Genomic DNA, 236,316 nt, shown 5'->3' with positions numbered 1-236,316 from the left:
TGAGTATGTGAATAAACTTAACCTTTCCATCTCCCCCTTTCAAATGCTTTTTATCTCCTTTTCTTTTAAAAATAGTATTTTAATGGTTTTGGTGGTGGTGCTGGTTGCTCCAGAAGTAGTACAGCAATTCAAAGAATACACAGGTGTACGAGTTAAAAATGGTAGTCCCTCCCTCCCCTGCTCCCCCATCTCCTACCTCAAGTCTCCTTCACTGAAGTCAATTAGGTTAATCATTTTCACCAGCCCAACACTCATAACACTCTACAAGTCTACATGTGCCAAGAGAGTTCTTATGAAGATGGGACCATAGTTAATATATTACTGTGGCACCTGCTTTTTTAACTTAAAAATATGCCAGGGACATCATTCCAAGGTAATATAAACAGAGTTAACTCCATCTCTCTAAATGCTGTGTAATGTTTCCTGTGGCTGTTTAATATTTTGTTTAAATGAGGCTCTATGGATGCTTTAGCCTTTTTTCCCCCCCTATAACAAGGAATACTGCAATAAACCTCCTCTTACACATCTTTAAGTTCTAGTTGGGTTCCCCCTGGGTTTAGGATAGCAGGGTTACTGGGTCAAAGAGGATGTGCATTTAAATTTGTAATAGGTCTTGCCATCTTACTTTCTCAAGCAGTCAGAGCACTTCAAAAGAGCTCCAGGAGCTTAGGGAAACATGAGTTCCCCACACCTTGGCCAGCTCTAGGTGTTACTAATAGTCAAAATCTTTGCCAATATCATGGGCAAAAGTTGCATTGTTTTGAAATTGTGTTTCCTGAATACAAGTAAGGTAGAACAACTTTTCATGTGATGATTGTCCATTTTTATTTCCTCTTCCTTGAGTTTTTGCCAGTTTTCAATTGTGACATCTTTATTTTTAAAAGTTACATTGCAGGAACTTTTTGAACATTATTGACATTAATCCTTTGTTGTACGTTTTGCAAATATTATAGTCTGGTGTAATAGTTGTCTTTTGCTATACAGAAGTTTGCGTATACTTAAATGACTTTTAACTCTATTACAGAAATCTGTAAGCATACTCAAAGGTAATGAGAACAATATAATGAACTCCCAACATTCCCACTTCTGAGCTCACAGTGATCAAGATAAGGCTAATTTTCGCCCTAGTATGAAGTTTTCCTTTTGACGTTGTTTATAGTGGTTTTTGCAATGCAGAGATTTTTGTTTCTGTGGAGTCAAATTTCATAGTCTTTCCTTTTGTGGCTTCTGAGCTTTGCTTAATACTTAGGTCTTCCCATTCCAAAATCATTATTAAAACAAAACAAAGCAGATTCTTCTAGTACTTCTAAACATGATTTATTATTTTTTAAAAAGTGGCACAGCATTTTTTCACATGGAGGACCATAATTTATTTAACCAATCCTCAATTACTGAACATTAAGTTGTTTCTGATTTTCTCTGACTTTTTAAATCATTTGTATTATTGAGCAGCCATCCCTGACTTCTCCCACCTCACCTTGATTATTTCAAAGCAAACCCCAAACATCAAATCAATTTCATTTATAAATATGAAAGTTTTAAAATTTTTATATCATAGAATCTATTAATCCTCTGGTATTTTTGTCTCACACTTCTAATTTTATTTATATTTTGAATAGCCAGTGTATTCACGTGGTTCAACGTTCAAAAGAACAAAAGGATACATTGAAAAATCTGTTTCCCATACTGTTCTTTAGCTGTCCAGTTACCCACCTGGGAAAGAATCAGTGTTAGCAGTTTCTTGTGTATCTATGGGTCATTATATACATTATGTATAAGTAAATTATGTGTTTTTCTTTCTACTTTTAAAGTACAATTGACAAGCTACTTGAACAACCATCTGCACCCAACTTTTATTACTTAACAATAGATCTTGAAAATTATTCCATGGATAGCATCATATCCCTTTTTTATAGCTACATACATTCCATTGCATGGACATGCAAGAAGAGTTCAGTTTTCCCATCTCTACTGGTGGACATTTAGGTCCTTTCCAGCTACAGACAGTGTTGCAATGAAAAGCCTTGTACATTCCCCATTTCGCTTGGGTATAAGGATATCTGTAGGATAAGTTTCCAGAAGTGGAAGTCCTGAGTCCAAAGGGACATGTGTTTAGATGTTTGATAAATATTACCAAATCGCCTCTCTCATGTGAGTCAGTTTACACACTTACCAGCAATGCATGGGGGTGCTTGTTCTCTTCCCACTCTTGCCAACATACTGTGTTACCAAACTTTCTGCTGACCTGGTAAGTGAAGAATAATATCTTTGGAGATACTCCTTCTAATGAGTTGTTGAGCATCTTTTTATATATTTAAGGGCCTACTAAAATTTTCTGTTTTCCATTAACTGTTTCCTCATATCCTTTACTTATTTTCCTCCATTTGAGTCATTGGTGGTTCATTTTGAAATGATTTGTGGGAGCTCTTTACATATTATAGAAATCAGCCCTTTGCCTATGTTTTGAGTTGTAGTCGCTGATCTCCCCTCCCCCACCCCTGCAGTTTAAAGTTTTTCTTTCGACTTCCCATGTGGTCGTTTTTTGCAACACAGAAATTTTACTTTTTATGTAGTCAAATTTATCAGTCTTTTCTTTTGAGGCTTCAGGTTTTATATAATATTCATAAAGGACTTCCCCACTCTGGGATTTTTTTCCAAAAAGATTCTCCCATGGTTTCATCCAGTAGTTATGAAACATGAGTTGTTTTTAATGGTGGGGTAGTATTTCATCATATGGGAAGACCATAATTCTCCCAACCAATCACTTATAGCTGAATATTTGGGCTATTTTTTTATTTTCCTAAACTATAAATAATACTGCAGTAAAAGCCTTGCCCATAAATACTCTATTCCATTAGGCTAAATTCCTAAAAGTGACCTTCATTTCTATCCCCAAACTTCCCTCCAGAAAGTCGGACTGCACTTCTGCCACAGCGGCATGCATTCTACTCTAAGGCAGAGAGGTAGGGACCCAGGGTGGAAGATTCTCTCGGGAGTGATAGAGCCTTTCTTTGGGTTGTAAGCCATAGAGGGGATTATGTCAAATATGCTGGAGGAGGGCGCCAGGCAGGGAGAGAAAGAAAACCCAAAGTAGCACTAGGATCTCATTCAGAGCCAACTTATTCTTACTTTATATACAATTCTATATTCCAATAAACTTGTGACCTGGCTTTTAAGAGCAGAGCAACAAATTAGAAGGGGAAGTAAGGCTGCTACTTGGAGGCACCCTGGCCCACTGTGCTGTTTCCAAACGAAGAGCAAGTGCAAGTCACTCAAAAAGCAACCACTTTGGACCGTGTGGTACAGTGCTAAACTATCCCAGAGATCCCAATAATGGATGAGGAAGAGTCAATTTGATTGAGTGATCTCCAAATTGCTTCTAAACCTGAGATTCTGGAAGGTATCTTGAACCTTTGGTAGGCAGAGTAATGCCCCCCTCCTCAAAGATGTCCTTGTCCTAATCCCTGGGTTCTGTGAATATGCTGTGCTATGTGGCAAAGAAGAATCAAAGTTGCAGATGGAATTAAAATTGCTAATCAGCTGACTTTAAAATAAGAAGATTATCTTGGCTTATCTGGGTGGACACAGTGTAATCACAAGGATCCTTAAAAGTAGAAGTAGGAGACAAAAGAAGAGTTAATGTCAGAGAGATACAGAAAGACTGGATGGGCCACTGCTGGCTTTGAAAATGGTAGGAGGGCCACAAGCCAAGGAATGTGGGCAGCGTCTAGAAGCTGGAAGAGGCAAATAGACGGATGTTCCACAGAGCCTCCAGAAGGATGCCCTGTGGACACTCTTGAATATAGCCCAGTGAGACCCATCTTGGACTTGATTTATGGAACTGTAAGATAATTTGTGTTGTTTTACATTTGTGTTAATTTGTTACAGCAGCCGTAGGAAAGGACTACAAGTATCATCTTGTACTGCCCAGTAAAAAGATGCGCAGAGAAGAGACTGCCCTGCCTCTGGCTGCACAGTCTCTGGAAGCCGAATACTCCTGTCTCCAGTCTTTTGGGGGTTTTTTTGGCTAGGTCCTGCTGCTTCTCTGCCTTCTCAGTGATGAGCCCCAGGTATCACGAAAGTTAAATGATGTCCTTCTGAGATTTATTTATCTCAAACAATCATCGCCCGGGGATGCCTGGTTTCTTCTGCTGGATGACTGGGGCTCCCCACCCAACCCCCCCTCCCCCCCTCCCCGGCCCAACAAGAAGGACAAGGCTGTGCCCCTCTCTCAGGGGCAGTGGTGGTCCAGATGTGGAGGGGCGGGCAGGGGAGCTGCGGCCACAGCGGGGTTGGGTGGAGAAGTGCTGGTGAGGGAGCAGGAGACCTGGAACCCAAGAGCGAAGACAGCGCCTGCGGGCCCGGCCGTCGCTGGAGCCGCTCCCTATCCTGGGGCTCCAGGGAGCCTGCGGGCGGGTGGAGGAGGAGTCCGGGCGGAACTGCGGGCGGGTAGGGGTTAACCCGAGAGGAGTAGTGGTCGGGTCAGGTTACTTCCCTTTAAAAATACGGGGAAAGGAGGAGCCAGGTCCTGGTGGGCAGCGTCGGTGGCTGGCCCAGCTCGTCGTTCCGGGGAGGAGGATCCGAGCGGGTCAGGGTCGGGCGACCCGGCGGCCGCAGGCAAGTGGAGCTCGGTGGAGGGGGGCTGCGGGGTGCGCAGGGGCTGTGGGGTGGCTGCCGGGCGGCAGCGGGAGTGAGGAAGGGACCTCGACGCAAGCGCGCAGAAACCCCGACGTCCCTACTGACGCCCCCTTCTCAGACGGGTACACTGAGGGCCAGGCAGCGCGAAGGATTCTTTTGGCCAAGATCCCGCTAGGATCTCACGACCAGGTTGGCTCCGCAGCAGGCCGGTCAGCCGGTCAGGGGACCGCCCACCTGGAGAGGTGGCCCCCAGGGTGGGGAGGGGCGCTGCTGGCGCCTCCGGGGGAGGATGGATGGAGAGACCCCGCTGGTGCAGGACTCTGCCCTGCTAGGGTCTGAGGCAGTTTGGCCTGGGGACTAAAGTTGCTTGCATGGTGACTGCGAGGTACAGCCGCTCAGTCTCGTAGTGGGTGGGGCGGAGCCAAACATGAACGCAATCCCGGCCAGCCTAGGGGTCTGTACAGGCCCCAGAGGAGGAGGGCGCCCGGGGCCAGGGCCCCAGCAGGAGTCCCCCTTTACCAACCTTGGACAGTTTGCCTTTGTCCAAAGCCCTCCACCGGACTCCTATTTTAAAGGAAATTACTATTTTTAAGCACCCGTTTTACAATCGTGGTCTCCCTTGCTCTTTACAACAACTGTTAGAATGCAGGTTTCCCTGCGGTGGGAACCGAGGCTCTCCAGCACTCCCTGGGGAGCAGTGGAGACAGACCAATGTTCCTACTACAACCCACACTTGTTCTGGGGAGGAGTCCTCCAAATGGGGCCAGTGGGGTCCTTCCCCAGCACCTCCAAAACCCCTAGCAGTGCAGCGGGCAGGAGGGCCCAGTTGAGTCACACCTTGAGGTTTTGTGACTTGGATCCACCTCCTCCCTCCATCCCAGCCCAGGGACCACACCTACCAGGAAGTGTGACTGAGATAAGAGCACTGGTCTCACTCAGACTTCAGGCTTGATTGTGGCTTCGTCCCTGAGTCTCTAAATGACCTGGACCTCCCCGAGCCTTGCTTTATTCACACGTAAAAGGGGAGTCTTGGGCCAGTTTGGCCGTTGGGTTGGTCGTCTGTATTTGGAGCTGGCAGTAGATAAGCGAGGTGGGGAAGGTGAGAAATCAGGGCATGGCCCAGAGGATGTGGAAATGGGCCTTCAATCCACCAAAGACTGGCCCAACACATTGAGGGCAGGGGAGCTGGGGATGGCAGGGCAACTGGCCCCTCTCTGGCAGTGGGCTGGCATCCTCCACTTGCCCACCTCCCTAAAGAGCCCTAGAGTCTAAGGCTAGACTGTCAGTGGCAGAAAGCTGACCCAGGAGAGCTGCTCTCATTTCACAGATGGAGAAACAAGCTCAGCTGTGTGAGGCAGCCCAGTCCCCTCCCTGCCCTCTGCTTCCCTCAGCCTTCTAGGGAGTGGGGCACTGGCTTCTTCCCACTTCCACAACCCTTAAGCCAAGCCCTCCAGCCCCTTTGCTTCAGGAGTTTTACCACTAAGCATCCTGAGAGACAGGTGAGGGTCCCATGTGGGAAGGTGCTAGGGTTTTGGAATTGCTCCTGGGCTTGTGACTCTGGTGGAAGATCCAGACCCTGTGCTGAAGGCTATTTATGACATTTTGAGAGGGATGGCATGGACAGTGGGCTACCTGCTCACACTGAGGCTCCTGGGTGCCTTCCTTCACAGAGGCCAACAGTCATCACCTCTAGGCTGCCTGGGCCCAACCCTGGGTGTCTGTCATCCGAGACGCTACAGTGGTCCGGCTGCACCCTTGGAGGCAGGCCAGGGTCCTCCACAGAGGCATGTGTCTGCTAGCAGCCCCCAGCACTCCCCTGCAGATAAGGAGTTCTACTTCCTAGAACCACCACCAGCTCCAGGTCCTGGTCTGGGGATGGGGAGTTCATGGCCCCTTTGCAGAGCCCCAAGCTGGCTTCCACCAGGTTCCCAGTCTCTCAGCCGTCCCTTGCAGCAGCCATTCCCACTCCATGCCCCTTAGTGTACCTATAACATTCAGAAGAGGGACACAAAGTTCCTCTAAAAGATGATCAGACCTTTCGTCCTGTTCCGATCAGCCTTCTATAACTTGCTATCATGTGTTATGCTGAAAGGTGTGTGTCTCCTCCTTTGGTCTTTTAACCTCCTAGGCACTGCACAGTAGGAACTGTGGGCTGTGTGGGAAGATGCTTTAGGAGGCATGTACAGTTAAGCAATAGAACCAGCCAAATGGTGTCACCACCATTATCCTGGTGGTGACTATCTGCTCAGTTACACAGTTGGGAGTTGCTAGGCAGGATCTGCAGCCCAGAATTGCCCTTCTAAGGCTGGTGTACTTCTTCCAACTCCACGAGGGCCCTTTCTGCTCCTTCTGTCCTGAGTGCCCTGCATTTTGGCTCCAGAGGACAAGACAGGAGCCAACTTCCCATAGGGGCCTTCTGTGGTTCTCACAGGATGGACAGTGTCCAAAGCTGCCAGAGGAAGCACCCTAGGGGCTGGCCCAGGCCCAGCCTCATGCAGCTGTGAGTGGAGACCTCAGAAGCCCGGGAGAAGGCCAGGGCCCTGAAGGGCCAGACTGTGCCCTGTGCTGGGGCCCCAGCCTCATCCCCGCTCCCTACTCACTGCTCCTTCAGAGCAGACAGATGGACTTCAGGTTGTTCCTTAGCTCCCTGCCTGCCCAGCCTTGTGGTGGCTGATGGGCAGGAGGGCAAGAGTAGGGAGGGGCTGAGTGAGCATGAACAGCAGCCTACCCCAAGACCTGTGATCTGTGAGGGAGCCTGGATTACACAGTTGTTTGCCTGACAGCTGGTCCTCAACTTTCCCCACCACAGCCCCTCCCAGGCTCCTGGTATTTTCTTGTTTAAGTAGAAGGCAACTTGTAGCCCCATCTTTTCCTATTCAGTTGATATCTTCTACATATGAGGCTATGCCTTAAATATTCTCTAGCATGATCTTTGTCAACCTTAATTTTCTTTTTAAATTTAGAACTTTTGTTCTCTGGACCAAAACATAAGCAGAGCAGAAATAATATAAACCCATAGATAGAAAGGCTGCTTTGGTTGAGACCAAGACTGAGGACTCAGCTTCTCCCACATCAAGAGATGAACAGAAAAAGGAATACACACATTAATTCACCTACAGAAAGGCTCCACGCCAGACAGCCTGCAGGTGATGCCACCCCCAGAATCATACACAATGGAACAGTGATTCCCAAAGTGAGTGCAGCTGTATAAGATGATTTTAGGAGCTACCTGGATGAGTAGTTTTTAAATCAATAGTCATAAATTGAAATGTGTATTGGAAAAGTTAAAACATCATTATTACTCAGAAGGGGAGTAAGTAGTGAATTGATTTGAAGAAAACTAGTAAGTGAGTAACATATAGAAGGATCACAGATGCGGCAAAACTCACAAAGGTGATTTGTATGCACAATCTCGGAGCCCAAGAAGGAGCATGAGGCATGGGTGGGAAATCTGTGCCAAGGATCAAGGGTCTGAATTATGCTGAGCTCCATCTTTAACCACTGCCTCTCATTTTCTTATTGGTGTATCCATTCCACCAGAGCACAGAAGGTAACAGAGGAAGAGGGTTTGAGATGAAACCAGAGCATCATCAGAGGCTGGATCACACTGGAACTATAAGCCATGGCAAGGACTGTGGACATTGTCATTCATTTAGCTAGCATTGGGCTTCTGCCCTGTTCAAGGCATGGAGGGGTGTACAAAGTCACAGAGGCTTCCCTTGAAGTGCCTAGGTCTGTTGAAAAGCTTTTGAACACATAAATGGCCTTTAATATGTGCTGTGATAGAGGTGTGAACCAGAGGCCAGAGAAGCACTGGGGGAAAGGGGCTGCCTGTGCATGAGAAGGCAGTGACATTTGAGCTGGGTTTTAAAGAATGGGTAGGAGTTTGACAGGAGGGAGAGGAAAGGCATTCCTGGCAGTGGAAGCTGCATAGGTAAAGGAACAGAGAGGTATGAAAAAGTCCAGAAAGTTCAGGGAAACTGCAACAGCTGGAGCCACATTGGCCATTGGAAAGAGGAAAGGTCAGAGGGTCAAGTTCACAGAAGGTTTTCAGGTTCAATCCAGAGTTGAGGTTTCATTCTGCAAGCAGTAAGGAGCCAGAGACCAGGTTCAAGCAGGTTAGGGAGATCCCTGTGCCAAGGTGTGTGGGCAGGTGGGGTGACAAGGGAGGACAGCATGGTTATTGCTGCCCAGTCGGGTGTGGAGATGGCCATGCCTGGGCCTCAGCAGGGAGTCAGAAGAGGGGTCCCTTTTCATTATCACTGAGGCGGAAGCTGTGGAACATGCCCCTCTCTGTGCCCCCAGCCTGGGCTGGCCTGGTGCCCAGAAGAGGGACCTCTCATTACAGGGCAATGAACTGCCTGCTGCACTAACTTTGAAGACCAGAGGCCCTTTTCAAAAGAGTAAAGATTCCAGCCAGCTGGGCCAGTGGTCTGTGTCCAAAGCAAACAGGAAAAGGCCATAGTGGGTCAGGCAGGGCCTCTTTCTTTGTTTGGAGTAGGGATTAGCCCAGGGAGGCTTGTGCGTCCTTCTGCTGCAAAGGTGGAAGTGGGCTGCAGGCCCTACAGAGTGAAACTCAGTGCAGGGAAATGGATGGTCTTTGGGTGCCAGCCTACAGCGATGCAATAAAGATGGCCTCCCTTGGCAAGTTTAGCTCTCACGGAAGGAAACTGGAAGCACAGACTTCTCATCCTCGGTCAGCCTCGGGTGCCACAGTTCCCTCTGTCACTGTGCCCAAGCTGGAGCCTTCCCCAGGTACTTGGCTTCACACTTGTGCCCCTTGGCCATCAGCCCAGGCTTGATGAGGGTGGCTGCAGGTCACTGCAGCGGGAAGTCCACACTGCCCAGACCAGCGCCCTAGGGGCGGGTCTCTAGAGAGAAGGAGGGATGTGCTGAGGGCTCAGAGAACCCTCAAGCTCAAAGATGGGCATCCAGGACTCCCCTGAAGACCCCACACTCAGACCCTGGCTTCCAATGGCCGGATGACAGGTGGCAATTGTTCACTCTTGCAGGGATGCCTGAATGAATTAATCTATGCATACAGTCAGTCCAAGCACGCATTAATTTACCAAGCCTTCAAGCAGTCTCCAAGGGTGGCCAGCCCAAGCCAAGGCAGGGAGTGGAGTTGAATGAGGCCCTCAAGGAGCTGACAAGCTAATGGAGCAGACAGGCATGAGCCCTGAGATGCATTTGGCCTTAGTGAGAGTCCTGCCTGTCTGCCATGGTGGGAGGAGAGCTGAGAGAAAGGGGCAGACAATTCTCTCAAAGCAAGAGTGGGAGTGGGGATGGGAGGGTGGGGAAATAGGACTAGAAAGATTTCAATAAGGAGTGATTCCTGAATTAACTTATTCACTCATTCACCCATTCACTTGTTCATGCATGTGTACATTCTCTCATCAAATATGTACTGAGCTACTACTGTGTCCCAGTCACCGTGCCTAGTACCACTGAGCAGAAGCAGCCAAGAACCTGCTCTCACAGCGCCTGCAGTTGGTGGGGGAGACAGGCAACACTCAAGTCACTACCATGCAGATCAAATGGAAAACTGCACTGAGTTATAGGACTTTGAAGAAGAGGTTTGTAGTGCTAAAGGGCTTGACCAGGTCAGAGAGGTCAGGGTGTCTTCTCTGAGAAAGACTTGAAGGATGAATAGGAATGATGACTAGGAAACAGGGCAAGAAGGGGGAGAAGATAAGCCAAGCAGAGGGAACTGCATATTCAAAGGCCCTGTGGTGGAGGGGCAGAATGAAGCCCAGAGTAGCTGGAGTTCTGCAACACAGGGGAGTGTGGTAAGAATGAGGCTAGGAAGTGATAGCACTTGAACTTGTAGGTGTCTTTAGAAGATTTGGTCTAGATTCCAAGAGCAAAAAGGTTTTAAGAAGTGGTGCAAAATGATCCAATTTGTGTGGCAAACTGATTTGAGGGGCTCTAAGTGGACATGAGGAGTCCATGAGGATGCAGCAGTGCCCACATAAACAGTGAGAGTGGCTGTGACCAAGGACATGGTGAGACTGGAGGGCAGGGTGAGGTGGATGTTGGGGTGAGGGTCAGGTGGTGTTGAGGTCTGAGAAATTGGGCTGCTGGATGGGAAGGGTGACAATGAGCATCATTTTCCTGTAAAAACATACTGTATTGAGTATAAGTAATATGTTCATTTTAAGGATAGAATGAATGAGCTCTTGGTAAGAAAGGAAGGATTTTTAGTTTTTACCATATGATGTTTAATGTTTTCACATTAAATCTGTTCAACAAATATAAGAAGTAAATTCTATTATTTGTATGAGGAAAGGGGTCTCAGAAAGGTAAGTATCCTGCCCAAGGTCATGGCTGGGGAGAGGTTAAGCCTCCACCAGACTCCTGTCTTCAAAAAAAAAAAGGCAAAACAACTTACTTCATTCTACTCAGTGAGCTGATAATTGAGGGAAAAGTTTTTGGCAAAAAAGGGAAAGGGAGGGGAGCCTGGAAGAACTCCTTGCTCTGGAAGAATGCAAGGGAGGCTGGGACCATGCTGCTGAGGAGCCCCGGGCATCCTTCCAGGATGTAACCACATGGGTGACCCAGTGTGTTCCTGACCCAAGCCAGAAACCAACTCTCCTCTTCTCTCCACCTCCCATCTCTTGTTCCTGGGAAGTCTTTCTAACCTCCTGGATCTAACCTCAGTCCTCCTGCTCCTGCCCACACTTAGCTCGCAGGCAGAGCTGTGCCACCTGCCTGGTCCCTCTCACTGTTGGGCCCGCAGTCTGCCCTTCAGTCCGTGGTGGGCTCACAGGCAGCCTGTAGCCTGTAACTGGACACTGTTTGCTCCCAGCAGGCACCCCTGAGCCGCACTCCGCACACTGTTCCTGGATCTCCTCTCCGGAACCTGGGCAGAGTGTGTTCCTACCCAGTCCAGTGACCTTCGCCTGTCTGAGTCCTGGTTAATTTTTGCCCAGTCTGCAGGCTGCAGGGCTCCTCCCCTTCAGGGATATAAGCCTGGCCCGAGGCTGCCCTGTTCCTCGCCTGTCCTGAGCCTCCCCGCGCTCCCTCCCCACCCTCACCATGGGAAAGGGATTCTACATTTCCAAGGCCCTGGGCATCCTGGGCATCCTCCTGGGTGTGGCGGCTGTGGCCACCATCATTGCTCTGTCTGTGGTATACGCCCAGGAGAAGAACAAGAATGCCAAGTGTGCCACTGTGGCCCCTTCCACGACCCCCTCCACGACCCCCTCCACCAGTTCAGCCACCACCTTGGACCAGAGCAAGCCGTGGAACCAATACCGTCTACCCACGACCCTGTTGCCCGACTCCTACAATGTGAAGCTGAGGCCCTACCTCACCCCCAACGATCAGGGCCTGTATATCTTCAAGGGCACGAGCACCGTCCGCTTCATCTGCAAGGAGCCCACCAATGTCATCATCATCCATAGCAAGAAGCTCAACTACACCACCACCCAGGAGCACATGGTGGTCCTACGGGGCGTTGGGGGCTCCCAGGCTCCCAGCATCGACAGGACTGAGCTGGTAGAGCTCACCCAGTACCTGGTGGTGCACCTCAAGAGCTCGCTGGAGGCAGGTGGAATGTATGAGATGGACACTGAGTTTGAAGGGGAGCTGGCCGACGACCTGGCAGGTTTCTACCGCAGCGAGTACATGGAAGGCAACGTTAAAAAGTAAGTCGGAGCTCGGTCTGCCGGGTGGGGGCAGATGCTCGATGCTGAGGCAGAGCTGGATCCTGGGGGCCAAGGAAGGGCTGGACTCAAGGCCTTTGAACCTTCTGGAGCCTTTGGCTGGCCCACTGCTCCATCCACAGCTCTGGTAGAGCAGCTACGGAGCTGTTTCTCAGAGGGCCCCTCTACACCACATTAAGGGGCCAGGGATTAGTGATGACAGTGCTTCTTAGATAGACAGGAAAACAGGCTCCAAGGAGAGAAATTTGCCCAAGGTCTCCCAGCTAATACAGTGACAGACTGTCAGGACTTTGACCTTCCATCCAGAAGGAGCCTTGTCCCCCTTGTCAGCTGGCCTGTGGGCCCAGAGGCGGCCTGGGGGAGGTGGGGAGGGAAGGGATTAGGCCGGAGAGCCATCTGTGCACCCCTTCCTGTGGACACCCAGCAACACCCTATAGCCCCCATCCTGCCTACTCCCACGGGCACAGACATTATGCTGCACACCTTCTAACCCCCTGCTTTGGGCAGGGTGCTGGCCACGACACAAATGCAGGCTCCAGATGCCCGGAAATCCTTCCCGTGCTTTGATGAACCAGCCATGAAGGCCACGTTCAACATCACCCTCATCCACCCCAAGGACCTCACGGCCCTGTCCAACATGCTGCCCAAAGGTGAGTGGGTCTGGCAGGGACCACACAGCCTAGGGAAGATGGCCCCTCGGGCTGGGACTCAGGGCAGGGGAGAGGGCACACCCTGACATGCCTGCATACTCCCTGCCCAGGTCCCAGTGTCCCACTTGAGGGAGACCCCAACTGGAACGTCACTGAGTTCGAAACCACACCTAAAATGTCCACGTACCTACTGGCCTTCATCGTGAGCGAGTTCACGTGTGTGGAGGGAAAGTCAGCCAATGATGTCCTGGTACGGAGCTGAGCCCACCTGTCCTTCCCCGGGATTGGTCCTGGTCTAGGGAGTGAATATTCCTGTTTATCCTCATCCTTGTTGCAGCTCCTGAGTTGTTAGACAGTGAATCCCAGTTCTGAGTGATTTGGGGCAAATGTCTTAAGTTCTCTGACTCTCAGTCTCTACATCTCAAAAATTAGACCCTCCTCACAAAGAAAGAGTTCCCAGCCCCTGGGTACCAGACTCATGGTGAAGATTTGTTATTTTATGCTCCAAAAGCTCCTCCCTACAACTCAAAGCTTGGCGGAGATTGCACCTCTACCCCGTGACCAAGCTCTTGGTTTAACCCGGTTGGTCCCCTAGCCTGCTGTGCCCTGGGACTTGGCCCACCTATACCATGACCCAAGAGATGCCCATGACCTACCCCTATCTTCTTTGCAGATCAGGATCTGGGCTCGGCCTAATGCAACTGCGGAGGGCCATGGCATTTATGCCCTGAACAAGACAGGTCCCATCTTAGACTTCTTTGCCCATCACTATGCTACATCATACCCACTCCCCAAATCTGGTGAGTGAGGGGCCTTGTGCTAGGGGGAAGCAGATGGGTGTCTATACCAAGAGGCCATCCTGCCAATGCCATTGACCTCCCCAGATCAGATTGCCTTGCCTGACTTCAATGCTGGTGCCATGGAGAACTGGGGGCTGGTGACCTACCGGGAGAATGCGCTACTGTTTGACCCACTGTCCTCCTCCATCAGCAACAAGGAGCGGGTGGTCACTGTGATTGCTCATGAGCTGGCCCACCAGGTAGCCCCCATCATGGGGAATGCAGACAAAGAAAGAGGGGGGCTTTGAGAGGAGATGGCATATGTTGTGACTCTACCCTTCACAGCTGAGGAAGGCAGAGGGTTCCACCTGGCAAGATAGCAGGGAGGTGTCACTATGATGTCAGTAAAGTCTTGAGCTCAAGACTGGCACGCGGGGTGCACTTGGTGAACGGTAGCCCTGGGTACTGTTAGTGACTACAAGCCAGAGTGGTTTGCTGGGCTGACCTCCCTCCCCCACAGTGGTTTGGAAACCTGGTGACTCTGGCCTGGTGGAATGACCTGTGGCTGAATGAGGGCTTTGCCTCCTACGTGGAGTACCTGGGTGCTGACTATGCAGAGCCCACCTGGAATCTGGTGAGCCCACTGCCCTGGAGCCCCTAGGGTCTGGGGTGGGGGAAACCTGGGTCACCCCCTCCCAGGCCAGTCTCCTGATGGCTGTTGGGGATTTGCAGAAAGACCTCATAGTGACGAATGACGTGTACCCTGTGATGGCTGTGGACGCACTGGCCTCCTCCCACCCGCTGACCACCCCTGCCGTGGAGGTCAACACACCTGCCCAGATTAGCGAGATGTTCGACACCATCTCCTACAGCAAGGTGCTGCCCAGCCTCCGTGCTGGTCCTGAGACAGTGGGGGGCATGAGGAAGGAGGTGGGGACTCGGCCCACAGGGGCCCCACTGAAGCCGGGGCTCTGGGAGCACCTGTCCCAACCCAGTGGGGACACAGGGTCCGGCTGGCTCAGTGCAGTCTTCTGAGCCCCCTCCCCTCCACCAGGGAGCCTCGGTCATCAGGATGCTCTCTAACTTCCTGACTGAGGAACTGTTCAAGAAGGGCCTGGCAGTGAGTACCCTTGGCCAGCCATGAGGTGGGGGGCGTTTCCTCCAGGCCCCAGCCTACCACAGAGGTTGAGTGGTAGAGGCTGGGGGCATCAGCTTTACCCTCACCATGCCCTGTCTTTCCACAGTCCTACTTGAATGCCTTTGCCTATCAGAACACCACCTACCTGGACCTGTGGGAGCACTTGCAGAAGGTCAGTAACAGCCAGCCCCACTGAAGCCATTCTATGGGGGTCCGAGATGCTGAAAGTCCCTGGGGAGTATGTAAGAGAATGTGCCCAGCTCCACTGCTTACCCTCCCAGGCAGGTCATTGGGAGCCTTGCTTGCTCATCTGTAAAATGGGCACAATGATGACTCCTGGGGGTGGTGTTGAGGGAGCCTGGGTCAGGAGTCCTGGCTGGCAGCCTGCCTCCCGCTGCAGTGAGCTCTGTGATGGGAGCTGACGGGTGAGGAAATAGGCTCTCATGTTCCCAAGCCCAAGCCCAGGCCTTCCTCTGCCTGGAACTTTGGAGCCAGTCTTTTGCCTACTCAGCACTTCTGGCTGCCTTGTGCTCCGCCGGCCCCTCCCAGGCCTGACTTTGCCCACACTAGCACCCTCAGTGCATGCTCTGACCCTCCCATCCAGCCCCAGCTGGAGTCTGCATTCTCTCCATCCTCCCCCCGTCACATCCTCTCCTTTATAGCTGCCCCCTCCTCTCTGTGGCCCTGTCAGCCCGATTGACCCCTCAATGTGCCTGTGCTCCATGACCAGCCTGACCAGGGAGGGGAGGCCCAGGACCTTGTCACAGAGTCACAGGTGGGCTCCAGTGCCCTCCTGGCCGGTCTCCAGCCCAACATCCATCTGCCATGAGCCTGATCCTCCTTCCCCACCTCCCACATCCTCAGTCCCTCCCTACCCCTTCCATTGTCTTTCTTGCCCTGCCGCAGTTGTCCTCTCCTTCCTCTCCTCCAAAGCTGAGTCCTCCTCGATGCCAGCGCCCTCCAGCTCCATCTCTCCCTCCTGCTCCCTCTTAGCCTGAGCCCCCTCTCTCTGCAGCCCCCCAGAGTTCCTCTCCCCACTGGCTTGCACTTTCTGACATGGTCTGCCCTCTTTGTATGCTGTTTTTAGTTTTTTATTTTCTCTGTTTTTAACAGATGTGTTTGGTTTATTACAAAAGCAAGGCACACACATGGAACAAGATGAAAAAAGATTTAAGACAATAACAACCACCCTAAGCCCACCCCCAGACCCCCACCCAGGGGTGTTTCCTTCACGTCACCCACAGCCCTCTCCCTCACCCTCCCTGCGACACTGGGACACTGATTTTCCTTCATCTCTGCCTCCTTTCCCTGCCCATTCTCCCAGGTTTGTTCAGGCTGAGCCATGGGCATCCTGGGTGCCCCTCCCTGACAGCCCCCCACCCCAGGTTGGATCATAGAATGGAGGGACCATATAGATTTGTTCAGTCAGTGCAGGATGAACCAGAGGCCAAGAAGACTTGGCTTATCCAGCACTGGGCAGCCGAGGAGAGAGAGAGCTGGCCTAGGACCCCAGCTTCTGCCTCCCAGCCCAGTGCTCCTCCACTGCCTTCCAGCAAAGAGGGGCCACTAGGGAGAGGCCAGGGGTGCAGGGGCTGCCCTGGATGGGTGGGTTGGGAGAATGGCAGCCCGCTGATGGCTGGACCATCTTGCTCTGCCCAAGGCTGTAAACAATCAGACGTCCATCCAACTGCCAGACACTGTGAGAGCTATCATGGACCGCTGGACCCTGCAGATGGGCTTCCCTGTCATCACCGTGGACACCAAGACAGGGGATATCTCCCAGAAACACTTCCTCCTTGACCCCAACTCCAACGTCACCCGCCCCTCAGAGTTCAAGTGAGCAGATGGGGTCACTGAGACAGGTGTCCTAGGCAGGATGAGGGGGAGTTGCTATGGGGCCCTTGACCATAGCAGGGACTGGCCTGCTGTGGCCCCTGCCCTGGTGGCTGTAGACAGTCTCCCTCTTGGGCCAGGAGGATGGGGGTGCTTGGTGCCAGAGTCAGGCAGAAACTGGGAGCCCAGGCAGGGCTGCCCTTTGCCAGCAGTGGCCAAGAGCCGCCATCTCTTACACCTGACCTCTGGGTCTCTTGTTGCAGCTATCTGTGGATTGTTCCCATCTCGTCTATCAGAAATGGCACACCGCAGGCCCACTACTGGCTGCAGGGCCAGGAAAAAGGTAGCCTGGCCTGCCCTGGGGGATAGCCGCTCCTGGCCCACGTCCCAGGGGTCCTGGCAGCCTCCAGGGGGCTTCCTTCATTGCTCCATTCAACAGATGGAGCCAGCTTCTTTGGTTCTAAGCTCTACTTTGTTGCTGCCCAGCTGTATGACTCTGGTCAAGTTACCATCTCTTTCTGGTCTCCGTTTCCTCATCTATAAAATGGGGCTAAGAACAACATCTGCCCCAAAGAGTTGTGTGAGGATTAAAGGAGAGGATTCCCACATAATGTTTACAACAGTGCCTGATACATAATATGAGCAGCCCTACTCTGCCAGGCACTGAGGAAATCAAGGTCAAGGTGAGTCACCCTCTGCCTAGGCCAAGGCTGCCGATGAAGGGAAGGAAGACAAGGAGTTCAAACTTTCCAGAGCTGTGCTGAGCACTTTAGGAGAGGCATGTATGGTCTCCGAGCTACTGGGGCAGGGGGGCAGGGGGGCAGGGAGCTGGGAATAAGGGAGATTCAGCTTCATGAAGAGGTCAGGAAAGGCTTCCTGGAAGAGGTGAGCTTAGTCTTGGAGGAAGAGTAGAAGTCCACCAGGCTAATGGCGGCAAAGAGAAGCAGTCCAGGCAGTCAACAGCAAGTACAAGGTATGAGGTAGGAGAGAATGTGGGGACTGAGTGTGGCTCCGGCAGAGGTGTATCCTGGCTCCAGGTGAAGTGGGTCCCTGCAGGCTGCAGGAGACAATGGCCATGTCCTCAGGCCAGGAAGATTCCGAGTAGGTGGCAGGTGGGAAGTGCATGAGCAATTGGGTCTGACCTGCAGATGTGGAAGGATGCCCTCTGGCTGCCAGGAGAAAGGGTAGCGGGAGAGCAGCGAGGAGGGGGCGTGGAGCCCCAAGGAACAGATGAGCAGCGTTGCAGGGCTTGCTGGGTGGGAGGCTCTGCCTGGGTTTCCCACTTGGTGACTGGGGTGTGATGGGAGGAAGAGGGGGTGGAGGAGGAGTAACTGCCTGGGGAGTTGAGTCTAAGTGGCCCCAGAGGTGGTGGTGGTGATGTACTTGTCCAGGCAGATGTCACTGGCCCAGCCACTCAGAGCCTGTGGGAGGCAGGGCAGCCGCTGAGGTTCAGAGGTGGCAACTGTTCTGTGTGAGGTCAGCGGCCAGCCAGAGGCCTGGCAGCCTGTCCTGCACCTCCTCTCTGCCCCTCTCCTTGGGCACTGCCCGGGCGGTGTGAGGGCCCACCGCTGCCAGGCTGCAGGGGAGGCTGCTCTACGGAAGCCTGGAGAGAGGAGGGCTGAGGGTCCGGTCAGCCAGTGGCCTGAGCAGCCCCGCCCCAGCTCTGGTCTCTCCCCACAGCCCAGGATAATCTGTTCAAAACTGAAACGGATGAATGGGTCCTGCTGAATGTCAATGTGACAGGCTATTACCAGGTGAACTACGATGACAACAACTGGAGGATGATTCAGACTCAGCTGCAGATAGACCCATCGGTGGGTACCTGCCTCCCCACCCCATCCCCTGCCCCAGGCCCAGCCGCAGGGGGGCGCCCCAGACTGCAGGGCCTGCCCCCACTGCCAGCCCAAGGTCACACACTCTGTTGCCCCTTCTAGGCCATCCCTGTCATCAATCGGGCGCAGGTCATCTACGATGGTTTCAACCTTGCCAAGTGAGTGTCCCTTCCTCCTCGGGCCCTGCCTGCTCAGCCACAGAAGCCTGGTGACTTGGCAAGTGCAATTCCATAGTGAGAGCCAGTGCTCCCTCCCAGTGTCCTCACTGTGTGCCCGGCATAGCGCAGCAGGCTCCAAGTGCTCCAGACTCCTCTCCCTTGGCCTCACTTCCCCAGAGATTGTTAGTGTTACAGCCCACATTTCCCAAATAAGAAATCTAAGGCTCAGAGTTTGAATACCTTGCCCGAGGTCACACAGTAGCCCATGACAGCCAGACACAAGCCTGTCCAACTCCCAAACCACATTGTATTCCATGGCACCAAGGTTCTCCTGAGGGCTAACTGTGCTTAGCAAGTGCTAGGTGCTAAAAAGAATCTGGAAAAGACAGGACAGGAGAGATGCAGCATGAATAGACAAATATTTATTGAGCAGCTGCCGTGTGTGTAAGCACCGGCAGGTGCTAAGTTCTTGACATAAGTGATGTCACCCATAGACATGGGCATTTATGAACCAAATGTGCACAGATGGCCTGAGGAGGAGGGAGAGGGAGGAAAGCCCAGAGGACCAAACAAATCAGAGAAGAGGTGTTCAGAGTAAAGGGCACAGGCCTCTTGTCTTTTTGAATCTGAGCTCTGTTTCTTATGGGCTGTGTGACCTTAGGCAAGGCACTTCACCTCTCTGAGCTATAGTTTCCTTATATGTAAAATGGGGTTGATAAGAAAAGGAATGTGACTGGCAGTGGGTGAGGGCCAATCCTGGGCTGGCCTTATTGGTGGCACCACCCAGCATCCACGTCCCCCCTCCCTCCAGATCTTCGTTCCCTCAGGAAAGCTGGAGCTGGCTCAGCTGGGACTCTGGGACCTCAGGCTCTAGGAGCAGGCTGGGGTTCCCACAGTGAGGCTGGGCTGGGTGGGGGTGCTTACTTGAGCCCCTCTATCTGTCCCTAGTGCTCATATTGTCTCTGTCACCCTGGCACTGAACAACACCCTCTTCCTGAACAAAGAGACAGAGTACATGCCCTGGCAGGCCGCCCTGAACAGCCTGAGCTACTTCAAGCTCATGTTCGACCGCTCCGAGGTCTACGGCCCCATGAAGGTACAGAGGGACAGGGCAGGGTTCAAGGATGAATTCCCCAGTGCCCCAAATTATACCACGGGGAAATGAATAGAAACGTTGCCTGGGGTGGTGAAACGTCCAGGCTGACACAACACCAGCTCCTTTGCTGCAAGCGGGCTTGGCAGTGGTGACAGGTCAGGAGGGACGTGGGGGTGAAGACAGCAGGGACTGAAAAGGTGAGCAGACTGAGAGGACATGGCAAGAACACAGACTTCTAGCAGAATTTGCTAGATTTGGAAACAAACACCTTCAGAAGGCAACCGAAAAGGCCACGGTATAGGAAGGGCGTGGAGGTGGAGGGGAAAGCCCGTCTTTCACCAGCTCTGTCACCGGGGGCAATCCTCTCCAGCCCCAGTGATCCCCTCTGTGAAAGGAGCAGGACTGTGCCTGCCTAGCTTGCCCTAGGGGCCTGGAGGGAGATGCAGATGTTAAGGGCTTTGAAGCATGATTGGGAGGGTAGGGGGGTCGCGGGTCAGAGGGAAACTTGCTTGCTCTGGATGAAGCTGAATCCATAGGGTGTTCATTGCAAAAACTCTTAAATATCCAATACTTGGGGATTGGTTAAGTAAATTAGAATATCCATTTGATGGAATATTATTAGATTAGCCATTAGATCCTACTCGAAGAGATCATTAAAATTTTTTTCACATTATTAACTTCCTGTTATGGTTAATGAGGTTTTAACTTATTTTAACTCATTAACCTACCTATACCTTGGATTCACCCCATCCTCCTAATGTAGTTAAATCACAATATTTGGTCAACTCAGTATTCAGCATTTACTTCATGTGATTTTTTTTTGACTTTTTTTTTTTTTTTTGCAAAGGGGAAGTAATTAGGTTTACTTATTTATTTTTTAGAGGAAATATTAGGGATTGAACCCAGGACCTCATGTATGCTAAGCATGCACTCTACCACTTGAGCTATAGCCTCCCCCCACTTTATGTGATTATTTAAATATCATTCTCTGCTGAGCCACATAGATGTTTCCTTTTTTATACATCTTACACAAATGTATCAGACAATACAACAATTTTGCTTTTTCCTGGAGGCTTCCCTCTTGGAGCCCTCTGTCCGCCTGCTCCCTTCTAGAACTGCTACTCAGCTCCCATGCTGGGAGGCTCTCCCTTGTTGCATCTCTTGCTTCCTGAATCCATGGATTCCTCCTTGAGTTTTCTCTCTATTTGGGGAGCACATCTTCAAGGAATTTTGGAGAAGGGATTCATAAGCGGTCGATTTTTTCAGGTAGATTTTCTGAAATGTCTTCATTTCACCTTCACACTAAATTGAGAGTTTACTTGGGTTTAGAAGTTTGTAGGTTGGAAATTATTCCTCAGAAAAATTAGATCTTGCTCCACTGGCATCAAGCCTCTTGTGCTGCTGTTGAGAAGCCCAGAGCCTTTCTCACTCCCAGTTCTTTGAATGTGGCTGGGTTCGTCCTTCTGGAAGCTTGTGGGCTCTTCTCTCGATCCTGGTGGTCCTTCGTGTGGTCCTTTCTCATCCTTCTACTCTTTCAATCTGGGTAATTTTGCATTACCCTCTTAAACTTTCTCCCCCCCTTCCCCCTCCCAGGTTCTCTCTTTCTGGGAACCCTTTTAATACAACTCACCACTCTCACCTTGGCCCTCTAGTTTTCTTCTCGCCTATTTTCCAGCTTGTTGACTTTTGTTCTGCCTTCTGGGCTATGCCCTCAGCTTAGCACACCACCTCTCCTCTGCAGATTGTTTTTTTTTTTTTCTATCATATTTTTAAGCTTCCAAGTGCTGTTCCTGGCTCCAGCGTCCTGTGCAATATCTTCTCTGAACCTTCAGAGGATATTTGTCACTGGCTTTTACAGTTTTCTTTCTCTTCCATTGACTCACTTCCCCCAAGTCTTCTATTTGTTTTGGCTTCCTCTTTCAAGTTGGAAGCTGAGCTGCCCCTTCGGATTTGAAAGTGAGGCAATAAAACATGATTGAAAGCTTCATGGGGAGGAGGAGCTTGTCACCTCTAGTCTCATTGTGGGGAGACTTGGTGGCCCAGTAACTCCTCATGGGGACCCTCGAAAAAGAATATCCATGAATGTATTCCCTTGAGACCATTTGGTCTTCAGAGAGTGACCTTCTATCTTATAGAATGAGGCTCATTTTCTGGGATCAGGGTAGGGAAGGAAAGCAGGGACACCTCCATTCCTATGGAAACCTTCCCCTCTGGCCCTCAATGCAGTCCAACGACCCTCACACTGTCTGCGGACCCTAGTTCTGAGCACCTCTGATTCAGCCTTGCCCATGGGGGAAGGAAGGGTATTGCTTGATGCAAAGAGATAAGCAGGGGCTTGGGGGTTTGACTGGTCCTTCTATAGACTTTGACTGCATTGCCCTGTTCACAGCCCTGCCTCACTCCTGTCCCTCACACATTCAGCCCTCTAATTCTGAGCCTTGTCACAGCAAGTCTCCTTGCCTCTGTCCCCATCTCCCCCACGGCAGGTGCTCTGCTGCAGACTCTCCCACTCTGCCAAGTCTGTGACATCTCCCTCTCTCTGCCTTCTGCCTCCCAACTGTGTGGATGTCTCATCCACTGTTGTTTCCTCTCCTATTCTCTTGGTTCTTAGGGGTTTATTCCTTTTATGTTTGGATGTGGATTCTTGTTGACACACATGATAATCTACTATGTTGAACCAGAGTCTGCAAAGGATTTTAATAACGTGGGATGGGGCTTACGTGACAATGCCAAGTAAAGAGCAGCATGCAGAATTGTAGATATGCTCACTAGAAAAGAGCAAGGAAGGGGCCAGCTCACCGATGTGGAAATCACGGTTTTGGTAAATTCTAGGGTGGTTAGTGTTTTCTGCCTGTGCTCTACTGTGTTTCCTACATTCCCCACAATAAAGGCAGAATTCTTGGTCAGGCAGTGGGGGAGGGGGTCCTAACTCTATATTAGGAAATGGTGACACTTAGGCACACAGTGTCAGAGCTGCTCGAGGCTTTAAGGAGAAAGAATCTCAGATCAGTCATCTGAAACCTGGGCTAGTGCCGGCCCCTTTGAGCACTGTTTAGCCTTGGGCAAGGCCCTTAGCCTCTGGTCTCTTGCTTCTGTAACCATTAGTTTTTGCTACTCCTGCCCACTCACACCAGAGACTCTGCGGGGCTCCAGGTGGGTCAGGTATGAGTCTCCTCTTTGAAGCTATTCATGTTTTTTTTTCCCCAGAAATATCTCAGGAAGCAGGTCGAACCCCTCTTCCAACATTTTGAAAGTATCACCAAAAACTGGACTGAGCGCCCACAAAACCTGATGGACCAGTGAGTATGACCTCTCCTGGGTCTGAAGACTACTGGTGGCCCGGGCACCCTGACCTGGGGAACAGAGCAATGCCCCAGCCACATCCTCCTCTGGAGCTCCAAACTCCTGGCTGGACCAGGGCCACCAGGCAGGGACAGACCCCCATCTAGGAGTAGGAGGCCCTGCGCTGAGGCTCTGTGTGGCCTGTGAACCCACCTGGCCTCTTCGTGCAAATGACCAAACTGAAACTCCAAGGTACCCTCACTGACTTGGTCATTCAGATGCTAGTTGTTGAAGGTGGGCTGGAGCTTGTGCCAGCCCTCCCCCCGCTGCCCAAGGCAAGGCAAATACGGAGACCCAGAGGGCCAGGGGGCTGCAGCCTCAGAGCCCCAGCCCTGCTGCCCTGCTGGAGTTGTGTGTCAGTGGGGGAGTCTTTGCTGGAGTCAGGGCCAGGCATGCTGATGAAGTGTCACCCCTGGGGCAGGTACAATGAGATTAATGCCATCAGCACTGCCTGCTCCAACGGGCTGTCCAAGTGTGAGGAGCTGGCCAAGACCCTTTTCAACAACTGGATGAAAGACCCCGAAAATAACCCGTGAGTGTGTCCCCTCCTCCTCCCCTGATCTTCATCTGTCCATCAAGCCCACAGCCCTGTCCTCATCAGACCCTTGTCCCATCCTCCCTGCTGCTGCTCCATCCCTGACACCCCCACCCCACGCCAGGATCCATCCCAACCTGCGGTCCACCATCTACTGCAACGCCATCGCCCAGGGTGGCCAGGAGGAGTGGGACTTCGCCTGGGAGCAGTTCCAAAAAGCCCAACTGGTTAATGAGGCTGACAAACTCCGCTCAGGGCTGGCCTGCAGCAATGAGGTCTGGCTCCTAAACAGGTGAGGATGGGGCTGGGTGAATTCCCCTCCTTACCAGGGACTGGGATCTCAGTGTGGAGGAGAAAGAACCAGCCAGGTCTCCACACTCTTTCGTGGGATCCTTGCAAACTCATGATGGGCAGTATGTTCCCCATTTTACAGATGAAGACACTGAGGCTCAGAGAAGCAAAACAATTTGACCAAGGTCCAGAAGCTTTACTAAATGAAAAAGCCAAGATTTGAATCCTGGTCGGAGTCCACGCCCTGTGCTTTTCACTGCTGCAGGCTCCTAGCTTTTTCTTCTCTGTCAAGGGCTCTGGTGCAGCTGGACCTGAGTCCTTCTGGACATCCAGCTAGGCAACCCTCCAAAACCTTGGATCAGGTTCTTGGCTCCCACTTTGTGCCTCATATGCCATCTCCTAGACTTAAGTAAAGAAGAGTCTCTTCCAGTGCCAGAGACAGGAGTGGCCACCCTACTTGGTACAGGGCTCACCCCTTCCTTCATACATTCATCATAAGATATTTATCAGGCACCAGATCTCTGTCAATTGTTACACCTGGCATAGCCAGTGACCCTGCTTAGGGGACTCAGTGTCCCATCTACAAGAGGGAGGTAGGACCAAGGGGTCTCCAACCCTCAGCATGCTGAGGAGAGGATGCTGGAGAGATGGGGGGCAGGGAGGGGGCGGGCAGGGTCCTTTTATAACGCAGCATGCTGCCCTCCCAGGTACCTGAGTTACACCCTGAACCCTGACCTCATCCGGAAGCAGGATGCCACCTCTACTATTAACAGCATTGCCAGCAATGTCATCGGGCAACCTCTGGCCTGGGACTTTGTCCAGAGCAACTGGAAGAAGCTCTTTCAGGAGTGAGTCGGCCAAGAGCATGTCAGGGGAAGGAGCACCAAGGCTCGGTCTGCAGGCTGGTCCGTGTGCATAGGACCCCACAGGGTCCAGAGTGGAGGGTAGACACTGCATAGGAGTGGTCAAAAAAGAACCCAGTGTGAGTAGGGGCAGGAATCGAAAGACAGGGCAGCCGGACATCCCTTTTCCCACCTGGGGTAAAGAAAGTCTGATGGTGCAAGTGTTCTCTGAAGAGATGGGAGCAAGGACACTGGACACTTGTGTTCAAGTCCCTAGTGGTGTCTCCTTGGGAGCGTCATTTCATCACATCTACGAGATGCAGACAGGCACAGGCTACGGGGCCGCCTGCCAGTCACTGAATGTTGTTGGTTCCCAGCCCCTCTCACGGTTCCTCTCTCTCCCTGCCCTGCAGTTATGGTGGTGGTTCCTTCTCCTTCTCCAACCTCATCCAGGCTGTGACCCGAAGATTCTCCACAGAGCAAGAGCTGCAGGAGGTAAGAAGCCCCAGGCCCTGGGGTGGCGCCCAGGGGCCCATCCCCAGTCTCAAGAGGCATCCGCCACTCAGTTCCCACAGCATGTGTTCACGGTGGAGCAGGGCTCCTTGTGGCCTGGCCTTCCTCATTTCCAGGGGAAGCTGGGTATCCAGACTCTTTAAATGTCAAAATTCAATCACAATTTTTTTTATTGTGCATTGCATATATAATAGGTAATCCAAGAGCAGTTGAAGGAGGATGTATGACACTTGAAACCCTATCTCAGACTCTGCTTCTGGGGAATCCAATCTAGACATTCATATTTTAGCTAAGATTCAATCACAAAGATTCATCTTAGAATTTTTATATAGGCAAAAGGTAAAGAGAATACTATAATGACCCTCCATGTACCCATTACCCAGACTGAATAATTGTCAATATTTGCCAACACTTTTTTGGGGCAGACAGTTTCCAAGCAAATCACTGATATTATGTAATTTCACCTATAAATACTTTACTTTCTAAAATAAAGGAATTTTTAAAACATAATCTCACTGTCATTAGCAAATCCAAGGAAATTACCAATTCTTTACTATCATCTTATATCCAGGCCATTTTCAAATTCTCTGTCATTTTTTAAAAATTCTTTTTGCAGTTGGCTTGTATGTTTGAATCAGAAGCCAAAGGTAACTCATTGAATTAGGTTGATTCATTCTTATTTTTAAACTGAGACGCAATTCATGTATCATAAAATTTACCATTTTAAGTGGTTTTTAATATATTTACAAGATTGGACAACCGTCACCACCATCTAATTCTAGGACATTTTTATTATCCCAAAAAGGAATCCCATTCCCATTAGCAATCACTCCCCATTCTTCTGTCACCAGCCCCTGGCAGCCACCAATCTACTCTCTGTCTCTATGGATATACATATTCTGGATATTTCATAAAATGGAATAATATAATATGTGGCCTTTTGTGTCTGGCTTCTTTCACCTAGCATAATGTTTTCATGTTGTAGCATGTGTCATTCCTTTTTATGGCTGAATAATTTTCCATTGCATGGATATACTACATTTTGTTTATCCATTCATCAGTTGATAGACATTTGGGTTGTTTCTACTTTTTGACTATTCTGAATAATGCTGCTATGAACATTATGTGCACATTTTGAGTGGACATATGATTTCATTTCTCTTGGGTGTACACCTAAGAGTGGAACTGCTAGGTCATTTCGTAACTATGTCTAACTACTTGAGTAACTGCCAAAATGTTTTTTCCAAAGCAACTGCACCAGTTTACATTCCCTCCAGCAATGTGTAAAGGTTCAATTTTCTTTATGTTTTTGCAGACACTTGTTATTTTCCTCTTTTTTTTTTTAATTATAGCCATCCTACTGGGTGAAAAGTGGTATCCCATTGTGCTTATGAGTTGCATTTCTTTGAAGACTAATGACGTTGAGCATCTTTTCATGTGCTTTTTTGAGGAATGTCTTGTATGTCTTTGGAGAAATGTTTATTCAAATCCTTCACCCAGTTTTTAATTGGTATATACCTCTTTCTATTGTTGAGGTGTAAGAGTTCTTTATATATTCTGGATTCTAGGCCTTTATTAGACAAATGATTTGCAAGTATTTTCTCCCATTTTGTGGATTGTCTTTTCACTCTCTTGATAGTATCTTTGATACACCAAAGTTTTTTAATTTGATGAATTCTTTCTATTTTTTTTGTTGTTGTTGTTGTTGCTTGTGCTTTATGTGTCATATCTAAGAAAGCTGCCTAATCCAAGTTCACAAAGATTTATATTGATGCTTTTTACTAAGATTCTTATCATTTTCACTCTTACATTTAGGACTGACCAAATTTGACTTGATTTTTGTATATCGTGTAGGGTAGAGGTCCAGCTTCATTCTTTTGCATGTGGCTATCCAATTGCCCCAGCACCATTTATTAAAAGGACTACTCTTTCACCTATTGGATGATCTTGGCACCTTTGTTGAAAATCAATTAACTGTAAATGTGAGAGTTGACTTCTGGACTGTCAATTCTATCTCATCGATCTATCTGTCCATCTTTATGCTAGTCCCATACTGTCTTGATTACTGTAGATTTGTAGTGAGTTTTGAAATCGGGATTATGAGCCTTTCAACTTTGTTCTTTTTCAAGATTGTTTGGCTATTCTGAGTCTGCATTTGTTTATGAATTTTAGGATCAGCTTGTCAATTTCTGCAAAAAAAAAAGAGATAGCTGGAATTTTGATAGGGATTGCACTGAATCTGTAGATCAATTTTGGGAGTATTTTCATTTTAATGTTATTAAATCTTCCAATCCATTAGACTTATTTGGGTCCCTTTCCCCTTTTATTTAGGGCTTCTTAATTCCCTCAACAACATTTTGTCATTTTCAACATACCAGTCTTGCACTTCTTTTGTTAAATTTATTCCTAAGTATTTTACTCTTTTTGATGCTATTGTATACAGAACTGTTTTCTTCATTTCATTTTCAGATTTTTCATTGCTAGTGTATAGAAATACAACTGATTTTTGTACATTGCTCTTATATCCTGCAACTTTGCTGAACTCATAAGTTTTAATAGTTGTGGTTTTTTTTTTTTTCTGATTCCTTGGCATTTTCTGTATACAAAATCATGTCATCTGCAAATAGAAATCTCTTACTTCTTCCTTTCTGGATGCTTTTTAATTTAATTTTATTGTCTAATTGCCCTGGCTGCAACCTCCAATACTAAATGTATCTTTTAATTTGTAGCATCTATTTAAAAAAAGAAGATTTATTTGTTCAAGTAACTAGGTAATTTGTACAACAGAAATGGCTACAGTGAATTTGGCTGGTTGCTTCCTTGTGGTGTCTGTTTAATTTGTCCCTCTCCCTTCCCTCGATTGGATTGAGACTGTAATTCAATTAAAAACTAAGGGTCAACCCAATGAAGAACCACAGAGTGAAGGCCAAATACACGTAGGAGCCAGATTTAACCTTGGGGCTGTCATTTTTGACTTCTGCCCAGGAGAGGGAAGGACTGGCTCTTCCTGTCCTGGAGAACAGGCTATGGTCCCCCTTCCCAGGGGCCCTAACGTGAAGGGGTCGGACAGAGGGCCTGGCAGCCCTCTCTTCAAGGCTGTTAGAGACCGAGCCTGGCGCTCAGAATTATCCTTCTCTTGGCAGCTGGAGCAGTTCAAGCAGAACAACATGGACGTAGGCTTCGGCTCAGGCACCCGGGCTCTGGAGCAAGCGCTGGAGAAGACCAAAGCCAACATCAAATGGGTGAAGGAGAACAAGGAGGTGGTCTTACAGTGGTTCACAGAAAACAGCTAACAGACCCTGGTCCTTACAGTCACCTGGCCCCTATATGAGATGCCTGTGTGGTGTGTCCTAGGGCCCACAGCAGGGCTCTCATTCCTGAAGCCTGAGGCACCCTAAGAGGAGTCCTCCCCTTAGGAACAGCCTCTGTTGTCTCCACTCTGCCCTGGGAGCCAATCCAGTTTCTGATGGTCAGACTGTCCAAGTGCCTCCTCCCAGCCTCTGCTCCTTGTGCCAACCCACCCCAGGCCTGGCATGGCTCTTGTCGCCCAAGGCCTTGGGGCTGATCTCAGGGAAGTCCAGCTCCAGGGCCAGATGAACAGAAGCCCTCAGGGGGTGATGGATGGCCTTGGCAGGCTGCCCTGTGCCCTCCCTCACCTTCCCATAAAGACCCCGAACCTGAGGGATCAACAGGGCACTAGATCTTTTATTTTTTTTTCTAAGAGAAAATGTAAATAAAGGACTTCTAGATGAGCTTCCAGACTCATTACTAAACTAGAACAGGAGTGGGTCTGCACAACAGCTGAAGAGACTGGGATGGAGGGAACCTGGGGCACATGGTGGTCTGGGACTCCTAGGAAGCACAGGAGGGGAGAAGTACCCAGCCTGGTGGCCCTTCCTACAGAACTCCTGTGTGGCAGTGTCTGCCTGCAGTGGTCATTTCATCAGCAGGATTGAGACCCTGGGTGCTAGGGAACCACGGGGAGGTGGAGGGACCTGGACAGAGTGGTCCCTGTGGTGGAGTAGGAAGAGGGGGGCTTGATGCCAGGCACAGAGCAGGTCCTGACAGTGGAGGGAGTGCTTTTCCAAAAAGCAGAAGTTTCCGTGGTTTCAGAAGCTAGAATCTGCACCTGAACTAATGTGAGGCAAGGGATTGGGGCGCTGGCAGGGCCCCTCTTCCTGTACTGCAGCCAGCACACACGGGACACCTGGGACAATGAGAGAAAGGGGCGTGCAGTGAGGATAGCAAGCCCTGCATCCAGGCTTGGTGTGACCACTCACTGGCTAAGGGCATGTCCGAACCACTTCTCCAGGATCCCTGGTGGATGGGGGACTTATCAATTTGTAAACTGGTTGTTTTCAAGAGTAGCATACAGAAAAAGGCAGGTGCCTTCCAGATTATCAGGTCAGCCAATGGTCAGAGCCAACTCTGAGAAGGTCTGGGACCCTCAGGACTGCACGGCCCACGTCGGCCTTGGTGGAAGTTTCTTGGCAAACAAGGTCCAGCTGAGCATCCAAGTCTTGTGGGAGGGAAGGAGGGAGGTAACAGATAGACAGCCCAGGGGTCACCTCCAATTGACACCACCATAAGCTGCTCCAGCTGGAGTCTTGAAGTCCAGCCACTGTTTCTTGAGTAAGTGATCTCAACCTTTGGGCTTTGGTTTCCTCATCTACACGATAAAGACAATCCATTATAGGGCTGGTGTGTGGATCTAAGGAGATTCACGTACTTAGCATGCAGTCTGACGCTTAAGGAGAGCTGAGTATTACTATCATCCTTAGCCCTGTCTCCTGTCTCAAGGCCCCCATCTGCCCTTTTCCCTCCCAGCCTCCTTCCTCTTGTGAGAAGCTAGCTGGCAGGCCAGGGGCCAGGAAGGCTCCTCTGTGCTCCACTGCCTTCTGCACATCAAAGGATGGGGCGGGCCAAGGGGCGGGCCCAGCCCTGGTTACGGGTCCCTCCACCAACCAGGAACAGGCCCCCAGCCCAGCCCCTCTGGACCATCCCTTCCTGTCGCCGGGGCCCAGCAGCACCGGCTGGCACTTGACTTTCTGGGGACCTGAGGGCAGCTTCCCCCTCAGGTGGTCCCAGCTGGGAAAGAGGCCAGCCCCACCACCTAGGGTCCCTGGAGAAGGGCTGGCCTCCAGGTAGGAGAATCAGCAGGGATCCTAGTCTCTGTGCCTGGCACTGGGCTAAGCGTTTATGCGCATTATCTCATTTGGTTCTCAAGAGTCCCAGGAGATAAGGACTGTCTTTATCTCAGTTTTGCAGATAAAGAATCTGAGATGCAGGGAGGTTAAGACTCCGACTCTGATGCCGGCACATAAGTGGAAGCCGGTTCTCCATCTGGGGCTGTGGCGGGTCTGTGACATCCTCACATGACACACGCATCGCCTGACAGCTTACAATGCAGGCATTCATAATGGCCTGTGTGTCTGGAGGAAATCGGTTCCAGGGATGCAGTAAGGACACGCAGAGCCAGAGACCTGCTTGCAGAACCTAGCTCAAGGTGGCACACAGAGCAGAAGCTGACTAGAATCCAGCCTGCTCATGCCCTGTCCAGTGCTCTGTCTGCAGGTGGGTTGATCTCCCATGGCCAGCAGGGGATGGCAGGCCCCAAGGATCAGCCAGAAGCAGCTGAGGGTGGTGCCCTCTCCCACCCTCTGTGAGGCTCCTCAGGGGGCATGTCCTCTGCACTGCAGGGTCATTGAAAGGCCTGGGTGGGGTACTCAGCAAATGTCCCATCTCTCATGGATGGTGACTGGGTCCCCATGAAGATGGGGGTAGATGGGTCATCCCAGGCAGGGCACCATCCAGGCACTTAGCAGAGATGTGCAGCCAACAGCAGCCTGCCTGTGATGGAGCCACAAACGAAGGCCAAGAGCTGCTGCCCTGAGAGGCAGGGCTGAGCCTTCCCTCAGAGGATGAGGACAGGGGTGGGGCATTAGTCCAATTTCCCTGGGCCCTGCTCCCCTCACTCCAGCAGCATCTACGAAATGTCCCAGGAAACTCCAGCTAGGGTGAGGACAGCCTCTTGCCTCCACCTCCCACAGGAGCACCCCTTGTGGGGAGCTGGGAGAACAAGGCTGACAAATTCCAGAAGATGCTCAGCTCTAACTGCTGCTGGTGAAGGCCAGTCCTCGGGCTCCACTCTAGCCCTTGCCATGGCCATCAGAGACTGGACCGGCGAGAACCTTTCTCTGTCCCTGTAAGGACCAGACCCAGATAGGTGGGAGCCAAAGGAAGGAGACAGGCATTGCTCAGTTCTGCCTTTGATGCAGATGCTGTGAGACTGTGGAGCCAAGACCTTGGGTTTTCTTGGGAAGGAGAGAGCACTGCACAAAGGGAGTCAGGGGTCTGATGTCCAAATCTAGCTGGAGGGCTAGACAAAGTTGCTTCCCCTGCCTCCCCTGATCTCCCCCATGCCCCAGGCCTGTTTCCTCAACTGTAAAATAGAGCAAAAGATATCCATTGCTCCTGAATCTGACTGGGCCTCAACCCAAGGTTCCCAGGCCCCAGCCTGATGCTGTGGACCACACTCTCTGGGTGGGACCCTGGAACCAGATGGTTCAACACGCAGCCAGGTTAGGGAACCACTGGACTGGACCATCAGCTGTTATATACTGAGCAATTACTATGTACCAAGTCTAAGAACCCTGAGGGGTAGCGTCTATTACTGCCTCCACTTCACGGCCGATGAGACCAAGGCTCAGGGAGGTTTCGCAGCATGCACAGGCAGGGAGAATGGGCACCAAGGGTGGCTGCGCCGTGTATCTGTCTCCTTGCTGTATGTAACTTTGCATGAGGTTTTCTCATCCTCTGCTGTGGCTGACAGTCTCTAACAGAGGGCCCTGGGGCAGAAACTAGAACCCACTTCTAGAAGGTTAGGAGAAGGAGGCACCTCAGTGGTCACCTAAGCCAGTTCCTCTTTAAGAGATGGGAAAACTGAGGCACAGAAAGGGAGTGACTTGCCTGATGTCAAAGGGCATGTCCCCAGGCAACGGGGCTACCGTGTAGGCTCAGATGGGAGGTGCTGCACGTGGCAACTTGTGCTCCGGTCTTCCACCTCCCCCTTCTCTCGCCTTGCACCGTTACAGAGGCCTCTGCCTGGCTGCGTTTCTATGAAGCAGCCAAAATGACCAAGAGGGGCTCTGACCAGTTCACCCCTATCCCCAACCTTCACCACTTCCTCTACCCAGGACACAGAGGCCAAATGCCTCCCCATGCTGCCATGTGGGGCTGCCCACAACCCTGCCTCTGAGCTCCTTTTCCAACTCACTTCGTCACTTTTCTCCATCAACTCTGGACTTCAGCCACCTCTGCTTGTTTGTTTTTTCTTGTAGCCACCTCTGTTTCAACTTGGCTCATATGGTTTCTCTTTCTTTTTTTTTTTTTTAGAGAATATTTTCAAGTTTGGTTTTATTCAGGATAAACCTTTTTAAAAAGTATTTTATCTGGTTATATATATATAACATAAATTTACCATTTTAGCCACTTTAAGTGTACAGTTCTGTGGCATAAGTACCTTCACATTGCTGTACAACCATCACCAGGGTCATACTGTTTCTTCTGCCTACTCTTGGCGAACTCCTGCAGCACATCCTTCAATGCTCAGTTCCAACATCCTGCAACTCTCTACTCCTCAGTCAGCAGATACAGGATGAAGTCACCACTACTGCTGGCTCCAAAGCCCATGGCAGCCTTTACTAATGGATCATGGCACACTTTCCCCAAGATCTAAGGTGACTCTTAGTCTTGCTCAAGGCTGCATAAATCAATGCAGCAGGACTAATGGGTCAGGTAACTCAGGAATCAAACTGCATTGTCAATCCCATCTCCAACCAGGCTGGTACAGCCTCTCTGGTCACAAAGTGTATAAACCCCCTTGCTGATCATTTCTTTCCCTGTAATTTACCCTGTCAATGGAGGAAGGTTTTCTCTGGCACCTAGTACTGGGTGTTGTGGGCTGAACTGTGTTCCCCCCAAATTCACAGTGAAGTTCTAACTCCAAATACCTCAGAATGTAAACGTATTTTGAGATATAGTCTATGAAGAGGTAATTAAGGTAAAATGAGATCATACGCAGCAGGGAGCAATCCAATATGACTGGTGTCCTTATAAAAGGAGGCGATTAAGACATAGACACACAGATTGGGCCGTGGGGTAACAGCGAGAAGGCGGCCATCTGCAAGCCAAGAGAGAAGCCTTGGAAGAAACCAAACCTGCTGACCCCTTGGTCTTGGACTTGTAGTCTCCAGAACTGTGAGAAAATAAATTTCTGCTGTTTAAGCCACCCAATTTGTGGTACTGTCTTACAGCCACCCTAGTAAACTAATACACTGGGCCTAGCGTGTGGGAGCCACTACTGACCCTTGGAAACAATTTCACATAATTGTGAAAGAGCCCTTTGGGTCAGCAGGAATGCACCCAGAAGAATGGAAAAGGGCATTGGCGATGGGGTTGAGACAAGTGTACAGGACCAAGTGTTAGCCCACCTGTGCCACACTGCACAGCAGGCCAGATGGAGCCCTCAGGCAATAAATACTGTCAAACTCGCAAGTGAGGGCAACATCAACCTTGGTAGGCCTGGATTCCAGAAGAAAAACAGCATGACTTGTTCCCTGCAGGATAGGAGCATTTTGCCTTTTCCAGAAGCAATAAAAACCCAGGTGGACAGAAGAAAAACAGACCAAACCAAGTTTTTGTTTTTGTTTTTGTTTTTTAAGACATACAAAATCTAAGCATAAAGGCTTCTTCCCAACCCCACCCCTCAAAATCCACTCCCCCGCCAGTCCCAGCCTGACCAACTATTGTGGTCAAGCAGCCACCATCCCACTGCAGCTCGGGCTGTGCTCTACTAAGCACTGGTTGTTCTTGGGGACGTCTAGGAGTGGACGCACCATGTCAGCCCCAACTTCAGCCAGGGAGGCCACCCCTCTATCTGTTTAAAACATTGCTTCCAGGAAAGACATCATTTGGGAAAGACATCCTTGGCAAAAGGAAAGCCTGATAACCAACGAAATAGCAGGTGAGGAGGGCATCATACACTACAGGCCTGATTCCTGGTTGAAAAGGGGGCAGGCAAGGCCATTAGTAGAAGATGCCCAGGTGAGCCCCCTTAAATCTTCTTGCCAAAGTTCAGGGCAGCCACTAAGCTGCAGGCCTGAGCTCTGGGGAGGGACTTCATCACTGAGCTGGAAGGCGGGGCCTGGTCCCTGGTCTTCTGAGCTGGGCAGCACCTCTGCACTGTGGCTCCAGCATCCCCACTGGGTCTGAGGCTGGAGTCTCTGGCTTGCTGGGCAGGACAGGAGGGGAGGGATTTCTGGCAACAGACAGGACTCCGTAGACACAGAGATACCCTGAGGGAGACAAGAGCAACTGGTTAGTGAGCCACTGCCTGATGCTCTGAGACCTGGAACCCGGATGTTCCCCACAGCGTGGCTGGCAGCTGCTGAACCGCCCTGGTGCCATGGATGCAGTGAAGCATAGTTAAGAGTACAGGCTCCGGAGATAACACTGCTAGGTTCAAATCCCACCTCTGCCGCTCACTAGCTATGAGAACTCAGATAACCTCTTTTAGTCTCAGTTTTTTTCATCTGTAAAATGGGGATGATGATAATAAAACCTACTTCATAGGGTTGCTGGAGGGCTGATAAGTTAAAACATGTTAAGTACCAAGAATGGTGTTGGGCACCTAGTAAGCGTTTGATAAATTTGGTCATTACTATATTCTTTTATGGACTATGATTTATTCATCCATGGGCCTCATGAATGAATGAAGCTTGAGGAGAAATGAAGGTCACCAGATTCGAGCCCATCTACTTAGGAAGCCCCTACTGTGAAAGTCAGCCAGGCCTCCTCCCCCACAACTCTTAATGGAACACTTGGAGCGAATTTCTTGAAAGTGGCCCCTGCTACCTTCCTCCCAGACTCTAAAGTAAGTCCGAGGAACAACCCCTCTTCCACATGGCTGTGAAGGCTTCTAGACAGAGGTAGTGATGGCCTTAACTTTCCAGGGCCCCACCTCCTTCCCCAAGGAGGTCAGGGTCCTCTTCATTATTCCTTCAGCTTCTCTCCATTCCTAACCACAGCTGGATTAGACAACCTTGGATGTAAAAAGTATGAGATTCTTTTCAAACTAGAGCCCACCCACCCCTTCTGTTTCCAATCGAAGCCTGGGGACCACACCAAGGGAAGCGAAGAGAACCTTGGCGCGTACCTGGTACACTGTAGCCAGCTCCAGAGATGCGGGCGGTGGTGTCCAGGGCGTGGCCTGGTTCCCGTGCTCTGGGGGTGTCTGCGTTCCGGAACAAGCTTGGGATGGCGTCCAAAGCACTGCGTCAAGGGCTTTCCCTTGGGACAGCTGTGGGGGCGACTGTATCCCAGGGCAGTAATGGGGTGTCACCCAGGGACCCATGTCGGGGACCCTGCTCCCCAGGCCATCTGGCTCTGCTAGGGCTCCAGGGCAGAGGGGCGGGGACCCCCAGGACGCCACGGCGCTGGCAGCTGAGCCCAAGCCAGGGTCGCATGCCTGCGTCTGCGCCTGCGCAGGGCCGCCGTCGGGGCACAGCGCGCAGCCCCGAGGGAGAGCCGCGTCGCTGAGTCGCCGGCGCCGGCGCTGCAGGCTCTCGTCGCTGAGGCCCAGCACGGCCGACAGGTGGCCGATGTAGCGGATGGCCAGGCGCAACGTCTCGATCTTGGTCAGGCTCTGGCCGGCGGGTGCCACGGACGGCGGCAGAAAGCGGCGCAGCTCGTGCAGGGCGCGGGCGAGCGTGCGCATGCGCAGCTTCTCGCGCTCGCTGGCGCTCTGCCGCTGCCCGCCTGCCGGTCGGGTCCGCGCACGTCCCGGCGCCGTCGAGGCGGCCTCTGCCGAGCTGCAGGCTGGGGGCATGGGCTGCGAAGGACCGCGGCCACCGTCGCAGGGACATGAGCCTGACGAATCTGAGGAGGAGGCCGGGGACGTGGAGTCCGAGTGGCCGGCCCAGCCCCAACCCTGGGGTAAGATCCACTGGTCGTGGCTGAAGAGGCTCTGCAGAGGAGGGGACTGGGCCATGGCCAGGCTGCGGGCTCTGGGAAGCTGGGCCGGCCACCTCCAGGACTGAGCTTTTATCTGGGCCCAAGGTGCGAGGTGGACCCCCACCAGGTTACAGAAAGGTGTCAAAACCCACAGAGCCCAGGGAAGGTCTGGGCAGGGGGGCCCTGGGAAAGCGGGCCCATTTGCGGAGGTGTGGATTCTGACCCCTCAGGGGCTCTAATGGAGGTCCCTGCAGCCCGGGAAGTGTGGGAGGGACAATTCGCATCTGGATGGAGCTGCTAAGCTTCTCACCGTGTTCCCACCCACCCCACCCCATCCACTGCGCTGGTGAGTGCCCGGGAGCCTGACAGTGGTGGGCAGTGCCATTGTCTGGGGGCAGCCGGACTGGCCCTCAAATGACTTATGGACTCCCGCATAGAGTGGCCGCCTCCCTCATCATCACTCCCCGGGGGGACTGCGCCCAGTAACTCCAACCCAATGCCTGCAAGTGTGCTGGATAAGGCGTCAAGACAAGCCCTGAGAGACCTGCTCAGAGTGATGGCAGGAGGGTGGGCGATTGGGGAAAGAGGGGACATACAGGTGGACCATTTCTGGGTTCCCAGAACCTGCACTTGCTGCTTTGCTGACACCAAGAAGGCCATCTCACTGTCCATAGTTACTTTCCCTGAAAAATAGTACAGAGCAGCCTGGAGAAGAGGCACAGAGTGTAGTGAGTAATGAAAATGGGAGAAGGTGGGCCCCCGGGCAGGCCTCCGTCAGACCCTCTTTATTTGCTGTGTGACCTTGGACAGTTCACTTAACCCCTTTGAGGCTCAAGTTGCCTCATCCTCATGGTAATAATAATAATTGCAACTTGCTTTTTTCCATTCAACAGCATATCTTATAGCATTCCATGTCAGAATGTATTTGGCATGTATTTAGCTGACTCCTAGTTGGTCTTGATTGAAATATTCATCCATTTAAATCATATGGATAATTTTAATTGGAAAAAAATTAAATGGCAGGAGGTACAGATAAACCTTCAAAGATGAAGTTGCGTCACTTTCTCCTCAGAACTTACTTTTTAAATTTTGGAGGAGATATGCCATGTTACTACTCTAATATCATGATGAAGCAATAATTGGCATTGAATAACGTTGGTCTGGGCAACTGTTGTTTAGTTTATTCTAGCCGCTATGAATGAGGAGGGGACGTTCTTAATTTGTCCATCCCACAAAAAGAAGGTGGAATCAATTAACAATGGCCTTGATTTCAAAGTCTTTGGAAAGAAGCAATTAGTTATGCAGTATTTCGTGATTTAAAAGTGTTTAAACTAAGGTAAATAAAAAGATAATCCTTTTTCCTAAGGGCAAGGGACTTAGAAAACAGTCTTATACTTTTTAGGATTAAAATAATGGCAAATCATTTATAATAAACCATTATTTGTCCAAACCTGCACAATACAATATAAAGATCTTGACATATTGTACCATCAAGGAATTTATATAAATGTAACTGACAGTTTTAAACAAGAGTCATCAGGTTTCATATATATTTTTTATCTGGATTCTGAAGTTTCAGATTGCTGTTCTGTTGATATTGAGCATTCCAGCTTACTCCTTTTCACTGCAGTGGAATATTCCATAGTGTGCTCACACCATAGTCAGTCCATTATTGATGCACCTTTAATGTGGTTTTACTTACCAAAGAGTGCTGCCTTGTGTACAGGTAGCTTAATATGGAGTTGTGGAATGGCCTTGTGATTTCCAGGAAGTTTCTGAATCTCTAGAATTAATCCTCCTCTCCCTCAACACCCTACTCATTAGAGTAAGCCCGGAGGGCCTTCCTGTGAAAGGATTTGGTGAATTATGGGAATTGCGCAAAGCCCTGCATGCTGTCCATTCCTCTCTAGGGTAGCCTGGCCTCCTCCTATCTTGGTTTGAACTAGCCCCGGAGCCCAGCCCTCAGACTGACTGTGGGATGGCAGAGCATAAATTCTGGGAGGTGGGCCCCTGGAGCTGATCTGCTATGGCCACTGGCCCTTCACTAGGCCCCTCAGCCAGGCTCCGGGAGCACAGGGGCACACTGCCAGCCCCACTCACTTAGCACAGGGAGGCAGTGTTGTTTAATGGTTAGGAGGCTGGGTGATGGAATCAGACCTAGGTTTGGAGTCCCAGCTCCACCCCTTACCAGCTGTCAGCACTTGGGCAACTTAACCTCAGTTTTTCCCTCTATAAAGTGGGGATTTTGAGCTCAAGGGCAGTTGTTGGGGCCAAGTAAGATATACATGCCACAGAACTTAGCAGAGAGCCTATGTTTATAAGTCTTGCATATAGCAAGTTCAGGGGCAGCAGAACGAAGTGAGTAAAGGACTAGATCAGGCTGTGGGTAAGAAGGCTGACATTTGCAGCCTTGGCCTTTGAGGGTGATTCCTTCCTTCTCTGAGACTCACCCTAGCACCAGGCCTCAGGCATCCTGCCCTATCCTCCATCTTCGGCCCTTCTCTGTGGACCCAGCATGGGGGTCATCCTCAGCAGGGCATTCCAGCTCCTGGTTCCCTTTGGAAGGGGTCACCAGAGCTGCAATGCCAAGGCAATGGGAGACTCCAAATGCCTGGAGCTGGGGCCAGAGCCAGCCAGCCCCTCAAGCCTAGGAAGTAGAAGATCTGAACCAGCTTCTCCTGGTGGTCTGGGTCCTGGCCTAGATGCTTGTCCAGCCTGTCCCTAGCCCTGGGAACCTTGCATATTCCTTCCTGTGTGCTAGAACCAGCCCCAGGTGTTGCATGAACAAGTTACATCTGGGCCCCAGCCCATAGGGGCTTCCAACTGGACAGTCTTTGCTTCTCTTTCATTTGACTCACCTGGTAAAAGGAGGGACATCTGTGGTTGTGTGCTCTTCGATAAGGTGATTAACTTCTGGGCCTCAGTGTGAGTGACACTGGGCTCACCCTTTCCTTCCTATGATAGGAGAAAGTGATAGCTAGATCAGGGAAACATGGTCAGTAGAATGTTCACTAGTGTGGCAGACACTTCCAGTTGCCCATACAGCATCTGTTACAGCCTCTATTCTTTCTTCTTTAATAACAGGGCTCTATATTATGATGAATGGTGATATGCCCAGCTAAAAAACTACATTTCCCAGCCTCCCTTGCAGATGGAATGGCCAATGAGAGGTTAGTAGAAATATTGTATGAGACTTTTAGGAAAGCTCTTTAAAGCAGAGAGGAACACTCCTGTGGCTGTACGTCCTTATATTGTCATCCTGGAAAACAAATGTGATGGCTGGAGCTTCACAACTATTTTGTGACCTTGAGGCAATCTCAAGGACAGAAGTCATACCTAAGGATGGTGGAGCAAAAGGAAGCCTGAGGCATTGATGACAACATGGAAGTACCATTCTGGCCCAGAACTGTATAACCCTGAATTTCTTTAACGTGAGAGAAAAATTACCATCTTGTTTAAGTCCTTGTCATTTTGGATGTGTGCTATGAGCAGCCGCATAATAATTCCTATCCACATAATAAAGAAGTTCCTAGTGTATCCTTGTTAACACGTGGGCCATGTGAGCTTAAGTTAAGTGAATTTATAGCAGATTCAGTGTTCCCACAGATTAGTGAATGGATGGTCACCTGGAAGAAGGTCTCTAGTGATATTCAGCAGCTCTATTCCCAACCTTGTCATGGGCAGCATTATGATCTTGAAAGAAGATACATGAACTGAATTAATTTGGGGTAGGATCCAAACTCAAGAAGTTAACTAGGTTACAGCCAGGATCTAAAGAGATTCTGGCAGGCTGGAAAACTCATCAGATCTAATTACTAATAAGGTGGAATCCATAGAGCCCTCTGTACCCTCCCTCTAAGTTCATGGTCAGGAGGCATCATATAACTAGCAGCAATTGTGGAAAGGACGTGGTAGTTCTTGCCTTCCAGGCACCGATGGTAACACATGTGATCCCATTCACATTTGCAAGAAACAGGGGCTCCTCCACCAAGGAGGCAGTGGTGTCTTATTACCTATTCGGGGTAAGTGGTCAAGCCTGGGGGTGCCATAGTTTATGAGGGCAGGGGACAAACCCTAGATTAGGGGAGGGAGGTTAGTGAGGGAACTTGAAGCCGGTCACCAGAGAAATAGTTGAAGGATTTGGGAATCATCCAAAAAAGAAAAGACACAGGGGAGTTGTCTCCAGACGCCAAGATGGGATTACTCCAAGGAGAGTCTGAAGGACTTTCTAAGATCACATGGGCTGTCTTGTGAGGGAGTGAGTGGCCTGTTCCTGGAAGTGATCAGGAAGAGGTCAGATGAGTACCTGTTAGGAACAGGTGGGAGCTGGAGTGGATGGCTGTTATTGCCTCTGCCGACACTGATAAGTACCATAAAACAAGACAGTTGGACCTTATGATCCCTGAGGTACTCTCAGAGCTGAGGCCAAGAATCAGGGAGAGGATAGGAGCTGCCCCCACGGGCTCTGTGAGGGAGCCACTGGAGACCTTGGTTTCAGGACATCTTGGGCAGGGTAAGGGCAGAATGAGGCCTCACAGATGCTTCAGCGCTTCTGACACTCCCACCCCTGTTCTCTGTGCCTGCAGCTCTGGTTCAGCTGGGCCTGCTCTCAGGGCTGAAACTACAAGGCCATCGTGGCCTTTGGCTCAGCTTGTCGGTGTGGCACCAGTCAGTCTGGCACTGTGAGGCAGGCAGTGTCCATGTCAATGTTCATATTATACAGGTGAGGAAATGGAGGTCTCCGGCCCATCATCCCCTCGTTGACTTCCCAAGACTTTGCCCCAGACCAGGCAGAGGCCCAGCTTGGACTCAGAATGTGCTCATTCAGCTCTGGCTCTGCCAGGGGCTGTGGGAGAGCAGTGCCTCTGGTCAGCCTGTGCTCAGTGGCTTAGCCCAGGCCTCACTGTTTGTTTACCCCCAGCCCTGCTCCCGGAAGTTCTCCACCTGCTCTTTCTCCCAGGACGGGCAGTGCAGGGCCCCAGGGAACAGGCCCAAGGACCTGGAGCCAGCTTCAGGGCTGGTCTCTGCCCTGTAGGTCTTCTTTCCCTTCCTTCCCCTTGGGTCCCTTCCAGGCCCTGGGGGTGGTCAGGCTGTGGGAACATGGGAGGGAGGAGGGAAGGCAGGTTGCCTGGGGGCTGCAGGGGTCGTGTGGTATTCTCATTACCAGCCAGCAGTGAGGACCAGCCCAGCCTCCCCCTTGGCCACTGTGGCTGCCTTCACACCTCCCCTCTGCCTGTTGACACAAGGCTGCCTCCCCAGGGCAGAAGGTGTTGACTTGGGAACGAGGGTTTGGAGGGGCCTCCAAAACAGCAGGCAGCAGGTCCCCTCAGAAACCCCAGAAAGCACTTGTGGGGTGGGGGTGGGAGCCTGCAGGTCCCCACCCTGGGAGGCCCAGGGAAAAGGCAGGGCCTGTGTCCCTGGGATGGGGAGGGAGGGAGCAGGGGAGGCCAGGGGGGTGGTGCTGCACAGTCCCTCATTCCTGGAGCGCTGAGTCAGCCTGCCCAGATGCTCCCCTCCCCTGGCCCCAAGGGCAGGTGCCTGACTCGGCACAGCCAGGGAAGCCCGATGACCAGGCCCTGCCAGGCAGAGCGCCATCAGTGTCGCCGGGGGCCCAGAGGCTGACAGACACCAGGCAAGGTCACAGAGTAGCCCCTGGAACTGTACTCACCCTGACCGGGCCTCAGCACTTCCACCCTGCACAGCACCCAGCGCCATGCCCGCAGTGCCTGTTCAGTGCTCAAACCCCAGGCCCAGAGAGGCCACTTCCTTTGTCTTAGTTCCCCGAGAGGCAGAATTCAAACCCACAAAGGCCATGTAGCCCAGTTGGGAAACACCACTCTGGATCAGGGGGCTGAGGCTCCAGGGAGCAGCAGAGACTTGGCCTCCCTGGAGGAGAGGGGTTGGGAGGTGAAGAGCTGGAGGCAGGAACCAGTCAGGAGAGAGCAGTCACCTCCCTCCAAGAGCTGACTAGATTGGGGTGCTGGGAATGGGCGGAGGATCTGACGGGAGGGAATGTGGAAAAAGGTGGGAAGGATGTGGCCACTATTGGCTGGGGGTACATGGGAGGACTGGGGCCACAGGCATCCATGGAGCTGTTTAGCAGGCCGGGGGCTTGGAGGTGGACCTGCTGCTCTTCCTTCAACAAGAAGGCTGAGCTAAGGAGGCTGGTGTGAAAGGGCCTGCAGAGGCCCCAAGACTATCTGGTCCAGGTCCTAGGGCAGAGGCAGCTTATGCCTAGGGACAGCCGTGTCTGGGCTCAGTCCACATCTGAGCCTCAATCTCCTCATCTGTGAAACGTGTCCTTTACCCCCAGCCTCCCAACCCCTGGTTATCTCTCATCTGCTTCCTGTATCTATGAATTTGTCTAATTAGTTACCTCACATAAGTGTAATCATACAGTATTTGTCCTTTGGTGTCTGGCTTATTTCATAATATCTTCAGGGTTCATCCATGGTGTAATGTGCGCCCAAACTCCATTCCTTCTTATGGTTGAATAGTATTCTCTTGTAAATATACCACATTTTGTTTATCCATTCATCTGTTGATGGACATTTGGGTGGTTTCCACCTTTTAGCTATTATGAATAATGCTGCTATGAATGTTGGTGTACAAATGTCTGTTCTAGTCCCTGCGTTCAGTTCCGTTGGCTGTAAAAAGAGCATGTTGTTTTGTGACCAGCTTTTCTCTCTGAAGTATTAAGAACTTTTTCCATATCAGTAGCTGTATTTCTGCAACGGGATTTTTAAGGCATGCCTGGTACTTCACAGTGTGGTGATAACAGTTTAGGTAACAAATTCTCTAGTGTATACAGATGCTTTAAAGTTTTCCACATAGGTATAACCTTATACCTATATTTTTAGACATTACATATAAGATTAAATTCTCCCTTTTTCACCCCTCAGAACCCAGCCCTGCCCCCACTCCCCACACCAGGTAAGTCCTGATACATCATCATAGATTCGCTGAGTATGCATTTACACACATACATGCAGTAGACCCTTACAAAATGCATGGTATCATTTGATGCCTTTCCGTGTAGGGGTTGGTTTCTTGATTTTTGTTTTCTTTTGCTTTTCCTTTTATCAGTGGAGTCATACTGAAGGGATTTTTTCTGGGACTTGGTTCTGTCACTCAGCAGCAGGTCTTCACTTACACTTTTAATCTTTTCTTATCAGGATGCTGAGGCTGTTCTGAAGCCTCAGGCCAGTCTTGGGGAGCCCTGGAGGTGGGTTGTGGAGGCCGACCTGGTTGTGGGTGGCCAGCAGCAGTGGTGGCCCTCCTGGGGGCCTCAGCCAGCCTGGCCGCCTGTGCGGGGCACTAACTGTGCACTTCCAGGGCCTGGGGTGGGGCACAATCTCCAAGGGTGAAGGAAACTTCCTTGGCTCGTTCAAGGGCTGGATCTTGGATTTCTCTTGGTGGGGAAACCTCCAGAGCTGAGGGTTGAGTTCATCCTGTCCTCAGGCTGTGGCACATAATCAGTACTGATCATGTGAGAGACCCTTTTTCTGCTTGATTGATTATCTGGCCAACTTATGGTCTGTCCCCTCCCCCTACATATTCTTCACTCTGTCCAGGGATGCCGCTGTCACCCCCACCCCGGCAAAGGATCCTATGCCCAGAGGCCCCTCACTCCCCCAGGGCCTGCCCAGGCAGTCCAGCTCAGTCCTAGGAGCCCCTACTTTGCTTTTTATTGGCTCTGAAATCAGATACCTCTGGGAAGTAAGATGGGGGTATGCTCCTTCCCCTGCTCTTGGGAAAGATGACCTGGAGCTGGCTGAGGGCCTGAGCTACCCAGCGACTTTGCAGGAACCTCACCATTGTCCTGGCACCTCACTGTGCTGTTGTGCTGTCAGCCAGGGTAGGGGTGGGGTTAGAAGGGGCCAGAAACCTGTGCATCCTGCCTGGAGAGAGCTCCATCCTGTGCTTTCATCAGGGGCTGGTGTTGGAGGCACCCCAAGTTGGTGACTGAGCTGGGCCTGCAAATCCTCACTGGGGAGCTGGCGAGGGCGTGGAGCTCAGGGCATCCCCTGCCTAGAGTTTTGGTCAGCTTGTGGGCTGATCAGTCCCAGCCTCTGCTCCCAGGGGTGTGTAGGGAAGATAGGGGGACCCAAGCCCTGCTTGGCCCCTGCCCTCCTGAACCTGTTCCCCTTCTCCTCATTCCTCTGGGCTCCATCTTGCTCTGCCTCTCTGCACACAGGTGCATGTTTTTCCCAGTGAATAAATGAGCAAACTGGGGCCTATAGAGAGCAAGTAGCCTGTCCAGAGTCACAAAGCCCATCACAACTGAGCCAGTTTCACACACTTCTTAACCTAGCTCCACATCTACTTGGCTCCTGGTGCTTATTACCTCCTTATCCTGGCCCCAGAAAAAAGGGCGTTTGGTTGGAGGTAGCGCTGCCCAGCGCAGATCCCAAGATCCCAGGTGGTTGGGCAGCGCCCTCTTCTGTCTGTGACTGGGAATGCAAGGATACCGGACACGCAGGGACAAACCTCTGGCCTGAGAAGGGTGCCTTCCAGCCGAGGCATGCAGTCTCCCAAGGTATCTCAGCAAGCAGTTGGGAGTCCCTGGTCCATTTTACAGCTGGAGAAACTGAGGGGCTGTGTGACAAGTTTCCCCACATTCACATGTCTGCGTCTTTGCTTTGGGCATAACCCCTTTCCGCCTCAGTTTTCCCATGTTTCACTCTAAGGCTTAGATTTAGACTCCACTAAGCCAGGTGAAGTGAAGGAGCATCAATGTGACAGCCCTAAGGAGAGAGGCATGATCTACTTACCCTGTATTCTCAGCCCGGCTCCCAGAACCTGAGAGATTCTGGCACTTCCTCTTGAGCCTTTCCCAGAATCTGACAAATCTCTCTCCTCTCTTCCCACCCCCTCCCTCCTCGTCACTCCTCTGCCTCCTGTGACTTCCACTGGCTGCGCATCCAGCTGATCCATGACCAAGATAATCAGATTATTGTGGGTCCAGAATAATCTATTCCATATGGCTTGCCAATTCGGTGGCTCCGGGAGCTAAAGGTGTGAGGGGTGGGGGTGATCTCAGTAGGAAGGGGCTTCCTGGGAGACTTGAGGCCTTAGCTGGGAGGCTGATGGGGAAGGAGGAGCTGGAGGAGAAGCTGAGAGCCTTCTTGCTGGGCCCTCTGCTCTGAGCTCCAGGTGGCTGCAGCCCCCTCTCCAGCACCAGCGCGGCCTCATCTATCCATGACCCAAGGGGGCTTAGGACCCATGGTGGGGGGCTGGGCACTCCCTGTGCCTTTTTCACTCTCTGGATAGGGGAGAGGGTGTTCACTATAGGGCATTACTGCTTAAAAGTGGCTGAGCTTTGTAATTCTCAGATTTTACCTTTAATACCCCAAATCTCTAGAGATTCTGGTTCAAGCAGGTCCAGGGTGGGTCTGGAAACCTTTTTCTTTTTATATCTCCATAGGTCCCAGCACTTTCCCCACCCCAGGGCAGCCTTCCAGGGGGAAAGCAGCCACTGGAGTCCTCCTGAAGAGACAGGGGAGGTGGTAGGGAGGACAGAACACCGGCTTTGGTCCCAGACAGAGTCAGATAGATCCCACCTCTGCCCCTCTGAGCCATATGGCACAAGACCAACTCTATGCACCTCATTTCCTCATCTATAAAGTGAGGCAGTGATACCCACATCACAGTGTGATTGTGAGCTGTGACCCAGCCAAGCCCCAGCACAGTGCCAGGCCCCAGGTGACAGCAGGAACATGCATGTGGGCGCTGCATGAAGCACAGTCTGTGCAGTATGATTTGATCCTTGCAACTGTCAGCACAGTAGGTATCATACATGGCATAGAAGCAGAGGCTGGAGCCCAGAGATGGAGAGTGAGTTACCCAAGTGACACAGGTGGTACGTGACAGGACAGGGATTCTATTCTGAGCCACACTGGCGACACCCCCAAGGGGTGTCCTAGGCTGCCTAAAGGTGGGGGGCATAAGTAACAACTGCTCCCCTGAAAAAGCTTGCCCCTGGGGCTGGTACTGTGGTATGGCAGGAAGACCCCTGGCAGTAGGGGACACCCAGATTAGGAGCTTCCCAGGAGGTGCGCCTGCTGATGCTAAACAGGCTGGCGGTAGGAGAGAGCTGCTTCCTACTCCTGGGGCCTCTGGCTCCGGCGGGGATGGGGATTAGGGGCTGCAAGGGGAGCACTGACATTGCACCTTTGATTAGCACTCCTGTGTCAGAGGGGCTGGCCGGGAAATGAGGGCACTGAGGCTCATGGGGTGGGAGGAGGGCAGCGCCCAGGACCCAGGCCTGGCTTGAGGAAGCTGGCCGGTTCCTATCAGGAAGGCTGAGACCCAGGCCCAAACCCAAGAGGGTGCTGCTCTGTCCTCCCTGCCCCAACCCTGGCCACAGACCCCGACTGAACTCCCACCTCTGCTCAGTGGGGCTGCCCCAAGGCCTCCTTTCCCAGCCTTACACGTTGGCAGGAGAAGGCAGGCTCGGGCCAGGGGAGCAGGAGCCACTGGCTCCGGCACTTGTCAAAACACAGGCCCCAGAGGTGTGAAGTCCTCACCCCAGCGGGAGGGCGTGTGGGCCCTGCCCGGAGAACTCATTAAGTGGGGCAGCTAGCTCCCTAATGAACCCAACCGACTGGAGAGGCTGGTGATAAGGAGATCAAAGGTGAGAGGCGTGAGGAGAGGGAGAAGGGAGCTGGCTGACAGGAGAGGGTAGAGCCCAGGCTCCAATTTGGGGGGGTCCCTCCTCTGCCCCCACTTGGTTTCATCAGGCCCACTGACCATAGCTGTTGCGTGGCTGTTGCACACACTGGCCCCCGAGACCCAGGAGCAACAGGAGGAGGGACTCCCATGTGGTACCTCCATTTGTCAGCCTTAGGGCTGAAGACCCCAAGGTTGGAGTTGGGGATGGAACCCTCCCATCTGCCCTGCCTCTCTCATGCCATTTTTGTGGGTTCTTTGCTTCCACAGGCACCGCTGGGTCCTTGTACCCCTCTCTCAGCCCTGACATCAGAGATCCTCCTGCCATGCACTGCTCATGGTGCCCTGCTCCTGCTCCGGGTCTCTCGGTGGTTCCCACGTAAGTGAGCAGTGAATATGAATGGTTGGGCCCCAGATCTGAGAATCCTCAGGGGCCAAGCTGTTTTCAGGATATATAGTCAGCCTCCCACACATATGGTCTCTTATCCTTAGAATGTCTGATTGATTTTGTCCTTAAATAAAAATTCACTTCAGAGCATTGTTCCCAACAAACCATTAATAGCAGTTTCCTCTGGATTGGAAATTGGAGGCCTCAGAGGCAGGATAGTAAAGAGATCTGTTATACCCTCTCTACTTGTTCACTTCTTGACTTTTAATCATGTGCATGTATTACATTTTCAAATAAATATACAACAATAAAACAAAAGGATGGCTGATTGCCTAGGAATTTGGGTCATCCCGAGTTTTCTCAATTATTAGCTACAAAATTGAAATCAAAATCATGTAGAATTGGAGGAATTTTTTATATTCAGAGGCTGGCAGCAGATTGCCCAGAGACCTCTGGGATCACACCCCTCTGGCCTGTCCAGCCTTTACTCTGCACCCGCTTCTGCTTGGGTGCACAACCATTTCCCACTGTTCGTTACCTCTGGTCCAGTGGGATTGAAGAGGCCCATCACCGGGCTTCAATGCCTGGTTCTTGGCTTGGGTCTAGAAGCGCAGGAAGGCATCCATCAGCCAGGGTCCAGACAGAGCAGACCCTGCTGACAGCTGGAGGCTGAGCAGGGTCCTCCTGGGCCAGGCTCTCCTTGGGAATATGATGGGTCCTATGGCATATGCCCACAGTGTGGGCTCCTCCACTTCTCCCCAAAGAGGGGCTGGCATTGCCTCTCCTGAATGTGACCGTGGGCATAAGCATCTAGGGCTGGGGACAGACTGCAGAGGAGGGGGTGTAGAGGGTGTGAAAGGAGGCCAAAGGCAGTAAAAGAAAAGAGACAAGGGGAGGAGGCCCTGGTGAGCAAAGATGCCCAGAGGGAAAGTACCAAGCCACTTAGCTTTCTTTGCTACAAACCAGCTCACCCGTCAGTCTCACAGAACTGGAAAACATGGGGGATTTAAAACACCAGACCCTCCGACACTGAATGAGACCCTAGATACCACTTCTCTTGAGGACATAATGCCAGACACCAGGTACTTCACAGTCTAGCTGGAGAGTAGGCATGAAGTAGCTATTGTGACAAGGTGCAAACTCAAACCCCTGGGGGGGTCAGCCAGGCAATAGAGATTCTCTGAGATTTCCCATGCGGACAGTCATGTTGTCTGTAAGTAGAGATGGTTTTATTTCTTCTTTTCCAATTTGTATGCCTTTTATTTCCCTTTCCTTTTTGCACAAGCTAGAACACCCCCCCCCCGCCCCTGAATACAACGTTGAAGAGGTGTGGGTAGGAGCAGACATCCTTGCCTTGTTCTCAATATTAGGGGGAAATCTTTCAGTCTTTCATTATTTAGTATGTTAGCTGCAGGTTCTTTCTCGATGCCTTTCATCAGATTGAGAAAGTTCCCCTCTAGTCAGAGTTTGCTGAGAATTTTTACCAGGAAGGGGTGCTGAATTTTGTTAAATGCTTTTTCTATGTCATCTTCACTCACATTTCATTGGCAAAGCCCATTTTACCTGCCCCAAAGTGGCAGAGTATCAGCTAGGGGCCAGTGGTGGCAGCTGTGGCACCAGGCCAAGCCCCTGGCACTGCCAGATTGAGGGCGTCCCAGAGGGCAGTGGGCTTCCCCTCTCTTGGCGAAGACCATCCAGAACCTTACCAGACTCAGCCAGCTAGTTGGCTTTGCCTGGGATAGCTTCCTCATGGTGTCCCTCCCACTCACCACCACCAGGGAAGGGCACATCCAGGACCAGCCTGCCTCAGAGGAGGAACGGATTACTGTTCCTCTCCCTTCTGGCCGGATTCAGGACCCCATCCCGTCCATACCCGAGTCCACAGACCTGGCCGCAGTATGCCCCGTTATACAAACTGGAAACAAAGATGCAAGAAAATTTAAGAATTTGCATAGGGTCCCCAAAAGGTGAAGGCAGCCCCAAACCTAGGTACTGGACTTCAGTTCCTTGATTTTGCTTCCTTTATCCTGCTGAGCTTGCCCAAAACCCTGGACAGCGCTGGCCACTGGCGCAGGCAGGAGGCTCCAGTGGCTGGGTCAGGTGCCAACGTGAGGGCCCAGGTTGGGCAACCTGGCTCAGCTAAAGGGCAGGCAGGCACCTTCCCCCCGCCTCCCCGCTTTTGGTTCAAAGGGTCAAGCCCCGCCCCGCCAGGCCCCGAGCCCGCTTTGAAGTGCTGATGCGGCCTGGAAGGGGCCACTTCACACCTCGGGCCCGGGATAAAGCGGTCGCTGGCCGCCGACCCCAAGAAGCGCCGCCGCTGTCATGGCCCAGTTCCTGTGTCCGCCGCTCTCTGAGTCCTGGATCCTCTCTGCGAGCTGGGGCCCAGCTCGGCCGCCTCCGACCTCCGACAGGGACTTCGGCTGCTCCCCCGCCTCGTCCCCGGACTCCTGGGACAGCGCCCCGGCCGGCAGTCCCGTGCCTAGCCCCGGGCGGCCAGTGGCCCGCGCGGCCCTCCGCGCCGCCACCGCGGGGAGGCGCGGCGCCCGCAGCAGCCGCCTGGGCAGCGGGCAGCGGCAGAGCGCCAGCGAGCGCGAGAAGCTGCGCATGCGCACGCTCGCCCGCGCCCTGCACGAGCTGCGCCGCTTTCTGCCGCCGTCCGTGGCACCCGCCGGCCAGAGCCTGACCAAGATCGAGACGCTGCGCCTGGCCATCCGCTACATCGGCCACCTGTCGGCCGTGCTGGGCCTCAGCGAGGAGAGCCTGCAGCGCCGGCGCCGCAACGACTCAGCGCTCCCTCGGGGCTGCGCGCTGTGCCCCGACGGCGGCCCCAAGCAGACGCAGACGTGCGGCCCCGGCCTGGGCTCAGCCGCCAGCGCCGCTGCGTGCTGGGGGTCCCCGCCCGCCTGCCCTGCACCCCTAGAGGCGCCCGAGCCGCGCGACCTGCCTGTGCTCTACCACGAGGCGGCGTGCCCCGAAGGGCAGGCGATGGAGCCAGACCACGCATCTCCGGTTAGTACCTCCTTCCTCGCGCGGAACTCCTTGCCCTGCACCGTGGTGGGTGGCGCTACCTACTGTCTCGTGCCCCCGGCGCGCACTGCGGAGACCTGCCCCGCCACCGGTGGCCAGGCCTCTCTGGGCAACATAGTTGGCGTGCCCGGGACGCTCAAGCGGCAAGGTGAGGGAGAGGACACGCAGGGGACGGGGTCCCGTTCCCCGCTAGAATGCCCCGAGAGTGGAGCTCGCGAGGGCGGACACCCACGCTCGGCGGGCAACGCTGAGGTCCACGCTGTCCCTTCTCTCCCCACAGCTCTTTCCCGGCGACGGGGACGTGCTGGCACTACTGGAGACCTGGATGCCCCTGGAGTGGCCACCGGCCTGAACAGTTGCAGTGACGACGGACAACTGGCGCCCTGTTCTGTGAGCACCGACGCCTTTTTGGCCGCCGCGCCTTCGAAGCGGTCCCTCTCCGGGCTCCCTTTCCTGGAAGAGGGCACCGGGGATACTGGCATGGGCATTGTTGAACGTGAGAGTCTGTCCCCATCCAGGATGGCCCTCTCCAATCCCTCCCGCGATGGAGAGACCCTTAGGGTAGACACTTTGAGGCAGGCAGGAGGCTCTGCCTAGTATGTATTTATTTATTTGTGAATAAACTATGTTCTGGTGTCAGTTGGCAAGTTCTTTTTACGCTACATGGACACAAAGTTCCTTTCCCCTTCTCCAAAGAACGTGGGAGAGTTGGGAGGGTTTCTTGGTATCTTCAGCCCTCAAAGCACCCAGGCTCAGACCCCTTTCTCCTTGCCCCCAGCCTTGGCTTAGCACCTCCTGTTCCAGATAGGTCAGCTTGAAGGGTGTGGAGCTGCATGTGAGAAAGTGGCAGCCAGTGGAGTCTGTCCATCTTTGCTTTGAACTTGGTGGGGAGAGGATAAAGCCAACTATCTCCTTAGAAAATACATTTCCACTAGTGAGTACTTCCTGTGCATCGGGTTCTTTGTACATTTTATGCTCAAGTGATCATTTTACAGAAGAATAAACCAAAGATCAGCACTCAGGATGACTTCAGGATCTGAGCTCTCAGCCCTGGTAGGGTTTTGCCAGCTCCATTCATTCTGGGGCCTGAGGGGACACCAGCTCCAAGGGTTCATTGCATGTATCCGAAGTCCTTATTCCCCTTATACTGAAGCATCATGGCCTGGACCCTGGGATTTTCCCATCTCCCCTCACTCTGGCTTCTCTTCCATGTGGTTTAGAGACATAAAATAACACCAGTGGGTCAGTCCCGAGTTTATGTAACCATGAACTCCAAGAGACCTGTGGCTATGGTGAGATGAGAGATCCATTAGGTTTGCATCCAGAGTCACAGCTGATTTGGAACCAGGCCAAGCTGCCACACTCTTCTCTATATTGGCTTGGATTCAGATAAGGGAAGTGCTGTGTGGGAAAGAGGGGAACCTTGAGCCCAGAAGGAGGCTGGCTTCAGTCAGGGAATCTGGTGAGCAGTCAGGCCTGGGGGTAGGTGTGCAAGGAGGTGTAGCCTGTCTGCCTGAGGGTCCCTCCACCATCTATAGATACTCAGTTCTTCTCTCTGCCCCCCTCAAGCATCTTTGAAATGCTGACCTTGGTATTTTTTATAAGAGCTTTATTGGCATATAATTTATGTACCATAAATCTCACCCTTTTGAAGTACATAATTCAGTGGGTTTAGTATATTCATACAGTTATGTAACCATCATCACTGTTCACCCCCAAAAGAAGCCCTGTAACCAACCATTAGCAGCAGCTCCGCATTATTCCATACTCCTTCTCCTCCCCTCAGCCCGCTCACCTGCTTTCTATCTCTATGTTCCAGACATTTCATATGAATGGAGTCATATATCGAGGCCTTTGGTGTCTGGCTTCTTTCACTGAGCATCATGTTTTCTCATGTATCATTGCTTCATTTCTTTTCATTGCCCAATAATATCTCATTGATTTCATTGCATGGATATACCACAATTTATCTATTTACCCACTGATATTGATAGGTTGTTTTGAAACGACTTCAGAGATCATTCCCAGCCCTGGTCCAGGCCAGGAAGGGCAGTAATTCAGAGTTGGGTGGTGGGGCACTGCTGCGGAATTCAAGAGTCCAGGCACACCCTGGCCAGCATTTGGCTATAGAGAGAGGGATCCAAAAGCAGAGGCCCTGCAAGGGGTGGGACCTCACACCTTCACTGCTCTGCCCCCTTTCCTGCACCTCCACCCCCTCTCAGTCCCCCGTCCCAGAACACTACCTGGAGCGACCGAGGAGTCTTTCCCGGGGCCTGCCTGGTTTAGAAAATCTGTTTGCATGGCAAAGGCTCCGTGGTTTAGGATGAGGAATTAAAGTTATTAGCAAGTCTTTTCACAGATAAGTGAGGGTCATTTCGGCCAGCCCCATCTCCTGCAGAGAGCTTCTCCTCCCTCTCCCAGCCCAGGAGCGGCCCACTGTTTATTAGCACCTGGGTGTGAATTTTCATTAACACGTTCCTGCTAATAAGAGAGAGGACTGGAGACTGGAAGGGGGCGCCTCCCACCACTCCCACGCCTCCACCCCCTTCCTGGGCCAGCTCTGCTCACAGCCCCCAGGAGGAAACGGTGTACCCATTCAGAGGGAGAAGGATCATGAGCAGCGTCCAGGTGGGCAAGCCCTGAGCGAGTGCTCCCTCTCAGTCCTCAGCTAACCTGTGAAGTAAGCACAGTTAGCAGGGCCATCTTAAGGATGGGGAAGTTAGGTAAGGAAGAGGCTAACAAGCCTGCACAGACATTCAGGGGCAGTGCTGGGATTGGGACCCACGTGCAACTCCAGAGCCTGTGTGCTTCTCCACAGATGCACGGCCTTTGTGACAGCTGAACAAGGACAGAGGGTACCGGGTGGCGTCTCACTTCACCTGGGCCCCGGGCCAGGTGGCCTGGTCCGGAGCGGTCTGGGCGCATGTGTGCTGGAAGTGGGAGGCATGAGAGGATGGCACCAGCACCCGGGGGCTGGCTGGTCTGCTGATCCTGCCTGCGCTCTGGTCACCGCTGGTCAACAGCCCTCCCCTCCTTTTCCGAAGAGCTGCCTTCACAGCCCAACCGGTGAGAACCCACGTGGTGGAGAGACGGAAATATACGGAGCAGCTAGATGGCCCAGGTCAGTGTTGAGGGCTTTAAATTCACCAACAAATTTCAAGTCGTTTTAGCCTCAGGGCCGCAGGTGAGGCGGGCAGGTGGTGCTTATACCTACTTTACAGATGAGGATCCTAGAGCACAGAAAAAAGTCTAGGAACTTTTCACAAAGCTAGAAGGCAGCTGTTGGGGTGGAGACAACGGTGGGTGGTGGTGGACAAGTGTGTGTGCACATGTTGAGGGGTGTGAAATAAAGTTCCTAAAGCATGTGGGCCACCAGTGCTGTCCCCCATAGGGACCTGCCTCTGCCTGCTGACCACGCAGGTTGCTCCCGCCAAGACAGCTGTACTGTGTGGATGCTGATGCTGGGTGGGCCAGTGTTTTAAGGAGGATCAGCTAAGCTGATTGTTCTACATTCAAGACATTTATTCAAGGACACACCACATAGGTCACAATCTGAACCCAGGGGCAGAGGAGTGGTGGTCATGAGTTGCCTGCGTTGGCGGATGGCAGACTCTGTGGGAGCATGGCTGGAAAGCTGGGCTCAGCCTTGGGTGGGCAAGTGATCCATCTGGAGGAGGGCCGTGAATTGGTCATGCATTGCTAAATAAACAGGTCCATCTGAAGGGCACATAGATGCTCTCTGAAACACCACCTACCTGGAGAACCGGGGTTGCATAGGGCTGGGGAGGGAAGTGAGCTCTAACTTCAAAGCCCCTAATTATCTCAGGGTGAGGCTAGGACCACTTTGTCCACCCTTCCCCCCCAGAACCAGGTGCACAACCCTGAGAGTTAGTGCCTCCTAAACTCTGCATGCTGGCTTCGCCCTAGTCCCAGCCTCCTCCTAGTTCCAACACTCCCCTGAGAAGACCCGAGGTTCTTGGTGCTTCCAAGGGGCCCTATCTCCCAGTGGGCAAGGACCTCTTTGGGGGCCACTGACACAGCCCCCAAAGGGCACCAGTCCCAAGAGGGGCTAGAGCCCTGGATTCCCAGCCTAACATCCAGGCTTCTTCTTCCCATCTTCCGGCCCTTTGCCAGCCCTGGTTCCTTCTCCCTCATCCCTCTGGTGGGACTGGCATATAAGGCTCCCCATGAATGCGCCAACTCCCTTCTTCCCCCTCGCTCGTCTCCCCCAACATACTAGGAAATGGGGAGGCAGCCTGGTGTTGGCAGCACGTGACTTTGGAGAGTGTGGACAGGGCACTTCCCTTGTCTTGGCTTGCTCAGCACCTCGCCTGCCTTTGTCCCTTGCAGCCTGTCATTTTCTTTTCTCCAGACAGCTCTACCTTCCTTAGTTTGGGTGGCCATGACCTCCATGTCCCTCCAGGGATGGGCACATGCATAGGCTTGCTCGGTCATCACCGTCAGTAGTTCAGTGATGTGACCACCTGCAGGTCAGTGAGGAGTAGGCTCAGGACTTTGCTGGAACCATTGATAAAGGGACATTCACTGTGGGTGCTATTGGTGGTCATGCTGCTGCCCAAGCAGAGGGAATCAAAACTCAGAGGTGGAGAGAGTTTCCTGATGTTATACAAAACCTGGTCCAGCCACATGGAAGGTATTACGCCTGGATTTTCACACTGTGTGAGCCAACAAGTTCTCTTCGTTGCTAAAGTTAGTTGGAGTTGGGTTTCTGACATTTGCTGTTGACAAAGTCAATCAGGACTTGATATGGGATGTTCTAAGTTGTGTAAACTGAGTCTCAAGTTCGTGTCTGTGAAATGGAGGCGATGGGATTATCTGCATTACACGAGGTGCTTAAGGTTTACACGTGAAACACACAAACCATGGAGATGCCTTGTCACATTTAGGTGGCGTGGAAGGCCAAGACCATCATCCTGTTTTCCTTCCTCATCTCAGAGAGAGCTGCCGCCATGCCTACTGTGAGAGGAAAAGGGTTGTTGTCAAAGTTCTTTTTGCTGCTGTGTCTTCATTCCCACGGTGGGGAGGGTGAGGGGCAGTGTCTCAGGTGGGGACCCCTTCATCCACGGGACATTCAGCTCCATGCATCAGTGCCATGAGGGAGGTGTTGTGCCAGTGAGGAGCATGTGTGACCCAGGGGAGGAGGTGGATGGGGACACAAAAGCAGCTGTGGTCAAAAACACTGCAAGCTGTTGGCTTTAATGGGCTGTTCATCATGGGAAAAACTGGAAGGCTATAACCACCTGCAGTTCTCAAAGGCACCACGCGGTGTCCCCAGAGAGGCAGGCGTAGGCCTTGAGCTGCAGGGGACCCCTCCACCTAGTTTTCCTGAGAAGGGCAGATTCTAGAGAAGAAAAAGGCACCTCTCTGCCCCCTCCTGCGTCCCCAGGCTCCCAATACTCTGCCAGGGTTCCCAAGCCAGCAGGCAAGGGGCAATCATGGCATGGTTCCTGCCTGCCTCCTCACCTGCCCATACTCTGCCTCTCCTACCTGTGTGACCTCAGGCGGTCACTCAACCACTCTGAGCCTCAGCCTCTCCAAAGTGATTCCATAAAGCTTATGAGCCAGCAAAGAGAGGGAAAAGAAGTAGGGGGGAGAGAAAAGGGGGCCACACAATAGCTGGGGTGGACTGGGCGTCTTGCTCACTTGAGCAAAGTGTCTCCTGGGCCTATAACACGAGTGGTCCTCACAAGGCCTGGGACTCAGGTTGACACCATGGCCTGGGCCCTGCTGGGGTCTAGACTGGGTGGGAAAGAAGGGTTACACACTGCAGTAACTTTGAAGTCTGGAAACAATGTCACTGTTTATTTAGGTGATACATCTGCCTGCCTGAGGGCTCTCTCCCCTTGCTGGCTCTGCAGAGGTCCCAGACTGCAAGTCCAGGCCCCTTAGGCCTACTGAGTTGCAGCCCTTCGCACCGTGTGCATCCCAGGGCAAATCCTGCCTGCTGCCAACCTTTTCAGAAAGCCCAGGGCAGCAGCCCAGTCACTTCTTGAAGTTCTCTCTTTGGAGAAGCAAGGAATACCTCCGAAGCCGGGTCCAGTGCTCCTGCTCTTTCGCTTTGTTCTTCTCCAGCTTCTGAAGCCTGTGGGCCACACAGTTGGAGATGAGAGGAACCTGCTTTGTGCCACCTTCCCCTACAACCTCCCAACTCCGGCTCCTTGGTCCCCAGGGCAGATGCTGACCACCCTGGGCTAATATGAATCTCTCCACATGACACATCTGACTCCTGTCTGTGTTCTCAGGACTCCGCCTGGTGCACAGAAGGCACTCAAAACAGCTTTATTAAAGGGACGATAGGTCTAGCATTCTAAACTAGAAGATGTACAGGGGGCGGGGGTATAGCTCAGGGGTAGAGCGTATGCCTAGCATGTGCCAGGTCCTGGGCTCAATCCCCAGTACCTCCATTAAAAAAAAATAGTTAACTAAAAAAATAAACTAGGAAATGTACAGATAGAAGACATGGTGAAATTAGGAACTAAAAGTCTATGGGCAGGACCAACATTAAATACACCAGAATGCCAATAGTTCCATTTAACAACATTGACTAGTGACAGGCATTGGTGGAAGTGTGGAAAGATCAAAGTGATTAAAACTGCCGCCTGCTCACCCCAGCTTAGTACGGGGTACAAGAGTAAGAGAACATTTGTAATCAGAGGCATTTAAGTGCAATAGAGGGACCATGCAGAGGGGCACTCCCTGCCTGAGGAGCGCTCCTAGAAAGTAAGATTTTTCAGTTGGGTCTTACAAGATAATAGGTTATTTTTTAATAACAAATAAATGCATGTTCAATATGGAAGAATCAGAGAAGTCTGGGGTTCATCTCTCTTCACCCCTCATTCTGCATGTCCAGCTGGCGCTGTGCACAGGCAGGAGGTGCCTTTGTTCGAAGAAGGCGGGTGCAGGCTGCTGCCCAGGTTTCTGCCTTTTCCTTCGAAGCCTGAGTGAGCAGGTGACGTTAAAAAGCTTAGGGCAGACGGGAAGAGGGAAACTTCTGGGGAGAAAGACAGTGACTGCTGCTTTAGGTCTGTTTTGCGGCTCTGCTTGTGGGACAGTCACGTGGAGATGTGTCTGATACTCAATGCTGACCAGACGCTGACCACCCTGGGCTAATATGAGAATCTCTCCACATGACACATTTTTTTAACTTTAAAAAGCATTTTTTTAACTTTAAAAAAGTAATCTATGCTGTGCTTAAAAAAAATCAAAGAATTCAAGTGGGTACACAATTAAAAACCAACCTCCTTCTCACCTCAAATCCTTGTTTTCTGTTCCGAAAACAACTATAATTAATGGCTCCTTGTAAATCCTTGAAAGTTGTTCACACACAGACACACACAAGTACAGACATGCATATAATCTTTCTCTTTTTAAACTTGAAGTGTGCAGCACACTGTTGTGCCCCTGGTTTTTTTCACTGAAAATACATCCTAGCAATGGCTTCTGGGCAGCACCCAGCCCTGCCTCCTTCTCTTTCCCTGTTGATGACACTTTTGGGGTTTCCGGTCTCTTCATGTGGCATCTTTGCTTGAGTGTGGGAGCGGGCAGGCAGAGGGCAGGCGGAGCGTGTGCAGGTTAGAAGCTCGGGCCTTGGACCCACACTGCTTGTGTCCAAACCCAGCTCGTTCACTTATAAGCTGGTGACTGTGGACGGGCAATTTCACCTCTGTCAGCCACAGCTTCCTCGCTGTACAGTGGGGATGATAATAATTAGAATAAGAAACAAGATGTGCCTGCATAGCACTCAGCACAGGGCCTGGCACACAGTAGGTGCTCAGTAAAGGTTAATTATAATAACACTGCTGCTGCTAAGTAAGTGGAAGTGAAATTGCTGGGGGAGGGGTCAGAACACAGAGTGACCGTCAGGAGGCAGCAGGACGAATGTGCGTTTCTGTGTAACAGGAAGAAGCTGCACCTCCTTCATTTCCAAATTAAAATAGTAATGAGCTGTCAATTTTTGTCCCTCATTTCTGGCCATGTGGGTAAGGAGTGAGGACATGGAGTGAATCCACCATCACTGGAGGGCAGGTGGGTACAAATATCCCAGAGTTCAAATGTGCCTGCCCCATAACCCTGCAGGTCCACCTCTAAGAACTTACCCCACAGAACTACGAGGAAAAACTCATGGAAATGGCTGGGTGAGAATGTTGGGCCGGGGAGGTGGGGCCAGGGTGACACCATGGTAAGTCTGCAGTGGGCTGGGGAGCAAATGGAAGAAGAGGACACAGGAGGGGGTGTGGACTGTGTTTGCTGCGGGCAGGGCTCTGGGTGGAGGAGAAATAAGGCGGCTGCAGACCTGGGAAGGCTCTTGCTTGTTTTCTAATGTGAGAACGTGGTGGGGACATATGTCCATGATTAGGTCAGTGGAGGCGAGGAGGTCGCCAACCAGCTGGACAAGAAGGTCTGGGTGTCCTGCAGGGGAAATGGCCTTGGGTATGAGCAGGACGCCTCTTTCTCTGAATCAGGAAGGGGAAAGGGCGTGGGGTTGGGGGTGACCCGGGAGACCCAAGTGAAAGGGCAGCCAAGGGCCTGGTGCTCTGGGAAGTGGGAAGCGGGGTTATCCACCAGTGGCAGGGCAGAGGTGACAGGGGACACCTGCCGTGTAGGGAACAGGCAAAGCTGGGTGGGGCGCTTTGCGTGGTACCAGCACGTCTGCAGAGCAGTTCCCTTTGGCAGTCGGTGTTGGGCCATGATGGGGGACAGGGGAGCATGCCTGTTCATCTGAGGCTGGGCACTGACTGTCAGCAGCCCTCTGGGAAAGGCCCTGTCTGGAGCCTGAGACCCTCTCGCTCCACCATCAGCAAATACAGGGTTTTCCTTCCCAGGATGGGACAACAAATAGGACTGCTGTCTATTGTTCTGAAGCAAAGTGTGTGCGTACCTCTTCCAAAAAAGACGGGCAGCCTATCTGCAAAGTGGGAGAGGAGATGGAACATCTGTGAGGCCTTGTGTAAAGCCTCGGAATTCCAGTAATGAACTGCATGCATACTTGGGTTCTATGAGTCTATAAATAATCTTCCAGGGATTTGTCCCTTTGTTTCTCAAGAAAGGTTAGGATAGGCCCACAATCTCCCTCCCAGGGATAGTAAAGAAGAGGGTCAGAATACCATCCCTTACCCTCCACCGACGAGGGAAATGTCACCTGGTGTCCACACAGGGCCTGCCCACCCCCTTGCCAAGGAAACGTGTGGACCTGGGACGTTAGATCAGCCCAGAAGCCCATGTTCTGCTTGACCACGGGGGATAAAGGGGGTGAGGTGAGAGAGAGAGAGCACTTCCTGTCAGCTTCCTGTGTCCTGAAATTTCTGTCTTGTGATCAAAAGTCTGACCCAACCGAGATGGCAGACAATACACAGGGAGTGGAGCCAGATGGAAATGGTGCCCTGGAGGCCCAGGCTGGATGGGAGCAGAAGCCAGCCTGCCGAGGGAGTTGGCAGGGGACATTTGGTGCTAACTGGCCCCCTTTCAAAGCCCTAAAGGCAGGCTCCGTTTCACACTGGTTATTTATAAGTCCCAAGTGCAGGTTTTGTGAAAACAACTTGGGCAGGCTATTTAATGCAAGTTTGAAACTTTGAATCTATTGCCACATGAATCCATTGCCTTAAAGTTTCACCTAGTTTTAGGGCCACTGGAAACTGTTTTAGATACAAGGGGTAAATAGAGGGAAAAAAAGGTAAGATTAGTCTTCAGACATCTATGGTCATGTGTGAGAAACAAGGGGAGTAAAATGTGAATGACGGAATCTAGCTTGTGGGTCTGTGGGTGTTCACTGACGTTTTTCTCAAAGTTGCTGTATGTTTAACACAATAAAATGTTGGAGGCGGGGTACCCTGGGATATCAGACCTCAGAGGAGGTAGAACAGGAAGAGCCTTCTTTAAATCAATGTTTCCTAAGTGATTGCTGGGGCCCAATTCAGAAAATGAGTTGCCGTGAGGGGTATGATTTGATACTGTGATCAGGCCCAAGTAAACGTCTCTTTAAGCTGGGCCTGTCCCCACCACACAGTGCAACCCGTCCCAGCCTCTGCTGGGTCCCTGAACCTAGGGAGCACCTCCCTGAGCTTCTCTCTTCCCCAAACTCCAACTGCTCGTTCAGCCCCGAGCCCTGCCCCCGGCCCCCAGGGCCCTCCACCTCACCCAGCCACTGGGGGTCCTTCCCAGGGACGGGCTGCGGTGTGGGATTGTGGAGCTAAGCTGTGCCAACAGGGGAAGAGAGATAGATGGGAAGGGAGAGGTGGAGGAGTCCCTCCCATTCCTACTGGGGGCCAGGATGGGCCTGTGGGGTTCCAGAGACTGGAGCAGGTCGGGGCAGAAGGGACTGTCTTCTCCTTATGAGAGTAGATCCAACAGGGGGATGGGGAAGTGTACCATAGACACCCTTTCCATGGAAAACATATAGGCATTAAAAACATATTGACAAGGAAGTTTTTCTTAAAATTAAAAAGTCAGTTAAATTATATTCTGGAGTGAACATAAAGCCAGCTTAAAAAAGTGAACATGATCTCAACTTAGCGAAAGCACTAAGGACAAAACCTGAAGGAAATAAACTAGCAGGTCAATGGCAGTGCTGACTTTGGGTGATGGATTGTGGGGTATTTAAATTTTCTTTTTTGTATTGTCCTGTTTTCCAAATCTCTACAAGTGCATATATAACATATATCAGAAATAGTAACATTTTTTTAAAGCGGGGAATTGCTCTGTTATAGTTGTAGTTCTACACTCATTGGGTTAAGAAGGGTTCAGCAGGTGTCTGAGGAGTAACCTCTACCTGCACCTTGGTTGAGGGAGGGAGACTGCCAGTTAGGGGCTGAGGCGTCCTGAGTTGCTCAGGCCCTGGGCAACCAGGCAGGAGGTGAGTGGCCAGGGCTGGAGCTGCGGGCCTGTAGTCCATTCCCACAGGAGGGCAGCCAGTTGGCTCTAGGTGAAGGGGGAAGGCTCACCCTTCCTACGCCACTTAAAGGAGGGGGTTAGACAGAAAGGATAGAAATGGAAATATACTCATTAAACAGTGAGTTCTCTGGGCCCGATCAAGCAAGAGCACCAGAAGGCTCCATGCTATGACCTGCAACCCCAGAGAACAGCCCTGCTGCAACCGTGACCTAACCTCATACTCGACTTGTTTTTTCCAACCGTTACTTAAAAATTTCCAAACTAATGCATATTTTTTGTAGAAAAGTTACAAATAGGGAAAATACAAAGAAAAAAAATCACTCACGCTTCACTGCCTAAACATGATTAGTGTTACTGTAGATGAACACATTTCCAGTCTTCCCTCTTTTTACTCAGAATCAGGATTATACTGTAAGTAATATTTTATAGCCTCTCCCTATCTTTTACTTCGGGAATTTCAAACCTACAGAAAAGTTGCAAGCAGTACCGTGAGTTTCCAGCTGGACTCACCAGTTGTTAACATTCACTTCCCTCCCTTTCTCTCTTTCTCTATAAATATTTTCCTGGGTTTCAGCAGTTAACACTTTCTCTTTCTCTCTGTCTCTCTACAAATGTTTTCTTGGACCACTTGAAAGTAAGTTGTAGGCATCACAACACTTCACCCTTAATTCCTCCTGCTGCGTCTCCTAAGAACAAGCCAAGTCATCGGGGATCAAAACGAGAAACCTCCGTGTGAGGAATAGCTGAGCATTCTTGGCAAATCTTTAAACAGAGGAAACGTCAACTGGCCCCTTCTTCACTGTCCTCCTCCCCCAAGACCCATGGACCATATTCCCTTTCTGGTGAGTGAGCGCACTCCCCGCCAGGAGATCCTGGAAGCTGCCTGAGCAATGCAGGGCAACCCAGGAAGGACCTGAATGCAACAGGTAAATTCTGTGGTGGAGGAGAGCTGTGGTGCCACCTTGTGGTGATATTTGCAATCTCCCCAGGCACGAACTTAAACCAACGCGGAGGGGACCCATCACCATTTTTGTATCTGCTATTTACTGAGGGACCACCCTGTGCCTAGCACTTTACATGTATTTTCTCACTGAAAACCTACAAAACCTAGAGATCAGGCATCATCGAAATGTCCAGAACACAGTCTAGCACATTGTATGCAAGTGCTCAATAAATATTTTTTGAATGACCGAGGAAACTGAGGCTTTGAGAGGTTAAGTAACTCAGCCAAGGTCTCTCAGTAAGTAGTGGAGTCAGAATTCAAACCTGAGCATCTTAGCCATTCCACTTCATTCCTCCAGGAAAGAGTGAAAACGGAAGAAATGGCCATGAAGGGATGTTATGGAGATTGGAGAGATCACATCTCAGAGCTCATGTTGCAGAAGGACACTGAGGCCCTGGAAGGGAGGGCCCACCAAAGCCCTCTGGCTGTGTAGTGGCAGGCCTGGGGCAAGATTCCAGGGCTCTACTGATGACCCCTTTCACCTGAAATGTATGGCCAGATCACGGCCGAAATCGTCAACAAGAACTTGCAAAGCCCTAGAAGTTTGCTGTGGATGGATTAGATGAGATACTTGCTTCTCCAGAATGGACTGAGTGGCGTTAATTACGCTTTTTCAGCAGGAAGGAACACAAGCAGAGTCCCAGCAGGACGGGGGGAAGCAGAGAGGGGAAGAGGAGAGATGTATCACATAGCCGTTTACCTGGAAGATGGAGAGAGGAGAGGGGACTTAGCCCGGGGGCTGGCAAACATTTTCTATCAAGGGCCAGAGAGTAAATGATTTAGGCTTTATGGGCCCCAGGGCCTCCGTGGCAACTGTTCAGCTCTGCTGTTGTAGCATGTCCATAAGCAGACGAGACGTAAAGCAGCGGGCATGACTGTGTTCCACTGAAACCTGATTTACAAAAATAGGCAGTGGGCCAAATTTGGCTCACAGTCCACGGTTTGCCACCCCCTGTCTTAGATGGCTGTGTCTGGTAATCCAAATATGCTTAAAAAAAAAAAAGAATTGAGGAAGCAAAGGAAAAGACAGTCTTGGCGGGGAGAAAGCACCACCTGGCAGCCCCTCTCTTACCAGCCTGCGTGCGTTACTCTGCCTACCAATTTTGGATTTAAAAGTCCAAAATATCTTACCATCAAGCAAACCACTATTCCTTACTCCAGAGACCACCCCAGGTGCAGGGAGGGGAGAGACCCAGAACTCTACCTCTTCTGGAAGAAATTCTCGCATCTTTTCTCCAAAGGCAACACCTGGGGGAAGGCCGCGTTATCCAGCATGTCAGTTTGAGGAATGGTGCAATTTCTTCTGATGTTTTCTAGGAGTGGGCAGGCCTCGAAATTAAAATAGAAAATAGAATTTGGGATGTCCTCGGCATTGCTGGCGGATCCAAGTTCATCGGGATGGTCTCCTGGGATGAAACAGGAGCACCATGTTCTGTACAGAGATTACTTTCCCCGTGGGCCTTGTGGTTGGGGTGGGCACAAAGGGGCTGCTCTCTGCTCACAAAGGCTGGGTCATTGGGGTGGAGCTGTGCGGAGCTCACCTGGCAGGAGGAACAGGAGTCCAGAGAGGAGACCTTGCCTGGTGTCTTACTTAAGTGCCAAGCGAGGACTCAGTGGCAGCGGCCCTCTGGCCTGTGGTGGAGGGGCGAGGAGTAGGGGGAGATTGGGTGGGGTCACCCTATGCTTTGTGAGAGGACTGAGGCAGGGAGGTGGTCAGTGGGCCGCACGTCTGGGCAGCAGCCATCACAGCCCCCGTTTCTTACCTCGGAGCAGGAAACATGGGTGGTGTGAAGACACGACAAACACTGGCTTCCAGGGGACTCCCAGATGGTAGGATCTGGGCGGAGCAAAGGCACAGATAATCTGTGACGTGGCCACGTCCATGAGGTGCACAGAGCCATTGCTGGAAAAGATCAGTACCTGGGAACAAGAAGATGGTGAATGAAGACTCCCCCACTCTCAGTCACCCCAGCATGAAATACGAAAAGCAGCCAGAAATAAAAAACCAACAGGGAATTTATTCACTCTTGGGCACCCAGCCTCTGGATCCACCCAGAGCATTTAGGGGTGGCAGAACCGTGTATGCCTACTCCTCTGGCGCCTCCAGCAGCCGCGGGCCCTCCCCCGGGGCTGGGGCTGGTCGCTGCGGCCCTTCCCCCGCCGCGTGGCCGGGATTCAGTTCTGCAGGGGTGCAGACACCCTCTCCCCCCACCTCCTCGGGGCTGTTCAAGCCAACGGCCCCTCCTCACCTGAGAGGGAGCTGGGGCCTCTCTCTGGCTGGGGCTCTTTCCCCTCAGTAGATAAACATACTAAACTCCTGCACCCCACGTCCTCTCCTGGCTGCCACACCATTTCCCCTCCCTCTTCCTCACCCTCTCTGTACCCTGCACCCTCTGCTCATCATCTGTCGCCCTTGCCATGGACACTGGTCTCCACAGAGTACTGGGTTTCTCTTCATCACAGGACACTGGTCTCGCTCTCTTCAAGCTGTCCTCCCGGAGCTGCCAGGAGCCCCCTCCTGGTTTCCCTGCGGTGTCCCTCTCAGTCACCTCATGAGCTCATCTCCCCTGTCCTGGAAGTGGTGGTGGTGCACCGGGAACCGCTGCTCACCTTCCTGCTCTGACCAGCCATGCTGGTCCCTCTGGCTGTAACCACCACTAACCAGCTGGGGAGCACTGGACCCATACTTTAAGCCCTGGGCTCTCAGAGCCTCCGCTGGGGGCCCTGTAGGCCCCTCACCCCAGCAGGGCCACACTGGGAATCACAGGACCAGAGAACCAGCTCCACAAGCCAGGATCAACCTCAAAGCCTCCCTCTCCTTTGGCTGCAGCCCCAAGCAGCCCAGAGCTGTGGGATCCATCTCCCCACTGACACCTCTCCACTCTCCATCCTGCTCTGAACACACTGCTGCCCGGCTCCAAGTCCTCTCTAAGCTTCAATCTCCACCCCATACAAGGGCCTTTCGCCCCAACCCCCATCCCCTTCACTCTCCACACCCGACAGGAGTCCAATCCTGCAGCTCCTTGAACTTCCTGCAGTGCCCAGGACACACAGTGACCTCCTGCCTCCATGGTGCTGCCCTCTTAACTCCCTCAGCTCAGCTGTCCCATTGCTTCCTCCAGAAAGCATCCTCCCCACCCCACCCCGACTTGTGCAGGTTGAGTTAGGAGACCCCCCTCTCTGTTCCACAGCATCCTTTGCATGATGTATCACAGTCTGTCTCAGGTTCTAGGGGGACCCATCTGTCTTCCCAGCTGAATTGTGAGCTCCATGAGGGCAGGGACTTTCTTCTCTGTATCTGTGGACCGCAAAACTAGTCTGCCCAGTGGACGATAGGCCTTCAGTAGATATTTTTGGAAGGAGTAATGGAACACATTCACTGAAAAGGAATGAGAGGCCTGAGGAACCTACCATGCCGGGTAAGTCTCGGACTGGGGCCACTGCACAGATGGCTTCCTCCGGGTGCTTCACAGGCCTACAGGAAACAAGACATGGAGACATTCAGACTTGAAGAGTTTTCAAGTTTTGCATCAGGAGATATGTCAGAGACTGTTCGCAGTAGCAGGAACTGGGAGCAAGCTAAATATCCATTGATAGGAGAAAGCTTAAGTAATTGTGTTATGATACCGTGGGATAAAATTCAACAATAGCAACGAAAATGAAGGAATTGGAGCTGCACACACCAACATGTGCAACTCTCGTGAACAATACTGCTAAGCAAGTTCTAGAATACCAGCATTGAAAAACAAGTTGGAGAACACAGACAATATGATTCCACTACAAGTTCCCTAAAATATGCACAGCTAAACAGTATGTTGCTTGGAGATACAGTCATATGGATGTGGCTAACTCTCAAAGGAAAACAGAGAAATGATGAATTTAGGAAAACAACATGGTAGATTGAAAAAAAGTGGCTAAAATATTGGTAGCAACTCCCAATAAAAAGGTGGCGTCTGTTTTGCCACTGCTTGAATGTAGGTGTGGCCATGTGACGTGCTTTGTCCAGGGTAACGCGAGCAGAGGCTTGGAAAGCAGTGCATCCTGCTGCCCTCGCTGGCTTCTGAGAGCCCTTAGGCTACCAGGTGACGGAGCCTCAGACAGCCTGCGGGAGAGGCCAGAGGCGTGCCCTGGCCAACAGCTGCCAACTGCCTGGTGCGTGAGTGAGGCCGACTTAGACATCCAGCCCCTCACCGGGCTGCCAGCTGCCCGCAGACACATGTGAGAGCCAAGGCGAGACCAGTGTGCAGGGATCACCCAACTGAGCCCAGCCCAAACTGCAGACCTACAGCATCAGAGGCTAAATGGTGACTGTTTACTTAAGCCATTAAGTAGTGAGGTAGTTTGTAGCAACAAATAATTAAAAGGTAGTCACATTTGAGGAGGAGAGAGAAGGATGTGATAGGGAGAAGCACACAGAGAGCCTTAACTGAATTGGGAATTGGAGATGATCTATTTCTTCAGCTTAGTGATGGGTACAGTGGAGTTTCTGTCTCTCTCTCTCTCTCTATGCTAAATAACCCCTCCACACAGATCATTGTAGAGATCATTTGCATGCATAAAATATTGCACAGTTTAAAAGAAAGAGAGACCCTTAGAGAAACAGATAAAACTATTTTGGCAGAAATGACCCTCTCCTTGGTCATGCAGGATATGAAACATGTCATTTGTGCCATCATACAATTTTGTTAGAAAAATTTTTTTTTTTATTTTTTGAAGAGTGAGTTATTCACTTACTTAGAGTGTTTTTTTTTTTTTTTTTTTTGGTCCAGGGGCGGTATTTAGGTTTTTATTTACTTACTATTTTTAGAGGAGGTACTGGGGTTGAACTCAGAACCTCATATATGCTAAGCATGCACTTTACCACTTGAGCTATGCCCTTCCCCCAGAAAATTTTTATATATAGGCCCACATGTAAAAGACACTGGTGATCTTGAGAAGCTCATTAGGAAAGTGATGACTATGGGGAAAGTGGACTTTAGTCTGAGACATTGTCAGTTTTTTACTGTTAAATAGCGCCATCTGTCTGGCAGATCACTTATCCTGCCCTGCCTTCAAGCCACTGACCTCTCGACAAGCAAACTGAGGGTGGGTCTTTGGGTCCCCGAGGCTGCCACCAGGTAGAGAGCGCCATCTGTGCCCAGCACCACACACTTCATCTGGGATTTCACCGGCCCCTCGGGATACATGTTCCGTCCTTTGTGGACTAAGAAGTATTTCAGGAAGTGAATGCTTTGGCAGAGACATCTTTCAGGAAGAGCAATGACTCCAAGAGAGAGTCCTGGAGAAAGCAATGGCACAGTGGGTCAGAAAACGGGGTAGAGGGATGCAGCCATGGGCGCAGGGTCTCTGACCAGCAAGTATGTGAGGCACATGAAGGCAAAACCAAGCAACGAGCACCCCCGAGAGTGAAAGCAGTAAACCCCAATGCCCAAGGGGAGAGGGGACCCCCAAAGGGCGACTGCTTCTAAGTCTGGAAAGGGGCTGGGGGGGAACCAAACCCATGGAGAGGGACAGAGTCAGCACTGGAGTGGATGAAAGGAAGCTACAAGCCAGCCAGGTACTGACCTACAGCCGACTGTGAGCTGTCCAGGTGTGTCAGAGGGGAAGCCGTGCTGGGCAGGGGCAGGGCTCACCTTGGGCCAGGTCCCACAGCGTGAGCACACCGTCCTCGCAGGCCAGCACCAGGTAGGAGCAGCAGCAGCTGAGCTGAGACACCGTGATGGGCGCAGCACAGGGCCACGCGCTCTCGGGGTCTGGTGGGGAGGACACCACTCACCAGGCTGCCCCCAGACCCCACCCCCACGCATCACCTCCACCTGCACAACCTGAGACCCAGACTAGCCTGCCTATCTGGACTCACCATCTCCCGTCTCTGTGCAATGCTGTCTCCTTCCTCAGGATAATGTAAGTCACACCGGTATTATACTACAGCTAACACTGAGTGCGTACTTACTAGGTGCTAACACTGCGGTGAGCACTTTACATGCATCATTTCATTTAATTCTCACAAGGATCTTATGAGGTGTGTCCCATTAGTAGCCCTGTTTTACAGATGAGGGGACTGAAGCAGAGAAGTAAGTGACTTGCCCAAGGTCACGGAGCCAGTCAGTACAGAAGTTGAGATTAGTGTGCCTGGGAGAGGGTTGGAAGGAAAGAAGTTCTTCCTTTGTGAGTTTTTAAACGTTCCTTCTGAAGTACAAACATCAGTGTATAGCTCAAGGAATTATCACAAAGTGAACTTGCTCACGTAACAGCCTCCGTGAATTTGTAAAAACCAAACAACCACCACCCATATTTCCTAAGCGCCTTTCAATTTCAAAGAGCTCTTGCGTACAGGAACTCTCTGGATTTTGCTGTTCACAACAAATGCGTGCAGTAGATAGGGATGGTGTAACTGAGTAGCTTTCTGTTTCAGAGAAGAAAACAGGGGATTGGAGCATGACATGTCTGGCCTGAGGCTACACAGTCTGCAGACAGTTGTGCTGAGACTGGCCTTCCAATGCCAAGCCCACCTTTTTTTTTTTTTTTTTTTTTTACTTTAGCTGCCTAAGGAGCCCTGTGGACTTGGCTGGACTTTCTCCCTACTGACCTGTCATCTTAAGCAACATGACAGTTTAGAGACATAACCTTGGGGTCACACCAGAGCCACTGAGCCACCCAACTCTGCCTGCCCAGCTCTGGTCCCTAAAAGCACGCTGATGTGTAGTCACGTGCTGTCAGCTAAGCTGAAGAAGAATATGCTCTGTGAGCCCTGAGCTTGGGCAACTCCCATCTTGGCAGTAAAGTACCAACTTTATCCTTCAGCGTTCGGTTAAGTGAATAGAGGAAGAAGTTGTGACTTCCGGTCCAGTGCACGCCAAGGACACAGGCCACGCCTGGGAAAGGAGAGAGGAAAGGGACGTTGTGTAAGGAGTCAGGTGGCCTTTGGTTTGTGTGAAGGGATTTGCCCAAGAGGAAGTCAAAAGTGGTTTGTTCTAATGCGCAGCACTCAACAGAAGAGGGAGCTTCCAGATGGGGGGGCTGGGCACCCCCAGGAGGGCTGTTCCTAGGGCCAACTTGCCTTCCTGTGCAGAGAGGACGGTCACAACTGCCCCTTGGCTGCTTTCACATTTTCTAGGTAATTCATGTCTACTTGGCTGTCAGTGTTTTAAATGACATTTTCTACAAAAGGAATTCGTGTCCAGAAGCAGCCTGGTGGGGTGTGTGTGCACATACCATCCTCTGTGGCAGGTCACTCCCTGGACAGTGCTAGCCTCCATCATCAGGGAATCTGGGCTTGTGGGCCACAGGTCAACCAGAAACCATTAAGCTGCAGCTGGCAACCAACTTTCCATCTCATTTCCCCCCAGCGTGCAGGGTGTGCAGCGCGGAACTTCTTTAGGAGGCTTGCTGGGGCATTCCCCCAAGGTGACCGCTTGCCCAGGACAACTACCTACTTTATGTTCATTACCTGGTGGGTTCTTGACTTCTGCTGGCATTGCAATGATGCAGCTAGGAAGGAGGAAGTGGAAAGTGGCCATACTGGGAATGAAAGAAAGACGCTGGTCAGAGCCATGGCAGACTCCTTGGCAAGGAGAGATACTGGTAGAGTCTTGGTACTACGACCAGAAATGGGTAGTTAGGAGGGACCTTTCCAGGAGTTTAGGACCACTAGGCAAATCACATTCTATGTGCGGGTCCTGATGAATGCAGACCTTGGAAGTTGGTGGGGGCAGGGCGGGCAGAGCAGTGGGAGTTACCAACAGGCCGGGAACAGCACCCAGCATGGGCAGAGCCATCTCTGTCCTTGAGGAAGATCCCTTAATGACCAGACTTGGGTGATGCGCATAAATGCTCTTATCTTGGGACCAGTACAACCGGTGGTGGGCTGATAAACTGGCACTCTTTAAAAAAGGAAAAAACCTCTGATTTCTAGGATTTATAGCTTTTGTGCTATAAATACTTCTACTAGGGACAATTAAACCAGTGGTTTAATCACTGGCGTGCAAAATTCCGAAATATCTTGCTAGGTAGCACACTACTGAACCTTACTGGGTTCCAGTTCAGGCTTCAGGTGGGTGCTGTTAGGGTTTAGCCCTGGGACTTTGTGTCCTGAAGTGAGAAAGTTCAAAGTCCACTTGACGGCAAGATGAGAGGTGTCACTTCCCATGTGAAGCAAGAACATTCCTGAGATCCACAGTAACTGAGGAGAGCTAGTTCCTAAGCCAGCTCCACCAGATACTTCAAAGACTTGAACTCAGTTTTTACAATCACAACGTGGCGTTAATGAGGTCTGCCTGATGACCGAGATGAGAAAGTCATGCATTTTGATAATTATGCAGTATTATGTTTAGAAAGACTGGGTGAAAATGGAGAAAAATGTTAACAGTGGTGACTTCTATTTCCATCTTTAGGTCTTCTGTGTTTAGGATAACCAGGGAAAAATATTTCAAAGAGATGCTATCATATATAAAATTGTAAAATCACCTCTATTTATCTCCATAGATGTCTATTCCTTTTTTGAAATCCATGTTATCAGCCTTTGTTCTAACTATATTTAAACAATCTCATTATAACTTTCAAAACATTTTTCTAAAGTTCACAAACTATCAAGAGCTTCGAAACTTTGGACTAATTCGGGTCCTTGGGTTGATTCCTGCATGTGCCCAGAAAGGGAAGCTCCCAGGCAGTAGTGTTCTGGCTGGGCCTCCTCCCAGCTCACCTGAGCAGCTCCTCCTCCCACTCCCCATCCAGGTACTTCTTGTAGGTGGCGTTGAAGATTGCCACCTGCTGCTCCCACTGACTGTCCTTGATGAAGTGATTCTGCCCGGAGCCCAGCCCACAGCAGTCCTCTATCTTTGCAAAGACTTCCAGAGGGCTCTTAAATGTGGTACCTAGGTTGAAAATATTCCAAAATTGATCATATTCCAGAATTCTGATTTCCTCCTTCTAATCCCCTTCTCCCTCATGCTTCTCAGTTTCTTGCAGAATCCCTCATCCTTGGAGATCTGCTCCCACTTTGCCCAGGTGATCAGTCTTTCCCCCAGCCTCTCTCCTACTCCTCCAGCTCACAGGGCACAGGCAAAGGGCAGCTGCTCTCCCTCCTTCCACTTCTCCATCTCTTTCCTGCCATCATTCCCTGTTCCCAGGATACAGAATCCCCAAAGGAGGCCAAGGAAATGTTGTGATGTCACTATAGATGTCAGATCACTGTCACTGTCTCTCCAGCTCAGCAAGGCCCCAGACCTGCCAGTTCCTCTCACTGTTCAGCCACTGCTGAGGACCCACACCAGACAGTCCCAGCCTCCTCCCATTCTTACGTTTTATCCAGCTACCTTCCTTTAAAAAATCTCCTTTCTCTGCCAATCACTTTTCTTATCACCCTCCTTCCCAATAACCTTTCATTTCCTTCTTTTCTATCTGTTCCTAAATCCACAGTAAAACTAGGTGATTTATTTTCTGGGTTCACACCCCAGCTTTTAGAACTCTGTTCTCGATGGAAGGTGCCCAGGTCCCTTAAGTTGCCCAGGAGGTCCCACGGTTCCCCGGGGCCCTTTCTGAGAGGCAACCATTGTTATCAGTTTCTTGCATAACTTTCTAGAAAGAGACCCCTTTTTTATGAACAAATGGTAGCATATTAAAACATTATATAATACCTGTAGTATTATATATTACTATATGTATTGCATATACATTTGTATATATTTTATAAATGAATGGTAGCATATATTAACTAGCAGTTCTCAAAATGTGGTCCCAGATCAGCAGGGATCTGACAGGGTTAAGAAGTGCAGATTTTCAGGCCCCATCCAGACCTACTGAAATAGAAACTCTGTGGGTGGGGCCCAGCAGTCTGAGTTTTAAGTGAGTCTGATCCAGCTAAAGTTTGAGAATTGCTGTTATACACTAGACCCCTTGCATTTTGACTTACTCCTTTTCATTGCTGTATAGTATTCTATGGAGTGAATAAACTACAATTTATTTATCTGTTCTTTTGTTGATGGATATTTCAGTTGTTTCACTTTTGGGGCTATTGGAAATCATGTCATTGTTACCATTCTTGTACATGCCTCCTGGTGCACATTTACATGCCAGACTGTCAGGTATATACCTAGAAGTAAGATGACCAACTCGTAGTCCTGGTTTGCTCAGGAGTTTCCTAGTTTTAGCACCAAAAGCCCTACATCCTAGGAAACCCTTCAGTCCCAGGCAAATTGGTATGACTGACTTACCTAGGAGTGTAAATGCTAGGTCATACAATATAGCTTATCTTCAATATTACTAGATAATACTAAACTGTTTTTCAAAGTGGTTGTACCAAATTTCATTGCTAACTGCAATATATGGGAGGTCTGAGTATTCCACATCCTCACCAACTTGGTGTGATCAATATATTTTAACTTCAGCCATCCTGGTTTGTGTGGGGTGGTATCTCATTATGGTTTTAATTGCATTCCCCTTACAACTAATTATGCTGAGCACTTTTTTACATGTTTACTGGCCACTCGAATAATCTCTTGCCTGTTTTATACTGAATTATCTGTCTCTTTCTTAATAATCTGTAGGAATTCTTTATATATTCTGGATGTGGACCATTCATAAGTTTCATGTGTTTTGCAAATATCTTCTCCCAATATGTGGCTTGCTCTTTCATGCTCTTATTGATGTCTTTAGATGATTAGAAGCCCTTAATTTTAATGTAGTCAAATTTATCAAAATTTTCTTTTATTACAAAGTACTTTTTGTGTTTTGTTTAAAAAGTCTTTCCCTACCCAGAGATCATAAACATATTATCTTATATTATTTTCTAAAATTTTATTGCTTTGTTCTTCATATTTACTTCTATGATTTACCTGGAATTTATTTTTGAGTATAGTGTGAGGCAAAGGTCAAGTTTCACTTTTGTGTCCATTTAGACAACCAGCATCACTTCCTGAAATGACCATCCCTTCTCCACTGCTCTGTAGAGACACCTCTGCCAGGGAGCAAGTGTCCATTTATGCCTGGGTCTGTCCTGTCCTCTCTATCCTGTTTCATTCATCTATTTTTCTATCTACTATATTCTGTCTACCTATATTTCTATATTTTATATACATTTCTATTATTCACGCATCTATTTTTCTACCTTGTCTTAATTACTGTGGCTTTATAATAAATCTTGATGGATCAAACCATATCACCAATTCACATAAGAGTTAATTGGCTATTTTTGGCCTTTTGCATTTCTCTCTTGTTTTTAATGGTTGCAAATTATTCCCTTGTGTGAGTGTACCATATTTATCTAACTAGTCTTTGCCTCTATAAACAGCACTGCAGTGAAAATTCCTGTAGGTATACCTCTGAGGTCATGTGTGAATACTGAGAGGATATACCCTATATCCTCTGTCTACATGGACTTCCCTTCTGCTCCTCTTGATCAGCTCCCACTTATCCTTCAAACCTTCCCAAATTTCCCTTTGGGAAAGCCCTTGCCTATTCCCTGGGCAGAATCAGTCACTCCTTCCTCTGTTTTCATGGTCCTGCATATTCCCCACTGCTGTGCTTATCATGTCCCATTATGGTGGTTTCCTCCTATTCTCCCTTAGTACACCAGTAATTTTTCAGTTTTTAGAGCATAGGAGATAAGTCTTACTCATCTTTGTGCTTGATGCATTATTGGCACTCAGCAAATACTGATGAATAAACGAATCCAAAAATGGAGTTCCACAAACACTTAGGAAAGATGTGTCTTTCCTGATCTCCCAGTTCTGTTAGTTAACTGTACCCTTGTCACATTTTTAAACATTTTTTTTATCTTTAAGTCCCAAAGCTTATGACTTAAAAAAATTCTCTTTAGAACTATACTTGTAAAGTAGATAATAAATGGAAAAGACGGGAAATGTGGAGAAAGGCAAAGACAGAAAAAACTGAGAAATCAATGCAAAAGGAAAGAGTATTCATTGAATTATACTGACCTGTAACTGGTTTGGGTGGTTTGATCTTCATTATGTGAACTGGAAGACTCAGTTTAACATCTCCTCTAAAACAGATGTTTATATCCTACAATGAGGAAAGGGCACAGCCAACAAAGGAGATAAAACAGAATCATTAAAAACACTCATTCTAAAAAAAGGCAGAAAAAAGAGGAAAATGGGAGAAAAACAGGTGGGACAAATAGGAAGTAGACAGCAAAGTGGTAGATTTAAACCTAAACATATCAATAATCACATTAAATACAAATGGCCAAAACACCTCAATTAAAACGTAGAGATTGACAGAGTGTATACAAAGATAAGACCCAACTATATGCTGTCAAAAAGAAATTCATTTTAAATACAAAGACACCAATATGTTAAGAGTAAAAGTATAGAAAAAAGATACGTCTTGTAAACTCATTAAAAGAAAGCTGGAGTGGCTGTACTAATATCTGAACATAACATATTTCAGAGCGTAGAATATTACCAGTGATCAAAGGGTCATTGAATAATGATTAAATGGTCAATTCTTAAGAGGACATAAAAGTCCAAATGTTTATGTACCTAATAACAGACCTTCAAAATAAGTGAAGCAAAAATTCATAGAAGTAAAAGCAGAAATAAATAAATCTCAAATTTTAACACTCTTCTCTCAATAATTGATAGAATAAGTAGACAGAAAATCAGTAAGAATATGGAAGGGAAAGCAGTAAGGATATAGAAGACTTGAACATCATGGACCAACAACAGCAGAATACACATTCTTTTCAAGTGCACATAGGACAGCAGGATAAACCATATTCTGGCCATAAAACAAGTCTTAATAAATTTGAAAGGTTTCAAATTATATGAAATATGTTCCCTGATCTCAATGGAATTAAGTTAGAAACCCCCAAAAGAAAAAGAAAGAAAGCTATCTGGGACATCTCAAGTATTTAGACACTAAATAACATGCTTCTAAATAATCCATTGCTCAAAAAAAGAAATAAAAAAGCAAATTAGAAAGCATTTTGAAGTATTTTTGAAAATGAGAACATATCAAAACTTAAAGGAAGCAGTTAAAGCAGTACTTAGATGTAAGTTTATAGCACTAAATGCCTATATAATGGTTCAAAGTTCTTGGTGTAGGAAGACAAATATTTTAATGGAACAGGATAGAAAGTATAGAAATATACAAAGGAATGATAAAGATCACAAAACAAATGGGACAAGATGGATTACTCAAAAATATTTGTGCTGGGAGAGAGGGTATAGCTCAGTGGTAGAGCACATTGTTAGCAGGCACAAGGTCCTGGGTTCAATCCCCAGTACCTCCATTAAAAAAATAAATAAAAACCTAATTACCTGCCTTCCTCGAAAAATTAAAAAAAAAATTTGTGTTGCAATTGCTATTGAAAAAATAGATAAAAGTCAATTCCTTCCTTGCTCCATTCACAAAAGAAACTTCCAAATGAATTAAAGAGTGAAATGTCTAATATGAGCAAAAAACAAACAAAACCTATGAAAGTACTAGAAGAAAACACAGGAGAATTTATTTACAACCTTGAGACAGGGAAAGCCTTCTTAAGTGTATTCACCATTAAAAAAAGATTGAAAATTCTGACTATATCAAAATCTAAAACTTCTTTACAACAAAAAGCACATAAACAAAATAAAAAGGGAAACAACAGGTTGGAAGAAAATATATAATGAGCAAAGAATTCACATGCAATTCGTAGAAGATAAAACCTCAATGGCCAATAAGAATATGAGGAGTTAATGAAAATTAACACAAGATGCCATTTTGTTTCATCAGTTCACACACACACAAAATTAATAACATCAAGGTCAGTGAGGCTGTGGAGAAATATTGATTAAATGTAGACTGCTGTATCATTTTTGGAGGACAATTTAATAGTATCTGTATCAAAACTAAAAATGCACATACCTTTCAGAAGCACTTGGGTATACAAAGAAGAATTTACAAAGATTTCCATTGCATTATGTAAAAGCCACAAATTGGGAACACCCTCAATATCATCCAAGGCCTAAAAGCCAAATCAACCAGGGTACCTCCATAATAGGAGGTCAAAAGAACAAAGTAGCTTCATTTGACATTTTGCCAAAAAATTTTGCCAATAAGTTGATTTTTTAAAACGTAATTTTGTAAGAGATATATATGATGCCACTTGTATAGAAGAAAATTCCCATACAACAAAACTACATTTTTTAAAATAAACTGATACAAGAATACAGATACACACTAAATATCTAGAAAACACACACCAAGCTAATAATGGTGATGACCTCTGGAGAGGGCTGCTCTCCCTGAATTACCTGGCTTTTCCCAGAGTGATATGTTCACATATGGTTTGTATAATTTGAAACATAAAGTAATTCAAAAACAGAAAAAGGAAAGAGCGCTAGAAAGAGACTTCCATGTGGAAGCTCACCGCTTCTCTACCGACTGGCCTGACCCCTCTGAGAGCTAAGCCTCTAGGAAGCACGGTGTGCTCTCTGCCCCAGAGGGAGGGCCAGGAAGCTCCAGGGAAGCCGCTCTGTCCTCTAAGGTATCCCAATATAGAGGCAGCTCCCCAACAGCAAAAACCAACAAGCAAGCAAATAAACAGACCACCTCGGCTTGATGGGTTGGGCTTTTATTTTGGCAGGGGCAAATTGGACGTTATGGGGCCTGAAGTATATATAATTTGGGGACTTCTGTAAGAAAAAGAACATAAAATTTTGAACACAAAATATCCATGACCACCCTAATGCCGCTCAATTTGGGGGAAATTTTGACAGAGGAGAAGTTTGAGTGAAAAGAGATGGTGGTCTTAAGTGATTATGGTTAAAAGATGTCACTTTTTCCAATACATTGCTAGGGCCCCTCCTAGGGCCTTAGAAGGGGGCCATACAAGTGAGGGGCCCAGAAATTTAACCTCCTTTGTCTTCAGGGCAATCCATCTCTGAACAAATGACCTGGGTCAATTACCCTCAAGGATGGGGGCCATTTTCAAGGGACATGAGGCACAAAACTAAGTCACAGAGAATCTGAAAACAGTGCCCTGATAGAACATTTTGTATTTGATATTTAAGGTAGATTTTAAATCAAAATAAAAGTTTTAACATGCAACTTAAATCTCTTGAGATTTTCTTTAAAGTTTCTTACCATTTCAAAAGTATCAGTCGTTACAGGGTCAAGAGTGTTCTGAGGAGAAAAATGAGAAATTAATTCACCACAGGTTTCCTTTAATCTTTTGAGATGCTCTTTCTTTCCCCCAGTTATTCTCGTGAGAAGTGAGCTCATTCCAGAGACCCGGAGGACCAACATTTGTGTGGTCCCCTGGCCTGCAGGATTTTAACACATATCTCTATTCTCCGGGATGTATTTGGGGAAACAGGCAAGTGTTAGTGACAATAAGAGGAAATATGAATAGAGGTGAGGAGATCAGTTAGGAGACTATTACAAAGATTTAAGGTGAAGTGAATATGTCAGTGATGTTGACAGTTATATTTAAGAAACTCTTAAGCATAATTCATAATATAAGAAATACCACTGTAGAGGGGAGGGTATAGCTGAAGTGATAGAGCGCTTGCTTAGCACGCATGAGGTCCTGGGTTCAATCTCCAGTAGCTCCTCTATAAATATATAAACCTAGTTACCTCCCCCCACCAAAATAAAATAATTAAATAATACAATAATAAATAAAACACAAAAAAAATTAAAAAAAAAAGAAATACCACTGTAACTGGTATTAATTGATTGCTTCTCATTGTATAGAAACTGAATGAATTACGGCAAGAAACCATCCCCATTCCAAGGTGCTTTTCCCACTTGGATAATAAATTAATCCCTCAAAAAAATGCATCTATTGGAAGATATACAGATGCCCAGTAAACACATGAAAAAATGCTCAACTTCACTAATTATTAGAGAAGTACAAATCAAAACTACAAAACTACACCTCACACCAGTCAGAACGGCCATCACTGAAAAGTCTACAAATAATACATGCTGGAGAGGGTGTGGAGAAAAAGGAACCCTCCTCCACATATAATTAAACTGAAATAGTAGAGTTCCTACCTTCTGAGAACAATATGAAGAATACATGTGTTCGTATATATTGAGAACAACCACTTTATACCACAATCTGGGAAGTATAGTGGAATGCAAGGCATGAAAGGACTGTTTCAGCCCAGGAGGGAAAAAAAAAAATTACCTCTGACTTGAAGTCCAGGTAAAAGATTCTCCTCCCAGAAAAATGCCTGGGAGTGGTCTTGGAGAGAGATACTGGATTCCCACCACTTAAGACATCTCTACTTTTTAATATCTTATTTTAACCAAAGCAAATTGATTTGGGAGACATGGCCAGTGTGCCTCTTGTCCTCTCTTACTGCCTCCAGAAGGCCTCCTTCATCTTGAAATTGCAAGGAAGATTTAGGTTAAATGTGGGTCAAGGGTAGGGAGAAAAGTATCCGTTGAAAACAGAGATGTTTCCTACCAATTGCAGCTGTCTGACTTTTTTCTTTGAATCTGCAGAGAGTTGGGGGTACTCCACTTCCTTGAGCCAAGACTCCTTAGGCAATTTATACACATCCAGACAAATATCTCCAGCTCCTGCACTGGGAAACCAAGGAACTATTGAGCAACCCCGAACAGGCAACAAGCTTCTCCTAAGAAACAGCCTGTCTTCTCAGAAACCCTGGCACAGAGACCAGCAGGCACGCTCGGAGCAGCAACTTTGCAAACTGGAGCTGTAGTTCTGTGGTAGTTACTGCCAGTCCTCATTCATGGGGAGCTGCAGAGCTCCTCTCCTCAAGCCACTGAAGCTAAAGGAAAGAGGGGCTTCTCACAATCACAGTGCCAATGTCACAGTTTGTAACCAAATCGCCTGCTCTGCCTGGTCCCCATGTTTTCCAGGTTCCAAATGATAAATTCCACTGATATTTTGTCTTACAGCAGCTATTCCCGTCTGGGAAGGGAGGTGGCATGGGCAGAATCAATAACTGAGAGGGGTAGGCTGAGAAAGGGTTAGGATTGGGAGAGGTGCCCCAAGAGAATTCTTCTGACCAATAGCTGAGGAGGTGACAACCCATGGCGGGGGTGGTTAGTGAGGCTTTATCTTGTCAAAGAAACATGCTCAGCTTCTATACCAAATACCTACCAACCTGAGAAAGATTATTTTCCCATGATGGGATTCTGGTTAAATGTTTCCTTAAAAAAGTAATCATTTAGACACCTTGATTTCAGACTTCTGGACTTCAACATATGTCTCAAAATTCTTTGATCCTCCTACATCCAGGAAATGGTGCTTAAATCCTTTCCCCTTGACTGTGGTCTGGACTTAAGAATATGCAAAAGAAAGAAGAGTAGCTCAGCCGTGGAGGAAGCCGGCAGATTTAACTAAGTGATCAAGGTCAGCAGCAGCAGCAGTGCATCACACTGCTGTCACGTACCCCTGAGATAATGCAACAAAAAGAGCACGTCAGCTCTGTGGTGCTGTCCTCCCAAATCCTTAACCCCAGCTGAATCATGAGAAAATTCAGACAAACTGAAATTCAGGGACATTGCACAAAATATCTGACTGGAATTCTTCAAGTGTCAAGGTCATGAAAAATAAAGACTAAGACATTGTCACAAATAGGTATAGACTAAAAAGACGATGACTAAATGCAATATGACATCCTGAATTGAACCATGAAACAAAAAAAAAAACTAGAAGAAAAACTAGTAAAATCTTTCTAAAAATCTGTAGTTAATGGTATTATACCAATGTCATTTGCTTAATTTTGACAAATGTACCCTGATTATGTTAAATGTTGGTATTAGGGAAACTGGATGAAGGGTATAGCGGAACTCTGTCCTATATTTGCAACACTTCTGTAAATTACTTCTAAATAAAAGGTTTGGGGGAATAGTGACTATCTGGAAGAGACCGCAAATTTGAACCTTCTTAACAGCCTTTGGTTAATCTTGCCTTGTAGGAGGAAGGCTGCGAAGTCCCCTCCTTCAGAAATCTCCATCTTGATACAGGTGGTTTGTTTGCTGGTATCATCCTGAAAAGAAGAGAGATGCTGATGGAGTAAGCTCAGCCTGATGACAGAACAGAATGTATTTCAGGGCCTTCTGTGGTTTACACCACAGAACGTAAATCATTTTAAAGCCTGAGATGTAAAAAGGTGCCCCAGACTTTCCATTTTTTGTACAGGAATTGGACAAGATTGTTTGTAAAGAAGCGGAACTCAGTTTTCTGTCTAAAGGTGTTTGGACTTATTTCCTGGAGTCTGAAATAGTCCTGATGATTTGTGGCGGTTTCATATTATCTGATTTCCTGGTCAGGTTTGAAACCCTACATACCTAGGCCAGAGCTCAGTTATTTAAAATGAGTTGAAATAAGCTCTACATGACTCTCTCTGGTCAGTTGCTTGAAAAAAGGCTCTGTCTAGACTACAGTAGTGTCATAGTCTGTTTGAGTTGCTTTAACAAAATATCCTAGACTGGGTGGTGCATAAACAATGAACGTTTATTTCTCACAGTTCTGGAAGCAGGAAGTGCAAGATTTCCGAGGACTTCTGGCAGATTCAGTGTCTGGCTTATAGACTGCCTGCCACCTCTGGCTGTGTCCTCACATGGTGGAAGGGCTGAGGGAGCTCTCTTGGTCTTATAAGGGCATTAATCCCATTCATGAGGGCTTTGCCCTCATGAACTAATCACATCCTACACATTGGGGATTAGGATTTCGACACAAATTTTAGGGAAACACAAACATTCAGTCTATATTAAGTAGATACTGAATGTAACCCTAGTATGAAACCTGCTCAAATGTCAGGTCAGGTGAAGAAAGACTCAATGTGTATGGTTGCACTACACCTTTACAGAGCTCTAAGACCAGCAAAATAAGGTGGCTAGACTAGTTAGGCTGGTAAGCCCCCTCAATTATTAAAGGAGATTCATTGTAAACATTTTTAATTTTTTCATGTTATTATTTCTTTTAATTGAAGTACAGTTGATGTATAAGTTACAGGTATACAATACAGTGATTCACAGTTTTTAAAGGTTATACTCCATTTACAATTATAAAATGTTGGCTATACGCCCCGTCCTGTACAATATATCCCTAAAGCTTACTTCATACATAATAGCTGTACCTCTTAGTCCTCTACCCCTGTATCGCCCCTTCCCCCTTCCCTCTCCCCACTGGTAACCACTAGTTTGTTTTCTATATCTGAGTCTGCTTCTTTCTGTTACATTCACTAGTTTGTTGTATTTTTTAGATTCCACATATGAGTGATATCATAGAGTGTTTGTCTTTGTCTGACTTACTTCACTTAACACAATACCCTCCAGGTCCATCCCTGTTGCTGCAAATGGCAAAATTTCATTCTATCTTATGCTGAGTCATGTTCCATTGTGTATATATGCCACCTCTTCTTTATCCATTCATCTATTGATGGACACTTAGGTTGCTTCCGTATCTTGGCAATTGTAAATAATGCTGCTGTGAACATTGGGATGCATGTATCTTTTTGAATTAGTGGTTTTGGTTTTTTGAGTTTTGATTTTTTTTTTTTGGATGTATACCCAGAAGTGGAATTCCTGGGTCAGATGATAGTTCTATTTTTAGTTTTTTTAGAAACCTCTATACTGTTTTCCACAGTGGCTGCACCAAATTACCTACCAAGTGTGTATGAGGGTTTCCTTTTTCCCACATTCTCTCCAGCATTTGTTATTTGTGTTCTCTTTGATGACAGGCATTCTAACAGGTGTGAGGTGATACCTCATCATGGTTTTGATTTGCATTTCTCTGGTCATTAGCTATGTTGAGCATCTTTTCACATGCCTGTTGGCCATCTGCATTTCCTTTTTGGAAAAATGTCTGTTCAGTTGTTCTGCCCATTTTTAAATAGGATTTTGTTTTTTTTTTGGTGTTGTTTATATATGTCAGATATTAACCCCTTATCAGTCATATCATTTGCAAATATTTTCTCCCATTCAGTAGGTTGTCTTTTTGTTTTGTTGATGGTTTCCTTTGCTGTGCAAAAGCTTTTAAGTTTAATTAGGTCCCATTTGTTTATTTTTGTTTTTATTTCTTTCGCTTTAGGAGACAGATCCAAAACATCTTGCTATGATTCATGTCAAAGAGTGTTCTGCCTATGTTTTTCTCTAGGAGTTTTATGGTTTCTTTCTTACAATTAGGTCTTTAATCCATTTGAAGTTTATTTGTGTAAGGTATTGGAGAATGTTCTAATTTCATTCTTTTACATGTAGCTGTCCAGTTTTCCCGACACCATTTATTGAAGACACTGTCTTTTCTCCACTGTACATTCTTGCCTCCTTTGTCGTAGATTAATTGACCATAAGTGCATGGGTTTATTTCTGGGTTTTCTATTCTGTTCCATTGATCTATGTGTCTGTTTTTGTGCCAGTACCATACTGATTTGATTACTGTAGCTTTGTAGTACAGTCTGAAGTGAGGGAGCCTGATTCACCCAGCTCCGTTCTTTCTCAAGATTGTTCTGGCTATTTGGGGTCTTTCATGTTTCTATGCAAATTTTAAAATCATTTGTTCTGGTTTTGTGAAAAATGCCATTGGTATTTTGATAGGGATTGCACTGAATCTGTAGATTGCCTTGTCAAGGCATAGAACATTACCATCACCCCAGAAAGTTCCCTAGTGCTCTGTTTCAGTCAATTACATCTCTATAGGCAACCAAGGTTCTGATCTTCCTTAGCTTAGTTTTACCCGTTCTTAAATTTCTTGTGATTGGAATCAGACAGGGCCTGTAACATCAGCAGCCTCTGTACCGTTTCACCTTCAACAACGTCACATTCTGTGGTCTCTCCAACTCCTGCACCACAAAGGCACTTCCTGGGATTATTCTTTCCAGCAGTTTGTGGTCCAAATACATCTTCCTTGGTGTTCTTCTTGTTGGTGAAACCATATTCATTGTTCACATGGGACCATCTGACTGTTTCCTAACCTTTGTTGCCATGACCTCCTTGTCCCCACCAGCAGGCACTGCTCCTTGTGAGGGTGGTCCAGGTGTGGGCAGCACTGAGAGCAGTGGGCTGCTGGGTCTCTGCCTCCTTGCTCAGGGTTGTGGTCATGGTGACTGGGGCCACCTGTGACAGCTGTGGCTTTTCCTAGGGTGTGAGGGCTACTAGGAAGGGCAGCGGTGGGGTTTCTCAGAGCCCTCTGGTGTCTGCTCTCTGCCCCTGATACTGATCAAACTGTAGTAGCATCTTTTGATGAGCAGAAGTTTTAAATCTTTTAGCAGCTTTATTAGGGGTGTGATAACATACACTAAACTGCACGTTTGAAGTGTACAATTTGGTTGGTTTAGACATATGTATATCCCTTGAAACCAGCACCACAATCAAGACGGTGAACTTATCCATCACCCTCAAAAGTTTCCTCTTGCCCCTTTGTAAACCTTCCCTCCACCTATCTCTCACCACACCCCAGGCAAAAACTGGTGTTTCGTGTTTCCTGTCAGCAGATTAGTTAGTGTTTTCTAGAATTTTATATAAATGGAATCATACAGTATGTAGTATTCTTTTTTTGTCCGACTTCTGTCACTCAGCATAATTGAGATTTATCCATGTAGTTATGTGCATTCCTTTTTACTGCTGAGCAGTATGTACCACAATTTGCTTACCCATTCCCCTGTTGATGGTATTGAGTGGTTTCTGGGTGTTGACTATTAAAGCTGCTATGAACATTCATGTACAAGTCTTTGTATGGAGGTATGCTTTCATTTCACCCGGGGAAATATCTAGGAGCAGAATGGTCACATTGTACCATAGATGTATGCTTAACGTTTCTAAAAAACTGTCAAACTGGTTGTAGCACTCTGTTTCACCACCAGCAGTGTAGGAGAGTTCCAGCTGTTCCATATCTCTGCCAACACTTGGTAAGGTCAGTCTTTTTAATTTGAGGTCTTCTAATACATGTGCAGTGATAGCTCATGATTTTAATTTCCCTAATGACTAATGATGGTGAACATATTACCTTCTATGTAAATTCTTTGGTGAGCTGTTCTTTTTTCCCTGAGAATTTTGCTCATTTTAAAAAAATTGGATTTTCTTATTTTTGAGTTTTGAGTTATAAGAGCTCTCTGTATCTCCTGGATACAAGTCCTTTATCAGATTTGTGATTTGTAATTATTTGCTCCCAGTCTGTGGCTTGCATTTTCATTCTTTTAACAGTGTCTTTTGCAGAACATAAGTTTTTAATTTTGATGAATTCCAATTTTTTCAATTTTTCTTACATGGATTGTGGTTTTGGTGTTGTAGTTAAAATATCTTTGCCTAACCCAAGGTTACAAAGACTTCCTCCTATGTTTTCTTCTAGAATTTTCATAGTTTAGATTTTTCATATAGACATATGATCCATTTGTTTAATCTTTTTTTGTTGTTGGGGGGTAGGTAACTAGGTTTACTTATTATTTTCTTTTTATTTAACAGAGGTACTAGGGATCAAACCCATGACCTCATGCATGCTAAACCTGTGCTTTATCACTGAGCTAAACCCTTCCCTCCATATGATCCATTTTGAGTTATTTTTTGCATAAGGCATGAGAAATGAGAAATTTCTAATTTCAGTGTAGTCCAATTGTCATTTTTTTCTTTTATGGTTAGTGCTTTTTACATTCTAAGAAATCTTTACCTGCCTCAGGTTGCAAAAATATTTTCCTGAGTTTTCTTCAAGAAGAATAATGTTCCTAGCCTTTATATTTAGGTCTATAATCCACCTCAAATTAATTTTTAAAAATGGTGTGAGGCAGAGTTGAGGTTCATTCCCCCACCCCATTTGTTTATCCAGCATTCCAATATCATTTATTGAAAATACTTTTTTTTCCCTGCTGAACTGCTTTGGTGCCCATCAATAACATTTTTTTTTACAAAACAAACTTCAATTAAAAACATACTCTGATCAATAACTTCCCCTTTTTGGATTCATTAACTCAAAAAAACACTTTCTAAGAATCTATAATATGCAAGCAGTGTACTAGGAACAAGAAATACACAGGTGAATAAGACATGTCCCCTGCCCTTGACGAACTTATACCTAGGAGAAGCAGCAGTCATATAAACAAGTACGGACGATGGAGAAAATACTGTGATAGATAATCTGTCCTGCTGGTCAACAGGCACATGAAAAGATGCTCAATGTTGGTAATTATTAGAGAAATGCAAATCAAAACTACAATGAGGTTATCACCTCACACCAGTCAGAATGGCTATCATTAAAAGGTCTACAAATAATAAATGCTGGAGAGGGTGTGGAGAAAAAGAAACCCTCCTGCACTGTTGGTGGGAATGTAAATTGGTGCAACCACTATGGAGGACAATATGGAAGTTCCTTAAAAAACTAAAAATAGATTTACTATATGGTCTAGCAATCCCACTCCTGGGCATATACCCAGAGAAAACTATAATTCAAAAAGACACATGCACCCCAATGTTCATAGAAGCACTATTTACAATAGCCAAGACATGGATGGATCTAGAGATTATCAATATTGAGTGAAGAAAGTCAGATAGAGAACGATAAATGTCACATGATATCACTTATATGTGGAACCTTAAAAAAGATACAAATTCTATTTACAAACCAAAAACGGACTCACAGACATAGCAAACAAACTGGTTACTGAAGGGGAAAGGGTGGGGAGGGATAAGCTAGGGGTTGGGGATTAACAGACATGCATTACTATAAATAAAACAGATAAACAACAAGGACCTACTGTATAGCACAGGGAACTATAATCAATTTCTTATAATAACACATAATGGAAAAGAATTTGAAAAGAAAAATATATATGTATGTATTTATAAAAACAAATAAAGCAGAGGTACCATAAGCCCTGAAAAGAAAAGAAAAGAAAAGAAAAGAAAAGAAAAGAAAAGAAAAGAAAAGAAAAGAAAAGAAAAAGAAAAGAAAAGAAAAAAGATATTCTGTCCTATATGTTGGAGGCACAGAGGAGGGAGAGATCAATTCCTCTTGGGTATACCAGGGAAAGTATCTCAGAGGAGGAGATATTTGAGGTGGTCTTGAAGAATGAGAGAAATTTAATAAGAGGTACATATAGTAAGTAGGGAGACAAGAACATTCTATGCAGAGGGAACAGCACGAGCAAGGGAACAGGATGTGAAGCAGCCTGGAGAATTTAGGGACTTGTAAGTAGTTATTAGATATGTTGGTTTGGTGCTCAATCTAGACTGGAGTTTCTCCGTGATTTTCTTCTTTTGACAACAGGGAATTTATTTATTCTCTAAATAAATCAAAGGCATTCAGCATGTACCCTCTGATGGTGGGGGATCTTTTAACTGGGTATTTTGGAAGAGGATATTTTGGCCAGGGAGGGGTCTATTCCTTTCTACTCTAGGATGGCTGTCATGGCCTCCATGTTAAAAGTAAACTCAATTTGCTACAGCTTTTGCCCAGCTATAGATAAAAGAACAGAACTTACCACTTCATTGATGGCTTTGATGAGGAAAAGACTATCCTTATAAAAATAAAACAGTCTAATGATACCTGAAACAGAAAAATAAGTGAGAATGAAAGACAGAAAATTGAGCCAAAGAATTGGAATTTTATACTTGACGTCCTGAAATACAATCATAAGCTCATGCATTATTAGGCTTCCTTCCTGGCCCCTCCACTGCCCGTGAATACCTTGGTCTCCTTGCCTTCCTCTACCCTTCCCTTGAGATGTTCAAGTTACTCTTCCTCATGGGTCCTTTCTGCCTACTCTGGCCCTACCCTCTTCTTATAGAAGCCTCTTGAAAGCACTCTGGCTACGCCAATCCACTCCTGGTTTCTCTCCACCTGTTTTAGCACATCATCCCACACTGCTTTGCCCTGTTACCCAGCTGCTTCCTGTGAGTGTTTTTTCATTCATCTAGCAAGTTCACAGATTCTCTGAGAGAAAGGATCATACCTTACTCTTCTTTGTGCCTCATCCCTCAAACCCCAACAAGCTCCTCATGTAGTTAATTTTGTTGATTGAATAAGTAATTCTGTCATTCTAATTACCATTTAAACTAAGGGCTCCAGTATATGATCATCATCCACCACGACTTTTTAACTCTTTCTTTTGGTGCCTCCCAGGCACTCATAACCTGCCCCTACACCTGTCATACAGACCTTGTAAAGGCATCTGGCCCACTGTGTGTGAAAGTCTAACTCAGCCCAACAAACATTCACGGGATATCTGCTCTATGACTATGGATGTGCTACCAAGGCAGTCTGAGCCCTCAAATTCATCATACTGGGAATCACACAGACATGAAACCAACTAGATATAATGCAATGTGATAAATGCAATCCTATCTTTATACCAAACTCCTCCTGAGTGTCAACATCCCCATTCCAGGTGCCTTGAAGGTCTGTGTGCTCAAGTGCAATTTTTCAGCTCACAGACCCCTGAAACCTCATTCTCCTATAACTGCTTATCAAGGAATGGCATCATCATCACCCCCATTATCTAAGGCAGAAAGGAGTCATTTTTCTTTACCTACCTCCCTACTCCTTGACCCCATACATATATTCCATCACTCACTGAGTTTTTCCATTATATTTTCCTTTTTATTTTTAGAGGCTTTTATTTTGAACTAATTTTAGGTTTATAGAAAAATTGCAAAAATAGTACAAAGAGTTCCCTTATATCCCCTTACTTCACTTCCCCCAGTGTTAACATCTTACATAACCATAATACAATTTTCTTTTCACTTTAGCAGCCCCTGCCTTGGTTCAGACCTGCATAATTTCTCTCCTCAGTGAATGCACTAGCTCTTCTTGGTCTCTCTGCTTTACTTTCGACTTTTTCAAACTCCTACCAGGGTGGACCTGTCAGGTCACTCTCCTGCAGACACAGTATCCTCTAGGACACTGTCCATAGTTCTCTATACTATAGTCCCCATGCCTGGTTCATCCTCAGGCTGAGGGAAGAAGCAAGCCCTGGTTTATATGAGCAGCAGGATTGCTGAGTGGCCAAAGGGTGTGGACCCTGGGGTCATGCTGCCTGCTTTGAATTCTGCCTGTGCCACTTACTTCTGCGTTACCTCAAGTAAGTTATTTAACCTCCATGCCTCTTCTGAAAAACAGGAATAATAAACTGTATTTACCTCCTAGGGCTGTTGTGAGGGTTAAATGGGCCAACATATGTGAAATGTTAGAATGATGCCTGGCACAGCAGACTGTCCTGCAGATGTTAGTGAACAGTATGACCAGGGAGAATTCTCAGTGTCCGACCCTGCCCACACCTGGAAAGGAGATTAAACTGAACGACAGTCTACGGCTTCCTGTAAATCAGGCTAAAAAGGAAGATGAAGAACAAGTACCCATTTCATCCACAGGAGCAATAAGTATTTCATTCCCCAAATCTGTGGCCCAGATGGAAGTCACATCAACCTTAAGTTTCTCCCAAACATATATTCTTTTAGCATTGTGCAGATTATAGATGGAGAATCCTTTCGTTCCTCCAATAAATACATAGTCTTGAGAAACAGCCATACAATTTGGCGTTTTGTTGAGCTGGGAAAAGAAAAGCAAAGAAGAAAAAAGGAATGATTTTCAGTTATCACCATTTGCAAGTATTATGAGCTAACTCTTCAAAGAGGCATGCAGGCCCTTCCTAGATATAATATCATGCCCAAACATAGTGTCCATCTGAATACCTTGCCTAAGCATCAAGAAAGTCATAGCATTCTGCTTTTAGGGGAAAAGGGCCAGAGAAAACAAAGAAGTTGAGAATAAAAGTTCATTCACAACACTCAGTGTGACCATGGGCCCTGTGATGAGTGAACCAGTGGCCCACTTTCCTGTACTGTATTCATCTAGAACACTGTGGAAAGAGCTATAGCTGAGGCACTGGCAGATTCTCAACCATCAAGATTAATGGTTAATTAAGAGAGCGATTAATACATTCAGAAAGATTTTACAATAACAAAATATAAAAGACCTCTTAAATAATCTTTAATTAACTAGAATGCTCATTTCCCTAGGCAAATTACTAGATCTATTTTAATCAACCTCAGCGTGCCTATAATCTTTCAAAAATGCCCCTGTCTTATTGAATGAACGTTCCCAGTAGGAATTCCTTCCCAGGATCAGATGCTTTCATTTATTAACACTCAGCTGAGAGACAAGGCCTACTGGTCAGCTGCTCCATACCGTGCTTTCCATAAACGGAGGGTAGATGGTAGGCTGGATCCGGCTGAGCTCAGCTGTCCTCAACACGTCCCTCTCCTCAATAATTTCCCAAGAACGGTCAAACAGAAAGTTCACCAGCTTGTTGATCATTCGGTAAGGCTGAGGTAGGGAATCCACCTCTTGCTCTGGATCACTGAAGACGCAATCGTCTTCATCATCCTTAGACCAGTCTTTCTCTGTTGGGGATGGCACTTCCAGCATCCCCTTTCGGGTAAAAATGGGCAGCTTCATCTTATGGGCTCGATTTCCTTTGGGGGATGTCATCACAGAAGGTGGCGCTGGGAACATCTATGAAACTGAAAAGCTGATAAAGTTAGCAGTCAAGGTACTTTGAGAAAAAGAAGAAGTTATCAGAGGAAGTCAGTACATCCTCCTCCTTAGCAGAATAGCCTATGGAAACTATTTATTCTAGATATTGGCACCTTCCTTATTTACCACAGGATCGTTCACACATAACTAAGATATGCTCTTTATATTAATAAGGTTATCAGTGAAGACAGGTACTGACTATCTTCCAGGCCAGCCCAAGATGATGTGCGCTATGATGGAAGGAAAGGAATTTGGCATCCTTGTTGCCTTTCTTTACCTGGCTGTCCTTCTGTCCCAGATAGAAGTCACCCTATCTTCTACAACTTATGCCTTCTCCTGGCTCTTCTATCTCTGCAAATGGTTGTGCTCAGGCCGGCTGGGTAGGGAGCCATGACTTCTCTGCTTTCTTTTCCCTCACCTCCAATCAGATGCAGCTCAAGCACTTCCAATCCTTGCTGTCTTGTTTGTTCCTTCCTCTCTTCTCCCACTGGTGCCACTCGGGAGTTCTGCAGGCAGGGTGCCCAGAGCTTATGAGATTTTTCAAGGGCCTACAGAAATGTCTGAGACTTGAAAAAAAAATCTTTGACTAAAAAAAACCCACAAAATCAAAATAATGAAGTATTTACAAAAATATTTACAACTTATCAGCTCCACTCTGTATGGACACAATGTTTAAGTCTATAAGAAAAGGATGAGTAATTTGTACTTTATAAAACTCAAAAGTGTACAAACTACAAAAAGGGTTTCAAATGTTACTTTTTTTTAAAAAAGGCATTTAATGTGGAACACAGAGTACATTTGAAGATGCTTATTGCGTAGTGGAATAGGGCCTTGCACTGTCAGAGCACCACGGAAGTCTTATAAAGGCCCTGCTGCCATCAACTTTTCTCACCTGCACATTTGTGATGTTTCCAGTGCAAAGTGAGAGGAGACTATCTGAGTCTAAGTCTGGGAGAAAAGAACCACCTGAAATAATAAGTGGGAACAGTAACCTGAGTTCACGCAGGGCCAGGAATAATGCCTGTTTCCATTAGCGAGAATGGAAAACCTCATAATTCACAAACATTGGGTACAGTACTCAGAAGAGTCTAGTCAAGTAGTGGGAAAAATGAACCCTATAACAAACGCTGCTCTGGTATTGCCCATCAAATCTTAGGAGTCAGAAGATCAAATTTACTGAGTACCTTAACTACATACCAGAACAAAGCTCAGGAACACTTACAGGAATACAAATATGAAACAGCCCCCTTATAACTGAGTTCCCTTACTGAGTTTATGATTAATCTTTTTATTCAAAATTTATTCCCTTGCTTGTCCCCTCTGACCTCAGTCCTGTGCTAACTGAACACTAATCAACCAGAATCAGATGACTAAGACTGCAGTTGCTGATAACATCGTAAAGGGACTAAAATTGCTGTTACAGATATCATCATTAATGCACAAAGTCAGGTTGTTTCTCCAGGGCAGGATGAACTCACAGACCCCCAAGCCATGGACCACCTGGCAAGAGAATAATAAACCAGGGACATCCTCATTCCTGAAACCATGATTAAGAAAAGTCACAAGACAATGATTAATCTGTTTCTTTGTTCTTCCTCTTTAAAACACCCCTAATTCAAAGACTCAGAGGGAGTGGATTTGAGATCTGTCTCCCACTCTCCTGCTTGGTGCCCTGCCAATAAACCTTTACTTTGCTGCTAACACCTGCTGTCAGAGTTCAGCTTTCTGCACCTTAGGCACACAAGCCCTTGCTCAGTTACAAAAATATCTAGCATCTAATGAAGTAAAATTCACAATGTCTAGGATGCAATAAATAAAAATTAACTGGTATGCAGAGAGGCAAGAAAACACAAGCCATAATAAACAGAAAACTCAAACAATTGAAGTTGACTCATAATCGACACAGATATTTGAATCAGCAAACCAAATGGTTAGTTTATTCCACATGTTCAAAAACCAAGAGGAGTAACTTATGGTGAAAAAGAATATTAAAACGAGTATGTGTAGGTTCATGTATGATTGAAGCATTGTGCTGTACACCAGAAACTGAAACAACATTGTAAACCGACTATATTTCAATAAAAAAAAATACAAAAAAAAAAAAGCAACCAACCACCAAGAGGAAATGCTGAATGTGTTAAGCAGAGATGCGGAATATATTAAAAAAAAACTAAACCAACAAACTTTTAGGGATGAAAACTACAATGTCTGAGATGAAAAATACACTAGATTAGATTATAACAAGATTTCAGAGTAAAACAAACTAGATGGGCCAAAGAGAAGATTAGTGAATTTGAAAACATAGCAATAGAAACAAAATGAAACAAAGAGGAAAAAAATTTGAAAAAAAAAAAATGAAGAGAGTGAGGTCTGGGATAACTTGAAATAGCCTAATATAAATGTGACTGAAATCCTCAGAGGAGGGAAGAGACCAAAAAAAAGTTGTAGAAATAATGGACAAAAATTTTTCAAATTCTGATGAAAACTATAAACCTACAGATTCAAAAAGAAAAACAAATCCTAAGCAAATTAAACATGAAGAAATCTATACCAAGGCACATCATGCTCAAACTGCTTAAAACTAGTGTTAAAGACAAAATGTGAAAAGCAACCAGGGAGAAAAAGCTATGCACAAGGGAACAAAGTAAAGGACAATAGATTTCCTGAAGGAAACAGCACGAATGAGAAGTAGTGAAGCAACATCTTAAAAGCACTGAGAGACAAAAAATTGCCGATCAAGAATTCTAGGCTAAAAAACATACCTTGCAACAACTGAAGGGGAAATAAAGACTTTTTAGACGTACAAAAACTGAAAGAATTCAGCAGCAGCAGACCAGCATTACAAGAAATAATATTAGAGGCCTTCAGGCAGAGGGAAAACAGCATCAGAGAGAAATGTGAATTTACCCAAAGGAATGAAAAGCACTGGATGATAGCTATGTAGCTAAATAATAAAGACTCATTATCTGCATCTCTTTAAAAGATAGTTAAAATGTTTGAACAAAAAATAATAATGTAGTGTGGGGTTAATAACATATGTAGAGGAAAATATGTAATAATAATAGTACAAAGGCTAGGAGGGGAGAAATGGAAGTATGCCAATATCCCTTGAAGGTAGGCTATGGTAAGTTAAAGATGCATACTATAAACCCTAAAGCAACCACTAAAGTAATAAAACAAAGAATTACAGCTAATAAGCCAACGAAGGAGAAAAAAATGGAGTAATAAAAATAATTTTAAAACGTCAAAAAGAGGGAAAAGGGCAAAAAACAGATGAGACAAGTAAAATAAATAGCAAACCTAACCATATCAATAATCATATCAAATGTAAATAGTCTAAAGGCTCCAATCAAAAAACAGAAATTGACAGATTAAAGAGAAAGACAGAATACATTGCCTACAAAAATCCACTTTAAATATAAAGATACATATAGATTAAAACTGCAACAGTAGAAATAGATTTACCAGGCTAACACTAATGAAAAGAAAGCTAAAGTGGCTATATTAAAATCACATATAGTACATTTCAAAGCAAAGAATATTACTTGGGATAAAGAGGTTTTTTTATAATAATAAAGGAGTCAGTTCATCAAGAAGACATAAAAATTCTAAATGTTTATAAACCTAATAACAGAACTTCAAAATACATGAAGCAAAACTGGTAGAATAACAATGAGAAATAGACAAATCCACAATTATAGTCAAAGATTTCAAAACCCTCTCTCAATAATTTACAGAACATGTAGACAGAAAAATCAGCAAGGATACAGAAAACTTGAACATTATTAACAAATTTCATCTGACTGACAGTTGTAGATCACTCTACCCAACAGCAGGATACAATTCTTTTTTAAGTACATATGAAATATTTATCAAGACAAATTATATTCTGGGCCATAAACCAAGTCTTAATACATTTATAAGTATTCAAGTCGTACAAATTATGTTCTCTGATCACACAGAATTGTTTTAGAAATCAGTAACAGGAAACTATTTAGAAATATACAAAACCTCAAAATGTTAGGAAATATTTCTCCCTTTTTTGAAGTATAGTCAGTTTACAATGTTGTGTCAATTTCTGGTATACAGCATAATGTTTCAGCCATACATATACATACATATATTCCTTTTCATATTTTTTTCATTATAAGTTACTACAAGATAATGAATGTAGTTCCCTGTGCTATACAGTATAAACTTGTTGGTTATAGGAAATATTTCTTAATAACTTATCAATCATTACTACATAACTATTATAATGGCTCAAGTTTTTAAAAATACTGACATATGAAACACTTTCAAAACAAAACTTATGCTCTTCAAAAGACATTAAAAAGAATACATAGTAGTCCAGAAAGCCTGGGAGACAATATTGGGAGGTCATATATATGATAAAGTGCTTGGGCCTGGAATATTTTGAAAATTGTTAAAACTCAGTAATAAGAAAATGACCCAACTTTTTAAAGTGGGCAAAAGATTTGTACTGACACCTAACCAAAGAAGATATACAGATGGCAAGTAGGCACATGAAAAGATATTCAACATGATTAGTCATTAGTCAAGTGCAAATTAAAATTACAATGAGATACCACTTCCCATGTGTTAGAATGCCTGAAGTTAGAAAGACAGATCACACCAATGTTGTTGAGGATGAGGAGAAACTGCAACTCTCCCAGCTGCTGTTGGGAAAGTAAAATAGTACATTTTGGAAAACAGTTTAGCAATTTCTTGAAAAGTTAAACATGCACTTACCACAATATCTAGTCATTTTACTCCTAGGTGTGAACTGAAAACATTATGTCCATACATAGACTTGTAAAGGAACATTCAATACAGCTTTACTTGGAGTTTGCAGCTCCAAACTGGAAATAACCCGAATGCTAATCAACAAGAACAGATAAACTCCCACTCGTTCATATCTTATAGTCAGTGGGAACACAAAATAGTAGAGCCACTTTGGAAAACAATTTAGTAGTTTCTCACAAATTTGAACATACATTTAACATGATTCAGCAATCCCATTCCTACATATTTATCCAAGAAAAATTAAACCTTATGTTTCATATGAAAATCTATACTTAATATTTATAGTAGCTGAATTTATAATTGCCTCAAACTGGAAACAACACAAATGTGCTTCAGTGGATGAAGAAATAATAAACTATGGTATATCCATGCAATGCAATACCACTCAGCAATAAAAAATCACAAATTACTGATATACACAATGTGGATGAAACTCAAATGTTATTATGCTAGTGAAAGAAATCAGATAGAAAAGCTACATACCATATGATTCAATTTACGGTACTGTGGAAAAGGCAGAATTATAGCTATAGAACACAGACTATTTAAATCTGTGTTTAGAAGCACCCTGTGTTCACCTCTTATCATCTAATATATCACTGTGTTGTACTTTTCTGTTTACTTGTGTCTCTCATTTGTCTATTTCCCTGGGCTAGAGCTTAGCACAGAGGTTGGTACAGTGCTGACACTTAACAAATTTGTGTTGCTTGCAGTATTGCCCTGCTCTGGGACATGAACTTAGAGAATACTTCTGGCTTTCTTACAGGGACTTCCCTCTGCAAAAGATGACAAATTCATGGGATCAAGAGAATATACCCACTCAAAGCCTAGACTTCCTGCCTTCTGGATCTAGACTATGTTCAGGGTAATTGTACCCTTGTAATTTATAGCCCTAAAGATGCCAGTGCCTACATGCACCTTTCTTGATTTTCTCCTGAGGGCAGACCCAGCTGCTAACCCAGCTGCACCCCTAGACCTGAATGGTGGACAGGGCATGGCTGTTTGCAGGGTAACGGGCAGAACTTGGACGCGGCTTGGAGTAGCCACACATTGCAGACAAGGCCCTCTCAGTGATATAGTGGGAGCCAGAAGTGGTGTGTAAAGGGTTGCAAAAGGACTGGAGATCAGGTCTCCTCACAGTACATATTCCAGCTGTGTTTCCAGGTATTCCACGGTGCCCAAGAATCCTGAATGTGAAACCAGACTTCCAGATCATTATGATGGTATATTTGTCAAGGCAGGAGAAAAGAACATAGCTTATTCAACAATTTGTTACCTTGATTTAAAATTTTAAATATTTAACTATATGGTTTGTGGATCTCTATTTGAACTTTTACCGTCAGCCTGCAAATATCAGGGGGCAGGCCTGACCAAGGGAGTAAAGATTACAAAAATAGATGATCCTACTTTGTGACTATAGGGCGCTCATTTTATAAAATTACTGCTATGGAATGAGTGGCACTTCATATCTTCAAACCCCACAAAACAAACGACAGTGGTGCAATTTCATTGTAATCTCTTTCGGTCCCCACTTTGTTTATGTACTCTTTTAGAATTTCAAGTAGCAATCTTCTTTCAGTGTTCAATAATCCTAACAGAAAATTTTCTCACTTTACCCAGCTCTCATGTTTGAAATACTCTCCATGAATTGGCTTATTTCTGCTCTAACAGCTCCCCAGACCTGGAGCTGGTGTTGCTCAAGGAAAACGGAGGCACGGAGTTGGGAAACGATGAGGCCTCTAAATCCCCAAGCAAAAGCTCAGGGGAATCTCCATTTGGGAATCTCCATTTGGGATTCCGCCTGGGGTTCCCTGGGTACTCGGGATCTGCTGGGAGGTATGGGGCGTTCTGCAGACCCCTGAGGCTGGGGAGAAAGGCCCCCTCAGATCCCCCTCTAGGAGATCCTAGAGGTAGAGGGGAGTCCTGGGACACGTGGTAATCGGCGGCACCCGAAGGCAGAAGCCGGGGGTTTTGCTCACCTGGGCCAGCAGTTTGGCGTCGCCTTAGTAACTACAACTTCCGGCCCCAACCGGAAGCCCGCGAAGTCGCTCCTCCAAAAGTGCGCCCGCCCCCACGGGGGCGGGCCGAGACCCACCCTCCTCTGGGGACCTGGCAGTGCCCCTGAGGACCTGCGACCGATCCCAGTGCGACGTGGCCTTGGGCGGGGGCGCCATGGACGCCTTCATCCGCTTCACCAACCAGACTCAGGGCCGGGACCGACTCTTCAGGTGAGTCAGGTGCCCGCGGCCTCCACCCCTTCGCCGTCCCTCGACCCTTCGGGTACACGGTTCCCTGTTCTCCGACACCCAGAGAAGGAGGTAGTAGCCCAGTGCAAGGAAGCAGGAAGAACGCTGCTGGCTCCTGGAGGGGGGTTGGTACTGGAGCCCCTCCTCATGCTAAATTCAGTGAGGCTGGGCCGAACGAACCGCGTCCTGTCCCATCCGGTCCCGAGCCTCGTGCACCAAAGCCATGGTGCCTGGCACCCCAAATCCTTTGGCCACTAGCTGTGTTAAAACATCCGACGAACCCTCCTCTCCTAAGCTGAGGAAGACTGGGTTTTCTCCGCTCGACATTCTTCGAAGAATTATTTAAGAGAATCTGGGTTGACATTTCTACCTAGGGAAACCAACTACTGGTTGTAGCTTCAAAGACTCCATGAAATACTTAGGGAGTGACAGAAATTGTATTTACCTTCCAATGGACAATTCCATTGTTCTGTCTACTTCATTGAGATAACCGCATGTGAAAAAGTGTTGTGAACTGTAAGTACAGTGTGGAGAACTTCAGAAAGAACTGACTGAACCTCTAAGGTACACGCTGTGCTACTGAAGATATTAAACAGAGATTGAGATTTTAATAGTAATTCATAATGTTTCTTTTAGAAATTTGGTTGAGTCTTGCTCAATAATTAAAAAAAATAGTTATAGTTGCCGTTTTAACAGCATTTCTTTCTCTTTTGGATGTATAAGTGCTAATTCACACAGACCAATAGTAGCGCCAATAATTATGAGACTTTTGGAAGCTGACTTTATGCCAGAAATTGTAGGCAGTTTGTTACAGCTATTAACCCATTTAACCCTAATCACAATCCTGTGAGGTTAAGTACTCTAAATCGTCCCCATTTCATAGAAATGGGGAAACTGAAGCACAAAGAGATAAATAATTGGCTGAGCTGAGAGGTTTAAAACCACAGTTGCGTCCAGGACCCACCTCTTTACTACCAAGCCATGCTACTTTTCTAATTAACTTAAAAGGTTTTCAGAATAGTTGTATTATATACAAGCTTCATTAAAATAGAATTAAAATGTACCCTGCAAGGCTTATCAGTGAGGTTGGTTAGTAAATAATTGTTTAGAATACCCTTATTCAGCAAGATCTGATATATCTGGTATTTATTTCCCAACCCTTTTGGTGATCTAGAGCTTCTGTAAATAGACTGGCATTCATGAAATAGTGCCTTGTTTTTAGACACATTTCTGTTATTAGACCAAATCTGAGAAAGGGGGATTCATTGATGTGACCAGCTTGAGCCCTCTAGCCAGGAAGTATACTTCAAAAGAGAGAGAGATTGTTTCTTTTTACTTCATCTGCAGTAACAAGTTCACCATTTTGGAAAACATGCCACTTTTTTATTGAGAATAATATTTAAGACACAAAGGGATTTCAGTGTAGTTACAGGACAGTGGGAAACAGGCACCTACCTGCTTTACTAGACTGCCAAATGCATTTAGATGTTTGATTATGTAAGATAAGAGTTTTCATTTGTTATGTTTCTGTTGGTAAGACATTGTTATTTGTATCCATGACAATAATCACTGTATTGAGTATTGAGTATTATTAAACAGGAGTCTGTGTTTTATATAAAAAACCAGTTAGTTTTGAAAGACAAATCTGTACTTATTTATGTATTGGTGTGTATTTGGTCCTCTTATAAAAAATTAAGTAATATTCAAACTGTGGACTTTTCATTTGGTTGTGGTTTGAGTATGTGTCCTGTCACGTAAGTAGCTGGTAAAAAAATTCCCTATTAGAAATCTGAAAATCTTTTAGAAATTTACACTGCAGTAAATAAAGAGTATATGTATTTGCAGACTTAAATGAGGTGGATTTTTGTACAGTTTACTGCTTTGACTATATCCATTTCTCTGTGCCAGCAAAAGGCTTTTTGAGGGACTATTCACTGTATTATTGAAGAGTTCTCTTTCATTACCTTTGTGTCGCATTTCCATCACATGTTCTACCCTTTGACCCTATGGAGTGACCTTTGCAGAATTTTGCTCTTGTAAGAGCTGCTACGTGAGAAATTGTCTTGGAAACCTTGCCTTTAGCAAAATATGTTTCTCCTTCCTTTACTTCATGAATCAAATTTTATTTGGTTTGTAAATCATTCTCATTTTTTTTGCATTTCAGAGCCACTCAGTACACATGCATGTTGCTTAGATATTTGTTAGAGCCTAAAGCTGACAAAGAGAAGGTGGTAATGAAGCTCAAGAAACTGGAGTCCAGTGTGAGCACTGGCCGTAAATGTAAGTACCCTGTCCCCTGAGGGACAGTGGCTCCTGGTTTAGAATCCTCAGACCCTGTAATTCACAAAATATTTCCTAGATCATTCTTAGTCAGTCAGGTTTATTGATAAAGTTCACCAGTAAGTCTGCCCTTATGGAACAAGAAGCCAAAAAGGTTGAACGTTCTGCTGCAGACCATTCACAGACACTCTCCTATGTTCTCATTTGGTGCCATACCATATCTTTCTGCTGAATCATAACCAGTGGGACATATAATGTATTAGTTCACCTTTAGTTCTTAGAATCAAAAAATGTTCTGACAATCCCTGGCATGAATTTCTGGCTTTTGGTAGCCCTTTGTATTCTCTAGAAGAACAGACTAGCTATATCCTGGACCCCCTGCCTTTTTTCCCTTCCCTTGAGGATTGCTCAAACAAAATGAAAGGATACATTTTCTTAAATTATCTATGGAGTTGTTTCACGTTAAAGGCAAAAAGTGGTTTGTGTTGTGTTCTCATTTAATTCATTTTAACAATATAGCATACTGGGAAATCTCATACTTCTAATAGCAGTTGCTTGTCCAACTCCTGGTTGTTTGATGAGAACCAGAGGCTGCCGTAGTAGATGAACAGAGGCATGGTAATGGAATGTAGACATCAGATGTTGATCAGTTATTTTTGAGCACCTACTTCACACAGGTGTAGTGCTGAGCTTTATGGGAGGACTAAGATCACATGATATAAACAGTGATATAGGATTTAGTGCCAAATATGTTTGTTGGGGTAGAGGGAAAGAAAGGTGTTTTGAGGAGATGGAACTTGAGGTGTGGCTAGAGAGTGACGGAAGGAGAACATTCTTGAAGAGTGGTTCCTTCTAGTGAAGGCTTAAAACTGTTATGAACAAACCATTGTATTGGAGGATCAATGAGGAAACAAGTTTGATGAAGACTTGTCACGCAGAGGGATGGGAAGGGTGGAGTGAGCTTTTTGGTTGGCTTGGAAGAGCAAGATTAGAAGTTTTCAGATTCTTTAGAATGTTGGAGCTCAAAGGTCCTTCAGAGGTCACTAGTCTCTGAAGTCCAGAAAGGACTTACCCAAGGTCACTCAGCCAGTTAGTGTAAGAGCCAGAACTGGAAGCCAGGATTATTCATTACATATTTTGTTTTGTGTTATTTTTGATAAAATAATACCAGACATTCTTCTGAGATTTTAAGCTTCCTGAGGATAGCTACTTCTGAGCATTTGCTGAGTCTTAAGATATAGTCTTTCTTTTGTACTTATTTTGTATCCTCTATGATGTTTAGGACTATAACTTATTCTGAATAGGTGCTCAGTAAATATTTGTTGATTGATGCATCCATGATTACTTGAATTACATGCTCAGATAAGGACATGCCCTTGCAGTGGTTGATTTAATTCAACTAGGACTCACATATGACAATATTATTAGCTGTCTTGTCCACTGAATCCTACCATCTCTCCTTTGTCTTCTCAACAGTAGGGAGCCAAAGGGGGTTTGGACCAGAGAAATGGCAAAATGATAACAGTATTTTTTTTAAGCAATCTTTTATCTGGAAAGTAAATCAAATGTAAGGTATCAGACTCTCCAAAAGAATGTTGCATCTAATATTCAAATATAATGATTTGAATCATTACACTCATGACTGATCTTGCTTAAAGTATGTTGTAAGTAATTGCTAATGTAGTCACTGGAATGGAGGTAATAATTTTAAAGAGTCACTGTCTTTTTTGCCTTCCAGGATCATTTTAGGTGTCCTTAACACACTGTAAAGTCGTTCTTTCCTGAGCAAGACCGAGCCTCAAATGATGGTCAGTTACTAAAATACCAGTGCTGACCTCTCACCCTGATACAGGCATTCTGCTTATAAAATCCTATTCCATACTAATTAAATAACTGTTAACTGTTGTGGGTTCTTCTTGCAGGGTTCAGACTAGGCAACATGGTGCATGCTCTACAGGCGACTCAGCAGAGCATTCGTGCCACTGACCCGGTGCCCCGCTTGTGCCTAACGTTAGCCAGCCTGAACCGTGTGATTTATTTCATCTGTGACACCATCCTCTTCGTGAGGAGTGTAGGGCTCGCCTCTGGCATTAACAAAGAGAAATGGCGAACATGGGCTGCCCGCCATTACTACTATTCTGTTCTGCTGAGCCTTGTCAGGGATCTGTATGAAATCTCCCTGCAGATGGAGCAGGTTGCACACGGCAGGGCAAAGAGGGAGAAGTCACCATCCCGGGAGCCTCTTGGGTATAGCGTGGCTGATGAGGAGACAGAATGGCTCCAGTCCTTTCTCCTTCTCTTATTCCGATCTCTGAAGAAGCATCCTCCCTTGCTCCTGGATACAGTGAAGAACATCTGTGATATCCTGAACCCTTTGGACCAGCTGGGGATCTGTAAGTCTAATCCTGGCATCATAGGCCTTGGAGGCCTCGTGTCCTCTATAGCAGGCATCATCACTGTGGCATATCCTCAGATGAAGCTGAAGACCCACTGACGTGGTTTCAGGCTAAAGACGAGTTCTTGCTTTTAAGGACAACCTGTTAGTGGAATGGACATTTGCATTAGGCACAACTATGCCATACTATACTTAAGGAGTTATCCACATGAGTGTTTAGTGACCTGTGATGTGAACAGAGGTGGAATCAAGAATGGTGGAAGGGGGAGCATGAAGATTTATGTTTTTCTCAAGTGCTGGAGTCACTTCTGAATTTCTGAGTATTTTTCCTTCATCTAACATTTATTGAGCATTTCTTATGTGCATAGCAGGAACTTAGTATTTGCTCAATGAATAAAAATGGAAAGAGAAAAATTGAAAAAGATCCAAACTAACAAGTGAACACTAGTATGCAGTGACTTTTGGGCCATGTGCCTGACTAGTTTTGCACAACTACAGTAGGTCTGATGCACAGCCCTCTCTCAGATTTAGTAGAGGCCCCTTATTCTCTGACCAGTTTCCCACCCCCCAACCCCCACTTCCTCCACAGAAGCCAATGCCAGGATGAAGGCGAGCCGGACTTAATTGGTTTTTACATCACTGTCCTTCCTCTGTCCAGAAGTAAAATCAGAAACACATCTGACACCTTCATGATACAAATTATGTCTTTAGATTATGCAGTGAGGAAACAAAAAGTCAAAAGCAGACAGAAAGGACCTGAGGTAAAAATAACTTGGAAATTCACAATTGGTGCCTGTGAGTTAGCCTGTGACAGGTGAGGAGACTGAGCTTAAAACTGAGGACCGAACCTCATTTCTCTGACTCCCATCCAGTGCTCTTTCCATGATATTTCACTGCCTTCCTGATTGAGTGGAAGTGTGAGACTCTCCAGGATCCTGTGCAAAAAGCTTTTTAGAACCTGTGTTGGTCAGTGGTTTATATTTTATAAAAGTTAAAACTTCCTAGACTTATCAGCTGGATCGTTTTATTTAAAGCCATATAACAGTTTGGGCACTTCCCAAGAAACTTCATGAATACTATGCATGTAGGAGGGTCTTAGTGTTCTATGGTAAATCAGACTTGGTATTTGTAGAGTGGTTGGGGGAGGTGGGAAAGAGCAGGAAGGGGCTAGTGAAAAGGACACTAGAATACTGAGTCAATGCCACTTGCTCATGTTCCTGCTTCCTATCTGGCGTTATTGGGTCTTATTTGTGATTATAGATCCTCTTAACATGAGGCAAGTGAGGTAGAGAAATGGGATGCCATCAGGTAAGAGGTCAGTGTCACTCCTGCTCATTAAGCCATCTCATTTATCTGAATGGAAGTGAGAAAAGAAGTGTGCACTAAATAAATTTCCCATAAATGTGATGGAGATTCTTAAAAAGCAGACTCTGGTCCTTGGCTCTCTATTTTTAAAGTGACCAATCAAGATAAGGGATTCGAGAAAGAACATTTTGGGAATTTTAAGAAAAATGAAAGCTGCTAAATCACGGCAAATAAAAATGTAACTATTTTTACTTTGTCCAGATCTTCTACTGTAATAAATTAATTATGTCTAATAAATTTGTAGACAAAATTGACTCATATATCTGTGAATGTGTTCTGGGAATGGAGAAGAGTTAAAATAGGGTGATCCAAAGATAATCTTAATCAGTCTGCGTAGTTGGTAGGGTGAGTTTTGGTAAAATGAGCCCTCGTCTGGAAGGTCTGAGCTGAGGAGGAGAGTGAGGAAAGCTTTAGATGTAGAATGTCCGGGATGAAAGACCTCTAAGGTGATCTCATCCAGACTGCTGCCCGGGAGAGTGTCCTCTGTATCATCTGTGTTGGTGGTGTTTCCGATTCTTCTGAAGAAGTTGGCCTTGAATCTGCGAAGGCATGTTAGAGAGGTGTCCATTTGGGGACTTTTGTCATCTGCAAGTTAGGGTGGGTGGTAGAGAGCTTGGGAAATGCCACCTCTGCTAGAATTTGTGAAAACCTTAATGGTGCCCTGGTACCTCCTTCCCTGTGCTTCTTTCTCCTCTCTAACCCTCCCCACCTCCAAGCCTCCACATTCATTCATGAGGGACTCTAAAAACCAAAGACATTTCTAATAGGTGTACAGGATGGCACATTGACAACTGAACATTGTTGCCTGAGAATTTATTTATTCAACAATGAATGTTTGAGTGCAGTTCTTAGATTGGGGATCCATTTGTGCATAAGATAAAGTCCCTGCACCCATGTGGTACTGGGGTGGAGGGAGTGGGTGCATGCAGAGATGGGAAGAAAAAATGACTGTGTCCTTCAAGCTGCTGCTGGAAAACAGACTTCCCAAGGGGATTCTCTTAGACCCTTTCACCACTTCTCACCTCTCACCCACATTCTGGACTCCCGGCTGAAGCGGCCAAAGAACCAGCTTTGTCAGCAGAGCTCTTGGGCACAGAGCCCTCTACTCTGTCTGGCCCAAAGCCACTACTTCAGAGGCTTAAAACTGCCCTTTGGCCCAGGTTCCTTTCCCAACACAGCCTCATAGATAACTTGTCCTGTATCTTGAAATGAGGTGAGGGCAGAGGCCACTTCTTTAGATACTTCCCTTCCTCTTCATTACTGTCTTACATTTTAAAAGCCCAGGTTGGATCAATAAGTATTAAAGGTATCACATATTTATTAGTCCTTTGGGGGACTCTCTGCCTGACTCTCTCCTCCCTTTCCTGACTTCTCATTTCCTGCTTTATCATTTCTCAGGTACAGAATTGATTACAAAGGATCTGTCACAAATCAACATTTCTTCCTACCCACTTCCTTTCTCCTGCTGCCCACAGTATACAACTTAGCAGAGAGTCAACAATAGATACGATTCTACCAAAAATAAGGAAACTAACTTTTGTCCTATTACCTATTTTAATTAAAAGGCTCTTCTTAGACAATCTGAAATCTATGACTTATACCATGGTCCTCCAGCATCTTTGAAGCCAAGAATTAGAACTTGGGTTCCTGCCTAATTCATTGCTAAGGAAGGGATGAGAAATGATAGTTCTTGATTGTCTGGAGGCTGTTGATCTGCAACAGACTCTTGGTCAACATTATCACTTTTTCAAACTGGACAAAATCCAGTTGGTTCTCCCACTGCATATTCTGGTGGCATCTAAGACCAGGTAGAGTTCAGTAAACTTTCTTGAAATCTAGGATTTACAGAGGTTGACATTGCTCCTTCAAAGGCTAGATTGTCAAGGAGTCAGCCCCAGCTCTGGATCTCTTCTTGACACTGAAAGCAATTTATCTTCATAATCAAAGACTAGTACATTTAGGTGAACTCTGTTCCTGTGTGGGTTTAAATCTTAACTGTTCAAAATTCCTTCATTATAGTAAGAAAAAATAGGGATGAGGGAAATGGGTTGAAAATGGTCCCGCAGTGTCCTCTGTGGAAAAGGAGCCAAAGATTATAAAACTTTATAGAGTTTATGAGTTTAACGATATATATATATCCCAACACCTTTCTAGAAAACAGTTTTTTGAGAACTGGGGGCCAGAAATGTGTTACAGAACAGATGTTTCATGACTCTGGAATAATAACTCCCCCAGTTCTCCTTCAGCTCTGCGATCTACCTCCTAGTTGGCTGCATCTCCTTCCAGAAGTTAGGATATGCCCAGGGGACCCTGGGTCAAAAATAACCATGACAACCGGCTGACCCAGCTTTCTCTTCCTGTCTGCCCTCCTCCAGCTGGGAGGTGTTAGTAGCTTTGCTTGTCTCCCCAGAGCAACTGGAATTGTTTCTGCTGGAGGAGACGCTCTGCAGCCTGGGCTCTGTGGAACTGAGGCAGCATCAGCTGGAGTAAGTTTAGAGGCCAGGGGCGGGGGGCAGTCCTGAGACATCTGCCTTACCTGGTTTGTTTCTGAGAGTTAAAGAAAATAAATTGAGGGTAAGGATCTCCTGGGAATTTTACTGAGAATGAAGAGGCTGCAGGGAAACCACTGAGGGAGAGATTATTCAAGGTGAATGACCAAGAGTGTAGAGTAAATATTCCGGGGCCACTAGCTTTTCCAGAACATAGCTGAAATAGCTGATTTTAAGAGTGACTACTTTCTCATCTGGTTGAGCACAGAGCTTGCTTAAAAAGAGAGGAATTAATGCAGAACTTTTTCGTTTAAAAAAAAAAAGATTATACCTGAAACTTCTTTAGTCTCTGTAGGACCCTCACTTAGCTCCTAAAGTTCATCTAAAACCGCTTAAAACTACTTTCATTTTGTGTTTCTTACTCTGCACCCTTGTAAGAAACATCAGTCTTGACAAGTAAGCTGTGGGGCAGTTCGTCTCTATGGGGCTCTAACGAATGGTCACTTGGCTGTGGCATTCATCCTCCAACACAATGCCTTCTATTCAGGAAATTTGAGCTCCCAGGTAGCCTGGGCCCCATTGGTGGCCATGAGCAGTAGGGGACTGGCCCTGTGGATCTCAAATTGAGGGCTTCTCGTGGACCTGTGACCCTCTGCTTTGCAGCTTGAAGAGCTATGATGGCAGTCAACAAGGGCCCAACCCTGCTGGATGGAGATCTCCCGGTAAGTAACGTGGGCTTGTATGAGGCAGTGGACAACTCGGGGGGGAGAAGTAGCTGGGAGAAGAGGTCAGGGGACTTAGAGCAAGAAACATCTAAATTATATTCACACTTCACTGACCATGATGTCTTGTTATTCTTACCCTTACTACCTTTTGCAGGAGGCTGTTAGAGGATGTGGGGTTGGGTGTGAGGGGTGCCTATTAAAACTGGCTGGGAGGGAAAGGAGAAGAGGAGAACCACTGAATTCTAAACCCAGATGCAGAAGCCCATGCTTTGTCCACCCAGGTGGAATATTCAGACTGAGCCACTGCACTCAGTAACTGCAGAGGCGGTGTGCATGTTGTAGTCTGTGTAAATGGTGCCTCTTGAGTTACACAGTGCACTGCCTGTGCTGCTGTACGTGGGAAGGAGGTAGAGGGACAGTGTGTCCAGTGTTGTGCGTCTAGCCTGATTTTCACTGTGACTCCAAGTTGTTTGACACTTTTAGGTGTACCGGATGCCTCCTGACAAGGCCTCTCTAATTAAGGCACAGTTAAAATAGTGAAGCTTAGAAACTGTGAACCCATACAATACCCATCTTGTCCCAAGTTAGGATTTAACTAACCTTTGCACTAGGAATCATCATGTTAAGTTTTGTATTGAATCACAGAACACAAAAAGCATAAAATGGTCAAGTGTGTAGTTGAGCCATCCTAATGCGTGGTAGTTTATTCCCTTACCAGGACTTCTCTCCCTCTTTGGCTTTGCCTAAAACAAGCCCTGAAGTCTCTGTCCAAAATGTTAAAGAAAACATTTTCTTGTTTACCGTCATAGTCTTCTTCTAGTTCAAATTTCAAGCTCACCTGCAAGACCAGAAGCTAAAATATTGTAGCTTCCTGTCTAGTGTACCTACAAGTCTTGATGGGTCCTCTAACTCAGCCCCCTACAAATAGAAGAGGCTAGGTCCTCACATCCAGAGAAGAACCATGCAGCAGTGAATATTCAAAGCCACAGAGAGAGCTGGAGCATCTGAGTCAGACTTGGGAAGTTTGTGTGAAGAGTTCTTGACATTCGTAAGAATAGACAGAAAAATATAATATCCTTCACTAACCCCAACAACCATAATCCATGGACAATCCTGCCTCATCCTCATCCCATCTATCCCTTGACCCTGTGTTATTTTGAAGCAAACCCCAGATATGCCTTTTCAGGCCTGAGTTGGAATCCTGGCTCTGCCACTTACTAGCTGTGTGATCTCAGGTAAGTCACGTCACATCTCTGAGTCTTTGTCTTCTGTTCAGCAAGGTGGTAGTAATAATGCTGACTTCAGAGGGTGACTGTTAGAATTAAATGAGGTCATGACACCAAAGCACCCCGATCAGTGCCTGGAGCATAATGACACTGAGTAAATGTTGTTTCCCTCTGCAAGACTAGAGTCCACATTTTTTTAAAACTCTGAAACTGTGTTTTTTCACTTATATTCCTAGGTGATCTGAAGTTTAATTATGTGGCTGCTGCCATAGTTAGAATGCATTAATAAGAGCACAGCACCCCAGTAATGAGAAGTGATGGTTTCAATATATCCCATATGTTCAGACCATACCTGGAATGCTGTCTTCAAGTTTGAGTGCTATATTTTTAAGAATGGCAACTCCAAACTGTAGTGTGGGCAGAGGAGGAAATCACCAGATCAGGGTGCTGAGCCATTTGTAAACTAAGTTAAGAACTAGAGCTCTTTAGCATCGAGAAGGGACCACTCAAGGGAGACATATTTGTCTCCAAATATGTGAAAGGCCAGCCAATGAATGATGAAATAGATTTGCTTGGTGTTGTTTCGGAAAGCAGAGGGTGGAGCAGTGGGTGGAGGTGGATTTCAGCTCAGCAACACTGTCCAACAAGGAGCATAAGCCACTCTGACCGGTGAGCTCCATCCAAGGAGACGTCCAAATACGAGCCTCCCAGAGGGACTGTGGGAAGCACTCTTGCTGCACAGGCCCCTGGAGGCCTAAGATTCTGTGATTCTGTGCAGTTGGGCAGATCTAAACTTGCACCTTCTGGTAGGTGCAGCCCTCACTGTGATTCATTTATTCGACTAACATTACTGTGCAAGCTTTAGGCTGAGCCCTGGAGATACCGAGATAACAGTCTGCTGGGAGAGAGACAAGTACACACGTGCCCAGGACAAGCACAGCACCATGTGACAAGTATGGAGACATTCCAGGGAGGGAAGTGATGGCTTCTGCTCTGAAGGAGGAGAGTCAGGAAGCTTCACAGAAGCCGGGATACTCAAGCCGTATCTTGAGGGAGTGGCATTTTACCAGACAGAAAGGACTAGGGGCGGGGAGGGGAGGGGAGCATCTCGGCGGTGGGACCAGCATACACAGACAGGGAGGCAGTCTCCCAGAAAGACCAGAAAAATGTTCAGCTGAAGCTTCCAAGGTGGACTGCAATGCTAGACAGGTCTGCTGGCACACTTGCTCTCTCCCATTAAGTTTAAGTGGGGTTGCTGCAAGGTGCAGTGGCATTTGGCCCCTGGCAGATGGAGAGTGCCTCACCAGCCTTCCAGAGCCGGGACTGTGACCAGGAGAGTGCCGTAGCCTGGCTCTTGTTTTTCCTGTGGGGCATCCAGAGACCTCTCTAGTCTGGGTTCCTCCTAGGTCTCCTGGACCCAGGCTAGCCCGAGTGGGCTGTCTTCCAGGAGGCGGGAGAAGGAGGTGGAATGACTTCAGTGCCTGCCTTCCTCCCGTGGCAGGAGCAGGAGAACGTGCTGCAGCGGGTCCTGCAGCTGCCGGTGGTGAGTGGCACCTGTGAGTGCTTCCAGAAGACCTACACCAGCACCAAGGAAGCCCACCCCCTGGTGGCCTCTGTATGCAATGCCTACGAGAAGGGCGTGCAGGGCGCCAGCAGCTTGGCCGCCTGGAGCATGGAGCCGGTGGTCCGCAGGCTATCCACCCAGTGTGAGTCCTTGTGGCACTCGGAGGCTGCCTGCCTGTCCACTGATGCTCACTGACTGCCTGCCAGTCTGTTTGCCCATCTGTCAGCCTATCTGATAGCTTGTTTGTCTGTCTGCCAATATGTCCGTCTGCCTTTTTGTTTGTCTGTCTGACTGCCTTCCTAACTGCCTACATCCCATTACATAGTCTTTTCATCTATAGATATAGATAATATAGATACAGATATAGATATAAATACAGATATAAATATTAATATAGGTCTCTTCTCATCTATAGCTGCCTCATCTATAGCCCAGCTGGCACTTTCCTAGGATGACAATGATGGGACAAAGGATTGGCAGGGGAAGGGATGAGCAGAGCTATGTGGGCAGTGATGGGAGTAGGGCCCATGGCAGACCACACACCCACTTTAGCTCCGAATCCAGCAGCAGCAGCAGCAGGAACTAGCAGAGTCTGGCTCAGGGGCAAGGGCAGGAGGCACTGGGGCTGGCCTGGCAGGACTGGGGGGAATGGAGGAGGAGGGGAAGCCTGTGGGGTCCAGCAGCTGATGGTACCAGCCCCATGACAGGGAGGGGCAGGAGAGCTACCAGTCAGGGAAGACAGGGAGGACCAGGAGCCGGAGGACCTTACCAGGCCTGCCCCTGCTCAGACTGTTCTGCTTCATTTGAAAATACAGTGTCCAAGGCAGAGCTCTTGTCGGGGCTAAGGGAAGTTCCAGAAGTCTAGGTCCTTCCACCGTCCTAACTAGAGAATCATGGGTATCTGAGGGGTCGGCACAGCAGACAGGAGAGGACAGATGTAAAGAAGACCTGGGCCTGGGCCAGCCTCCCTGCCTGCAGGCTCCTTCAGTAATTTCCCTAGGGCTCATTTTGCCCAATTGGAAGTAACCTGGGCTCTCTGCTGCTTGAGAATTTTGTGAAGAAACCTAAGATATCTGGAGAAAGAATATATGAAAGAGAATATATGGATGTCCTTTAAAACTGTGATCTCCACGGTCATGACCGCAGAGCTGATGTTGTCAGCAGCCCCTGGGCATCTCTCCCAGGAGCATTTGCGTCTTCCTGCTCTCACCCCTTTCTTTTCCCTGTGACCTGCTTCCCACTGTTGACCATCTCACTCCCAGAGGTTAAAAGGAAGGGCCACAGACATCTGAAACTCTAGACCAGCCTGTCAGCTCTAGAACTAAGCAGTGCCAGCCCTGCTCCCACCAAGGCCCATCCCAGGGCCATGCTGCCCCTTCCCCCTCACACCTCTGCTCTCCCCGCTCACGTTCACCCAGAGAGGGGACGGAGGAGAATAGGGGAGAGACCAGTATCTTTTGGTGATTCACATAGTTTCTGTCACTTTCTCCTCACGACAACCATGCAAGATTTGCCCACATTAATCCACATTTTCCGAAGGAGGAATCTGAGGCTCAGCCAGGGTGTGACTTGCCTGGAGCCACATGCTGGAGATGCAGGCTCTGGGCTTTGCGTGCAGCTCTGCATGACTCCAAAGTTTCTACTCAGAGGGAAGACATCCTGGTCCCAAGGAGTCACAGCTGATGGGGCTAAAGATGGCAGAGGGCCTCAGGTTCCCAGATGATTTGAAGGTAGCAGGCCTGGAGGTTTTGAGTGCTCCAGGGCACCTTCTTTGGCACAGAGGCCCCTGCTAGGCTCTCATAGTGGGATCAGGGCTCACTTCACCATGGCCTTTTGCTTCCAGTCATAGCCGCCAATGAGCTGGCCTGCCGAGGCCTAGACCACCTGGAGGAAAAGATCCCGGCCCTCCAGTATCCTCCTGAAAAGGTGAGCCCCTCACCTCTTCTCTAATGCTCCCACATACAGCTGTCACTGCCTCTCCGGGAAGGAGAGAGCATGGGCTGATGATGCCATGATTGTGAGTCTTTCGTTTCTGTGGCAAACACCCTCCAAGGCAGGTGACTGCTGCCTGCCCCTAAGACCACACAATGGGCTTCTTCCTCTCCCTGTGCACCAAATGAAAGCAGGCTTTCTGAAACCATCAGACATAGCCCAGAGGCAAACTCAGACAGGAGCTTGGGGTGGGGTCCACTGCTTCTGATCTCCCCTTTACCAGTTACCCTGTGGGCTTACATTGGACCATTTGGTGACTACAGTCACCTAAGATCATGGATCACACTCATCCGATCCCAGAATTGTAGTTCCATGGCCTCAAGATCCAACACTATATGGACCATGAGACTGAAAAAAATCACTCCACCTGGATACGTATTCATTAGGTATTTGTCATGGTGAGGCCCGTGTCAGGGGCTTTGGGGGGATACGTTTCAGTGTCAGACCTCATCCATCTCACTGACAAATTACCATCCATCCCACAAACATTTACTGAGCCCCGCCCTGTGCCAGGGGTCATAACATGTGACTTACAGATCCCTCTTCCCTCTCATTTAACCCTCTGGTCAGCCCTCTGGGATACAGGTGGGTTTCCCTATTTTATAGATGAGGAAATTAGTGACTTCCCCCTCACCACACAGCCTTAAGTGGAGGCCACATGTGAGCAGGTCTATTTGGCTCTGAGGCCTGTGCTCTTCACTTATTTTTTCCAGATAAAGGGCAACATCTTTGTCATTAAGGAGCTCCCAAGCTAATAGGAGAGAAAGACGTTATTTCAATGCAGAACTTGTAGGAAGATCAACCACATCTATGAGTCAATATAAATGCAGATAGGAATGTGAGTTCTGAGGGAAAGACAGAGGAGACAGCAGAGGAATTTAGAAGAGGACATGCCTTGTATGCATGTTAGGACAGGTTAGTTATCAAGGAGGTGGCCTTTGGGAAGATCTTCAAAGGATGGTTAGGATCTTGCCAGGCAGAAATGGGGTGCAAAGAAGCCAGGAGATCCAGGTGGTTGGCACAGGGAGGGCTCATGCTTTTTCTCTTTAAAGTTTAGCTTAATCAAAGTGCCCAAATATTGATGCCAGTCCCCTGGGCTTTTACATGAGGATTTCCTGAAGCTGGGCTTAGGGCCTGCCAGATCCACATGCCTAACTCCCCTCCACATTTCTCCCAGATCGCCTCTGAGCTGAAGGACACCATCTCCACCCGGCTTCGCAGCGCCAGGAACAGCATCAGTGTGCCCATTGCCAGCACTTCAGACAAGGTCCTAGGGGCTGCTCTGGCCGGCTGTGAGCTCGCCTGGGGGATGGCCAAAGACACTGCCGAATATGCCGCCAACACCCGAGCTGGCCGGCTGGCCTCTGGAGGGGCCGACTTGGCCTTGGGTGGTGTTGAGAAGGTGGTAGAGTTCCTTCTTCCTCCAGCCAAGGAAGAGTCAGGTATTTGTTGTTAGGGGGTCTGGCAGATCCACCCTGGGGACGGAGTCAGCCACCCATGCTGCCTGGGAATTAGCAAGAGGTGGCCAGGGCTCATCTAGCCACTGCTCTGGGACAGGGAGGGCCCAGCGAGATTTTCAGATGGACCCAACCTCATCTAGCCCCTCTCCCCATTTGCAAGTGGGGAAAGTGAGTTGCCCAAGTCACCAGTGAGCTTGTGGTGGAGCTAGGATGACCACCATCCATCCCTAGACACAATCCAGCTTTCCTCAGCCCCTCTCTGATCTGCTTTCTTTCCTTCTCCCTCAAACTCCTACCAAGTGCCTGCTCCAGGACACCAGCATTCCCAGAAACCTCCCAAGGCCAAACCAAGCCTCGTGAGCAGAGTTGGAGCCCTGGCCAACACCCTCTCTCAACACACCTTGCAGACCACAGCCCGGGCGCTGAAACAGGGCCATGCCCTGGCCATGTGGATCCCAGGTGTGGCGCCCCTGGTGAGTGTCTACCCTGAGCTCTAATTGACCCAAGGCTTGGAAACCATGTGACCCTCCCATCCCTTACCTGACTCTGCCTCCTGTCCTGGGAACATCCTCTCTTCCAACCTGGGCTGGGACTTTAGGTCTCAGGTGGGGGGTTGGGGTGGGGGTGGGCAGAGAGCTAGTCCTCTAGGATGCAAGGGGAGAGAAAGGACAGAACTTGAGCTGAGGGCAGTCCTGCTTGTTACAGTGGTCCTACCCCACCACCCACTTCTATCTATCTCTCCCATTTTGCCCCTGAGCCCCACCCCCACCCTGCCCCAGCCTTCATCCTCCCAAGCAAAGGAAGCAGAGACCCCCGAGTCTGCTCTCTAGGCACTAGGGAGTGTCACCTGTAAATAAGCAAGGCACAAACTTCCTTCTGTTAGGAAGACAGCCCCAGCTGGGCTGTGTCCCTGACTGCCCCCAGGGTTCTGGTTTCCCTTTGAGAGGCTTCTAATTTGTATCCCACTGCACCCAAGGTAAAGCTGCCTTTCTAGGCCCAGGCTTTTTCCCCACCACACCCCACACCCACCTCTTTGTGTATTTAGGAGAGATAGCCTGGATTTTTTTCATGGGAACTTTAGTAAAGAAATAAGGCCAAAAAACCAAAAGGAAATAAAAACAACATTAAAGCCAAAAGGTCAGCAAACAAGATAATCCCTTTTCAGCCATCATGGAGGTGGTATTTTTAAAAGCATCATCAGGCCTGGCTCATTCATTCAAGCAAATATTTTCTGAGAACTGACTATGTGCAGGTTTGGCAGCTCCAGTTGAGATACAGCAATAGTAGTTCTCCTCTGTCCCCTGCACTGGGGAGGGTGGTCACTTCCCCATGGAGGCTACACTAACTCCTCTGCCCTGTCCTAGCCCCTAGTGGGTGGGGCCACTGTACTGCACAACCTCAGACACCACTGTTCACATAGGAAATAATAGTGTCCTCTAAAGTAGTGTCACAAGGAGGCCCTGATTGTAGGGCTCTCTGAAGGTCTGAAACAGGCCAAGCTGTGCCTCTAGCTAGCCATGCTAGCCCACCTTCCCAGGTCATTTTCCTCCCATGGGACCCTCAGGCCTGCTTGATTGTTTTCACCCTTTATTAAAGATCTGCAGGGAGTAGCTACTAAAGCTAAACATATATATCTCCTATGACCCTGCAATTCCACCCAACAGAGATGAGAGATTAGGTCCTCCTAAAGACATGTTCAAAATGTTCCTATCAGCTTTACTCTTAGCCAAGAACTGGAAACAACACAAACATCCATCAACAGTAGAACGAGTAAATTGTGTTTTATTTATACAATGGAATATGGTGCAGAAATGAAAAAGAAGGAACTACTTTGACATTCAATAATATGGATGAATCTTCATGATACAACAGTTGAACAAAAGCTATTCGTGAAAGAAAACACATTGTATCGGTCCATTTACATGAAGCTCAAAAATGGACAACATCAAAGTATGGTGACAGAGGCCAGAATGTAGTCACCTTTGGAGGGTACGGAGGAGCATAGGGAGTCTTCTGGAGTGTTGAAAATGGTCTATAGCTTCAGCTGTGGTGATTACACAGGAATGTGTTTCTAAAAATTCTCAGAGCACCTCTATGTGCACCTTAGGGGGTGTAAGTTATCACTCCATAAAAAGTTTGAAGAACAGTCTACTGGGGCCAGGCCCTGCTCACCTGCCTCCACCTGACCCTGGGGGCGAGGGGCTTTGCCTGCTGGGGCTGTCTGGCCACTAGCAGGGGCTGTGAAGCCAGTAGCTGCTGCCTTCCCGCCCTCAGAGCAGCCTGGCTCAGTGGGGCGCATCAGCGGCCATGCAGGTGGTGTCCCGGCAGCAAAGCAAATTGCGGGTGCCCTGGCTGCACAACCTCACTGCCACTCAGGAGGAGGACCATGATGACCAGAAGGACACAGACGGGGAGGAGACAGAGGAGGAAGAGGAATCAGAGACTGACGAGAACAAGCTCAGTGAGGTAAGGGAGAGAGTGGAAGCCAAGTGAGGATGCAGGAGCCTGGAGGGGGTGAGAAGCAGAGGCACAGGGTGAATGGTGCCCCCATACCAATTCTGCAGCTGTTCCACGGCACCTCCCCAGGCCTAGGGATGTGGTACATGAGTACAGAACTCTTCACCTCATTCCTAAATGCCTAGCTAACAAAGTTCTTTCAGCTGACCCTCACAATAAGCCCATAAAATAGGCAAGACAAAGATTGTCATCCCCATTTTGCAGATAAAGGAACCGAGGTTCAGAGAATAGAAATGACCTGGCCAAAAGCCAGGCCGATAGTTTTTCAATTTGGTACCCATGTTCTTTCCCCTCTAGCTCTGGGGATGGTGGGAAGGGGAAGGGTTGGGGAGGTGCCGTGGAACAGCTGCAGAAGCACTGACCTTGCTCTGGCCCCCAGAGAGCAGCTCTGCCTGGCCCACAAGGCCTCCTGGGCAGTGTGGCACACACCCTGCAGAAGGCCCTCCAGAGTACCATCTCAGTCGTGACATGGGCACCTGCAGCTGTGCTGGGCACGGCGGGGAGGATGCTGCACCTTACACCAGCGCGTGCTGTCTCTTCCACCAAAGGGAGGGCCATGTCCCTGTCCGACGCCCTGAAGGGTGTTACTGACAACGTGGTGGACACCGTGGTGCACTATGTGCCAGTGAGTATAGAGACCTGTGGCACTGGCCTGAGACCTTTCCCCACATCCATCCTTCCCACCTGCTGCTGGAGAGGTCTCCCATCATCAGTCTGGGGTCCCCAGGGGGACAGCCCACACCCCTCAGCTCCTGACTGAAGGACCTGGCAGGTTTGCATGCTACTCCCTGGGAAGTGGCTGGAGGGTGGGTTGTGTTCCAGGGGACAGCAGCTGCCCCCATACCAATTCTAACAACTGTCACCAACAGGAAGAACCCAAGGGGTGTCAATACTATCACTTTGGGAATCCCTGGGTCCCTTTTCAGAGCAAGTTACAGGTCATGCAGGCACCAGGAGGGCCAGTCAGGGCAGGAGGCCCCTTAGAGTTGGGGGGAGGGGGTGTTACACAGTCACTCTCAGCAAGAGGCAGGCAGGGGTCTTGGCAGCCAAGTGTTCACCTAGGAACCAAACCAGAACCAGGAGTGGGTACCTTGACCCAAGCGGGGGCAAGGTGTGGGCTGTCCTTGTTCCACAACTCAGGCCCAAGGAAGGGTCAGGAAAGTCACAGACCTCCCACTAAGGGACCTCTGAGGGAGACCCGAGGGGTCCAGAAGCTTTAGAGGGTGGTTGTCTTCCTTGCCTTGGGGGTCTGTACTGTGCACACGGTCATTGAGGGCAGGACCTCAGTGGCCCCCCCTGCACCATCCGCTCCTGTCCCACGCCCCCGCCTGTGCCCCCCTGACAGCGGCTCCTGGGAGGCCAGGGCCCCAGAGAAAGCGGTGCGTGGGAGGTGCAGGGACGAAGGCCATGGAGGGGCTCTAACGCGGCTTGCCGGCCTTCAGCTCCCCAGGTTGTCGCTGATGGAGCCGGAGAGCGAATTTCGAGACATCGACAACCCGCCGGCCGAGGCGGAGCGCCGGGAGGCGGAGCGCAGGGGGTCTGGGGCGCCGCCCGCCAGCCCGGAGCCCGCGCCGCGCCCCGCACAGCCCCGCGGAAGCCTGCGCAGCGCTCGGGGCCCGGGCGCCGAGGATAGGGTGGAAGCGCCCGCCGCCCCGCGCCCCGCCTTCCCGGCCTTGCCCCGCGAGAAGCCCACGCGCAGGGTCAGCGACAGCTTCTTCCGGCCCAGTGTCATGGAGCCCATCCTGGGCCGTGCGCAGTACAGCCAGCTGCGCAAGAAGAGCTGAGCCCACCGCGCCCACATCCCTCCCCGCCCCGCGTCCCCAACCCCGCGTCCCCACCGAGGGCCAGGGCCACTGTCTCCAGCAAACAAACAGAACATACACGTCCAAGTGAGCCTTGACTTCTTCAAAGTAGTCCCCTTGGGTCCTGAGCCTCATTCCAAGGATGCTGACAAGGCACACATCATCTTTTGAGCATCCTTTTTGGCCTTAGCTGTCAGAGCCCGTTTTCGAGAAGCATCAGAGTAGCAGTCTGCTTTGATGCTATGCCTTGTTTTTTACCAAAAGATTAATTGCCTACCTTGACCTCTCACTTCTTCAACCAAATGTGTGGCCAAATGACATCTAACTGTTTCCAATATTTACATTCATCCTCTGTAGACAAATATTTGCCACCAGTGAGTAACGCGTCACCACTCTGAGGGTCCAAGCGGGAGGTCCTGACACATTTTTAAGCCCTGAGTGCAGAGATTCCTCTGAGTATGCAGGCTCTCAGCAGACTACTTTGAAGGGAACAGCGCAAAAGCTCTTGAGTATTTATATGCGTATTAGCATCACTTTCTGAGTCCCCTGCACTTTCCGCAGGCTGAGTCCTGGCCTGTGCTCTGTAGTGCCACCTCCCTGCTCACAGCCCCTTTTCCATTTCCACCCTTACTGCCTTCCACCTGCACATTCCCCCTTCCATCAGCCTCTTGAATGCTGGCGCCCTCAGTGCTGGGGGACAATGGTGACCATTCATTATCGACCATATATGTAGACTCTATAGCCACAGTTCATTCCAAGCCCTATTTTTGAAAATGCTAATATTTGGTCAATCTAGGAAATGCATACATATAATTTAAAAATTCAAACATTGCAGAAGGGTGTGTGCCTTCCTCTCTGAGTTCTCTGGTTCCCCGACCTCAAAACAACCAGTCTTTTGTGTATCCTTCCAGTTGTGGGCTGTGCATGTGGAAGCACACATGTATATACTCCCCAGTCTGTTTACACAAACTGTGGAATGCTATACTCACTGCTTTTTTCACTTAACAATACATCTTAGAAATCTTTATGTATTAGTATCATAAATCCTCCTTACCCTTTAATGGCCACATAGTAAGCACTTCATAATATAAATGTGCCATATTTGACTAAACTAGTTCCTTAATCATGGACTTCTAGGTTGTTTCCAGCTTTTTGCTCCTGCAAACAGTGCTACAATAAATGTCTTCATACAAAATGTTTCATGTAGATGTGTGCATATTCCAAGTAAATTTGTAACTTGGAACCATGACATGCCAACTGAAGGAAAATGTGCATTTTAAATATTGATAGATAATGCCAAATAGCCTTCCAAACCAAACTTGTTTTTCTTGTTATTGTAATCTGCAGCTGCACAGATAATTATGACACTTCCATCAGTCCTTTTAGACATCTATAAATACGCACTCATTCCCTATAGGTCCACCTCAGGTCCATGAACACCCTTTCAGCCCCTACTCTGTTGTACACCTAAGAGTCCAGTCCCTGACACTGACTCTGGGCCCTGGCAGATATTTATTGTAATGAGTCATTGTCCTTGACCCTTGTTTTTGGGAATCTGAGGATGCCCAGAATGAGGAGAGGGGAGGGTTGATGGACATACACATGGTCAGGACCTTGAACTGGCCTTGGCTCCCACACCCCACCCTCTCAATCCACACCACACTTAGCAGTTCCCTGGGGAGGGGGTGTGGGTCTGGCAAGAGGGGCCCTTAGAAGCTGATACGACGTGGCTAAGAAGACAGAGCCCAGCCTAGCTCTGGCAGGGCTCCCCTGGGCAGCTGCTGGAGAACTGTCCTCAGGCCTGGATGTGTAGAGAGAAATGCCCAACTGTCCTGGACCTCACCTGTCCCTGGAGCTCTGGAAAACATGCTCCTGACTGTCCATTCCTCCATACCTATGGCTCTGCCTGGGCCATACCCCTCTCAGCAAGCCAGGATGTTTGGGATCTCGACAGGACCGTAGTGATCAGCACACCTGCTTGCCAGGCTCAGACCCCTCATCCCACCCCAGAATGCTGGGGACCAGTATATGCAACAGGACAGCCTAGGAAAGAAACAATGTGTTATGAAAGTCTCTTTTTATCATTAAACATCTCCTAATTAGATAGCAAAGTGCCCTGAGCGTTGGCCCTCAGTATTTCTGAACATTTTCTGGTGAGGAATGAGAGCAAATCATCTCCTCTAAATGGTAGGAATTTGCTTCGTTGGCTCCAGGCTGGATGTGGGGCTTTTCTCTTTTCTGAGAGGCATCACTCTAGTGTTCTTGCTCACATGGATGTGAAGGCTCACCCATGCTCATCCTTGGTAGCTCAGGACCTCAGGAGGACCTCCGCTTCACACTGGGATGCCAAGGTCCCTCTCTAGAGAAATACATTGTCCTCCCTTTTCTATTCCAGCTCACAAAATGCACTGCCAATTCAATCACAGCTTTTGGAAATGGAAAAAGAACCATTACAGATAATAGCATACATTTATCCATGCAATCATTTACCACTTTTCCCCCCCATAATTATCTGGGATCTTAACATCCAAAGGACTTCTGTGCCTGGAGAAAGAGACCTCTACAACTTGGGTTTTAATGCTCATTGCATTAAGCATAATTTTCTTTAACATTTAAGCACTTCATACTTAATCAAAACTTATGAAATGCATTAATCAAATTATTTTAAATATTTAAATGTGGATCACAAACTGAAAAGTTGAATTCTTTTAAACAGTGCTATAAACCCTGAGTTAATGGAAGCCTCTGCATGTCTTTCTGGCATCTCACTACAGTTAGCGGGCATCCAGAGCTTCCTTTGTTTGCAGAGAGGGGACTGAGCCCGCACAGGCTCAGCGAGGCCTCCTCCCACGGCCTACTGTTGGACCTTTCTCCTACCCACCACCCAACGTAAGAGCTAGGACATAAGCAGAACCGGTAAAACGTCCTGTGTAATATCTATGTTCCCACCCTGGCCTTGCCTCCTGAATCCATAATCCTGAATTTTGTGTTTACTATTCCTGTGCTTTTGTTTATAGATTTATTTCCTATGTATATACCCCATCCCAATATTATGTAGTTCTGTATGCTTTGAACTTTAAGTTGAATTATATGCGTTCTTCTGAGATCTGCTTTTTTCCACTCGAAATTAAGTTCTTAAGAATCACTCATTTTCACTAGAGTTTTTATTATGCAACTATTGCTATGGCCTGATTGTTTGTATCCCCCCCAGCAAATTCATTTGTTGAAATCCTAACCCTCCAAAGATGATAGTATTAGGAGGTGGGGCCTTTGGGAGGTGCTTAGGTCTTATGAAATGGACTCCAGAGAGATTCCTTGTGTCTTCCACCAGGTGAGGACACAGCAAGAAGGCACTGGATATGAACCCAGAAGAGGACCTTCATCAGAACATGGTGATGCCGGGGTCCTGATCTTGAACTTCGCAGCTTCCAGAACTGAAAGAAATAAATTTCTGTTGTTTATAAGCACCCAGTCTGTGGTATATTGTAATAGCAGCCCAAAAGGACTAAGACAAATATATTTTATATTTAATAAGTACATATAAATATGCAATAATTTATTTAGTCTTTTTGTGTTAAAGTTGATTCAGTTTTGAGAAACTGAAAGTCCTAAATAACTGTGTATTGGTCAGCCTTTGCTACAGTATTGCTGCACAACAAACTATCCTAAAACTCAGCGGCTTACAACACCGTGCATTTATTCTTACATTTGTGGGTCAGCAGGTCGACTGTGGTTCAGCTCATCACTGTGGCACTCATAGAGGCTCTGTAGGCTGAGCTTGGCTCTTGGCTGTATGTGGGTTCAGATCTGCTCCAGATGTGCTGTTTTGGACCTCCAGTGGCTATCTGGGGTGTGCTCTTCCCATAACAAATCACTGGCACACAAGAACTGAGACCACAAGGCTTCCATTTGCATGTCTGTTCACCTTTTTTGACCAAAGCCTGTCATGTGGGCAAGTCCTCAAGGAAGGGGAAGAGGGAGAAGAGCAAATATTTGCTGAACAATAATATATACTAGCACACAGTGTTCAAAATATGATAGAAGCTTTTTTCTCTCTCATGTAAAAGCTGAGAGATGAGTGGTCCAGAGCTGGGATAGCCTTCTACGATGGCAGGGATCCAGCCTTTTCCTGTCTTTTTTTTTTTCACTTTTTTAAAAATCGAAGTGTAGTCAGTTTACAATGTTGTGTCAATTTCTGGTGTACAGCACAACGCTTCAGTAATACATAAGTATACATATATTCATTTTCATATTCTTTTTCACCATAAGCTACTACAAGATATCGAATATAGTTCTCTGTGCTATACTGTAAAACCTGTTTATCTATTTTATACATACCAGTCAGTATCTGCAAATCTCGAACTTCCAATTTATTCCTTCCCATCTCTTCCCCCTGTGGTAACCATAAGTTTGTTTTCTATGTCTGTGAGTCTGTTTCTGTTTTATAAATAAGTTCATTTGTCTTTTTTTTTTTTAGATTCCACATATGAGTGATAGTAGGCTTTTCCTGTCTTATTGTTCTGCTGTGAATTATTTCCTTTCCTCAAGTCGTCTCATAGGCCAAGATGGGTGCTCCAGCCTCAGCCATCAACTTTATATTCCAGTCACAGACAAAAGCGAGGGTGAAGGAGAAATTAAATGCGCCACTTCCACTTATAACTTATTGGGCAAAAGTTATCCACATGGTCACTTCTAGCTGAAAGGGAAGCTGGGAAATATAGTCATATTTGGAGTGACCATAAATCTAGTTAAAAATCAGAGGTCTTAAAAGGAGGGGAAGTGGATCCTAGCTGGGAGGGGCAACTTGCCAACTCTGCCACTCCAGTCTCCTGTCAACAGACACTTGGGTTGTTTCTGTTATTTTTACTATTACATATTTTTGGCAATAAACATTGTTATGAGTTGCTTAGGGAATACAATTAGGAGTGGGGTTGCTAAGTCATAAGGTATGTGTGTCGTTAACTAGATATTGCCAATTTGTCCTCCAACTTGGTTGTTCTGATTTACACTCTCACCAGAAGCATATGAGTCCTCTCACTCAACATTCTTACCAACACTTGATATTGTCTGGTTTAATCATTTTTGCGAATCTGAAGTGTGCATAATGGCATCTCCGTAGATTTAATTCCCTGATAGGCAGTGATAGTGAATGTTGTTTATTACGTTTATTGAATATTTGTATTTCCCCTCTGTGAAGTGTCTGTCAAAACTTTTGAGCAATTTTCTATTGGTAGTTTTTCCTTTTCTCACTGATTTTTAGAAGATATGTTCCTTTATCAGATAGATATTTAGAAGATACAAGTCCTTTATCAGCTCTGTGCGTCACAAGTACCTTCTTCCAGTGTGGCTTGTCTTTTCTTTCTCTTTATGGTTTCTTTAAATGAGCAAAACTTCTTAATTTTAATTTTGTCAAAATTATAGCTCTTTTCCTTTATGTTTTGCAATTTTGAGTTGTGTTTTGAAAGCTCTCCCTACCATGAAGTCATGAAGATATTTCTTTATATTTTCTTTAAATATTTTTATAGTTTTGCTTTTTACATTTAATTAATTGTTATGTATGGTTTATGTTGGAATTTAATTTTTTTCTCCCATATGGGTAACTATACGTTTCCTATTTGTATCCAATTTATAATGTATATTCTATACATTTCCTAATTTCTTGAATTTTGGTTTCTCCTTAATTGAATTATGTACTGTGGGAAGGTTAGGTGTTTCTCATGGAAGCCATTTGGAAGCTTCTGACTTGATGTCTGATGCCTAAATGATATTTTCTTGCATCCAGGTGGGGCAGCGGGACCAGGTTCTGCCTCAGGTATGGAATAGTCTGGCTTCCCCCAACTCCCTGCTCTGTCACAGATCAAGTTTCCAGATGTGTTCTGTTTGTCTATTCCTGTGGCATTAACACATTGTCTGACTACAATAGTTTTAAATATGTTTTCATATCTGGTTGGGCAAACCCCCTACACTGTTCTTCTGTAGGAGCGTCTTTGCAACTTCTGGCTCCTTGCTTTTCCATGCAAATAGTAAAGTCAGCTTGTCAAATTCCAGAAAAGATAAATTTCCAGACTCAGCTTGTTTCAATTAACCATAATTATTCTTTACTCTTTTGATGCTTAAATTGTCACAATTTCGCCCCTTTTTAAATTGGAGCCTTTGTCCTTTGAGGCCTACAACAGACATTTTTAAAAGCATCTGAGTTTTCTGACCACTAAACATTATTCCAGTTCTGGACCTAATCTATGGAATCAACTACTTCTAATGGGGAATAGTGAAAGAGAGCATGACTTGGACACTGGGTTATGTGTATCTAATTGTGCCATGTGAATACTGTTTTTTTGTTTTGTTTTGTTTTTGGTAGGGGTGGTAATTAGGTTTATTTATTTATTCTTGGAGGAGGTACTGGGGATTGAACCCAGGACCTTATGCATACTGAGCATGTGCTCTACCACTTGAGCTATACGCCCCCGTGCCACTTGAATCCTGGTGATAGAAAAATATTGCAGAGCCTCTAGTGAGAGCTCGAAAAAAAGTATTTCTTTCCAAGGTCTTGAATTCATACGAATAGTTCCAGTGAATTCTAACATCACAAAATTAAAAAAAAAATTTTTTTTATTGTAACAAAAGTTTTAATTTTATTTTCTCTAAACTTAATTACTATGTACTTGTAATGATAATTGTACCTCCTCTTAAATAGGAGATTTCATCAGCTGTCATCACCTTTTGTTGCATTTACATGTACAAAGATCTGAGATTAGTTTTAGGCTTCTTCACATTCAGAGTCTAAATGATTCTTTTTACCACTATGGTAACAGGCTGCTCCCTATCATCCCAGCTGAGGACCCCAACTGCTTCAGAATATTTAGACCAACAGCGTGATTCCACAGCATGTCGGAGAATACTAGAGTTTGATCTACTTTTCCCAAATTCTTGCGTTTTTAGTTTCTCCTTAATTGAATCATATATTGTAGGAAGGGTCACAGCTTCTGACAGATAGATGTTTGGTATCTGAACGATGGTCCTTCATAATACATGACTTGGTTGATTAACCTCTCTTAGCTTTGAAAATTCTGGGAGGTGGTTGTGGGTATTATGTATGACTTCCTGTATTAGGGTTCTCCAGAGCAACAGAACCAATAGGAAGTATATAAATTTATATCAGTAGGAAATAAATATACAGTTGACCCTTGGACGACATGTGGGTTACGCATAGTTGGCAATCTGAGTAGAGGCTTACAATCTGCCCTCCATATCCCTAGTTCTGCATCTGCTGCTTTACTCAAAGTTCATCAGTTTAAATCTCATCCAAAACGCCCTCACAGAAACATCCAGAATAACATTTGACTGAAAATCTGGGCAACTCACAGCCCAGTCAAGTCAACACATAAAATTAACCATCACACTTCTGTACACCCTTGCGTATTCATCTCATGTGCACATTCCAAGCCAGCTATAGTAATTTTACCCCCTTGCCAGTGATTTTACCAATAGGATGGACATCCTAAGCCATATGGTACAAGAGATGTGCGCAAAAGCCAATGGTAGGGCTCCTAGCAGAAGTTCCCTTGACCCAAAGAGAGTGCTGTGTGACACAATGCTCTCTTCCCCCTCTGGATGTTTTTTGGTTGAAGGTGATGGCAGAGAGGAGAAATGGAAAAGCCAGGTCCCTTGTCACGTGGCCACTGATTCAACCTGCCCCAGCACCCTCCTCCCATTGGTCTCTCTGTTCGCTGAGATAAAAAATGGCTCTATTGTTCAAGCCGCTTCAAGTTGTGGTTTCTGTTCCTTGAGGCTGAGGGTTTCCTAATATAGATCTATCCTCAGAGACTTGGCAATCTCTGCAGCCTTTAATTACACCGCCTGTTTGTGACAGGCAATCTTCTGTATACATAATAAATTAAATTTCATTCCTATCTCAGAATTCAGTTTTTCTAATGACCTTTTAAGCGACAAATATGTTTCTAGATTTTAATTAAAATCAGCCATGCATGATGCTCCCAATGCAACCAGTCCATCAGAGGTCGCAGAGGTGAAGACACCATTTCTTTAAGGCAGCATGTGGACAATTCCTATATTGCCTCTCCTGGTGCCAAGTTTCCCTTGGCAATGACTGCCAGATGTGACTCAATTTCAGAAATGTTAAAATGTGAGAAAATGTGAGTCTTAAAATGAAGGAAGCATTTTTGGATACGAGGAGAAGCAAGTTTATGCTTTTTATTTTTTATTTTTTCCTTTTTGGGGGAAGAAGTGGTAGTTTAGGACTAAGTGGAAACCAAGAATGAGAAGAAGGGACTCTGAGCTGAGGACAGGATTATCTGGTATCCAGCTTGGGGACTTGACTTCTGAAACATAAGCAGATGCCATCATGAGGATCCTTCATTATCCAAATATGTTCTATGCACCACTCTGGCATTTGTGCCTAAATATGAGCCATATTGATCCCTATCCATATTTCTGTTAATGCAAAGACAGTTTTTCCTTCCTTTCTTCAATAACTTTGACCAGAAAACTTTATGGAGTGACTATGTCAGGCCTTGGGCCAAGGGAGAAAGACTCGGAAATAAATAAGGCACATTCCCTTCAAGGACCTCACAGTTTCATAGGACAGGTTATAATGTATATAATATACTTGTGTATATGTATGTACATGCTTGCATACCACAGTGCAGTAGTCTGATGCTTGAGTCCCCCAAATTTGCATATTGAAATCCTAACCCCTATTGTGATGATAATTGAAGGTGGAGCTTTGGGGAGGTGATTAGGTCACCAGGGTGAGCTCTCATGGTTGAGATCAGTACCCTTATAAAAGAGACCCCAGAGAGCCAGCTCGTGCCTTCTGCCATGTGAAGACACTGTGAAAAGATGGCCATCTAGGAAGTGGGCCGTCACCTGACATTTAACCTGCTAGCACCATCATCTTGAACTTCCCAGCCCTCAGAAACATGAGAAATAAATATCTGTTGTTTGTAAGCCACCCAGTCTGTGGTATTTTGTTATAGCAGCCTGAATGGACCAAGACACATAGAGGATAATAGTTGGAAGGGTACCCTCCAAGACACCGACTGTGCTTACCTGTTTCCTTCTGTACTTTAGTGCTCTTTAAAAATACTTTTTTTTAAAAAATTGGCATGTGTTACTGGGGCAGAAGGGAGACCAGTGAAGAGGCTTTGCAGTGGCCCAGGCAAGAGACAGTGGTGGCTTGGGCAGCAAGGCTGTGGAAGACAGAGTTGCCTGGACTGGGAACTACCGAGGAGGGGAAATCAGGACTTGGCGGTAGGAGATGAGAGCAGTCAAGACAGCTTGAGTGATGATGGAGTGGATGGTGGGTGGATGCTGGGGGGCGTGGGGAGTGTGCGAAAGAGAGGTAGCATTGGCGGGAAGAGGGACGGTCTGCACCTGAGAGAAAGAACGAACAGATGAACGAATAGCAGTTTATCTTTAGGCCACTGCTAACCAGTCTCAGGGTATGAAAATCCACCCTCCCTTCGCGGAGCGAAAAAGTCTCCTGGTTGGTTTTCATTATCTCACTTGTTACAACTTGCTTTATGACTTAGGTTCCCCGCTCCATGAGCTGGTGGGCTTCTCCAGCTCAGAGAATCAGGCCGGCCTTGTTGGTCGCTGTGTCCCCAGAATTCGGCAAGTCTGTCTCAGGGTGGGCGCGCAGCGCTTCGGACCCCGGGCGGTGCTGGAGGACCCAGGGCGGGGAGCCCCCATCCTCAGCCCAGGCCACGCCCAATTCCCCGCCCCTCATGTCCCCGCCCCGCCCCGTCTGCGGACAGACTCTCCGGCGCCGCGCGGCTTGCGCCTCCGCCCCCGAGCGCCGGGCGGGCGGGGTTGCTGGCGAGGGGCGGGATGTTTTGGTGGGCCCGGGTCCTGATGACGGCATCCGAGCGCGCCTCGCTGGGGCTTGGAGCTGGACTGCACAGCCGGGGGCTTACGCTCACCCCCTAGCAGGTGGGTGTGGGCCCCAAAGGGGTGGAGGTCGAGGACCGGGATGGAAGGGGCGAGGCACACGCTCGCCCCCTCCCCTATGCAGGCCGGGGTCGGGTGGCACTGGGAGTCGGCAACGTCTGGGGAGCCCTGACCGAGCACGAGGACCCCTCATCCTTGCTTTCGAGCTTTCTGGAGGCCCCTCTCTGGGCGAGCAGGAGCCTCCCCTTCCCTAGGTCCGTGGCCTGGGGCCAGCTTTCCGGGCCTGGCCCGGAGGAGCGAGCCCCCGCGCTGTGAGAGTCGGGTCCTCATTTGTAATCACTCCTTCAAACTTTCCTTGAGCTCCTTCTGTGCCAGTCGCCTCCGAATCCCTATCCCCTACCCCGGGCGCCCGACCGCATCGGTGTTGTCCTGGCGCCTTCGGTACAGGGAACACGGTGCCCCGAGCCGGGCCGCGGAGAAGCCGGGGCCATACGGGACTGGAAAAGCTCTGGGTGAGCGGTGCGCGAAGGCGCCCACAGTAGTGCGTGGCAGCTACCTCTGTGTCCTAGGGCCGGGCACCCAGCAGGGACTGAATTATTGAATGAAAGAACGAACCGTTACTTCTGCTGAGAGAAGGTAAATAGTGAAAAAGTGCTGTGATCCTGGGGGTGGGGAGTGTTTAGGACTGCGATAAGAGAAGAGAGGATAACCTTGGTGAAGATTATTCATCACTATTGGGCAGCTACTAAGCGTCGGATCTTGTACTGGGTGCTGAAGATGCAGAACGAAGGGGACAGGAGGGTCCCGGCCTCCCAGCTCCCATTTTGGGAGGTAGGGAGAGACCAGGGAGTAGTCCGGCATTTGCAAGGGAAGGGAATGGTCAGTGGCTGATGGCAGCACCTCAGGCAATTGTGTGTGTGTGTGTGTGTGTGTGTGTGTGTGTGTGTGTGTGTGTGTGTGTGTGTGTGTGTGTGTGTGTGTGTGTGTGTGTGTGTGTGTGTGTGTGTGTCTGTGTGTGTGTGTCTGTGTGTGTGTGTGTGTGTGTGTGTGTGTGTGTAGTGCTCGGGGCACAGAGCAGAGGCCCTTCCATGGCTCCCTGAAAAAGATGGGACCAATCTAAACCACGAAGGCTGAGGAGTCCTGGGCAACATTGAGTGTGTTGCAGGCAGAGAAAGGTGAGGAAAGGCTTACGGGAGGTAAGTAGTCAAGGCAGAAGGGGCTTGTTGAAGTGTTTTTTCCTGTTAAGGCTTTGAATCTCTAGGGCATTGGGGAGCCTCTTTTGCTTCTTTTGGGGGGATTTTAAGCAGGAGAGTGACATGATTGTATTTGCATTTTCAAAATATTCCCCTGGTTGCCGTGTAGGAGGGTGCAGGGAGACTCAGGTCAGTGAGGTCAATGCCATCCTGTCAAGATGGCGGCAGCCAGAACCAGGGTTTTGGAAATAGGATGGAGAGAAGCAGGTGAACTTGGTATTTAGGAGGTGGAATTGGCAATATTTGATGGTGGGGCCTTGGTCTCAAAGGATCTGCTGACTTTTTTGAAGAAGGTGGAGCAGAGGGAGTGAGGTGACAAAGGCAGAGACAATGAAAAAGTGGGTGTTGGGGAAAAGAGATCCCTGGTGTGGTGCTGCTTGTATGCATGTGTGTCTGTGTCTTCCTTCTAGGAGGTGGGGTCACAGGGGAAGGATGCAGCTGGAACACAGAAGCCCTAGGATGTCAAGTAGAGGAGTTAGAACCTTATTTTACTAGTGCTGGGGGCCATGAAATGTTACTGTGGAGGACTATATCATGGCCCTTGTGGCATTTGGGCACCAGGCTGGAGCACAGGATGTTCCAAACTTTGAGCACCCTCTCTTTTATCCCTCCAAGGTCAGGAGCTGTAGAATCTGGCTCCAGGTCACCTGTAAGGTGAGTCCAGGTGCTGATGGCAAGGACTTCTTCCTCTCTCCACAGGGCTGGGAGCAGCCATCCCTCAACATGGGGCTGGAGGCCCAGAGGCTGCCAGGGGCCGAGGAGGCCCCAGTGAGAGTGACCCTTCGAGTCCGCCCACTGCTGCCCAAGGAGCTGCTGCACGGACACCAGAGCTGCCTGAGAGTGGAGCCAGGGCATGGCCAAGTCACCTTGGGCCGAGACCGCCACTTCAGCTTCCACGTAGTGCTGGATGAGGATGCCGGGCAGGAGGCTGTGTATCAGGCCTGCGTGCAGCCTCTTGTCGAGGCTTTCTTTGAGGGCTTCAATGCCACCGTCTTTGCCTATGGTCAGACAGGCTCCGGGAAGACGTACACCATGGGGGAGGCCAGTGTGGGTAAGTGACCCTGCTTGAGGCCCCATGCCCATATTGAGGGGCCTCAGTGTCTCCTGAATCTCTGCCCCTGCCTTCTTGCTGCCATTCCCTGTTGAAGATGGGGGTGCTGGGGGCGGGGAGGCAGGGTTCCTAAGATCTGCAGCCCACGATGGGACCAGCTGTGTCAGTGGTCTGGGCAAGGCAGGAAGCAAGAGTCCTTGGATGCAAGTGGCCTTCTTGGTTCCATAGAGATGGGGCCACACTGTCTGGTTCTGCGGACCTCACGGGGAGGAAGGGCACGGGGAGTTGCCTTGTCTCTGGAGGTTGTCAGGATGGCTGCTGAGGGTCAGGAATCCATGTTCCAGTTGGAGTGGTTGGAATGGGGACTGTCCTGGAAGAGATGAGCTTTGGTTGCTGCATAGGAGGGAAGCGGGCTGGTTCCATGAGGCTCTAGAGCAGAGTTTTGGGAGAGATGCTTTGGGCTAACTGAAGGAACTGCCTCCTTTTCAGGAGTAGTGCCTTCTCTTAGGTTATAAAAGTGTACATGTTTGTTGTGGAAAATTAGGGAAATGCAGAAAAACAGATACATAAAATAAAACTTCACTTGCTAACTGCATTTCAGAAATCACTCACCCTGTTAGCATTTCAATTTCTTTCTTGGTGAAAATTATTATACTTTAAAAAAGTGGTATTAAAATTTTAAAAAGGGAAAAAGAGACAAGGGAAAAATGGTGTTATGTTTTACCCACCCTTTTGTATCCTTTTTTATTTTCTTAACAATACATCACGAACATTTCTACATATCATTAAATACTCTTCAATCAAATTTTCATGGCTGCCTGGCATGCCATTGTGAATATAAGGAAACTTATTTAACCAGATCCCCTGTTGGATGTTAGGATGGACACTTAGGATGTTTGCATTTTTTTTTAAGTTATGAAGAAGAGTGTGCTCTAAACATCCTCTTATTAATTCCTTGGGATGAACTTAGGAGGTCCTTTAGGTAACTGAGCATAGACTATGGTAATGAGTCCCCAGGAGTAATCAAAGGGCAAGTGACCATCTGGCAGGATGTAGTAGAGGGCATGCTTACATCATGAAAGGGGATAGTTGAATCTTGAGAGGTTGCTTCCAACTCTGAAATTCTGCCTGACCACCCTGGAGCATGGCCTGGCTCGGGCTACCCAGCCCATCCTGCCCTCTGCTGCTGCCTTTTCCACATTGGAGCCCCATCCTCCAGTTGCTGGCAGGAGCTTCTGAGCCTTGTGGGTGCCATGTCCAGCTGCAGGCCTGGTGGCAGGAGGCCCTGCAATGTCTCCCCAGCCTCCCTTCACGAGGATGAGCAGGGCATCATTCCACGGGCCATGGCTGAGGCATTCAAGCTGATTGATGAGAATGACCTGCTCGACTGTCTGGTGCATGTGTCCTACCTGGAAGTGTACAAAGAGGAGTTCCGAGACCTGCTGGAGGTGGGCACTGCCAGCCGTGACATCCAGCTTCGGGAAGATGATCGTGGAAATGTTGGTGAGGAACTCCTGGGTCCTCCACTGGCTGGGAGTGGGTACCTGGCTTGAGGAGGTTTCACCTACTTAGGGTGGCTTATCTGTCCTGTGCAGGGTACCTTCTAACTGGGAAACCCAAGCCCTGGAAGATTTTGCTTTTGTTTCCCCTGTCTCCACTGAGTTCAGGGTATACTTGTATACCTAGAATGAGAAGCATTGAAGTGGGCTTGGGGGAACCTGGAGCCCCTTAAGCCCCAACCAGGATGAGCAGGAACCACCCCCTCCCCAGGCGTGGGGAAGGGGCCCTTGAGTCAGGAAGAGCGGTAGAGGACCAGCCCTGCTCTGCCTGCTGTCCTAGCTGGTGAGTCTCAGGCTGCCCCTGCCCTGAGCTCACTGCCTTCTGTGCCTGCAGTGCTGTGTGGGGTGAAGGAGGTTGATGTGGAGGGCCTGGACGAGGTGCTGAGCCTCCTGGAGATGGGCAACGCAGCGCGGCACACGGGGTCCACACACCTCAACCGCCTCTCCAGCCGCTCACACACGGTCTTCACCGTGACCTTGGAGCAGCGGGGGCGCGCCCCCAGCCGCCTGCCCCGACCTGCCGCGGGCCAGCTGCTCATCTCCAAGTTCCACTTCGTGGACCTGGCGGGCTCAGAGAGGGTGCTCAAGACGGGCAGCACAGGCGAGCGGCTCAAGGAGAGCATCCAGATCAATAGCAGCCTCTTGGCTCTCGGCAATGTCATCAGCGCCCTTGGTGACCCCCAGCGCCGCGGCAGTCACATCCCCTACCGGGACTCCAAGATCACCCGGTGAGCTGCCAGATGACCATGGAGAAGGGGCCCCGAGCGCCGCACTAGTTTGTCATGGCTCCTGTCTGGCATCTGGGGTTAGGGGGAGGCGACTGTGGGATGGATCCCCACCTGGCTTCTGGGGCTCGCCGTCCACCCAGACGGGGTATCTGGCCCACGGGGAACCATGCCGAGGATCAGACCTGATTTGGGGTCTGGACCTCTGGCCCTGGCACACTGGGGCCCCTGACACGGCTCGCCTGGCGTCCTCAGGATCCTTAAAGACTCGCTGGGCGGGAATGCCAAGACAGTGATGATCGCCTGTGTCAGCCCTTCCTCCTCTGACTTTGATGAGACCCTCAACACCCTCAACTACGCCAGCCGCGCCCAGAACATCCGCAACCGCGCCACCGTCAACTGGCGGCCAGAGGCGGAGCGGGCGCCGGAGGAGGCAGTGGCCGGTGCGCGGGGGCCGCCGCGGCACCGCTCGGAGACGCGCATCATCCACCGTGGCCGGCGCGCCCTGGGGCCTGCCGCCGCCGAGGCCGAGGCCGAGGCCGCTGCCCGCCTGGGTGCTGAGTGCGCGCGTTACCGGGCCCGCACCGACGCCGCCTACAGCCTTCTGCGTGAGCTGCAGGCCGAGTCTGGGCTTCCAGGCGCCGCTGCCCGCAAGGTGCGCGACTGGCTGTGCGCCGTCGAGGGCGAGCGCAGTGCCCTGAGCTCCGCCTCTGGGCCCGACAGTGGCATCGAGAGTGCCTCGGCGGAGGAGCAGGCCACGCAGGGGCCCAGCGGGCAAAAGGTGGCCAAGGGCCAGGTATGGCTCCTGGGAGCCAGGGATGGAGAGGCGGGGAGTGGGAGGGATGGGGAAAAAGATCTTCACACAGCCAGCTGTGCCTCATTAGCAGAGCACATTCAGAATTTAGAGGCTCTTATGCTGATTATCTTGATCACTTTCCTTAAGCTCACCGAGCCTCAGGGCCTCTATCTAAAGATAGGGATAACATTAGTATCTACCTCCTGGGGATGTTGTAAGGGCTGAAGTTGTAACAAGTGCCCAGCACGCTGGTGAAAGCTAAGGTGTTCTTAATAATAGTGGTGATGTAATAATTGCTAATGAAAATATGGTTAATAATTACAAAAGATGGCCCAATGGCTTGCAGAGGGGACCGCAAGCCAGGTGGGTTCTGGAACCCCCAGTGCAGGCAGGGCTTGGAGCAGAGTAGCAAGCAGGACTAGAGGAGCCCCTGGCAGGGCAGGGAGGTGTCCCAGAGCCAGGCAGGCTTGTCCTGCCAACTTCTGTCCCTGAAGCTGCTCTCCCTGCCCCATAGGAAGACGAAGGGGCACTGCAGCTGCTGGCCCTGCAAAGCCAGGTGGCCCGACTGGAAGAGGAGAACCGAGACTTTCTGGCTGCGCTGGAGGATGCCATGGAGCAATACAAACTGCAGGTGAAGCCACCCCGCTTCCACAGTGGGAGGAGGGGCACTTCCTTTAGGAGTTGAAACTAAGAAGCTGAGCCTGTTGGGATGAGCGGAAGTTAGCCAGGGCAGGATTCTGACAGATTGAGTAGAGATACGGGGTGCACAACATGAGCAAAAGTGTGAAGATGAGGAACAGGTTGGTGCAAGTGGGTGTGGGGGTTGGTTTTGAGCATGGACGGGAGGCAGGACTCGAGGGACAGCAGGGTGAAACTCCAGAGCGCTCCCTTTTTCTAGGGGGTGCTTAACCTTACCCAAAGTAACTGGGTCAGCGTTGCTCTTGGCGCCCTCTGGTGGCAGTAAATGGCATGGACGTGGAGGATTGGTGTGGAGGGAGAGTTAGGTAGGATGTGGCAGGATGAACGAGAGATTGAACCTGACCTCATACAGTGTGTGGGAAGGAGGGACACCATGAGGTGGTCAGAGGTATTTTTGGTCCTCCTCTATTTTTGCCCAGAGAGAGCGGGGTGGCCTCAGATGTGTTCTTCAGTTTCTTACACTTCTACCTATCAGCATCCCTCTACTTCACCTCTCCCACATCTGCATCCCTCATCAGCACCTGGACTGTGTCTTACAGAGTGACCGTCTTCGTGAGCAGCAGGAGGAGATGGCAGAGCTGAGGTTGCGACTAGAGCTGGTGCAGCCCGGCTTGGGGGCCCCAGGGGTCCTGCAGGGCCTGCCTCCTGGGTCCTATGTGCCCCGGCCCCACACAGCCCCTCTGGGGGATACCCACAACCATGTGCTGGGCATCGTGCCCCCTGCCTGCCTTTCTGGAGATGAAGTTGGCTCTGAGAATTGGAGAGAGGTGAGGAGATGGTGAGGCTGGGTGTTTGCTGGGCTTGGGCAGGGGAAGGGTGATGCTGGGGAGTGTGTTCCTCATCCCATGTTCACATGGGACCAGCCATGAGAAGCCCCTTTTTGGTGTCCCTAGAGGAAGCGCCAAAATTTGGGTAACTCAATGGGCCTCTCAGAAGGATCTGGTTTCATTGAGATTTCTGGAGTAGCTGGAGATTGCTTAGCTTCCAGTACTGAATGGAAAGCTTGCATACCTCCAAAGATATGGAGCTCATCACCTCTGAGGCCACCTTCTCTGTCTTTGGATGCCTTTCTTTGCAAGCTCACTTTTCCATGAGCTCTAATCTTCTCCTTGAATCTGGTGTCCTGCTTCTAGTTCTCTCACTTGGGGCCTTTGGACAAAGGCTGTTCTTGCATCTGCCTGAAAGCTCTGGGTCATCTGAGCTCTAAAGGCCTGAGGGACTGAGGCAAGGGAGGATGTGGGTTTGTAGAAGTCTGTTATGCCCGCTCCACTCTGGTGGGGTATTGTTGGTGAAATAAGGCTTGGGTGCTGATGACCTGTACACAAGATTGAAAGGGCAGATTGTCTCCTGAGAAGTGCCAGGTGCTATGGGAGCAGAGAAGGGGAGGGAGGAAAGAGGAAGCTCCTGCTCCAACTTGAGACTGAAAAGGTGTCGTTTGAACTAGATCTTAAAGGTAAGGGAGAGTGAAGAGGTAGGGATGTGAGGAGGTCATGCAATGTAGGGCATAAGTGGGAGCAAAGACTTGATGATGGGAAATGGCTGATGGAGAATGCCCTGGAGGCTTCCTGGCCTGAAACCCTGGCATTCCCCTCACAGGTGGCAAATGGTAGGGAGGCTGGAGCCAAGTTGCCGGCAGAAGTAGACAGGCTGGGAAGTGGCTCTTCAGCTGCATCAGAGGAAGAGCAGGAGGAGGAAGAAGGGGAGGAGGAGCCGCCTCGACGGACTCTGCACCTGCGCAGGTGAGTGGGACCTGCTGCCCACCTGACAACGACCAGCTCAAGGAGGAGGATCCTACTGTGGTCTCAGGGTGCCCTCACCTACATCACCATGGCTGGCCCTTGGGCAGGGACTGTGGGCTCTGAACCAAGGGTTGTTGCTGGGATGGGTGTGCTGAAGGGTGGGCCCAGGCCCCCTGGTTCTGAGCCCTCGGTGCCCCTAGCTGCCCTGTGTCCTCTGAGCTTAGCCGCTGGCCTCAGAGTTCTGCCAGACTGGTACCCTGGGGTTATAGTGACCCTGGGGGGATGGAAGGCCTGGTGGTGTCTCTTCCCCTCCTGGGCCCAGGAGGTGGCTGAGCTGGGCAGGGTCTGGGGAGTGGTACGGACTCCTCCTTCTGCCCTCCAGGAACGGGATCAGTAAGTGGAGCCAGAGGATGGGGGCCCGCCCAGGCAGTCTACTCGACAGGAAGGGCCCAGAGCTTTGCCTGGAGGAGCTGGGTGCAGCCATCCTGGGGCCCAGAGGTGAGCTGGCTGGGGTGCATAGATGGTTCTGACCCCTTCTCCCCTTCATGGTCCTGGACTGGCCACCTTGGATAGTCCACACATCCCTGCTGCCTCTGGCCAGTGCATGCCCCTCCCCTCCTCTCTCCTCCTCTGTCTCCCCAACTGTCACCTGGGGCTGTGGCCTTGACAGTTGTACTATTACAGTGGTTGGTGAGAGCAAGGCCCCAGCTCGGCCCCGCCAGGCCCCTGCTGCCTCTGAATGGCGGCTGGCCCAGGCCCAGCAGAAGATCCGTGAACTGGCCATCAACATCCGCATGAAGGAGGAGCTCATCGGCGAGCTGGTCCGCACAGGTGAGGGGGTGGGCTTTGGGGTGGGCCTCCCACCTGAGGGTGGTTAGGAGCAGGGTCCAGATGGCTCAGGTTTGGTAACCAGCCCAGCTTCTTCTAGCTGTGTAACCTTGAACAGGTAGGACAACCCCTCTGTGCTTTAGTTTTCTCATCTCTAAAATGGACATAGTAATTGTATCTGCTTTATAGGTTGTTGAAATTAGTTAATTCAGGTAGAGTGCTTAGACTAGCATTCAGGAAGCATTACCCATTATTATTATTTATCAGTTTTCTGCTGTATCAGGCACTGTGCTAGGCACAGAACCTCCCAGTTCTGGGGAGCAAACAGTAACCTCAGATCATGCTACAGCTACTACTGGTGATATGGGTGAACAGGCAGGGGACGATTTTTGGTGGTGACCAGCTGAACATTTTTATTTTAGTAGTTATGAATTTATTTACTACAAAATGCTTTGGGAAAAATTTCAGACAAAAGGGAAGGAGAGACAACTGCAGTGGGGCCCTACACAACCATCACTGGATTTAGCATTTCCAAGCTTTGCCCACATTTGTTTCATCCCTCCCTTTTGCCTTTGCTGAAATATTTTGAAGCAAATCCCAAACAGTATGTCATTTCATCCCTATACCTTTCAGTTTGCCTCTTTTTGGACTTTTAACCAATATGCCATCAGCACATCTTCAAAAACAAATAGCCTCCCAGTGCCCAGAGCAGAAGCAGTTCTTCAGCAGTGTCTGTGTGCAGCTCCAGACTTGTCCACACATTGTACTTGCTCGTTAGGTCTCTGAAATCTCCCTTCTCTCACCTCTTCACAGTCATCCTGTAAATGTTCCAAACTTCGAATGTTCTGGGTTTGCCTGTTACCTTCCTTGTGGTGCCATTTAGCTTGCTCCTCTGTCTTCCATATTTCCTGCAAATGGAAGTTAGCTCTAGAGGCTTAGTTGTATATGAGCTCAAGGTATATATTTACTTTAGCATATATTAGGTAAAAATAAAACTAGTTAACTCGTAATTTCTCTGGGCCATGGCTGTGGATAAGGCTATTTTTAAAAATGAATCAATTTAAAGAAAAATATTAAGTAACTCCCAGGGGTACAAAGGCATGGTAGAATCCACGTAGGTGTCCAGGCTGCCCAGAGGGATGAACCAATGATCCTCTGTGGGCAGAAGGGCTGCCTGTGCTGACATGGCCCTCCTTTCTTCCAGGGAAGGCGGCCCAGGCCCTGAACCGCCAGCACAGCCAGCGTATCCAGGAGCTGGAGCAGGAGGCAGAGCGGGTGCGGGCTGAGCTGAGTGAGGGCCAGAGGCAGCTGCGGGAGCTTGAGGGCAAGGAGCCCCAGGATGCTGGCGAGCGTTCCCAGCTCCAGGAGTTCCGCAAGAGGGTTGCTGCCGCACAGAGCCAAGTCCAGGTCAGTGTCAGGACCCCAGGGGCGGTGGTTGCAGCCTCCCAGGCTGGGGTCCTGGGATCAAAACACGGGAGTCCTGGAGCCCGAGCTCACTGTGGAACCTGTGGATGCCGAGGCCCTCATGCCCCAGCCCTGGCTGCCGGTGCTAAAGCCCTCTTGGTCTCCCAGGGTGAGGCTGGTATTAGATGGATGTTGGCAGTGCTGGAGGTTGGCTCAGCTTTAAACATAGCAGAGGCAGGGGAAGGGGCCTATCTGAAGACAATCTAGGAGACCAATGAGAGGGTGAGGGGTGGGCATCGAAAGAAAGGGCACCTTTTTTTTTAAACTCCATCATGTAGCCCCCCTCCCTCCATCCCATGGGTCTACCCTTCTAGCTCCATTCACTCCCCTCTCTATCCCATCATCCCTCTGTCCACCCACCAGTCCATGTGTCTGTCTAACCCATCCGTTAATCCCTTTATCAGTTGATGTGACTAACGGTCCATTTACATGTCTATCCATTTGTCTTACTGTTCGTTTCTATCATCCTTGCATTACCGGTCCATCCTGTGTTTTACCTTTATGTGATCCTGTCCATCCATCCACGCTTCCATCCACATATCTTTGCAGCTGTCCATCCATCACTCATTCCTTCTTTCTCAGTTCAGGTGTCCAAGAGACAGTACAGTGGAGCTGTCAAGAAAACAGGTTCTGGAAAAAAAAAAAAAAAAAGAGCACAGGTCCTGGAGCCTGACTGCTTGGGTTTGAATCCTGGCTCTGCCATTTACTAGCTGAGTGACCTTGGTTAAGTTTCCTAAGCTCTCTGTGCCTCAGTTTCCTAATCTGTTAAGTAGGAATAATACACATTTCCATAAGATTGCTGGGTTTATTTTGCATACAGAGAACACTTGGTATAGTGCCTGGTCCACAGTCCATGTCATGGTAGCTACTAGTAGTCTTTTGATCCACCTGTTTTCCCCTCTGTCTGTCCCTATTTGTCATCCTTCCGTCCTGCCCACCCATATTGAGTCCCTGTTGAGCCCTGAGCAGCAGCAGGTGGTGCCAGGCTCGTGGCAGCCCCTGTGCGTGGCCCAGCGGAGGCTGTGATGGTCCCAGGTGCTGAAGGAGAAGAAGCAGGCAACAGAGCGGCTGGTGTCGCTGTCGGCCCAGAGCGAGAAGCGGCTGCAGGAGCTCGAGAGGAACGTGCAGCTCATGCGGCAGCAGCAGGGGCAGCTGCAGAGGCGGCTCCGTGAGGAGACAGAGCAGAAGCGGCGCCTGGAGATGGAGATGAACAAGCGGCAGCACCGTGTCAAGGTCGGGTGCTTGGCCGAGTTCGGTGCCTGTGTCCCGGCCCTGGAGGCCAAGCTGGGGGCATGGCCAGGTCCCAGTGCTCAGGCCACCTGACCTTATTAAGGGGGTCACTGCGCCTCCTTGAGTTTGTTTTTCACCTGAAAGTGAGGAGAGTTATAGGAAACTCAAGGCTAGGGTGAGAATTCAGTGAATAATACAAGGGGACTGGCATCTTGTAAAGATTTGCTTCTGTTTTCTGGCCCCCAGTGAGCAGTGGCAGTGGCTAGGCTGGGGGACTCTGTGCAGGGCTGTCTCGGGAGCAGGGCAGGCACTCCTGCAGGCTTCCGGGATCACAGGCACTGGGAAGAGGCTGGCACCACTCACGGCCCTGCCCACTGAGCTTCTCACCCTGCGTATCCCCAGGAGCTGGAGCTGAAGCACGAGCAGCAGCAAAAGATCCTGAAAATCAAGACAGAAGAGATTGCAGCGTTTCAGAGGAAGCGGCGCAGCGGCAGCAACGGCTCCGTGGTCAGCCTGGAGCAGCAGCAGGTGGGGCTGGGGCTGAGCCTGCACCCCCAGGAGCACCCACAGCCTGGCTGGGCAGCCTGGCCAGTTGCTAGGGTCCCCTGGGGGTCAGCCGGTGGGCACACCATTCTCCCTATCCGACCCGGGTGGCCACCCACACTACCCGCACAGCCAGAGGCAAGAGCTGAGTTCCCTCCCCATCTCCCGCACTGTCCCTCAGAAGATTGAAGAGCAGAAGAAGTGGCTGGACCAGGAGATGGAGAAGGTCTTGCAGCAGCGACGGGCGCTGGAGGAGCTGGGGGAGGAGCTTCACAAGCGGGAGGCCATCCTGGCCAAGAAGGAGGCCCTGATGCAGGAGAAGACGGGGCTGGAGAGCAAGCGCCTGCGGTCCAGCCAGGTGAGACCCTGCCAGGTGAGGTCCAGCCAGGAGAGAGCCTGCCAGCTGACTTTCTGCCAGGTGAGATCCAGCCAGGTGAGATTCCATCAGGTGAGGTCCCTCTGTGTAATAACCCTGCCAGGTGAGGTCTAGACAGGTGAGGTTCTTGTAGGTGGTGGCCATTCCAGGTAAGTTCCAGACAGGTGAAGCTGTGTCCTACTGGGCTATAGCCTATGGATCCCTCAAGAATTCTAGGGTTTGAAGGTGTCTATGATGCAGATTTTGACGTATGGGTAGAGGAACTTCTCCAAGTACCTATCCCACCATTCATTTCACCTCATCACCCTCCTGCTCTGGGACTGTGCAGGTGGGACAAGGCGCTGCAGGCATAGACAGGTGGTACGGCCAGAGAAAGAGCCTTCACTGGCGTTGGAGGCAGACGAACCTGGACGCCCCTGCCCTAGCTCTACTCCATTGCTCCCTCTTTAAGTAGGAAGCTTCTGAGCCAGTGTCCTTCTCTGTCAAATGGAATCACAGTGTTGCTATGAGGATTAGAGAGAGAGGGTGTGTCCCACACAAAGCCTGGAGCCTGTTCCAGGAGCAGGTGCTCGGTTGGGCTGGATTCCCACAGGGTTTCAGACCCACTCCTGCCATCATGGAGTCCAAGAGGGTTCAGGTGCTGCTGGATTATCGGGTATTTCCCTCAGCCGCTAGAGCCCTTGCTTCCTCCCACATCAGGTTCCCGGAAGGACCTTTGGGGTTTGGCCACTAATTCCCCATAATTCCCATCACAAACTCAAGTCATGTCATCTCTGTGACAGGCCTCCACCACCCAACTCTGCCTTTGCCTCTGTCATCCCCTCCTTGTCAGGACTCCCCTTTCCACTGGCCTGCAGGATTCGCCAGGGAAGGACCCACCTCATCCTTAGCATCCAATGGCCAGACTGGGCCCCCTTAAGGATGGGGCCTACTCCTTCCCTAATTGCTGGTGGTGGCCCCCCCAGGCCCTCAATGAGGACATTGTACGAGTGTCCAGCCGGCTGGAGCATCTGGAGAAGGAGCTCTCCGAGAAGAGCGGGCAGCTGCGGCAGGGCAGCGCCCAGAGCCAGCAGCAGATCCGTGGGGAGATCGACGCTCTACGCCAGGAGAAGGACTCGCTGCTGAAGCAGCGGCTGGAGATCGACGGCAAACTGAGGCAGGGCAGCCTGCTGTCGCCTGAGGTGCGTACCCATCCACTCGCTTCCCTTGGTCCCCTGGCCCCCGCTGTGCTGTCTGCCTTGCTGCTTTGGGACGTACGTTCCTCCTGTGTGCTAGCTCACAAAGAGCATGGGGACTGCCCTCCCGCCCACCTGTCTGGCACACATTTGGGCCTCAGCGCTCTCTCGGTCCCGCCCAGCTGGACTCTGGACTCTTCCTTTGTCCTGCATCATGTTGACTGTGTGCTCACACCTCTCAACTCCCTGCACGGGATGAGAGTTGGGGCTACATCAGCGCACCTCGTGGCCATCTGTTTTCCTTCCTGATGGCAGAGAAGGCCTGTGTTAAGAGAAACTTACCCCAGCAGACCCTGTGTGCCTCTGATCCCACCATCTCTGTGATCCCATCCCTTCAGTGCAGAGTGTCCCGAGCTTCCTGAGTGCAGGTCACTCCAGAGGCCTTGCACTTCAGAGCAGCCTCTTAGGAAAGCCCCGGCCTCCCCCAACCCCGGGGTCCAGGCTGTGATGGCAGCATCCCTGTTCTGCCATCGGGGGCAGCGGTGCCTAGCTTGACCTGCTGACTGCATGCTCAGGACAAGGAGATACACAGGGCTTGGTTGTGGCTACGTGAGACCATCGTGAGTCTGCCCAGGGCTCTTGTCTTTCAGGGAGCAGGCATCCCATGTGCAGGAGGCCAGTACTCCCCCTCCACACGTCCCTGTGTCCCTTCAGGAGGAGAGGACACTGTTCCAGCTGGACGAGGCCATCGAGGCCCTGGATGCTGCCATCGAGTACAAGAACGAGGCCATCACGTGCCGCCAGCGGGTGCTGCGGGCCTCGGCCTCCTTGCTGTCCCAGTGCGAGATGAACCTCATGGCCAAGCTCAGCTATCTCTCGTCCTCGGAGACCAGAGCCCTTCTCTGCAAGTACTTCGACAAGGTGGGTCACCGGTCCACAAACCTCTGCCTCCTTCTGGAACTCGTGTGAGGGAGGCAGCTCCAGAGAATGACTGATTTCTTCCCGGGTGGGAGGACAGAATCAGGACCAACTCTAGTCTTCCGGGCTGCCGCAGACTCTCCTCTTTCAAGCCTATTTTACCTACTGAAACTAAGACCTGGTTTCCTCCAACCTCCCTTTCCGGTCTGATTGCCACCTTCAGGGTGGCTCTCGCCCAAAACAGTGGTTGTCAACGGGGTATGATTTTGCCCCCGCCCCAGACATTTGACCATGTCTGGGGATACTTTCGGTTGTTGCAATAGTTAGGGTAGAGGCCAGCAATGCACTAAACATCCGACACACAGGATGGCCCTGACAACCAAGAAGTATTAGGCTCAAATCGTCACTAGTGCTGAGGTTGAGACATCTTGGCCTTGAAATCCCAGTTTGAGGCTCTGCCTTGAAGCTTCTTAGTGTGTGATTAAGGGTTTTGAGGCAGGGATGGCAAGTAAGATTCGTCTTGAGAGCCAACTCTAATTATTTGGAAATCGCTGCCTAGAACACTGTTGAGAAGGCATCTGAGGCCAAATCCTAGCTCAGCAGGAGAGCCTGGTGATTTCTCAGTGACATCTGCAGTGGGACAGTGGTGGTGGCAGTTGGCCAAATACCCACTGTCCCTGGTTGAGGATTCCCTGGGTGAAGGGAGCCAACACTGGGGGCTGAGCTGGCTGAGTCTTGGGACAGGTGGTGACACTCCGAGAGGAGCAGCACCAGCAGCAGATTGCCTTCTCGGAGCTGGAGATGCAGCTGGAGGAGCAGCAGAGGCTGGTCTACTGGCTGGAGGTGGCCCTGGAGCGGCAGCGCCTGGAGATGGACCGCCAGCTGACCCTGCAGCAGAAGGAGCACGAGCAGAACATCCAGCTCCTCCTCCAGCAGAGTCGAGGTGAGGCCCCGCCGGCCGGACTCGCTCATGGGCCCCGCCTGCCCACAGCCCCTCACCACCCTCTTTCTGCCTTTCTCCTCTCTCTAGACCACCTTGGTGAAGGGTTAGCAGACAGCAAGAGGCAATATGAGGCCAGGATTCAAGTTCTGGAGAAGGAGCTGGGTCGCCACATGTGGATAAACCAGGAACTGAAACAGAAGCTGAGTGGCATGAATGCTGCAGGCCAGAGCAGGGGTAATTGTGTGCCGTCACCAGGCTGGCCCATGCTTTGTTCTGCCTTCCTTTGATGTCAGGTTCTCTGTTTTGAGCAAAGCTTAGAAACCACTCTAATTTCAGCTCTTGGGTCATTTCACAGGTTAATTATCATGCTGGGGCTTTGGGAGGCTAGGACTTCAGGAAGGTGCTGCCACTTCCATTTCTGACAAGGGTGTCGTTGTTCCCAGTGACAGGTGGGGAGAAGAGGACCCTGTGCCTGGAGAACAGACCAGCCCCTGTAAGTGAAGACGAGCCCCACCCAGCACCTGAGCCACTTTGGCAGCCCCCCTTCATGGAGGGCACCCCCCGCACCCGGGAGGAGATGCGGGACTTGGTCCACGCCCCGTTGCCGTTGACATGGAAACGCTCGAGCCTGTGCAGCGAGGAGCAGGGCTCTGCGGAGGAGCTGCGGCAGCGGGAGGCCACTGAGCCCCTGGTGGGGCGAGTGCTACCTGTGGGTGAGGTGGGTCTCTCCTGGAACCTCGGATCCTTGCCCAAGCCCCGGCGGGACCTGCGAAGGACCAGCCCAGGGATGATTGACGTCAGGAAAAACCCCCTCTAGGCTCTTGGGGCAGAGCTGGCCTCGGAGAGAGCTTGGAGCCTGCTGACAGCTGCGCCACCTGCGCTTGCTTCCGTGAAGGTGTCCTTACCTCAAACTCTAAATCAGGTCCTGATCTAATTGGAGTTAACAAATTTGGGCCACAGCTCAGAACTGGACTCAAATCACTTCTTAAAAAAGATGCAGGTTCCTACCACTCACTTCCATTAAGCTGCGGTACCCGATTGCCACCTTTTGGCTTGAGTTTCAGGACGGTTCCAGTCTTAAGCCTACGTGTATGCATTAGTTCTGCGGTTCAGCCAGGGCCTGTCACAGAACAGTCAGTGGCAACAGGGTTGTGGTTTAAATGGTCTTATGTATATGGGGGGAGCTGGGAAGCTTAGCAGTTTTAGGATTTTGTAAAACCATTTGGTAATAAATGACAGTAATCTCTGGAGGGAGAAATGGGAGTTTCCAGGGTCTGATTTACAAGAGCAGAGTAGGACTCAGATTAGGGGACACATCAAGCTTGAAAGCTTTTCAGAGACAGTGAGACAGCTCTGAATCAGCCTCCATGGCTGGCCAGGCACCTGGCCAAACTCGACAGCAAGCTGGTGCTCTGGGTGGGTCCAAGACTCAAGTGAGTCTCCCTGTGAATGGTGGGAACAGTGCCATGGACTGGCTGGCTTCCAGGGCAGACCCTGAGGTGTGACTGCTCCAGAAACCACTGGAGCTGGACCGGGGTTGTAGTTAACCTCAAGCTGGAACAGTATGCAGAAATACCCTGAATGCTAAGTAGCTAGAAATGATTTTATTGTTACATAGAGAATGCAAAACATTTATTCTGCCCCCATGACTCAGTCTTCTACTTTGTGTAAGCTGCTTCCATCTCCAAGCACTGCCTCTGTCTTGGGGTTCCAGCCTTACAGCAGCTCTGCGAGGGGCCTGTGAAACGGTCCTTGCATCTCACAAATGAAGCAGTGTGGTCTGACTTACCACAGTCATGGTTGGGGTGGGGCTAGAAGGCGGTCTTGGTCTCAGTTCCTTATTTGGTTCCTGACTCCCAGGCTGCCTCTGGGTTCTGCCACCAGCTGTACCACCTCCCTGACACAGGGCAGGCATCGTGGATTAGGGCTGGGCTTGGGGGTGGATGGATCCCACAAGGGGGATTTGAAAACTTGAAGGCATTCTAGTAGGAATCTGAAAGCTGACCACAGTCAAGGAGGCTTGGAACCAGGCCCCCAGTTTCTTTGTGCCCTTGGGGATCTGGCTGACCTTACCTTCATCCTTTAAATTTCCTCAGTTCCATTAAGCCCTGGTTATTCCTGTTTCTGTGCAGGAAGCTGAGTTACATATGATGAGCAGACCAGTGGTGCCATGGCTCAGATGAACCCAGTTTCTGGGTACATTGCTAAGAATTCCCTTATGGTATGCGTCTGGAACTCCTTATACGTCCAGAGAAGACTGCTCTCAGAGAACCTCTCCTGTCAGGGAGTGCACTGTTTGTGGCTCTGGGCAAGCTCAGTAGTGTTTGTAGTTACAGGTCCCCCAACCAGTTCCATCCTAACTAGCTAATCAGCTTCTTCCGTGTATAAGTTCTGCTGATGGGGCGTCTCCTGGAGAATGCTCGGCTGAAAGGAGAGTCTTCTGTGGTGGGAGGAAATACATCCACATCCTCATCTAGAAAAAGGCAGAAAGACTCAGCATGTAGGAAGAAAATGGGCTTGAACTGCATAGGGTTACATGTGAAGATGCTTAAGAAAACCAGCATTGCTTGTAGGTTCTCATCCCGCAGAAACGTTCCCTCTACTTTTTATGAGGTTCTCCACCCTGACACTGACAGCAACACGTAACTGCAGATGCAGAGTACCCGCGGCACTTCGGTTTGTTTTTTTTTTTTTTTTACTTCGGTTTGATAGTTGGCACGTTCTTTTTTGTCTCAGATGTGTGAGGTTTATGCTATTTTGCATGATTTATATCATGGTCTTGAGGGAAGAGAACCACTGAAGACGCCCTGCTTCCTGCACTCCCCCCGCTTCCCTTCTAGCAGCAGGAAACCTCTCTAACCAGTGTAGTTAACAGGCTCAGTACCGTTCTGTTCCAGGTGGGGTCCAGGGGAATCCTAGAGTCTGAAGACTGATTACAGCAGCCAGGCCTTTCAGCCTGAATACACAGAAACTTGGGAGTATAACCCCCGAGGGGCAGCAGCTGGCTCCACACCTACCACTGGCGTTGCTCTCCCCCCTCGGCTCCCAGGGGCCGCAGACGAGCACTAAGTGGTTGTGTGCCTGCTTCTGTCACTGTCTTCAAGAAGCTGAAGTAATTCGGTAGGATTTGGAGGTTTCTGTTTAGATGCACAGAAGCCCTAATATGGAGTTTCTCTGGGAAGGGCACATGTCACTGCAGGGATAAAAATCATCCGCCCCACACTCGGGCAGTCCCTGCGACTCCAAGATTCAACTGCTTAAAAAGAAAAACTCTGCGCTAACTAGAGAGTCACCCAAAGGATTCAAGTTTGATCCTGGTAAAGCCTCCAGGACCTTCAACAAATTACCTCTGGCGTCTTTATACTGAGAGGGCGTTTTCCCCTGGAACAGCAGCGGAGAGTGGGTCAGCGCCTGCAGGCCGCTGGCAGAGAGGCAGCTCCGCATGGCACAGCCGGGAGGCGGGGTGGCACCTAAAGGGACGGCACAGTCAGCACAGCCCCACAGCCGCAGGACAGAAGCCCGAGCCTTCCTGAGAGGCATCTCCTCACCGCCTCCTCCCCAGTACCACGGACAGAGCCATGTGGCAGCTAACTCACCTGAAACAAATACCTCGTTGTCTGCCACAGAGGGGAGCTGTCGCACACCCGTGCCTGGGGACCTCTCTTCACTCCTACTGACTTCAGAGTCTCCTCTCTGCTTGTCACAGACTCTTTTGGCTTGACACTCAGCTTCCTCCTTGGCAGAAAGCAGTCTCTTCCTGGATCCCAAACCAGACTGTCCCCAGAAGAAGGCTTCCTCGGCCTTAGGCACACTGTCCCTTGGAGGCGACTGGTCTGGCAGCTGACACACTCCCTCGAGCTCAAAATCCCCCAGGATGGCAGTCTTGGTGATGCTGAGTTCAAGGCCTCGCTCCTTTCCCTCCAGCTCCAGCAGTGACACAGCCCCAGGAAGCTCTGTGCTGACCTCGTTCCTCCCGGCAGAGGAACCGAGGCTGCAGTCCACTGCCCTCTTCCTCCGGGGCCAGTCTTTAATTGTGTCCGGAGTTGTCTTCCCGCTGTGCTTGGGGGACGGTGTCCAAGGAACCCCAACGTCTGTCTGAAATGGAGAGGGGGTACTAGAGGGGCAGTGGGTTGGGGTACAGGACTGGCAGATGTAGGTCTGTCCCCCGCTCTTGCCAGGGGTGCTGTGCGAGGGGCAAAGGCAGGGAGGTGACAGGTAGGTAGCTTCGGGTTTGCCTGAGGACTTGCTGGCCCTGGGCATGCCGAGACCAGGGAGGGAACTCTCCTCTCCCAGAGAGCTCTCCTCCCTTTGCAGGGGCTCAGCTTCTGACAGAGGGCTGGGGTCTATCTTTTTAATTCGAAGCTTGGGAAGGCCTGAAGCTTGCATCTCCAGCTCAACCTCGTAGGTCTGTGGGCTAGCAGAGGCTTCAGAGAGCCAGGTTGACACCTGCAGATTCTCCAGTTGTGCAGCAGCCTGGCGCTGCCTCCTGTCTGCGGTGCAGCGCAGGTCATAGGAGGGTGTCCAGGGAGAGCAGGGCTCAGAGGAAGGAGAAGAGGGAGGAATCCCCGGGTTGCACAGAGAAGGCTTCTCATCTGCAGCCAATGTCCCTGACCCCTCACCTTCTTCCACTGGTGAAGTGTTACTACTGAAGTTATCACTGCCATGGCGCTCAGCTTCATCCAAGAGAGTAAGATACTCCGAGTCTCCTGCAATAAGCAGAGGAGGGGATGTACACCAGTCACTTGTGAAGCCAGTCGCAGGGTAACTATGTCTTTCAGGAGAGAGGGTCACTTCCTTCTGGTTCTTTCTAGTGTCTGTGATGGCAACTGGGTTGTCGGTTACGGCAACCCTCCAGGCAGCAGAGCTGTTAGGCTGGCCCTCCACGAAGCTTCTTTCAGGATTAGTGGTCTTTCTGTGCCTTTTGCCAATTTTAGAAGGGGGTGGAGGGGGTCGGGGGTCGGATTTAGCTATCTGTGAGGCTTTGAGGGGAGTTGAGGGAGCAGGACAGGAGGGAGATGTGGCTATGCTGGATGACTGCCGGGCTTCTTTCCAATCCAGTTCTCCAGGGGAAGGAGACTCTATAGAAAATTTCCCAAATGGACTCTTCCTGGAAATACCACATAAAGGAGAGGTAACAGAATTCTCTGTGGAAATCGGTGGGGAACAAGTCAGAGTTGTGTTCCCTGATCTCTCTGGGGTTCTGACAGCTGCATCCTTCCACTTCTGTGCCAGCTCCTCTGCCTGAGAAGCTCCGGGGCCACAGTGGAGCTGGCCTTTCTGGTTTGGAGGTGTGCCCACGAAGGCAGCTTCTCTTGGCACCCCTGAGGCTGCTCCCCTCAGAGGTGTTTGAGGAGAGTATCTGACGGGAGTCAAACACTCACTCTTGGTCTGGGAAGCTGACGAAACCAGGGCTGCTGGGCAGGAGGTGCTTTCTGGACTAGAATTCATCAAACGTGGCCAAGTAGAGTTCTGCAAAAGCCTAGGCGGCTGACTGCCTGGCCTTTGGGGAGTTCTCGGTATCATTTCAAGAGGAGAGGTGCCCCCTTCTGCCAGGGAGAGTCCTCTCTGGGGAGTGACTTTTAGTTGAGATGGTGAATCCCAGCTGTGTGAGGAGTCTTTTAAGGACTCCTTAAAAATGACCTTTTTGGCAGGGGTCATTTCTGCAGGGGATTTTCGCATCCTCTCAGGGGTGCACAATGGAGTTGGCGGTGTATGAGGGAATCTTCTTGGTGTAGCTTTGGAAGAGCTCGGAGATTTCCAGGAACTCTTCTCAGGAGTCTGTAAAGAAAGATGCTTATTTCAGTGGTTGAACATCATAATCTGTATCTCTAAAGAGTGTTTTATTAATCTCTAAGATGACTAAAAAGGCAAATGGGAGATTTACAGTCAGCCAAAGGAATGACCTTAAATTGGATTTCATATGGTGACACGTTCCACTTCCAAAACATGCCCCAGATTTTACTTGTCCGCTTTTTCTAGCACCAAGTACTGTATCCAGTTAGTTTCTTCTCCTAAGACAAATATTTTTTTTCCTCCCCACCTAGACAAGTAATTTTAACACTTCACATACTACAGCTAAAACATGCTTTGTCTCTAAATATATCACTCCACAACTACTTCTGATCTTTGTCTACAGCAGCCTCTAGGTGCCACATCATCTGCTGTTCACCCACATTCAACATGTGCTTGTAAGTACCTACTATGTGGCAGGCAGTGTGTGTGTGGGAGTAGGCTGGGGGATGAGGTGGAACATGGAATATACGGATATTTAAGGCACAGCAACAAAGACAGCATCTCAGAAAGGACACTCCCCCCCAAATTTCCTTCTTGCAAAAATACAGGTAAATATTCCAACAGGTAAGTGGTCAGACACCCATCGTTTATACAGTCTTATCTGATCAGCTCAGGGGAATCCTGGTCTAGTTGGCTTTTCATGCAGGGTATAGATAGATGAGAATACCGTGTGGCCAGTGCAACAACAGGGGCGTGCATGAGGCAACGTGGGAGCACAGGGAGGGCTACCTGTCTTAACCTAGTGAGGGGAAAAGGGAACAGGAATAGCGAGTCATGTCCTAAAGAATGAGTGTCAGCACCTGAAGAGCAAAGATGGGAAAGTGGGGGAGAGGGAGCTTTGGGCATAGAAAACAGTATAAGCAAACGCACAAAAGCCAAAGACAGTTGTGTGCATCCCGAGGCTGCTGGGAAGGTGGAGTGTGAAGTGGAGAGGGGTGAGGGCTGAGGCCAGCCAGGCCAGCAGGGACCAGCCCATGGAGGCCCTTGCCTGCACAGGGAGGAGACAACATCGTCCTATACAACTGTGGTTTTCAAACCTTTCCCACAGTTCCCTCCACGTCCTCCCCCATTCTCGAAGCAGTTTTTTTGGGTTTCCAAACAAAAATTATTTTTGAATACAGGTTTCATTTTCAGAAACCTTAAAATATTCAGTTTTAACAGATGAAGAATGTGGTAGAGCTTCAAGCAAAGTGATGGGGTAAGAGGAGCATCTAATGGGGTCATAAAGTTGTCACTCTGACCTCTGGGGGCAGGATGGATTTGAGAGGGAAAAGGCTGTTCACTTGTTCCAGCAGAACTGAACAAGGGCAAGTACCACAAGGATAGAGAAGAGGGAACGGGTGTAAGATAGTTTGTCAATAAAATGGGCAGGACTGGTTGATTCGCCAAGCCCGAGGAGAGGGAGAAGTCCAGGTTTCTAACACGGGCGAGTGGGTTGAGTGGGCAATCCAACAGATACAAACAATACTGCACGTTTCAGAAACATATATATGTACTGCCTAATATAAATGGTAGATGAAGCCAAGAGAGCAGATGAGGCCTTTCTCTCTTCTCACCACCGCCTTGGCCTCAGCCAAACCGCTGCCGTAAGTCCCCATACACCCAGTTATCACTCACTTGAGTCACCCCAGCCACTTCAGATCTCTGTTACCTTCTCTTCCCTGATGGACTCAGTGGGCTTCCTTGTCCATGTCTCCATGTTCCCCAAACTATACTATTTTAAACATCATAGTAGTTTTGTACCTGATAAACTGTAGGTATTTCAGAACCCACTGTGTTTCTTGAAGGCCTTTTAGTTTGAGCTGAACCCTTCTCGGAGGGACTGATCATCTCAGACATTGCCCCGAAAAGAAGCCTCTTGGGAGACCGAATACTTTGGACTAGGGAATTTTCTCTTTGGTCTGCAAGTCAAAAACAGTGACAATATTTAATTCTTTTAACTCCTGCCTTCCCAATACTCATAAAACAGCCAGTCCATACAAAAAAGATGACAATTTTTTAGAGCAACTGGGGGAAATCCCACCTAATTATGAAAGCAAGGGCAATGACTGCTGCCCTCCTGAATTTTAAGACTGCACATTAAGCCCAGCCCCTATGTTAGGAGATGTAGGCAACTGAAATAATTGAATTTGCAATGACAAATATAAAAAGACACATCTGATGATCTAAGCCAATAATGGATAAAAGAAGGAAGCACATAAAAACACATCTTCTGCCTGAGGACACCTTGCTGTAGTATCTGAACATGTGGTGGAAATTACACGTATTTCCTCTTGAATGAATGAATTAACTACAAAGATACTTTGCATAACTAACCATAGGAGCCCCTCAAAGGGATGACTCTGATAATGGTGGCAATGGATTCTTCATCTGGTCATCATCACCCTGAACCTCCAATATGTATATATACCTATTCTACTCCTCCAGTGTCAAGAAAGAAAATATCAAACTTCATACTTTTCCCAAAAACACCTCCCACAAAGTTCACAAGGACCTCTGAAACAGGCAGGTAAGTGTGTTACCTGACTTGACTTGCTGGAGTGAGTGAACTCTTTGTATACTTCGAGACTTTGGTTGAGACACAGAGTAGAAGGAACCAGAATTTGTCCTGCTGAATGACAATTGCTTGATTCGAGGACTTCGTCTCAAACTTGCTTCTACAAAACCAGAAAGAGATGCAAGCTTGGCGTTTCCCCACGTATGAAATAGGCAACACTCATATAACACCATGTACAAGATGGAAACTTGACAAGCTATTAGCTTTGAGATCTCTGAAGTGTTGTGACAAAGCTAAGGGGGATATAAGAAGTGACACCAACAAAGCACAAAAAAACACCAATCCACCAGTCTGTAACCTGCACAAGTCTCATAATCTGCTGCCCTTAAGCATGACGTAGAGTGGAAAAAGGTTTGTAAAGTATACTGTGACTTCTGTTAAAAATTTAAAAAACTTAAAAATCACAGCTCTCATATTTATGTTACATATATTTATATAGGAACACCACCTGTATTATTAAAGCTAAATGTTAACAAAGTATTTGAGTTATGGGATTACCAAGTGATAATTAAAATTTTGTCTTCTCTCTGTTTTCTGATTTTCCTACAATAAACAAACTACTTGATTTAAAAAAATAAGCTAGTGTTTGGAAACCCCTCTTTCATCATGTATAGTTTAAAAATAAGCCACAGTACTTTATATTAACATAGTAATTTAATTTTCATTCTGAATCCCATTTCTACCGTGTAAAAATATTTCTTCTCCAGAAACTGTCCAGTACATTCTGTGTAAAAGACCACACACCAATAAATATTTACTAGTGTACACTGTGGGCCCAGAGCTGTCAAATGTCTATAAAATATCTTAGGATATGCTGAGCGATAACACACGAACAGAAAGGCTTTCACAGAAAGTAGGTAAAGCACAAAAACAAAAGTAGGTAATACCATTTTCTCCTTTTTCTGGGGACTCTTCAACAACATTAACATCAGGACCAGGATCAGCTGATCTTGAGGAACAACAAGCACAAGAATTATTCAACATCACTTGTAATCAACACGTATCAAAGAGATACAGCTTCTCACCTCACAAGGTAACAGAGACCACAGGTGGTCTTAATGACACCACTGCTGGCAAGCTCTCTCATACATTATGTCCAGAGTGAAATGGTTAGAACTTTTTTTTGGAAAGCAGTTTTACACCAACAAAATTAAAAATACGTATATCTTCTGACCCACAAATTTTACTTCTTGCAATTTATCCTGTAGATGAATTTGCACAAGTGTGTAAAATACGCACACAAATAATGTCCAGATGGAGCCCTGACAAGAAGGAGTAGACACACTTCTCCCTAATCTTATGTACAGCTACGAACCCTGGACGTTATATATAAAGGAAACAGAAGACTCTCAAAGGTGGAGAGAAGAGGCTTGGGACCTCAGGACTAAGGTGAGACAAGGCAGTGAGCTCCCGGAGTTTCCTTCTTGCTTCAAAGATCCTCGATTGGGTGCTGGAGAAGCTGAAAACCCCAAAACACCAAGAAGTGCAGGCAAAAACTGCTGTAAGGAAAGCTAGCTCTCTCCAGCCAAAGAAGCAGGGAAGGGGCACCCAAGCAAGACCAACTGTCAGGCAAGAACTGCCCTACTCCAAACCAAATGTTATGGAAACTGGTCCCATACCACACACCTGCCTGAACAGGCCAAGTTGGGATCCTAGACCCCCAGCCTTGCCTGGCAGTGAGACTCCCACCTTCCCTCTGTCAACACATGAGCAGATTTTTAAATTGTGGAATATTCATTCAGTGGAATACTGCTCAGCAGTAAAATGGAATGAACTAGTGATATATGCAACAACATGGAAATCTCAAAACAATTATGTCAAGTGAAAGAAGACAGACACAAAGCGTATGTCCTGTATGGTTCTCCAACCTGCAAAGAGTTTACGGAATCTCTGTCTTTGGTTATAAGCAACACAGTTAAGACTTGAGTCATGAAGGTCATGAGAAGGGAAACAGTGGTCCACAAGATCATTAAGGAGGCTGTGTGGGTGTATGAAGAAGCTAGACAAGGATGTTGCTTGCTCACCTGCCCTTGATTTGTCTATGAAGCAATCTTCTGGAGATTTGCTTATGTACTGGAGTCTCAGCCACACTCTTAGTCAGCAGCTTGCGATAACCTAAAATGTAAACAATATATATTTCACTTAATCTTAGCAAGGAGGAGAAGCAAGGCAAAGGGAGCAGTTAGAACTTAAATATGGTTTATAACTTAGCTGGAGGGGCTCTTAAAGGTCTTTTGATTATCTCTCTCTTTTTTTAAATGGAGATACTCTTGCATGCTAAGTTAATTCTTTTGGACCAAGGTGTAATAATAGCACTCAATTTAACATGATACAACAGTGTATCAGCACTATTAGAGTTTAATAATAAATCAATGTAAAATATTCTAAGATTTAAAAATAATAACCCTGAAAAAATGAAAAATGCTGACTTATTAGAACATCTGTCTACCTAGTTGATGGTTCTTTTATTTATGATTAAATGAAATAAAGTAGATGAAAATGGTGATATGCCATGCAATGTTAAGATATTTAATATAAAGATAAATCTAGCTGGCATAAATTTTCTCAACAAGGTAGATAGACAAGCTTCTCATGGGAGGACTGGTTTTAAGGAAGATAAAAATGACTAAAAGTGATGTCATCAGGAATGTGGAGTAAGGACCTCTGAAAAAATTCTCCTCCATAAAAGGAATGAGAATATTGGCAAAAATGGTCAAAATCAAATTTTCCAGAACTTTGGAAATTTAACCAGTTTGCAACAACCCAGGGAGTAGTCACTCAACAAAACAGCTGAATCTCATTAAGAATAGCAAGCTCTGTGGAACTTTAACTTGCTCCAGTCCCAGCCTCCTGTTCCCAGCCCCATGGTAGCCTTAAGAAGAGCCCATAATTACAGCAAAAACCAACAGTCCAGGAGCCTCTGGATGGGGCAAAATGGGGTCCAAGCTCCTCCAAAGCTTCATTCCCAGATAGCTGTCATTATTTCCTATGTGGCGTTTCCCTGGAAAACGCCACTCAAAAGGCCTCTCTGTATTTGACCTGACTCTGACTCAGAACTCACCCAGCGCAAACAACCTTTTCCCAGGGAGCATTTACTGAAAACAATCAGCAGCAATTGTCAACATCACAGCTGCTTGAGGTGGTGATAACACTTGGGGCAAACAATAAGCTGACCAAAAGTTTAGATGGGAAAACTGGGGAATGAGATGTCCATAGGGGACTCTGCTAACTTAGGTTCCCAGGAGTGTGTCAGAAAAGTCAATGTGCTGTAGGGCCATGTGCATGCAAGGATGGACCCAAGAAGGCCCTCAGCTGTCACCTTTAGCTGACCTTGAGGCTCTGGAAAACAGAAAGTAGAGTTGTAAAATGTGTAGCTGAGTACTGAAGACATGGGCCAATGCACATACAGGGCCCCTCAGCAAAGGCATATACGAAAATCTCTGTCCAACCCTTAACTGACCACTAAGCTACGCAAGCAGAGACCTTGGTGGCTGCACATGACAGAATACTTGCTTAGAATGCATGAGGTCCTGTTTGACACAACATTGTAAAATGACTATAACTCAATAAAAAAAGAGTTAAAAAGAAAAAAAAGAATGCACGAGGTCCTGGGTTCATTCTTCAGTACCTTCATTAAAAACAAACAAATAAATAAACCTAATTACCTCCCCCCACAAAATAAATAATTTTAACTTAAGAAAAAAATTTAGTTCAGGAAAATAAACAAAGGCAGTAACAGTTAACAACAAACCCTGCTAGGAAGCAGGAGAGGTCTGATTGTCAGAGTTGACTCATTATATTATTTAAAATGGCCAGTTTCCAGCAAAAGATATGAGACAAGGAATTAGAAAGCATGGCTCATACACAGGGAAAAAAAATCATTCAATTGAAAGCATCCCTGAGGAAGTCCAGACATTGGATTTATTAGCCCAAGACTTTAAATTAGCTATTGGAAATATGTTCAAAGAACTTAAAAAAAAACCTCTAAAGAACTAAAGGAAATATGAGCCTGATGACTGGCCAAATAGAGAATATCAATAAAGAGACAGAAATCATTTTTAAAAAAAATTCTAAAGCTAAAAGGTACATTATCTAAAATGAAATATTCATTAGAGGGCCCAGAAGTTGATCCAAGGTGGTAGAAGAAATAATCAACAAATGTGAAGTAATTGAGATTATTCAATCCGAGGGACAGAAAGAAAAAAGAATGAAGAAAAATGAACAGAGTCTCAGAAACCTATGGGACACAATCAAGCGTAACAACATAGACATAGTGGAAGTCTCAGAAGGAGATGAGAGAAAGTGGCAGAAAAAATATTTGAAGAAATGCTGGCTGAAAACTTCCCATGTTTGATGAAAGACATTACATATCCAAGAAGCTCAATAAACCCAAGCAGGATAAAGTCAAAGAGATCAACACTAGACAAATCATAATCAAACTGTTAGAAGTCAGAAGGGAAAAGAGAATCTTGAAAGAATCAAGAAAGCAGCGACCCATCATGTACAAGGAATCCTCAATAAGATTAACAGCTGATCTCTCAGCAGAAATATAGAATAAAAAGATACTGTGATGATGTAATCAAAGTGCTGAAAGAAAAAAGACTCAACCAAGAATTCTATATCTTGTAAAATTATTCAAACATGAAGGAGAAATCACCACACACCCCACCCCCAAAAACAACAAAAAACAACACTGTGGGAATGAGACGTTAGCAGATCTGCCCAACAAGTACAAGACTGCAGGGAGTCCTTCAGGATGAAAGGAAAGGGCACTGGAGAGGTGAATCTACGTGAAGAATTAAAGAGCACTGGTAAAGGGAACTCTATACGTAAATGCAAACAACAGAATAACACTATTTTTGTTTGTAATTCCTTCTCCTTTGAGTTAAAGACAAAGCAATGAAAGCAATGATTATAAATCTGTGCTGATGGGCATACAATGTATAAAGATGTAATCTGTATGACAATATAGCAGAAAGAAAGGGGAAGGAAAATCTAACTACACAGGAGCAAAGTTTTTGTACTCCTGAAATTAAATTGGTATTAATCTGAACTAGACAAATTACGATACTAATTGTAATCCCCAGGGAAAGTGGTATCACACAAAATGGTGAAATAGGAAGCTCTAGGGTTTGATCTCGCCACTAAAACTAGTCAACTAGGAAACAAATGATCAGAATAAACTGTTTTGGAACTCTGGAACCTAACTGGACACTGTGACAATCAGGGAGGTGCTTGATGAAAGGAGAGCCTGATCCTCAGTAAGGGAATGACGTGCACGAACCAGCTACTGTCCCCCTTTCCTCAGCCCCACTGCAGTTGTGGGGACGGGGTCCACATTCTAGGAGCAGCTGGCTGGTGGCAGGGCAGACAGCGGGGAATCCTGTCTTCGAAATTTGGGGTTATGCGCTTCAGTCAGTGTGCCCTGGAGAGTGGAGCCCAGTGGGGCCAGTGCAGACACTTGCCTTGGTTTCTGCTCTCTCCCATTGCAGCAGCTTCCCCAACTGCCACCTATCAGAAGATTTAAGGGACTGGAACACCTTTTTGTTTTTTCCTTTTTGGAGCCAGACATTTAAGGGAATCTTTATCAGGTCACTGGCCACAGAGATTAACAGAACAGAAACTTCAGTTACCACACAACAAGGTATACACACTTTATAAAAATAGTTCAGAAAAGGCACAAATGGACAGCCCTCAGTAAGCAAAGATCAGCAATCCCCTCAGAAGTGGGAGAACCTGATTTCCAGAGTTAACAATATTCTGAATATGCTCAATGAGCTCAAGGAAACCATGAACAAAAAACTAAATTAGGGGGGAAAAATGTATGAACAAATGAGAATATCAAACAGGTGATAGAAATTGTGAAAAAGAACCAAACAGAGTTTTAGAGAGAAAAAGTACAGTAACTGAAATGAAAAATTCACTAGAGGGGTTCAATTTCATATCCGAGCAGGCAGAAGAATCAGTAAACTTCAACATAAGGCAATCAATGTTATCTAGTCTGAGCAGAAAGAAAAAAGGATGAAGAAAAATGAACAAAACCTGAGGGACCTGTGGGACACCATTAAGAACATACAAATATTCGAGTCCTAGAAGAGAAAAAAGGGCAGAAAAAAATTGAAGAAATAATGGTTGAAAACTTACTAAATATGATGGAAATATATAGAAACAGGGTGCATACTACTGAAACTAAGTTGGTATTATTCAATAAGTTTTAAGTTTAAGATATTAATTTTACTCTCTGAGGTAATCATTAAGAAAATAATTAGAAAATATACAGAAAAAGAAAGATGATTGGAATCAAAATGGTACACTACAAAAAAAATCAGCTAAATGCAAAAAAGGCAGTAATGGAGAAGTGGAAGAACAGAAGAGGTGTAAGGTATCTAAAAAATAAATAGAAAATGGCACAAGTCCTTTCTCATCAGTAATTACATTAAATGTATATGGATTAAGTGCTCCAATTAAAAACCAGAAATTGGTAGAAGGTTTTTTTTTTTGTAAATATAGACCAACTATATGTTGTTTACAGGCTCACTTTCACTACAAAGACACAATGAGGTTGAAAGTGAAAGGACAGAAAAAGATATTTTTTGCAAAAGAGGGCTGGCATGGCTATGCTATTATAAAACAAAATAGACTTTAAATCAAAAAGGTTACAAAAGACAAAGTACAGTATATATTGATTAAAAAGAAGTTCAATCCATCAAGTAGATACAGTTATAAATATATACACACCTAACAATAGGGACCCAAAATATATGAAGCAAAAAACTGACAGAATTGAAGGAAAAAAGTAGGTAAGTCAACAATAATAGCTGGGAACTTTAATACTCAACTTTCAATAATGGATGGAACAGTTATACAGAAGATCAACAAGGAAACAGAAAACCTGAATAACACCATAAACCAACCAGACTTAACAGACATCTATAGGACATTCTACCCAACAGGAGCAGAATACACATTCTTCTCAAGCACACATAGAATATTCTCCAAAACAGGCCAAGTGTTAACAAGTCTTGAAAAATTTAAAAAGGCTGAAATCATACACAGTATGTTCTCCAACTATAATGGAATGAAATAGAAATTAGTAACAGAAGGAAATTTGGGAAACTCACAAATATGTGAAAATTAACACACTCCTAAACAACCAATGGATCAAAAAAGAAATCACAAGGGAAACTAGAAAATATTTTGAGATGATGAAATTGAAAACACAACATACCAAAACTTACAGGATGCAACTAAAGCAGTGCTTAGAGGGGAATTTGTACCTATAAATGCCTGTATTAAAAAAAGAAGTCTGCATTAAAAAAAATTAATAATAACAAAATCTCATTAAAAAACTGAAAAAGATCAAGCTAACATCAAATCAAGCAGAGGGAAGGAAATAATAAAAACAATAGAAAAAAATCAATGAAACTAAAAGCTGCTTCTTTGAAAAGACCTTTACATTGACAAACCTTTAGCTAGAATGACCAAGAAAAAAGACGGAATACTCAAACTACTATGAAAAAGGGAATATAAATACCAACCTTACAGAAATAAAAAGAATTGTAAGGGAATACTAAGAACAACTGTAAAACAGCAAATTAGAAAACGTAGATGAAATGGATAAATTCCTAGAAAGACACAAACTACTGCAAACAGACTCAAGAAGAAATAGAAAATGTGGATAAACCTGTAACAAGTAAAAAGATGAAATTGGTTATCAAAAAGCTTCTGACGAAGAAATACCCAGGGCCAGAAGGCTTCACTGCTGAATTCTACCTAACATTTAAAAAAGAATTAACACTAGGGGGTGGGAAGGGACAGACTGGGATTTTAAAATGCAGAATAGATAAACAAGATTATACTGTATAGCACAGGGAAAAATATACAAGATCTGGTGGTAGCTCATAGCGAAAAAAAAATGTGACAATGAAAAAAAAAAAAAGAACATGGTGTTATTACATTAAAATAAATAAATAAAAATAAAAAAGAAATAACACTGTAACAACTTGACCAGGATGCTAAGACAATTCAATGAGCAAAGAATAGTCTTTTCTACACGTGGGGCCGGCACAGCCAGATAGCTACATACAAGAATGACACTATATAATATACAAAAACTAACTCAAAATGAATCAAAGACCTAAATATAAGAGTTTAAACTATTGGATCAAGTAATGGATTTTTAGCTATGACACTAACAATTAAAAACAGTCTGTGTATCAAAAGGACACTATCAAGAAAGTGAAAGGACAACCCACATATTGGGAAAAAATATTTGCAAATCATATATCTAGTAAGAGACTAGTATCTAGAAAATATAAACTCTTACAACTCAACAGTAAAAAGACAAACAACCCAATTTTAAAATGGGCAAAGATTTCTCCAAAGAAGATATACAAATGGGCAGTGAGCACAAGAAAAGATGCTCCACATTAGTCTTCAAGGAATACCACCTCACACCCACTAGAATTAGTAGAATCAAAAAAAGGACAATTGAAAGGTGATGGCAAGATGTGGAGAAATTAGAACCCTCATACACTGGTAGTGGGAATGTAAAATTGTTTAGCCACTTTGGACTACAAAAAGTTAAACATATAGTTACCATATGATCCAGTAATTTCATTTCTAGGGATATGCCTGAGAATTAAAAACATGTCTACACAAAATCTTGTGTATAAATGAGGACTGGTTTGGGTTCAAGAACCCCCTTCTCTTGGTTACCCTAAAATTTAGTACCTTTGGTGCTCTTGAAGTTGTCAAGTTTATACTCCAGACCTTCTACAGCTGACACAGAATGGCTTCTAGGTAACCCCCGCTTTATTCTCTTTGAAGGAGAAATCATTTCCTGGTTGAAGAGATTTCTTCGAACTTTGGTCACTTCTAAAAGCATTTTTAAAAAGTCAAATATTATCATTAATAAATGCCATTATCTGGGAGAAGATACCCAAAACAGAATTTGCTTGAGGAAACTATTCTACAGACTGATTGCTATATTCATATTTACTAATAGGATTTGTATTCAGCCTCAACTAGGAAAACTGTTCTTTTCAATTCCAGAGGTTTCATTCTTCTTCTTTTGTGTATTTTACTAATTTGCTGGGTTACAGTAGTCCCTCCTTATCTGTGGTTTCGCTTGCCACAGTTTCAGTTACCTGCAGTCAACCACAGTCTAAAAATATTAAATGGAAAAATTCCAGGAATAAACAATTTCTAAATTTTTAATTGTGTGCCTTTCTGAGTAGCGTGATGAAATCTCATACCGTCCTGCTCTGTCCCACCCAAAACATGAATCATCCCTCTGTCCAGTGTACACCACCTGTTAGTCACTTAGTAGCCATCTGGATTATCAGATCGGCTGTGACGGCAGTGCTTGTTTAAGTAACCTTTATTTTACTTAAAACACTTCTTGTGCCCCAAAGCACGAAAGTAGTGATGCTGGCAATTCAGATATGCTAAAGAGAAGTTGTAAAGTGCTTCCATTAAGTGAAAAGTTTCCTAAGAAAAAAACCATATGCTGAGGTTGCTAAGATCTATGGTAGGAATGAATCATTTATCTGTGAAATTGTGAAGGAAAAATATGTGCTAGTTTTGCTGTCACACTTCAAAACTGCATAAATTATGGCAACAGTGCATGAGAAGTGCTTAGTTTAGATGGAAAAGGCCTTAAATTTGTACCAGATATTTTGAAAGCAAGAGACCACATTCACATAACTTTTATTATAGTATGTTATAACTGTTCTATTTTGTTAATTAGGTATTGTTAGTTCTTACTGTGCCTAATTTATAAATTAAACTTTATCATAGGTATGTATGTATAGGAAAAAACAGTGTGTGTATTGGGTTTGGTACTATCTGCAGTTTCAGGCATCCACTAGGGGTCTTAAAACATAAACCCTGTGGATAAGGGGGGAACTGCTGTATTTTAAATCCTCTTCCTAACTCCAGAACAAGAGAGTTATAACCATCTAAACTCAAAGTTAGGAAAAATAGCTGAAAAGTCAAGAAATACTTGACAAAGCTAGCAGGACAGGCATCTTAAGCGTAAGCAAGATGGCCTAGAGGAGGCTACTCAAAAATTTACCAAAGGTTAAAAAATTCTTCTAAGAGCAAGTCACTTAAATAAAAACTAAATAAATCAGGCTCCACAAACTGGGAGAAGCCCTTATGTTTATCCATCAATAATATAAACATTAACATTAAGGACACCAACAATGCACACCAAAGTTTTGAAAAACGTTTCTCTGTCTCCATTATAAAAGCCTCTGTTACCTGCCTTAGGTTGTCTATGAAACTGATTCATAACCTGACAGGCAAATTTGATTTGAAGTTTCTGAAAAGTTTAATATCTATAGAAAATTTCAAGGAATAATACAACAGAGTTGTCACTAAAATTCACCAACTGTCAAAATTTGTTTTCTCCCCCGACCTTGCTACACTGACACAACTGCCCACCCCTGAATGCTGCAGAGTAAGTTGCAGGCATCACAACCCTTCAGTTTCTTGTATTTCAGCATGTACTGCCTAAGAACAAGGGCATATTATGTAATCCATCTTCAAACTTCTCTCATCATCTCAGTAATATCCTTTATAGCTTCCCCCTAACCCCCTAAATCTAGATCCATGTAGGGATCATGTAGTGCATTAATGTCACACTCCTTCCATACAAAACAGTTCCTCTGCCTCTTTTCTTTTTTGGCTTTCATGTTAATGGCGTTTTTGAAAAATATTTCAGGCCGGTTATTTTGCAAAATGCTGTATTTTGAGATCATGCGAACATCTTACTCCTCTAGCACATGGTATTTGGACATATTTCATTAACAATTATACAAAACTGTAACTTTTAACCACATGCAACTGCTTAAATACATGCAATCAAAATAAATTTGTCATTGTGTACAGCAAGAAAACAAGTATACCATGTACTGTGTCTTTTACTGGGAGTGGAGGCTGCTGATGAGTAGGGTGAGAATTCTCCTGAAACACAAGAAAATCCAATAAGAAAATTATTTAAAAAAAATTTTTTTTAAATGGCAGTACTGGGGACTGAACCCAGGACCTCATGCATGCGAGGCAAACACTCTACCACTGAGCTATAATCTCCCCCTACCCCCAAAATTTAAACAGGCATTCATTTAAAATAAAAGAATAAAAATTCTACATGAGACACTTTGATCCTTGCAATTCCACTTGTAGGAATCTGTAACATAAATAGTTGTAAAATACACAAAAACAGGGCCTGGGAATATACTACACATAGGGTCATCAATGATTACCTCTGAAGAATGGATAGTGAAGAGGCACTAACATTTAACTTTATATAATTTCAATTTTTAAATGATGTTTATGTATACCTTTTATAACTAAAAAAAAAAAGAGGAAAACCCATATAAATTAATTAGAGGATGGCTATATCCTTAGGAATTCTCTGTATTAAACTGCTATTTTTTGCTATCATAGTAGAGGATTCAAGTGCCTAAACTCAAATGGCATCTAAACAATAGAATTGTTTTTAAAGATTTTTGTTGTTGTTTTTTTTTTTCAATTATGCCACAGTAATAATTGAAGAATGAACTGCCATATAGGAGCAGAAATTTAATAAATGATATTCTTTGTTAGCCAAAATCAAATCCTGATCTCAGTAAATCTGATTTTAAAGAAGTAAACTTTTTTCCGTGGCCAATCAGAAACAGAAGTTTTCAAAAAGAAGTGCTAGAAAGGGCTACAAATTGTGTAAATTCTAGTGAGAAAGGTGGTCTGACACCTTTCGGACTTCACACTCTTCAAACAAAATCTCCAAGGTACTTAAGATTTGTGTCTTATTCACTTACATGTATTAAAGTATAGTAAGAAAGTGACCACTAAATTCTTTAAAAGAAATCCCACCTCCAATTCTAAAGACAGCTATAAGTCTCCAGAAACAGAGCAAACCACTATTATAACGATTAATGCTTCTAGAGCTAGTTCTCAAAGAATTTTAACTCTTTCCATAATTCATGCAGTTCAAAAGTTTCAACACATTCTTTGTCTTTCTTCCTCCCTTAGTAAGACATTAATTCTACTTAATTATAGACTACAGCTGGATTGTTTTGCAACCAGGCAAGTCCTAACATATACTGCCGCAGAAAAATAATTACCACCTGGCTTCACGAATCTTTTTTTTTTTTTTAAATAGTTATTGAAGTAAGACATATGTACTGAAAAGTACTTTTTGGTACACAAAGTCCTATTGTGATTGTACATTATTTTTCAATGGCCTCTTTGCTTATGTTAGTTATTATTTCATGAGTTTTTTAAACTATCTGAAAGATTTTGAATTAACTTATTGATTCCTAACTTTTTAAAAAATATTACTTGTCACATTTTTGCATAAAATGATTAATCTTAACAAATTTTTATTTCTTTACGCCATACAGTTGTATATACATTCATAGAGATACCTAATTTTCTTTCTTTTTTTTTTTGTGTGTGTGGGGTTAAGAGATTTTTTTTTTTAATTGAAGTATAGTCAGTTGACAATGCTGTGTCTATTTCTGGTGTACAGCATAATAGTTCAATCATACATATACATACATATATTTGTTTTCATATTGTTTTTCATCCTAATTTTATTTCTGTATCCTCCAATGTCTACTTCTTAAAAGTAAAGACAATGTCTTTCATTCTTATTTATTGTTTCAACTCATGCACAAAGGAACAACTCTGGTAGTACCATTTCTTATTTCCTGGAAATGACTCACGTTTTTTGTAGCTCTCTTGGACACTTTGGGAATCTCAATTTGTCGAAGATTTTGTGAAACCTCTGCAATACTTTTATGTCTTATCGCATTTTTCCTTTTAAAAATAGAAAGAAACAAGTCAATATACACTCAATACAGGTTACAAATAGATTAGAATGGAACTAAATTTTAAAATAAAACACTTAAATAAAAGTCAGTTATCATGAGGTGGGCCTGAACTAACAGCAAAACAAGCCAACTCTAGAATTTCTAAGAGTAACTAATATAGATTTATATAGTTATGAAACAATAAAGCATCATGGAAAATATAAAAAGCTGAAACTCAAAGCTTATCTCATGGAAGGCTCCTAGTTCTTGGAGACCCCACGTGGACTGTCAAGAAGGGCACTGTGGACTACACAATACATACTATATGTTCCCCAGATAATATAAAGAGTGCCAGATGCTCCTTGTTAGGAACTCCAATAATTGGCTTCTGTGATTCAGACAGAAGGGTAAATATTAGTTCAAAAAATTATAGACAAAGATAACTAGACTATGGCTTCAACGTGCCCTATGTCAGAATTGTAACAGTGCAAGTAATTTCTTTAATTCCTTGGGCTCCTACCTTCTCTTCTTAGCTGATCTGGTACGAAGCTCCTCCAGTTGGTCAGATTCAGTGCCACCCGATGCTGATCTATGAGCACTTGATGTAAGAGGCACAGAAAGGGGTGATTTGCTCTCCTGTGTCATGGAGTCATCACTGAAAAAATCTGTAGGAAGGACAGCAGCCAGCTTCTGAGGAATCGCAAACCCTAGGCTGTTGTAAAGATTTCCAAGTGTCTTTGGGATTGAGTCAATATACCTGTGGAACAGATTGGTTAAACATGGAACAGACAGTCACCATTCCACCTCTCTACTCCCTTCCCATCCAACATGAGAAACAGTCCTAACAATTCCATAATTCTGAGGCAACACCCTATGTAGTTCTTGGTAAAACCATTTTAAATTTCCATTAGTAATCATCAAACTTACAATCCCAAAATCTCCTCCAGAAACTTTGCTAGGTATGCTGAGTCTTCAGTTAAATACACCATGCGCAGCAGATCTGTCACCTGAACAAGAATTTAGAAGATTACTACATGGCCTCTGCAGGGAAGCTGCAAGCATCTATAGCATATTCCTAGTGGCACTAAGCAGTATACTTGCCTCCTCCACTACTTGCTCCATATCATCTATGTTTTCATGTATTGAAGGGCACTGCAGACACATCTCCAAACGAAGAAATACCTGAAGCTGGCACCTTGAGAGAAAAAAATACTTGGTCATACCTACTTGCAGTGTTACCTAATTGAAATTAAAGTTTCTTCTTTATGCATAGATCTATTTGTAAATAACAATCAAAAAGGACAAAAGCCATTGCTTTCTCCAAATAATGATATGGTTATTAGGTAAACAGGTGACAAACTGCACATTAGAACTTCAGAAAGAGTCAGCTAGAAAAGCGTCTTTGAGCAATTGGCAATCTATTTTAAACTGATACAAATTTTAGCTTTGTTTGGAGTAATGATTTAAAAAAAAGTAGTTACTTACTCTCTCACTTTGTCTTCCTTATTCAGTTTTCCTACATTCTGTCGAAGACTTTTGCTAGTTTTTAAGAGGCTGTTTTTCACTTGATGTAGGCAGTTCATCTGCAAATACAAAATTATTACACAGAATATTACGTTACTTATTATTTCTAATTTCTTCACAGCCAATGCTCTAAGAAGGGAATTACATCCCCTTTTTTTTCACTTGAATGAAAAACAGTGAAATATTCTTCTTTATATCTTTAAAAAGAACATGTAAAACAAGTATATGAGAGCAGTGGGCATGGATATAGCAAGCCTGTAAATTTCAACTTTCATAAAGTGGTGACTGAGAAGTCTAAGCAAAATGCATTCGTATTTCAAAGAAATGTTCTAGGTGACTCTAAAGTGCAGTCAGGGTTAAGAAACACTGGCTTAATACATGCAGCTCAGACGAGGCTAGAGCTTTCATTAGAAGAGAAGTACGTGTAATTATCCCAACCTGGCCTGTTTCCTTGATTTCTGCCTTACCAACTCACCTTCCAAGGCCTGGCATTGTGCTCACCTCCCTCACTTATTATTTTTGAACCATGTACTCACTGCATAACAGACATTTTCCAAGACATATGAGCCAAACCCACCAACAAGCACCAACCACTACATTTATGACAAACAACATCCAGACTCCCTTACTTCTAATTCCTTGGTGCCTTTGGACTTTAGGAATGCTTTAATGTTTGAGATCATGTTCTGAGCACATGAATACAACACAATTTCTCCTGTAGACAAGGTCTTTTGGTAATTTTCATGTATGTAAGATAGTAGCTCCTCCTCAGTTTTAAAATCTGTGGGGAAAAAAGTCAAATTGATTATCAGATCCAGCTGAAGTCATTGCATTTTTAGGCCAGTGATCATCAACTGGGGAGTTTTGCTGCCAAGGGGATTTTTGGCTATGCCTGGGTTGCCATGACTGGTGGGGAGGGGAAGGGTACTATTGGCATCTAATAGGTGAAGGCCAGGGATACTGCTAAATATCAGAGAATTATCCAGTCTAAAATATCAAAAGTGCCCAGGCTGGGAAAGTACAGAGATAGTGATTAATTTTAAGGCTTTGCAAATCAAGCATACATATTATAAATTTAAAGGTAGTTAAAAATGGAAAAGAAAGAAACTATACAACCTTTAAACCTAGCAGAAAAGAAAAAGATGAATAAAGAAAACTTGATTAATCCCATAGCCTGCTAGAAAGAAAAAACAACAATAGAAAGCATAAAATAAGACACTAAAATACGCCCAAGCTTATCAGTATTCATAAATATTTCTTTTACAAATACGCTTGCTGCTTAAAGGATAGAAACTGTCGGATTGGATTAAAAAAATTTATACTGTTTATAAAAGACATATCCAAAACACACAATAAAGAAACATTGGAAATAAAGGAATAGAAAAAGGTACTGAGGCAAACACTAACAAAAAGAAAACTAGTATAACTATATCACCGCCAGGCCAAAACAAACCTTAAGGCATAAAGTTATTAGGAATAAAGAAAAGGAGTAATTACAAAAGACATAATCACAAGGAATATATAAATAATTCTGAATTTGTATGGCCCTAAGAAGAAAGCCTCAAAATATATGATGCAAAAATTGGCAGAATTACAAGGGAATTTAGACAAAACTACACAGTGGAAGACTATAATACAATCATCTCAGTTATAGATAAGAGGTAGGAAAAAATTAGTAAGAATGTTGAATATTCAAACATTAATAAACTTGATGGGTATGTATAGAACCAACTACCCAAGAATTAGAGAATACACATTATTTTCAAAGTACACACAGAATTTTACCAAAACTTAACCACACTTTATGCCATAGAGTTTCAGCAAATATTAGAGAGTCTATATTTTACAGAACACATTGTCTGCACGTAGGCCAAAAATAGCTAATGACAAAAATAAAACACTCCTTTATATTATAGATGTCAGAAAATATTCAGAACTAAGTATCAATGAAAACAGAATACAGCAAACTTATATAATGCAGCTAAATTTAGACTTAAAGGAAAATCTGTAGACTTACATTATCTTTTTAAAGAAGAAAAATTAAAAACCAAAATAGCTAAGAGTTCAACACAAGAAATAACACACAAGAATAAATCCAAAAAAAGGGGGGGAAAAAGAGATAAACAAAAGATGATTCTTTGAAAAGCCAAATAAAAGAGAGAAATCTATAGCAAGACTAAGCAATTTTTAAAAAGAGATCGAAAGGCATAAACAATATTAGAAGTGAAAAAATAGGGGAGAAATTTGAAATACTATTAAGAGGTAAGGTTAAGGTTCATTCTTTCCATGAAGGTATCCAGTTGTTTCATCACCATCTGTTGCAAAGATTACCCTTGTCCTATTGAATTATTGGAGGCACTGCTGTCAAAAATCAATTAACTAGAATTGTGCAGGTCTATTTCTAATCTAGTCCAGAAATTGTGCGAATACCACATCATCTTACATATTGTTAATTTTGCTCTCCCTTAAATGTATCATCCACATTCTTATATACCTTATTAGCTCAAAGATGTCTCACTTAAACTGATTATCATCTATGATCTAGCATTCCACAGGAAACAAATCTTTAAAGAGGCAGAAAACTTTTATTTCAGAATTTAAAAAAAACTCTCAAAGATGTCATCTTGCAATTTTTGCCCCAAGTTCATAAGTTATTGTCACAATCATCCGACAGGACTGGCACTGCCAGTGTGAGCTAAGAATGTGTCCTAAGAATGAGACACATACTGCAATTCAATATATTTTTTTAAAAAGAAAGAAAAAATAGGAAAATAAAAGCTATTGGAATAAATTCTTCTGCCCAACTTTGAAAGACCTTGATAACCTAACCCTTGATTATTCATGAATCTTTTCTCTTTTATTCACAAATGTATAAAGTTTCTTTAACCACTTGTCCTATGGCCAAGCCACAGCCCTCCTTCTTTGTGACTTTGCTTATACTAATCCCCCATCTAGCACACTCTTCCTGCCATCTGAACTCTGCTCATTCTTCAAAGTCTCACCTGAGGTGGCTCCTTAGAAGCCTTCTCAGCCTCTTCCTGCCAAAAGCTGACTTTCTCTTTCTCCTAGTATGTTTCTCCTAATACGTCTTTACTTCCCAAATGAGCAAGTGTTTTCCGGTGTGTGTATCTGTATTACTGTTATTTGTGGCTGGATCATATATCTCAAAGGAGGACATTATCTTATTTATTATATTCCCTGTAACACACTTGTGGGCATGTAGTAGATATTGAATAAATGTTCATTAAGGAACATAATTAAAAATTATAAAAAAATATGAAAGTATTAAAAGTAAACATGGATTCAGGCACCAAAATGTAATGAAACTGAGGAATACCTTTGGGTTTAGAACTCCTTTGTGTTCTCCCTCTGTTTTCCAATTTATCTGTTCTTCCACTGGCCATCTTTTGGATCCCTTTCTCCCCAGCTATGTCTGGACTACCATCTGGATGTAACTTCTGAGCCTTTACATTCAGTCTTGCAACATTCAGCATTTTTAAGGAACGGCACATGGTATTCATCTTCTGCCTCACTGGAGTACGAGGGACACCTCCTACCAAAACAATATCATAGGAAGAAAAGTAAAATAACTTTTACTTCTGTGGAATCAAGAACTATTTTAATTCAGATTAAATATCCTGTATAAGAGTACTTTAATGAAGTATATCCCTTCAGAATGATCTGAATCAGGTAGCTCTTGCATCTCTTTCTACCTACAATACACGGAGAAAGAGATCTCTGCTTTTAACAGAAGTTTAGGAAATAATCAATGTGATTAGATGATTTTTAGGTAAGGCAAATACCAACAAATACCAAACAGACTTATTTTGGTGTTACCCAGTACTCAAGAGAGTTGTAATAAAACTGTTTTGAAAGGCATTCAGCAGTCTGCATCCAGAGCTACCTTTTCCCACTTTTTGATATAGTAATTTATTCCTGGAAATTTATGCTAAGGAAATCACCCAAAGAATAAATCATACGCATGATGTACATTATAGTATTATTTATAATGATAAAAACTGAAAACAATCTAAATGCTCAACAACATAAGAAATTTGTAAACAAGTTCATGCTGTATAGCACGGGGAGCTATATTCACTATCTTGTAGTAACTGATGGTGAAAAAGAATATGAAATGAATATATGTATGTTCATGTATGACTGAAGCATTATGCTGTACACCAGAAACTGACACACTGTAAACTGACTATACTTCAATAAAAATATATATATTAAAAAAAGAAAAAAGAAATTTGCAAATTGTTAACCAATGAGGTAGAATAGTAACTAAAAAGGCAAAGTAGCTGATGAACAAATATTTGTAAGCAGCATATAAAGATGTATTTAAATTACGTTACAACTAAAAATGAAAATGATTTATTCAGAAGAGGTAAACTGTAGGTGATTTTTAAAAATCACTATTATACTAATGTAATTATTTTCAAATTTGAAATATAAGAATGTGTCCTTTATTCATTTACCATTTCAACCTCATTTTAGGGAATGTCAATCTTTTAGAAAAAGACAGTGTCAAAAAAGACTGCAAGAAACAGCCTTTCTATATGCATACGTTTCTTTTTGCTGTCTTCCTGACTGGACACAGTGGATTCTTCACGAGACTTTCTCTGGTAGAACTCAGAGAGGCAACGTGTTAATTCACTTTCAGTTTTGGAAGACTCTTCCTTATTAGATGAGGCAGCCTGTAGTAACCTGTGAACAAGTCAAGATACCTAGTATAAAGCCAAAATTCTGATTCTCTAAAAAGCTTTAAAAACAAACAACAAAATTCATTATCCTTTTAAAAACTAATCAAAAGATGTCCCCCCAAGAAGTCTTCAAAAATATTTTCACAGGAGGGAAAATCCTTCTCACTTAAGATTTGAACAAACTCAGAGGCAGAAGCTACTTGTTCACAAAACCTTTAATCATTACATACAACAGTGATTTTTTTAATAATAAGATTCTTCACATCCTAGGGTACATGTCTAATTATGGCAACTACTTCACTTCCGGATTTCCATAGTCAGTTATCATTCAGTGTCCATACATTAAAGTGCAAGATGATGTAAATACAGCATAGTAAGTATCGCAATGATTTCTGAATAATTCTTTCACACTCTAGTAAACTAATTCGGCATTGATGAGAAGGGGAGGAAATGGGGCAGGGGAGATGATGAGTTATTAAATACTTCTCCACCTACAGCTAAATATGAGTCACTAAGGAAATTATGAAAATGGTACAGCTTTCAAAATATATTATTTGTATTTCACCATTTTATATTATCTGATATCATCTGATTTAAAAGTAGGAGAAAGTTATGGTGACACTAATTGAATTAGTTCATACATGCAGTTCATGAAGCAGATGAATTCTAAGTATATTAGTGTTTCCTTTAACAGTGAGGAAGGCTTGCCATTTTTTTTGTTAGTTTTTTTTCAAATTTACAAATCTTTCAAAGGTTACAGGTAAATAGAGAAAGTTATTAGATAAGCATGTACCTTCCACCAAGATTAAATACTTGTTAATAGTTTGCCGTATCTGTTTCAGATCTTTTTCCTATAAAATTAAGCATCATAAACACATAGAAAGCTTCACCCAATCTCTTCCCATTCCTTCCTCCCAGAGGTATTCCTAGATTTGTATGTCTCTTACTCAGAGGCATACACATGTAACAAAACCAATATAAATCGCCACTTCATTGCAAATTTTATAAAAATGTTATCATACACCATCCTTTTGCAATTCTGTTTGTATTCAACATATTTTCACGTGCATATAAATAATTCTAGTTTATTCAGTGAGAGCTGATTTCAATAACCGATACCAAATAAAACATTTTACCAAAATGACTCCATCAAATTTGAACTGGCGCCACTCAGGTTAGAGCAAGGAAACCACTTCTCCAGAACAGCCGCACTCCAGGGAATGGAGCGGCCCAGCTCCTGCTGGGCCCATTCTGGAACAGGAGGAGCTACAGGAACAAAGGAGCAGAGATGGAAGAATTAAAAAGTCATTAGAACCAAAGCAGAGAACTCCAAGAACTTGTTCCTCCCTTGGACTGATGGCATTCTTCCAAAGGACAAAGTGGCATCATTAATGACCTTACTTCATCTGTACCACCAACTCCAATAGGCCCATGTTGTCTAAGAAAAATGCAACCCTGGAAGTGTATAAACACAAGCTTCCTCACTGTTCCTCCAACACACTAGACACACATCCTTCTCAGAGCCTTGCCATCTGCTATTGCCTCTACCTGAAATGTTCTTATTTAGTTTACTGTCTTGTTTCCCTAGACTAGAAAGTAAGCTCCGTGAGAACACAGACCTTTGTCTGTTTTGTTCTATGATATATTCCAGAACCTGAAACAGTGCTGGACACACAACGGGCACTCAATAAATCTGTTGAGTAAGTGAGTGGAAGAAATATCAAACTGATTATCTCTATCTAGCATAAATAAGATTTTCATCATATTAGTAACAACACAATGAAGTGGTAGGTAGAATCATAATGGTTTTACACACTCTATTATTAAGTATATTCAAAACCAGGTTTCATCTTATACCTTCAGTTTCAAACCAGTTTCACAGAGCCTTTGGCCTCCTCAGAAGTACCTCAGGATTTCTATAAATAATGGTGGTTTAAACTGCCAGAAATATTGTAGCTTGCTTTTATTTGTTCTATAACAGGTATCAGGTTCTATTTATTAAGAGCATATTGAAAAAAATGCTATGATGCTGGAAAAGATGGTAAAACACTGCCCTAGAGTATGGTAGTTATTGGTTAAAAAGTTTACCAGATGTAGCAGAATCTTCAAGTGAATTGTGAATCTGATTCAATACACCATCCATAACCTCAGAAAAAAGGGAAGTTGAATCCTGGGGGCTCTCTGTCATGACTGTTTGGAGAAAATGTCTTTGAAATTCAGCCTCCTTGGTGTGGAACACAGTGAGAATTGTAGCACTGGTAGAGAAGGGGGAAATGACTCCAGTGACGGGGGGCCAGCCTTCACCAGGGTCCACACTGGCAACCTACACAAGAAGTTCTAATTAGTTGAGAACATGTTGACATGTCTAAAGAAGAATGTAGTTTACTAAAAGCCAGAATGATAGTTTCCTCTGGTGATGATTAATATAAAAGAGAAAACTGTGGAAAAGACAGGCTTGATGGGTATTAGCGCTAAATTGAAATTACTGTTCATACAATCCTAAGCCTTCAATTTACAAATATGAAAAACCTAAGGTTACCAGGAATATTTACTAAGCACTTATTATGTACTTATAACTCACTGAATCCTCACAACCACTTAGGTAAAAATTATTATTATCCCCATTTTATAGAGGAAGAATTGAGACTGAGGAGTAAGGTCATTCAGTTATTAAGAGGCAGAAGCCAAGTGTGTATGAATTAAAAATCCTGTACTGCAATTAAAAAAGGGGGGGCAGGCAAAAGAAAGCAAAACAAAAACTCATGCTCGTAACCGTAAGGCAATTCTGCCACTTACAGGGTTTATTCAGATCACACAGAGGGCAGCAGAGCTGAGACCAAATTCAGGTCACCTGACTCCCTGACCTCAGTGCACGGGGTCCTGGGTTCAATCCAGTACCTCCTCTAAACATAAATAAATAAATAAACCTAGTTACCCACCCCTCCCCCAAAGAAAGAAATCACTCATCACTTCACTGCCCTAATATTCCATTTGGCCCACTGTCTTTTCCCTATGTGAATATAATTTAACTTAATTGGGTTCAAGGTACATGCAATTTTATTAACTGTTTCTTCACTAATGAGCATTGTCATGATGCTAAAATATTTGCAAAAACATCATCTGTTTCACTGAGGCTGTATTATGTAGGGCAATCCTTGGCATTTCATAAATGCACATATTTCACTTTACCAGTGTGTTATTAGACCAAAATAATCTACCACATGGGAGATACCTACCAGATGTAACTCTTCAGCAGTCAGCCTATTTACCAGCTGCTGAAATATCCTTTGAGTTGATTTATTCTCCTCCGGACTTTGTAGCATCCAGCTATCAGTGCACAAAGTGCTGCTTTTTGGGAGACACCACTGGGTTACTGTGCCTTTTAGAAAAATTCTGACTGGTTTCTGAAAATGTCTCTGATGCATGGCCAAGGGCTGTAGGGTAACTGTCCATGTTTCTTGAATCTCTTTTCCTGTTAAAAATAAAGAATATTGAAATTCTAATATAAGAAATAGTTCCTTCAGCAACTAGTGTTGGGAAAGCTGGACAGCCACATGTAAATCAATGAAGTTAGAATATTCCCTGACACCATACACAAAAAATAAACTCAAAATGGCTTAAAGACTTAAACATAAAACATTATAAACCTCCTAGAAGAAAACATAGGCAAAACATTCTGACATAAATCTTAGCAATGTTCCCCTAGGGCAGTCTACCCAGGCAATAGAAACAAAAGCAAAAATAAGCAAATGGGACCTTATTAAACTTGTAAGCTTTTGCACAGCAAAGGAAACTAAAAACAAAAAGACAACCTACAGAACAGGTAAAAAAATATTTGGAAATGATGAGACTGACAAGGGCTTAGTTTCCAGAGTATACAAAACAGTGCATATAATTTAATAACAACAACAAAAAACCCAATCCAAAAATGGGCAGAAGATCTAAACAAGCAATTCTCCAATGAAGACAAATGGCCAGTAGGCACATGAAAAAATGCTCAGTATCGCTAATTATCAGAGAAATGCAAATCAAAACTAAAAATTCAAAACTATTTGAGGTATCACCTCACACCAGTCAGAAGGGAGTCCACAAACAATAAATGCTGGAGAGGGTGTGCAAAAAAAGGAACCTTCCTGCGCTGCTGGTGGGAAAGTAGTTTGGTGCAGCCACTGTGGAAAACAGTATGGCAAGTCCTTAAAAAACTAAAAATAGACTTGCCATGATCCAGTAATCCCACTTCTGGGCATATATCTAGAGGGAACTCTAATTTGAAGATACACGAACCCTGATGTTTACAGCAGCACTATTTGCAATAGCTAAGACATGGAAACAACCTAAATGTCCATCAACAGATGACTGGATGAAAAGTATGGTACATATACAATGGACTACTACTCAGGCATAAAAAAGAATAAAATAATGCCATTTGCTGCAACATGAATGGACCTGGAGATGGTCATTCTAAGTAAGTCAGAAAGAGAAAGACAAATATCATATGATATCACTTATATGTGGACTCGAAAAAAACCAAACACAAATAAACGTATTTACAAAACAGAAACAGACTCACAGACATAGAAAACAAATTTATGATTACCAGAGGTGGAGGGAGGGATAAATCTGGAGTTTGAGATTTGCAGATACTAACTACGATATATAAATAAACAACAAGTTTATACTGTATAGCACAAGAAACTATATTCAATACCTTGTAGCACTATAATGAAAAAGAATATGAAAAGGAATATATGTATGTATATGTATGAATGTAACATTATGCTTTGTACCAGAAAGTGACATATTGTGACTTCAAAAAAAAAAAAAAAAAAACAGTTCCTAAAAAGAGACTTAATAGTAAGAAGAAAAATATTAGATCGTCAGTTGAAGCACTAGTATTGTCACTTAGTTCACACTTCAACCCGCATTCTACTGCCACGAAGTTCTCATAGTAAGTCCATTTAGTTCTATAGGAAAAGCTGTATAAGACTGGTATTATAAGGGCGTGACTTGATGTCAGAACTTCTCAATAATTATGATAGAAGTAAGTGTTCAAGCAATACACACACGTTAAAAAACCCACTGTCTCTTAAATCTGTAACAGTGCATTGTATCTCATGAAGTTAAATTCTAAAGACCATATAAGACAAAATGCTTAAACAAACTATTCTTGAAATTTCCTTAAATTGCCCATAATGTATAATAATAGTTTTATGTATATGTCACTATATAGTATTATTTGTATGAATGTATAACTCAGAAATTAGATTCACTATAGCAAATCATATGACAAAGCAAATTTATGAAGATTCCAATATGCTGGCTCTTCCTGGTAACAAGCACCATTTTCAGCTTCAATGGAGTAATTTATTTCTTCTGAGTCACTGATTTTAGATGCTCTTCAATTTATCAATCTCGTCTATTAGGCAGTGAAATCTTACCACCCATTTGCTTGGGCACCTGAACAACATCATCCTTCTTTGCAAAAAAGTTGGGAAACTCTTTAAAATCATTCACTGGCCCTATTTACATGGACTTGCAGTTGTGCCAGAATTTAGTCCTTTCCTGCAGTATCTTTGATTTTGCTCAGACACCTTTTAATTACAAGCATTAACTGAATGCCTAGGCAGCTGGAAATCCTTCAGAAGTTAAAAGCATGGGCCTGCCTTGAAGAAATGAATGAAACCGAGACTAACCAAATGCCCCCCATATTTGCTTACCTTCAACAGGGAGAAATAACGTTCCTTCCATCCGAGGAAATGAGGCTTCATACTCAGGAGAATTATAGAGCAAACAGTTTAAAGTGGAATCAGTTGGCAGAGCTGAAATCCATGAAGAGAGGTGAGGTTCCCTTGACAGCTTTCTTTCATTACCGAGAAGTGTTTCCCCAACTTTGGTAAAATCCTGGCTGAAAGTTTCAAATGGCAAGACAGTACCTCCTACGTGGTGGAGCAGTTCACATACTGTCCAGTACCCAAGGTGGTCTGGGGATTCCCACAGCTAAAATTAAAGTTACAAAGAAACTTGGGTTATTGTAAGTTAGGCATTATTAAATAAAGCTAAGGGAAATCAGGAGAAAGTAAAGTTGATACATATATTAAAGGATCAAATTACACAATTAATGTATTTGTTGAACCAAACACAAGTTATGGCCAGCATCCCATTACTGTACAGCCCCTGAATATAACTACTATATAATACGCCTCCAAGAAAGCATCTATTTAGTGAAAATAGCACTTCGATTTTCTGCCAAGGAACAGAAGTGATGCAAATCACTAGGGATAAATCATAAAATGTTAGTCTTGTCTGGCCTCTTACCAATTTTTATTAATTGAAAAGTCCGAAGGACCAATTAACTAGCAAGACATAGTCTCTGTCTTCTAGGATCTTAAAGTCAAGGGTAGAGTAAAACAGCAATAATATGAAATATTTAATTTAGAATCACAATATACCATGAAAATATTCAGTGAAGGTACTATGGGAAGATGAAGGAGCACCTATCCTAGAATACATCTATCATTGCTGGTTTGCCTACTACACAGGTGAGTGAACAACTGTAAACCTTAAATTGCTATGTGAATGTGAAAAATTAGAACTAGAAGTGTCTTCTAGGTCATCTCCAAACTTTCCATTGTATTAAAATTCAAAGAGGGGCATAAGAGTGCCAAAGTTCACAGCAAGGCAATGATAATTATCTAGTCCAAGGACCTAGAACTCTCTTGGACAATGCTTTCAAATGAGGGCCGTGGCCCTCTGATGGACTTGGATGGACTCTGTATCAATTGAGTGGTTTAAGATCAGTGTTAAAGAAAAAACAAAAAATATCAGAGCACAATATAAAATGTCACATGTAGTGAAGATAAGCAATGTACTGCAGAACTTTTGCTTCAATTATGTATATCAGTTTGGAAAATACTGTGATAAGATTAATCAGTATTTGCTGTTACCACTTACGTGTCCACACCTGTGCTTACTGCTGTGGGGGAGAATGGTAAGCTAATTCAGATATCACAGAACCCAATTAGGATTTTCTTCCAAAGGGAAGCAAAAAATTTGTTGAAATTGTTCCAGCCAGAGGTCCAGCCAGGAAAAAAAAAAAAAGGTGCTTAGCAAATAAAACATAAAACTTTAAAATGAGCTGAAAAGGTAATTAGCTTTGATTAAAAAATAATATATGAACATTTAAAAACCCACAATCAGTATATAGAGTATAGCTATATTTTTCATCTTTATGCATATTATGGGGTAAGTAACAGAGAAGTCCTAGTGGTAGTTTCAAATCTGAGGATTTATAAATGTCCACAAGACTATAAGCTCCAAGAGAGCACCTGTCTGGTTCACTAATGGTGCACTCAGCACCCAGCACACCTAGCAGTTTATTCAACAGCAGATATGTGCTGATTAAGTCAAAAGCATAAAGTTGACAATGTGACAGGGGTCTCCTCTGCTCCTCTCTATCCTGTATCTTTTTAAGAGCTCTACGTGCTTGGATCCCTCCTCCCCCAGTCTGTTTCCCTCAGTTCTACTTCCCAGACAGTGAGCTCTGAAAGGCTGGCCCTGGATTATCTCTTCTTTCCTTCTCTCCACCCTCATAAGGAGCATTCCCAAAGGGCAGAGCCTAAGTCTCCCTTTTGCCTCCAGTGTGGCTAGGCAGAGGCTTTTGAATAGGAAAAGACAGATGTTCACCAGGAAAAAAAATTCCAAACAAGCCTAAGATTGTCTGATGGGCTTTTTCTTATGGGAAGCAACATACCAGATATGAGAAGACACACCTCCTCAGATGATGGAATGTGAAACCAGGAAGGAATCTTTAAAAAGATCCTGTCAACCTACTTATTTTAATATCATTCTGAAAAGAGAGAAAAAGAATCTCCAGGCCCTATCTGCTTAAGACTTATTGATAGCCAGTATTTGATATAACCTAACTCCAGAATAGTCTCTGAGGTGACTGAACATCATTTATCCCAAATTAAGCACATAAGTGTTGTGTGTTATGTCCAACAATTGACTTGCTGCCTTAACAAGCTTTAAGTTTTAGGATTCTGTGTTCTCCATCAATGTTTACCATTCCCTTAACCACTTCTGTCTTATTTTGTATTTGGTACACCTTTCTCAGGCTTTGTATGTGAAAGTAATTTGGAAAATTCAACACACTATATAGCTCATAAAGGACCTGCTCGTTTTCTATTTGTAATCTTGCAGTTTAACCCACTCCTAGTTTAGCAACATGTGTTTCCAATAGGTACAATCGCATTCCCAACAGTAAGAACAAAATTAACATTTATTACTTTGGCTCTACAGATAGGCCTCTGCTACCTCTGACTTCCTTTCCTACTGTGCTCTTGCCAACTAGGTCTCAGCATTCCTTGCCTTTTTGTTTCTGAAACAAACTAGGCTCATTTCCAGCTCAAATCTTTACACTGGCTCTTCTCTTTGCCTGGACTGTTCTTTCCCAAACTTCAAGTACCTCCTCCTTCACCACTCAATTCTCTGTTCAAAAAGGCCTTCCCTGACTAACCCCTGATGTACAGCTGCCTCCCGCTTCTACCTCCTCTGTCCCATCCTCAGCTCCTCACCTGGCTTTATTTTCTTTAGAGCATTACTTGAAATCCTATCACTTACCTGTTTAATCTGTTTCCCCCTAGAAGGTAAACTCCACTTTGATGACCACCACATCCCCAGCAGCTAGATCAATGTAGTAGGTACTCAATGTAGTGGTTCCTCAAATTAATATTTATTGACAAAGTGAAGTAAAAGAAGAAAACGATGAAGGTAAAAGGATACACTTATCATAGCACTTAACTGGATCAGGGGCTCCACAGCTTCGATAAAGATCCAAGTTAGACATTTAGGCCTGTAAGTGCCTAAGAATTTATTCATTTAGTCAACAAATATTTATTGAACACCTATAATAGTCAAAACACACCTGCAGGGGATACAAAGATGTGTGTACCTGCCTTTGAAGTACTCAGCCTAGATGGAAGGTGAGAGACTGCACAAATGGGACGTATAATGGAGAAAAGGGTGAATGCCACTAAAGTGTATGGAAATTCAGAGGTTGAGACTGAGTAGCTGCCAAGTGGGCAAGGCTTTAAAGAAAGAGTGCAGTTTAAATTGGCACAAAAGAGTGAGCACTGGCATTTCAGGTGATGGATAAGACAAAACAAGCAGTCATGACCTGCTGGCCAACTAGATTATATTTCAATATGATGGAATATAGGTTGTGTGTAGGAAAGATTAAGCCCGTGAAGGCAGATGGGTCCCAAATTGTGAAGGACCACAAATGCTTTGACTCAGGAGGTACCGAGGGCCTTACTTAGTTCGTTGGGATGACTGTCCCTATTTGCTTGTGACCACAGAACTTTCCTTCTGAAGGGACACCTGTTGGTCATGTTAGTCTCATTCTGGGTCTACCGGCTGCCCTGCAGACGCTGCCAAGTTCTGGTTCACCAGAACTAGCACCGCTCCCTAAATCTGAGTTCATCTTACCTTAGACCACTCGGTGGTATCCACCCAGTACAAAGTGATTTTTCGGGCGATCATGACTTCCTGGACTCTCTTGGGCAGCAACTTCTCCATCACCTGCTTAGGAGTAGGCGGCAGGCCCTGGGCCTGGACCTCGCACCCGGACACGAACTGCAGCAGCTCCCTCTGCGAATGCGGACAAGGGGCCAGGAGGAAGACGGCGTTCACAAAGCTCCCGAGCGCAGACTCGGCCTCTCTGGCCTCGCTCTCTACGTCCAACAGTCTTCTCCCGCTGCTGCGCAGAATCGGCTTCGTGGGCGATGTGATCTCGGGCCGGTCCCACTGATAGTCTAGCAGCGTCTCCATGAGAGCGCTGTGCGTGTGGGTGGCCCTGGGCGCCGGGCCCGGCAGGTGAGCGCCGCGGGCGCCCTCCCCAAGCCTGGTCTCCAGCTCCTCCTCAAAATCCTCCCAGGAGCGGACCCCCAGCTCGCGGAAGTCAGACACCCGGGAAGGCCGACTCCGCGCCCCTTGAGAGTCAAAGAACCTGAAGGCCCAGCGGACCCTGGCCAGGCCGAACCGGCAACTCAGGTAGGTGAGGAGGCGCAGGGCAGCCCGCCGGACGAGGCTCTGACCAGCGGCTCCGCCCGCGGTGTCCAGCAGCAGCATTACGTTGTGACAGCAGGCCATGTTGGCCGCGCCGCCGCCTCTGGGCTCCGGCCGGAGCCTGTGCCACTCTTCCCTAGGCTCTTGCTTCAGGGAACCAGCGCCATTCTCTGCTTCCCTCAGGAACCCTGGTCGAAAGACTCCCGCGCTCTTCAAGGGCTGTTGCCATTGGCGGAGGTAACTCCCAAGGTCAGCTCCCATTGGCCGCTTGCCTTACGTAAGTTACGTGAGTCATTTCCATCCTTGGCTATGATTGGAAGGGCGGTGGAGAAGAGCTCTGTTTGATTGGTGGAGGGCGGGGCTGCGGGCGGGACGCTGTGTTGTCGGAGAAACTTAGCGTTCATTGGCCCGGACCTCCGGTTTAAAATTTAAAGAGGTGGTGCTTGGGGCTGTCTTTAAGTTTCTCTTTTCCGAAGGAGGACTGCGACCGTGTGTGATTGTGCATGTTTACTAAGATCTTGAAAACAGTACCGGAAGAGAATTTGGGATGGTTTGAATCGAACTTGTTTAAAGCCACCCTAGACTTTCTATGGAGTGCGATCCGATGGTGAAGACTATAATTTTCAGTAATATAAGAAAACAACTATTAAAAAAGTAAAAGTTCACTCACCCTGCCTCAGTAACTTCTAGGCGTTTCTCTGAAGAAGGTATCGGAGATCGTATAAAAATTTAACTTAAGAGAAATAGGAAACAGTTTGCGAATGATTAAATAAGGTATAGTAAACCCCCAAGGGGAACATCGCAGAGCCTTTTAATGTTTTTATACGTAATGTTTGACCGGAAAAAACCTACAAAACAGCACATGTAGTGAGAGCCCTAAATTTTCTGTGTGTATTTTTAAACTGTTAACTGAGTAATGAGATTATGGTGATTAATTTTTTTTAAAATTTTGTAAGTTTTCTACAATCTTATTTTACTTTTACATTCTTGGGAGAATTTTTTTTCTTATATATTTTTATTTAAGTATAGTCAGTTTACAATGTATCAATTACTGGTGTACAGTACAGTACTTCGGTCATGTAGGAACATACAAGTTACTACAAGATACTGAATATAGTTCCCTGTGCTATACTGAGGGGGAGGAAATTCTTAATGAAAAGGATCCTCTTGTTGCAAATAGAAGAATCCTCAATTGTAGAAAAGGTTGTGACTCTAGATGTGAACAATTCCTATTCTTGGTAACAGCAAAGGAGAATTTAAATTCTAACAAGGCCTGACCTACCTTTAAATTTCCTTCCAGTCCTGAGATTGTCTGAGCCAGTTGTTTCAGGAAAGACTACCACTGATACTTTGTAGATTGTCCGTGAATAAAATAAACTGACATTTCCTGATCCACCCACTGTCATTTTAGAACAACAAATATTTGTTAATCTTAATGTGTCAGGCGCTTGGTAAAAATGCCCACACCAGTTATGCTGTTTATCATTCATCAGTCATTACAGGGAGTAAAAGAGATTAACTATCCCCCCCCTGGAAGATTCTAGTAGAGGGAGCCAAACAATAAAATAAATAGGTAAAAGATGTGGTATGTTAGGTGATGATAAGTACTCTGAAGAAAAATTAAGCAGAAAAAGGGATAAGAAGTAGGTATGAATATACAGTTTCAAATAGATTGTTAGGGAAGCCACAGTGAGGTGACATTCCAATAAAGACTCTTGGACACAAGGGAGAGAGGCCCTGTGGGCATCTGGGAGAAAAGGGTTCCAGGAAGAGGGAACAGCAAGTGCCAAGGCCCTGAGACAGGAATTTGCTCCCTGTTCACCAAGCTAACTTCCTAAGAGTTATTATTAAACTCATGCTTTTACAAACAGAGGAAACTGAAGTTCAGAGCAATTGAAGAATCTCCTCAATGATTTTATAGATAGCAGAACCACAAATAGAATCAGATTCTGATTCCAAAATGCAGGTTCCCAGAGCACAATGCTTGGAACCTCAAGTGAAAAACCAGCCTCTAAAGGAGGGATTCAGAGTACTTTTTTGGGGTGGGGGGTAGTTTGGTGTTTATTTCTTTATTTTTAGAGGAGGTACTGGAGATTGGACCCAAGACTGTGTGTGTGTGCTCTACCACTTAAGCTATACCCTCCCCCATTCAGAACACTTTTAAGAGTAAAATTTGGTCAGGTCTTCATTTAAAACAATGACATGGATCTGGTTATTTAATCTGCATTTCTTCTCCCCTCTCCATTCAGCAATCTCCCTTAAAGCTTATTTGTTTATTTAATATCTGTTTCTCTTTCTCTCCCTGTCTTCTACCCTTTTATTTAGTTAATGAAAAGTTATTGCCTATCTGCCTACTGATAGTGGCAGTGAGGAATCAATGTTAAGAAGAAATAAGCTTAATATTTGTCCCAATATTTGTTAAAAGCAGGGGAATTAAAAGCAACAATACACAGAATGCTTTAGAGACAGTTCAATGGTAAACCGAATGTTTAGTATTGCCAAAAGAAGAAAGCATCCAAAAGAAACCATCACACTGAGTTAAGGTTTCGAGATACGCAACCCTCATGCCAGACTGGGAAGGGCAAGAAAAATATTTCATCTTTGGTGGAAAATTTGGGTGCCTTTAGGCATGTAAAGGAAATGAGACATGGTGGGCATTAATGATAAATGGGAAATGGAGGGGGTGAGTTTGTGGCCCAAAGACATTCAGAGTCTTTCTATTTAAAATAAGACATTTAAAATAGAAGACATTTTACTTAAAATAAAAGTAAAAAAACTTCCTTGCCACACTGCTTAATTGAAGTAAAAACTAGCAGCTGAGCACCTTTCTTTTAGTGACAAAAATCAAATGATTCCTATTTTAAAGAGGTCATAAATCAATTGAAACTGCAACTTACTAAATGCTCATTTCTATACCAGGAAATAAACAAGAGGAAATGTTCCACATCACTGCTGATTAAGATGATCCAAAATTGGGGCCAATTACAAAATCATGATTAAAAATAGAGATTTACATGTCTCTTCTTATCTTTTAAAAAATTTTTATCAGACAAAAGATTAAGGCACTGGACTGTTCAGTTAAATACTAGGAAAACTTCCCCCTCTCCCAGTCCCATACTTCCCCTAGAAGATACCATCATAGTGAAGGCTAGTTTATTGAGTGCTCATTATGTACTAGACAGCGTTCTGCAGAGGTTTCATAGAGAAGGCAAACATTTATAGTTTATCAACTATAAGATAATATAGATTGTAAGATACTCATTATTTTATGTCATTGAAAGAAAAATGCAGGCAATTACAGTAACCCAATCACTTCAAATTTTTTGGTTTATATATGAAAAATCTCCTTTAGATTTATGAAGGAATAATTTTTAAAAAATCATTTATCCCTCTTGCATAGATGAACGAAAAAAAAAGATAAGCAAAATTAATTTGTTGAAGTATTCCTAAAACTTCTTCAGAATCCCACTCAATCACTTTTCAATTCACTCATCATTGTCCATCTTTTTTCATAAATTATCGTCCTCTCTGCCATCAGGGGTGTTGGCAATGTGACATTTCTCAAAAGAGTCCTCCACTACTGCCTCTGGTTGTTACTTTCAAGCCATTCTCATCCATTCTGCAAGTTTTGACAAACACACCCCACTAACCATGACACTCACCTCACTGCCTCTCACTGGCCAACAAATTTCTCATAAGGGAGAGCAGAGAAATGAGGTGGTAAGCCAAGGGAGGTGAGGAGTTTAGGAAAGGTTTTGTGTGTGTATGTGTGTGTGTGTTTAAGGTAAGAGACACTACATTGTGTGTGTGTGGTTGGGAGTGATCAAGAAGTGAGTGAAAATCTGATGAAACAAAAACAGGAATGGAGGAAGAAGGTGATTCAGTATCTCCAGCTCTGTGTAGGAGAGTGGGCTCCACCTGTTTTCTGGATGATCATGGGCTCTGTGACAACTTTGGCATTCTGTTACTAAAAGGAAAAGGCGAGAATGGTTATTGGGGAATAACTAGCAGCCTTAGACACCCCAGGATTTGGTGTTGCTGGGCAAGAACAATAGGTAAAAGAGAAAGGTGAGAGATTTGATTTATGTGTGCCAGGAAGAGGTTGTACTTATTAGAAATTATTTCAGCTGCAAGGGCAGAAAATTTGACCACAGTGTCATATACAGCCTTTTTTTTTTCTTCCCTTACCTAACAAGAAGATTGGAGGTAAGTGGCTGCTGGTGTGAGTTCCTTGGTTGAACGATGCCAGGACCAACAAGTGTGCCATCCTCCTGCCTTTTCCACATGCTCATAATCACAAGAAGGCTGCATACACCCCATTGGCATTCAAGGTAGGAAGAAGAGAGCAGGTCCCCCAGCAGGAAAGAAAAGCTTTCACAGAAACCACCTCTATCTTCAGATCTTGACGTAAATCTCAGTGAGTCATGTGGTTCTACCTCTAGCTGCAAAGGAGCCTGGTATTGGTTGGATCATTTATACAGATACTGAAGTTACCAAGAATGGTGACGGGGCAGTGGTGGAGAGACAGTGAGCCAGCGGTCAAAATGTTTAGTAAGTAAGGTAGAGATCTGCAGATGACTGTGACAAGGAGGCAGGGTATAGTCTAATATCCAAGAGGCTGGGGTTTTATGGAGGAGGAAAAAGGAGAACAGCTACCTGAACCTGCAGGCCAGGTGGAATGAGGGTTGTGAGAGGGTAAACAGCCGTTACTTGAGGAGAATATAGGGGACATGATGTATACAGGCATTAGCCAGTTTTCTGATAGAGAAAGAAGGTGAAGGGCAGAGGACATAAGGGAGTTTATTTCTGGGAGACTGCCATTCTAGAAGACACTGTAGGAAGGTCAAGGAAGGATGAGAGATGGGGTCAGCTTAGGGGAGCTGTAAGGGGTTAAAATCCAGATGATGAGGATGACTTGGGAGGCTTGGGGAAAAAAGGGTGGTGGATTCAGTGCAGGACTCAAAAACCATTCTAGGATTTAAAGCAGGAAGAATTTAATACAGGGCACTGAGTATTGGCCTAAAGTGGGAGGAGGCAACCTCTCTCTGTAGTAAGATAACGTGGCAGCTCTCCTAGTTTTTTATCTTTCCTAGTTCCTTTGCCTTTCCACATAAATTTTAGATTAAGCCTGTCTATGTTTAGAAATAACCTTACTGGAATTGCTTTAAACTTATAGATCAATTTGGGGAAATTTGACATCTTTACTCTAAGTCTTCAAATACATATGTGAATGTGGTAATGTCTTTTCATTTACTGAGATCTTCTTTGATTTTTTCGTTAAAAAAAAAGATTTGTTTTGTAGGGTTTGTTGTTAAACATACAAATCCTGTACATGTTTTATTAAGTTTATACCTAAAGTCTTTTTTTTGAACAACTGCACATTTTTTTAAACTTTATTTTCTGTGTATTCATTGCTAGCTTATGAAATGCAATCAATTTTTGCATGTTGATCATGTATCCTGCAACCTTGCTACATTCATGTATTAGTTCTATGAAAGTTTTGGGGGTTTTTGATTTTCTTGTAGATTCCTTGGGATTTTGTAGGTAATGCATCAGGCAAATAGGTGCAGTTTTACATCTTCCTTTCCAATCTGTATGCCTTTTATCTCCTTTTCTAGCCTAATTGAGATGGCTTAATAAGAGTGATGAAAGCAGACATATTTGCTTCTTAGGGGGAAATCATTCAACCTTGTATCATTAAATATGTTGTTAGCTGATTTATAGATGTTCTCTACCAAGCTGAGAGATTTCCCCTTTATTTCTAGTTTCCTGAGAGTTTTTTTTTATCAGAAGTAGGTCTTGAATTTTTGTCAAATGCTTCTTCTGCATCCATTGATATGATCGTGAGATTTTTGTTTGTTTACATGGTAAATTACATTGACTGATTTTTAAATATTGAACCAGCTTTGCATACCAGGAATAAATCCCCCGTGGTCATAGTATGTAAGTCTCTTTATGTATAGATGAATTCTCCTTACTAATATTTTGTAAAGATTTTTTGCATCTATATTCACAAAGCATACTGGTCTATAGTTTTCTTTTCTTACACTATCTTTGTCTGGTTTTGGTGTCATGGAACACTGGCCTTGTAAAATGAGTTGGGAAGTTGTTATATAGCAATGTGAATATAGTTAGCACTACTCAACTGTACATTTAAACATGATTAGAAGTATAAATTATATGTATTATATTTTTATCACACATATATATGTATTTTTTAGTTTGGCTGGACTGGAGTTATTAATTATTGTCTAAACATTTTATGTTTTGCTAGTCTACCCCCTTCCAGTCTTTGGATTAGACAGAGCAAACTTTTCTGGGGGCTTTTTTTTTTTTGCCTGCATCCATTGGTATATTAGATTGCTAACTTCTTCAGTGTCTAGTCAGATATAAAAGGCAAAAAGAAAACCCAGGGAACTCACTGCCATGACATTTCTTGGGTCTCAAGTGATCCCTAATCAGTCTGCCTCTTCTCCCAAACTCTCAGAGTCTTCTTATGTTTGTTTATATAGAATTTGCAGGGGAATTTTAGCTCCCCTTAGTGGGAAGGATAAGAATAAATAGGTCTACTCCCTTTTATCTGGGACCAGAACTCAGGAGTCATTGTTTTTATTAAAACTTATCATATCGTCCTATGTTCAAGCTATCTCCTTAAGAGTTTGCTTCACTTTCTAAACTGTGAGTTCTTTTTTTTTATCACTTGGAATTTTTATTTTCTTGAAGTATAGTTGATTTATAATGTTTCAGGTATACAGGAAAGTGACCCAGTTATATATATATATTCTTTTTCAGATTCTTCTCCATTATAGGTTATTACAAGATGTTGAATTTAGTTCCCTGTGCTATACAGTAGGTCCTTATCATTTATCTATTTTATGTATAGTAGTGTGTATCTGTTAGTCCCAAATTCCAAATTTGTTCCTCCCCAAATTTCTCCTTTGGTAACCATAAGTTTGTTTTCTATGTCTGAGTCTCTTTCTGTTTTGTAAATTTGTATCATTTTTTTAGATTCCACATATAAGTGATATCATATGGTATATGTTTCTCTGACTTACCTCACTTAATATGATAATCTCTAGGTCCATCCATGTTGCTGCATATGACATTTTATCATTTTTATGGTTGAGTAATATTCCATTGTGTATTTATGCCACAGCTTCTTTATCCATTCATCTGTCAATGGACACTTAGGTTGCTTCATGCCGTGTCTATTGTAAATAGTGCTGCTATGAACATTGGAATACATGTTAAACTGTGAGTTATTAGAGAACAAGACTATGTTTTATTTGTCTTTGCATCCCTAGTGCCTAGTAGAGTAGCAAGGTTTTTTTTTAACTGAATTGTAGTGTATTACCAGGCATTTTTGTAATTCCCAAAAGGATGTTAGGAATCTGTGCAGATACAGATACATTACCACCAGAGGGCAGTAGCAGCAACTCTTTACTAATGGTTCTGAAGCCTGTATGCCCTGCTCCAGAATGAAACCTTTCCCCAGAACTGCTTCTTAGTTTATGGGAAAAGCAGAAATCTGAGAACTTAATGTAGTTGGGCCTCCCAGGAGAAAAAGAAAAAAGACCTGACAAGGTGGCACTTGGAGCACATGGGTCCCCCTCTTCCCAATAAAGGGACAAGAAGTCACATATTTGTAGCATCTAGAGGGACAGTCATGATTCTGGGCACTCCTCACCATAATTCACAGTCATTGTTTCCCCCTTTTACAGAAGAAGAAACTGAGGCTCAGAGGGCCTCTCACAGCTGGTAAGAAGGAGCTCTGAGGCTCTTACACTGCTTCCCCTAAGAGATGTAAAGACAGCCTCCTCCCTGTGATGGAATGAACAGGAGAAGGAACCTCCTTGGACAGTGGACCCAGGCCAGCCCCACAGCCAGCAAGCCTCTGAGCCCTGCGTGTGTCCCTCATCTTTCTTTAACGGGGTGATAATCCACTCTGCTTTTAAGAGCTGTGTGACCTAGGGTCGTGGCCAGCTACACAACTTGCAGAGCCAGTACAAAGTGAAAAAATGTGGGGCCCCTTGTTAAAAAAAAAATCATAGTTTCAAAAGAGCAACAGCAGAGCAGTAAACCAAGCATAGGGCCCTTCTAAGCATGAGGACCTATGTGACGGTACAAGTCACCTGCCCTTGAAAGCCAGCTCTGTCTAAAGCAATAACAGAAATAATGAAATAAAAATAGCCTCCCTCTTTGGGGAACCTACTTTGCACTAAATTCTGTCTGTCACTTTAAATATTTTACTGCTTGTAAATGTGTGTTTTTATCTCTACAATGAGGAGGTTGGACTGGACCAGTAGTTCTTAACCCTGGTTACACATTAGAAACACCTGGGGACTTTTAAACACTACCCAAAGCTAGCCCCACCCCCGAAGGTTCTAATTAAACTGAACTGAGGTCTCAGGTTGGAAATCTTTAGTGGCAGTGACATAAAGAATAAGTGTCCTTGGTGGGTCTTGGTAAGGGTTGGGTCTTCCGGGAACGTTGTTTCTCCTCTACCGTACCCGTTTACCCGACTGTCCACTCTACCCAGCTCAATCTCCAGGGTCTCAATACTCCAGTGGTACCTGGTGGTCTCTGGGGGAAGCCATCCATCTGGGGCAGTGTTTCTGGGCACAAAGAGAAAACAGTGGCTTTCCCACCCCTTCTGGGAACTGCCAGCTTGTCTAGCTTCCTTGATAAAGACAAAGCAATGTGCATAAAGCTCAACCAGAGAAGAAAGCAGAAAGGAAAATAATGTGTATTACACACTTTCTGAGTATCTAGTATTACACTAGGAACATTCATATTCAGTCTTCCAAAACCCTTCTGGATAAGTAGTTTATAGAATCCCTATTTTTACAGCTCAGAAAGCTTAAGTAAGTTGCTGGACATCACAGCTGATTGAATGATCCCTCTGCTTACTGGAGTGGCAGTGCTGTGGTTCAGGGATTTGATGGAGGGTGGAGTGGGATACAGATGTGTAGGGATAAGGCTAGGTGGTGCTTGCCTCACCTCTGCCCCATCATCTCTCTGACCCCTGCTAGCCTGACGCCTGGACCCTAGTCTCTTGCTCAAACCCCCATCCCCACTCCCACTTAGCAGTAGTCCCTTGGCAAACCATGTCTGAGGGCCAGTATAATCCCAGAGCCCTGTGGAATTGGCCCTCCCTATTCTGGCAAGGAGAGCCAAGCTGTGGCTGAAGCCAGTGAGGTGTGTCCCAGGCCTGCCTTATCGGGGCTGCGCAGAGCCCAGAAATTCCTCACCTTGGGTCCTGTGGAAACGGTCCGGAACGCTGGGTTCATTCACTGTTGTGGGAACCCAAGGATAAGAGGAAGGTCCCCAGGGGAGGCAGCCAAGGCTCCTCATGGAAGCCCATCAGGAGATGAGACTAGAGCAGATGGGGGGCTCTGGGGCTGTCAAGCAGGGCTGAAATTCCTTATAAGATCAAACTCCTTCTTTGAAGCCAGTTATGCTGCGAAGAACCAGAGTGTGTGTACAGACGGGCCCAGTTATCACCCTGATGACCACCAACCTCAGGCTCTGCTCAAAGTGAGAGAGACTCACTTTTGAGGAAGGGGCTCAGAGTCCCCTCATTACACTCAGAGGGGCTTGTGGAGGCTCAGGAAACCATGGGTCCCAGGTGGAAGGCGGGAAGTAATGCAGACCCTAGACAACTTGGGGTCGGCAGGACTGCAGCCTCTCTAATGGAGCCCTGGCCAGAGCAGAGGGGAGGGCTGGACCTAATCCGGAGGCCCTGTCCCCCTAGAAATTCACCTACCCCTACTTAGGTGAGTAGACCTGTAGTTTCACAACCCCCAGCTGGGCTAAGTCAGTGAGGTCTGGACCAGCTAATAGGAGCCACGAGGAAAGATCTCTATCACATCCTTTATCACGGGGCAGCCAAATGGTTTGGGAGTGGAAGGCTGGGGAAACCTGCTTTTAATTCATTATTTATTGTTTGCTTGTTTGTTTTAATTTTATTTTTTATTGAAGTCTAGTTGATTTACAATGTTAGTTTCAGGTGTACAGCAAAGCAATAATGTTATACGTATACATACATACGTGTGTGTATATATACATACATGTATATAGCGTGTGTCTGTTAATCCCAAACTCCCAGTTTATCCTTTCCCCTCACTTTCCTGTTAGTAACCATAGTTTGTTTTCTATGTCTGTGAGTCTATTTCTGGATTGTAAATAAAATTGGTATTTTTTTTAAGATTCCACATATAAGTGATATCATATGATATTTGTCTTTCTCTGTCTGACTTACTTCACTTAATATGACAGTCTCCAAGCCCATCCATGTTGCAGCAATTGGCATTATTTCATTCTTTTTTATGGCTGAGTAATATTCCTGTGTGTGTGTGTGTGTGTGTGTGTGTGTGTGTGTGTGTGTACACATATGTATACAGACCACATTTTTATCCATTAATCTGTCAATGGACATTTAGGTTGTTTCCATATCTTGGCTATTGTAAATAGTGCTGCTGTGAACATTGGGGTGCATGTGTCTTTTCAAATTATAGTTTTCTCTGGATATACGCACAGGAGTGGGATTGCTGAATCATGTGGTAAGTCTATTTTTAGCTTTTTAAGGAACCTCCATACTGTCTTCCATAGTGGCTGCACCAATTTACATTCCCACCAACAGTGCAGGAGGGTTCTTTTTCTCCACACCCTCTCCAGCATTTATTATTTGTAGACTTTTTAATGATGGCCATTCTAACTAGTGTGAAGTGATACCTCATTCTAGTTTTGATTTGCATTTCTTTAAAAATTAGTGATATTGAGCATCTTTTTATGTGCCTGTTGCCCATCTGGATGTCTTCATTGGAGAAACGTCTATTTAAGTCTTCTGCCCATTTTTTGATTGCGTTGTTTGTTTTTTTTTTATATTAAACTCTATGAACTGTTTTATATTTTGGAGATTAGTTTCTTGTCTGTTTTGTTATATGCAAATATTTTCTCCTATTTTGTAGGTTGTCGTTTCATTTTGTTTATGGTTTCCTTTGCTGTGCAAAAGCTTTTAAGTTTAATTAGGTCCCATTTGTTTATTTTTGCTTTTATTTCCCTTACTCTAGGAGACGGATCCAAAAAAATATTGCTGCAATTTATGTCAAAGAGTATTCTGCCTATGTTTTCCTCTAGGAGTTTTATAGTATCTGGTCTTACATTTAGGTCTTTAATTCATTTTGAGTTTATTTTTGTATATAGTGTTAGAGAATGTTCTAATTTTATTCTTTTACATATAGCTGTCCAGTTTTCCCAGCACCTCTTATTGAATAGACTGTCTTTTCTCCATTGTATATTCTTGCTTCCTTTGTTGTAGATTAATTGACCATAATTCATTCTTCAATAAATAAATATTTAAATAAGTAAAGCCTAACATCAGATAAAAATATCTTGTAAGATGAAACTGTGATATGAGATGATAAAATAGTTCTGGAGATGGATGGTGGTGAGAGTTGTACAACAGTGTCGATGCATTTAATGCCACTGAAGTGTGTACTTTAAAATGGCAAATTTTATGTTTTGTGTATTTTAATGCAATTTTTAAGAAAGGTGACACTGTGGTTAGCTTAGAAAGCACATCAGGCCAGTCTTATCTGAGGCTCAGGAGAGGTTTCCAGAAATGTCTGCTGGTTTCCCGGGGAGGCAGCATCTTCCCCTCAAGGCTCAGAACCCCCCGCCCCCTGGGTTAGAAATGGATTGTTAAAGCCTCTCTGGCTGTCCACAGGTCCGTGAGACGGGATTCTCTCTCTCCTCTCCAGTAATATTTGGGAATGAATGCGAGGACTGAGGCAATAAGTCGGTTCCGGGCATTTTGCACACTGTTTTAGGACTGCTGAACCAATTTACAGAATCACAGCCAGCATGAGTGTGTTAAGTTGCAGTGGAGAATACAGGCTCCATCTTGGCTGAAAGAGCCAGATAATAACAAGGCAGAAGGTGTAGTTTCTGCGCAGAGATCCCGTAATGCCTGAGTAGGGGTCTAGGGCGGTGTGGGAGTCTGCAGGAGAGAAGGGACTTACCTGCCCTTCAGGTAAAAGGTAAAATTCACAGGAGGGGTTCATGTTATGTTTTTATTAAAAACACACATAACATCACTTTGGCAACCTATATACTAAAACTGAAATGATACAAATGATTAACGTGGTCCCTGTACAAGGATGACATGCAAATTCATGAAGCATTCCATATTTTTTAGCATAGATAATTGAAAAGTGAAATTTTTAAAAAATTCCAATTTATAATAACCACAGCAACAGCAACAGCAGCAACAACAACAAACCCAGAAAATAGTTAAGAATACATTTAACAAAAGATGTGCAAGACTTACATGCTGAAAACCACAGGTCACTGCAACACCCCCCTGTCCCCTGGCCCACTGGCTTTCGCTACCTGGTTGGGTGACTGCTCGGCTGACCTGACAGCACTGTACCTGTCAGAACTAGCAGCGGCTGGAGTCGAGTAGGGCTGACTGGGAAGAGCCCTTCTTCATGGGCAGGGCCAGATGACTGAAAGGCTCTCAGAGGCAAAGACAAAGATGATCTGTCTCTTTCAGCTAAGGGCCAGTGGCCTCCTGCCTCCATCAACTCATCCTTCTCATTCCCTCCCTGTGATTAATGTGGTAACTCTGAGTGACAAGGATGACAGAGAACACTGTGGGAGTCAGAGCTGATGAGTAAGTGCCTACTGTCCCCACAGGCAACTATGGGCCTGGTGTCCTCCTGTCAAAGCATCTCTGACCTTACTGGTGTGGTCCTGGGTCAGCCCAGTTCTTGTTTCCTTACCTAGTGTGACTACTCTTTGAGTGACCTTGTGTGTTTATCCTGATTTCTTTTCTTAAATATTGTTTCTTATTAAAAAGTAATATTGCTTATTATGCAAAATTTAGATAAGCAAATTGAATGAATTGAAATAATCACCCAGGCATAACTTCTTGGAAGCCTGTGATGTGGTTCCTTGACAATACCTTCCAGTAGGAACCAATATTTCCCATTTCAGGATAACCGAGTAGCCCCAATTCATTAGGGAAAGTTCTTCTTTACAGAAAAATGCCAGCTAATAAGTGTCGAAGAAATTATAGCATTAGAAAAACACCCTCTTGCAATCCCTAATGAAACAAAATGATTCAGCAAGGAGCATCAATGGATGCTAAAACCATTAGGTAAAACCTTTCTTGGGGAAATGACTGGTCTAAGGAAGAAAATATAAAGTTATAAAGGGAGGGATTATTTTAACCTCGTCCTTCATCTAGCATAATTACTAGTAGGGTGTCTACCCATGCTTTCTGGGGTGATGAATTAGGCAGCTTCAGCATCATCTGGATAGATTCTTGCCAAATTTAATCAAGCCTTTACATCTAACTTCCAGGTTTCAGGAAATGCAGAGAATAAAGGAACAACTGAAGTGACATCACAAGGAAACAGTCAACATATGTCTAAACAGACAGGACAGTCATCAAGACACTGGTCTGGCTACTTCAAATCAATGTCAGTAGAAACACAAAAATAACAAACAAATAGACCAATATTTCTTCTAGATTAAAGACACTTAAGACACATAACAACCAAATGGAATTCTTGGTCCTCTGTTGGATTCTGGTCTGAACAATCCATCTAAAGAAGTCATTTGGGGGAGAGTGAAAGAAATTTGAGTAAAGACAAGGTATTTGTTCATTTTCTTAAATATTGTTGGCTATTCAGGAAAATATGTTTTGAAGAGATACCTATTGAAGGATGAAAATATTTTATTAGCTTTTTTGATTTTGTTACTTTAAAATACCTAAGCAGAAAAAAAATAGATGAAACAAATATGGCAAAATGTCAAAAGTATTCAGTCTGAGTGATGAACATCACTCTATTTTTCTGTATATTTGAAGTTCTTTAATAAAATTTTTTTAAATGATCAAGAATATTTGATCAAACATCTGGAGATTTCATGTAATGAAATCCAGGTTCTGGACTTCTCTGGAAACTTCAGAGTATCTGGCCACTAGGTCCATATTTCCCAATAGGAACATATGACACTGAGCAGTGGCTGCTCCTACAGTTCCTTTCCTGTCCTCAGCATGGCCATCCCTCTGCTCACTTCACCCACTTATTTACCTGCCTGGCCCTTGAAGGCATTTGAGTTTGCCTAAAAAAGCCCAATCAACATAAAAGCAACAATTAAACCATTGCTTCTGGGATACATAGGGGATAACTGACCCTGGGAAAGAGGAGGATCCAGCTTTATGCTGTAGACTGCTGGGGCAGAGTGAGAACCTGAAGGCACGTAAGGTGGGTTCACACCCACGCAGCAGGTCAGGACTCAAAGGCCTTTCTCAAGGCAATGTGGTTGGTTCTGGGGACGTTCTTAGCTGTGTGATTTTAGGCTGCTGATTATACGTGAACATTCACCATTCTTGGCTGCCCAAAACGCTCTTCTTATGTTGAAGTTTTCCTCCACCTTTTTACTCTATGCCTCCATAAAATAGAAATCCAGAAACATACTTTCCCAACTTCCTTTGCAGGGAGGGCCCAGACATGTGACCTGGTGTCCACCAATCAGATGCAACCTCAGAGCCTATGATTTGGGAAGGGAGCCCCACCTAGTATGGCGAGGGTGGCTGCCGAAATCTCCAGCTTCCAGAGCCCAGCATCAGCCTTGAAAGGGGCCACACCTGGCCTGCACTCAGTTGGGGCAGCAGTGGTCACTCCTTACAGCATTTCTGCTTTGTCACAACTCCTAAGCCTGGCCTCATGCCCTCACAGAGATTCTTAGAGGCACCTAAACCCTTTTCTGCTTAAGCTCCTCAGAATGGGTTGTGTTGTTTGCAACCTAGAACCCTGGGTGATTTGCCACTTCATCTCTCTAGGTCTGTGACTGAGGAGTGAAAGAGATAGCATTGCCTGGATGCATTCAGAGCCCTTTTCACCCAAGCTCTCCATTTCCCCAAACCCAAGGGCATTTAAGGAGTCAACCCCCAATGAGATGTGAAGCCCCAGGGTGCTGGGGAGGCTCCAGCAAGAGAGGTGCTTAGTGAGGGAGTCATTGTCCCATTGGTGAAGTCTGCAAAAAGAGCACTGTCTTATCTACCTTGGCAATTAATGTCATGTTTCTTGGCTAGGAAGAGTTATTCTCACTACTTAGATCAGACAAATGAAAGCTGAACTTCCTCAAGCCAGCCTAGCAGATTTTCCCTTGGGTCTCTTTGAAATTTAAGAATCTCCTGTGATGAATACGTCTGTCTAGATGCTCCCAGAGCTTAATGAATAGGACAACCTCCGTCCCAGGACACCGTGACCCTTTGATCTCCGTGATTCCCAGAGACCAAGTGCAGCGGATCTGGGGGGGAAAATAGAAGAAAAAGGAAGAGAACCACACTCGTAAATTCAGAATATTGAGAAAGAGTACATAGGATTCCAAATCAGTCAGATGATTTAAGCAATGCTCTCTGACTCAACTCTGTTGATACCATTGTGGGAATGAAACCAATGCACATCCTGGGCCCCATCCATCCATCCAGGGGTACCTTCATAGCACACGATAAGTCAAAGAGGAGCTCTGCCGGCTCTGAGCGGTCACCTGTCAGAGTCTCCTCAATGCCACCGCCCCCTGGGTTACCCTACCTCGCCGGGCCCCTCTGCCTATTCCAGGCAGCTCAGCCTTATCCCTTCCCTCCCACCACACTGGGGGCTGCACGAAAATTAAAAAAGAACAGGAAAAAAAAATGAGTGAAGAGGAAGACTTCTGTAACCTGGTGAATTCACTGAATTTTCAGCTCGCCCAGCCCAATCTCTTCCTTAACCACTTGGGTCTGCCCATCCTCCTGACCTCCTCTGGGACTTGATGCAGGAACTTAACTCCCCAGGAACATGTGGAGACAATCCAGCAGCCAGACATACTGAAACTCGGGAGGAGTCACTGGATGACTTGGACTGCAGGTAATAATAACTTAACAATAGCCAACAGTGACATAGTGCTTACTATATGCCAAGCACTATCCTAAGAACTACACATATATTAACATTTCATTTTCATGACTCCATGTAAGTACCATTGTAATCTCCATTTAAATGAGGCACAGAGAGGTTAAGTGGCTTGTCCAAAGTCCCATCATGTCATTCACATAACCTCCACTGTCTACTTATTCATAAGGGTAATAAGCAGAGTGGGAAGTGAGTTTGTAGAATTGTACCCTAATTCCTGGGAGGAATTCCTTTTTACTCTGAGAATGTCTGGAGGATGAGGACTTTTCTCTGGGCTTTCTGTAAACACATGAGAGGACTTTTCTCACGACCCTCAAGGGCTTTCAGTGGCTCTCTGGGTGTTTAGTTTCCTGGACCAGCACACATAAGGAGCCAGAGAAGCCTGACATCTTGGTAAGACTTCCTGGCGCTCCTCTGGTCCCGTGTGCAGCCTCACTTAACCTCTTTTTAGTTGTTGTTGTTTTGTTTCTTGCAAGGGGAGGTAGTTAGGTTTACTTATTTATTTATTTTTTGGAGGAGGTACTGGAGATTGAACCCAGGACCTTGTGCGTGCTAAGCATGCGCTCTACCACTTGAGCTATACCCTCCCCCTCTCACTTAACCTCTTTGAGCCTTAGCTCACTCTTTTTCTTTTTCCTTTTTTAAGTTGTTATTTATTAACATAACATAACAACATTTCTTTTTTAATGGAGGTACTGAGGATTGAACCCAGGACCTCATGCATGCTACTATGCACATAGTCTACCACCAAGCTGTACCCACCCCACCCCCCACCCCCACCTCTTTGAGCCTTAGTTTCCATATCTGTAAATTAGGAATGATACTACTGCTCAGCTCATGGAGTTGCTGTGAAGATTAAATGAGATAATGCATGCCAAGTGTTTATACAGATGAGCTGAATGTTCATGTAGTTATTAGATGTTTTGTCTTCCCTATTGTCCATATCCACACACCAGAGTTACATTCCATGTAATGACTGCAGGACAGATGGAGAGTCTCTGAGCTGTGTAACTCTTTCGTAACCCCACGAGAGACTGGGAAACCTCCACAAACAATGGGAAGACACAGGTCACCAGACAGCACTGGCCTTGAACAAACACTTGCAGGATGATGGCCTGCTGTTGCGAACCATAAAAGACAAATGAAAGTGGGAGAGACAAAACAAAGCAGTGAGGGGATTCTACAAAGGCCCCTGCACCATGGATAAAGAACTGTAGGGTCAGAGTGTAGAGAAGACACTATCCCCATCTATGGAGAACCAAAGGAGACAGGACAGCCAATGAGACTGCAGACCTCGATGCTGAAGAAGGGCGCCTAGCATGGCTCACCCCCAGTCCTTTGCAGAGTCCCATTTTTAAATCTTCCTTACAACTTCCTTACATCAATAAATGCTACAAACTAAGGTTTGGTTTAATGTTTTATTAATTGTCTAGCCTTTAAAATGGTGATGGAAAATGTTAATAATTCAGAGTAAATTTAAAAGTGTGTTGTGTCTGTAGCCATTACATTGAGAATAACATGCAAAAAAAACTGAGGAAATATTCTTCCACTATTTAAAATTGTCTGATTTAGCAAAGAAGTAGCTCATATTATTGACTAATGAATGAAGTGCCAACATATGTCTTTGTTGTTTCATTTTATCTCCCTCCTTAATGTAAATAAAAGTGTCAGCCAACATTCATGTTAGAACTACAGTGAATTGCAAGCATAGGGTTTGGCTATGGATACAAGTTTGGCAAAAATCAACAAGCGTTTTGTGTGAATCAATTTTCTATATTGAATTTACAAATAAGGAGAATTGTATGTTTTATCATTATTTGTAAATTATGCACTCTACAGCCTTTATATGTCTATATACACTTTTTCTTTCCATTACTGGGTGGACCCCAAGATTTGTCTTCTGATCTCTCTCCTGGGGCAGCCATCAAATTGGCTCCAGTGTCCTTCAGAAACCCTCAGAGTACCAGCTGGCTTTGGGGCTCCCTTACCCCAGTTTTGAGATCCATGGATTACTCTTTTTTGTATCAATTCAGTGATGCATTTTAAAATATATTTTGTTTAATACTTTATTCAGCATTCATTTTTTTTTCCTCACTGGGAGAATCATTCTACCACACTGATACTTTCCAGTGACTTGCAGGTAAGGGCACTAAGCTGAATTTTAAGATCCAGGACTTTGTTTATTCATTTCACCTGTCCTTTTGGGTAAAGAAAACCTCTGTCCATCTCCTGTGCTTCTCTTTTACTCTCACACTGCTACCACACTCAAAATATTTCTGACACCAGATATGTGAGTTTTTCCCCAACCAAGGAATTCTCGGTGACACCAGCTGGGTATCCTACAATTTAGCTCAATTCTGACACTACTTACCTGGAAATAGCTTCAGATCCCTCAGGTTAAGGGCTCAGTCCTGCGAGATTGCCCCCTACTTCTGGTGCCAACTGCAAGTAGTCAGTCCCCGGGTTACCCACAGCTTCTGTCCTACTTGGCTGCAAATCAGAGGGTCCCATGATGACCTCCTCCCTCTTGGATTCGATTATTTGCTAGAGTGATTCACAGAATTCACAGAATTACTTATTTTCACCAGCTTATTAAAGGACAGGATAAGGGACACAGATAAACAGCCAGAAGAAGAGATACATAGGGTGAGCTCTGGGAGGATCGTGAACACAGAATCTTCTGTCCCGGTGGAGTTGGGGTGTGTTCACCACTCTGGAAGCTCCCCCAAACCCATACTATTGTTGCCGAAAGATCGGCCCCCATCCCTGACGAGCCAAATGACCCAGAGACAAGGTCTTGGAGCTTAGAAGAAAAGAGGCAATTTTATTGCTTTGCTGGGCAAAGGGGACTCACAGCAGGCTAGTGCCTTCAAAACTGTGAACCCACTTTGGGGATGGGGTGGGGTGGGTATATAGCCATAGCTCAAACAATAAAGCATAACAATCAACAGAATCATTTTCTCATCAGAAGACAGAATGGCATCATGATGCCTCCAGGTGACCAATTTAGCAATTAGATCTCTTTATCTCGTAAGCAGTCAAGGTGTGGTCCTCTTGGTAATTCAGGCTATTTCATAAGGTTAAAGTCCTGTGACCTTCTCCCTGGAGACTGACCAGAGACCAAGCATGATTATAGCTTTTGATTACTGGAATAAAGTAGAAACAGTAAGATCAATAGCTTTAGTTTTAACAACGGGCCTGGAACTGTGAGTAGCAACCGGACAGTCAGTTCAGTTGACCATTTTAAGGGCAAACATAAAAATAAGCCATCTGTTAGCCTAAGTGTGGCCATTTTATTAACCCTCCTTCACTATTGGGATTCTATGAAGGCTTCCTCATGTGGATCAATTATTGAGTCCGTTTCCAGGCTCCCTCCCCTCTTTAGAGAGTGGGGAGCGTGGCTGAAAATTTCAAGCTTCTAATCATGGCTTGGCCTTGCTGGTGACTAACCCCCACCCAGGAGCCCACCCAGAGTCACCTCACTAGAACAAAGGACACTCTTATCACCCCAGAAATTCCAAGAGATTTAGGAGCCCAGTGTCAGGGACAGGTCAAAGATAAAACTTTAGAACAAAAGATGCTCCTAGTGCTCTTACCCCTTTTTTTTTTTACAAGGGTTTTTTGCTTGTTTGTTTTTTAACAAGGGTTTCCCTGTGTCAGGAGCAGGGGCAGAGACCAATTTACCCTGCTTTTCACACCCAGGAGTAGATGACCAAAAGGGATCAGGGACTGGCTAACCTCTTCCTTGGACCCTGGCTCCTGAAACAGAGCAGGATCCTGTGGGGTGGTCCCTGGTACAAATATTTCCTGTGGCCTCCATTTCTTGTTAGTATGCCATAGGCTTCTTTCAGCCTCCTTGACCTTCCCTGAGTTCCAAAGGGCAGATTAAAACAGCTGTTAGTCAGAGAAGGAAAGAAATGCAGAACAAGGGAGAAACAGTCAAGAATCAATAGTGTAGCCTTGGGGCAGGGTTTTGGTTCCCCCTCAAGGAATATACATAACAATATCTTTGAGTCCTTCTGCAGGAACTAAGGCCCCCCCACCTAGGTGAAGAATGGAAGCTTCTGGTTGAGCGCAAGATCCCTGGAGCACCACCCTGTTCCCTCACCACCACCCAATCAGGGGAAAGTCACACACCCTGCTGCCCTCACCACAAAGTTTTTTGCCTATAAAAACTTTTCCCCCCAAACCATCAAGTTCAGAATTTTTGAGAATGAGCCGCCTGTTCTCCTTGCTTGGCCATCCAATAAACCTTTCTCTGCTCCAAACTCCGACGTTTTGGTTTGTTGGGAACCAGAAATTTTGTTCGGTAACACTCCTAATCCCAAGCCAATTGAGGCCCCAAATCAAATCCAGCCAAGAGGAATGGCCCAGAAGTCAGCTGGTGTCTTCCCCAAATTCTTATTTAAGGTCTTTTGCTTTTCCTGGGAGCTTCCACAGGTGAGGTTCTGGGTGGGACCCACTGTCCCTCCGGGAAGTCCAGCTTACACTGTAGATAATAAACAACCTTCTCTCCCTCTTTCAACTCTAAGGCCCTTCACCCCTCCCCAGTCCTCCCCTCTCTGCCTCCCTGTCCATCATGGCCTGGCCTTGAAGTTTCACAGTTCACTCTTTACCCTGCATGCCTATCAGTCTTTTTATAATTGGCAAGAGTCGGGCAGATGCTTCCTCTCCCCAGGTATGAAGGAACTTGTCCTCTCAGGCCATTTGGCTGAGCCAGCACCTTGTCACAAAGCTGGACCTGACACAGGAAGAAAGGGGACAGGGCACAACCATTAAAACAGTAACACAGCAATTACACCAAGATGGCGGAAGAGTCCATTCCTAGTAGACCTTGAGGCCCAAGATGGTGCAGACCATGAGCTTCATTATACACTCATTGTAATATATTAGCATGGTAAATGGCACTCCCACAAGTACCATGACAGTTCTGAGGCTGACCATAAAATGTCAAAAAGTGGGCAGTAGGGAATCCCAGTCCTTTTCCCAGAGTTGTTGGAATAATCCTCCCACTTGTTAGCATATGAAGTTGCTGAGCCCATAAAAACTAACAACCCCCACACCTTGGGGCTGATCTCATTTTCCTAGTTGAACCCATGCTCTCCCTTCTGAGTAAGATGGCCCGCATTATGAAATGTGTATCTCCCAGACCTCATGGCCTTTCTCTTGCCTTTTCACAGCTCCATGTATCTAGACCTCCCTAGTTAGTACCTAAGGAGATATACATATCTGTACTTCATAGACAGATATATGCTTACTAAGGAAACTGAACTCCTGCTGGGTTCTGCAGGGTCCACAGTGGGCACCCCCAGGTAAGGGGTCTGGAGCTTGGAGGACCGTTGGTAGAGTCAGGGCCTTGGGGACTTGGACTTTAGTAAACCCTGCCTTACATTATGTAGAACATGTTGTGGGACAAGACAGCCCGGTACCACAGGTGGTAAAAGAATTTACCAGAGACAAAGCAAAGTGAAAGAAAAAGTTGATTAGGATACTCTGCCACAGACAACAGCAGACCACCCAGACAAGAGGTGCCTGTGTGTGCCACCAGGGAGGCTCTCTAGGGCTTATTTTGTAAGGAAGGGTCTAACCATTTATGTGCTTTGAGGAAGGGGATCAATGTTGAAAGTTTCCAGATGTTAGTTGATTCATTATCTAAGAGCTTAAGTGTCTCTTTAGGTAGGAGGTAGGCAGTCTGATACGCTTGAGGAATTTTTGGGAGGGGGTTTGTTTGGTCATAACTCAGGGTTGTGTTTGTTAGGTCATAACTCAGCATTGTTAGTTGGGCTAAAGCAATTATATGGTGAGAGAGGAATGTTCTTTTTGTTTTCTCAGGGCGCAGGCAAGCATCTTGTGACAGCCCCTTTGGCGCTCTATGAGACCTCTTACTTATCCTGGAACCCCACAGAACATATTAAAATAGCCCCACATTTCATGTTAAACATAAATTTGCCATAAAATCATTTGAAATGATGTGAGGATATTTCTTTCTCTTCTTTCTGCTACAAAAACATTTAAAATTTTTATTACATTTTCATAAAAGTAATAAAGAATAATATAATAAAAACCTGTGGTACTTAACACCCAGCTTAAGAAAGAAAATGTTACTGAGGTAGTTGAAACCCCTCTCTGACCCCCTCCCATCCCTGCAGAAGAAACTACCATCCTGAGCTTCTAGTGTATTGTTCCCATTGATTTCCTTAAATTGTATGTATTTTTCTTAAACATGTTTTAAAATTTTGCATTTTCAACTCTCAGTGATCAACTAAAATAATTTTTACAATTTTGTACCTGAAGTTATTTGGTTACAAGTTACTTAAACTCTGATGGGTTCTGATTCTTAGTCATCATCACTCACTTAAATTCCTGTAGAATGAGAAAATCTAACCTATAGATGGATTTCAAATGTTATTAAACGTTTATTTACAAAGACGGTTAACAAAGTTAAAATAATAGTGTTTTGTGGACATTTAACAAAGCACTCACTAGTTTTGATTTTGTACTTTTCCTTTCACATTTCGAGGCCAAATTTTTTTTTCCAGGTCATGTGAATGTTTCTACTGATAGGGAAAGCTCCTAGGCCCTAGCACTTGTCCGGAATCTCTGAAGGACACAGCAGGCTGGCTGTGCCCGCCACAGAGCAGAGGCAGCAATAAAATTAAGCCGACACTTTGGAGCACCCACTGAGCCAGGCCCCAGTGTCCAAAGCCTTTCACATCAGTGAATTCACTTACTCCCATCAGATATATGCTGAAGCTGCCCCACTTTCTGTTAGAGGAAATAGGCACCAGGCAGTCCTGTGCCAGGTAGAAAGGGGCAGAGCTGGTATCTGAACCCCAGGCAGCTGCAACCCTTCCTCATGCTGCCTTCCAGTTCCTGAGCCCCTCCATGTACATACGTGTACATGGATTTTCTCAGAATCCTCTCAAGGGCCAGGCATTGTTATCCCTGTCTTATAAGAAGGGAAACTCAGAGACATGCTCCAGATCACGTGGTTGAAAGAGGTGGCAGATTTGGGATTTGAACCTGTGTCTTCGTGATTCCAAATACTGCCTGTGCTTTTAAGGACACCACACTGCGGGGGGCCACTCATGACCTGAGGACTGCCGAGCACAGAGGTTGAGCCTAAACTCCCACAGTGCAGGGCATCAGGCTCTGAGGTTGATCTCTCAAGGACAATCTCTGTCCCGCCACCCCTTTGAGGAATGTGCCAGGTGCATTAAGGCCTGAAGGAACATCCTGAGCTATCAAGTCACTAAGGACCTTTGGAAGGAGAGATACAATCGGCATGCAAGTTAGTGATCTTAGCCTGAAGAACAATCACCTGAGATAATAGTACACGAGTCACGATGTTAGCTTAGAAGAACAATGCCTTAGTTTATCATCTTGGTTTCAGGAACTCTTAATCTTAGTTTTATGAGAACTGTAAACAATAGTAAAGTCTGCAACAATATACAAGTTAATGATTTTAGTACACGTTGTTAATGTACCCTAAAACAATACCTTTGCCTACATGCAGGAATGTATGAGCTAATGGGTTAAAATCATATAAATTAACTGCTGGAAATAAACTCTGTGGTCCACTCTTGACCTAGCGTCTTGCGGGCTAGAGTGAGACCCTCTCAACCCCACCTTTTAGCCTTGTCTTTCTTTCTCAGTCCTGCAGCACAGGTTTTCTGGACCTGATCGATTGTCGGCTGGCTCCGACACCACACTGCTGTCTGCTCCCAATCTTGCCATTTGGCAGTGAAGCTGAGTCCTCTCCTGCCCAGTCCTCCTCCCTCAACTCACCCCTTTACAGGAGGGAAAGATCTGCAAGTATTAGGGGGTGGGTGAAGAGGCGCACTGACCTGACTCACCTTCACCCTGATTCCCTGCCTCTGTCAGCCCAGGGCCCCTGCAGTGGGGAGGAAGCTATTTATTTGTAAGTCCTTGCACCATGCCGCTACCTCCCCTTTCCACCAGCCTCCCCTCCCCTCTCCCTCTCCACCCTCCATCCCTTTTACCCAGGGCAGTGGGTGGGTGGTTGGGAGCAGGGCTACTGCTTTCTGTTTTCCAAGGGATAGTCTCAGCTGGCTGCCTCCCTTCCCCCTACAGATCTCCCTTATCTTGGGCCATCAGAATCTCTCCTGCCAGCTCCCCGCTCCCCCCTACCCCAAGGTCACCTCCAGGAGAGTTGGTGGCTGCTCACTGAACAGGCCCCCCTTTGCCTGGAAACGGGTGGGCAGGTGGCAAGGAGGGAAGGGGCTGGGGGGATGGCAGTGGAGAGGAGGTTGGGGGGTAAGGGAGTGGGGAGGTGGGGGTGGCAGGAAGGGGTTGGGGAGGTGATGAGAGGGATTTAAAGAGCCAGATCCTTTCCTGGAGTCCTCCACTTTCCAACTCAGGGAACAGAGTCAGAGTGAAATAGGGGAGAGAGGGAAGGACCATGGCTTCAAAATGGAAGACTAGGGTTTTGTCTCAGGCTCTGTTGTTCGTATGACCTTGGACAAGTCATGTCCACTTTCTGGGCCTCAGGAAAGAGTGTGGTCCTGCCTGGACCAGGTGCACTCCAAGATCCTTTCTTCTAGGAGTGTATGACTAAATCCACACCCTGCCCTGCAATCTTGGGTTTGTGACATACGTGTGTGTGTATATATTTGATGAAAAATTAATCAGTCAATCTAAGAAAGAAATGGAAAATTTTATTCAAGCCAAATTTGAGGATTATAACCTGGGAAGAGCATCTTAGCTCTGAGAATTGTTCCACTGGTTAGAAATCAAGGCACAGTTATATAATTTTTTTGAGACAGAGGGCTGTACATCAAATGATGTATTATTGACAATTTACATAATTCAGATCTAAGCATTATCCTAGTGGGTCATGTGACCCCCTTAAAGATCAGGAAGGAATGTTATCTTTTAAGGAGTTGTCTTGTTGATGTTAGAGAGAATGTTGTTCTCTGTGGTTGAACAGGTATACCTGATGATGGGGGAGGTTTGGTCGACACATTATGCAGATATACAATGCACAGTGCGGGGAAAGGAGGCAAAAGGGCAGAGGAGAATTTTTTATGTTTAAGTTTTTCTTGTCTTGCCACAGAATCCGAGATGGAGCTTTTGAAAATGGGGTGCCTGAGCCCCACTCCAGATCAATTCGATCAGAATTCCTGGGGATGGCCCTGGATGTTCATGTGTTTTAGAAACTCCCCAGATGAGTCAGGACTAGAGCTGGGTGAGAGGATTTTGGCTGACATTGGTAGAGATGGTTTCTCCTTTGCTTCTCCTACCCCCACCCCAGGAAAGCCTCCAGGAAGTGCACAAACAAGACATTCAAAGTAAGGTTGATGTTTCTTTTGGATGTGACACATGGGGAGACCCACCTTAAGGTGGGAACAAGCAGGCTCAGCCAATTTAAGTCACAGGTACGATGGAGGATTCTGGAATCTTTTTCTTCTAATGCCTGGGATGCTTCAGATGGGCCCCTACATGAGGACAGAGGCCATGTTACACGGTACTTCAAAGGCATCATGCTGTACAGGTGGTGTTCGGAAGGTTCATCTCCCTGCAGACTGCTGCCTTTTGGACCGACTACCTGGGATGTTCCCGTCCCTGTTCTGATTCTGTGCATCTTAACCTCACCCTTCTTGATTCCCTTTTCCTCTCCCTTCTCTTCTCCCTTCCTGTTGGGTCCTGTCCAACCCTCAGAAAGCACTTCCTTCTAAAGCGCTTCATGGATTCCCCTTCCATGTTTTCTACTGCACGTTTCCCTCAAGTGTTCACATTTTCTATGCCAACTGACAATATTGCTCATTTAATTATTATTTTTTTTTACTTATTTGTATTAGGTCTTGTTTCAGAAAGGCCTTAAATCAGTTTAAGATTATTAGAGAACCCAAGCTCTATGTTGTGTTTGAGTTTAAATCTACCAGAGCCACTTTTTTTTTCTTTTTTTTTTTTTAACTTGTACAGCCAGTAAAGGAAGGAAATACACCCAGGAGTCTGAGATTTTTCTAACAGAAGGGCCTATAGTTATTTCTTTTATAACCTAAGTTAGCAAATTCTAGCTCCTGCAACATTTTATATATTAAATGAGTAATAGTTTGTTTTCTGGGCTTCCCCAGTGTGGAGACTCTGTACTTAACACTAAACAACTGTCTCAGGAGGAACTCTGTACTAATTTGCTTGGGAGACATCTTGCTTCTTCTTGGCACCTAAATGAGGCAGAGGTTAACATGCAAATGGGAGCTTTCTCCCACCTGTTCGGTGTCTTGATTCCTTATGCTCTTGAGATCCCTGGAATTTAAATATTCTCCCATCCCCCTTCGTTTTCATTTACTGAAATTCAAAGTAATTGAAATAACAGGATTCTCCCCTGTACTATCTTTTCATTTTAACCGAACCTAATCAAAGTGATTTTCTTCTTAGCTTTATAATTGCTATTTCTATATAGGGATACGTGAAATGCAGCAAGATTGTATAAGTAAATGTAAGTAAGAATGTGATAGAGAAAACACGATTAGGGACAAAAAATTTAACCAGAAACAAGGTTACTATTTAAAAACAAAGCAAAACACTGTGGAATTCTATAGTTTTGCTGCAAGCGGGTATGTATTAGGTTTCCTGGCGGGCACGAGAAAAAGAGCCAACTAGTTAGTTACTTCATACTGTGCATGTGGTAAAAAATGAATCTACTGCTAAGGAGGCACAGTTTAAAGACCAGAACGACCTGTGTAAATTAGGGAGCTACCCCTTCAATAGCAGCTTTACAGCAGATTCAGTGACGAGTTTTATACAGCATTTCTTTTGGCAAAGCACAGCAGAGTAAAGATGACTCGGCAGGGAATGGTGTGTTATTCACTCCCCTGTTGTCTGGTTTAAGCTTGGGTAAATTTTAGAGTATCAGGATCATCTGGTTGACCTTCAAAGGGAGTTGTATTACCAGAAAAAAGAAGTCAGTTTAGGATCCTGACAATTGCCAGCAACAGAAACTCCAAACCTACTGACTAAAACAAAATGACGTTTCTGGGGTCCTGTGACTGCAAAGATCAGCAGTAGCTTTAGCATCAGACAAGGCTTTACTCAGGGCGTAAGTGCTCTCAACAGGGCCTAGTTTCATTCTCTACATTTCTCAGGACCACTTCCTCGGTGTTGGCTCCTTGCTTAGACAGATCCAACAACTCTCAGAACTGACAGCACTCCATACTGTTACATTGATACAAATAGTTATAATGTTGGAAAATTTCTATACTCATTGGTAAAAAGCCACCATCCCAAGCTATCTTAGTATTCCCTAGTATAATGGTTAATTTTATGTCCAACAAGACTAGACCAAAGGGTGTGTAGGTTAAATATTATTTATGAGTTATGTCTGTAAGGGTGTTTCCAGAATAGATTAGCATTTAAATGGTCAACTCAGTAAAGTTGATTGCCTTCCCCATCATCCAATCCATTCAAGGCCTAAATAGAGCAAAAAATGGCGGAAGGAGGAATTCACCCCTTTTGCTTCCTACTTGCCTGCTTGAGCTAGAATATCAGTCTTCTGCTCTTGGATGGGGATTTACACTATTCTGAGTCCTTAGAAATCAGACTAGAATTATACCACTGGCTTTCCTGGGTCTCCAGCTTGTAGACAGTAGATTGTAGGACCTCTTAGCCTCCATAGTCATGTAAGCCAATTCCTCATAGTAAATCTCTTTGTGTGTGTGTGTGTGTGTGTGTGTTTGTGTGTGTGTGTGTGTGTCTCCTATTGGTTCTGTTCCTTTGGAGAACTCTGACTAATACACCTAGACACCTCGGACTTCCCGAAAATGCAACTAAAGCATTAACGCCCAGCATAGCCAGGAGCCTTTAAACCCTTGCTTCTTGCACTGTCTGGCTTGTTCTGATTAGTCATATTTTGCAAATTATCCCTAACTATATTTTCTCCTTTATATTGACTGGGGAAGAGGTGTTTTCCCTAGCATCCTCAACAAAGGTGTTGAGTTTCGATCTGACTGCCTTAGCTTGAGGTGTTGAGTTTCGATCTGACTGCCTTAGCTTAAGTCATATACACATCCCTTAACCAATCACTGTGAACTAGGAAACACTGATTGGCTTAGGCTAGATTACACAGTCTACCCTTGACCCTGTTGGTCCCAGGATGAGCAACCTGTCTAGGAACAAAGTGGTGGAGCAGAAACTCATGGGCTTTAGAATCAGACAGATCTTAGTTAATTCATTTATTCATGAATCAAAGCAGTGGGTATAAGGTACCAAACAAAACAGACCTAGTCCGAGGTGTAATGGAGACATTAAACCAGTGTATCAGTTATCTAATGCTGTGTGGCAAACCACGCCTAAACTCAGTGACTTAAAAAACAACCACCATTTTATTTGCTTACCATTGTGTGGGTCAGAAATACGGGCTAGGCTCAGCTGAGTGATCCTTCTGGACTCACTTCTGTGTCTGCAGTCAGCTTGTGGGGCAGCTGGTGCTGGCTGATCTTGGGTGGACTTACTCCCAGTTACGGCCATTGGTGTTGGCTGGGCCCAAGCTTCTTCACTTGACAGCAGTGTTCCAAGAAGATAAGCCCAATGCACATGTGCTTTTCCAGCCTGTGATTACATCGTCTTGCAAATGTGCTGTTGGCCCAAGCAAATCACAGGGCCAGGCACAGAGCCATTACAATGAGAAGCTTCCCAAGAATGTATGGAGATACATGATCAGTTGGGGACAGACTGTAACAATCTCCCACAATCAGTAACAAACACATAAACCAAAGACAATTTTTTAAAAATTTATTATTTTTTAAGTTTTTTTGGGGGGGGGTTATTAGGTTTATTTATTATTACTCTTCTTAATGAAGGTACTGGAGATTGAACCCAGGACCTCGTAAATGCTAAGCACACACTGTAGCTATACCTCTCCCCACCCTCCAAGGACAAGTTTTGATTACTACTTTAAAGGAAGGGAGCAGGATGCTATGAGAGGATAACAGGAAGGACCTCATTTAGATGGTAGTCAGGGCAGGCCTTTCTGAAGAAGGCCATTTGCACTGATATCTAAAGAAAGAGAAGCCACAGGAATGCAGGGAAAGGACTGGAAAGGAGGACATGTATGACTTTGCTGCTCAAAGTGGTCCCTGGATTGGTATCACTTGGATTTGTTAGAAAAGCAGTAACTCAGGTTCTGTCCCAGGCCTGCTGAATCAGAATCTGCATTTTAACAAGATTCCCCAGGGCCTTCGTACATACAGTATAAACTCTGAGAAGTTTGTGATTATCAGAGAGAAGGCAGAGGTGTGAGAAAGAGGAAAGGAAACAGCACAGCTAGCCCAAGACACTCAGGTGTGCTCCTCAGTCCTAAAGTTTCTGTTGTGACCTGGACACCAGGCTGGGAGAGACTCTTCCCGCACTGCCCAGGGCCCCACTGGAGGGCCCCATGGTCACAGCTCTTCAGTGAGAAGGGCTTTGGTTCACTGAGTATCTTCCAGAGGGAAGCACCTGAAACCGGAGCTCTGCTGGCCTCAGCAGGGCACTTGCCCTCTGATGGGTGGGGACAATACAAATGGGCCTCTGTTTATCCGTACACAGCTTCAGGTGGGAGGGAGGCTAGTTATGGGGCTGCCAGTTCTGGGACACCTTGATATTCCCTAGGAAGGCCAGATCCTCGAGGCTGCTTGGTCCTCTGGCCCCTCACTGAGTGTGGAGAACGATGATGAGTTCTCAGGTCCCTTCGGCAATAAGGCTACAAAGAAGCTTTCCTGGAGGGCAGGTGGGTGGTGTTTAGCTGCCCTTCTCAGGTGATCATATATCCCACTTGCCCAGGGCAGTCCTGTTTACACCTGCTGTCCTGGTATAATTATTAATGATGCCCCTTCTCACTCTGGTTTGGATGATAACTAGGGTCACCCTAGTTATAACCAAGTTTGATCTCTAGAACCAAGGGAAGGTGACTCTGAAAGAGCACTGGTCCAGGAGTCAGGAATATGAACTCTTGTCTTGCCCTGCTGCTGACAAGCTGGGGGACCTTGGGCAACTCCCCTCCGACTGCAGTTGCCTCATCTCTGAATGGAAGGTGTTGGATCAGATAGGCCCCCTTCTAGCTGGGGAGTTAGTGAATGTGAGATGTGGGTCCCTGGGGGTTCTGCCCCATCAATGGGTTGATGATGACACTGCCCATTCTCTAGCATCTTTGACTCCATGGCCTCTGAGGACCCATATTCTGCTAGCTCTTCCTCCAGGTCCTATCTCTGTGCCCTTGGCTCACAGGGGCCCAAGGCTGGTGTCTCTGTCCAGGGCTCTGTGCCAGCAGGGCCTCACTGCCTGTCAGTCACCTTCTCATCCCTTATACCCCACCCAGGAGAGATGCTTCTTTAGCCTGCATTTCTTCGTTGTGTAATGTTTGAGACAACTAATTAAATCACCTACAACTATATCTTGACCTGTCACAGGAAGCAGGATGTCAATACTGTAGGATTAGAGATAATGTTCACAGAGTCCCCAGCTCATAGTAGGAACTTGCCAAGATATTACTAAATCTCATCATATCTTTTCACCAGTACTACACTGTCTTGATTATTGTAGCTTCAGAGGAAGTCACAAAACTAGTTAGTGTGAATTTTCTAACTTTGTTGTTCTTGTTTGAAATTGTTTTGTTATCTAGTTCCATTGCCTTTCGAAATAGCCTTTAAAATCTGCTTGTCAATTTCTATAAGAAATCCTGATGAAATTTTATTAGAATAAATTGAATCTACAGAATCAGTGTGGGGAGAATTTTACTAAGTCTTCCATCACATGAAAATGATCTACTGCTCCATTTTTCAGGTTTTCTTTGATTACTTTCACCAGTGTTTTGTAGTTTCCAGCATACAGATTTTGCACATATTTCGTTAGATTTCTACTTAAGTATTTCATGTTTCTTGGTGCTATTGGAAATAACATTTAAATTTTTTTTCAATTTCCAATTGTTTATTGTTAATGTATAGAAATAATTTTGATTGTTGTATATTGATCTCATGTCCTGTGACCTTTCTAAACTCACTTATTAGTTAACACTAGTTATTACTAGTTAATAACACTTATTACTGTTTTAATATTACTTAACATTCAATCCAATCCTTGCCATCCTGTTCCATTTTAGCACACCTTTTTTTTTTTTGCTGTAGCGTTTATTACTTTCTAGCATTCTATAATTTACCTATTTTGTTTAATGTTTGTCCTCCCCACCCCATGCCATTAGAAGGTAAGATTCACAACAGCGAAGACTTGTCTGTTTTATTCACTGATTTATTTCTTAGTGCATAGTAAACACTCAGCACATAGCACTCAAAACACACCATTTGATTGAACAGATCAATAGCAGTATCCAATGAGTAATTGGGCCACCTTAAGAGGTAAAGTGCTTCTCTACCACCTAAGGTGTCCTTTGAAGGGGCGATGAGGGACAGAGAGAAAATTCAATCAGTCAGCAGGCCAGGTCATTTGGACAAGGTCATATGGACCTTTAAGCTCTCTTCTAGCCTAATGGAAACAAATCTGAAACGTGCCTGATCTCAAGGAAGGTAGTACAAACACCTTGTGCCCGAACAGTCCAAGTGGCGTGTGTGTACTGTGCAGTGGCGTCCAGGGAGGGGCAGGTGATCATGGAATAGCTGCACGTAGCAGGCAGGGAACTTCAACATTCCGATCTGTTTGGGAGAAGCATCTTCTCATTCCCAGGGAGGGGGCAGCACCCAGGAATTCCTTAATCCCAGCCGCAGCTCAGGGCCACAGAAAGAGGGGAGAAGGCTGGCTAATAGAAACCCAGCATGCCTGTCTTTACTGAAGGTCTCTCCACCAACCCAGAACGGGCGGGTAAGATGCAGGTGGATCTTGTTCGCTGCTCCATCCCCAGAGCCCAGCACAAAGCTTGCAATAGGGAGGGATCCCTGGTGTTTGCTGACAAACTAACACTTGTACCAGGAGTGCCCTGAGAGGGCACAATAACAAAAAGAGATTGGTAGATGGAATGATTACAGGCAAAATGTTTGAAACAACTACATTCAGAGAGGTCTATTTTTACACACACACACACACACACACACACACACACACACACACACAGTCCCCAGTGTTCCTTTCAGGACAAAACTGCTCCCTTTCCACATCTCACTATCCATCGTCTCAATCTCAGATATTGCTCAAATCTTTGTTTCCCCCACAAAATTGGACTTAATGAATGATACTGCTGCTAATTTACAAGGCAGTCATTTCTAAAACTTGTGATTCAAAATCTGCTGTCTTTTATAGTGTGCTTGTGTGTCTGTTTGTTTTCAAATGATGTTACAAGGGCTACGTTTTTCCAAAACTCGTTTTTAACAGTAAAAAATTGGGGGAAAATTCTAAGTGTCCAAAGAGGTTAAATAAATACATTATGGTACCTTCATTCACTAAAACATCTGCAGCCACTACAATAATGTGAAATTTTATTTACTGATACGGGAAAGTGTTCATAAGCCATTACTGAATGGAAAAAGCAGGTTATAGAACACTGTGTATGGTGTGATCAAATTTTTATTTGCCTTCAAAAATCTTTTATATATATAAATTCTAGAATTATATACAACAAAACATCGGCAATAGTTATCTTTGGGATTTCAGGTCATTTCAGTGTTCTTTCCTTTGTTAGTATTGGTAATCATGAGCTTTCTTTATATCCAGGGGAACAATGGTACTGCTGTCATTTTGTGGAAATCATTAAAATTAAATGAAAACACATTCCCTCTAAGAACAGAGTTCTGAAATTATATGAAGCAGACAGAAATGAGCAAGGACTAGATCTAATAAGAATGTACACGTCTTGGCTGTTCCAAGCTCTCCTTTGGCCCCCCAGAGCTGTCTGCCCTTACTGGTCAGCCTATACCCATCCTAACCTCCCATGGTCTCAAGTTCTGATGCTCAGCAACCACCATCCTGGCCTGACTCCTGTCCTTCGGCTGAGCCTGAATGGGTGGCAAATGTGTAGCAGCTTAAATCCCAGCTGCTGCAAAGCCTGGAGTAGTGTTGCTGTTGATAAACCATTGCCCTTCCAGCAGGGGTGAGCCTTGGGCGTCTATGTAAGCTCTGGGCACAGGAGTCCCTCCCTCCTGTCCTCCTTTCCTTCTCCCTCCTCCCTTCTGTTATCTTTCCCTTCCTCTCATCCTCCCTCCTTTTCTCCTGCCCCTCATTCCTTGCTCCTTCCTTCCCTCATCCCCTCCGCATCTCCAAGCACCTCCAAGCACCTCCAAGCACAAGGGACACAGTCATGAATTACCCACTGTCACCCTTCAAGGGACAAGGAGAAGGAAGCAGCTGAGTCCCAGAGTTCACTGCTGTAAGTTCAGAGTCCCAGGGGAGGGCTTCTTGGAGGAGGCGATACCTATGCTGAATCCTAACAAATGAGGAAGAATTGGTCAGGAAAGAAAATGGTCAAGAGCTCAACCCTCATGGGCAAGTCTGTTGTAGCCCCAGGTTCCTGCTCCACAAACCAGCCCTCCTGCTCCACAGACCAGCCCTGCCCAGAAGCCCTCCTTGGCTGGGGCAGGCTGCCTGGCCACTTTATGCCACTGCTTCCCTGGCAACCCAGTGCACCCAGCCCTACGATGGCGGCAGCCCTGACTACAGGGCTTGGCTTAGGTTAACTCCATAAATGTGACTGAATCAGCCCTTGTCTTTGTGCTCAGGATTCTCAGACGGGTTGGACCAACTGCTCCTGCCAGGTCATGCCCACGTTCTGCAGTTCTCACCATCCGTTTGACAGTTCTTTCTTATTTTAAGCCCAGATCCTTCCTGCTGTATTTAATCCTGTGTTCTTTGTTTTATCCCCAGGAATTTAAAAAATAAAGAAAAACCGATCTCCTCTCTCTGTAGGAGAACAGCTTTCAATCTTCTAGAAAGCTGTGATTAAGTTTGTTTCTCAGTCATTCTTAAGCACTTGGAGCCACTTTAAGCAAAAGTGTGAGGGAGCAGGAGTATGTTTTGGGATCTTTCTCTGTATTCTCACCTCTACCAAGGATCCCTCCTGGACGTCCTGATCCACTTGCCATGTTTGGCCTGTAATTTGGTAAAAGACCCATTCAGGGGTTATTAGTCCATGTGAATAAAGCCACTGACCTCTCCAAATTTCTCCTGGTTTTACAAGGTGCTCCAAGTGAACATAGACCCTAAAGAGGTCAGTTTCAGGATGGGTCACCACTGAAGGTCATACATGGGAGCTGGAGACCAGAATGAGAAGTTTCAAGCAAGGGCCCTGAAACTGTTTAAAGAAAGAAGAACAAGTAAACATGCATGCTTGTGTGATTAAAAAAAAATAAAATTTCAATAAATTATATTCAAAAAAAGAGAGAGAGATGGATTGGAGGGGAAGCTGCTGGAGGCAATCAAAAAGGAGCATCCACTGTGAAGGTTGAATCAGAAAAGCTGGAATGAGGCTGGAAGGGGCTTGCATCAGATGGGGTGGGATGGAGCAGAATCCAGGGAGCTGGCTGCACAGATCTCCCACCAGCGGCGGTAGGGAAAGTGACCCTGATCTGAGGGAGCAGTGCCTACAGAGTGTGGTCTAAGGTTGGGGGATGCAAAGGATGTTGGTGTCTGTGCGGCTACAGAGGTCTTTATTTTTCTCCTTCCTTTCTTCTGTTTTCACTGATGGTCCATGTCAAAGTCCTTGGAGCACATCCTGAATGCTCTCCAATTCCAAAGCCTAACCTACCTACCTGGAAAGGGAGTCGGAGGAAAAAAGTTACCTAGATCGTCAAACTGCCCTAATCCTGGGCACAGAACAGCCTCACTCCACCAGGTCCCTGATCCCCAAGGCCAGAGATCCACTGGGGGAGATAGACAAATGAACGTAACCTTGCAAGATTACATGATAGTGTGATAAGACCAATCTTAAGTTCATTCATTCATTCAGGGCTTACTGTGTGCTACCATGTGTCAGGCCCTGTTCTAATCTCTGAGGATACAGAGCTGAGCAAAACAGAAATCACTGTCCTTTTGGAGCTAACACTGTTTTTTGTTTTGTACTGAAGAAGCATTTACATATAGTGAAATGCAATAATCACAGCTGCAAAGCTTGATAAATTTTTATAAATATATACCTCTGGGTATCCATCATCCCCAGTCAATACTGCCTCCTCCTCCCCATGGTAACCACTATCTTGACTTCTTTCACCGTCAATTAATTTTGCCTGTCCTTGAACTTTACAGAAGTGGAGTCTTTTGTGCCTGGCCTCTTTCATTTCTGTTTTTGAGAGCCATCTGTGTGGTTGCATGTATAAGTAGTTAGTTCTTTTTTCATTTCTATGTAGTATTCCATTGTGTGAATAACCCACAATTTATTTATCCATTCTCCGAGTGATGGACATTTGTGATATTTACAGTTTGAGGTTTTTATGAATAAAGCTGCTATGAACATTCTTGTGCATATCTTTTGATGGACTATACATTCAGTTTTCTTGAATATATCTTGTGGCATATCTAGACTATTGGACACTTGGAATGGATTGTTTTTAATGTTTCCAGTCCTCTATACAACAAAGTTATTTTCAGCAATAATAATGAAATTGGTAACAATAATAATGGCAAGAAAAGAAACACAATGACATTTTAATTTTATTGCGCTCTGTGTATATGTAATCACGCCAGCAAAAAAATTTAAGAATATTCCATACCACCCAAAAAAGGATTAACACTTTTTAAGCATGTTAACTGTTTAAAAAGGAGACAAAAACTTTACCAGTTTATACTGTTTTGCTGTATTAAATTTTAAACACAAAAATGCCAGTCACATAAAATGATAGAATTAAAGTAAGTTAGGTTCAACTTCTTGGCACTTTCATAAGTGCCTTTTGTGTCCTGCTTGAAAGATCTTTGCCTGGTCATGAAGATCCCCTCCCATGTTGTCTTCCAGGAGCTTTATTGTTTTAGTTTTCATATTTAGCTCTATGATTGATCTTGAATTAATGTGTATGGTGTGAGGAAGGCATCAGAGCTCATTTTCTTCCCTTATGAGTATTCAAAGAAAAAAACATTGGTTCCCCACCCCCAGAATTGCATAGATGTCTTTATCGTAAATCAAGTTACCATATATGGATGGATCTACCATGAACAACTAAAGGTATCAATTTCCAGATCCTCAACTTCTCTATGTCCTCTTTTCTAAAATGGATCTATTTGCCTCTGCAGTCAAACATCAAGCCAGCTGTCTTTTTCTACCTCGCTTCTCTTTCCAAGTAAGACTTTTCACTCAATCCCAGTTGGACCATGGTCCGTCATCTAGACAAGTGCAAACCACTGAAATCCCAAACAAAGGAGCAATTAGAGAGTGCTGACACCTGAGGGAGTGACCTGCTCAATGGCTATAAATGTTGAAGGGGCAGCATCTTATTCCACCTAAGGGACAAATTTCTAGGTGACAAGACTGTGCTATCTACCTATTTGGCTAAGAATTAGAATATGGGAGTGAGATGGTTGTCATGAGGCTGTGTATTAATACATTTATTTGAATTGAAAAATGAATCCAGATTTTCTTTGGATAGACAGTAAGTCTAATTGGGCTGACTGGTTTGACAATGAATTCTGGCTTTGCCAATTAGCTTATATGGCAGACATTTCTCATAAATTAAATAAACCAAATCTGCAACTCTGAGGTTCTGGAGAAAATATACATACATGCAGGAAATTATATTTTTGCAGCTATTAAAGTTATGATTTAAAAAATTTAGATGTCAACTTAAGACTACTAGAGTATGTAGTTTTCCAAAATTCTTCTAGTGGATACACAGCATGAAAATTTGAAGAACACTGGTCGAGGCCAGTGGTTCTCAACTCTGGTTGCAGTTAGAATAATCAGTTGGGAAGTTTAAAAGAAGTTGATGCCCGGACTTCACTCCAGGCCAATTACATCAAAGGAGCTAGGTGTGAATACTTTTTAAAAGTTCCGCGGATGCAGCTATGCTAAGCTCCCTCATCCACCCTGCATTGTCCCTGTGTACTCACAGTCTAAATCCCTCTCCCTTCCTCATCTCTAAGGCTGTCTCCCTGACCCACACCAATATCTAGCTCCAAGCCTAGACATTACCTCTTGGACATCCACAGGCCCTTCAAACACAGCATGTCCCAAACCAACCATGGCAACATCTTTGGTCATGCAACAGTAGAAAATGTGGGGGTGTGTGCCTCAAAATATGTATATTAAAAAATAAACCGTATGGGGGGAGGGTAGGGCTCATGCTTAGCATGCACAAGGTCCAAGTTTCTATCCCCAGTACGTCCACTAAATACATACATACATGCATACATACATGTATAAATAAATAAACCTAATTACCTACCCCCTACAAAAAAATTGACAAAAAATAAGCCATATATATGACTATGTTAATATGTCATGTGCATCATTAAATGTCTATAAAATAGAAAATATAAAAGTATGAGACTAAAAATGAATGTAAATACAAGTTCTAATATTTTCTCTCCACATCCTATGGATGACCTCTTTGCCTTTGCACAGGCTGGTCCCTCTTTTGAGAATTCCCTTCCCCTTTGTCCTTTAGTACAGTCTTCCACTTATCTTTCAAGATCCAGTTTGCATACCTCTTAAGACTCCTCTAAATATAGAACTTTCTGCCTCCACGATGCCCCAAGGGGACTAGGTAGAGGCCTCTACCTTTACAACTGCCGTGCTCTGTGATGTTTGGATGTCTCTCTCCCCAGTGGGCCCAGGACCACACGGAGGGCAGCACCCAGCATAGGACCTGGCTCATGGTAGGTCTGCAATAAATGTTTGCTGAATAATGGAGTGAGGGAATAGAATAGTCAAAATATCTAAGGAGCAGTACAGCAGTGGGATGGGGGGATAAGAGGTGGGGAGGATCTGCCTGAAGGGTCCCAATTAGGAGAGTTAACCCTTCAGTGGCTGAAGTGAGGGAAGCCAGGGTGTGTTGATCAGCTAGGGCAGACAGGCACTCTGGTATGGCCATACCACTGCGTAATGACTACACCTTATTCAAGAATGGCAAATTCCTACAAACCTGACTACCCAAGGGCTTAGGGACTTTTTAAAATAGTCTGAAGAGCAGCATCTCTGTCTCGGCTGCAGAGTGAACTCCAGCTGCCCTGCGTGGGAGTGGAGGAATAGATCCTTGTGCAAGATCCCTCCGTTTGTTACTCACTGTCTGGACCTCAAGCACTGGCCCCTTTGAACCTCTGGGTCAAGATAAGCACAATGCTGCATGTTCTCCTTTGAGCATCATGGCAGATCGGGTGGCGAGCAGGGCAGATATGAAGGAACCCACTTGTAGGTGGAGGAAATGGAACCAGTGAGGCTGCATGTTCTGACCAAATTTGTGGAATAGGGACTGACCCCAAGAAGTTCTCAGTCCTGACCTAATGCCCTTGCCACAACCTCAGGCTGCTTGTGGGACTGAGGCAAAATATGCCAAGGGTGCTGATGGTGATCTGCCAAGAGGGATGGGCAGAAGGAAGGGCAACAGCAGTGACTGCCCCTGCACAGCCTGGAGCAGGGAGACGCAGCCTCATAGCAGGACATGTGGCTACCAAGTCCTGCCTCTTTTTGGCTGGGGAAGGAATTATCCTGTCCTGGCCATCCCCACTCATCATCCCTGCTTGTCATGGCAGCCACATTTTAGGAGGAAGTGGTTGGCTCTGGTAAATCCCTGCCCAGCCTGACAGACCTGAGCAGCCAGTTTCTTGAACTCAGGATAAACCCAGAATCCCAGCCTGCTGGTGGTAAGAGGAAGTACCAGGCCAGCATGGTGGAGGTGATCTGGGATCATCTGGTGGGAGGTGGTAGAGATAAAGGAAGCCAGAGGGCAGAGGGGGAAAGATGACCTCTTACCTGCTCTGCAAATCCTAGATCAGTTCACTTCTTCCATGAATCCTACCCTGATCACTTAGTGCCCACCAAGCTCTCAAGTATAGAGGAAAGTGCTTAATTCTGCTCTAATCACTGGGGCAAGTTATTTGTGCCTCCTCTTGTATAGTACTAACTGGGGGCATCTTTGTACAGCTATTTGGGCCAAATACTGAGCTGTGTATACAGCAAGTACACAGTATATGCTTTGATTAGCTAAATAAATTGAAAGAATTCATTTATTCATCCATTCATTCGCTCAAAAAATCATTAAGAACATCTACCTTGAGCTAGGCTCTCTTTTGGGGCCCTTGCCCTCGGGGGCTGACATTCTAGTGTAAGGAGACAGACACAGATAGATAAATAAACAGATAATGTGAGGCCAGCACTAGGAAGAAAGAGCAAGTGGATGGATGAATGAATGAAGTAAAGATCGGGGAGAGGAGAAAGTGGATGAAGGGCCCAGGGAGAGAGCTCCCATCCTCCTGCCATCACCTGGGAGGACAGGTGCTCTGCAGAGTCTGGGCCCCGCCTGAGGTGGGGGCAGCCTGCTGCCCTGGCCTTTATGTTAGCTGGAGAGAAAATCTTCTGGGAGGAGATAGCTTCCCTAGGCTTTTGGAACAGTGACCATTTCCCCACACAGGCACACCGGAAATAAAACTGCTGGCCATTCAAGGGAAAAACAGAGCTCAATCCACCACTAAGACCCAGGGCAGCTAGTGAAGGAGACAGCCGCCTTGGGACATTCAGAAAAGGCCAGTAGCATCAAAATGCTGCCAAAGAGGCCATTTCCCCCAAGGTCAGGGGTGATCTGGGGCTACAGGCAGCAGAAGAATCTTCTCTTCCTTCCTTCCTTTCTTTCATTTCTTCATTCCTCCCTTCCTCCCCCAATGTGACCATCCCTGGCCACTATGCTTACATCACATTCCCAGCCCTCTCTCTTTCCCACCTCCCATTTTATTTTTCTCCATGGCACTGATCACCCTCTAATATGCTATGTACTTTACTTATCTATTGTGTTTGCTTTTGTCAACATCCTTGAAAACCCTGAATTCCAGTTCCATGAGGGCAGGGGTTTACCTCTTTTGCTCACTGTTATATCCCAGCATCTAGAACAGTGCCTGGCACACAGTAGGTGTTCAAACCTACTGTGTGCCCCTTATTCACCCCTTCCTTCATCCTTCTGAAATGCTCCCTGAGTGCCAACTCTGGGCCCACACCGTGCTGTGGACAGGGGGAGAAAGTCATCCATAAGACTTCACTCCTCTCTTAAAAGAGCTCCTGGCCCCCATGGCAGTGGATGACTCCAGACACCTGTGTGCCCCACCACTTCATCCCCAAAGTTCCCTAGCCCTTGCCTCCCTGCCCTCCATTCACCCCCTCCATCTATGCTTAGATATCTTTCTCTGCAACAGTGAGTGCACAAACCTGAAAGCAAACCTTCCTTCAGGCTCTGCCCAGAATGGACAAGCCGTGTGGTGTAGTGAGATCACACAACCCAGAGTCTGAATCTCAAGCATGTTCCCTGGCTTCTCTGAGAACTCAGTTTCTTCATCTGTAGGATGGGGCTCCAGTATCTACCTTGCAAGAGTTTCACTGAAATTAGATATCTAAAGGGTTTGGCCAAGGCAGGCAGAATGAATGGCCCCTCTTGCTGGTATTGCTCCTGCGGTGTCTGGCTGTGTCTTGAAGCAGGCTGCTTCTCGTGACACCCTGGTGCCCCATGCTGACACAGAGGAGCCACACTCCAGTTCCCAGCCCCCTGATGGGGCACTCAGTCAGCCTCAGGTGTTCTCTACACAGCATTCATCACTTTTACAGATCTGAGATTCAAACTGGCAAAGGGGGAAGGGTTAGAGTACATCCTTATCACGCACAAGTTTGTGGGTTAAACCCCCAGTGCCTCCATTTAAATGACTAACTAAATAAATAAACCTAACTACCTCCCCTACCAAAAAAAAAAAAAACCCAAAACAAAAACTTCCACAAACTGAAAATGATTTTTTTTTAAATCCAGCATTGGTGAGGGTGTATGGGTGCCACTCTCACACCTGGCTCACGAGGCATGAAATGCTTAGTTTAGGAAAATCTAGCAATATGTACCAAAACAATTCAGCTTCTGGGAATTCACTGAAACCTGTGTAAAGACTTATGGACCTGGATGTTTATGAAAGCGTTATTTATAACAACAAACAAAAAACATACAAACAAAAAAATAACCTCATTGTCTAACACTAGGGGATTGGCTAAATAAAGCATATGGTATATCCTGCCATTAAGAATGATGTAGAAGAAGAAAATGGGAAGATGTTTACAAAATATTAAATGAGTAAAGCAGCTGTAAATCATTATTATAGTATGAATCTTTCACCCTCAGTTTTTCATATTAGGGTTGCCTCTAGGTGATGTGATTACAGATGGTTTTTCGTTTCTTCTTTGTGCTTTTCTGCATTTTCTTTTCTGTATTACCTTTTTAAAAGAAAAATTAGAAAAATCAAATTTATTTTGATAAAATACAGACTAAACATGGATTTAACCTGAATTCTATGGTTAAATTTTATCTTGACTCCTATCAAGATCACATATATTAACCAACAGATAATTCCTGATCATAGCTCAATGAACTTGTGAAAAATTCTTTAAACTGTTCCTGCAATCCTTTTTCTATGTTTTTTCTTGATACTCTTTTCTTTGAGAATAATTTTAGATTTACAGCAAAGTTGCAAAGATAGTACACAGAGTTCCTGCATCTCCTCACCCAGTTCCTCCTATTAACATCTTAAGTAACCAGAGTACGTTAGTCACAGCTAAGAAATCAACATGCGTGCCTCTCTGTTAACTAAACTTCAGACTTTATTTGGATTTCACCAGGTGGGTTCCATGAACATCTTTCTGTTTCAGGATACAATCCTGGGTAACACATCGCATTGAGTTGTCATGTCTCTTCAGGCTTCCCCGGTCCGTGACAGTTTCTTGGACTTTCCTGGTTTTTCTTGTACCCTGCATGAATTTCGTAATGAGAAGAAGGGATGGTGGTGATGATGATGATGATGATGATAAGGATGATTTATGTCCAGGAATGCCTTCGATTTTATCTCGGTAGGAGGTAAATGATCGGCTTTTTCTTTCTCTGTTCACTGCAACAAAAGGGGAAAGGCAGTGCTGCTCAGTATCTATGGGATCCACCGAAGCTGGGGCGCCTTAATCCCTGCCCACAGCCTGGCTCTTGCTCCCGCCACTGTCCCCCCACCCCAACTCGGGCAGCCTCAGGGGCCCTCGGGTGAAGGGCGAATCCCGGGCCCGCGGGTCCCCTCGTCGGTTGGGCGAGCGCGTGGGCGGCACCCGGATCAGCTGTTCCGCAACCCGACGCGGCCGCCCCGCCCCTGCCCAGGTCTTAATAAGCCTCTCCCGCCTCGCCTCGGACCCACCGAACTGCCGGCTGCCCGCCCCGGCCAGGCGCCCCTGCAGCATGGGCTGGAACACCGATCTCCGCTGGCGGCTGCCGGTCATCTGCCTGCTCCTGCAGGTGGTCCTGGTGGTCCTCTTCGGTGTGTTCGTGCGCTATGACCCGGATGCCGACGCCCACTGGATCGAGGAGAGGTTGTCTAAGAATATGTCCAGCGACCTTGACAACGAATTCTACTTTCGCTACCCAAGTAAGTCCCGCCACCCTGCAGGCCCACCTGCGGCATATCCGAGCGGTCCCCACCGGGCTGACAGTCCTGCCTGGCCTCACCTCCGTGGCCTGTTGCTCCAGAACAACCGGCGGGCGGGAGCTGGAGGAGGGAATGCTGCCCACAGCCCCCTGCCCTGCCCCTCTTAGGCTCCCCACCAGGGGAACTCCCCAGGATCTGGAGATCAAGCTCAGGAAGTGGCCAGATGTGCACAAATACATTTCACCCTGTGAAAAGTCACCGGGGTGAGCTCACTCCAGATGCCATCAGAAACCTCCAACCTCCCTGCCAGAGAGCCCTTCTTGATATCCTCAGAAGAGCTGAGTCTCATCATGGTCACCCACCAGTGGGTAACCCTAGCTCCCTTGTCCAGCTGTGCCCATGCTCTCCAAATTAAGGGGATAGTTCCAGTGTCAAGGGCTGTAGGGATGGCGATGGCCTACCAGCCCTGCTGCTGGGAGAGGCATGGGGGACCATGACATCTACCTTCTCTTGGCTTGGGGAGGGAGAAAAAGCATCTCTGAATTCTCTGGTATCTGTGATGCTGTGGTTAAGAGTATGGCCTTGGAATCACCAGACCTCACCTCTATCATGGCTCTGCCATTAACCACGTGGGTGGCCTCAGGCAAACGTCAACCTTGTGGAAACTCAGTTTCCTCATCTGTCCAATGGGGAAATTACTAGGAGCTACCTTACAGGGGTGGGGTGAGGCTGGCATGAGACATTGCACATGAAGTTCTGGCAAATGGTGAGGCAGGCAAGCTTGAGACCCTCCCCTGCCTGTTTCATTTCTTCCCTCCAGCTGATGGCCACAGAGCCAGCCCCTTGGTAAAGCATGAGGGGCAAGGCCTCCCATGGGCATTCCATAGGTCTTCTGTGTGTCTGGGCAGTGGAAGGTCTCAAGATCCTGAAATAGGAGCTAGAGAACCGCACCAATATTGGGCACGGCCCTCGTATCTCCCCAGCTCCTATCCCCACTCTCTCCACACCCACCCACTGACATTTCATGCTCGACCTTTATTCACTCAACAATCACTTTATCTAGAGGGTGACCAGATAATTGATCAACCAAATGACACTTTTGAGAGTGAAGAGGTAGGAGATTCATGTTAGTAGTAACTTGCCAGGACATAGGCATAAACCATGACTATCCCAGCAAACCAGGGCTTATGGCCACCCTGGACAGAGAGGTGTACCCCGACACCCCTGGCCTCAGAGGGGTCAGCAGCTCTGGGCAAAAGAGATCTGTGACAGCTTCCTGGAAAGCAATGGCATGGTGAGGAGTGGAAAAGCAGGGCAGGGGAGGGGCCCACAGAAGGAGCGTGCTGGGAGAGGGGCTGAGTGGCTCGATGTGGCCCGAGTGGCTCGATGTGGCCTGAGTGTAGAGGTTGTGAGAGGGATAGGAAGGAGGCCACTACGTGAGGAAGAGACAGCCCCAGCCATCAACAACCGCCTTGAGTTTCTCCTGCCATGTCCTCTGTGCGTGGGGAGCTCTTTGTCATCTAAGCAGGAAGTGTCGAAAAGAAGAGGAGCGTAGGGAGAGAATCTTGGCCTCGGGATTCCCTGGCAAGGGCAGGAAGTAGTGGCAACAACTCAAACCGAACATGCATTCCCTCCTTTGATCATCACCACTACTGAATGAGGAAGGCAATGTTATGACTCCTATTTTACAGACCAGGAAACTAAGGCCAGAGAGGGGAAGTGTCTTGCAAAGGTCACCCAGCTAGGAAACTAGCGAGCCAGGGTAGGAGCCCTGGGCACCCAAGCCCACTCTCCTGGATCACTCTCCTCCCCTTAGTCTCACCTTTTCTCCTGCCCCACTTGGTCATGGTGGCTGTGGGTAGGAGTTGGAGGCCCATGGCCTCCTGGCCCTGGTGGGGCTCCAAACCTGGGTTCCTGGGCCTCAAGGCAATTCCCAGGGGCATGGGGTGAGGGCAGGCCCTTGCGGTGCTTTCCAGGTTCTTGGCTCCAGGCTGTCAACAGCTGTGCGGGCCTCATTTCTGCCCAGGGGATTAGTGGAGTCTACTGGGCATCTCAGTTTCCAGAGGAGTCCAGCTCCAACGGGCTCAGGTGGGGCTCGGGGGCCTGAGGACAGCTTCCCTGGTGTGGGCCCCTTGGCAGCCAGCAGGCAGAGCCAGCTAAGGACTCGCCCTGGCAGTGCCCTCAGAGGCTATGCTGCAGACACCAGCTGCTGAACACAAACTTCCTCCTCGGCTGGTGCTCTAGGGGCTGAGTCTGGGGGAGGCTGTCCTGAGGAGGGGCCATCCGAGCTCCTAGGAAGCTTCCTGGGAAGACTGAGGGGGGAGTGGTCCACATTCCCAGAAGGTGACCCAAGGCAGAGGATGCCACAGTGTCAAACACCTGAAGGACTGTTTAATGAAACTGAGGCAGTAAGGCTCACCTTGCCCTCCTGGGGACCTGAACCTCAGATTTAGCTCCATTTAGCTAAAGTTGAGCTTTCCCACAAGCAGAGCGCAGTGTAACCTGGTGGCCCACTTTGGAATTAAACAGATCTGGGTCCATCACTAAAGGGAGTGAGTTACCTCCCTAACCACCCTGAGCCTCAGTATGTTCATCTGTGAAGAGGGAATGCACAAGATCTCCTAGATCGAAGATGGCGGGTGGCTGAGACAGCATGTCTCATGGTATGAAACGAGAGGACAGTAAATGCTGACATCTGAGTACTCATTCACTGAAGGTGTTTTAAATGGAGGCTTAGCATCGCTTTAGAGATGTGGCCAAGGAATGTCTCCTTGAATGATAACATTTAAATTCCTTTGTGCTCTCCCCACTTACAAGTACTTTTTTGCATGCCTGTCAGGGACTTTATTTGTTTCCATTTTATGATGCAGGAGATGGAGGTTAGAGATTTGCCCAACACTCTCAGCTGGTCAGTGGCACAGGCAGAGACGAAGCCAAGCCCTCCCTCTGCACAGCCCACCTGCCTCCCCAGGTCTCTGTGGCATTGCCATCCCCTCCTCCGATCATCTCCCCAGGAGACTTTGAAGTTATGGGGTGGTTCTGTGGTCAGCTTTGAGGTGTGGGAGAGGTGGGCACAGAGCCTTGGGGAACTGAGGGACTGGCTAGTAGGCCTCAAAGGCAACAGTTTAGGCTGGGCCAGCCTAGAAAGCATGAAAAGGGGCTGGTACCCAGGCCACCGCAGGGCACTGCTCCTTTGCTGAGGCAGCAGAGGGGAGAGAGCTGCTGTGGTCCACTGGCATGGGAAACTTGTCCTCAGATTTTTGAGACTTGGCCAGCTTCAGGCCAGCCTCACTGGGGACCCATCCTGAGAGGGAAGAGTGAGGGAGTGGAGAACAGCTGTGTACTGGTGCCCCCTTGTGGCAGCTCTTAGGGCTGAACACCACCCCCACCCTACAAGGCTGAGAGCAGCTTCTGGGCTAGTCACTCCAGGCTGGGGAAGGAGCGGGGAGTGGGGCAGTGGCTCAGTCCAACCGAATGCAAAGCACCTGGTCAGTCTCGAAAGAGAAAGAGAGAAGTAGTAGCTAATATAATTGAGCAGTTGCTAAAGAGCCAGGCCAAGCCCAGGGCTTTGGTTGGATGACCTGTTAAATGTACACCGCACACCTCTGAACTCTGTTACTATCCCCCATTTTACAGAAAAAGAAACTGCAGATCAGAGAGGTTATGTCCTTGCTGAAGGTCGTACAATCTGGACCTTCAGACTGTTATTTTTAAAAACATTTTCAATAGTACCAAGCTTTATGAAGCATAAATTAATAAAGTGGTACATTTGGGTTCTAAGTGAGGACCAGTCTGGGAGATAAAGAGTAAGGAGCCAGAGAATGAATCAGGAAGGTGACCAAGGAGAGGGAAACTGGTGTCTGTGTGCCTGATGTGGAGGGAGGAGAAAGAGACACCCCAGGGATGGTCAGAGACAGAGATCAGGACAGCCAGGGAGTCTTTGAGAAGGACAGAGAACTGGCAAGAGGAGGACAGGCTCGGAGAAGCCCTGGGAAGCCAAGGTTTCCCTGCTTTTGCTCCCAGGGAGAATGAAGGCAGTCCTGAAATTGCAAATCATCCCTGGGGGGACCCCCAGTCCTCTTCAGCCCCACCTTTGCCCACATGTTTCCTCTGCCACCAAACAGCTGACAACCTCTCACCTTGAAAGATTACCCCCCCACCTGCCACTGACTTTTCCAAGGGTTCCTCCCACCTTCCTCCCAGCACCTTCCTTGTTTGGTCTGCTGGCTTCAAGGCAGGCCAGTCCTCCACTTCTGTTTCTCCCTCACCATTCCCACGTTGTGGCTCCTAGATCTCCCGGCAGGCCTGCCCAACCTCAGACCCCAGCTCCAACCTGCACAGCCAGGTTCCCTTCCTCCCACACTGCCCTGCCTAACACTCACCACCACCCTCCCCGTGGTCATCTTGAACTCCCACGGACAGCACTAGACCCAGCACCTCGCTTCCACCCTGGCAACCTCTTCCTACTTCCCCGTGTTTACCAACAGCCCTGCCCTCCTGCCATTTCCCCTCCCTGCTTCTGCTGCTGTGGTCTGAACGTGTCTCCTCCCTCTTTCACACCTCTCCTCCTGTCTGTTACCTGTCACTTCTTCCCAAGAGTAACCATAACCACATACTTTCGCTCCATTTCCTCCACAACCGTTGGAAATGTGATAAACCGTGAAACACACTAATACATGAAATCAGCTGCACACATTGTGAAACCTAAGGTGAGCTGCTGTTTGTGTAAGTCTGAACGGGAAGCTCAAAGCTCAGAGCACCATACCGCAGCAGGACCCCCAGCTCTCTTGCATCAATGTCTATGCCCCCAGCTCTTACCCAACAGTGTGCCAGGACCTCCGTCCTGGGCCTCATCCAGGTGGCTGCTAGCCCAGTGCCTAGGGCTGTGGCCTGGACCTCAAGGAAGCCTTCAGGGGAGACAGATGAGGGCAGGCAAGGTTAAGGCAGCGGGAGCACAAGCATCACTGCCCCTCCTTTGGACAGGCTGCAGTGGGCACTAGGGTCTATCTGCTCTGTGGGTAGGAGATGGCCTGGAGAGGGCCTGCCGTCTCACCTGATGGTGAAACCCCACCAGGGCCCCTTGATTGCTGCTCAGCTGCCGTATCTGGGTGCTGCTAAGATCATGACAATAATCATTTATTCATTCATTCATGGATATTTATGGAGAGTCTACCTGGGCCCACTCATAGACGCTGGGGAATACCAGGGTGAACAAAACAGGCATGGCCTTGCCTTCTTGGAGCTTTACAATCTAGTGAGCTAGACAAACAAACCTACCTACAAATTGTAGAAAAACTAGAAAAGAAAGAAGAGGGTGCCACGAGGGAGAGAACCGACTTTAAACTGGGGGGTTAGGAAGGCCTCTGTGATGAGGTGACATTTTGCTGAGATCTGCATGAAGAGAAGTTGCTGGCCATCCTGCAGGAACAGCATTCCAGGCAGAGGGAACGCCACAGGCAAAGACCCCGGGTGGGACTGAGGACAAGAGAGGCCAGCGCAACTGGAGCACAGGAGGAAGGAGAGGACGGAGGAAAGGAAGAATGAGGAGGTAGGTGGGTGGGGCCAGGCTGGGGCCCTGCAGTTCCCTTAAAATTTTTTTTTTTAATTTGGAAGTCATTTCAAATTTACAAAAAATTGCTAAAATAAAGATAGTACAAAGAACACTATATACTCTTTAACTCCAATTCAGCTATCTGTCCTCTCCAGTGAGAGCCAGTTAAGATCATTGTAAGCCATCATTTTAGTTTTATCATTGAGAAAACTGAGGCTCTGAGAGGGAAGTAGCATGTCAAGGCCACACTGAGTTGGTAGAAGGATTGAGTCAGAACTCATTAGATTATGTCTGAGTAACAATAAATAATAAAGTAACAATAAATAATGATGCTTGCCCATTTTGTGCGTGGATTATGGGTGCTAGGTGCTTTACATACACAACTGCATTTAATCTCAGAAACATTTGTGAGTAAGCATTACAGAAGGTGCTGAGACCCATGCTCGTTAAATGACTTTCCAGAATCATCTTCCCGGCAGATGGAGGAACTGGGGTTCAAATTCAGGTCTCAAGAGTGGGAGGGTAATAGCTCAGTGGTAGAGCACATGCTTAGCATGCACAAGATCCTGGGTTCACCGGTACCTCCATTTAAAACAAAAACAAAAAAACAAAACAAAAACAAAACGATTCAGGTCTTAGTGATGCTGGAAGGTGTACTTGCTGGGAGGGAGGGTGGGATGTAGAGAGATTCCTCAGGGTGATCAGCTGACGTGCTTGACCAGTCAAGGGGACTCCACCGCCAGATGAGACTAACTTCTCCACAGTAAAAGAATGGAGTTGAGGGGGCAAAGCCCTGGAAAGTCTAGGTTCTAGACCCTGGACCCTGCATGTAATCCGCTGGCCCCAGTTTCAAATGCGCAGCTGCCCACCCCAACCCTGGGTTAGTGTGGAGAGGGGGAGCTGTCATCTCCCCAGGGGGGCGATCAGGCATGTCCTGGCATTACAACCCAGTGGTCTAAGTGGCCTAACGTCGTCGTCGTCGGGAGCTCACCTTGGTGCCTCCAGCCCAGTCCCCTCCGGAGGCGCTTATGACTTGATGGGGGTAGTGGCTCTTCTACCCGCAGCAGAGCCATTCAGTACTACACCTAGCCCCCAGACCCAGATGCGTGGATGATGGGACCGGGCTTGCGGAGCGGCCCAGTCCCGGCCACTGGCAGGGAAGACACTGGCCCTGTAGAGGGCCGCGAGGGCCCAGACCGAGGGCTATGGCAGTGCTTCGCTAGGCCACCGAGAACCCCGGCTGCGCTCTCCCCGCAGGCTTCCAGGACGTGCACGTGATGATCTTCGTGGGTTTCGGCTTCCTCATGACCTTCCTGCAGCGCTACGGCTTCAGCGCCGTGGGCTTCAACTTCCTTCTGGCGGCCTTCGGCATCCAGTGGGCGCTGCTCATGCAGGGCTGGTTGAACTCTTTTGAAGGAAACTACATTCTCGTGGGCGTGGAAAAGTGAGTGGGGGTGCGGGCCGGGTGTGTGGGACCCGGGTAAGGGGCGGGACCCGGGTAAGGGGCGGAGCCAGGGCAGGGCCCTGGGGCTTGGGGCTGGCTCCTCATCATCTGGTACCCGAGCACCTGAGACACACACACACACACACACACACACACTCACCCACTCACTCATTTCCTGATCAGCGAACCTCCAGAGTGGGAATTCTGATGATGCCCAAGTGCTGTTGGAAATTCTCCCCCCTCCTAAGACGCAGGCTGCAGGGACACAAGGCCAGCCTTCCCTCCGCAGGCTGGGTCCGGATCCTCCACCCTGACACATCGAACATGAAAATCGCCCTGAAAGACCGCGGCCCATGGTGGGGCGGGTGGCAGGCAATGGGGAGGAGTGCGGGGCTGCCTGAACCAGTCCCATGAGGTTCACTGTGGAGGGAACACTGAACAGGGAATCCAGTCAAATGGAGGTGCCTCTCCCTGCCTTGCCCTCTCCCTGTCTTGCCCCTATCCCACCCACAGAGTGGGCATAGGAAAGAGCTGTGAGGCAGGTGTGGGTGTGGAGACCTAAGGCTGAAAGGCCCTCCCTGCTTCAATCTACAAGGGGGCACTCTATCCCCATTTCTTCTCACTCTACCCTCATCATTTTTCTCTGTAATAACCTTTTGGTCTGATGAATACCACCACCCTCTCCCATCAGGCAACGCGGTCCCTCCCTCCTAGAAGCCTCAACATGCCCTTCCCCCCAGCACCACCACCGGCTTGTAAAATAAATTTGCCAACTTCCCCAAAACCAACTTGCCAAATAGTCAACTCACTGAATGACTCATTTATCAAATTTTCTAGGCCATGGCACCTTAGGAAACCTATAGCAATTTCTGTTGCCTGGGACAAAATCAACAGCCTTTGGGAGACTTTTTTCCCCCCAATTTTAGTCAAGTTTTGGTTTACTGGAGGTTCTTCTTTAAGTCCAGTTTAGACTGTCTTCAATTTCTGTAGACATATGACAAGTTTGCCTAAAGAAAAAAACATTTTGTAATTTGAGAAAGTTGTCATTGGTATGTAAAAACAAGTATTCATTAGCCTGCTTGAAAACCAAGTCCTTAGAAAGGGTTTAGAGGCAAATTGGTATAAAACCAAGTTTAAAGTGCAAATCCCTGTTGTCACATACAGGGCACCAACCAGGTATCATAGGCCAGGTGCCTGAAATTTAAAACATGTGTCCAATATTTGCAAAATATTAATTCATTCAAGCCACTTAATAAATCCATGAATTAAGAGAAACAGGAAAAACAGTCAACTAGATAGAAAATTTTTTGGAACCAATAAGCCAGTCTTTTTGTATATAAAATCCATGGCCTGCATATCACCCTGCCGTTCAAAATACACAAGAAGTTCTCATTCCCAAAGCCATAGACCCAAAGTATAAAAATACCTATAATATATTTAATTGGCCACCATGGCAAAATAGCTATGGCTAAATGAAAAACAAAAGTATACAACTTTAAAAAATGTTCAAAGGGAATTATTGTAAACTTCTGTGTAACAGGTTTTTGATGAACCAGTTATTTAGCAAATTAGTCTTTGACAAACTGAGTTTTGGCATATTGGTTTTCAGGGAATTGATTTTCAGGGAGCCGACTTCTGGTGGGTGCCCAGGGCTGAGATGAGTGTGTCATCCCCCAACCTGACCTGTGGACCCTTCTCATAGCTTCTGTCCTGTCCCTGCTGAAGTGTCCTCCAGATTCCACTGGTCACTCTAGGGTGGTGTCCCTCTGCCGGCCCTGCCTGAGATGCGACAGCCAGATCTCCATGTCCCAGGAGCTGATGCCCCAGTTGCGGGCCTTTCTGCTCTTCTCTCACTCCTGCCTACTGGTCACTTCTGTCAGATGGTCTTCTGGCTGCAGTTACCGGAATCTGGGCAAATAACTCGGCTTCTCTAAGACTTGATTTCCCATCTTTATGATGATGTGGCTAATACTAGTACCTGTCCCATTGGTTCGGGTGCGGTACAGGAGGGCATGTGCAATGCTGAGAAGGTATTTCAGTGCCTGGCACTTAGCAACTATCATCATTCATTCAGCCAGGCCCTGGGGATGCAGCAGTGACCAATAGTGAAGCCAACTTTCCAGTGAACATCCTCTGTCTTGGAAGGGACCCTAAGGGAGTAGTGTCCTGCCCCGACTCCACCCACTGGCCCTACAGCCAGCTCACTTCTTGTTTCTCACCTCCTGCTTCACCCCCCACCCCTCTCCCCACACACACACACACCCTGAGCATGGGAGAGGGGGACTTCTCTGGATGTGACTGCCTTAAGGAAGTAGTAGCCCCTACTGTCCCTACACCAACTCTCATGACTCAGAGAGACATGCTGAGAGTCTGCCTTGGAATCCAGGACAGCTTTGCCGCTGGCAGGGCACAAGGAGGCCTGGGTGACACAGAAGCAGGCACATGAACGCAACCAGGGTCTACTCTGACAGCGTGACATCTGCTTCTGCCGGCTGGCTGGGCTTTCAGGGTGTAGCCTTAAGGAGGGCCTCTGTGCTCCTCTGCTTCCATCCCCTCTGTTGGCCTTCCCGCCCTCTCCCTCCCCCAGCCCCGAGCTTCCTCCCTGCTGCAGGAAGGCCCCTCTCTCTCTCTAGACACAGGTCCTCTCTCCCAGGTAAGGTGAAGAGTTGGCCATGATACCTCAAACCCAAGCAAGGCCCTGGTGGCCAGCAGGAGAGTAAGAGATAAGGGTCTGGAGGCAGAGACCACATCTGATTGGAGGATTTGGGGAAGGCTTCCTGAAGAGGAGGGAGTGAGAAGAGGTTCCAGAAGGGCAGGTAGAAGATGGGGGGGCAGGACAAGGCCCCAAGTATGGGCCATGTTCAACAACATCGGTCAGACCACTTGGATGCCCTGAGCACAAACTGCCTGCAAGGAGTGGGGCCTGTGATATGGCTGCAAAGGAAGAGTGTGGCATCTAGTATCTGCCACTGCTGTGATGGATCCCTCATATGCTATTTTAATTCTGAGAGTAGCTTTAAGGTATTATGTGCCCATTACCACAGAGGATTAAACTGAGGCACAGGAAGGTTAGGTCACAGGCCCAAACCCACAGATGACCAAAGTCCAGATTCAGCCCCAGGGCTTGGAGTGCCACTTCTTGCTGTTGCCTCAGCCCCTCCCTGACCCGTCTCCCCACAGCCTCATCAACGCGGACTTCTGCGTGGGCTCTGTCTGTGTGGCCTTTGGGGCAGTTCTGGGCAAAGTCAGCCCTGTCCAGCTTCTCATCATGACTCTCTTCCAAGTGACCCTCTTTGCAGTGAATGAGTACATTCTCCTCGAGCTGCTAGAGGTGAGCAGGGCTCTGAATGGGGATGGAGGTGGAGGGGACTCTTGGGGGGAAAACAGGGGATAGAGAGAGGGCTGGGGAGACATGCCCACTGGATTCAATTCAAACTTGGCAAGTCCCTTAACCTTCTGAACCTCAGTTTCCTCGTCTCTAAAGTAGGAGTAATGACATTTATTAGACAAGGATGATAGTCCATCTGGTAAATCAGTCCAGATACTAGGCAGAAAAGGGGTTCGTCACATGTTGTCCTTTCTCCCACCTTTCTCCTTCCTTCACATCAGGTAGAAAGAGTGGGATGTTCCTGCACATACTCTCACACACATTCTCACATTGCTCTGCCAAGAAAAAGACCCGGTATACTGAGAGGGCACATCTGTAAGGAAGGTTCCCAGGGAAGTGGCCAAGGTGGACATGTACAGCGGCACAAATTGTGCACTGCACAACTCCGGAGGTACCATTCATATGGGCTATGGCAGGAATGATGACCTCTAGGGTTGGCCAATTCACTGGCCCAGGTAAGGGGCACCTTAAGCCTCTGACTCTGGCTCAGACATGTCTTTAGTATATTTGCAGGAGTGAGGATTATTCAAGGACCCCATCCATTTCTTAGCCCCCAACTCCTCTGTACTTGTATTCTGCCTGGAAACCCCCAAGGTGTATTTTTTAGACCACCCTACATTCAACCATTCATTCTGTCATTTTTTCTCAGCCACCAAACTAGTCCAAGCCATCATACTTCTTCCTCCTGACTCATCTCCCTGTTTTCAACACTGCCTCACCCACCACCTCAGGCCAATCTCCACCAGCAGCCTTAATGACCTGTTAATAATGCATATAAGACTGTTCTCCTGATTAAAACCCTCCAATGTTTTTTAAAATTTCACTTCGAATAAAATCCATATCCAGTGGTGGGAACAGTCAGATGCAGAGACCCCAGTTAAGAGGCTGTTTGAGTCACTCTGGTGAGAGAGAGGTTAAGTGTGTTATCCAAGGTCACAGAGCTAGCGAATGAATTGTTGGCTGAGCTGAGTTTCCTGACTCCCAGCCTGGTGGGTGCCTCTACTAGCTATGTGACCTCGGGGAGCCCCTTACCCTTCCTGAGTCTCAGCTTTCTCATCTGTAACATGGGGGTAATAATTGTGCCTACGTCAGAGATTGGATTTCCCCATCTAAAGTGAAGAAACAAGTCTGTAAGTCTGATGGGAATGTCCTGAGTCAGGAGGAAGAGGAAGCGGAAGTGAGGGGAGGTTGAGGGAGGAGAGGAAGGCTAAATCAATCAAGCACTTGTTGAGGGCCAGGTGCTTGCCCAGGGATTTACACAGGTTGTCTAGTTTCATCCTCAAGACAGCTCTGCTAAGTTACTATAATCTCCCCTGTGTAAAGGAAGAACTTGAGACTTAAAGTTCAAAGGTGCAATGGGCTGAGTCAGGTAGGGCAGGAGGACCAGGAAGGGACAGATGGAGAGTGCACCAAGTCGGCCTGCTCTGACTTTGAGGGACAGGGGAGAGGAGAGGGAGGGGGTGGATAGTGGGAGGTTAGCTGGGAGGTTGGAGGGCAAGGAGCATGATAGGATGCGGGGGAGAGGGGTATTGGCAGACCGGATGGGGCGGTGTTGGTCCAAGAGTGGTGTGGAGAAGGAAATGTGGAGAAGGGAGAGTTCAGAGGGCAGAGGAGCATTCCCAGGACTTCAGATAAGGTGGAAGCTAGTGAGTGACAAACTAGATACTGGGCTGCCCTGGGTCTTAGCTCTGCTTTAGCTCTTCCAGCTGTGTGGCTGAGCAAGTCCCTCTCCGAGCCTGGGTCCCCCCATCTGGGCATAATCCCATCTGCTGGGTGAGGATGACCTGGTGTTTGCTGACAGACTCACTGCCTGTGTTCAGCAATCCCCACTTTCCTTTTCTTATTGAAGTATAGTTGATGTCCAGGGGTCCCCACTTTCTCCCCTTCCAAGTTGATTGGTCTGTGGGGGCCCTGGGCTCCATCCTGCAGCTTGCGGAGCCAGAGACAGCAGAATCTCTGTCTGTGTTGGGGAGGCAGGGGAGTGCTGTGGGGAGGGAGGGACAGGAGGGGTCAGAGCCTGACAGGCCCCCTTGTACTCCAGGTGAAGGACGCAGGGGGCTCCATGACCATCCACACATTTGGTGCCTACTTTGGGCTCACAGTGACCCGGATCCTCTACCGACCCAACCTATATCAGAGCAAGGAGAGGCAAAGTTCTGTCTACCACTCGGACCTCTTTGCCATGATTGGTGAGAGCTTCCATAATGACTGAGGGTTACCACAGTGACTGAGGGCTGTCATGAGGGGTGAGGACCACGATCATGGGTGAGGGTCACCCATGAGTTCTGGCCACCATGATCACACCTGGTCCCCATGTGGTCTGGTGGGTGGCTGCCAGTTTGCTTTGGAGGAAGAGCAGAGAGAGATTGCCAGTAGATACTCCCAGGATCCCAGATGCTTGTCCCTTTCCCCCATGAGGTGTTGGTCACTCATCCCATGTGTTCCCTAGGATGCCCCAGAGCAGACACAGTGGTAACCAGGAACTGTTCACTTGTCCCTGGGCTAGGGCAAGGTGTCCATCCCTATTTCCTGTGTCCAGTCATTCCAGAAAATACATATCAACCACCCTCTCTGGTCTCTCTCTTTTTTAATGCTAAATATCTTTTTTAAAAAACATTTTAAAAAATAGTTGATTTACAATGTTGTGTTAGTTTCTGGACACCCTCTCTGGTCTCTTAAAACCCAGCCCTGCCTTCAAGGAGCTCCTCATAGTTTAGTGGAAGAGATGGCAATGCCACCAGATAATCTCCCTACAGTGGAGAAAAAGATTCTCCCTCAAGGCGCTGTTGAAGCAGGGTGGGAGGTATTTAGCTCAATTATGGGATCAGGGTAGACTTCCTGGAGCTGCGTGGAGGGCTAAGTGGGAATTAGGTAGTGAGTAAAGCAGGGAGGGCCTTCTAGGAAGAGCCGCCAGCATGAATAAAGCTATGGGAGTGGGAGATACCTGGGGTGTGTGAGTCATGTGACATCCCTGGAGCTAAAGGGCAGGATGTCTGCCTGAGCTCTGTTGGGCCCATCCACTGCCTCTTCCTCTGGACCTACTGGCCCTATCTTGTCTGGCCAGGTACCCTCTTCCTGTGGATGTTCTGGCCCAGCTTCAACTCAGCTGTGTCCAATCATGGGGATGCCCAGCACCGAGCTGTCATCAACACCTACTGCTCCTTGGCAGCCTGTGTGCTCACCTCGGTGGCGTTATCCAGCGCCCTGCAGAAGAAGGGCAAGCTGGACATGGTGAGCAGTGGAAGGAGCAGTGGGGGGCCTTGTGGGGTGGTGCGGCTACCCGGTAGGCACTGATCACCACGTCCTGTCAACAACTCTGTGAAGCAGGCTGTGTAAGGATCATCGCACTCATCTTGCAGAAGAAGAAACTGAGGCTGCGGGAGAAATGATTTGTCCAGGTTACATACCTGGCTTTTGGCAGAGCCCAGAACAAGATTCGTGTAGGTTCCGTTATGCCAGCGACTCTGGATGAGCTGGCTTCTTCTCCTGGCTCTCCTCCCCACAACCTGGGTGCTGACAGCTGTTCTGGGCGGAGCACCACATCAGACATGCCCAGCAGGGTTGCCAGCGGCACCTCTACTCTGCCAGCTTCTGATCCTCCAGACACTGGTCCTCAGCCTTCTTAGAGCTGCCTCCCCCTGCCCCATCCCACACACTGAAAGGGGAATCTCTTCGATGCCTTGTCCATTCCACATGGGAGGTTTGTGGGGATGTGGTGTACACAGTGTCCTTCATATCACACACTGGGACAGGTGTTTCCAGGATTAGTGGGGAGGGTCCAAACTCCATGGGTGCCAGTAGATCCTTCTGTAAAAAGAAGACCACCTCTCTCTGACTCATATTTTGACACTAACTTCTTGACACAGGCATATGTGTCCTCAGACACTGCCAGGAGTGCCTGTTATCCTGGGACACAGCCATGAACCCCTGGATGCACTGACAGTCACCGTGCAGAGAGGTGGGGACTCAGACACCAGGGGAGAAGAATCAGACACACTGATGTGGGCACATGCAGGGAGGCACATGGAACAGGGTCAAGGTCAGGGGTTCTGGCTCCACATAGACCTGGATCAGGACACCTTTCTGCCCCTTGCTACCTGTGTGGTCTTCAACAAGCCCATTAACCTCCCTGCACCTCAACTGCTTCATCTGCAAA

At 46.3% G+C, this 236,316-nt stretch overlaps 9 protein-coding genes, 2 long non-coding RNA genes and 1 other non-coding gene across 28 annotated transcripts in view; 9 read left to right on the top strand and 3 right to left on the bottom strand.

Moving 5' to 3' along the window:
- The first annotated feature begins 4,350 nt into the window (after window positions 1-4,350).
- Window positions 4,351-29,066, top strand: ANPEP (alanyl aminopeptidase, membrane). Of its 5 annotated transcripts, none has more exons than XM_072950771.1 (21): window positions 4,351-4,617; window positions 11,571-12,287; window positions 12,813-12,955; window positions 13,066-13,205; window positions 13,629-13,755; window positions 13,840-13,994; window positions 14,255-14,368; window positions 14,467-14,610; window positions 14,789-14,854; window positions 14,979-15,044; window positions 16,533-16,708; window positions 16,969-17,048; window positions 18,386-18,519; window positions 18,640-18,695; window positions 19,644-19,791; window positions 22,999-23,090; window positions 23,555-23,665; window positions 23,793-23,960; window positions 24,667-24,807; window positions 25,215-25,296; window positions 28,458-29,066. In XM_072950771.1, exons 2-21 carry the CDS (start codon window positions 11,677-11,679, stop codon window positions 28,605-28,607), a joined length of 2,904 nt encoding a protein of 967 aa, XP_072806872.1. In that variant the 5' UTR covers window positions 4,351-4,617; window positions 11,571-11,676; the 3' UTR covers window positions 28,608-29,066. The 5 variants fall into 5 exon arrangements, with proteins under 5 accessions (XP_072806872.1, XP_006198515.2, XP_072806871.1 ...); XM_006198453.4 differs by having other exon boundaries at window positions 11,450-12,287; XM_072950770.1 differs by having other exon boundaries at window positions 11,447-12,287.
- A 4,967-nt stretch (window positions 29,067-34,033) lies between these two features.
- On the bottom strand, window positions 34,034-36,364 carry MESP2 (mesoderm posterior bHLH transcription factor 2). The gene is given in 3 exon segments (XM_006220328.4): window positions 34,034-34,430; window positions 34,433-34,670; window positions 35,531-36,364. Coding segments are annotated over 3 exon segments (1,101 nt in total). The 3' UTR covers window positions 34,034-34,401.
- A 4,555-nt stretch (window positions 36,365-40,919) lies between these two features.
- LOC140689836 (uncharacterized) lies at window positions 40,920-47,627 on the top strand. The gene is made up of 2 exons (XR_012064972.1): window positions 40,920-41,050; window positions 47,269-47,627. It is a non-coding gene; the product is annotated as an uncharacterized lncRNA (long non-coding RNA).
- A 1,982-nt stretch (window positions 47,628-49,609) lies between these two features.
- MESP1 (mesoderm posterior bHLH transcription factor 1) lies at window positions 49,610-51,052 on the top strand. Its single transcript, XM_072951184.1, has 2 exons — window positions 49,610-50,395; window positions 50,694-51,052. Exons 1-2 carry the CDS (start codon window positions 49,709-49,711, stop codon window positions 50,763-50,765), a joined length of 759 nt encoding a protein of 252 aa, XP_072807285.1. The 5' UTR covers window positions 49,610-49,708; the 3' UTR covers window positions 50,766-51,052.
- A 5,156-nt stretch (window positions 51,053-56,208) lies between these two features.
- WDR93 (WD repeat domain 93) lies at window positions 56,209-96,617 on the bottom strand. Of its 8 annotated transcripts, none has more exons than XR_012064780.1 (19): window positions 96,552-96,570; window positions 90,044-90,272; window positions 89,419-89,753; window positions 88,587-88,779; window positions 86,714-86,778; window positions 80,215-80,293; window positions 78,739-78,854; window positions 77,406-77,444; window positions 74,258-74,342; window positions 71,026-71,197; window positions 69,775-69,845; window positions 69,113-69,199; window positions 67,958-68,077; window positions 67,389-67,602; window positions 65,736-65,799; window positions 64,088-64,244; window positions 63,529-63,730; window positions 63,025-63,216; window positions 56,445-56,516 (listed from the first exon to the last, which is right to left on the bottom strand). XR_012064780.1 is itself a non-coding variant. In XM_072950767.1 (18 exons), the coding sequence occupies exons 3-18, from the start codon at window positions 89,743-89,745 to the stop codon at window positions 56,417-56,419; spliced, it is 2,091 nt and encodes a 696-aa protein (XP_072806868.1). In that variant the 5' UTR covers window positions 89,746-89,753; window positions 90,044-90,272; window positions 96,552-96,569; the 3' UTR covers window positions 56,209-56,416. The 8 variants fall into 8 exon arrangements, 2 of the variants coding, with proteins under 2 accessions (XP_072806868.1, XP_072806869.1); XR_012064782.1 differs by having other exon boundaries at window positions 90,185-90,272; window positions 96,552-96,568; XR_012064783.1 differs by lacking the exon at window positions 63,025-63,216 and having other exon boundaries at window positions 56,209-56,516; window positions 63,529-63,653.
- Window position 96,618: 1 nt separating this feature from the next.
- Window positions 96,619-103,112, top strand: PEX11A (peroxisomal biogenesis factor 11 alpha). 2 transcript variants are annotated; one of them, XM_006198456.4, is made up of 3 exons: window positions 96,619-96,800; window positions 98,983-99,098; window positions 101,021-103,112. In XM_006198456.4, the coding sequence occupies exons 1-3, from the start codon at window positions 96,745-96,747 to the stop codon at window positions 101,590-101,592; spliced, it is 744 nt and encodes a 247-aa protein (XP_006198518.2). In that variant the 5' UTR covers window positions 96,619-96,744; the 3' UTR covers window positions 101,593-103,112. The 2 variants fall into 2 exon arrangements, with proteins under 2 accessions (XP_006198518.2, XP_072806870.1); XM_072950769.1 differs by lacking the exon at window positions 96,619-96,800 and adding an exon at window positions 100,837-100,906 and having other exon boundaries at window positions 99,042-99,098.
- A 2,150-nt stretch (window positions 103,113-105,262) lies between these two features.
- Window positions 105,263-117,815, top strand: PLIN1 (perilipin 1). The gene is made up of 9 exons (XM_072951183.1): window positions 105,263-105,344; window positions 106,011-106,069; window positions 108,800-109,004; window positions 110,706-110,788; window positions 112,032-112,296; window positions 112,615-112,787; window positions 114,589-114,780; window positions 115,211-115,456; window positions 116,274-117,815. The coding sequence occupies exons 2-9, from the start codon at window positions 106,022-106,024 to the stop codon at window positions 116,613-116,615; spliced, it is 1,554 nt and encodes a 517-aa protein (XP_072807284.1). The 5' UTR covers window positions 105,263-105,344; window positions 106,011-106,021; the 3' UTR covers window positions 116,616-117,815.
- An 8,612-nt stretch (window positions 117,816-126,427) lies between these two features.
- On the top strand, window positions 126,428-143,099 carry KIF7 (kinesin family member 7). Of its 3 annotated transcripts, none has more exons than XM_072950765.1 (19): window positions 126,428-126,584; window positions 128,495-128,846; window positions 130,149-130,349; window positions 130,740-131,133; window positions 131,386-131,926; window positions 132,441-132,557; window positions 133,165-133,392; window positions 134,222-134,364; window positions 134,747-134,862; window positions 135,049-135,195; window positions 136,397-136,599; window positions 137,692-137,889; window positions 138,289-138,414; window positions 138,611-138,787; window positions 139,771-139,986; window positions 140,695-140,901; window positions 141,643-141,841; window positions 141,929-142,075; window positions 142,291-143,099. In XM_072950765.1, exons 2-19 carry the CDS (start codon window positions 128,519-128,521, stop codon window positions 142,656-142,658), a joined length of 4,056 nt encoding a protein of 1,351 aa, XP_072806866.1. In that variant the 5' UTR covers window positions 126,428-126,584; window positions 128,495-128,518; the 3' UTR covers window positions 142,659-143,099. The 3 variants fall into 3 exon arrangements, with proteins under 3 accessions (XP_072806866.1, XP_072806865.1, XP_072806867.1); XM_072950764.1 differs by having other exon boundaries at window positions 142,285-143,099; XM_072950766.1 differs by lacking the exon at window positions 126,428-126,584 and having other exon boundaries at window positions 128,712-128,846; window positions 130,066-130,349; window positions 142,285-143,099.
- A 327-nt stretch (window positions 143,100-143,426) lies between these two features.
- Window positions 143,427-179,530, bottom strand: TICRR (TOPBP1 interacting checkpoint and replication regulator). Of its 2 annotated transcripts, XM_031691852.2 has the most exons (22): window positions 178,729-179,530; window positions 174,960-175,239; window positions 172,479-172,714; window positions 171,331-171,565; window positions 170,379-170,508; window positions 169,107-169,246; window positions 167,874-168,089; window positions 165,166-165,317; window positions 164,498-164,595; window positions 164,114-164,207; window positions 163,940-164,019; window positions 163,533-163,769; window positions 162,926-163,019; window positions 161,105-161,162; window positions 158,925-159,068; window positions 152,216-152,306; window positions 151,079-151,140; window positions 150,157-150,291; window positions 149,378-149,535; window positions 145,438-147,619; window positions 145,189-145,311; window positions 143,427-144,314 (listed from the first exon to the last, which is right to left on the bottom strand). In XM_031691852.2, the coding sequence occupies exons 1-22, from the start codon at window positions 179,389-179,391 to the stop codon at window positions 144,202-144,204; spliced, it is 5,721 nt and encodes a 1,906-aa protein (XP_031547712.2). In that variant the 5' UTR covers window positions 179,392-179,530; the 3' UTR covers window positions 143,427-144,201. The 2 variants fall into 2 exon arrangements, with proteins under 2 accessions (XP_031547712.2, XP_072806864.1); XM_072950763.1 differs by having other exon boundaries at window positions 145,189-147,619.
- Window positions 178,887-192,973, top strand: LOC116285778 (uncharacterized). Of its 2 annotated transcripts, XR_012064778.1 has the most exons (4): window positions 178,887-179,292; window positions 179,491-179,584; window positions 191,864-191,983; window positions 192,676-192,973. It is a non-coding gene; the product is annotated as an uncharacterized lncRNA (long non-coding RNA). The 2 variants fall into 2 exon arrangements; XR_012064777.1 differs by lacking the exon at window positions 191,864-191,983.
- LOC116285857 (U6 spliceosomal RNA) lies at window positions 191,400-191,503 on the top strand. Its single transcript, XR_004195600.1, has one exon. It is a non-coding gene; the product is annotated as a U6 spliceosomal RNA (small nuclear RNA).
- A 28,516-nt stretch (window positions 192,974-221,489) lies between the features above and the next one.
- The window catches only part of RHCG (Rh family C glycoprotein), a 20,196-nt gene continuing 5,369 nt past the window's right edge, over window positions 221,490-236,316 (top strand). Inside the window, exons 1-5 of the mRNA XM_006198459.4 lie at window positions 221,490-221,777; window positions 228,586-228,772; window positions 231,953-232,103; window positions 234,202-234,349; window positions 235,225-235,391. Of these exons, the coding sequence (XP_006198521.2) occupies window positions 221,591-221,777; window positions 228,586-228,772; window positions 231,953-232,103; window positions 234,202-234,349; window positions 235,225-235,391 (840 nt within the window). The 5' untranslated portion in view covers window positions 221,490-221,590. The remainder of the gene's footprint in view (window positions 221,778-228,585; window positions 228,773-231,952; window positions 232,104-234,201; window positions 234,350-235,224; window positions 235,392-236,316) is intronic.

Source organism: Vicugna pacos, chromosome 27 (assembly GCF_048564905.1).
Source record: "Vicugna pacos chromosome 27, VicPac4, whole genome shotgun sequence".
Lineage (NCBI taxonomy): Eukaryota > Metazoa > Chordata > Mammalia > Artiodactyla > Camelidae > Vicugna > Vicugna pacos.
This window is presented reverse-complemented; position numbering and strand designations above follow the sequence as displayed.

Coding starts and splice junctions, on each gene's coding strand:
- ANPEP (XM_072950771.1), top strand. CDS start 11,677: ATGGGAAAGGGATTCTACATTTCCAAGGCCCTGGGCATCCTGGGCATC. Junction 12,288..12,812: donor ATGGAAGGCAACGTTAAAAA/GTAAGTCGGAGC, acceptor TGCTTTGGGCAG/GGTGCTGGCCACGACACAAA. Junction 14,369..14,466: donor CAGAGCCCACCTGGAATCTG/GTGAGCCCACTG, acceptor GGGGATTTGCAG/AAAGACCTCATAGTGACGAA.
- MESP1 (XM_072951184.1), top strand. CDS start 49,709: ATGGCCCAGTTCCTGTGTCCGCCGCTCTCTGAGTCCTGGATCCTCTCT. Junction 50,396..50,693: donor AGCCAGACCACGCATCTCCG/GTTAGTACCTCC, acceptor CTCTCCCCACAG/CTCTTTCCCGGCGACGGGGA.
- WDR93 (XM_072950767.1), bottom strand. CDS start 89,745: ATGTTCCCAGCGCCACCTTCTGTGATGACATCCCCCAAAGGAAATCGA. Junction 68,078..69,112: donor AACGCTGAAGGATAAAGTTG/GTACTTTACTGC, acceptor CCTCCCCACCAG/ACCCCGAGAGCGCGTGGCCC. Junction 64,245..65,735: donor TCCGAGACTTACCCGGCATG/GTAGGTTCCTCA, acceptor TCTTGTTCCCAG/GTACTGATCTTTTCCAGCAA.
- PEX11A (XM_006198456.4), top strand. CDS start 96,745: ATGGACGCCTTCATCCGCTTCACCAACCAGACTCAGGGCCGGGACCGA. Junction 96,801..98,982: donor GGCCGGGACCGACTCTTCAG/GTGAGTCAGGTG, acceptor TTTGCATTTCAG/AGCCACTCAGTACACATGCA. Junction 99,099..101,020: donor TGTGAGCACTGGCCGTAAAT/GTAAGTACCCTG, acceptor TTCTTCTTGCAG/GGTTCAGACTAGGCAACATG.
- PLIN1 (XM_072951183.1), top strand. CDS start 106,022: ATGATGGCAGTCAACAAGGGCCCAACCCTGCTGGATGGAGATCTCCCG. Junction 114,781..115,210: donor ACGAGAACAAGCTCAGTGAG/GTAAGGGAGAGA, acceptor TCTGGCCCCCAG/AGAGCAGCTCTGCCTGGCCC. Junction 115,457..116,273: donor CCGTGGTGCACTATGTGCCA/GTGAGTATAGAG, acceptor GCCGGCCTTCAG/CTCCCCAGGTTGTCGCTGAT.
- KIF7 (XM_072950764.1), top strand. CDS start 128,519: ATGGGGCTGGAGGCCCAGAGGCTGCCAGGGGCCGAGGAGGCCCCAGTG. Junction 134,365..134,746: donor CGGACTCTGCACCTGCGCAG/GTGAGTGGGACC, acceptor TCTGCCCTCCAG/GAACGGGATCAGTAAGTGGA. Junction 136,600..137,691: donor CCGCACAGAGCCAAGTCCAG/GTCAGTGTCAGG, acceptor TGATGGTCCCAG/GTGCTGAAGGAGAAGAAGCA.
- TICRR (XM_072950763.1), bottom strand. CDS start 179,391: ATGGCCTGCTGTCACAACGTAATGCTGCTGCTGGACACCGCGGGCGGA. Junction 175,240..178,728: donor ATACCACCGAGTGGTCTAAG/GTAAGATGAACT, acceptor CTTTAATTTTAG/CTGTGGGAATCCCCAGACCA. Junction 159,069..161,104: donor AGTAAAAGACACAGTACATG/GTATACTTGTTT, acceptor AAATGCTTTTAG/AAGTGACCAAAGTTCGAAGA.